This window comes from Grampus griseus (assembly GCF_964374135.1).
Source record: "Grampus griseus genome assembly, chromosome: 11".
NCBI classification, from domain to species: domain Eukaryota; kingdom Metazoa; phylum Chordata; class Mammalia; order Artiodactyla; family Delphinidae; genus Grampus; species Grampus griseus.
In genome coordinates, this window is record NC_139005.1 from 52,347,078 (window position 1) to 52,635,435 (window position 288,358).

Consider the following 288,358-nt stretch of genomic DNA (forward strand, 5'->3'; position numbering starts at 1 on the left):
TCAGTAGGCTTTCACTTGAAGAAGGATTCTGGTCTTCAAAAGGAGTGAAAACAATTTCTCTAATCTCACCTCCTACTCCAAATATTCCCACAATGTACTTTGTTTAGTCGCTAAGTCTCTGCGTATAAACATCTCCATAACTTGGAGTTCACTGACTGTGCATTAAGATAATACAGTGTGGATTCAAACAACCCTAAATTTGGAAAGATCTAGCTTATATTTGGCTGAAATCTGATGACCCATCCTTCTTCTGCTTGAAGCAATAAAGAATATATCTAAAGTTACTTCCTCAAAATGGCAGTACTTTGTGGTGATCATCTTACCACAAGTCTTTCTTTAGGCTAAAAAACCCATTTCCTTCAAATGGTCTTTGTATGACTTATTTGGAATACCTACCTGGGTCACATGTTATTAGTCAAAATCACTCTTAAAACACAATGCCTAGAACTAAATATAATTTTCCTGATGTACACTGACAAGGGCAAAACATAGTGATATTATTATCTTCTCTATTCTGAGTATTTAAAAGCCAGTTTTAGGAACTCTCGGTTCCTGAACTGGCATGTAAGGAGCTTATAAGTTGCTATTCTGTCCTAACAAGTAAAAAGCTGAACAAACTAAGAAAAAATTATTCTTAGATGCATAAGAGCAGTAAGATCACATGGCAATCACTACCTCAAAAACTGGAGACAGGTGAATATAGAGAATGACAACTTCCCAGAGCAGAAACCTCTGCAGAACCAGTACTGGGGTAAGAAAATCTGAAATGTTGTTGATGAAGTGCTAAAACAATAAGACAAGAAAAGGAAATTAAAGTATACAGATTGGGAAGGAAAAAAATAAAACTGTTTTTGTTCATAGATGATGTGATTATGCAGAAAATCTAAAACAACTGACAAAAAAACTCCAGGAACTAATAAGTGACTAGGGCAAGGTTGTAAAAACAAGGTTAATATATAAAAGTCATCTCTTTGGGGCTTCCCTGGTGGCGCAGTGGTTGAGAGTCTGCCTGCCAATGCAGGGGACACGGGTTCGAGCCCTGGTCTGGGAAAATCCCACATGCCGCAGAGCAGCTAGGCCCGTGAGCCACAACTACTGAGCCTGCGCGTCTGGAGCCTGTGCTCTGCAACAAGAGAGGCCGCGATAGTGAGAGGCCCGCGCACCGCAATGAAGAGTGGCCCCTGCTCGCTGCAACTAGAGAAAGCCCTTGCACAGAAACGAAGACCCAACACCATCAAAAATAAAAAAATAAATAAATTAAAAAAAAAAAAGTCATCTCTTTGTTATATACCAGCAGTGAACAAGTGGAATTTGAAGTTAAAACCATTTTACCGTTCATATTAGCACCCCCCAAAATGAAATACTTTGGTATAAATCTAATGAAATATGTACAAAATCTACATAAGGAAAGCTACAACACTCTTCTGAAAGATATGAAAGAACTAAATAAATGGAGAGATATTCCATGTTCATGATTAGGAAGACTCAATATAGTCAAGATGTTAGTTCTTTGTAACTTGATCTATAGATTCAGCACAATCCCTATCAAAATCTCAGCAAGTTATTTTGTGGACTTCAACAAGCTGATCCTGAAGTTTATATGGAGAGTCAAAAGATGTAGAGTAGGGCTTCCCTGGTGGCGCAGTGGTTGAGAGTCCGCCTGCTGATGCAGGGGACACGGCTTCGTGCCCCGGTCCGGGAGGATCCCACATGCCGCGGAGCAGCTGGGCCCGTGAGTCATGGCCGCTGAGCCTGCGCGTCCGGAGCCTGTGCTCCGCAACGGGAGAGGCCACAACAGTGAGAGGCCCGCGTAACGCAAAAAAAAAAAAAAAAAAAAAAAAAAAAAGATGTAGAGTAGCCAGCTCAGTATTGAAGGAGGACTCAAAGTCAGAGGACCGACACTATTCTACTTCAAGATTACTGTGAAGTTACAGTTATCAAGACAGTATGGTGTTCACAAAAGAAAAGACAAGTAGATCAATGGAATAGAATAGGGAGCACAGAAATAGATCCACACAAATATAGTCAACTGATCTTTGACAAAGGAGCAAAGAAAATAAAATGGATCTAAAAAACAAAACAAAACAAAACAAACAAAAACAGACTTACAGAGAACAGATGGGTGGTTGCCAGAAGAGAGGAGGTGGGGGATGCAAAATAGCTGAAGGGGTTTAAGAAGTACAAACCTTCACTTATAAAATAAATAAGCCATCAGGATGTAATATACAGCATACGGAATATGGTCAGTAATATTATAATAACTTTGTATGGGGACAGATGTTTACTAGAGTTATCGTGGTGATCATTTCATAATGTATGCAAGTGTCAAATGACTGTGTAGTATGCCTGAAACTGATATAATATTGTACGTCAGCTATATTTCAATTAAAAAAAAGAAGTACAACGGAGCAAAGACAGTTCTTTCCAATAAATGGTGTTGGAACAACTGGACATCCAAATGGAGAAACCTCTCAGTTGAGTCAGTCCCCTTTAAAGAGCTTTCCCAGAAGTACTTCTGAAGACTTCTGCTTATATTTCATTGAGCACCACAATCTAGAAGGGAGGCTGGGAAATGTAGTTTCATGGTTGGGCATGTTGCCATACTCAACACTGTAAGTGTTCTTTTACAAATTAGAAGGGCAGAATGAACATTAGGTGGGAAACTAGCAATATCTGTTTCTTAGTCTGATATGTAATCCAAGGAATTGTTTTTAAATCACTGTTTCCACCCTATACTGATATGGCTGATTTTTCCTCCTTTTGAGACTAATTCCCCTCATGAATACTTCATATTCATCATCTCAAATTATAGTATGGGTTGTTGAGACCTTTTTCAATCTTAAATTTGGGCATCAGTAGAGTTAGCTATCCCTTCTACCTTTAGGATATCTGAAAATCTGTAAATTATGCCAGGATGCTGATAGAAAAGACCAACTTGGAAGTTGATGTCAGCACAAAGGAATACACAACATCCAAGCCATATTTCTTCATCTTTTCACAAGGATGTCATAAAGATTTTTATCAAGTGCTTACTTAATTCCAGGTATTCTATTTTAATATATATATACAGTAGAATACAGTGAAGCCATTAGAAGTGGTCTTGTAGAACATTCATTGACATGGAAAAAAATTCTTGATATATTATTTACATAAAAAATAGGTTATGAAACAGAATGTGCAACATGAACCTATAGTAGTTCATTTAAAGTCTAGAAGGATTCAAATGTTACAGGGTTATCTATGAGTTGTGGGATAACTGGCAATTTTTTTTCTTTGCTTTTCTGTCACCTCCATTTTCTAATATAATAAATATAACTGATCCAAAAAAGAAATAGATCCTTCTAGAAGCATTGTAGAAAATGGATTTTTTAAATGTAAGACTGACCGTCAGGAGACCAGAAAAAAAGACATTGGAGTTGTCCAAATGAGAAATGGAGAAAGTTCTAGCTAGGGTAGAGACAGTGGAAGTACAGAGTAGACAGATTGAAGGAACATTTAGAAGGCAGAACTGGAGGGACTTGGTGATCGTTTAATGTGCAAAGAGGAGGGTTTAAAGTGAGTCCCAGCTAACAGTGATTTCTAGCTAAGAAAATCACTCATTTAAAGTTATTAATTGGTAAATAAAAAAGAAATTAGCTTTAGAGGAAAAATCATGGGCCAGTTTCTATGGTTATATAACAAACCACCTCAAAATTTAGTGGTTTAAGAATAAAAACATTTATTTGATACTAATAAAATGCAATTGGGGCAGTGCTCAGCAGGGGTCTCTCCTCTCTGAACAGCTTCACATTAGTTTGGGGTGGCTTAGAGGCAGGGGTTGGGGGGGGCCTAGAATTATCTGAATGTGTGACCTCTCCCCATGTCTCTCCAGTATGGTGGCTTCAGGAATTTCAAGGTACTGAGAAGAGACAGAGATAGAGGTAGAGACAGAGATGGAGTGGGGGTGGAGAGAGGGAAAGAGGAAAGGATGGAAAGCAACACAGATGATGTGTTTCCATGCTGGACATTACTTCACTGTCAGCCCAAAAAGATACAGCAGGTGGGTGGCTTGGTAGGTGTAGTGCAAACACTTAGGACATACAGAGAAACTGTATGAGTAATTGTGTTTTTGAAGCAATCCATGGAATGGAGGAAGGGAAGTTTACCTGACCTGATCCCTCTTGTATCAGTTTTCTATTGCTGCACAACAGATTACCACAAACTTAATGACTTAACAGACCATTAAAATACCCACATACTAGCTCACAGTTTTGTAGGTCAGAAGGCAGGTATAGCTGGGTTATCTGCTTGGGGGCATCACAAAGATGGAATCAAGGTGTTGGCCTGGCTGAGTTCTCAGTGGAGGCTCTGGGGAAGGTTCACTTCCAAGCTCATTCTTGTTGGCAGAATTCAGCTCCTGGTGGTTTTACAAAGGAGGTCCCTGTTTCCTGGCTGGCTGTTAGCCTGAGGCTGCCTTCAGCTCTTAGAGGCTCCCCACATCCCTTGCCATGTGTCCTCTCCATCTTTGAACAGACAATGGACAGTCAAATCATTCTTGAGCTCCAAATCTCTAACTTCCTCCCCTAAAGTCAACTAGAGAACATGCTCTGCTTTAAAAGCACACATATGATGAGGTCATGCTCATCAGGATAATTTCCTTATCTTAAGGTCAACTGTACCATCTAACAGAATCTAATCTTGGGAGTAAAATCCATCAAATTATATTCCCAGGGATTATGCACAGCACGTACACCAGGAGGGCAACCATTCCTATATCTGACTTTAAAGCTGCTGGGTTGTATACCTAGACCAAGGTTGTTTGGGGCTGACAGTACAATGTCAACAGATGAGACGTGGAAATGAAACTATGCCACTTCTGTTCCACTTCCATGACTTTTGTCAAAAAGAATGTTCTGTGAATCCTAGCGCTTTTAGGTATTCAATAAATGTTTGTTGAAGACACTATGTATTAGACGGAAGAGGATCAATGTTTGTAAGGGTAAATGAAAGGCTTAATGTAACAGGTAAATAGATTTTAAATGAGCACCTAGCTGTTTCCAAAGAGATTCTCTCCAGTTCTGAATGAATCACAATCCTGAGTCCTGAGAGAATAATAGGTGAGATTACTGCAAAACCAATTCAACATATGTTTGTAGAGTGAATGAGGGGACAAATTTATTTTGTTTGGTGACCCTTTGTCTATGGGACTAGAAGGCCAGTCCAAAACCACCATCCCGCCCTCCCCTACCAAAATGTTAACTTGGCCCTGTATATTCTTTCTTGGTGATTCCGTAGGGAAACTCCTAGAGATTATCATTCCTGCATTTCGTTAAATACTAAGCATCTTTTAAAAAACAAAATCACTAAAACTGTGAGTTTGAGCAGTACAAATGAGTTCATGTTAAAATACTGGAAATATTTTTCAGAAATATGTGTTTGCCTTGTGCTATACTGAGCTGCTATATGCTGAACATATATATATGTGTGTGTGTGTGTGTGTGTGTATGCTATTTCTGTTCAATAAACATTAGTTATATTTTTTCTGTGACCCTATATAGATTCACTTCCAAAGTATCTGGTTTTAATAAATCTCTGTTTAATTATCCATGATTAATTCAATCAGTTATAATTGAGAAATTCCTTTAATCATTCTTTAACTCATGAATATATTAAAGGTTAAATATGATAAAGTACAATGTGGGAACCCCAATATTTTCATCACAGATGCATTTTCTTTTAATCAAAATAATTTTGAAGTTATTTTAATATATGTAATGCTTTTCTCATCCTGTGGTACATTTGTAAAATAGTAACTTATTAAGAGTAACAGTTGGGCTTCCCTGGTGGCGCAGTGGTTGAGAGTCTGCCTGCCGGTGCAAGGGACACGGGTTCGTGCCCCGGTCCGCAAAGATCCCACATGCCGCGGAGCGGCTGGGCCTCCGTGAGCCATGGCCACTGAGCCTGCCCGTCCGGAGCCTGTGCTCCGCAACGGGAGAGGCCACAACAGTGAGAGGCCCGTGTACCGCAAAACAAAACAAACAAAAAAAAAGAGTAACAGTCACAGCAGTAAATTAGTAAGTACCGAAAATCTATTATGAACTGAACACTACCTACACACAACTGGTGCAGAAAAGAGGTGTTAGAAATACTACCTGCTTCCATGGAATTTACATGCAGTTTACATACAAACAGGACACAGAGAGCAAGATATTATACATTTTTTAAAGTCTATTAGAACTGGAAGAACTCAGAGATGATAGTGATCTTTCAGTTGAGAAATGAGGACAGAAAACATACAGTAACTAGAAAACAAATAAATATAGCTTCCAGGAATGAAAATATATAAAACTGATATAGACAAAACCTGCTGCAATATTTGTTTCCTATCCTTCTGGTTATAAATTCAAAAAGGGTCGAAGAGTCTGATAGCAAAGTGACAGTAGTCTGAAAACAAGTGGCTCTCACCCCCCTTTTTTTCTGTGCTGTTCTTCCAGTCAAGGATTAATGCAAAAATAAAATTCTGAAATCCCTTCCTTGCCGGCCTCTGCATATTTTAGAAAAATCCGAGGATATAAGGTACCCCAATTTATAATTGGCTGGCTGAAATCTTCGGTGATTTCTCCTACATTCACCCTCAGAATTTTATCTCTAGTCCTTGCAAAAACAAGCAAACAAAAAACAAACGAGAAGCCCGTTTTGTATGTGTATGTAAAATGTGCACACCACTGTGCGAATGTGATCACATTAAAGCATGTGCAAACTTGGCAGTTAGGAAACATCCCTGCAATCGTTAGTACGTGAAATTTCAATCTCTTTGATGAAGATACCATCTTTCAGCCAAGTCCTGGCAGAAAACCTTTGGTTCCTGTGAGACCCCTCCCTCCCCAGTCAGCGCAGGGCTCCATCCGGAGGGATGGGGGCTTTCCTTCTCCATCACTGTTAGGCTTTCCCAGACCCAGGAGAAACCCTGGGTTTCTGCAGGGCACTCGACGCGCAGCTAAGTGTCCCAGCTCTGCAAAGGGCAACTGGAAATGGATTTAAAATGGCAACGCGGACCAATCAGCGCTGCCGCGCCTGAGGCGGACGTTTACACGCGCCTCCTCCCTCCACAGGCACAGAGGAACCTGGCGGTGCCGAACGCCTTACTTAGGACTGTAAAGTAGGCGGTTTTTATTCCACGGTGGTCTGTATTTGGGGGAAGGAAAAAAATTCTTCCTCGGGTGAAAGTTTTTATTTTGGAATTGGTCCAAAATAATTTTGGGTGTGATGTGTGAAAATCTCAACCTAATTTTTTCAGAGCTTTTTGTTATTCAAGGATGAAAAGAGGTACATTTTAAAATGTACTCCACCTTTTTAAAACGGACTGTGGTCATTATGGTGTTCACATAACTCAGAAACAGTCCAGGCTATAAAATTAGGACTTGGCAGAAAGGGAGTTCCTAGGGAGAAGGTTAAATCGAGGTAAATTGAAGGGAGAGTTGGACAGTTGGCTCAACTGTGGAGTTAGGAAGCTATGGGGTCCCCGCGTTGGGCAACCCCTCTACCCTGCGAGCGTTGGAACCCGGGTGCATAGCGCCAGCCAAAGGGAGACTTCGCGTCGCCTCCAGTTTTTCCCGGAGAAAAAAAGCTCAGGAAAGAGGCTTGGCGCGCTCCGTGTGCCTGTGTGCATATTGTTTGCACGTGTGCTTGTGTCTGTGAAAGTGCATGTGTTTCTGCGTGCATGTGTGCATGTAAGTGCGCGCGTGTTTGTTTACATGTGTGTTTATGCCTGCATGTGCTGTGGGAGTGTGCACGTGTGTCTAAGTGCACGTGTGTGTGTGGATCTGCGAGCATGTCTGTGTATGAGTGTGTGTGTGTATGTGTGTGTGTGCGCGTGTGTGTGTGTGTGCGCGCGCGCGCGCGCGACGGGTCGTGCGATCTGCGAGGAAGGCATTCCAACGCAGAACAGGGCGGCGGGGGCCTGCTTCTACTCCTCTTCAGTCGATCCCCACTCCTAGGAAACGAGAACTCTGCCGCGCGTGCAGCCAGACGCTTCCTGCAGTGTTGGCTCCGCATCGTGGAGGTGCAGGTAAAGGCCAAGCCCGTAAACGCGGCTCCGGGGGCAGCCACATTTCCGCGCCTTCCTAGGACAGCCGGCCAGGGGCGACCTCGGGCGGCGGGTGGGGCGAGGCCGGCGGCGAGCCGGCCCGGCATCCCCGGCCTGTCCCTTTAACCCCGCCGCCGGGCGAGAGCACGTGAGCGGGGCTCCGGGTGGCACCCGGGCGCCGCCGCCGCGGAGGCAGCTGTATTTCGAACGCTGCCTCTGGCCCACGGCCAGGCGCCTTGGCTCGGCGGTCCGCCTGGCCTCCCTCCTCCTCATACTTTTCCTAGGGCGCAGCCCCCTCCCCTTTATCCGCCCACGATTAGAGGTGGGCACTCCCCCCCATCCCGCCGCCCCCTCCCCAAGCGCGCGCACACACACACACACACACATACACGCACACGCACACACACACACATACATACACACTCTCATCCCGCTTGAATCCTGGGGCAGGAACTCAGAAAACTTCCAGCCCGGGCAGCGCGCGCTTGGTGCAGGACGCAAGAGCAATCAGCCCGTCCCCCTCCGACTCCCCGGTGCCGCTGCCGCCCGCTCCCGCCACCCGAGGAGGCGCGGTGCCACCCACCGCTCCGTCCCCTGCCCGCGCTCAGTGCCCGACCCGATCCCGGCAGAATCTCCCCATCCTCCCTCTGCTTTCCGACTGCCCAAGGCGCTATTTGTTTTCTCTCTCTTTCTCTTTCTTGCTCTGCGAGCGCGGAGCGAGGGGGAAGAGGAGGAGGAATTCTTTCCCCGCCTAACGTTTCAAGGGACACAATTCACTCCAAGTCTCTTCCCTTTCCAAGCCGCTTCCGAAGTGCTCCCGGTGACCGCAACTTCTGATCCCAAACTGAGAGGGTAGCCTCCCAACTTGAAACCCTCTTTTCCTTCTCCTTCGCTCTCCGCCTCCTCTCGCTACCTCCACCGTCACCTCCACCTCCGGCACCCACCCACCCTGCCGCCGCCACCAGCAGCGCCTCCTTCTCTCCTCCTCCTCCCCTCTTCTCTCTTGTTGGCAGCCGCTGGACGTCCGGTGTTGATGGTGGCAGCGGCGGCAGCCTAAGCAGCAGCAGCCCTCGCCGCACGCCAGCTCTCGCCCAACCCGCCTCGTTCTCCAGCCCTACCTCGCAGTCTCCCGAAAGGTGCTGGGCAGATTCCGGGCGTCAGAGGCGAAGCGGCTGCAGCGGCGGTAGGAGCGGCGGCGGCAGCGGTAGCGGCGGCGGGAGGCAGGATGAGCGCACGCGGTGAAGGCGCCGGGCAGCCGTCCACTTCAGCCCAGGGACAACCTGCCGCCCCGGCGCCTCAGAAGAGAGGACGCGGCCGACCCAGGAAGCAGCAGCAAGTCAGTACGCGGGCGGGGTGCGGGCAGCAGCCCACCTCCGCTCCCTCCGCGAGGGCCCCGCGACCCGCGGCCACCCGAGCGCGGGAGTCCAGCCGCCGCGGCCGCCGCACGCCGGCGCGGCAGAGCCCCGGGCGCCCGCGCCCCTCTGGGCCGGGAGGTGGGAGCCACGGCGGGCGGGCGGCCGGGTGCGGGCTGGAGGCGGGGTCGGGCGAAGCGCGTCTTCGGACTTTCGCTATTGTGCCCGGCCCGAGTGGCGCGGTGTCTCCTGGTGACGGGAAGCGGCCGGGTCCGACAAGCCGGGGCTCGCCAGGCACTTTCCGAGCCGCTTTGCAGTGGCCCGGGGGTTAGGGGTACTCTGGCGGGTCAGGGTTGGAGGGGCTGAAGCCTCGGGGGCCGGAGGCTCTTTCTCCCGCCAACTGGGGCTGCTCGCTGGCCGGGGACTGGCGCGCCGCAGCCGCCCCCTTGGCGCCCTCCCCAAGTTCTCGGTGGCCTGAGACTCGCGCCCTCCCGACAAAGAACTCGTGGGCCCGCCCGGTTCTCCTAGGGCTCTTTAAATGCGGCCGCTGCTGAGGTGTCCCAGGAAAGGGGCTGGCTACAGGAGACCCTGGGTCCCCACGGGATAGGATTAAGTAGTTCAGCCAAGGGCGCGGTGGCAAGCAGTGTCCGAGAGGGTGCACGGTAGCTAGGGTCACTTCCTCGCCAGGCGCCCAGTCCCCCTTTTGCCTTGGGTGCCGCGCCTCAGAGCTGCAGACCTGAAACGTCCTTCTCCAGAGCGAGTGACTGGGGGTTGGGAGGGGACGATCGAGGGGCGCCCGGGACCCCGCGGAGTGGAGGGTTTTGTCTGCGGATGCAACCAATTAAGCGTGTAGCCTGCGCTTGCGGAGCTGCGCGCAGCGCCCGGGGTGGAGGGGTTTTGTTCGCAGCAATTTCCAAGCCTCCGCGGGCAAGGATGGAGCGGGACTTGTCTATTGAGAACATTTAAACTCCGCTTCCGTGGGGTTTAAAGCTACTTCTTCGTTCTTTAGCCTTAAAGCGCTTCCTTCATGGCAAATAGGCCTATTAGAAAATAATCCTAGAGTCCCAAAGCTGCCCGAGAGCAAGGTGGGGAAGGCGAACAATGTTTGCTTGCCAGTGCGTTTTAGAAAAACTGCTGTACCTTTTTGAAATCATCAAAGGAAACAAGCCAATCTAGAGGCCCCTGAGTTTTCCCGCTCTGCCCAGGCGACACTTTACATCGCGTTAGGATCCTGTTTTACACCTCCCAGGAAGTCACTGCCCTTCCCCCCGCTCTTGTTTCCCACACACCACCCGGCTCACTCTAACTACTAATTGCCCCCCACCTCCAAAAAATAATCCAAAAGAAATTGCAGTGGGGTCTGGAGGTGATTGGAGGTTTTACCTTTGAGTTAAGGCAGAGTTCACAAAGAAAGAAAAATGTGTCTCCTATGTGTTTGCTCCGGATGTGCCCACTGGAGCTAGTGGTCCCACAGAAGCTTGCAGGAAACCTTCCTCAGAATCTCTAAATAGGATGCGAATTTTCATTGAAGACTTTTATGCATTTTAAGCTAATTCTCATTTAATAACCGAATCTGAATGAGATGTAAATTGATGATTCACTGGATAAATATTTAGAATCTGGAATATTAATCATCGCATTCTCTTAACCACTTGAGTATTTACTACTTGGCATAGAAGCCGTTTAAAGTTTTGCTAAACCTATTGATAGTTTCAATTTCTCCTTCCCAGACACTCCCATTCCTCCTTACTACCCACCCCCCATCCCTTTTATTAGTTTTCTTCGGTACACCCCCATAAGGGTTTTCTCAAAAGAAAGTTTTGGAGAAAATATTTATTTTTATCAAAAGACATTTAAATCTAGACTGGAGACCATTCCTACATCTCCAATTGGCAGTGAAGAATTGAAGCAATTACCTAGATAATTCAAGCAAAGCCTCCCACGACAGATTTACCATAATTATTTGGAAATTTCAGGAGGAATGGAGTTATTTTAAGTTGAAGAACTTGGATAATTGCTCCAGTATTTCACTCAGTGTGTTGATTGAGTTATAACTGACCTACAATATAGGTATACAGAATGATCAAAAGCCACCTTTTTCAATATGGGAGATTGTTGAAATATTTCTGATGTTAGCTTCATATTTCTGTTGTTTAAAATGCTGGTATAGTGGAGAGTAGTATTTGTGTAAAATGCTTATTATTTCTATGCGTTGCCAAATACACAGCCTTGCATATTTTACACCTTAAAATGTATAACTTTCTTTCTAGAACAAGCAACCTTTGAACAGTCAGCCTTTGTTACCTTTTTCGGGTTGAAATAGAATCTAGCTTTCATATGCGAAATAGAATTTCCTCTATGAATTCTTGGATTACAAGTATAGTTATTTCCCCTTTCTGTAAACTCTGTACCATCATCATCCGTTTATGCTTGAACTGAATGTGTTCCAACAGTTCTGTTGAGCAGCACAGGCAGAAAATACAACTATAGAGTCAGGGTCAATTTCTTTCAGCCATTCTTGCCACAGCAGCATTTTTTTCCCCCCGAAACTAGGAGCCAACCGGTGAGCCCTCTCCTAAGAGACCAAGGGGAAGACCCAAAGGCAGCAAAAACAAGAGTCCCTCCAAAGCAGCTCAAAAGGTGAGATTTCTTACGTCCTCCCAACTTTCTCAACGCCCAGAGGAACCTCCCTGTAATTTTCCCATTCTAGATCCGCACCTAAGGATTTCTCCCAAGTGGGTAACCCAAGACTCATTTCCTACCTTTAATATTGGTGAGATTTTCAAGCAGATACTTAGTATAAAAAGTTCATGAAGATGCTTACAGTGCTGTTTTTAAACAATCACCAAATAATAAGAAACTTAAAACGGAGATGGGAGGGGGAGGTGGGGGAGTGGAGAATGAACAATTAAGATTTGCACCAGTTGTGAAATAGTTAAAAACAAATCAAAGCTATAAATTTTGTCTGGTGGTGAAGTTTTTGCAATTTCCTTAAAAAATAATAAAGATTAATTTACTTTGTGCTTATTTACATGATTATTGGAAAACCAAATCCCACTATTAAAGTTAAGTACTTTGCCAAATAGATGATAATTAGAAGTAAATCCAATTATGGGATTCTGGAAAAAAATTTTCACTAATTTTACTGCTTTAAATGTGCTGATAAAGTACCTTGTTTGTTTACAATAAACCTACAATATAATATATCATAATCTCTCAAAAGGCTTTCCACCTCAGGTGATAGAGAAATGTTCTGAATAGGACAATGAGAAATTTTTTAAACAAGTATTTGACTCATTTATTGTATATTTTTGGGCAGGATAGAACCCAACCAAGTGTAATTTCCAGTGTTTTTCTTTATAAATTTTAAATTGCAGTTTAAAAACTTCATGTTTGGTGGTATTTGAGCTAACAAAGAAGAAATATCTCAGGGTCAATGCGTAGACAGAGAAGGGAAGGTGAAGATAAAATTCACATTTTTTAAGCTTTACAAATAAATCAGAAAAAAAGTTTCTGTATTTTATTTGTGGGTTTGTATGCTCGTTAAAAACAAAGGTTCAAAATTCAGAAGTAAGTTTTGATATATCTTTACAGTCGATTTGAGTACACCATGTACAGTATTTGTTGAAAATGACTGTATGCTCATCTCTTGAGGATTAATGTTTTGTGTGGTTTTCTCTGTGAGTGTGAGCACCTACCATATTATATTTGATAGTTTTCAGTGTTGTAGACTTCCATAGCAACCAGTGATACATATAAAGTTATTTAGGGAGCAACTATGAGTTCTTCTCTGTTTTGTTTTAACAGTCTTGAACAGAGTTGAAAGGGTAGATTTCTGATATATTTAAATAGAACTGCTTCTCAGAGTGAAGATTTAATTGTACTCATATTTAATCACTAAACATTGAAGTAGCTCTAAATTATCTTGTCATTTAAACGTGCCTGTGTAATCTGATATTACTAATATGAATACTTACTATTTGTTTTTTTACCTGCTTTATTCAATTTTAAAAAAGGGCCAATTTAACATAGGGTTTTTTTTTGTTGCATTAAGTTAATTTTATCTTACTTTTACTCTAATGGAATGGCAAAGAAATATCTTGGTAGCTAGCTGACAAACCTTTAAACTATGATGTAATTGCTCTGAAAAATGCATCATAACATCTCCCAGGAAGAAATCTGTAAATCTCATCATAAATAAATTATTTAAAATTCAATACAAAAAAAGGGAAAATGAATTACCTCTCATATTTTACTGTATTACTCTTTTTCTGGAACGAGTAAAAAGGTGCTTCCATCACCTTCTCTTCAGTTTGAAAAGTTTGCCACTGACTAGCAAAATCTTTATTGACAAAAGGAAAGCTGAGACTTGTGCCTAATTTACCACCTAAAGCAAAATAACAAAAAGTTGGTTTCTTCCCAAGTAAGGTTTGACTTATTTTTAGTTACTTTGGTGATAGGCATTTATAAATGACCCTTAGGCTATTCATCTTTCTGATAATTCTTCATGTGTATGCACATAGTATTACAACTTCCAGAACAGAAGTAGGCTTTCTTTTTCCGAAAGAAATTTTTCTCTGAAATCTTTCATCCTTCCAGACAAAATTATTTCACACAATTCTGTTATAAAAGTCCCCTTTCTAATAAAAATGGATACGTATTTTTGCTCAGAACCTGACTGTTACATTTCTTCAGTTTTATAAATTACGCTTCATCTGGAGAAGATAACACTTTGCAAAATAATGAATGACACTGATGAATTGTTCATGGCATGTGTAAACTTAAGGTATTTTCACTTTCGAATTGGTATTTATTGAGTTTGCTACTACCCTATGTAAACATGATTATCAAACATATATTTGTTTATTAAACATATGTTGTATTCTAACAAAACATATTTTTGTTAGGACTTTGAAAAGTTATCTTTTTTAGAAAAAGTTACATTGTTCATAACATGCTAGACTGACCAGAGTAGAGATGAGAAGTCTTCTATGATTAATAAATTGGGAATTCTCCTGCAAACTGAGACTCACCAAAATGGAAACTATATAACAAAACCTGGTAAGTATATAAGAGAACAGAACTCTAAAATTAGAGGAGATACAGTGTACACTGGGATACTGATGATGTTGTATGTTTAAAATTTCTTGCTGCTTGGAGTTTCTTTACTTACAAAGTTTGTGTTTGGACCCAGTAACTGGCCTTGGGGCATTTGAAAACAAAACTGCTTGTTGGAAAATTAGCAGTGTGACACTTGACAATGCATGAGGAAAGTTGCAAGACCAAGTGGAGGACTACTAAATTAGCAATCACTTTAATTTCAGGTCATATTCAATATAAACTTGATTTGTGTAATATATAAAACAAACATTTATAAAAACATAATTTGTTATGCCTGGAACTTTTGGAAGAGAAGATAATTTTTCTTCACTTTGCTTCTATTCCGTTATGACAAATTCCCATGGATAACCATTATGTAGAAATTCTAGTTATTCCTAAGAACATCAATCTGAGTGCTCAAAGTTCATCCCTGAACCAGTTTCATATTGTTATCTTAATAAAAGAAATCAGAAGTTAATGTTTTCCTGAATAAATAATTTATTCGTGTGAGTATGTGTGTGTCTGTGTGTGTGTCTTGACCCTTTTATTTATGTCTTAGTTTGAGGTATACCTGTGACCAGTTGGCTCTTAATTTCCTTTTTGTTTTATTTTGTTTTCCTCTCCTGTTTGTGCTGGATGGAAATACTTTGTATTTTCACATTTCTCATGTTTGGAGAGAAGAAAGATACCATCTCCTTTATGTTTAGTTTAGGGTTTTTGTTGTGCCTGTTTAATGAGAGAACACTGGAGGGGTTTCTTTCACTAATTCTCCAGTTTTTAAGGTCACAAGTCAAATTCATCTGTAAGTCAGGCCAATTGTCATTCAGGTACTTTTAGGGAAAAAAAAATTCTGAGATTGAATTAATTTTAATAGGAAGAATTGCGTATAAAAAAGATCTCAGGTGTGAGATAGCCCTACTTCATGATATCACAGATTTGCTTGAACTTCCTTTTGACTTTAGGTTGTAGTGAAGAGAAATAAAGAGCAAAGTACAAAATGAAAATACCATCTAGGTAAAGTATACTTCAAATAATGTGTTCAGGCAGACACCTAATTTATATTTTCCACTTGCCTAAACAAAGAAGACTTGATACGAATTGGATACTATAGAGGAAGATTTGTGCTCCTTTTCTAATCATGTTCCTAGGAGGTTGGTTGATTTTTCACAAATGATTACTAACACCAAGCACAGATATTTTAGGATGAGAGAATGGGTTTTCCTCATCATTTCAGTTAAATATTAGCGCATAGATGCGGAGCAAGGACATGATTTTTTGCGGGATATAGTAGGTCGAGCTGAAGAGGGGAACCAAAGGCATCGTTATAGGTAAGTCAGGGAAAGATGGTGTAGGCAGTTGTCATACAATTCCAGCCTATGGCGTCTATGTTACTAGTACGCGTTATTTTGAGTTCCTCTGTGTTTTTATGGGCAAGTAACTTCCACTGGGACTCAGGGCTCTATCTAAGCATACAGATAAATCCAGTCAGGTGGAATTATGTAAAGCCCAACTGTTGTCTCCATTATCTTGGTATTTTAGGCTGTCTTACCTAAACAGTTGACTCATTTTTTTTTTTCACTTAACTTTGCCAGAGAGGACCGAGCCTTAATGTATCAGTAAATTCTCTCTCACAATGCCTTTGAGTCATCGTAGATTATGATCCAAATATGGAAGATTCAAATACATTTGAGTTATTTTCTGAAATCACTTTACTTCAAGGAACCCAGAGATCTCATTCTTTGCCAGTTATTCTTCTGAACTTTTTCATCGAAAGCCCCTCATTACTTTGACTGACTTCCAGCTCTGGTTCATTTTTATCTCAAGGTCTCAACAGATCATTTTGCTCAAGAGAACATAACAGATTGGTATTCTGTTGCATTTCAGTTCTTTTTTGAGACTAGATGGATGCTGAAGAGCATTTTATGTCAGTTAAGTCATTCAGACCCATCTTATCTTGTTAGCTGACTTTCTGCAGTTTCCAGAGCTCGCTCTGGAACCATATAGCTTGGCACAAGGGTGGAACAATGAATTTTATATCCTAGATGCTGAGAATTTTAGCTCTGAATTTTTATAGTGCCAACCAGGAGAAAAAGGTGAATGGAGAACTGATTCCATTTTAGGCTGCTGCTTTATTATTCTATATTGCTTTAATCCACTGAACAACGCTGAATGGCATCTTCTAAATGATTTAGCAAGGAGTAGTCACAGCCATTTTTTTCTCCAGGATAATGTAGGGAGTAGTTTGCTCGGAAGGTCGCCCTTATGAACTCTCATATCATTGCTATTGATTTTTCTGATTACAAAGGAGGGAGAGGAACAGTTAAAGAGGAGAATCCTAAACTTTGAAAATAACTTTTCCTGTTATTTTGGCCTTGGCTTTAATTTCATGTTTGTATAGGTGAAGACAGGCATGTGTAAATAATGACATGGGAGTTCACAACAAGGACTTCCTTGGGGAAAATGAGCATGAACTACAATGGATGATAGAATTCACTTTTATTTCTTTTTTGGAAAATATGTAGCGATGGCAAACTTGTAATGTCTTTTAAAGACTAAAAATAGTTGCATGTACAGTTTGGAAACCCATAGAACTAGATGAGCAAAAAGGTGAAGTGACAATTACTTAACATTTAACGTGACTGATTAGTCCAGTTGATTTTGATGCCAGTGCACGTTGATTTACACTCTTTATATTTTTGAAAGAGCTACTAAAAGAAATAAAATGTGACTCTACACTGTTTTTCGATGGCTCCCTATGCTCTAAAGTCAGCAGGTCTTAGTCATATATACATATACATGGAAAGATACATGAAAACAAAGCCAGGTACTACTAAGCCCAAATCTTTTTCTAGCTCTTTTGTGTGTGTGTGTATACAGATGCACTGATTGATTTGGAGTGGGGCATTCTGGTTTTTATGCATTATCACAGTATGATGTGAGCATTTAGAATAGCAAAAAATTAATAGCTATCTAAATTTGACCCAGAAGTCAGAACTGGCTAATGCGCTTGGTTCCCAATCTCAGCTCTTGTCTATGTCTTTATAGAAAACTTGGAAATATTTTACTTTTAACTACTCATTTGATTTCCACCCTAGAAGTTTTTTAAAAAATTTCCCCATGGCTACTTCATTTTGTACGGGACTGTCTCCCAGAAGAACAGACCCTTTATTGCCTTGAAATCAGATGGGGTCTCAGTTCCACCACTTAAGAACATGGGCAGATTGCTTAATCGCCCATATAAACAGGGGTAGTAATAGCTGCCCTACTTAAATAAGATAATGCTCAGAAAATCACTCAGTACTTTGACTGGAAACTTACAAAATTGGGAGGTACTCCTTTTAAGGGTAACATTTTAAAATATGGAGGGAGTTAAGAAATTACATTTGACTACCTACTAAATGCTGTAGCTTTTGTCAGGCTTACCTTCCATATACATTAGCTCCTTTAATCCTTTGATGTAGGCATTATGGTGTTCATTTCACAAATGAGAAAACTGTGATTCAGAGATGTAAACTGTGACATGTCTAATGTTCAGCTCCAGTAAATTGGAGTACCTGGGCTTGAGTTCAAATCTAATTCTAAAGCTTATGATCTTTCCACTGTTATGCGGTGTCAAATATCTCATAAAGTATTTGCTACAAGGTAGATTATGTTTTCTCCAGTAACCAGAAATGTAGGTTGTAAGTTAGGTTTTGAGAAATCTTCGGAGGGGAGTTCTCTACAAGCTTATAAAGGGATTGGCAATATGTGCTTAACTGCAACCCATTCCTGGCCCCCAAATAAACCAGAAGGCTATGACGTTGGAGATCATGGCACACCCAGAAGTTGTTTTATTTGTTAAATGAAGGGGCTGGATGAAATGTCTTCTAAAGCCCTACCAAGCTGTAGAATTCTAAAGGTGAGAGGGAAACAACAGGGAAACACACAGGTGATATAAACACCAGTGTTTCTTTCTTTCCTTCCTTCATGCAATAATTATGCAGTGAGCACATCTTATGCACCAGACACTAATGCTAAGCACTGTTTCCAAGATCAAGAGTTCTATTTGCTAGATGAATTTCCTTTTTTAATTAATTTTTTAGTGCTCATACATTTAAGAGCCTGGAGTACCAAAACTTCTTAGAGAAAGATATAATTACATTTTCCATTTAATAGTCTCCCCAATCCTCATGAACTTGCTTCTAAAGCATCTTATAAAATTAAATACACAGTTCTGAACTTACACTTTTTTTAAAAGGCAAAAATAAGAATGAAGACAAGCCAGGAGGGAATAATACTTTTAACATATGATCGTTGCAGACGTTAGTATAACAGGGCTGATAATAGTCTGAAATTCAGTTCTTACAAATGCAGAATTCCCACCCTCTCTCCCTACTTCCCCGCCCTGAGATAAGCAGTAAGTACTCAGAATAAGTTATTGTCTGAATTATACATGGGTTTGTAGTGTGGAACCAAATTCCACTCTGGCTAAGGAAAACCAAATATACACTTACACAGTATTGCATATGTTAACATATTAAAAACAAAACAAGCCCCCGAAATGTTTTGTTTTCTATTGAAAAATAATATTCCGAAGAGCATTAAACACAGGGAGAAAAGTTAAAGCCAGTGTTTTCCAATATGTAAAATTCCTGGATCTATGCTGGTTTACGAAGGAAAATCCTAACTGGTTTTGCAGCTTTTGTGAAGTTTGATCAGAATGATTAAATAATGTGGGTTTTAAGGAACAATGAAAACCTCCCAGATCGACGACACACAGCACAGCTAATGTGTTTCTTCTAGATGTCGTCTCAGAAGAGGGTTTCAGTTTACATGTAATACTGGCCCCAAGACCAAGGAGCAAGTTTGCTTTTAACAAGTCCAAGTGATAATCGTGATATTTTGCCCTTTAGTTAATGGTGCGAATTTTATTTTTGAATAGACTTTTTGTAAATGGGATGCTCGTTTTTAAGTCCTCTTGTTTGCAGGGCTTTCTCTCTCTTACGAGAGATTTGTTTTCTCTGACTTTAAAATGCAGTGAAACCCTCTTAGAAAACAACCCTCTTTTTAACAGACTTTGGATACACCCGGATCACATCATGGCCCCGGTACATAACCACCATACAGAAAAGCCTGGTGTAGCACTGTTAGCTTTTAAGATCAGCAGTCTCCTACTCTCAACCCCACCTACCATCCCCATGCCCATTAGAAAGGATTTCTATCTTCCATGTTTGTATTATTTACTACTGAGTAAACTGTGCAACCTTACAGTTGCTCCTAAAGGGTAAATCAGACACTACTTCTGTATTAGGGAATTTTGTACTCATATAACTCGTGATGTACTAGCCAGAGGGTCTCTTAAGAGCTTCATTCTTAAGGTGATCTATGGGTGTAATGGAATATTTGCATTGATTGAACCTTCTATGAGATTGGACTAACTTAAAGGAAAACTTTCCCTTTAAGAGTTCCATCTGGTTAGGAGTGAAAGAACACTTACTGAGCACCTCATTTACGGCAGCCACTTCACTCCTCACTCCTCACCGGAGGTGTTATCTCCATTTCACACCTGAAACCAAATTAAGGTTTTCAGGGACCTGCCCAAAGTCATAAAGCTAACATGGCGGAGCAGGGATTTGAATCTAAGCTTTCCAAAGTGGAATCTGTGTTCCTTTTGAGATCTCCCTCTCTCCCTGAGACAACACTCAGAAAGAGGGTGTGATTCACTGGGCCCTCCTGGCTTTCACTTAATTTAACTCATGCCCTTATGACCGAAGGTAAGACAGGACCACTAACCCTTGACAAGGAATGATTCCTTTGTGGAGCCATTCAAAGTAGTAACCCCTACTACTATGATTCAGAGTGCCCAAATCTGACTCTTAGGTGGAGCTGAGTCAGTGACAATTTTCGTTAACTAAAATATCTCCTCATAGCAGCAAATGCATGTAACCTAAAGGGAGGTAGTGTTGTCAGGACAGTGAGAGCCCTGGCTTTAGAGTCCAACAGAACTGGGTTCCAATCCCAGGCTTGCCATTTACCAGCTTTGTGTGTGACCTGAGTTATTCAGCTAGCCTTTCTAAGACTTAATTGCCCGTTTGCAAACTAAGAGAAATAATAACAGCTACCTTACATGGAGGGCTGTTGTAAAGATTAAAATAACACATGCGAATGACTTAGCCCAGTGCCTAGGGTATTTTAAATGCTCAATAAATGTGAACTAACATTATAATCATACAAAGTTTGGGTTAATTCATGGAACCTGTTAGATAGGTCAGGAAGATATTTGGTGAGAAATCTTGTGACTTAAAAATCTTATTTTGTCTATGTACCTGTGTATCTTTGTATCTCTCTGTGTATCTATCAATCTGTCACCTATCTCCATCTATTTTTACCAGATTGAAGGGAGAAAAGAGAGTCATTTGGCAGTGTAGACAGTTATAATAGGTAATTTTAGTATCGTTGTACCAAGTACTTGCTGCTAACCCAGGTAACAAAAGTAAAATGCAAAATGAGTTATCCTGGCTTAGGTTACCTGTATTTTTGTGTTTATATAGCCTTGAGATGATTCTCATACACAGAAGAGGATGTACTAAGTTTTCTTTACTCTGAAAATGGAAATTATAAACATGTATTTTTTTTTTTTTGGCTGTGTTGGGTCTTTGTTGCTGTGCGCAGGCTTTCTCTAGTTGCAGTGAGAGGGGGCTACTCTTCGTTGCGGTGTGTGGTCTTCTCATTGCAGTGGCTTCTCTTGTTGCAGAGCACAGGCTCTAGGTGCGTGGGCTTCAGTGGCTGTGGCACACGGGCTCAGTAGTTGTGGCACACGGGCTTAGTTGCTCCGCGGCATGTGGGATCTTCCCAGACCAGGGATCAAACCCGTGTCCCCTGCATTGGCAGGCGGATTCTCAACCACTGCGCCACCAGGGAAGTCCCTATAAACGTGTATTTTTATAGAAAGTGCATGTGATATGTGTGTGTTGGTGTATTTGGGGATTGGAGTAGGCGTGATAAACACAGGGAAATTATAATATTAAAATTTTACTCAAAAGGGAAAAAAACAACTGTGATACCAGAAAAATCTTCTGTGAAGTAAAGCAATGAACAAACTGTTAAGATAGTTAGAAATATATTCATGTCAGGTTTGTGTTGAGTGTGGAATTGTTAATTGTTAATAATATACATTGTTTATTAATTATTATTTTTAGCATCCCTTGTTTCCATCTCAGAGAAAAACATTGATGATTTCTGCTAGCTTTTTTTTTCTCTCTCTGCTTTGGGTGAACTGATTGACAGGTGTTTGTTTGGGGCAAGGAATAGGAAATTAACTATGTAGAAGTGTGCTAATATTTGTTTTTTTGAGTTAGAAGCCTATATATTTTCACTCACATTTAGATTTGCTTTTGCCTAACAATGTGGGTAGAAGTGGTTTGTAAATTGTACAGTAATATATCAATGTTAATTTTGGTAATTTTAGTTGTGATATGGAAAGAAAAATCATCATTTAAGAAACATTAATTTTCTAAAAGTCCACTTTACATAATTATGGATATGTGGGAATAATTTTTTTTGATTACAGGTAGAAATAAGGGCAAAATGGCTTTTAAAAAGCATTTTCATGCATTTCAGAGATTACTCCAGGGGAGTCTATTAGGGTGAGGGCTGCATAGATCTCTCTTTGCATCATGCAATGAAAAATGGAGAAGATGAACCTTCAAGGAGAAAGAGATTCTTAAAGCAATCTTAATACCTTATCTGCAAACCAGAACGTTCTTACTTGAAATGTGTCCCTTGGTGCAGCACTTATAAGAAATGTCAGGTAGTAAACTATATAACTTCCTTTTTCATTTTGCAGAAAGCAGAAGCCACTGGAGAAAAACGGCCAAGAGGCAGACCTAGGAAATGGGTGAGTAGTAAGATAAAATTTCTGTTCTTTTTTAGTACTGAAAAATTTCTGTTTTTTTTTTAATAAATGACTTTTATTTTATCGATTCCATGAATTTCTAACTTCTGATATGATGCATCTTTGAAAGGGTTAAGGCAAGAAGCATATTATCACCACCTCTTACCCTCAGGCTCCAGGAGTTTCCTCAGAACACTTTTCTTTCCTGGGAGTGTCTCCTTTTTCTATCTCTTATCAACATGAAAAGAGTCTCCACTCTTCCTTCAAATGGGGTAACAATGAGATGACTTGTTCCCTGGGTTGAGTAACTAAGGTTAAAGGGTATTATGAAACATTGGAAGTTGATTACAAATGGTGATAAAATTCAGATGAAATGTGTATGAGATAACTTTTTAACTCTTTCTTTTCATTTCTTTTTGTTGTTGTTGCTGGGATGGTTTGGCCTTGGAAATATCTCATTTTCTAGTGGTTTGTGTTTTCCTTTTCCCGTTGCCTTTGTTAGGAAACCAGGTTTTACGCACAGGTTTTTCTTGCTTCCCTTAGTAGTGATTCTTACATACTGACGGTGGCTTCCATGCAGGTGTACCTGACCCCATAGGCACACAGATCCTGTATCTTTCTGAGGCCAGAAATTCACTGACCACTGAAGAGCTTTGTTAATTTTACCACTTAAACCTTGTTCTTTATGCTGCTACATTACCATGTTCTTCTGGTCTGTCTTTCCCACTGACCGAGGAAAAACGTCTTAAAAACGAATAAAACCATTTCTCAAGAAAGATGAGGGCATCCTCTCTACCCTGGGTCATCTATGATGGCATCTTTGGCCTTGCTTTTCTCTCTTCCATGGTTCCATCTTCATGCTTCATCTTTTCCTGAAGTCCCTTTGCTGCTCTGCTGGATTGTATTTTCCTGTTAGTTTCCATTCTTCTCTCCTCCAGAGTTCTGCATCCCTTTCTATTTATACTTTGGTATTGCCTTTCATTCAATTTATTCATCTTGTATTTTTTTTCCCTCTGCTCAACATGTGTTGGGATTAGATTTCTTAGCACAAGGAAATGGGGATGATCTTTAGATTAAAAACATCTCAGTGTTACAGTGTAACCTTAAAGTAAGAGCATTTTATTCAACCTTCTGGTCAATAAATGAATTCTCTCCAAACTTACCCACCAGGTGGTGATCATCTAGACTGCTTGATTACCTTTAATGTTAGGAAACTCACGTCCTCTTAAGGCTGCCTCTTCTTTCCTGGAAAGCTCTGAACATTAGAAAACACTTCCATCTGACTCCCTGTAACTTCTGTTCACTGTTCCTAGGCCTCCCTCCTGGGAATATACAGACTAATTGTTATTACTTTTACTTGTGATAGCTCTTCAGATATTTGAAGGCAATTAACATATACCGTTTGTTCTCTTTTCTGATTTGAATATCTCTAAGCCTTTCAGCTTTTTCCCACGAAGGAACATTCTTCTTCTTCTCCTCTGAGTATGCTTGTTTTTTTTTTGTCTTTTGTAATATGTCACCCAGAACGAAGTATCATATTCCAGGTGTGGGCTCCATAACCAATGGGTTTATTACCTCTCTTGTTAGACATATGGTTCCAGTTACCTATTACTGTTTCATCAACCACCCCAAAACTTAATAATGTAAAAAAACAAAACAACAAAAAAGCTCATGGATTCTTTGGGTCAGGAATATGGACAGGGCACAACGGAAAGGCTTGTTTCTGCTTCAGGATGTCTAGGGCCTCAGCTGGGAGGACTCAAGCAGCTGGGCGTTACCTCTCATGCTTGGGGTAGAATTTGGAGGCGTCTTTACTCACAGGTGCTTTTGCAGAATTGGCTTGAAGTCTGGGTGCATCTGGGGGTGTCCTGTGGAGCACCCACACACATGGCCTTTCTAACTTGGTGGTCTCAGGGTGGGAAGTCAGCCTTCTGACATACACTCAGGGCTCCCAGAGAGGGTGTTTTCCCAAATGAGGAGAAAACTGCAAGCAAGGCCTTTTTTGACCTAGTGTCAGAAGTCAAAAAGTCCTATTCCATTATACTCTAGTGAGCACAGTGTTGACTAAATTGGTATTGGCATACATATCAAATATAGGTCTGCCATTTTCTAAGCATCACAACTAAAAGGACATCGTATCCCATTGAACTCATCAATAAGAAAAACCTATATAAACTTTCTTATAGGCAACAGAATAGGAAATAGGTAAGTTCTTTGAAGTCATGAGATTAATGTTGCTAAAATGAAATGAAACGCATTGTAAGCAAATACAGTGAGATTTAACCAGCACTCAGCTTCCATCAATTGTCCCCCAACCCAGCTTTATTGAGATGTAATTGACATATAACCTTGTGTAAGTTTAAGGAATACAGCGTGTTGATTTGACTTATGTATTGCAAAATGATTACCACAGTGGCATTAGTTAATACCTCCATCATCTCACATGATTACCATTTCTTTTTTTGTGGTGAGAACATCTAAGATCTATTCTCTTAGCAACTTTCAGGTAAATAATACTGCATTGTAAACTATAATCACCATGCGAGATCCCCAGAGCTTACCTTATGACTGGGAGTTTGCACCCTTTGACCAATATTTCCTCATTCCCTCCGCCCACCCCAACTCCCCCCAAGCCCCTGGCAACCACCATTCTACTGTCTGTTTCTATACATTTAGTATTTATAGATTCCACATATTAAGTGATAGACAGTATTTGTCTTTGTCTGACTTATTTCACTTAGCATAATGTCCTCAAATTTCATCATGCAAATGGCAGGACTTCCTCTTTTCTCTGGCTGAGTAATATTCCATGGTATATGTCCACCACATTCCCTTCAGGCACTTATCCGTAGATGGACTCTTCAGTTCCATATCTTGCCTCTTAACTGGTCTTCCTACCTTTCACCTTTTCTACCTTTGGCTCTCCTATGTTTGCCAGTTAACCTGCATAGGGTACAGTCACATCACTGCTCTTCCTAGAAACTTTCTACGGATCCACAGCTGGCCACTGAATTGATTACAACCTTCCCTAGCTCTTCGAAGTCCCCACAGTTTATACCCACCTCCCTTTATGCCTTTTTTTTCCACCACTCATCCTCACACAGCCGATGTTTCAGCCAAGCTGGAATAAAATATGTAGTAGTTAAAGGATCTATATGGGTTTAATTTTCTCAATGGATTCTTGCTCATTTGGGGGATATCTGGATTCCAGGCACCTGATCTTCATGCTGAATAAGAAGCCCACGTGAAACACCCACCACAAAATCCCTTGCCTTTCTGGGAATAATTGGGCCATCTTCATTGACCCTCATGATTTCTAGTTTTTACTGGCTGTGAGAATGGAAAATATTGTGTAGCTAATTGTTATAAGACCCCGATTTGTTCCCCAAAGAAGAGTTGCTCTACTTAGAAAAGGAAATAGAAGGAAATTGTGTATTTTTTTTCTAGACAGCGTGTTTCCTTTCTGCTTATATATATTCTGTTGGGTAGAGTGTGCGGCCAGTCACAGCAAGGCATTCAGTTCAAGGGCATTCTTTACTGGAAAGCTTGTACTAAAGAAATAAATTATTGCGTTTTCCATAGGAAATGAGCCTTGTACTTTACAGTAAGTTCAATTCTTTCCAACAGTGTCATTCACTGATTTCCTTATATTAGAGATATATTTTTGAACTGACAGGATTTACTAGGTACAGGGCCTAAAAGCCAAACTGGTCCCCTTTTATTCTTCTGGGTTGTTTTGTTTTATAAAGTTCTTTTGCTTTTAAAAAGAAGTCTTGTACATTTTATGGTGTCATGTAACAGGGCTGGAAGAAGATATCTACCTTGTAACCCTCTCATCTGATGTGACTGGGATCAGTACTTGGTAGGTTACTCCAAAGTTGATTAACCAAAAGTATGTGGACATAGGAAAGAAGTTTGTGCCAGTCTTGCTTCTACAGGGGATGGAGTGTTGACTAATGCAGTGAGGACGTTAACTAGATTTTGCTTAAGAGCACTTCTCTTATTTACTTTATTCCCCTTTGTTTTTTTTCTGAGTTTGAATCAGATTTCAGATCTATTATTTTGATGAGTTGCTTTGGATTTTCACATTTTTTTGGTCTGGACGAGGTCAGAGGTAAAGGAAGGAGAGAGAAGAGGGACGTAACTTTTCTACTGGTCTTAGAGTCGGGAGCTCAGGATCTGGATTCAGGTGGCTTGGGTTCAAATTCTGGCCCATCACTGGACTAACTAGAATCTTCAGCAAATTACATGACCTTTTTAAAAGCACTTTTAAAAAGTATTTTAACTGAGGTATAGTTGATGTACAATATTATATAAGTTTTAGGTGTATAACATAATGATTCACAATTTTTAAAGGTTATATGCCATTTATAGTTATTATAAGATATTGGCTATATTCCCTATGTTGTACTATCTATCCTTGTAGCTTATTTATTTTATTCATAGTAGTTTGTACCTCTTAATCCCCTACCCCTATCTTGCCCCTCCCCGCTTCCCTCTTCCCACTGGTAACCACTATTTTGTTCTCTATATCTGTGAGTCTATTTCTTTTTTGTTATATTCACTAGTTTTATTTTTTAGATTCCACATATAAGTGATATCGTACAGTATTTGTCTGTCTTTATTTCACTTAGCACAATACCCTCTAAAACTTCATTCATTTTTATGGCTGAGTGATGTTCCATTGTGTATATATGGGGTGTGTGTGTGTGTGTGTGTGTGTGTGTGTGTGTGTATACACCACGTCTTCTTAATCCATTCATCTGTTGATGGGCACCTAGGTTGCTTCTATATCTTGGCTATAATAAATAATGCTGCTCTGAACATCGGGGTGCATGTATCTTTCTGAATTAGTGTTTTCATTTTTTTTTGGATAAATACCCAGGAGTGGAAATGCTGGGTCATACAGTAGTAATGTTTTCAGTTTTAAAGGTCCGATTTCCTCCTCTTTAAGAAGGTGGTAAGAGTGGTACATTTCTAATAGCATCGTGTGAGGATTAAATAAGGCAGTGATGCAAAGGGCTTAATAGAAGGCCTGGCACATAGTAAGTGCTCAAGAAATGTTTAACATTATTATTAATTCCACTGTACAATTTCATGTAGATATCACTGACAGCCTAAACCCTAATAGCTTATAGCTACCTGTAGCTACACATGGAGTGAGGTGACAGTTGTGCATCAAACTCACCGAGTACCCTTGGCGGTATCATTATATCTTCACTATATCTATGCTGAATATCATCAAGTTTAAGACTTGCTTATAAATAATACGAAGGTACATTTTAAATCTATTTGTAGTTAAGGAAAATTATTTATTTATTTATGGCTGTACTGCGCAGATCGAACCTGTGCCCCCTACAGTGAAAGCGTGGAATCTTAACCACTGGAGCTTCAGGGAAGTTCCCAAGGAAGAAAATTTAAATTGCAACTTATAAGCCTTCTAACTGTAGAGGTTCATGCCATGTGTTGTTCATCAATTTGGAAAGTAGTATTTCTGCTGTGTGCCTCAACAGGCACATGCAGAGATGTTCTGGCCTCTTAGAACCTATATAGATTTCAGTTAGTCAGTCCTTCTGCCAGTTGAAACTAGGCATTTCATATTTATTTGCATTTCTCGATTTTGGCTTTAGAATGGAGCCCATCACGTAACTGATTCAGCGATGGAAAATATTTGGAAAAAGTTTTAGAGAGTAGAGCTAAGGCTCAAGAAAATACAGTGCAGTAATAACAATGTTAACCTTGTGTATGAAATGCTCCATCCAGATGTTGCTTAGTGAAGCAGCCAGTGCTTCTGGAGGAAAAGAAGGAAGGACAAAATAATAAAGAATAAATCAGTGGGAACCAGAGATGTTTTTAGGTGTTTTGTTTTCAGAATATCTTTATGAGAAAGGAAATTAACAACAGAAGGGAAATACTCCCCAATATAAATTAATGGTTTGTAAAGAAAAAAAAAAGAAATCATTCTGGAGATACTGAAATTGACCTAGAAATTGATCCAAGGACTAGATGCTGAAGCTTAACTTCAATGGGTCACTAGAAAGTTACTAACAAACCCCAGCTGTTTTCTCGGGTTGCTGATTCTCTTCATTTGTAATGGGGTGTGTGCGGTCTGTTGATTTAAAAATATGCACTTCTATTCCATATCTTTTGGGGGACAGTTCCTTTATTAAAGAACTTGTGATACACAGGAAAGTGATGTAATTTCATTTGTTAGTCAAACATTCTAGATAGGCAACAAGAGCTTTTTGTTTTTCTAAGTTTGTAGAAATCTAGAAACTTACATGATGATTTTAAAATCAAGTAGGAGGAACTAAATCGGAATAAAACCTGTTACAACTAGACTGGTTGAAACTCTTTGGATTTCTTCTAAAGCTCTCAAGCATTAATGTATTGAGGAACCTGGAAATCTAATGTTGAAGTTAAAACATTAGGTTTTCATTTCCATTACTTTTCCCCTCCAGATGTTTGTTACTTTTTTTTTAAACTTTTAGCCATTTGTAATTTAACACTTGCTTTGTTTAAACTGAAAATATTTCTTTGATGTTTAGAGAGGAATATCCAATAATGCATATTGCAGATAATTGTAACTTTTTACTGGAGTCAGAGGGAAAGAAATGACTTTGATAGAATATCAGAAACTGTCTACTAATGGAGTGTGTGAAGACAAAACCATTTTCACTTAGAAACTTGGAAAAATAACATGCTTTAAAAACCGGGAGATGCTTCCTCTAAAGCACATGAGCTTTTGACATATGCTTAATAATTAAGATATAAATCTTCTGATGCTTATAATGTGTTCAATATCGGTAAGCTATATTTTCTGAAACTATCTCCTTTGCAATATTTTGTGATAAAAATGGAGTTTTTTGCAAACCCTAATAGAACTCTGTGGGGAAAAGTGACTTAAGTTGATTTTCTTTTTTTAATAGCTCACTGCAAAATTCCCTAAAATGCTTATATAAAATTGCAAAATTAAATAGGAAAACACTAATAACTATATCATACTCAGAAGGCAAGAATTGGATTTGATCATTAGCATTTTGATTTAGTCTCTTTTTTTCCGCTTGTTTCAGTATTGAAGTCCTGTTCTTAATTATTCGGTTAATGATGTCTTTAACAAAGAGACTGATAACCAGCTCTACTTGGTCATCCAGTTCAGTTTGGTATTACCAGCTTCTACCAGATCCTGACCATTCAGGATTATTCAGACATCGACCTTGGGGTCCACTGCTCAAGTGATGCTACCACAATACCACAATAGCCAGGTGGTCTTATTAAACTATAATCAAGGAAGAATATGTTTTTCTCCCACTTGTGGATGAGTGGCAGATTATAGACAGGAGGCAGATCAAATAAATGTCCTGTTTCTCGACCCAAATAATCAAATCAGTAAAATCCTGGCCAAGACAGTTATCTCAGTTTCACTCTAATTAAATGAGAAGTACTATGAAATTCAGTGACCATTTTATATGACAGTAAATGTATTTAAGACTTTATCCGTACTACCATACACATATTTACCTATGTTCCCCCAAATCTGAGTATTTATGGATGGCAGTAAATATTTCTAAAACACTGGAAACCCTCGTATCATATATAAATAAAACTAATATGCCATATATATATATGTTTTTAACTAGGTAAGATAGGTAAAACTATTACTCCATATTTCAAGAGAACATTTTTGTTCTGTTTTTAAGAGTGGAATCTGTTTTTATTTTAAGATTTTTTTTTTTAACCAAGGAATTCTTGATTCTAAACTCTTCCATATTTGACACAGATATTTCACTATTTTTTGGCAAAATTTCAATCCAGCGGGATTTAATCAAGCCTACCGTTTCTTCTCTGGACCGAGATAAAGACTGTTTTGATGAGCTGTGTACCTTTGGGCAGGTCGCTCAGTGTGCCCACACTTTTTCTCCTGATAGGAACATTCTATCTATAACTAATGGCTGTCAAGCATTTCGAGTTGTAAAATACAAAAACCTTTATTGCTACCACCAGCTCTATTGTCCAGGGACTGATTGTTGAGTTTGTAAAGGATCCAGCCTCCTGTCTCCTTTTTTGTGTTGTTTTCCCTGCTCCCCCCTGCTGCCTGCCCTTTGGCCATTTCACTGCTCATTAGCGCCTCTGCCAGATGGGGGGGCAGGCCCAGGAACAGGGGTCAACTCTGGTAAAAGGCTTGGTGGGAAGGAGGCTGAGAGTAATGGCATACATAAGGTTTTCAGATTATCTGTCGACTTGATACATCCAAGCCACCCCCAAACCCTGTCCTTAGGGGTAAATTCAGTGCAGCCATGACATTGAAATTTGTTTTTTAATTCATTATTTATTCATTCTTATAATCAATGTGATTTTAGAAGTAAGGCATCTTTTTCAGGATGCTATAGGAAGCAAAGTCTCTTTTTTATATTTCCTTAGTATTAATGAGTGGCTGCAGATCAGGCTTGATTTAGCAAGGCTTTGACCTTGTTCAAAGCCAGAAGAATTGCGCTGTCTGCTCTTCCGTTAGACTCAGGTTGGGGAATGACAGTTCTTTAAATTCTGGCAAATGGAGATTGCCTTATGAAGCGGAACGTGCCCTGTTGGGGTGTTAAAAGATCATAAAGCTCACCCTAGTTGTACGACCAAGGGAAGCGGTGTCATCACTTCGTGCTGTGGTTTCAATGCATTAACCCAGAAAAGGCACTTCGAGTGTCTCTTTGAACATAATATTGTGCAGAAGGCTCAGCGTGTAAGATGGACACTGTGGATATAGAAGAAACTTAAGCACTTTGGTTCACTTGTTTGTTTGCTTGTCTCTTGCTTGGCCGGACCATTTAAACCCTAGGGCTCCAATTCCGAGACCTTTGATTCTGTGATTTTCCATTTGTCTAAACATTTTGCTAAAGTCTTCTGGCAATATTATGGATCAAGCCCTGTGCTAGGTCCTGGGAATGTAGAGGCCAACAAAATAGGTGGAGGCTGCCTTTGAGGTGCTCACAACCAAACAGGAAACCTGATGCCAGCCTGTTAGATTAACTACTCTGTGCTTCAGACGTTGGTGAGGGTAAATTAAATTCCATTTCAAGTATTTTGAGCTCTTCAGAATTTAAGTCCTTCTATAGAAGTGATTATGTTGCTTTCCCAATCCTAATAACTCTCTATATTATTATTTGAATTTAGCTGTATGTATAATTTATGAATTAGTTGTACTAGTGGGCCTAGAGTTATATCCTCTCATTATCACCATAGCAAATATCCAGGCTAATATCACATATAGACATGTTTGATTTATCAACATAGTTCAGTTTTATCCAGTTAAGGTAGACTTAAAAAGATAGGTATTAAAGTATTAGATACAGGCTCCAAAAAGCGGAGGAGAAATGGAATCAAAACGACGAGGATAATTCTCTTGAGCCACCATATCAGCATATGTTGATCTTGTTTTTTCTCTTTGTTCATGCTGTGTGTGTCAAATAATTTAAAAATCGCTAGGTGTTAAAACAACTTGATTGTATACTTTAATGTTTCTGAATCGTGCTACCATTTGTAGTTAAAAATTATCTCTGTGAGGTTAGAGAGCACATTGCATTTATCTTTTTTACCCTCAGCACCTAGGATATAGGAAGGAATTCAGCAAAGTGATTAAGAGTTCAGACTGCCTGGGTTCCCTTATCAGCTTATCAAGGCAAGTTGCTCGTTGTTACCAGCCCAGTCTCCCTGTGTGTAAAACAAAGGATAATAATAGTTCTCATCTCATAGGATTATTTTGTAAGAATTAAATGAGAAGCCATCCAAAATTTTTATTCGTCGAGAGGCAAGCACTCAATAGATCATCGTCATTGATGTTAGTATAGTTTCAGACCCGTAGCTGGACTTAATAAATGTTTGGTGAATAGAATGACAGTATTTCATTAGTGTGTATAAAGCATGGCCTTTCAGTTTTTGTTTCCAGTAGCGAATGTGGATTTGAATTGCATTCTTTGGCCTTTTTTTTTTTAATTGGATGATTTGTATTTTCAAAGAGGCCACACAAGGGTTAAAAGTACAACCTGTAGGCATCAAAGCAGTGTTTATAATGATTTTGAATTCCAGCCTATGCCTTTCCACTTAAGAAGTATGCTGTGAGCCACTATCACCCAGGCCCAATGCAGACTTTGAATGCCTTGCTCTATGTTAATGTTTCCATTCCCTCACTCCTGGAAATAGCATTCTGCTTTCCAAAATAGACTCTAGTGCTGTACCTTAGAAGAATTTTTGTCACAGCTTTGGATCATCAGAAACACAGAAGAGAGCTTTGTTGGCAAAACGTCACAGGATAATTTTGAAAAGGTAGTTTCTCATTTCTTTGTATAAAAACTCATTTTAACTGCCTGTCTCCCATTTCCTTTGGTCCTAATTTTTAGTACTAACATGCAAATAAAGACAGAGGAAAATCCGTTAATAACTATTTGTTTCTTTGACTTCTTTCAAGGATATTCTGAAGCACTTAAAGTGACACATAAAGCCGTGGGGTTAAAAGCTAGGGACTCATTGGGGGAAAATCTAATACCCTAGGTTTACGTCATTATAGGAATAAGGACTCTACAGTCGGAATAACATAGGTAGCAATGTCACATCAGAGAAGTTTAAGCACTAACATTACCAATAAAGGAAGTGCAGGTCGGCCAAGTTTCCAGACAATGCAAATATTTTCAGCCTTGAGGGAGCACCCTATTACAGGAAGCACCAAAGCCCAGGGAGGTGTGGAGGAGCAGGGAATCATAAGATTATAACTAATAATGTTCTATAAAATACCATTTGTTTTGCAGTCTTTTCTCATTCCCTGTTCCAAATGATTCTAATATCAGAGAAGACATCCATCACCCAGTTTGTGTCAGAAGCTGATCCCGGAGTCTAATTTCCTAATTACAGAATCTCAGTTTCAGCATTTTCTTTCCTGTCATTATTCTCTCAGACAACCCGAAAGTTCTTTAAATTCCCTAATGGATTTTGATGAAGGATTTGCAGGCCTGGGCCCCCTTCTCAGTTGGTAGATCTGGGGTGGAGCTGGAAAGTATGAATATGACCATCTCGGTGGTCTCCGATCCTCTCGAGAGACTGACATTTGGTGAGTAGTACTGTTCATGCCACTGAACTAACTGTCCATCCTATTACATTTTCATTCTTCTGTGCTCTTACTCAATTTTACATTTCTTTTCCGGGAATAAGTAATGTTTGATTTTTTTACAGCCTTGGTTCTCCTTTCTTAACTTTGGAATGTATATTTCCCACATGTATTGGATGAAAATGAACTCATTCCCAATCTTATTCTCTTCCTTATAATTCTTTTCAGAGCAATGGTATAGAGTTTACTGACGTTCCGTTTAGATTTGCCATTTAGAGTGCTCATTTCCAGCCTATCAAACCAAAACAATGGCTTGTTAAACCTGTGTTTTTATTTCGTCATGCTCCTCCTCCAGTGGTGACCTACTTCTTTTGTGGACATTAAAATCGATCAGTGAATCAGCCAGGCTTAGGGTTTTGTGCATTGCTTTGCATGCTGTTTAGACAACTGATGAGCTACACAAAATAGTTTAAACTCTGTAATTTTATAAACAATAAAATGGTGACTTTGTCTAATACATAATCTTAATCTGCTTTGCTGTTAAATCACTAATCTCAGTGGAGATCAGTTGGGACCCTTTTTAGTAGTTATAGGAAGAAATTTTCTCTATTTTCTTACTTGCATTGTAGAAAACTTCTTAGGGTTTCCTTAGTATTCACAGGGAACTAATTCATGTCTTACTCATTGGCACCATATGGTTTCCTGCTGTGGTAAAGCGAGTGGGCTTACGTACATTATAGGATTAATAGGATACATGCATCCTGTTAATACATAGATTGTATAGTGTGAGAGGGTTTGGCTGTACATGGTCACGGTATGAAGAATTCCCTTGTGACTGACATTTGTTTTTTTGCTAAAAAAAGTTTTCTGCCCGAGATTATTAAAATGTGGTATGTATTCAGCACTACTATTTGCTGTTGGGTTTTTCTTTTTTTTTTTTTTAAGCTTTTTTGATGTGGACCTTTTTTTTAGCAATGCAGTTGGAAATTTAATTTTTTTAAATATCATTTCCAATATCACCAAAAATGAAATACTTGTGTATAAATTTAACAAAATATATACAAGATCTGTACATATGTTGAAAACTACAAAACACCAATGAAAGAAATCAAGAAGACCTAAATAAATACAGATATACATATTTAATGATTGGAAGATTCAATATTCTTAATGTGTCAATTCCTATCAAATAGATTTTTTTTTAGCTTTATTTTTATTTATTTATTTTTTTAACTACTTTATTGGAGTATAATTGTTTCACAATAGTGTGTTAGTTTCTGCTTTATAACAAAGTGAATCAGCTATACATATACATATATCCCCATATCTCCTCCCTCTTGCGTCTCCCTCCCACCCTCCCTATCCCACCCCTCTAGGTGGTCACAAAGCACCGAGCTGATCTCCCTGTGCTATGTGGCTGCTTCCCGCTAGCTATCTATTTTACATTTGGTAGTGTATATATGTCCATGCCACTCTCTCACTTCGTCCCAGCTTACCCTTCCCCCTCCCCGTGTCCTCAGGTCCATTCTCTACGTGTCTGCATCTTTATTCCTGTCCTGCCCCTAGGTTCTTCAGAACCTTATTTTTTGAGATTCCATATATATGTGTTAGCATACGGTATCTGTTTTTCTCTTTCTGACTTACTTCACTCTGTATGACAGACTCTAGGTCCATCCACCTCACTGCAAATAACTCAATTTTGTTTCTTTTTATGGCTAATATTCCATTGTATGCATATGTGCCACACCTTCTTTATCCATTCATCTGTCAACGGACACTTAGGTTGCTTCCATGTACTGGCTATTGTAAATAGTGCTGCAGTGAACATTGTGGTACATGACTCTTTTTGAATTATGGTTTTCTCAGGGTATATGCCCAGTAGTGGGATTGCTCAGTCGTATGGTAGTTCTATGTTTAGTTTTTTAAGGAACCTCCATACTGTTCTCCATAGTGACTGTATCAATTTACACTCCCACCAACAGTGCAAGAGGGTTCCCTTTTCTCCACACCCTCTCCAGCATTTATTGTTTGTAGATTTTTTGACGATGGCCATTCTGACTGGTGTGAGGTGATTGTAGTTTTAATTTGCATTTCTCTAATGATTAGTGATGTTGAGCATCCTTTCATGTGTTTGTTTGCAGTCTGTATATCTTCTTTGGAGAAATATCTATTGGGCCATTTTTTAAAGTCTTTCTTGGATTTGTTACAATATTGCTTCTGTTTTATGGTTTGGTTTTTTGGCCCCGAGGCATGTGGGATCTCAGCTCCCTGACCAAGGATCGAACCCATACCCCCTGCATTGCAAGGCGAAGTCTTAACCACTGGACTGGCCAGGGAAGTCCCTGCTGTTGTTTTAAGTAATATGTTATGATAAGATTTTAGACCCCCATGTGAGAAGCTGACATTTTATATCCATAAGGCAAACACAGCTTTTTGAATCTGTGTGAAAATTTAGGTGTCTCTATTTTGTGGTTTTATCTTTTTAGGAATTTTTTGAGTCCGAGAAAACGTTTAGACTGATTTACTTACAGTATTGAAAGTCTCTTTGGGAGCAAATTTTTATATATGTGAAAAAGCCATCTAGAAAGGAGGTTTCATGAGTACCCTTGGTAATGGTGCAAGTTTAATCACTCTGCCTGTGACAGGAGGGTCTTAAGACATTCAACCTAAATTTCTCCTTATACGGTTTTCAGTTCATTTCCTCTTGTCTTGTTCTTAATGGTGATAGAGAACATCTGGTATGTCCCTTTTCAAAATAAACCTTCCTACTTGGGGTAGCAGAAAGTATACACATGTTGGGTCCTAGCAGATCTGGGTTTGACTCTGGGCCTTATCACTTACTAACCTTAGGCCATTGTTACCTCTCTCAGCCTAAATTTCTTCTTTTGTAAAATGAGGCTGATAATCTTTCCCTTGCAGTTTTAGCTAACGTGTCCCATTCCCGGTAAAGGCTCAAAGTATGGTATCTTGTATCATTATTGTTCAAACCTGTGAAAATTTATTGTCAGCTTTTCATTTTTCCATAATAACATTCCCAGATCTTTCTGACTAGGTTCTTTTTTTCCAACCCACTAATCATGGTTCTAAACGAGACTTCTGATGGTATGGTAGATGGAACACTATGTTTGCGATGAAAGGCCTCTCTGACTTGTTTTCTGACTTAATGAATTTCTAGCTATATGACCTTGGACAAGTCACTTACATCCTTGAGCCTGTTTGCTCATAGGTAAGATGGGGATAATAATTATCATGTCTTCTGTGCCTTCCTCTCTGAGTTGGACTGAGGATAACATAAAGAAGTAATTTATAAGTCACAAAGCACCACACAATCTTAAAGTGATAATAGTAAGGGTAATCAGCAATTAAAATTTAATACTTTACAATAGGGTGAATGAAATTGGTCTTGTCATTTATGTAACTTTAAAAAGGTAGGTCACGCTCCTCAGCCTCACCGTTACCCTACATAGCAGTTACAGGGCATTTACTCTTTTTTCATTTCCGCTTTCGTCAGCTCTTATGGTTGGAAGGCTAAAACTGACAACTTTCAGATGTATGACAGACACAGATTAAAACAGTTCCAGCATTACAGGGATTGAGTTTGTGTGCAGAGAGGCTGAATCAGTAAGCAGAGTTAGGTGAGTAAAGAGAGGGCCAGGTGGTCTAAGTGGGACTAAAGAGGTGATGTGACCCAGGAGGGGTCAATGAGCAGCAGAGATCTCTCCAGTGATGGACATTAAAGGAGAGGGTTGTTAGACTTAAGATAGTCACTGCCAAGTTCCAAACAAAAGAATGGCACGGTCAAGCACATCTGAATAGGAAGAGAACTCTGACTGGGGTTTTGGGGATTGCTTGGAGTGGAAGTGACCTTGGAGAGTACAGCGATCCCAGACTGTAGAGGACATAGCAATGTTGAAATGAAGATTTACATGTTCTGTTAGTTTGTTAAATCTCTTGAATATAAGGGTTTGCAGACACAAGAAGCCTTCCTCCATACTTGGATTCCTCTTTTTGTTTTGTTGCCTCAATTTAGTTTGGTTTCAAGTTTAATTATGGGGCTGAAAGTACTTAAGTTTGGGTAGTAGAGAGTGGAATGTGGTTAAATACCCTGTTGATTACTTTACCTGTTTCTATATTCTAAGAAAACTAGCCATAGTGATCCAGCTGTCCACTGAGGATTTGTGGATGCTGCCCTCCTGGAGCCCTTTCCTCCATGGCTGTCTGTGACCTTAGCCATTGAATCATGTAATCGTTTTTGGCCTCCGAAGTCAGTGCTTCTGACTAGGCAGAGTGGTGGTGTGATGTCATGTCTGGGGTGTGAGCCTGTACCCTCACCACACAGGGGTTCCACCCTTCCTGGTCTCGGCAGCTCAATACACAGTGCTTGGCGCATCTTGAGCGCTCAATAAATTTAGTTACTTTTCCTGTCTCTCTCTGGATCTCAAATAGGAATGTCCACATTTGAGAACACCCCCATAGTATTCGACTCTCCATTTAAAATCCATAAGAGAAAGCTGAGGCAGGTGTGTGGGAATGTCGTTCCAGACCCTTTCGTTAGTCTAGGAAAATGATTGCCCTGGTTTACAGTGAGGCTTCCCGTGTTCGTGAATCATAAAAAGACCTCTTCCAGGTTAACTTAACGCAAAATTGATAAGCTGTGCATAATAGTGTGACATCTGAAAGTATTCGGTATGAAAAATAGCTGATGGGCGTACATATTTTGAGATACTTGGTGTTCTACCAACGTTGTCAGGATTTTTATTGACCTCCCTCTGCCCCCCAAAAAAAGGTCAGGAGGAAGGCCCTCCACATTGTTTCCAAATTTCTAAATAGGAAAAACTTCGAACTAGAAAGGGAGCTTTTGATAGCCTTACACATTAATATATTTTTTAAATAAAAAATCTCTTTCTTGCGCTTTCTCTGGTAGAGAGAAAAATTAGACCCCTTTTCGTCTTCTTTCCTCTTTTACCTCAAACTCCACAAACTATATCCTTATTTTCCTTTTAAATTTAATTTTTAATTTCAGATTCACATGCCCTTATAAGAAATTCTACAGAAAGTCCCTTTCACACTTTGCCCAGTTTCTCCTAAGTAGTGGCATTTTGTGAAACTGTAGTACAGTATCTCAACTAGGATATTGTATGAGTACAGTCCACCCATCATATTCAATTTCCCCACTTCTATGTGTACACATTTGTGTGTATATGTGTGTATTTTAAGCTCTGTACAATTTCACCACCTGTGTAGATTCATGTATCCACCACCAGAGGTATTCTTTCTGAAGACTGTAGGTTGCTTGAGAGTGTCAGCACATCCCGTGATGACAGACATTAAGATGTGTCTTCTCTTCTAAATACACAGGGACTTTGTGTGGCTGTAGGGAGGTGGAGAGTGGAAATCTGGCCCGTGGCTCCTGTCTGTGGCTGTGCAGTCACTCTTTCACGTTCCCTCATTAGAAAGGGCTGGCTGGCCCAGGCAGCATCATAGGTGGGCTAGGCGCACAGCTAACCGCTTGCCTGGAGGAGCTTATGCTTTTGTACTGTGTTAAGAGTTCTGCCAGTTTCAGAGGCCAGGAAGCAAAGAGTTGGCCTAGGGGTGTAACACACCTGCTTTTCCCGAGGCCACATGCAACAGGCTGATTTGAGTACCTGTTTGCCCTCTTTGGGATATATTGAAACGTGTCTCCAGAGACCCGAGGTTGTGGATAAATGCTTTTCTCCCCTCCTAGAAATTTGTTTCACACAGATTTTAAATGTCCATGAGGACAGATATTCATTGGGGGAACTGTCCTGTTAATTGTACTTTGGCTATCTGGCTCAGACTCTAGAATGAACTATAGTAGAATCCTGTTATCTTGAGACCTTTAGGAATATCCACGTTTGAGAATGCCACAATAGCATTACATTCCCTAATTTTAAAAAAGATTGCAACCATCTGTCACACACACACACACAGACACACACACAGAGCAAAGCTATACTGAGATGCAAACACTAGGCAGATGGCCAGGCTGCCTCACCAGCTAAGTATCCTGTACTCCAGTCTGAGAAAAAACTGGATTTGCAAAGAGCTCCAACTGTGAATATTAAAACTGAGAATGACAAAGGCTTGTCGTGCTCTACTAGTCACTCCTGGAATCTGAGTGTTTGATCAGATGACCAAAATTTATGATTATGATGATGGTGGTGGTGATGATGATGTTTGGGCATGATAACCAATGAGCAAAAAGCTGTAAACTTGATCACTGTGGCAACCATTTGGAGGATAAATTTACTATATTTGTTGCCACCGTCCTATTGGGTCCTAAACCCCAGCTATGGCACGGCATATAAAGTGCTTCTTTTCCTCTTTGGATGAACGCTTTTCCTATTGGCAAAATAAAATTTAAAAAATCATGATTTGCAAGTGACATCCTTTGTTTTTGGTGGTAACAATGATCTTATCTAAACAAAAGCTTACTTTTGAATCATTTTGAAAATCTTGAAAGGGCAGAAAAAACTATATATCAAAAGAAAGCATTATAAAAGAATATCAGGTCAGGCTGCAGTTACTTCCATAGCAAACTTTGGGCCTGACTTGATCCAAATACATGTGGTCAAATTGCTGGTGTGACCATGGAAGTGGCAAATGGGAGCCTGCGGTTCTGATTCCTGTGTCCTGTTGTCTGTCACTGAGCCCTTTTCGAAGCAATGCCAGAAGAGTGATTTCTGTAAGTATGAAAATGTTCGTCTGTTTGGTGCTTCATCTGCCCATCAGTAACCCTAGACTTAGTTTAGAGATTAAGTAGTTGAATTTTCTCGTATTCTGCAGGTGACAAAATGAAAGCTAAGAACAGTTAAGTGTCCAGCTCAGGGTCAGACAACCTCATTAGCTGGGACAAGAATCAGGTTTCCTGACTCCTAGTCCATTGCTTTTTCATTGTAGGGGGGCGCTTCCTGTCACCCCACCAGTCTTTTCTTGGTTTTCCATTTGTAATGTTGACGGTTCTTCTGATGCACCTCTTCCTTCAGGTCCTGTATTCATTTCCTAGGGCTGCCGTAACAAAGTGCCATGAACTTGGGTGCCTTAACACAACACAAATTTATTCTGTAACGGTTCTGGAAACCAAAAGTTTAAAATCAGGGTGTCAGTAGAGCCATGCTGTCTCTGAAGGCTCTAGGGGTGTCTGTTCCATGCCTTTTCCTTGGCTTCTGGTGTGGCTGGTAACCCTTGATGTTCCTTGGCTTTAGCTGCATGGCTGCAATCTCTCCCTCTCTTGTCAGATGATATTCTTACTGTGTGTCCGCATGTCTCTTCTCCTCTTAAAAGGACACCAGTCATGTTTGATTAGGGCCCACCCTAACGACCTCAGCTTCACCTGATCATATCTGCAAGGACCCTATTTCCACATAAGGTCACATTCATAGGTGCACAAGGGGTTAGGGCTCCAACATCTTCGGGGGGAACACAGTTCGTAACAGGTCTCGTTAGCTTCCAGATCATATTTAGAACCAGGCAGGTATTTGTAACACCCAATGAGAACTTGCAGTGAGTTTCATTAAGTGTAAAGCATCATATCCAACATTTGTAGTTTGTTACAGTAACACACTGAAAAAATTTATAGACTGTTTTGGGTGTGATTTTCTGGATTGATTCCCTGCTTTGAAACCATTTGTTGGGTCCTGTTTATTTAAAAGAGGGAATGAATAGACCTGAAAACACCTAATTTTCATTTGCCTTTTAGCCTGGAAGCCAGTAAAAAATTTTTTAGAAAACTGAAAACTATGTTGCAGAACATTAGCACTATATTTGTGTATTATTTCGATCTTATCTTCAGTTATTAGATGCTTATTTGCATGTGCTAAAGCCTCCAGCTAAGATAAAAAATCAAAATTTAAAAAACTTGTTTCGTGGTAGTAAAGTCTAGAACAAAATGTTTGCTGGATAATATTTCATGGTGTGTGTACAATTTTTAAGTAAAAATTAAAAAGAAAGAAATTCTACACGCAGTCAGCACTCTCAACTGTATGCATTTCCCTAAACTTTCCTAGTTGAATACAGTCATCTGTGTTCCTGAACATTCTTCCTGACCTCATTCTCTTTAGCATTATTTGATCAATTTGGGAGGAAATGTCCATATAACCATAACTTGTACCTTTTTAAAAAAATATTTTTTTAAATCAAGTAATGGGAGTGGATGCTGTGTCTTTTATTAACTTTTATATATGTGATTCTAAATCTCCCTTTAAATTAATATCTTTTAGCTTCGAATCTACTTCTTCCCATAAGGCTAGTCCCCGTTTCCTATAATCTTACAGACCTAGGAGAACAACATTTTCCCTTCTGTCGTTTTGATAATTATGTCTTCTGTGCTCAGTGGTGACCTATTAACTAACATGAATACCATGGGCTTGCAAAATAGCCTCAAATTTCCATATATTAGAACTGTGAGAATTTTCTATAATGGTGCTTTAGCAATAATGGTGGAGGTGCAGGCATTTCCTGAGGATTAATGACCAGCTGGGAGGAACCAGTGGCCCTTGGCTCTGCCTCCCAGCCAGCCATTAATTCCAAGGAAATGTCTTTTGCTGAGGTCGTTATTGCTATTACAAGCTTAAAATGGAAAAACATGATAGGCGTATGAGTTATTTTTATGGGTTGATGCAGTTTCCAATGGTATGTACTAATTCGAGAAAATGAATGTGTATACATACAATAGTAAGTCAGATTGTTTGAATCATCTCTCAGTATTCCATATGTTTTATAACTGACTTTACAGCCCTACCTTTCCCACTCAAAAAAAAAAAATTGATTCAGTAATTTCTACACTGGTTCAAGGCTTAAAAGTGTTGTATTCACTGACATATTTAGAAACACCAGTTTCTGTTATCAATTTCAAATAATATTCAGGTTTCACATATGGGCTGAAAGGAAAGAAGTTTATTCTCCATTTTTGTGATAATACTTCTTTTAGAATAAAACACTGCAAGAAAAGTTTTTAAACCATGTAATAATTTACTGTGCTTCTTTGAGTTTTTTGTGTCATTTGTATATAGAGGCAGCCTTATTTATACTTTTGCATAGTGAATCTACCAGAGAGCAATGCACAACTTAGTTTTTCAGGATTGCAGGGTTTTTTTTTAAGTGTATATTAAATACTGCAATCATGGGAAAACCTTTAACACAAAACACACACGAAAAACTCTTAAAAATGAAGCCAAAGTGTCAAAATGTTGCTCACCGTGCTCCTTTCTGATTCTTTTAAAAAGGCGGCACAATACCTGGCCGGTATTGTTATTTTTATCTCAATTATTAACAAATCTAACCTAGAAATATCCTGAAAAGTCATAATCGAGAAAACCTGGACAATCCTGGAATATTGTCATCCTTGCCCTGATGCAGAAGTGTGGACAGCATCACCCAGGCATGATGCCTGTGCACCAGTTTTATCTGTCTCACTTTAAAGAGTTAGTGACTCTCCACGTTTATCAAGCTTCAGATATAGGCCAGGCTCGGTGGGGCATCTGAAAAATTGCAGAACATAGAGATCTGCACTAAAAGCAATAGGAAGCAAGCTAAGAAATCTTGTCCTGTTTGGCTCTCAAGTTCCTGTCCCACTTCTCTTCTTTACCAAATTCGCTTACAGCCTTCAAGTAGTTGTTCACGTTGGTGAACTCATTTGCGATCAAACTTTCTTGAACCTTCTTTGTCAAAAGTGTCCCCATTCTGCTTCTCTCCATGTCCTCGGCTTTCGACATCCACGAAAAGTTTAGATGCCACTTTGGTTCTCAGACCTACCCCTCTGCTTTCTTTCACTTTTGTTGAAGGTGCTAGGATTCTCCCAGTTCTTCTGGAGTAGCGCTGCCCAACAGAACTCGCTGTAGTGATGGAAGTGTATTTGTGCCATCCAATATGGTAGCCACTAGCCACACGTGGCTACTTGGACACTTGCAGTGTGGCTCGTGCGTTTGAAGAACTGAATATTTGGTTTTATTTCATTATAACGAATTAAAGTTTAAATAGCTACACATGGCTGGTAGCTACTGTATTGGGCAGCACAGTCACCTTGGGTCCATTATGTCTTTGCCTTGCCTCCATATCTGTCCTTTTCACCTTCATGATACCTTGTATCAATTCTATTCTAACTGCCTGTTTCCCCTGGAGGAGACCTTAATTCCCTTCAACTCAAGTTTTGCCATATTCTGCCTTTGGTCTCTTGCCTAGTTCGATATGACAAAAAATCAAGTAGCTATTCTGTGCAAGCCACTGTGCTTGGACCTGAAGAAGTAGAGAGATCGAGAAAACATAGTACGTTCCATTTCCTCAAAGGGCTTACCGGGTAAAAAGAACCAGGGTTTTCCATGTGACAGTGAACAGACAGTTTATGATTTAGCATTAACCCTGAGTAAGCCATCTGTGGATTTTCCTGAGTTTATGTCTTTGAGCTGGGAGGTATAGCAAAAAAGTGTGATTTTATTTCTAAAAAGGTTGACTTTCAAACCATTTTTAAATGAGGTACTTTGTAAAGTATAACACTATTATCTCTATTTATTTATTTATATTTATTTATTTTTGGCTGCGTTGGGTCTTCGTTGCTGCACGCGGGCTTTCTCTAGTTGCGGCGAGTGGGGGCTACTCGTCATTGCAGTGTGTGGGCTTCTTATTGCAGTGGCTTCTCTTATTGTGGAACATGGGCTCTAGGTGCGTGGGCTTCAGTAGTTGTGGCATGTGGGCTCAGTAGTTGTGGCTCGTGGGCTCTAGAGCACAGACTCAGTAGTTGTGGCACATGGGCTTAGTTGCTCTGCGGCATGTGGGATCTTCCCAGGCCAGGGCACAAACCTGTGTCCCCTGCATTGGCAGGTGGATTCTTAACCATTGCGCCACCAATACCACGCTATTGGTGGGAATGCCAGTTGGTAACAGCCACTATGGAGCACAGAATGGAGGTTACCAGGGGTAAGGGGAGGTGGAAGGGATAAATTGGAAATTAGGATTGACATATACATACTACTATATATAAAAGTGGTAACAAATAAGGGCCTACTGTATAGCACAGGGAACTCTATTCAATACTCTGTAATGACCTGTATGGGAAAGGAATCTAAAAAGGATTGGATATATGTATGACTGATTAACTCTGCTGTGCAGCAGAAAGTGACACAACATTGTAAATCAACCATACTCCAAAAAAATTGAAATTGAAATGAAATGAAATAAAATAGAGCTACCAGATGATCCAGCAAGTTCACTCCTGTGCGCATATCTAGAGGAAAGCATAAATCGAAAAGACACATCTTCCCCAGTGTTCACTGCAGCACTATTTACAATAGCGAAGACATGGAAGCAATGAAAATGTCCATCAACATATGAATAGGTAAAGAATATGTGTCTTTTCGACACATAAAATAAAATAGAAGAAAATAATGCCATTTGCAGTAACATGGATGGACCCAGAGATGATCATACCAAGTGAAGCAAGTCAGACATAGCAAGACAAACACCGTATGACACCACCTATAGGTGGAACCCAAAAATTGTTGCAAATGAACTAACTTACAAAACAGAGACAGACTCACAGACTTGGAAAACAAACTTATGGTTACCAAAGTGGAAAGGTGGGGGGTAGGGATAAATCAGGAACTTGGGGTAAACATACGAATAGTGCTCTAGATAAGCAACAAGGACCTACTGTATAGCACAGGGGACTCTACTCAATATTCTGGGAATACCTTTATCAGAAAAGAATCTGAAAAAGAATGAATGTATGCATATGTGTAACTGAATCACTTGCTGTGCATCTGAAATTAACACAACATTGTAAATCAACTATACTCCAATAAAATTTAAATTAAAAAATAAAGAAAATCACCTGTATGTCAAAAGAAAAAAAGAATTCCCATATATTTTTATAGCTTGGTAGCTTACTTTTTTAGTGCTCAATATTATTCCATTCCCAGAATATATTAGTACTATATTGTTTCATTCACCTGTTGGAGGACACCTTAGTTTCATTCACATTTTGGCAATATTGAATAAGGTGCTATAAATATCCATATTCAGGTTTTTGTCTGAACGTATGTTTTAAACTACTTTCAGTATATATCCATGAGAACACTTGCTGGATTGTACGGTAAGGGAGTGTTCAATATTAGAGCAAGTGTCAATCAGACTACCAAAGTAGCTGTAATTATTTTTCATTTCCACCAATAACAAATGAGATTTCCTATTGTTCCACATCCCCTACAGAATTTGTTCCTGTCATTGTTCACATTTCGGCCATTCTAAGTGTTAGGTAGCGGTATGTAATTGTATTTTTAATTTGCTTTTTCATGGCAGCATGTAATCTGGATTATTCTTCTGTATACTTATATGCAAAGTGTCTGTTTTCTTTGGTGAGGCGTCCATAACGTATATTGGTCCACATTTTATTTAGGCTGCTTTCATTTTTTTCTACCCAATCGGTATTTATTTTATTTATTTTTGTGCCTTACTGCATTAGCAAGGACTTGGAGTAAAATATGGAGAAGGAGTCATGAAAGGGGACATCCTTGCTTTTACCTGAACTTAGTGGAAAAGCTTCATGTTTTTTACCATTAATCATGGTGTAAGATAATACTTTCTTGTAGATTTTTGTTATCAACTTGAGAAAGCCTCAGTCTGTTTCTTTAACTGAGAGTTTTTATGAAGAATGGTTGTTAGATTTTTTCAAAGGTCTTCTGAATCTATTGCTATGCTAATGATTGTCTTCTTTAGGGTGTTGATATGATGGATATAATGTCTGATTTTAGAATGTCGAACCAGCCTTGCATACCTGGGATTATTCCCTCTCATTCATGATATAAAATTCTCTCAAAATATTGTTGGATTCGATTTGTTAATATTTTGTTGAGGATTTTTGCATTGATGTTCCTGAGAGATATTGGTCAGTTTTCTTTACTATTCATATGTTCCTCGAGTTTGGATGTTGTGGTTTTGGTGTCGGACGTTCATTTGGGGAAATTCTCAGTCATCTTTTTAAAATATTTTCTGTTTTTTGTTATCTTTATTCCCCTCTTGCTATACCCATTACGTATACGTCATAGCATTTTTCATTGTTCCACAATTACTGATTACTCTGTTCTGTTGATTTTGTTCCTGCCCATTTTCTCTTTTCTTTTGAGATTTGAAGGTTTCTCCTGATATGTCTTCAAGCTCACAGATATCTCTCCTCAGCCCAGCTCTTTACTGCAGCTGACTTAGTGTCTGGTGAGGGACCAATTTCTCGTTCATAATGTGGGTCTTCTGGCTCTTTTTTTTTTTTAAGATTCCACATATAAGCAACATCACACGATATCTGTCCCCCTATGTCTGACCCACCTCACTTAGCACAACAATCTCCAGGTCCATCCATGTTGTCGCAACACCCCTAATGGTTAAGGATAACTCTCAATTTTTTCCAGTGTCATCAGCAATTCTTTCTGGCAGACATGTGATAACACTTTTTAAGCAGGGATATCGAGACCAAGGCTCCTGACCTATTCTGTTTCATGAAGTCATATCTCTCACGGCATCTCATCCAAAACAACCAGAAAGTTCAAATGAACATGACAGGTATTATCAAGTTTGACAAGAACGTGTATAATCCTTGAATCTCATTCACTGCTGCTGAGGATGAAAATCCGTACAAATGTTTTGAACATATTTAGAAGTCTGTGGCTGTAAGTCGGAGGCCTCAGTTCCTTGCCGCATGGATCTCTCCTTAGGGCTGCTTGAGTGTCTTCATGACATGGCAGCAGGCTTACCCCAGGATGAGTGATCTGGTACAAGGTGGCCATCCCTGGTTTCACATCAACATGATCTCAGGCACAAACCTCCTTGTTTTTCCATTTTGTCTTTAAGTTACTTGTTGAAACAACTAGCCCGCGGTCCCAAGGACTGTCTGCCCTTCCAGAGCCGGCAGCCTCAGTGAGGCCGCCCTCCCCTTGGGCTCCGGAGCAGTTCAGTGACGGCTGAGGGAAGAGACCCCGAGCCAGGAGTTCCAGCTCTATGGAAACGCAGGCTCCATTCTGGGCACAGAGGGTAACACTATTATCTCTTAAAATGTCACATTAGTGCCTCATAAGTAAAATGATGATATATCACGTTTATTTCAGTACAGTTGCAGTTTACGCCTGTTGTTCCAGTGTAACTACCAAGAGCACCCCTGCCAGTCCCCAGTGTCCAGCTTGGGAGGGTAAATCCTATAATCCCCCTACCTACAGTCTGCCTAAATTTTCCACACACAGACACATGCACACACACGCACACGCACACGCACACACACACCCCTTGTACCCGCCCTAATCTTGTTGCATTTGTGTTCTTAGGTTACTTCCAGATTATTCTTTCAGGTCATTTCTGTATCAGGTCATTCCTCTGTTCAGAAACTGCCAGTAGCTCCTAATTAGTGACTGAATCAATTATAAATTTTTCAGTTCTCATAAATAGAACTGTTGAGCTCTCTGTTTACCATTTTCCTCACATACATGTAGCCAAGTGAATAAGCTTCCTATTCCACGAACAAGACAGACACCTTCTCACCTTCACTTTGACTGGAATCTCTTTCTCCCACACCCAACTGCTGAAAATCTTCTCCAGTCTTCCACGTCCGGTCTAGATACCACTCTTTTATGAAGTAGTCTCCTGGTCAGAAGAGGGCTGTCTCACCCCTGAATATGAACATACATTGTTAGTGCCTTGCTTAGAGCATGATCCATTTTCTCTTGTACTGAGACTTTTTGAACAAATCCCATCTTTGTTTACCAGTTTTGTAAACTCCTTGAGAAGAGGTACCCCATGTTTTGCATTTTCTTCAAAACCTAGGACAGTGGTATACAGTAGTTGCTTAATACACATTTGTGGAATGAAATTTAAAAAGCATATGGCTAGGCTACTTAGGTCATTCCCACAAGATGATTTCTTAAAACTGTGTAATTGGAAGCTTTTTTTTTTTTTTAAGTATTTCCACAGTATTATGTCATTAATTACAGCACCCTGAGGAATTACTGCTGCTGTTAATCTCTTGGATCCAATACTAAGAGACATAAATATAAGTGACATTAGCTCCACTACTGCGTTCAGTGAGATTACAAAATAGAAAGTGGACTTAGAAGCAGATATTGGAAAAATACCTGCAAAGATAACAAAATGTAGACAGTCTTGCTAAGTTTAGTTCAGGGCCTCAATCTAAGATGAAGTTGCCCAACAGGATTGATAACATGGTGGCATGCTCTTCTGCACTGTTGGAAAGAGTTGCATCTATTTGGGAGAGTTTTCCTCCAAATAAAAACAAACAAACAAAGAGTGTCTGTGATTGATTTTTTTAACAAGAATATTTAAAGAAATAACACTTGTTGATTGGGATGGACAAAACAGAGTTCCATGTGGCAAAACTTATATGTGAATGTTTATTATTTTTAATCCTCATTCTATATATATGATACACTGAATTCAGAAAAAAATTTATTTTTAAAATTTTTTTAGGTATAGTTGACATAAAACATTATATTATGTTTATATAATATATATAATATATTAGGTTTCTATTATGTTTCAGGTGCACAACATAATGAGTCAGTATTTATGTGTATTGCAAAATGATCGCCATAATAAATCTAGTTAATATCTGTCACCCCCCCCATAGTTACAGATTTTTTTTCCTTGTCACGAGAACTTTTAAGGCTTACTTTCTTAGCGACTTTCAAGTATGCAACACAGTTTCATTAACTATAGTCGCTGTACAGTACCTCCTCATGACTTATTTATCTTATAACTGGAAGTTCGTACCTTTTGACTTCCTTCTAGATATTCCGTATATTTAATTTAAACATCTTATATGTCCATGGTAAACAAAATGATAAAATCTTAAGAGTAAATTCAGTAAAGAAATATTGCAATTATTTTCTGAATAGACAATTCTTTAAAATTTAATATGTTGACATATTTTTTTAAATCGATTTATGCATGGGCATTTTCCTAACTCCACAGTGAGACTTTAGATTTTAAAGGAGGGCAACAAAAGAATAAGCATTGGATATGTTTACTTTTTCTCAGACTCTTACAACAAACTTACCAACACACACACACACACACACACACACACACACACACCCTACACAACTTCAAACAACAGCAAATGGCTTTTTCTCTACCCACTTATCTCCCTGCTTCCCACAATCAGTAATACCAACAGGCTTAAATATTTTAAATACTTTCACATTTTTCTATTACACGAGAGGTGAGGAAAAACTGTTTCTGAAAGTACATTTAAAAATACTATGTTAGAACAGTTAATCTGCTGGGTGTACAAAATGGAAGGCAGTGGCTAGAAATCTCTTGTGCTCCAAATATTTAAAAAGTGGTAACTGTCAAGGACTAGAAGCACGAGTCACTTGGAGGGTGGCCATGCCCCCAGCTAAGAGAAAAAACCCAGGAAGGAGAAGAATGGGTTTAGAGTTCCAAGTAGAGATGAAATAATCATATCCTTAGTTATGTATGGATGACGTTTGGGAGAGGAAGCTGAGCTGCAGTTAAAGATACGAGGGCCATTCATGGTAGTAGTTGAAGCCATGACTGTGGATAAAGATCTCTAGAAAATGTGGAAAAAGAAAAGTGGTGCCAAAAAAAAAAAAAGAAAGAAAAGAAAAGTGATGCAGAAAGTGGAGAAGAAAGGGAATATGGGACCACTGCCCACAAAGGAGATAAAATATGCTGTCAGCTGCTAGCTATGGTATGTGGACCAGTGGTCCCACCATACACAGGACCTCTATATGGCTCCCTGGCCCCTTCCTCACCCACGCTCAGTTCATGGTAATCGACTTCTCCACGAGCTCACTAGAATAAGCACAGCACAGACAGCAGTGAGCCCTACATCCTGACGTTGCAATCAGCACTCAAGGACAGCAGGGAGATGAGACCAAGGAGAATCCTTTTGGGGGCCAGATCATTAACTCCTGTCTGTGACATCACATTTTCCATCTGGAAAAGTTAAAGTTTTCTTATGCACTTAACTTTACAGAATGGAGCATTTTTGTTGGTTTACTGAAGCTGTTTAGCAAAATGGACACAAGTGCAAGTCCTGGCCCCAGCAGTTGACTGCACCGTCCTTTCTGAGGTATGATGTGAACAACTGTAAAGAAAAGTGAAATGTCCCTGGGGTGTTGATTAAACTGACAGCCTTGGCTTTAAGGATCATTAGATTTCAGAGACCAAAAAAAAACCCACCAAGATGATACCCTTTGCATGAATCAGATGATGAGGAACTGAGTTGTAATTTGGGACTCACTCACAAGAAAAGGTCTGAAAGGTTTTCACATGAATAGGACCATACGGGTCAGGGATGCTAGGGTCGGTGCCCACTGCAATCCCTCTGACCTACTAGTGGACTTTCACTTTCATCCAAGATTGGCCGAGCAGTTTCAGTAATGCAACGAAAATGCTGTATTCTGTAAAGCTAATTGCAAAATTAACCTCTCCAGATGGAAAACGAGATACACAAATACACTGAAGGAAAGAAACGCACTGCTTCCCGCACCGCAGCTCTGCAGTCTTAGTTCCATGATTCTTATGTATGTGCAGTAAACATTTATGATCACATTTAGGTCCAGGCAACATGTGGGATTTTGTGCTAGTAGCTGCTGATGAGTCCCTCGAATAGGAATCCTTTATATCTGACGTATCCATGGTAACTAAGTAGAGCCCATTTCCATTGTGCTTATTAGCTTCCAACCTGCTGGCCATGCTTTGACTCGATGGGCTCCAGGATTCCTAATTCCTATAACACCCCAGAGAGGTGGGTAAGTGCTTTTCAGAAAAGCAAACTTAAGCAAGGGATCTGAAGACATTTGAAGAATACCAGCCGCGATGATAATTTTTGACTCCTGGGTTAACTTAATCGAGTAGTGCTCGAAAGTCAAAAATTCCATAGCTAGCGACAAAAGTATGATTATTAGGAAGATAATAGCATTTTCTTGCACCTCTTTGAAATCTTCTGTGATGTTACGGGCTCCATCGATGGCTATTTTGTAGGTAGCTTGTGTTCACCTTGCACTTGGCAGAAATCACTAACTTTGCTATATTAATAGCAATGTTCATTTTTTTAAATACAGGGAAGTATTTAACATACTAGAAAAAAATGCTTTAAACTAAAGACATTAACGTTAATATTGTAATGTTCATGTACAGTAAGTCCCCTACATACAAACAAGTTCTGTTCTGAGAGCGTGTTCATAAGTCCAATTTGTTCGTAAGTCCAACAAAGTTAGCCTAGGTACCCAACTCACGCAGTCGCCTATATACCGCTGATTTTACACTTGCTTCCGGACATCCTGGCTTTGAAATAAAGATACTGTACTACTGTACCCTATTCAATACTGTACAGTAAAGTACACAAAAGCACAACCACTTGTAGAGGATGCACGCACGTGACAATGTGCACCAGACACATGAACTAACTTACATGATGGGACATGCAAACGCATGTTCACATCTTTGAAAGTTTGCAACTCAAAGGTTCGTATGTAGGGGACTTACTGTATCCTCTCTTCCCTAAGACACCCTACAAATGATTCTATGCTGTTTACATTTAACACACATAGTAGATTTTCCTTTCATTTACATGTGCAATGGCCACTTGAGCACAGCATAAAATTTTCAGTGGCCTTACTTCTTATCTCACTTAACTGCGATTAGAAATAGTGGGATGTGTTTTATTCATTTCAGGTCTTTTGCACATTAGTGTATTTTTGTTTGATTTCATGAGGGTGAACTTTTTATACTAAACATTTGCAAATAGAAATGAAAGCGCTCTCTATTAATGAAATGCATATGTGCTTTTCTTGCACATACAAAATAGTTATATTAAATTTAAATCTAAGTTAGTCCTCAGATTTTCTAAAGTTTTCCAGTTTGAATGGAAATACAATATGGAATTCACCGGAGTGACATTTTTCCATTTCTTCATTATCAAGTTGGGAAGACACTCGTTGTAAGCATCTGTGTCCACATTTTTCACTAATATTCAAACTGTCATTATTGGCTAAAATGGTGATGGATCAAATGTGCGAACCCTAGGGAATCACATAAAATATGTAATTCCTTTGGGTCTAAGGAGGGTGGGCCTCTATGTCGGAGAGAAAAAACGTTCACAAACATAGGAGAAAGACTGGAAACTGAGAATCCTCCCTAAGGAGATGTGCTCACTCACTTAGCTGACCTTTCCCACACCAGTGCTAATCCCAGGCAACGTGCCAGATATTGGAGATACACTAGTGAGCACTTCAAGGCCCCTGCTCTCATAGATCTTACATTCTAAAGAGGGGCTGTGAATAGTGGTCTAGCTACTCAAAAATAAAGGTGATCGTTTCCAACACTGATGAGAATTATGGGGAAAAGTGAACCAAGTTCACGTAATGGAGGGCACTGGAGTGAGGGAGGCTCCTTTAGATTAGGCAGTCTGGGTGGACGTTGTGGAGGAGGTGCTGTGTGAACTTAGAAACCCAAATGACAAGAAGCCAGCCTCGCAGCTGGTAGATCTGCTGGCCTGGCCTGCGTTAGCAGCAGACGGGAGCGGGGAGTTAGACGGGGCTACCTGAGCATTCAACTTTGTTTTTCTTCTCCTCTGGGTACTGAAGAATGCCACAGGCGGAACACCCAAGAATATGTCGCAGGTATCATAAGAGGCAGGAAAACAGTGAGAGGATTCATTGTATCTATTCCACCTATGTGACTATTTGTAAGCTTCAAAGTGAAATAAATATTACCTCTCCCACCTTAGCCCACCTTTCATTTTTCAGCACAGATCTAAGAAAGCAGTCATTAATTAAAATAGTCGTTCTTCTTTTTAGCAGTGATAACTCAGGCACTTAGCTGAGATGCAGCCGACGTGTATCCACGCTGCTTAGCCTTGTGCTCCCTTAACCCATCTGAGTCAAATTGTTCTTTCTGCTGCTGTTCCCCCTGTAGAAGTGAGAGACAGAGAGAGAGAGAGAGAGAGAAAGTGTGTGTGTAGGGATGGGGGAGGAGAAATCGGTTCCGGTTTTCTGGTTTCTAAACACTGCAGAAGAACATAGTAGAGGACGAAACAGAATTTGTGAGGAAAGAGGTAGAATGAGGTGCAGGAGACTCCTTAGTTGGTGGGTTAAATTACTAGCTTGTATAACAGCAAAAAGTGTGGACACTGTGAGCTGAGGACCTGCCCTTGTTCTTAGCTGGTGCTGCTTATGTAGTTAATGGCACAAACTGTGTAGAAGCAACCACTGGTCCTGTTTTGATGAGGAGGAAAGGTCTAGCCCCTGAAGCACTGGATTCTTTTCCAACTTCTTCCTCTGTTGAGAACATCTTTGCATTTGGATACAAAGGTAACATGAAAACCCGGAGACCTTCTCAGGAAGGGGAACCTCTAGGAACTCAGTCTGTTATGGGGAGAGCCAGGACGCAGCACACTTGGAATGATATCTGAGCAGGAAGCGTCGGAATTGGCTGGCCAGTCCTCCCTGAGTGAGTGTTTATTATGCTTAAACTACAGAGCTAATTACTGTGAACGGACACAAAGGAAAGAGAAGACCAAAACCCTATCCTCATGATACTGACAAATCAGTTGGACCGAGCACACAGAAATCAATTAAAGAACACTTCTGCCAAGTTCCAATTGTGTAAAAGGGGAGGATATGAGTCTTGTGGGGAACGCAGGGTTGAGGCGTGAGCGATTAGTCAGTAAAGCTGCCTGCTGGAGAAGAATTTTGGGTGGAGTTTTGGAGGGAGTGAGGAAAAGATTTGAGTCAGCATACATAAAGCTTGTCACCTGAACAAGACTGGAAACCACCTGGAGGGTGAGGACGTGGCATCTCTTTCTTCTATGTTCCCTGAAGCCCCTTGTTACTCCTCAGCAGTGTTTACCAAGAGCTTGAATGAGGGACTGGAGTGCCATGTTGCTAAATTGATGAAGGATTGGCCTTCTCCTCTGCCACTGGTCACAGAAACAGATGTCACAGGCACCTGTAGGCCTGTCCCTTTTGTCTCCCTGTGTCCACTCCCTGTTGAGCTCTTTCTCCCTCCAACATTGCTCACAAAAGAATCTCCGCATCCGAGAAGGAGCAAATATCCAGTAAACCTTCTGCCGCTGGCCTTACTGAAAGGGAAGAATTCTGTCGAATACCATTAGAAATGTAAGGATCTCTTGTGACAGTCAACTCTCAGGAGAAAACTAGTGGTTAAATTGCTAAGTTCTTTGAGTCTGAAGCTGTTTTCACTTGCAGTGCAGATAGGTGCCTGATTTTACAGTATCATGTTTCTGACTTCTTTGTGCTGGCTTCATTTTTCTTCAAAATGCCATTTTTATTTGTTCTCAGAGTTAAGAACATGTGAAAGAGCTTCTCTAGCGGTAGGTGGTTTTACAGAGCCCATGAAGAATGAAAACTAAATTATCATCCTGGAAGAAGCAGTCCACCAGGATCAGGGAGGTGTCTGATTTCCAGCCTTGGCTGTGTCTGAACGTGAAACAGGAAAGGGAGAACTGAGGCAATGTCACATCATTTGGGCCCCAAACACCATTTACCTTGAGTATGGAGAAAAATTGAAGCAAAAGTTTCTTTGCTGTTTTCTCCATGGTTCTTGTGTAATTCAGTCATCCAGCATCCAACCAGCATCTTCAATGATGGTTTATGGAATGGTGATGTGGCAGAAAAACCCAGGTAGCACCATTCTTGTTCTCACCTAACTCTTTTACCTGAATCCTCATTCGAATCTATGGGAATGCTAGCATCAATTTTAATGTTATCAACTAGGTGATTGGTGGGTTTTATTGCTTATTCTTGGTAGAATAATAGAATTGTGGCATAGAAAGTAAAAAGTAAATCAAGAATTTGTGCCAAAAAAAAAAAAAAAGATTATAGTACTATCATTTTTAAAATGCTAATGCTACCCCAAACCACCAACACATTGTGTACAAGGGAGTCCAATAGATTACCATTGATTGATTTCCCCTACCGTATATTTTAAGAGATTGGCATTAGTAAGCTGCTTACACTTCCTGAATCAAAGAGTCAGAAACCTTTGCAAAACATTCAGTTGATGACATGGTTTGCTAAAATAAGTCTAGGAAACTGTTAGAAAACTGTTAACTTGTTTTCTAACGGTCCTACTCAATTCAACTCAATACCAAGTAGATTTTGATTCATTTTTGTGTAGGGTTCCCTGGGCCAGTTTAGTTTGGATATATATCATCAAATAGGGACTGCCACTCCCATAATCCTGTATCTACAGAAATCAAAGCAAGACTGAAGGAGGAACGTGGTAGATCACAGAGCAACTCAGAAAGATGACAGCAATGACTAGAAAATGAAACACAATAGTTGTATTTCAGGGAGCTTACCAAGCAGATGGTAGTTATCATAGCTCTTAAACTTCCATCTGATAGGTTGATGGATCCTCAAGTCTAATCTGACATCATGGTCCACACTCCCCTCTTGCTATCCACGGAGGTCATCAGGGAGAAGTCAAAGAATGTACTGTCAATAGGGTGACTCCTCATGGATCATAGTAAACTACCCTCCATCGCACCACTCCCCTCCCCCAACACAAAATGGGCTAGAGATTGCTGCTGTATTTCTGTATTTAACAAAGAATGGTCAAACTCTATTTCGAAAAGGTACATGCACCCCAGTGTTCATAGCAGCACTATTTTCAATGACCAAGACATGGAAGCAACCTAAATGTCCATCGACAGATGAATGGATAAAGAAGATGTGGCATATATATATGGAATGTTACTCAGCCATAAAAAAGAATGAAATAATGCCATTTGCACCAGCGTAGATGGACCTAGAGATTATCATATTAAGTGAAGTAAGTCAGATAAGGAAAGACAAATACCATATGATATCACTTATATGTGGAATCTAAAATATGATACAAAGGAACTTATTTACAAAACAGAAACAGACTCACAGACACAGAAAACAAACTTATGGTTACCAAAGGGGAAAGGGAGTTGGGGAGGGATAAATTAGTAGGAGTTTGGGATTAGCAGATACAAACTACTAAATATAAAATAGATAAACAGCAAGGTCCTACTGTATAGCACAGGGAACTGTATTCAATATCCCGTAATAAACCATAATGGAAAAGACTATGAAAAAGAATATATATATCATATATGTATATATATATATATACACACACACACTAAATCATTTTGCTGTACACCAGAAACTACCAACATTGTAAATCAACTATACTTCAATTAAAAAAAAAAAAAGGAAAGCAAGAAAGGTCAAGAAATATAGTTCACATTTCATTCTGGTATATACTATTTTGAACATCTTTTCTCAATGGAGGTAACATAAATGGGGCATCTAAACAGTCCCACTTAATATTCATAATCAATACTTATTAAATGCCTACCAAATACCAGGCATTATTCTAGAGACCTCAAAATAAACCTTCAAAGGACACCTGATTGACATAATTTTATAAATGAAGAAACTGAGTTTCAGAAAATTTAAGTAATTTGTACGGACACACAGTTAGGGAGTAACAAAACCAAGTCTAGAATCCAGATATATCATACTCCCAAACCCATGATTTTTCAACACCATGTGGCCAAAACAATTAGAAAAATATGGACATCTTACAATTTTCAGTCCTTCTCAGATTTAGCTTTAGGATTAAAAGCATTGGTTATGCTTTGCAAAAATGTAGTGCTCAATATTTCAATTATATTTAATAAACATTTATTGAGCACTTAATAGGTTTATGAGTAAGAAAATAAAGTATGGTTCTTAGCCTTTAAAACTTACAGCCTAAGGGTAGATATGCATACGCTTGGAACTTCTGTTTATTTGGAACCCCAGTTATGGGCCAGGAGCGATGCTAGGTGCCTCATAAACATTATCTTGCTTTATTATTATATCGTTCTAAGAGCCTTATGAAGTAGGTATTTTATAAATAGTTTTGCCAAGACGTAAATCATAAACAAAGATCAATGAGGCCTTTATTCCAACTAGGTAAAATAAGGAAGGTTTTTTGAAGATGAAAGGCACTTCAAGCTGAGCCCTAAAGAATAAGTGGGATTTTAATAGGATGGCTGGAAGATGAAGCTCCGTTCCTGGTGAGAGCCTTCCATGCTGTGTGAAAAGTAGGAACGAGTCAAGGGAGGCAGGAAACTGTCAGACGTGTTCAAGTGAGAGCAGATAGGTTGGGTTGGATAGTGTAAATTAGGGCCATAGCACAGGTAGGAGATGATGTGGGTAATAAGCCTAAACGATAAGTGATAATATAGGTCATGAAGGCCGTGTACCACGTGCCCGAGGAGATTGGGCATCATAGGAAATGGGAAACTGTTAAAGACTTCTGCGTAAGGGAAGGATCAGATGTGAATTGATTCAGAAAAAAAGTAGGCTTACTCAGAAGCATTCATCATAGCCATACATCATCTCATGACCAATGCATTAGAATTATTTGCTACAATCATTTTCTTTAAACCATTAGTTTTTAAAAGAGGTATTTATAATACAGGTAATTAGCATTTTATGAGATGATTTTTACAGTTTTCTAATGTCAGGAGCTGGTAGTCAGGTGCTTTGATTAACTTGAAAGTGAAAGGACTTACCTCCTTCTAGCCACCTGGTGTAAGTATTAGCGATCTCAGACCTCTCCCTTTAATTCTGTGAACTTGCATTGAAATTATTGTATCATTATTTCAATGCATGAGTCTATTGTCTCTAATAGATGTAGACTTTGGAGGACTTGGACCCCGTTTTTGCCTTCAGTAATATCTCCCACAGCACTGGAGAAACCATTATCACTCAATGAATGCTTGTTGGATGAATGAAAAATTGAATGTATAGCCCAGGTTAACTGTAATTTGCATTCTTAGCATCAGGGTGATTAACCCAGGGCCACAGTGAGAAAGACTTTGGGACTTCTGAAGAACCAGATTTCTGTAAATTGTGAAACAGATCAATTCCATGGTCTCTACAGATCAGTGGGTTCCACACCAAGAAGTTCTAATTCACCGAGTCTAGGCTGATGGAAGTGGTTGACCTGGATGAGGGTTTTCTAGCACGGGAGTCAACATACGGTGAATTACAGTCCAAATCCAGCCCATCGCCTATTTTTGCATGACCTGCAGTCTAAGAATGGTTTGTGTATTTTTAAATGGTTGAGAAAAGGAATAGTAATACGTTGTGATGTATGAAAATCAGGTGAGATGGAAATTTCAGTATCCAGAAACCAAGTTTTATTGGGACACAGCCACTCATGTATTCACGTCCTGTGTCCTGCATATGGCGGCTTTCCCACTGCAGTAGTTGCCACAGAAACCACCTGGCCCCCAAAGCCTAAACTATTTACTACCTGGCCCTTCACAGAAAAAGTTTGCTGACCCCACAGCTGGATTGTGTCTTTCTGGCCTTCTTACTCCATTTATATGGGTTTCTTACTTGCGGGTACAAATGGAAAATGAGTTGAAGTTCATCAGTAGAAGCAAGGAACCTTTAGCTTTGCCTTCAGATATTTTTTTTCCTCCTTCTCTTGAGAATCTTGAATGTTCTCCATATATCTAGATTCTCAAAGCTAAAGAATAATGAGGTAGAATATGTTTTATCCATTAGTATATCCCTTTACTATGGGGATCCTTAAAGTACGGTTTTCTCTTTAGGTTAGAGCGCTACATTCCTTTTCTAATCATACCCCATTTGTAGTTCATACTCAGGCTGTCAGCTTCACAGAACAATGCCAAATGAACTTCTTAGCATCTCTTAAAAATCTCGTCCAGTTTGGTTTCTGCCCGTGTCTTGCCGGGGTAGTTTTCCTCAGAAAGGCTCAGGAATAGTGGAATAACCTTGGATTATGAACAATATATTTAACCTCCCTCTTTAGTGTGTTACTGTCACAGTACCTACCAATGGCCGTCTGTGCTCTGCAGTTTTGTTTGTGCTTCTCAGCATCATAGCTTTCTGGGGTTTCAGGCCCTTAGGCTGAAACCATTCTGAAATATCAGGGAGACAACAGGATGCAAAGTGAAAAATATTCTCACTTCTTCACGACTATCCTTCACTCCTGAGGCAAATGTGACCTGGCTTCCACCCCCTTCATCCCACAGAAGGCGCTCCACGTCAGGTCACCGGCAACCTCTTGACTGCCAAATCCTAGGGACGCATCTCAGTCCTCATCCTGATGTCTCTTCTGAAGACTCTGAACTTTGACCACTCTTCCTTATATCACACTCTCCCTCCTTGGATCCCAGAACAAAACCTGGGCCTGACGTTTCTTCTCTTATCTGAAAGCTCCTCGGCGCAGGCAGGCGCTTCTCTTTCTACCTGCCCTTCTCACGTTGCTTGCTTGTCTCCAGGGGTATAAGCGAAGCCCACTATGTTTCATTCCGTGTGTCCATTCTGAGGCAACTCATGACATCTATGGTTTGGTTATTACCTCCATGTCAAGGACTGTATTCCTAGCTTACGTGAGCGTGCCGTCACTCATCCGGTCACCCTGAACTCCCTTCTTCCTCCATTTCAACACTTACAGAGTCCTGTCATTTATTTACTGTGCCATATGGTTTGAGTTTGCTTTTCCTCCATTCCCTCTGATGCTTCCTTTGTACAGGCCCTTATCATCCCTCCCTTGAACTATTTGCACTCGTCTCCTGCTAGCTTCCTTGCTGTCTCTAGTCTTCTGTCTCCAGCCCACCCTCAATACTCCCACAAGTGCTATCTCCAAGACCAAACGCCTTCAATGGCTTCCATTCGCCCAAGGGAGAAAGTTTACATTTCTTAGCTTGATTCTCACGTTAGGCCTAGTTTCTAATCCTGCCTCTTATCGTCCTCCAGTTGTAATCTTCCCTCCATTAGTACAGAAAGGCTAGTCTGTCCGAAACCTCTATTGGTTATTTCACTCCTCTGCTCTCATTGTTGTATTCTTTACCTTTGTCTCCATCTGGACAAATCTCAACACATCTCCCAAGCCCCAGTTCACATTTGGTTCTCCCCCTCCCAAAATGAGTACCCCCTCCTCTTTTTTTAAAAAAGTATTTATATATTTATTTTGGCTCTTCTGGGTCTTAGTTGTGGCACCGGGATCTTCGTTGCAGCATGCGAACTCTTAGTTGCGGCATGCGTGTGGGATCTAGTTCCCCGACCAGGGATCAAACCCAGGCCCCCCGCATTGGTAGCACGGAGTCTTACCCACTGGACCACAAGGGAAGTCCCAGTACGCCCTCCTCTTTGCCATGATAGGATTTTGCACACACCCTGAGGAGGGCACAGTTCACAGTGTACTGTAATTGTTTGTTTACATTTTTCACACAGTGGACTGTATCTCCTTCCTCATTGTATTTTTGGTCCATAGCACACTGCCTATCTCATAAAAAGCATCCAAGGAAAGAATGTGTCCAAGCTATATGTCTGTATCTACACCATGAGCCCTCAGGATGCAGTTACCAGGCATGTTAGAAATGAATGGTGCTGTGAAAACCCAGTAGGGCAGTTATTGGCAAAAAAGGTTTATTTCCTTCTCTCAATATTTTATTTGTGTTGAATTTAGGCTGAGTGTACGTGGCTATACATAGTCACTCTAGAAGTCAAGTGTGGGAAGATTAGTATTTATTTTAACAGAACAGGGTGGAAGAGAATAGGAGAGACTTCCAGTGTCATTATTAGTGAGTCATACTCATTAGAGATAAAGTGTAACTTCCCATACTAATACAGAGAGAGCTTGGTAGAAAGTTAGGGTCTTATTAGTCATATAAAGTATGTAATACATATTTGTGTAATATATATGTACATATATATTTAAATATCACCATTATAACATTACTGAGTTACATTTTAGTATATTCATCCTCAGAAAATTATCATTGTAAGTCCAATAATAAAGACAGAGGACTATATAGGGTTAACCCATGGGGTTTAACATGTAGTCCCTGCCTTATGGAACTCAAAAATCACATACATAAAAAGATAAGTAATAACATAAGGTAGTTTGAGGTATGCCGATTAATGGCAAATAATAAGTGAGCTTCCATTTTGTATCTCTCTATACCTTACTATAGCTCTTTGCACACAGTGGGTGTTTAATAAGTACTTGCTGAGTGAATGAAGTGACAATAGGACAGAGGCAAATTTGTAATAATTTTTCAATTGTTCTTTCTTCACTGTGTGCATTTAACTGGAGTTGGGTCTTGGTCTGTGTTTATTGACACTAGCCAGATGTGGATAAGAGTAAGAATTTATTCTTAATACTCTTCGTAGATCTCAGATAAAACTTACTTTTATTTTGCACATTGAAAATCAAAATTAATAAATATGTAATGTGAATACTACATGTATGTAAAACATATAAGTAACAAAGATATAAAAATGTATATCATTTAAAACTATGTAAAGTCTGCTACTTCCTTGAAGGCATTGTCAGTCTTGCTGAGACACGTTGGGTGAAAGTGTAGATAAGTCTTTAACGACATGAGGCGAATATTCAGGAAACTTGAACTGTCATCTTTTCAATGGGAGAAAATTGCTTTCAGACAACAAAGCCATAGGTTTCCAATAGAAGGGAAACCAGCTGAAGTTGTGGTTCTTTCTAGTAGTTGTTTCAGTCTTTTTCAGAAGGAGGTGTAGGGTGATTCCAGGTGCCTCGCCAGCTTCACTGGAGTGGAGTACAGGTAACCCACGTATGCTTGATCTTTGCCAATTTGTGAGATGTGTACCAGGCTGCCCACATTTACCCATGGAACCTCCTCGAGGCTTAGCAAGATATCTTTTTTTTTTTTTTTACAAAAGGATGGATGATCATGTTCTAATTCATCTGTTCTTCTGTATCTATATATGAAGGTTAATATTTTCACAAGTATGCTTAAAAATATGAGAGACAATTTCAAATGGTCATCCCCAGTGCCCTCTTCCTTGCCTTTTCCAGTTTGGAGCTCCGTTTTGGGAAAATAGTCACATTTTGAAGCAGGTGTAGCTCTTTCTACAAGTTTCTCCAATGCCAGAAAATTGGAATCTCACAGATCTGCATGTACTCATTCTATCTTCTCTTTTCCCTTTATTCAACCAGAAAGAGGGTTTTTTTCCCCAGTAATAGTCATGTAGAAGTTCCGTGGAGTTTGATGCTATTGCCATGGTGAGTTTGATTTTTCAAAACCACACATGTGTAAAAATGAAACATTTATATTTAAAGAGTTAATGCAACAGGTAATTCTTCCAAAGTAACCCCAAATTGGATTTTCTCCATTCTTAGAAGGCAACTGACAGTGGCTCAGCCCATACTTTCTTTGGTTGTCTTACTGGCAATAATACCAGATGGACTTCATTTAATTGAGTAGCTGCGTTCTTGAATGAATAATTTATATTATTCCAAGTTGACCTATTTACATGCTCTAGAAGAACACGTCATTTATAACAACCTCAGTTTGTTATTTCAACCATCATACTGGATTGCAGAGAATTCTTTATTTAAATTTTCATATATTTTGTTTTTTTTAAATACCAAGGCTTACATCAATCATAAGTCCTCTCTTTATGAGTTTGAACTACCAACGTGATAGAGGTTACTTTCCTTTTGTAAATTTGCTTTTCTTTTGAATTATTTTTACTATCGTTGAGAGAATGAGCAAGGATAGTCAGTAGAGAATGAGCTCACCCTGGCCCCTCTAGCTATTTTGAAACGCTTTAATTTTTAAAAAGTGTTTGGATGGAAGCAATAGAACTACATTCAACTAGGCTGCCCCTGACTTCTGTTAGTGTGGGCATTGGTAAGTTTATTCTCTTTTGTTATTGCTTCTCATTTTTTCGTAACACTGTTTCTTTAGAAGTTCCTTCTTTTTCCCCTAAACTACTTGTTATATAAGAATGTAGCAGCTACCAATCAGTCTACATTTTAATACGTTTGTAAATGATTTACCTTAGCTGATCTGAACTCTTAAGTATGTACTTAAGACACTTTTTTTCAAAAAAAAAATAGAAGTTCTGTATTATGTTTTTCATAGAATGAATTCTAATTTCTGCAAAATTCATCAAACACTTGTATGTAAATATTTTCAGGAGTCTTTACACTGGGAGTTTACACTGTATACTCTCTCCCAAATCATGGTGTCAAGTATAAGTCGGTTAGGTATGTTAAAACAGTGACGGAAAATATCTTCTTTGGTTATTCTATATTGGCCAGTATGTTACTTTGCATAAGGCAATGTTAAATATTCCCATTCCCTTCCTAATTTTGGTCTGTACACAACTATTTGTCCAGTTTTTCTTTCAAGAAAGCCACATCCTAGGATCCCAGAAAGGGATGCTGGATGGGTAATTCTCAATTTCTCTTTGTGTCATTTACAAAGCAGGCAAAACAATTTCTGGCATCCGACTTTTGAAAACCATAAAATCATTTCACCACTGAAGCCCAAACTTTCTAAATCAAATTTTGACCGAAGAACAAATACTTCTGTCATTTATAAACCTTTAAAATTGGGGTTTCGTGTAGAACTTTCCAGACAGCCTTCAACAAAGCCACATCAACGCATGTCTCTAAAGCACATTAAATTATACGGTGCTCCCCATGTACGAACAGTATTTGCCACAGAAGGAAAAGAACTTAACCCTTGAGCAGGCCAGTTTGTTGGTGCAGGGGCGACAGGTGCACTCCAGGGAGGGCACTGGGCGAGGCTGGGTGTGGTGTGTGCCTGTTTGAGGGTGCAGGGAGCTGGCCCTCTGCACTCTGCTTGCAAGGCTCATTCTTTGCAGCTCTGGTTTGTGAAGTGATTTATGGGAGCTGCAGCCCAGGGGCCATACATCACCTTCCTGGTCGGCTTTGTTGACACCTTGTCACATTCTTGTGGGCTTGAGGAATTCATTGTTCTTATTTGAACTGATAAGAACCCAAAAAAAAAGAAAACGGAAAAAAAAAAGTTTTCTCACTGAGACCTTGGGAAAGGCCGAGGGGGTGGAATGTTGACGTGGAGGACGGGGACTGTGCTTTCCCAAGCAACGCAGCCTTGCATCGCCACGTTCTCTGGTCCCAGGGAAGCCTCACCCTTAGGTGCGCAGCTCTAGTTGCCCCCTGGAAGTCGGTTTCTGGTTGTGAAGAGTTTCTTTTTGCCGGGATGGGACTGGAGAGGGGCTTTGGGAGGAGTAAAGAAGGGGAGGGAGTTGTCCTTCAAGAAATGGGAGCTAGATTGGCTGAGAGGAGCTGCCAGTGGAAGGTAAAATGACCCCGGGCACTGGGGGAATGTAAAACACGCGGTGACTTTTGATGTGAGCCGGTCTCTTCGAAGTTCATCCTTTGTACAGCGTGCTTTTCGGGCAAGCTGCCATGCCGACCTCTCCCCTTTGATGTGTAGCGCCCCATGCCTCACTTAGTATTTTGGCAGCCTGCACGCACGGGCTGGCATCTGACCCCAGCACTTGAAGACAGCAGAACGTTTCAGAATAGAAACTCATGGAGCCACTGATGTATACGTAGGGTATTACCTCCTGCTTCCAAAGAGCAAGGGAGCGATCTGCCTGCTGTTTTTTTTTTTTTAAGATCTTTGCCGAATAATCTCTCTGATAGCTTTGCTTCAAAAAAATATATAATGGATTAAACTTCTTTTCATCTAAGAAAAGTAACAAGTCAGATCATATAGACCACCTCATGGGATCGTTAACGCTCATACTTCCTAAGTGAAAATAGATGTTTTCTTTGAGAGCAGCTTACTACAGACATAGTCCATTCACTAATATCCTCTGTCATCAGCTTTTGCTGATTGGAAGAAGAAGAACCCATTCGCACCCCAGCCAAGGACTGGGTGTCCAGGGAGTTGTACATTTTTGTGTTATACTGTTAACAAGTTCACATGTCCTGTTGTAAATCACTTCACCTGGAAGCATCGTTCACACATCCCCACTAGGAACCTCATTTTGAACTGGAGCCACAGCTTCTTAAAACGGCTCTCACGACCACGTTTCCTGTAGAATGCATGTGTACAAACTCCTTCCGGCACTTGATTTACCAAGCAGTTACTGTGCTGCAAACAAGGAATGCTTGAAGAACTGCCAAGGTAGGTGGCCGGAGAATGGGATTCAAGAGTTGACATTGTGATAATACCGAAAGCAGATGAAAGTGACCTAATAAATGTATAATAATACAGTGATTGCGCGATTAAAATAAGAGACCAGTTTTGGAAGGCATACACTTTTTTTGTGGCTCATCTATGTCGCTTAAAGTGCTATTTTGACTAACATTTAAGTGTGTAAATATATGCAGTGCTGTCACCATCGGCACCAAACCTCTACACACATCCAGCTCTGAAAATCTACAAGCCCAGTTTCCCCCATTCCTCACAACTCCGATGAGCTTGCCAGTTCTGCCTTTGCCTTCCTTTTAGCTTGGAAGCTACTCTGGTTTCCAGAATTAAGTTTATTGACAGTGTTTCACTGCTCTCTGCTGGAGAAGCCCAAAGCTAGGCCAGGCTTCTAGGGCTCCAATCACTTTCAAGGAATGCAGGTGAGATGGCTCAGCTGATAAATTCGCAGCCTCTGAAATTAAACTCAACACAAGACTTATTCATGCTTGTCATAGATCACAGTTGAAGAGGCGAGGCGTGCAGACTAGGGATGGGATTCTCAGAGAGGAGAATGGGTAAGATGAAAATAGATCACTGCCCACACTCCAGCTTCTTACCTCCAACTTCTTACCTATATAAAGCTATCGCATGTAGTGGTACACGGAAACTGTGCACTATTCTCAAGTTAACTCCCATCCTTCTGTTTTGACACACAGATATATACCTTATTCTGTCATATATTACATCTGAGACGATTATCCCCCAGCGCCACTGCCCCCCACACAAAAAAATAAAGTTCTTTTGACCAAACTATATATTTCTTCTAAACTCCTTCTTTAGTGTGTACCTGACTGGAGAAAAGGGATCAAGAGTGTTTAACCAAATAAGCCAAGAGTGTGTTAGGGCATTTTTTCTAAAACTTTTCTAGGCAGGAGTAAATGTTAATTTCCACCTTCATCTGCATGAACACAATCGTACCTTAACTTGGATGTTACACTTCTCAAGCATGAAACCAAAGTACAAGTGCAAAAAAACAAAAACAGCCAGCGCTTTCGATGAGTATTGTTTTTCATATACATTTTGACTGTGTACATACACATCAATTTATGCACGTGTGCATGTGTGGTTATTGCGTATATTGTACGCGTGTGTATTTTGAAGGGATGGGGGAGAAGAGATAAGCATAGCACATCTCCAGATTGTTTTATGTTCTTTTCAGTCTGGCATCTTTTAACTTAAAAACAACTTGATGAATAGAAATCATAAAAAGCCAGCCTTACAAAAGCATTAAAGTGCTATTCTGTTCTACAGCATTCCAAGTGAATTATTGCTGTGCTGTCAAAGAAAACAAAAACATTTGAGAAGGACTGTTTATTTTACAGTGGTTGACCAAAAGTATGCAAGCGGTTATAAAAAAATGCAGACAGCTAATGATGGGAGGTGCCACTTGCACATTCTGAAATCCATTCACAAACCTTTGACACTAACTCCCGATCACGAGAGATAATATTAGCGGCAAACACATTTTTCATGGGGAAAATCCTAGCACTTTCAGAGCATTGCCATTCAGAGCAAATAAATGAAACCACTATCCTCCATCCTGTATCACTGGCCTCTTCTCACAGAGCCTGATGGCGTGATATTTTTTTTCCAAGAAGAGCAAGGAAAATTTTGCAAAAATATTTCTGTGGGAGGTTATGGCAAAACCATCTTTTTTGTGCTATGTGGCCTTTGTAGTTAAAGATTAAAATTAAAACTGCCATTGACAGTGTTAATAGATTCTTTCATTAAACAAATATGTGATTTTAGAGCTAGATGGGAAATTAGAAATCCCTGACCCAGTCCCTTCGTATCAAAGATAATAAAATGCATACTCAGAGAAGATAAATGACTTGTTTTAAAGTTGCGTAGCTAGGCAGTGTGAAGGGATGAGAGTTAGAAATAGAAGGTCACTGTTTGTGTTATAGTAGGTTTTGCCTGAGAGTCAGCCTATATATAGTCAAGACCTCATTGATAAATGCTTATCAAGACCTCCTGGTAAATGCTTATTTTAATGTTTAAGGATTTCTCATTCACGAACAGATCCTTATCCCAGGAGTCTAGGTCTTGGGGTTTAAGTTTCTTTTACTTCTTTAAAAATTTCACTGATTAGTCAGGATCGATTTAACCTTCTGGTAGATCATCAGATATATTTTTGCGGAATGGAAATGATCATAACTGGCTCTAATTACCTTTATCATGGGGTGAAAGATAAGAAAATTCTTTCACTTCAAGCCGCTCAATAAATATTGATTGAAAGAGTTCCTTTCTGTCAAGGCCAATGCAGCTTGTTTTTTGGGTGGTGTGCACATTGTAGGAATACACCACATTGTAAGTGTATCATTGTGGTAAACAGACAGAGAGCTTGCCACCATTCACGTGTATTAGATGCTGTGGGCATCCGGCTCTCCTCAAGCTTTGCCCCCAGAGTGGAGAGAGTGAAAGAGAGAGAAGGAGACGGAAAGCAGAATCACTTGCATCTGGGTCCCTACCTCAGCAGCTCCTTCTTGTTTCTGAGGGTCTCCAGAGTCGGAGAGTTTTGTGTAGTGTTGGCCCAAGAGACGGTTGTCCTTTCGACAGCTCAGCTGTGTGTGTCTCCTCACCGAAACAGCATCGGCTTTTGTTCAGACGTAGCATTTGCCTTCCCTCCGTGACATCCTTGGGTTAATCACGTGCTTGCTGGCCAGGATATGTAAATAAAACTTGGCTGAAAAACACTTAAAGGATTATGAAGCAATCTTGCTTAATAGTAGCGAAACAAAACAAAACAAAACACCACTCCAGCAAATCCTCATGTGTGCTCCTAAGTGATGGAAAGATCCAGTTATGACTGGAACTGTCCTGGCCTGAGTATTGTCCTAGACCCAGAGAGAGAGAGAGAGAGAGAGGATGACAGGGAGAGGAGAAGTTGTGCTGCAGACAGCCCAGCACACGATCCCTGCAGGCAGATGCTAATGAGGACGCAGTGCTGGCGAAGGAAGCCTGCTAATCCAGGGAACCCACCTTTCCCGCAAGTGCAGGGATGGCTGAGTCACTGCGGTTTACGCGTCCTTGAACTGCACACCTTTGCCCACAGGCTCAGAGGTGGCCTGGGCCCGGGGAGATCCCCCAGGAGGTTGCAGGCTACAGAATAAGAGCTTCAGATTGGGGGGAAGGTGTTCCTGTGTGGCTTTGCAGTTGAAGGTCTCCATCTCTTGTCCCCGGCCAGTCAGTTGCTAGCACGGGACCGTGGAGCATCACCTCCGAATTGTCTATCAGCAAAGCTGTCTACTCTGACCAGAAGGAAATAAGCGTGGAAACCCCTGGTGCCTGTGCGTGCCAAAAGCAACCTTAGTCAGTGAAAGAGCTCAGCAGATGGCGGGGTCCTGCGTGCCGACCTTTCTCCTGCTCATAGGAGAATCATGCGCTGCTATTTCTGTGGCTTCTGCCAGTTGGCCCCTGCCCACCTTTTCTGTTCATACTAAAGAGGCCAGGAACCGAGCGAAAGAGGAAGCCTCCTCGGCTGCGCTCTGGGCTGCGCTGCCAGGAGTGCGTCTGTAGTAGGTCCAGCCGCAAAAACAAAACAGGGCAGAGCCGGGGGAGGCCCGGCCAGAGCAGCTGAGCGTGGAAACAAAGAAGCCCGCCAGAAGCAGCAGCAGCAGCAGCAGGCTGTGGAATGTCAGGCTGGAAAGGAACTTCGAGAGTGGCTGCATTCTCTCCAAGACTGGAAACTGAGGCCAGAGAGAATGTAGCCTACCTGGGCAGTGGCTGAGCCAGGTCTGCTGAGGACCTGTCCACACCACTGTTGGATTTTTAGTAGCTCTGGAGGTGATGATGTAGCCCTGGACAACTTACTTAGTCTCCCTGGCCTCAGTGATCTCATCTGTAAAATGGGGATGAGAATAGTACCTCCCTCCCTCTAAGGGTTGTGAGAGTTAAATGAGAAAGTGTAAGCAAAAGCGCTTGGCACTGTGCCTGGCCCTTAGGAAGTGCTCAGTGCGCGTTGGCTGGTCTCATATGAACGGGGACTTGACATGCCAGCGAAGCAGGAGAGATGGGGAATTGTTCCTACATATCTGATCTGTTAGGGAAGTGTTTTTTAATTTGAATGCTTTTCCCAAGGAGAGGTAAGCACACTTGATTAAGATCAAGCCGATTATATGATTTTGTTCAGTGTTGATGTTACTGGAATGTTTAATCAAACAGCAGACTCCCCTTTCCAGGAAGAGCCCAACTGGAATAACGAGGAAGCGGGTAATGTGAGCCCTGGAATTGTTGCCGGTCAGACTTCCTGAATCCATGTTTATCCCCTTTGTGAAAGCGAATTCTGAACCTTCCTGACTGAGAGTTTAGAATATTCAACTTCGAAGTTATATTCTGATGGAAAAACACCTCCTAAAAGCTGAAGAACTGTTTTAGGGGGTAAAAGAAGGGAGGAGGTGGTGAATAATACTACGTTTGCGGAAAAGACTAAAGATAGATGATTTCGCCTCCTTAGGCCCAGGTATATGGAAGGAATTAGGAACCAGCTTATAACAACACTTACTCCCAAAGTGCTTTACATCAAGTTCTGACACCAGCTGGTTGGAAATCATTGAAAGATAACAATACAAGAACAGTGACCATTTACTTAGCCTTCACAGGGTGTCAGCTATTACGCAAAGCACACTATATTTGTAATCCTGCTTAATTTCCACAACAACTGCATGAAATATTTCCCTCTTTTGTGATGAGGAAAGTGAGGCTTAGAGAAGTTAAATAACTTGCCCAAGATCGTTCAGCTAGTAAACGCTCCTATGCTCTTAGCCAGCGTATCTTGCCCTTCTTTCCTCTTAATGGTAGCCTTTATTCTAACCTGAATCTCTATGGGTCGCTGTCTTTTCCTCGGTAAATTAAGGGCTGCACTACATTCTTGCCAAATCTACTTCTTTCAAAATTCTAAATGTCTCCAGGAAGAGGCACAGTTTATAATAAGGAATCTTACTTTCCAAATAAATTGTACCCTATTAAAATTAAAGCACCAGTTGCCTTTTTTTGGTTTGTATAATATGTCTCATTCAAGTTAGAGAATTCAGGAAGGGATTAAAAACTGGGAAAGAAATTTCATGGGGCATTTTGATACATGGGCAAGCCCAGTGGCTCTTGGGAAAAATTAGCATTTTTACCAAATTATGCCTGCTCAGTTGATACTCACTAAACAGTATTAATGCACAGGTGTATCTCCTTTTGCTGTCAAAGGCAAATTTTAAACTTTATTTGTGCTGGCCTTTATTTCTAAGAAAGATTGTGTGTTTATGGATACAATTTATATCCTCAAGTTAAGCTATCTGGATAGCTCAGCATTATTACTTTACTAAGTGAAATTTCTCAAAAAATTTTTTTATATTCTAATGGAATTATGCTTCTAAGTTCTCCATATTTATTAGTATCTTTGAAATTTTGTTAGTTAGCCTCATCTAGAATAATATGTGCTAATAATCACTACCTGTATGGTCTTGGACACGTTTCTTAAGCTCTCTGAGCCTTAGTTGCTTCAGCCACAAAATGGGAATTTTTATGGAATCATCATATTATTATAATGGATGGTTGAGAGCATTAAATGAGTTAATGTCATAAAGTGCTTCAGATTGTGCCTGGCACACAGTGCTATATGTGTGTTTACTAATATTATTAATCACTGATGATTTCCAAACCGAAATTTGCTAATAATTGTATCCATTAAGGTTTTTTTATATAAATTATTTATTTATATATGTATTTATTTATTTTTGGCTGCGTTGGGTCTTCGTTGCTGCACTCGGTCTTTCTCTAGTTGCGACGAGCGACGGCTACTCTTCGTTGCGGTGCGTGGGCTTCTTACTACGGTGGCTTCTCTTGTTGCAGAGCATGGGCTCTAGGCGCACCGGGCTTCAGTAGTTGTGGCTCGCGGGCTCTAGAGCGCGGGCTCAGTAGCTGTGGCTCGCGGGCTTTGTTGCTCTGCGGCATGTGGGATCTTCCTGGAGCAGGGCTGGAAACTGTGTCTCCTGCATTGGCAGGTGGATTGTTAACCCTTGGGCCACCAGGGAAGTCCCAAGCCTTCCAATTTATTCTATTTTTAATTGGTATTCAGCACTATGAAGTTCGCTTTTTTCATTTCTCACTGGTGTCTATAAATTGCATTTACACAGAAAGTCTCGTAAGAAACTTTCATATTCTTTTACTTCATCCTCTCTTTAGTAAGTGGTGACTTACTGTTTATTTTTTCCTTCGAATTTTATCTAGAGTAGCTTTTGACTTTAAGCTGTGATAAATAATGCATCAGATTACACTCACTGAATTGATTTACTCTGAACTGAAGATGATTTTAGGTAGAATTTGCCCTCAATTTTTTTCTTGGTTTCCGAGTTTCAGAGAGACATGTTTTCAGTCCTAGTCACGGTAAATAGTGGGTTTTTAAATGACATCATGAGATACATATTTCTCAGATACAAAAGTTTGTTGTTATGTTCTGTTGGCCAGAAAAGATTCCTCTTCCTGGGAAACGTAGCCACAGAATGCTGGGTTTGAGTTTTATTAATATCCTTGTAGATTGAAAACAAAATGTTTTCCCTCCCCATTTCTGTTCTTTTCCATTTGGCAAAGCCAGTGATTTGCCACATGAGCCAATATGTATCTCATTTGCTTATTTTCTTGTGCACCAGCAGCCCTGGTGATGTCATCTGGAATGTGTACAATCCCTAGGAATAAATAACGTGCTGGAAACACTTTGCTTTGAGGCAACAAGAGCATTCCTGCACCTTACAGTACACTCTAAATATCTCAACCCAATTTCCTTGTTAAAAAATAATATCAAGGCCAGCCTCCTTTCCCATATTTCTTGGTTCAAATAATAATAATCACAACAATGATGTGAAAAGATTTTACACCTATAAATTATAGTTTGAGAGCCACATTTTAAAAATTATCTTAAAAGTTGATCTGATGATATCAAATATCTATGCCATGACAATGTCTTTAAAAAAACCAAATTGCTAGTTAAAAGATCAGACTACTTAAACTTGGCTTACATAAATATCTTTGTTGCTGTATTGTAACCATTCTTAAAAATGGTTCATTGACTAAAAGAAGTGCAGTTTTAAGAGTGACAATGCTGAGTGGAATTTAAACCGGACTGTTCTCAAACTGTTTTCCAGCTGACAGTTCAATTAAGGTTCAAGATTCTCTAGCATCCTTAGTCCCTGTTTCCTCCTTCTGGTGGGGAGATTCTTTGGATTCATCATTTTTGCAGGGAATTACTGAGAAGTACATTGGCTAAAAGACAACACAGAGGTGTTTGGGGAAGGAGGCAGAAATCCAACCAGGGCACACCATTGAATTCAAGAGAAATGTCCAGACAAAGCTTACCAATTTGCCAACCAAGAGGCAACTGACAGTGGTCACTTTCACTCTCTGTCTTATCTTGAACACACTCTTGCTCTTTGAAGGCACAGTCCACTGAATTCCTCATTTCCGGGTTTATTCATCATTGCCTTCCTCCTGTGCCCCTTAATAAGTAAGCCAGACTCTCTTGAACTATAGGTTAGGTTATGAGATTCTTGTGATTTTTAATGACTTTGAGCTCATTTAGAAAGTAATGCATGTTTCTCATGGCCCAGAATTATAGAAGGCCAGTTACCTCACTCTACTTATTTGGCAATTTAAGTGACGCCTTTTCTGTAAAGAGCTCATTACACAAATGGCCCCTGTGCAATCAATGTTATTTTAGTGGGGAGTTTCAAAGACAGAAGTTTGATGACTTCTTCTAAGGCCAGTTCGAGGAAGGCAATGAAAATCTTAACTCTTCTTTTTGAAGTTGGCATTCCAGTGAATCACCATATGGAAGAATATTAAGAAAAATATTTGATACTTAGAATCTGTGAAACTCTAAAAATCTTAAAGAACCATAGATCTTAACTTTTATGATTAAAATAAATAAACAGTGAAGATTCCTTGGAGTTTGATCCCTAGGACCTCTATAGTAAGATACCTGTACGCAACAAAACCTGACATAGATAAGCTTTAAAAAAAGAAGTTTGAATTTATTATTCTAACTGCGCCTTCCTTGCATTTGACCCCAAGGTATTATGTGACTTTTGGATCACACATTAGGTTTTAGAGTTTCTTCTTGATCTCTCCCACAGACACAGACACAGACACACCCACCTACACACACCCCTTCACAAAAGACTACTAGAAATAGCAGCTGTTTTTTCTGAGGTTATTAATGCCCTTTTCCTTAGCGGTTTAGGGGCATAAGATGTTATTTGTGAGTTAGGGAGGCACAGATATTTTGTAAAAAGAAAACTTTGAATAAAACTTTGTTTACATCTTTCACTCATTGATTCCTTCACCAATATATAGAGAGAGACTGCCTCAGCACGCTAGGCATTTTGATCAGATTATCTTGCGCAATTCTTATAGCAAAGATGACTCAGGGACACAGAGACCATCATCCCCTTTTAGACGCACTCACCCCAGCTTATCTGACTTCAGAGCCTGTGCTCTTTCTACCAGTAGTGAGCTGCCCTCCACGTGCATCCGAGCAAGGAGGACTACACACCTGGTATCTTGTTTTATTACACTTCTGAATTCTTCTGGCACTCTCCTCCAATCTACACCAAAATATCCAAAGTATTAAACATTTTTTAAAAGAAACATTAAATGTGCACATTTTAATCTCCTCAACTTTTATTTTTATTCTTGTTGCATAAACTCCAGTATCCCAACTAGATATCTAAGGCTTCTTTAATTTGGACTTTGGTAAAACTGATTGTTGTAATTAATATAGTATCACCCTTGTTCTTTCCCCTCAAGTTCCAAGAAAGAAAAAGGGCTTTTTTCCTATAGATCAAACAATCCTCAGTGCACCATGAGTTGCCAGTGTTACCTGGCATTTGTTCCCTCTCTTTCCCAGCAAAATAATCTTAGATGCACTGGAGATGTCCAGACAACCCGTTCTAGTAAATACATGGGTAGTAAATAACAATCTATGCACACAGATAAAAACAGATGAGTACTCAAGAAGGTTTCCATTCCAAGAATGCTACCTGAAAACCCAGTGCACAAGGCCATAAAAGCGTAGAACAGAACATTCTAGCTTTGCAGAATGGTGAATGAATCGGAGTATGACTTTAAATAGGTTTGTGGGTAGTTGTTGACAAACCTTAGTTTGGAAGTTAAGGTTTAGGTTGTGGGAAAGTCCACATCGGGGTTGTTGTAAGGATTGTCTCATTGTTTTTCTCACAATTCAATGAGGTAGTACTATTATCATCCCCTTTTTACTAATGAAGAAACCAAGGCACAGATGCGTAATCTGCTGGAGAATTCAACAGCTAAGTAAATAAGTGATAGAGCCACAGGCAGAACAGGTTGGCTTCAGAGCCATCCTATTCGACTACCTATTTCTTTCTACACCTTTGTCCCACTTATATGGCATATCACTCTGAAAAATTCTTCTGTTTTCTTCACTAAAGAAAATCCAGGCTCTCTTCCCACCAGTTCTTACCCACTTTCATTTCCTCCACAATTACTACAAAAGTGGATCCATGCAACGACGTCACCAACTCACAGAGCAGTTAAGTGGTAAAAAATCATACAAATTCCTCTGGTTTAATTTCATCAGCAAAAACACTAAGCAAGATAAGAGTTGCCCAAATCTTGGAAATTATTATACCACAAAGTTAGTGTTACGAGGACAAGCCACTGTTTAAGTATAGCACTTAAAAAGCACTGTATTATCCCACTGTATTCAACTCCAATAGGGCAGAGAACATGTCTTATTTATCTTTGTATGTCCAGGCCTTAGCACAGTGCCTGAGACATAATACCTGCACAATTAAATAAGTGATGGACTGATTCAAGTAATAGGTCTTGCTTTGGAGTCCTTTCAATTTCCTACTTAATCTTTCATTAATAGATTCTTGGGATATGATCAGTGCAAAGAAGAGTGAGACCATCACCTGGTATTATTCTAAATATTATGTTTCTTAAGATGAAAATCTTGGACTTCCCTGGTGGTCCAGTGGCTAAGACTCTGCGCTCCCAGTACAAGGGGCCCAGGTTCAATCCCTAGTCAGGGAACTAGATCCCACATGCTGCTACCAGGAGTTTGCATGCGGCAACCAAAGATCCTGCACGCCACAACTAAGACCTGGTGCAGCCAAATAAGTAAATATTTTTTAAGAAAAGATGAGGGCTTCCCCGGTGGCGCAGTGGTTGGGAGTCCACCTGCCGATGCAGGGGACACGGGTTCGTGCCCCGGTCCGGGAGGATCCCACATGCCGCGGAGCGGCTGGGCCCGTGAGCCGTGGTCGCTGGGCCTGCGCGTCCGGAGCCTGTGCTCCGCGACGGGAGAGGCCACAGCAGTGAGAGGCTCGCGTACCGCAAAAAAAAAAAAAAAAAAAGAAAAGATGAAACTTTTTTTGACAGACTTATTCTACTACCCACTCAAGCTAGCTAGCTAGATGGGCTGTGAACATCCACATTCCCTTCCCCCCTGCCACTGTGATTTCAGGTAGACCAGAACTCCAGGAAGGACTGTCCTTGGATTAGGATGTCCACTTTACTGTTTCTCCTGTAGACCCTTGCATGCAAATTGGGCCTTTCTCTCCTTCCTCTCCCTCCTCTTCTGTATCTTCCTCTTCCCAGCCATTGGGACAAGTTGTCTTTTTAATAATGCAAAGCATAGAAACTTCCTCCAACCCTGTTTTTGATTCCAAACCTTTATATGTAACAGGCCATTTAGAAGCATTGTCACTCCAGGGAGCATCCTGGTTTCACAGTCCATTTCTGCCTCTTAGAGGCCAAACCATGCTAGGTTCACAGGAGACTCAGCCAGAAAACTGGCAAGTCAATTAATCTGTAGTTAACCACAACAATAAATGAACACAAAGGAAATGCAGATGTAAGTAAGGGATAAACTTTGAGTGGTTCCATCAGTAGTGATTCATGATGTTGAACCCAGTTCCCTCTGTGACCCTGGAGCAGAATTTGGGGTTGACTGGTGGGCTTGGGGTGAGTTCTGTGGTCATGGCTGTGAAGATTGGTCCAATGGATGTTAATCTGGCTGATGCAGATTTTAATAAACATGTATGGTTGAAAGTGGCATTATGTTCATTTAGAGAACAGCGGTAGTTAGGAGAGTGGCTTAAATAGTAAGAAGCCCAAGACTGGGAATTCCCTAGCGGTCCCTAGTGGTTAGGACTCCGTACTTTCACTGCTGAGGGCAGAGGTTCAATCCCAGGTCGGGGAACTAAAATCCCGCAAGCCACATGGCACAGCCAAAAAAAAAAACCAAACAAACACAAAACTAAAAAGTCCAAGACGGCAAAAAAGTTCCTGGCTTCTCCCAGTTTCAGCTGAAGAATCAGAGAAGCAGGGTAAAGAGAGGGAAGAGGGCAGGGCTGCTAGGTTGGGTTCCAGCCTAAGCTCTGCTTTCCTTGGCTGTATAATGCAGGAAGCCACTTCTCTGATACCCGTTGGTCTCTTGTTGCCTCACCCATGGTGTGGGCGATCATATCTCAGGAGTATTCCTTGAGAGCGTGAGTTTAAAGAGCCCAGCCCCACGCCTGACCCAGAGGCTACCCTCCAGGAGCATCCGCCCCTCTTCCGTATGGCTCATCCGTTCCCTCCAGCCTCTTTGCCTCGTCCCTCAGCTGACTTTTGTCCCCTCCTGCCCACTCGGTCCATTCAGCAATTCCGATTTTTACAAGAATGTGCCTCCTTGTGTCCTGGTTGCTGAGTGTGGAGTGAAGTGCCCCGCCTCTGCACCGCCGCTCGCACTGATGCTCTTGGCTGGACGACAGAGGCTGCTGGCAGGAGCCTGAGAGGGAACGCACCGTGGTAGCAGCATGAAAGAATTTGGCAAGGAGGTACTCGCCACATGATCGTGATTCATACTGTACTCTCAGAGTGTGGCAAGAGGGCTAGGAAAGGCTTTTAATGCCAGCGCACAGAGAGCAGAGACACTCATTTTCAAACATCACATTCTTTTTATAGTACAGGCATGCCTCATAGGGAAAATATTGAACTTGGCCTGCCAGCACCACGAGAGTCGTCCCAACTGTGATTTTATTGCTTGAGTCACTCCCTGAATCAGATACTGGCTGCATGGAGGAAGTCTTCTATTAGGGATGCTTTGAAATTGTGTTTTTCATTAATTAACACCAACTCGGGGCTGGTTTTTAATTTACTTCTAGCTGACTCCTTTTTTTTTTTTTCTTTTCTTGCCTGCAACTTTTTTAGACATTTCCTCACGGTCTCCGCCAGATCCTCTCTGAGTATCTTGGTGAAAGAGTCATCTGTGTCAGCCAAACAATGGGAGGGAACTCTTCAAAGTAGAGTTCACCATCTCTGAATGACTCTGCTACATGGGAACAGCATAGTTGGGGAAAGGGTCTCTAGAAAGTCTGGCATCACGCTTTTTGATCCCTTCAGTCGTCCTCAATTCATTCATGCTGTTGTTAAAACTTAAAACTAGAGCTGGCCAGCTGTTGGGGAAAGTCCTCCGTTTTATTTCAACCAAATGCTGCTGCCTCCTGGGGCTGGAAGGGGGCTGACTCCGAGCACAATTATAAACGTGTAGCTTTTTCAGGCGGCGGAAACCTACAAAACGGCCTTGATTCACGGGGCCCCTTTGCCTCAAAGGCTTTCTGCTTCCCGTGGGCCATAAATCTGTATCTGCATTAAAAAGTGTAAAGGCTGCAGTGTATGGAAGTCCCTCTTCCTCTGTGAGTGTGTCTATGACAGATTTATACTGATGGCTACCCCACTCCAGTCACAGATTCCTATTATAGTCATGCCCCACTAACTCAGCCCCCATTTCCTGGAGACAGGGAGACAGGGTCCTGCGTGAAGGAAGGAGGGCTGAAATTACAGCCCCACTCTCTAATTTCTGTTAGTACGGGAGGACGTTTAAGGGCCACATTCTGTTCATAGCCCCATCTACCGTGTCCTCCCGCTGGTGTGGTCACAGCCTGAGATCCCAGGCGTTTACTGTCATGACATGATCTGCCAGGACAGGGCACTCCAGAACCCAGCGTTGCCTGAGGACAGGCCAAACATACCTTTGCAAAGAACTAACCTCTTTTGTTATTGCTTTTTATATCTTCGGCGTGATGTCATTTTCTTCCGGAGAGCACAAGTGTAAAACGTGAAAGAAAAAAAAAGGGGGGGGAGCATTGAGTCCACTTAGAGGTTTTGTGTATTAGTATTTGTAAATGGATGCAGAACTGCAGTTCCTTCAGCAGCCACCTCCTTGTTTGAGCTGTTCGTCCTCAGCGAACACTGTAGATCTCAGAGCGATGTCTGCTTAGGACCAGCTTCTGTTCTGCCTGCACCTTCGTGGTGTACAGCTGGCCTGACAGTCCCTGCTGACAAAGAGCTAACTCAGAGCTGTAATTCCAAGTGTTAAGCAACTAAGCAGCAGAGAGTTTAATTGGTCTAATTTGGGGGGGGACTGGGATCAAAAGGGAAAGATATTAGAACAGTTTGAGTCTTCTAAGGAAGAAGTCTAAAAGGCAAGACTGATGTCTGACTTTCTGGCTCCATGTAGAGTCTGGTCTGCATAGAATAGCTGTTCCTCAGCATTGTGTAATCATTGTTTTTGCCCAGAGTACCCAAATATATCACTAGCTGAAGTAGAAAGTTGCTACGGAAATTTTTTAATTCACTTTTTAAAAAAATTGTAGTACTAGAAAGAAATGATATAGAAAAGTATAAAGTTACATAGCTAACGATTGTCATGTTTTTTGAATTTCCATTTCTTATTCATTTTTCTTCTCTTCCTCTGGCCAACTTAACATGAGCACGGTTATGTACCCCTGGTGTTTGTATTGTATCCACCACATTTTTTTTTTAACATACTGAAGATTCTGGTTTAAATAGAAAGTCAGATTGTCGTTTGAAAACTGAGTTTTAAAACTCCACCATCTGCTAGATTTGTGAAAGAGGATCTGGTAAATGAAAATTGTGTGTGTATGTGTGTGGTTTATTTTATAGGCACTGCATATTTCTTTCATGATCTATTTTCCAAGCTCATTCTTATCTTTTAGAAGATGTTTCCAGGATTTATGCATTTGGCAGGATTTCAGAGGAATCTACAGTGGTGGAGAGGTACACTCCATTTATAGGGAATCCTGAATCAGGGTCGTTGAGAGCATTTATTTGGTTCTGTGCTTAAATTTATTTCTGCTTTATATATTTCTTTCAAATGGATCTTATTTTTTATTACATTGGCAAAACAAAGCATTTTATTCATAAGAACTCTAACGATAAAGCTTTTTCAGTCCAGACATAGGAGGAAATATGCAAAATGTATCAGAAAGGTGCGCCAATTGTTTTTCAAGCCATCGTGTATGTTGAGAAAGTATTGTATTCATTAGTGCTTGCCAAACTCTATATTTAATGATGGACAAGTAAAATTGACCCTCTCCCCTTTGGTGCACAGAGGTATAAACTTTGAGAGTACACCCTAAGGTAGAGAGTTAATTGGAGTAACTCTTAGGAAGGACAGGGTTGGTCATAAACAGTGATGCAATAACCTCACAGTTATGTATGCTCAAGTATTTGGAAGGGAAGTCAGGGAAAAGTGTTATATATGGTTACATGGGCGAACAGAAGTGAGCATGGAAAAGCACAATACAAAGGCTTGAATTTGTTGTGTATACCCCAAATAGCATCCTAATACAGGCTTTATAATGCAAACCCACTGGTACCAGTAAAATGGCATTTAAAACAAATAATTAAATGAACAACATTTGCAAAGCAATAAAGCCTTTGCAACCACTTTACTAGAGTTTTGGAAAATGTTAGTGAATGACCCCCTAAAGATGCAAATAAATAATAGTTTATTATATTTCAGCCCGGGAGAAAGGGGAGGAAAACCTTCCACTAGAATTACATGATTATTACTTTGCTCCTCCCTCAACCCTGCAGACTGTTAAAATGGAACATAAAATAAGTCTACAACAAGATTTATGAGGGAAGGTATTACACTTAGGGGCACACTGTGCAGAAAAGTCATTAAAATTGTTTGGGTCTGAAGAAGCATGGGGGTGGGGCGCTTTTTAAAAAAATGAGAAATTCAGATGTACCAAATGCCTTTCTGACGTCTACCTCAGGTTGAAGGTTTAAAATACCCCTGTAACCAAAGGTTCAGATCCATCTTCTGTTAGGCCAGCTTCTTTGCACCAAACGAAACTGAAAGATTCTGTTTTCTCCAGGAAAACATGCTAAAAGAAGCGTAGTTGGCTTCGCGTTCCTTCTGCCCGCTCTGGTATAACCAAGCTATTGAGTGGTAGCAACGATATAAGGCTGTGATTTCTGCCATCCTTTAGTTCGTTAGGGGGCTTCAGTAAAATTTCGGTGCTGTGTACAGAATAAATGAGAATTACCGATGTCCAGGGTGCTTGTGCCTTAACGTCCCTTCTTCATCTTGTTTAGTCAGCCTGGCAGATTTTCTTTCTGGTTGGCTGTCTGCATGTTTTCATAACGGTGATAGCTCAGCATATCCTTTATGTTTTGTTCTGGTCTGAGTTTGGTTGATATCCTCGATTCAGTGTTACACGCTATCCTCTTTCCTTGCCTGATGCTTTTATGTTATGCTAAATCTCAGTGGATTCTGTCAGTAAATGTGAAGGGAGTGAGGGAATGTGTGTGTTTTCTTATCTGTAAAGTTTTAACGTTGACTTACTGTTTAACCAGGAAACGCAGGAGGACAAAGGAGATCTAATGAAAACACTATTCCTGTTGAGAATCCCCAAGGTTATGCAGTCCTGTAAAATGGCGGTTTGGGTTGAAGTTCTGTAGTTCATCTTTATCAGAGTGATAGTTGGAGGGGTTTTTTTTTTTTTAAAGGAGTGTTTCAAGGAGGTCTTTGAAAAACATTTTCTTCAAATGTTCATTGCATCTAAGATCCCATTTTTGTCCCTTTATTTGCTCCAGAATACCGCCAGACTGCCAACAAAGGAAGGCCTGTGCTCCCAGGAATTTTCTGCATTCCTCTCTGGAGTAGGCATTTTTCTCAGCTACAAAGGCCCTTTGGCGAATTCCCTCTAATCATTGGATTTACCCTGGGCTCTGATAGGTGCCATTCATGGACTTGGTCTGCTGTTTGATGGAGCTGAGGCATTAATGGGATCTTTTCATGATAAAAAAAAACTGGGTAGCATTTCCAGAGGGGTCACAAAGCCGTTGTTGGAGGTGTACTGCTTTCTTTCTCTTTCTCTTTCTCCTTCTGTGTTTTTCCTCCTTCCTCTTAGTCTTTTCCTCCCCTTTCTTTTTATGAACGTACATTTCTGTCTGTGTGCAGCGTGGCCACTTCTAGAAGCAGATCTTCCGACCTTCGCTGCTGCTCGCAAGTCAGTGGCCAACTGCAGGTCTTTGTTTGACATAAGATGATTCTATAAACTGATCTACAGTAGCCCCGAAGCCTGCGGGGAGGTCTGTATTTTCCTAATTGAATAAACATTGGAGGAACACCGCATGAAGAATCTGGTTTCAAGATCTTTCTTACTCCCTGACATTTACGTCCTGAAAATATATTTGGGACTTGTGCTGAGTGAGTCTGTGGGAACCAACACTTAACGTAAGAATCTGACTCCAGGTGGTTGCTTTACTTGGTACCTCTCTAGCTGAGTTGTCAGTGTCACACTTTATAGGGGAGTTTCTTTTCTGCACTAAGAGGAGTGTAGAAAAATTAAAGAAAAAACGTCTTATTTTGAATGGGAATTTTTGTGATGTAACTTGGGACTAAGTTGAGTTTTAGGCATCCTAATAGAGGTATTCTACTCTACTTATTTTCGATGCATTGCCTTATGTTACGTCTTCATACTGGGGCCCAGGAAAAAGGACACACACACACAAAAAAACGGTCAGGGAGAGCACGGAGTGAGGAAGTGTACCAAACAGTGTTTTAAAATTCAGACGGGGGGAATTCCCTGGTGGTCCAGTGGTTAGGACTCCGTGCTTCCACTGCAGGGGCCATGGGTTCGATCCCTGGTCAGGGAACTAAGATCCCACGTTCCATTTTAAAATAAAAAATAAAATTCAAAAGGGATGTTAGGACGAGGGATGGTAGGTAAGGAACAATGCTTGCCACTTCTCCTGGAGAAATAAGAAAGGTAAATGATTCATCCATAGAAAAGGACAGCACAGTGGTTTCATGTTTCCACAAGCCATTGATGTTAATTCTCTATTTTAATTCTGATGTGACCTGGTTAAGTGTGGGTGTTGCATTATGAGCCTCAGTCCCTACTAGGTAACAAACATGATACCAGGCTGCTTTCTAACTAAGATATGGTCATGCTTTTTCATAGCCCCCCAAAATCCCTCCTTCAGTAAGCTTTTAATATACAGGTGCTACAGGTCAGGTGGGGAAAAGGTCTGCCAGCCTGCACAACGGGGTAGAAAATCATTATCGGCGGCAGAGCAGTGTTTTATTCATTTTCTTTCAGGTTTTGTCCTTTGATTAGTGCTATTTGTTACAGTCAGTTCAGTATAATCTATTGAAATGGTAAACCAGTGTTCAGATCTCTTTTCTGTGACTTTCTCAACTCTCCCAAAGTGGAGCTTCCCAGTCTCAACAGACACCTACAGTGGCTGGTGTTTCCTGCTGAGCCCTGTTACACCAGTGCCCAAAAGGCTAACTAGGTATCATTTTTTTTTTTTCATTAAGAAAGCTTCATGCGTTTTTAAATGTCTGTTATTTAATACTCTGTTGTTTTATACATATGGCTATTGAATATATTCAACATACTTTAATGGCATAAATTGCATTTATATCTACCAGGATCCCAGCCATAGCAGCTATATTTTGAGCATCAACTGTATCAAGCACTTGATTAACATTATCCTTAATCCTCCTTGCAAGCCCTGCAAAACTTGTGGCACAATTACTCCCATTTTACAGGTGAGGAAACTGAGGCTCAGTGAGGTGACAGAGGATACAGAACCAGATTCCAACTACATCTGGCAAACTGCAGTGGCTGTGTTTTTCCTCATCTGCCCTCTTGTCCATTTATAACTCATGCTTCCAAACAGATGAAAACCTAACGGTTTGGTCAAATATCTAAATGTTTCCAAATATCCTTATATTTCATAGGCAGTAGTTTATGACACGTTGGGGAACAAGTCCTTTTCAATGTTTATTTATTTTCTATAGTACCTACATTTAACTCCCCCTCCCCCGCCATAATGGCTCACATCCTACTTTCCCCTGCTTCAGAATTCACCCCATTACTTCATTGGCTTTCTTCCTTATCATCACAGGACATGCACGCTTGGGAAAATCTGCCTTATGATGTGATAATCACAAGATATTTTCTGAATTGCAAAAGGTTTAAGTAGAGGGGGATGAGGGTTTGAATCAAGTTTATCTCTGGATGACAAGAATTCTGGTCTAGGGAATTAAATGGAAGCGTTCTGGCCAAGTTTCTGAATGCTTATGGAAGAAAAGCCTAATTCACTATCTATAGCAAATTCTCTACATTCTAGACATTTTACCACGGTCTGTATACCCTTTAGGATTCTGTAGTTCTGGGGAAGAAAGTGATTATTTCCCAGATCGTGTTATTTTTATGATGAGAATTGAAGACTTTTTATCTCTGGATCGTTTTCATTGTAATTTACAAACACCCCACTGCATCTTAGGAAAGCTGGCATTTCTAGTTCCATCATGAACGATCACATTTCACCTTCAGCATTTTTGCCATCAAAGTAACTCGTTTCCTGACACTCGGGTTTTTCTACCTCTCACAAAGTCAGACATTGAGGCAGCTATGTGAGGACTTCAATAAAATGATAAACAAATAACACAGTCTGAGGAGAGGGGGAAACCTTTTGTCTCAGTCATCTGGCTATTCTGTGTTTCCAAAAACCCTGACTTACAGGATAATTATTTAGTCATTCTAGATTATTTTGTTTATGCAGTTTAGATTATTTTGCTAACTCTTGGTAGCAAATTAGGGCATATGTGCTCTGTTGACAATGAAAATGATTTGTTTGAATTGAGGTCCCTTTGTGTTATTTCAGTCATTGCTACCTCTGAATAAGAGAGAAAGAGCAGTCAATACTGCTACATTGAGCAGTCAATACTGCTACAAAGAGCAGTCTACATTCTCTAGTAGGGCTTTACTGCATTCCAAATTTTATATGGTGAGATTTTGCTGTGAAAGTACTAGATCTTCAGTTGTGAAATGGCTGAGCATTTCCCACACTACGATTCCGAGGACTTGTTTTTGTGCCCAGGGTAGGCTCAGGCTCTTCTCATCAAGATTCCTTCGCAGGGTGTTATCAAACTAGGTAGAATCTGTTCCTTGTTCAGAGCGTAGCTGAGCGCCAGAGATCAGAACTTATCAGATGGGAATCTTGCGCGCGACTCAGGTAGGAACCAGGCGCGCGTGGCGTTAACATTTACACAGCGAGCTCACATCAGCTGTCAGTCAAGGACCAACTGTGTCACATGAGACTGACTAACTCTGTGAACTGTAATGAATACACAGAACAGGGCATGGAGACCAAAGTCACAAATGTATGGCTTCAAAAATTAGCCCCATTTTTGTAGTAGAAGCTCCACTCATTTCTGAGACTAATTTCAAGCTGCTTACAGGTAAAGCTGGATAGATTCAAACTAGCCAGGGCTTTTGAGGGAGATTTTGTGGTGTGCTGGAGCAGATTATCAAATTTTCAGGAATTTTGTGAGCTGGTTGTTACACATAGCGATTATTAAAAAGTTAAGGTATATACACATATAATTAAATAAATTATGTTAAAAAGAAAGGTAGTACACAAAGCTCATCATTTCCAAATGATTTTTACTAAGTTTTGCTATTATTTATGCTCTTGAGGTTATTTATGTTTATTGCATTCGTCCAGAGAAAATAGTATGTAACGCATGTATCTCTTCCCAACTCTGTTCAGTGATGACAGCTTGGTAGCTTGAAACTGACCGTAGTGGGAACATTTATGCTACAGAAATTGAAAAATGCTACAGATAGGGCTTGACATATTGTTTTGATGATTGTCCAGATTTAAGATTCAGTTATTGAGAACATTTTAACAGTTCAGGTTAAATTGAAGAATGCTATGTCTGTGGCCTTTATTGTGAATAGCAAGAAAAAATTGAGGAAATGTTCTTCAACTCTTCAGAAACTATTACCTAATTCAGCAAAGAAATTACCTTATTGATGACTGAGTGAAGTTCTGACTTCATTGTTTCACTTTGTCTTAACTTGTTAATATAAATGAAAATATCAACCTATATGTGTGTTGGAACTGCATTCGTTTGTTAACAGCATGGCTCTTTCTTTGCTAAATTGAATAGGAATCAAGCATTTCTTTGTAGCCCGATTTTGTGACACTGTATTTGGTGATATAATTATAAAAAGTGATTATGAATTTTGCAAGAAATAGCAAGTCAAACTGCAGTTACAGGTGTTTGGAATTAACAAATAGAGTATTGTATGTCTTATTAATATTCGAGATTGTTTGCAATACATTTTGTTTGTTTGTTTGTTTTTGTTTGTTGTTTTGCGATACGTGGGCCTCTCACTGTTGTGGCCTCTCCCATTGCGGAGCACAGGCTCCGGATGCGCAGGCTCAGCGGCCATGGCTCACGGGCCCAGCCACTCCGCGGCATGTGGGATCTTCCCGGACCGGGGCACGAACCCGTGTCCCCTGCATCGGCAGGCGGACTCTCAACCACTGCACCACCAGGGAAGCCCAGCAATATATTTTTTATATCACAAAATTTATAATCAACTTGTGTAAGTGTAGATGTGCACAGTTTTTTCTCCTGGAGAGCCTGGTGTTAATCATTTACTAGATAATGGAAGACAATAGAAGCCTTATGACCCAAGTCCATTAACCCTCCACAAATTTCTCTTGAGTCCTGTTTTTAGGTCCTTGTTATTTCGAGGACACCAGCAGAACTTTTCAAACAGAATGAAAAGTCACACACACACACACACACACACACACACACACACACACGCCTGGGGGAAAAGCGCTATCACCAGTAACCTACTTTGTCTTTGAAAATCGAATCCAAGTACTTACATCTGAAATATACTTTATTTCAGAAAACTAAGTGTTTTGTGTTAGGCCCATAGAATTGTATTTCAAGAACAGTAAAAATCGATGACGTATATAAACCTAATTTTTATATTCATTGAATAACTGAAACTTAATTTCAGTTTCTTTTTTGAGAACCAGGTGCCAAACTTTGTCTATGGCTCCACAGAGAGATAAGTTAAGACTCGGTCCCTGTTCTCTAGGTCAAATGTTTGTTCACAGTATGGATCACCCCGCTTTAAAGATGTTTTTTCCATTCCAAATAAATAGTAAAATTAAAAAGCCAGTCTCAGTGTCTTTAGGAGAATTGGTATGAATTTGTGAAGGCCGATGATAATCTGAATTTGTTTTCCGTAGACTGGTAATACTAAGTCAACACTACTGACCATCTGTTAGGTGCTGCATTCTATACCAGGCACATTCCTCAAAACTAATCTTTTAATGAACTCTGTGATCTAAGTTCTGATATCTCCATTTTATGCCAAAATGAGGCATTTTACACGAAATTTGATGGAGGTGGGATTTGAGTACAGGTCTCTCTGATCAAAAATTGTCTGTCTTTTCTGAAAAGGTTTTTACCCCGAGGTCCTAAAAAAAACCAGAAAACAAACAAAAAATATATTCTTTCTTATATCATCACTGAACACCCACTGAGCCCGGGGAAGTGCTTTTCAACAAGTGCGAGGATAAAACTAAGTGACTTCCGGATGACCAGATCCGTTTTCTTCAGTAGATAGCACAGCATGAGAAAACAGCTGTCTGGGAGTGAGAGAATGGAACAGGCAACAGAGTCTTGTGGTATCTTTTCTATTGAGAGGAAAGTAGAGAACCATATTCTGATCTTGTTGTTCATCTCTGATAACAACCAAGTCTTTGACCCACTGATACCACAGGATATAATTATTCAGCTCACAGTGTGGCCTAAGTAATCCCCCCCTTCCTCACTCTCCTTCCTGTCCCATGTAAAATGGCAATGTGCTACTTATCAGTATTAACCCAATATTTTATATCTCAATTTTTAGAGTAAAATGATCAGATAAACCAGGTAGTGCGATTAGAAAGAAAATAAAGCAAGCTGCGGTGTGATATAAAAGGGAGAGAGAATATGTTATTTATAAATATAGATCCAAGATATTAGTGTATACATATATTTTTTTAAAGAAACAAACATCAGGACATGAGATGTCACTGGAAATACCATCTCTCTTTAGTTGCTTTATATTTTATTGTGTATTGATCTAGGATTTTTTTTATTTATGTCTTTTCCACAAAACACACAGTTTGGAGTCAGTGGCTTTGCTGATGAGAAAGGCCGAAACTTGGGACACTTCACTAAAGAGATGCCTGGAAAATCGTGCCATAAAGTTAAATGCATAAATAGTCAATGTACCCTAAGAAATGAAGGGAAATGTAGGATTGTTGGTCTTTTTAAATTATGATTATTAATTGGTTTAAGTCATCAGTTTGAGGCAATATAAATTGCAATCTATTAGGAAACTTTGGAGAAATGCTGAAACACACAGGAAAGTGATGGGGGGAGGGCTACCTTCTGGGGAAAGCTGGAAAGACTGTGGTCACAAGAGCAGACTGAGACTTTGGCGGGGTGGGGGGGTGGGGGGGGCGGGTCGGGGCAGAGCAAGGATCCCCGGTTAACGGGAGTCCCTGTAAAAAAGAGCGAGTATAACAGGTTCGAAGTGTCACAGTGAATATTTATTTAGGTCAAATGTTAGCAAAATGTTTCTGACAGCCCTGTCAAACACTGCATCGGTGGGCCTAGAGAGGCTGTTTGTGTTCCGAGGGCAGTGCTCCTTCATCTTGAAAATGAATACGGATTAAATGACAGAATGTCTGAACCCAAAGTTATGCCATGTCCTGTGGCTTCTGGATTGGTGAGGTGCAGCTTCTGTGGATAATTAGCAGAAAACAGATAACGTTCATTTCAGTTGCTGGAATGAAACAAGACTCACACTGACAAATTTACATTCCTGATAACTGCCTAGAGCACCTTGGTTTCCTAGTGGAAGTAAAGGGGAAATGTTTCATTTGAGGGGGGTGGTGTTAGACCTGCCAGTAATAGTAAATAACAAAACCAAGCATATCCCATTGTGATTATCATGAATAGTAATTATAATATCTTGAATGTGTTGCGTAACTTGGCAAAGCACCACTTAATCCAACAGATAAATCATTAGTTTCATTTTGCAGGGGACCCTGGGAGGTTTGGGAGATTTGTCCAAGGTCATTGTCTAGGACTAGAATCTGGATTTACTGCTTCCGCCCATTACTGTCCTTTGGCTGAGTGATCAAAGCATTGCAGTCACTATATCTGCTTCTAGATTATAAACTCATCTAATAAATGCAAGTTGCAGAGCAATTCATTTTAACACTGCTTCTAATATCAAACACGGTACAATTATCAGGTAATGTCTTTCAAATAATTGTGGTTTATCCTATTTTTCCACAGTAGAAAGCATTCCAAATTAAGATGACAGTGCAAGCCACCCCTTACCTTCAATTTCTTAGCAATTGTTCCTTAACTAAATTTTGTTGCAGCCTTATAGGTAAAGTATTGCTATTTTATAAATGAATAAAGCAAGGTGCACAGAGAATGATTCCTATATGTTCAATTGGTTGGTCTGATGATTCTGAATGATATTGTTTATTAATCGAGTCAAACAATTATTTGGCTATCTGGGGGATTACACTGGCTGCTAATCTGACTACTCTTAAGCATCTTGTATATATGTATAGCTTTATACCAGGTCATCTTCCGATTAGGTGAATTGTGGAGTGAAACAGCATTTTTTTTTAATTTAAAACTTGCAGATAAATAGAAAATCATTTACATCAGGTTCTGAAGTGCACGTCCTAATTTTTTTTTTTAAGAGGTTTGGCTTTCTGATTATTTTGGGAGGTGCTAACAAATTGACTTTATCACTTAAATACATATATGTGTATAGATGACTGGGGAATAGGATAAATACTAAAAATTATACATTTATTATTATGTGTAATTAGTGATGTTGACATATTCAGTTAAACCAAATGAAATTGCTGTTTTTGCAAGACAAAAACGATTGTATACTTTCTATTTCTTATGCGTCAGCCTACTGATTTTGTTTAAGTCTTTATCAAGCTTCTTGCATGTCATTTCACCAGCTTTTGAAACTAACTCCTTTTCCAGAGGAAAAAAAATTACCATTATTCTATTACTTTGCTCTTCCTACTATGGACTTCCTCTTTGCTTGTTCATTATTACTGTCTTCTACGTTGGGGAATAGAAAGAAAAACTAACAAAAAGGTAAATAAAATACTTCATGTCAAAACCTGTCCTGTGCGTGGGCACCGCCTTTATCACATGGGCAGATAAGCCCTTGACTGCACTTGATCTGAGAAGAACCACTCAAAGCCAATAATATGCATGTAAAGGCTTGTCTCTGTATATGCTCACTATTTTTTGCATGTTTCTTCTTACATAAGGAACACTTTTCTTTAAAAATGTATTTTGAAAACTTTTTTTGATTATTAAAGTAATACATTTTCTTTAGAAATTTTGGACAATTCATAAAAGTACAAGAAATTAAATAAAATTGTTCCCTTAATCTTACTATCCAGAGGGAGTCAGCCTTAATATTTTGGTATAATTCTTTCGGAGACGAAGGAAATAATTTTTTTAAAATAAACTGAATATAATATGGAGCCTATCTTACTTAGAAAATTTGGATTATACTTTACATATAATTTGTATTTGGCTTTTTACACTTCACAGTATATTGTGAGCCTTTCCCACATCGTTAAATATTCTTCTGAGTAACCAGAGTAGATCAGCAATAGTTCACTTAAAACAGTGAACAAGCTGCATTAAAAACCAGCCAGAGCCTTACCAAAGAGCTGATGCTATGAATACCAATCATAGCTTAGTTGCTGTTCCATATGTTAATTTAATTTGACAGAGTAAGAGTCTTTGAAGTCCTAATTCTCTTTTGCACCCAATAAACCAGTTTTTATAGTGCCTGAACTCTTAGACATCAGCCTGCAGCTAAACTCATGTCGGGAAGTTGCCATGAGGTCACGTGTAACAATGGATGGAGGGGGAGTTCCTCTGGAAGTCTTGTGAGAGAGGTGAGGGAGACTGGGAGGGATTACTCTGGGCAGGGGAGGGGGGGTCAGTGCCTCTGGCGAGAGCATCTTATAGGCATACAGATTTGTTGCCATCATTCGTGAGCCCTTGAAGGGTGATTCCTACAGAAGTGTGTCCTCAGTAGCCCAGCAACATTCATTAATAAGTATTTATGTACATCTTTGTGTTTATTTGTGGGCTCCGTGGCTTTAGAAGGGAAAAACTAAGCAGAAGTCTCAATGGTGTGTGGGTTTTGCTTCCCGTACTTGAGCGAGAAGAAAATTCTAGAGTCTTCCCCACCGTCAACACTTAGAATTCAAATTGTCACAGAATGTTTGGAGGAATATTTTTGTTTGAGTGCTGACTAGAGTTGGTGGAACTGATTAGAGAGGTGGAGGAGAAAAGGGCATTAAAGAAGAGGATGAAAAGGAAAGAGCTTAAGAATAAATGATGCTGAACATTAAGTCCTATGGGGAAAGGATTTTGAGTTTTCTTTTATTATTCTTTGTTTAGATTGTAAGTTCTTTGAGGGCAAAAGAGCATGTTTATAAGGTTTTATATGCTTAGGAGTTGACTGTTAGAGTCTTAATAGTCATTCCAGAGGCTCAGCATTAAATATAGTGTTGTAATTGCTGCAAACATTAAAGATTGGTACCTTTTCAAATCAGGCTTCACTCACAATGACTGCTCGTCTACAACGTGCCGCACCCATGCTAGCGACTTGTTCCAGTGGTGAATGGGCAGTCCCGGAGGCTTAAGACGTTGGAAATCAAGCATGTGAACTGTGCACTTCAATTAAACGGGGTCAGTCCTCTGGTGGAGTCTTGTGCTGAGAGTTCTGGGCCTCCCAGCATTTGTGTGAAGTTAGATCACTCAACGATTAATGAGCATGAGGGAAAATGATGGAGAGATTCAAATAGGAGTCTGTGCTCCTTTTGGAAGCACCTGGAAGGCCTACTCGTTGGGGAGTTCGTTAATGACAGCAATTTGGGAATAGGGAGCAGAAAGATAGAGTGGCCCCTGAGGAGACACACAAGCCAGCGTTTAGGGAAATTGGTCATTAACAGGAAATTATTGGACAAGTGCTTAATTTTTCCAGTAAGGATGTTTCTAGGTAACATTTCTGTTGTGGCTGAGTGGTTCTGGGATGTGGTAGACATGGGATTAGGCAGCTGCACTGGAGAGTCATGATGTCATTGGGTTTCCGACATAATTTCCGGTCCTCCTTCTGCCCCTGGGTGGTATCCACTACCACTGTGACTAAGTTCCATTTTGGCAGTCCCTTTCAGCTCCTACCACTGCTTCCCAGTCTTTACAAATGTAGCTTGACTACCTCTTGACACTAAATTACTCAATTTTTACTCCTTTAAATGATGTTGACACCATACCTGTCTTAAACCCTGATATAACACAATACCACTGATATAACAGTGCTGTGCTGATATAAGACAATACCACAGACTGGGTCGCTTATAAACATCAAGACATTTATTTTTCACAGTTCTGGAGGTTGGAAGTCTCAGATCACGGTGCCAGCATGGTCAGGTGAGGGCCCTCCTCCAGGCTGCAGACTTCTCGCTGTGTCTCCACATGGTGGAAGCGGCAAGCCAACTCTGGGGCCTCTTTCATAAAAGCACCAATCCCATTCATGAGGGCTCTGCCTCATGACCTAGGCACCTCACAAAGGCCTCCCTCCTAAAACCATTACTCTGGGGGTTAGGGTTTCAATATATGTATTTGGGGTCGGGGGACACATTCAGACCATAGCAATGTCTACAGAGTCTTCCAATTAAGCATTTAGAAGAAACTGCATTCTCTCCCTGTGGAGGAAGAAGGTCACATTAGACAATCAAGCGGACCAAGAATTTGCCTAAGACTTGGTGTAAATACATATATGGGAGCTTAACTGACTGTAATGGTGAGTTACGGTACAGTATAAAGGGCACTCTGGAGTGCCCATGCCTGACTTTGCAACAGCCATTACATACAAATGGCAGCCTGTATATGACATGGACTTCCTCTTCCCCCTCAAGAACAGGTCCAGGAAACTGTTGGCCTGAGCCGTGAGCTGTTCCCCCAACCTGGATTATCTCACGCACCACTGTAGTTCTATTCTTAAGTCTGTCTGTTCTCTTCTGTGCAACTCTTGTTCATACATTCCGGTACTTTTCCTCATGTCATTAAAGTCTTGTTCTCTTGGCTTCTCCATGTTTCCCTTCTCCACATCTCTTCTTCTTTTATGTCCATTGTCTTTCTCTTTATTCTTTCCCTCTTTGCAGTCTCACTGTGAGGTGACTGATCCCCGTTGTTGCTGGGAAGCGGAGTTAGACGGTCCTCTCTCGGCTCATCCACAGCACCTCCTACAGGTCAGGGTCACTGCATTGCAGCTATTTGATTATGCACCTGTCTCTGCCTTGAAGGGACTTTCATCTTTAGCAACTTACCTGGCATCTAATGGGAACTTAATAAATGCTTCTGTTTTTAAGCATCATAATTTCAGTAAGAAAGTTTATTCTGCTTTCCAGATAGTTTACAAGCAGACTTTTGGAACCCAACTCCTGTGCAGGTTGAGGACTTCCTGCAACATAGTCAAACTACAGCAAAAGGCTTTTTGTTACAGAACTATAATCTTGCTGTATTTTGGCCCCACCTGAATTCCACTGTAATTGCCTTTACAACATATATGATGCTATCATTTTTTAACACCTTTATTGGAGTATAATTGCTTTACAATGGTGTGTTAGTTTCTGCTTTATAACAAAGTGAATCAGCTATAGTATACTTATATCCCCCTATCCCCTCCCTCTTGTGTCTCCCTCCCACCCTCCCTATCTCACCCTTCTAGGTGGTCACAAAGCACCGAGCTGATCTCCCTGTGCTATGCGGCTGCTTCCCATTAGCTATCAGTTTTACATTTGGTAGTGTATATATGTCCATGCCACTCTCTCACTTCGTCCCAGCTTACCCTTCCCCCTCCCCGTGTCCTCAGGTCCATTCTCTACGTGTCTGCGTCTTTATTCCTGTCCTGCCCTTAGGTTCTTCAGAACCATTTTCTTTTTTTTTTTAGATTCCGTGTATATGTGTTAGCATACAGTATCTGTTTTTCTCTTTCTGACTTACTTCACTCTGTATGACAGACTCTAGGTCCATCCACCTCACTACAAATAACTCAATTTCGTTTCTTTTTATGGCTGAGTAATATTCCACTGTATATATGTGCCACATCTTCTTTATCCATTCATCTGTCAATGGACACTTAGGTTGCTTCCATGTCCTGGCTATTGTAAATAGAACTGCAGTGAACATTGTGGTACATGACTCTTTTTGAATTATGGTTTTCTCAGGGTATATGCCCAGTAGTGGGATTGCTGGGTCGTATGGTAGTTCTATTTTTAGTTTTTTAAGGAACCTCCATACTGTTCTCCATAGTGGCTGTATCAATTTACATTCCCACCAACAGTGCAAGAGGGTTCCCTTTTCTCCACACCCTCTCCAGCATTTATTGTTTGTAGATTTTTTGATGATGGCCATTCTGACAGTTGTGAGGTGATACCTCATTGTAGTTTTGATTTGCATTTCTCTAATGATTAGTGATGTTGAGCATCCTTTCATGTGTTTGCTCGCAATCTGTATATCTTCTTTGGAGAAATGTCTATTTAGGTCTTCTGCCCATTTTTGGATTGGGTTGTTTGTTTTTTTGATATTGAGCTGAGTGAGCTGCTTGTATATTTTGGAGATTAATCCTTTGTCAGTTGCTTCATTTGCAAATACTTTCTCCCATTCTGAGGGTTGTCGTTTAGTCTTGTTTATGGTTTCCTTTGCTGTGCAAAAGCTTTGAAGTTTCATTAGGTCCCATTTGTTTATTTTTTTTTCCATTTCTCTAGGAGGTGGGTTAAAAAGGATCTTGCTGTGATTTATGTCATAGAGTGTTCTGCCTATGTTTTCCTCTAAGAGTTTGATAGTGTCTGGCCTTACGTTTAGGTCTTTAATCCATTTTGAGTTTTTTTTTTTGTATTCAGTGTTAGGGAATGTTCTAATTTCATTCTTTTACATGTAGCTGTCCAGTTTTCCCAGCACCACTTATTGAAGAGGCTGTCTTTTCTCCACTGTATATTCTTGCCTCCTTTATCAAAGATAAGGTGACCATATGTGCGTGGGTTTATCTCTGGGCTTTCTATCCTGTTCCATTGATCTATATTTCTGTTTTTGTGCCAGTACCATACTGTCTTGATTATTGTAGCTCTGTAGTATAGTCTGAAGTCAGGGAGCCTGGTTCCTCCAGCTCTCTTTTTCTTTCTCAAGATTGCTTTGGCTATTTGGGGTCTTTGTGTTTCCATACAAATCCTGCTATCATTTTAAAAAGGTTTAGTTCTGAACACAACTGCTGGCAGAGGATTTGTTTTGCTTTCTTTTCTAGGAAACTGTAGCTTAGCAAACTCTTAGACTGTCTGACTTTTTCTTACTTTTAACTGTTGATTAATTTTTTACAAAAACAAGTAAATAGTTTTGTTTCTATATTATACTCAATAATTACATGTTAGCAATTTAATAATTTTAATAGCAGAGAGTACTTATAAATCTTCTGCTCTTTGTTTGCATGTAAACCCTGTACCTAGGAGCTGCAATACTTTCAAAAGAGCACATCAAAGTAATTGTTTTGCCTGGCGCCTGTACAAATTTCTGCTGGGACCTGTCCCATTTAATATAAATTATATTACCTGTGGAATTTAAGAGGATGTAAGGTGTAGCGTGCCCTGCAGGCAGGAAATTTAAACTCTGGGTTGTCCTTTTTAGGAAACTTTGGTTTGTTCCTGTAATATGGGATACTTAGCATCCCTAATTTCTCTTTAATCTTTTTACGGGCATATTTTGAATTTTGCGTTCATGTGGAAGACAAGTTCAAAAATCCTGTTATTCTCTCAGGTTAATCTGAAAATGAAAACAATCTAAAGCTAGTGGTACTAAGGCTGTTCCTGACTTGCTGACGTGGGGAAGAGATGCCATTATCTGAATAAACAGACCCCCCCCCCAAAAAAAATGAAAATAGGGGTCTTAGACCTAATTTAACCAAATCATCATGCTTCAAGCCTGATGGCATGCCTCTGTTTTGCCTACAGAGACATGAATTTAGGGGTAGAACATCTGTGGGCAGGAATTATGGAGACATAAACCCCATATTCGTAAATCCATTGCACGTAATTTTATACCCTGCTTACAGGACCAAAATGTTAGACTCACACCATGTGGCAGGAACACATGCCCGCCCAGATATGCGCATGGAGAGCTCTGGCCTTCCAAATGCATTCACCTCTTCGGAGACTCCCTGACTGGCCTCCCTAGTGCCCTGTAGTCAGCCCTTTGGGCCCATGTGGTCCTAGAATGTGAGAGTGCTGCATATATATTGTCTTGGGTGTTGAATGTGTAGAAGAAACACTTTCACTAGGACAAAAAAAAAAGGGGGGATCGATAAAAGTTAATAGTACAAAAGATAATATATTGAGAAGATGTAGAGAGGCAGAAAGGAGAGAGAGAGACAGAGAGAAACAGAGAAGGAGGGAGGGAGGGAAGACTAGAGAAGCTAAGAGCAAAGCTCTAAAAGTACTAGGCTCCTATCCCCTCCCCTCTTTGTGCCCCAGATGGTTCTTACATTCGGTCATACTCAGCTCACAGTCTGGCCTTGAGCACTTATCCATGGGACACCATAGCTGAAAAAATTCTCCTTTCCTTCCGCCAGTGGGAGGAAGGGGCTCTGTTCAATCTTTTAATTCAGTCACTGTCTTACCATTCTCGTAAAACAGGTCTCCATCACCAGGAACAGAGACTTTCTTCAAATCTTTTTTCTCCAATAATCCAAGTATTCTCTCTAGAAGTCAGATATTACAGTTATGAACGATAGTTACCACATACTCAAGTACTGTGTTAAATCTTTTATCTCTTACTTAAAAATCTTGACGTTTTAGTCTTCACTCCTGTAAAATAGATACTGTTGTCGCAACTTTATTGATTACTGAATAAGATACGATATGGCTTTAGGCACGAATATAAACACATCTAGTTGATAATTCTACATAAAGCCTGATGTTTTCCCTTTGCTCCTGTCTGCATCTCTCTCTGTCCTGCTTCTGTGGGCTCTGATTTTCCATGGACATCTTCAGGTAGGAACTTTAGGTACTGGATCCTGGGCCACATTTTACAGTTTCCTCCTTTTTTCCTTTTTACAATCGCTCCTTATGAGTTCTCGGAGCACTTTCCAACTTAAACTGAAATGCACACCTCCATTTCTTTTGGTTTCTTACATGCGTCCCCTTTCCTTAAAAAACATCTAAGTACCCTTTGTTCCCTGGGTTGACTGAATTCGGAGGTCCCAAATCCAACTCTTAAGTTTTTGGACTGTATAGACTAAGAAGTAGCAATTACTAGTCACTGAATGTCAGTGGTTAAGAGACTTGATTTTCAGCCTCTCAGAGACCCCAAACCCCACTTAAGTTTATTCCTTGCAGCATTGGAGTCCCTGCCAGACTCTGCAACAATGGTCAAGATCCTCATGAGTAACAGCATTAAGAAATAAGGCTTCGGAAGTATGACAGACATTTTCTCATCCTAAAAACTGATGTATATCTAATAGAAATTCCACTCTTCGTTTCAACAGAAGACTTTGTATATCCAGCTCACTTGGAATACTATGATAACTTAGGCACAAGCAAGTTTAGAAGATGCCTCTGTGCTCAAATATTGGGTCTGGGAAAGAGCTAGCTGGGTTTTGTTGTTAGAAAAACAGATAGTCAAAGGTTGGAGTAGCAGACACACTATCTCTATCACTTCACTTTCAAGTTAGTTTTAGATAAAAGGATAACTTAATAATGGGGCTGGTTGTTGGGAAGATCAGGCTTCTAAAAACCTTAATATGCTTTCAACTTTCCCCGGAAGCAGGTGACGGGGTAGTTACCGTCCACATCCTCTGCTCAACAGACCAGCTTCTCTGTTGGCACATTGCTTGGCAGAACTCCAAGGAAAGCTGTGTGATGACAGCGGGATTAGGATGCAGGAAGCAGGGCTGGGTCAGAGGCTCTAAGCTGCCTATTTCTCCTAGTCCCTTAGTATGGTCAGTTCCACTAATGCAGCTTATCCCTAAAGCCAAACCTGCTAATGAGCACTTGGGCGTTTGAATTCCCATCATTATCAAACAATTTCATTTGAGACCCTTTTCCATCTCTGTCATACTTGTAATGATGGGATCCCTTACACTGTAGCTTCCTTGCCTCCCTTAAAGACCAGAGCATCTGTGTAGAAATAATACCATACATGGTGAAGGCTCCATCTTGTTGAATATCCAATATGTGGAATTCATCACATTGAGCTCTATGTTTATCAATGATTTCATGCTTGAAATTGTGTTATAAGCATGGCCCAATAGGAATGAGGCTCTTGTGGTGGCATCTCTATGCTAAATTCTGCTCTCTGTGGATCTGGGTATATTTACAGTTACAGACACTCTATTATATAGAGTTTCTAGTGTGAATCAGGGCTTCAGACTGTGATTCCTGACTTAGACACCGTAGCTCTCTTCAAATTTATTATCTATAACTATGTTTTCTTCCCATTAGTTTTTCTGTGTATGTTCTCTTTATAATCCCAAAACACCCAATAATTGCAATCCTTAGCACATTTCCCAGAATGATTCTTAAGGTAAATAATAAATGTTTTAAAATCTCTTTAAATTTCTCCATATTATTTTGGAAAACTAAACAATGAAAAGTTTTCTAAATGTTAAAGTGAACTTGATATGTTTTTTATATTTTGTCATTTACTTCTCCAGAGGACACACTACTTTAAAATTTTTCAGTGCTGTGAAAAAAGAGGTAAAGTATTATGATCTCCTCTGTTTCAAATGTGGATAAATGAATGAATAAACAAGTGGAGGAAAGAGCATTCTCTGGGTTCAGCCTTCATAGTGGGCTTCCACAACATAAAGAACAAAAGCTTTTAGACATTGCTTCCCACTCTCTAGAACCATGAGGAAGCCAGTCTCATCAGCGTGTCTGTAGAGGAACATGGGTGTCCTAGACACGTTGGTCCTTTTAATTGTTCTCTTACTCTGAATGATCAGTTTTGTTTAGCAATTCTTCTGCCCCACCTTGCAAGCAGTCTCTGGAGTTTACAGGTGGGTCACATCAAAGATAAGGGAACAACCGGAGGTGGTATGGTTCACAGCCAATGCTCAGAATGTGGTTGAAAATGCAGGTTAATATTCTGGAAAGAATCCTGGACTGGAGATTCATTCAGAGACTTAAGTGTCGAGTCTTAGCTCTGTCAGTTTGGAACAAGATAAGTTCCTTAGACTCTCTGGGCCACAGCTTTCATAACTCTAAAAATACAAATTGCAATAGGATGATAAAGGCTAATACATAGGGGAATTTGAAAAGTAAATGAGGCATTAAATTTTCTAAAATGAGATTACTGTTAAATCCATATAAATATAAGGTTAAAAAAAAAAACAAAAAACTGCTCTGGGGATTACCAAAGCCCCTAAAGTGGTCATATAGCACTTATGTATTCCTGCTCTGAGGCAGGATCACACTTAAATTCTTCTCTTCAGATAAAATTCTAATATATTGCTTGAAAATACCTTCAGAGAAGGTGAGGCTCTAGAACTTGGCTCCACAGAAATGGTTACACTAGACATTGAAACAAAAGTGTTTTCAATATTTGTAATCATGATTCTCTTGGTTTTTATTTATTTCCCCATCCAACATTTCTTTCCTTCTCCCATTCCTTCTGCCATTTTGTGCTGCTTTTTTTTTTTTTTTTTTTTTTTTGTCTGCCTTGGGCCTTTGTTGCTGCGTGCGGGCTTTCTCTAGTTGCGGCAAGTGGGGACTACTCTTCGTTGTGGTGCGCGGACTTCTCATTGTGGTTGCTCCTCTTGCTGCGGAGCACGGGCTCTAGGCACGTGGGCTTCAGTAGCTGTGGCTCGCGAACTCTAGAGAGTAGTTGTGGCGCACGGGCTTAGCTGCTCCGCGGCATGTGGGATCTTCCCGGACCAGGGCTCGAACCCGTGTCCCCTGCATTGGCAGGCGGATTCTTAACCAGTGCACCACCAGGGAAGCCCTTTTGTGCTGTTTTGTAGCATGCCATTCCGTGGCAGTTCTTCTTCTCTTCCTTCTCTCCGGTGAGTTCCTCCAGCGGTTTCCTTCATTTTAAGCAAACCCCACTTTTCGTCTTCTCCCCAGAGTCGGCCGTCTTGACTTCTGCACAGGAAGAAGATTCCACAGTGTTCCTCAGCCACTAACTCCAACACATGTAACATTCTGAGAAGGAAGCTTTCCTTCGTGTTGCAGTTGAAGCCCATTTCCTATTCTTATTTCTTCAGAATAAGTTTCAAAACAGCTGGCTGCCATCCTTTAGGTCTACCCTTCCCAGACATTACTTCACAAACATCTCACTTTTCAGTCTATTTTGTCAAGCGTGAGTTCTAGAAGTTCCTTTAACTTTTTCTCATCAGGTATATTGTTCAGCCTTTGAATAAGCAGAATGATGCGATTGAAAGAATATGGGCTTTGCAGTTAGACCTGGGTTTGAATCTGTGCCATGGGACTTGGAGTGACTATCTTCTCTGAACTGCAGTTTCCTCAGCTGTCAGGCGCGGTTAATGGGACCTATGTCACATGGTCCTTGTCGGAATTGATGTAATGTTTCTAGTGTATAATCGATGCTCTGATAAATGTTAGTTCCCTCTCCCTGTGACTCTCCTCTACATCAGGTCACTATTTCCTACTATAGTGTTTGGAGCCTAGGATTGATCGGAATTTGAAATAATTCTGCCTACCCATCCCCCCAAGACATTCTTTTTATTCCATCCATTATACTGTTTCATCACTAGATCTCCTCTGAGGTATTCATGCCATTTCCATATGCCCTCTGATGCTATGTTCACACGGACAAGCTACTTACAAGAATCAGCTCTGAAAAGAGAACACCCCGAGGAAACAATATGCAAAAAAGTCACTTAATTGGCTTTGGAGGAGTCCAGGATAGCTCTCTCTTTTTTTTTTTTTTTCTTTTTTTTGCCATGGTTTCCTTTTTTTTTTTTTTTTAACATCTTTATTGGAGTATAATTGCTTTACAGTGGTGTGTTAGTTTCTGCTTTATAACAAAGTGAATCAGTTATACATATAAATATGTAGCTTCTGACCTCATTTTCACCTCAAAGAGTTGCCCAAGTTACCTCTGTGTGGCTTCTTGGTGGCTGTCTCCTACATAGGACCTGTCAGATGTCCTTCAGATCCTTTTCAGAACTGAGTTACTCATTCTTGGGTTTCCACCTGAGGTCTAGATGAATCCCAGGATGCATTTTCACTGCTGCTCTGTGTGGCACCCTTGTGCAAATTATAAAAGGCACCCATTCTCAGCAGGTGCACCGCCATGCCTGGGAGGATAGCCTGAGGGTTAAAGGGTGGACTGAACTTTCAGCACCCTTGTACGGATTTAACCTATTTGTAGAAACCAGAGTGTTGGCTCTGATGTGGTTTAACGTCAGAAAACAGATGCTGAAGAAGTACTCCCTGTCTTTGTCTCTGGTGTCATCCAACGTTAACCTTCCTTTCTCGTTCCGTTGGCCTTCTTTTCTTGTATCTGTTATTCCCAATACAATGTGTAATAACATTTCATTCCCTGCTTCAGTTGGCCCCAGTTACTTCTGCTGATTCTAGCTGTTTCATTACACGCACTTTTGAATACCTGCCTTGATTTTTACTTTGTGTAGAGTTACTCTGTGTTTAAATGCTAGGCAATTTGGGATTACGCCAAATAGATTTTCCTGAAATTTCCAACATTCTATTCACAGATTCTTTTTAAAAGCAAATTGGCAAAATCGATATAGTTAATTCCTTTCAGGGTTGTTTCTGCCTCTTCTCCACTCTTCCTCTGGAGATGACTCTAACAAGCATCTAAAATGGCCTAAACTGAGGTAATAGAAGGACAATGGGGAGGGGTTGCCAAGAGAATTCCATAATCCACACACTGAAAACTTTCCCAGGGAGTGGGAGTTCAGTGGTTCTGAGAAGAGTCCTCTGCTCTCTTCCTTAGCAGGAAAGAAGATCCTTTTCCACTAAGCTCACAACTTTGCATAAGTCCCACATAGAACAATAAGGAGGTGCTTTGAACACTGAAATTGTCCAAAACTTAGTCAAACCAGTTCTGGCAATCAGTGAAGTTATAAGTCTCAGGCAGCTTGTTCTCATATCCAGTAACTGATGGTTCTTCTTAAATTCATCTCAAGAAGGTAGAAGAAAATTTTAATGCAAAAAAAGGGATCAAAATTAAGAAATGAGCAACCAGAGACGAACTTTTCTGACAGTTTGACGTACTGCACTGCAGATAAGTCTTGTGACGGATATGCTTGGGAATGCCATTATTAAATTTACCTTGCTTCTATCTTTCTTCATCTATTTCTAATGTGCCCGTTAGGCCAGTGCCTCCCTGGGAACATAATAATAAAACAACTACTGAGTGAAGGAAATAGAAAAACCTAATAAGTATTCGTATAACTTCAGCTTGAAGCATTTCTTTCATGCTCTACAAATCACCAGAAGACATGTGACGGGAACCGTTCCTGATCCGTTTTAGGATGTGCAGGGCATCCCAAGAAAGTTTTCCTGTTTATTACTTCTCTGAGTGTGTTAATACGTATATATTTTTACTTTGAGATCGTTAATATCTGGAATAGTTCTTCGGCAGGGAAAATAGTGGTGAAAGATTGGATCTGAGGAGATGCTGCAGAAAGAGAGTTAGTAGGGCTCAGTAGAAGACTTGAGGGAAGGGTGCCGGGCAAGGGGGGACCATGAATGCAGAGGGGGCTGGTGGAAGATAGATCTGAGGAACTGGGGGCACCAGTGCTTCTGTGGCTGATGGGGAGATAGCCAGCAGCCGGGCCTGGGGAGGGGGTGGAGAGATGATACAGTCTGGTTTTGACATGTTGGTTTTAGATGGCAGTGAAATATCTAGTCTGTGTATTTTTTAGACACTGGGAAGTAAGGGACTGCAGAGAAAGTGAAAGGTCAGGGCTGAAGCTGGGGATCTGGGGCTCCTCTGAGTACAGGTTCTGATTGAAGCCTCGTGGGTACCTCAAGGGAGTGAGCAGAGAAGGAGGAGAAGAGCCGGGAGCCTGGGGCTGAGCCCTCGGGGCACTAAGTGATGGTGCGTGGAGGGAGGAGGGGGGAGTTGAAGAAGAAAGAAAAAGTAAGTGGAGGTATTTGAGAGTCCTGTGGCCTCAGTCCCATGCCGCTGAGTCCATGAAGAGGTTGGGAAGCCCATCGAGGTGTGGAAGGCAGCTGGATCCCTAGAACGGGGATGCTGCTAAGACGTTCAGTAAAGTGCCGTGGTGATGTTTGATGACTCTTAAAAGGGACAAACAAAAGCTGGGACTTCGAGAAAGAGGCACACTCGGGGCAGAATCTGGGTCTGATCATCTTGAATGAATGAGTGAGTGAATGAATGAATGAATCAGTCACATAAGCAGATATAGGTAATCATGGGGTTTTGTCCATAAAAAAGAGGATAATAGCATTAGTACTAAACTGTGCCTATAAAGTCGCTGACAGGCCTAACACATACGACAGGCAGAAGGGAGAAGAGGAGTTGAGAAAAGAAAGGAGAAGCATCACTGAGGAGGAGAGGAGAAGACAGGGGTGATGAGCAAAGATGACCAGGGGTTCCTGGAGTGTGAAGTCGGAGAGATAAACAGCCTCAGTGTACGGGGTTTGGGCTTTAATTTGTTTGACTCTCTAGCTGTTTCCCGAACATTCATCTTGTCCCTCGGATGGAATTTTAAGCTTCTTGGCAGAGACAGAAAACCTCTTTTGTACATCTCTTTGGTACCTAATGCAGTTCTACAGCATTTATTCTACACGTAATGACAGATTGAGAGAAAGAGAGGCACGTTTTCAGTCATTTCTACAAGTGTATAATTATCCAGAAATTTAGTCGGCGGAAGCCTCCTTTTTTTTTCTTAATTGAAGTATAGTTGATTTACAATGTTGTGTTAGTTTCAGGTGTACTGTAAAGTGATTCAGTTGTATATATATGTGTGTGTGTGTGTGTGTGTGTGTGTGTGTGTGTGTATTCTTTTTCAGATTCTTTTCCATTACAGTTATTACAAAATATTGAGTATACAGTACTATATAGTACTATACAGTGCTATACAGTACATTGTTGTTGGTTATCTATTTTATACATGAAACCTCCAGTTTTGATAAATCAAACTAAAACATCCCTAATCGTCCCTTCTCCACTCAAAGGAGACTTTTAACTTGGATTTTCTAAATCATTTACCCCAACCTCTTCCTCTAAAAGAATGTCTAGATGCATTGCTTGTGACATGTCCTTCAGAGCCAGCTATCCAAACATCCTTCCTAATCTTAGCAAAATGCAGACACACGGGCCTCAAGGATTTGAAATATGCTTCTCTCACTTCCCTCACTCTGATTTTTGTTCCATTTTCATAAGAATACCTGTAAGTATTTGCAGATGAATTAAAGACAGCGTTGTTCTGCAGGGAAATCTGATGTCCATGTAATTTTGTGATAGGAGGACTTAAAAAGAGAGCTCAGGCTTGTTGATGTTGAGTGTACACATGGGAAACAAAAGCAGGGCTGGTGAGAAAATTTGGTGGAGGTGGTTAATTAATTTTGAACCTGGGAAATGCCTCTATAGTTAGTCTACAAGATCTCCTTTAAAGAATCCCAGACACCTGGAAAAATCACCGTTTTTATTTTCTACCAGTTTATGTGCGGCAATGATCTGAATAAGAAAATGGTTTTGAAAGCATCAAAATGTAATTTTCTTATCATTTAAAAATGTCTGCACATATTTTTCTCAAACTTTTAAGAAAAGAAGTAAAATTCACCTGTAGGTAGAGATCAAGATGGAAGTGTTGACAGATATCCAGAGGCTGGAGACTCGGGACATACTCTTAGGAATGGCAGCTGTATGTACCCTTAGTATGTTCTACCACCAGTGTTCCTAGAAGGGCAATGAATAGGCTGTTGAAAAGGCACCAGTGTTACTTGTTTTATTAAATCTATAAGGGTTGCTGGTATCCATTTCCTGGCAGTCATTCCTGTTTTTAGGGGTGATGTCAGTGATATTGCAGAGCAAGAGATACCAGTGGGTCAACCATAACAAAGTGCCTCTAGATGTAAAAAACATGTAGAACTACCATATGACCCAGCAGTCCCACTCCCGGGTGTATACCTGAAAGAAACAAAAACACTGATTTGAAAAGATACATGCACCCCAACAGTCATAGCGGCATCATTTACAATTGCCAAAATATGGAAGCAACCCAAGTGTCCATCAACAGATGAGTGGATAAAGAAGATGTGGTATATATATATACAACGGAATACTATTCAGCCATAAAAAAGAATGGAATTTTGTCATTTGTAGCAACATATAGATGGATTTGGAGGGTATTATGCTAAGTGAAATAAGTCAGACAGAGAAAGACAAATACTGTATGATATCACTTACATGTGGAATCTAAAAAATATAACAAACTAGCGGATAAAACAAAAAAGAAGCAGCCTCACAGATACAGAGAAGAAACTAGTGGTTACTAGTGGAAATGGGAGGGGAGGGGGGCAAGATAGTGGTAGGGGATTAAAAAAAGCATTATTATGGGATTATATGAAGTCACGTGTGTGAAACTTTTGAAAATTGTAAAGCACCTTAGAATTTAAAGAATCTTTCATTTGATTAAAAAAAAAAAGTTTCTGCAGGAACGAAAGGGTACCACTCTGGTAAATCTCTCAGGAGGATAAGAAAGAAAAGGGAGGTCCAGACAGTCTTGGTTCATGCCATAGAACTTTCCCACAGAAAATGGATGAATATCAGATAAGAACTTTTATCAGACCTCATGGATTTTACAGCCACATCTCTGTGGGAACAGTATGCAGCATAGACTCGCTAAATCCCAAGCATGGATGACGGAAAGCACTATAAAAATATAGACTGGCACCCTGAGAAGAACAATAGCCAGTCTTTGTTAATCACACTGATATAAACACTAGACATTGTGGTGTGCTTGTTAAATGACACATAAGATAGTATGACTAATGAAAGTAGAGCAGTAGCCCAAGAGCTCCTGGCCCCAAAGGAAGCTCAAATGAATTAGGCAAGATATCCAATAAAGACATGGTAGTGGTCCTAATGGAAAGCCAAATATATGCTAATCCACTTTTCTATGTCCACTTTTGTCAGACTTTCTTAAGACTGTGGAGGAGCCTTGAGTATGACTGCAGAAGACAGGTACCTATAGTCAGTTAATTCCCAGCTTTAGAAGCAAGAGGACGTTGGCAACCGAGGAGATGTTTTCACTGATAAGGGCAGTGTTTCCAGCACAGGTCTTTGCAGATGAAATAAAATGTATGAAACAGAAACTAAGCATTATTCAAAAGCTACTGCAATAATTCTTCAACATGTATGTAAATCAGCTGTTTTCCCAACTCTGGAAGACAGAGAACAATGTGGAAGGGTGTGGCATGTTCTATTACTTGCCATTAAATTGATGAGAATTAGAACATCTGAGAATCCATCCACACCACTGAGAGACATGTCATAGAATCAAGTAAGGGGTAGAGTATGTATATAAATGACAAAATAGGACCAAAACATGTCACCAGGTGATGTTCAGATCTGCTCTGTTTATCTGTGGCCTTAGTTAACCTGTTTTACTCAATCTGTAAAGGATTCAGGCCATAAAAAAGAACACGAAGGACCTCGGACAACCCACGTTTTCAGTGACCAGAGGTGGACGCTAAGATCTGAAACATTGAGTGGTTGCTATTTTTCTTAGGCACAAAGTTGAATCCTGGCTCCTGGAAGCTGATGTTTGGGAGGAAACCTTTCAGTCTGCGGATGAAGGGAGGCAACACAAAGCCAGCAGTCCCAGCACAATGCGACCTGCTCGTCCCCTAGTTGAGGTTTACGTAGACACTCTCTGTAGGAGACTAAACAGTTGTTTTGGCTTCTCTGTGAAAAGAGCCATCACATGAGGGATGACTCCTGGGGAAAAGTTGGAAAGGCAGTTAACCTCTCCCACGGGAAAGGCTTGCCTCTCGATAGGAATACAGTTTTAGGAGCAATCTCCAAACCTGGGCAAAATATTTCCTGGATTTAGAGACTGAATTTGGGGGTTGCCAAATCCTCGTAAAACATCAAGGGTCTACTAAAATATAATAGGTAATGATCGAGAAAAGAAAAAAAGACAAGGAAAAGGTAGAAGGTTTTACAGAATGTGTATTTTAGATCTAATTCTCCTACTGCTAACCACGTGGCCTTGGGAGAATCTGACCATTTCTCTGGTGTCTCCAATTGGAATCGGGGGGAAATTGCCCCTCCTCAGTAATTGGTGTGCCCTGGAGGAGGGTGGCTTGCTCTTCTGGCTGAATTAATTGTAAATTCGGGTCCAGTAAAAGAAGAAAAATTCCCTACAGCCGTATGTATATGTATATATAGGAACCATAGGAAGGCTCCTCAGGGAATAAGAGAAGGAGATTCTAGGTCCTTTCCCACTCCCAGACCAGAGCACCTCTGTCCTTATCATTTATACATATTGCTGTTCTAAGACTGTGTGTGGGAAAAAGGGGAAGTGGAAGGGTTCTTTGATGAAGGAACACTGGTCCCCCACGATGGGCTTCCCTGTATTATATGCAGGCCACTGTCAGTTCTCTGCTTTCGGGGAATAAGCTGGTACCGTCATGGGCTCTGCATTGCCAGCTCTGGCCCTGAACTAGGTAAACAGAATATGTTAGAATGCTGAAGAGCAAACAAGTGTCTGACTTGCCTGGTGAGTACCTTAAGCTCCTGTAGGTTCCTGTACCCAGGGGGAACCGAGAATAAGCGTGTTAGGACACCAATAGAAGTGCTATTTTGTGGCTTCAAATGGGAGCTCTAGAGGTTGTCTGATCAGAGATGCCAAACTTTCGCACCCCTCAGAAAGCTTTCCCCAATGGCAACCCCAGCCTGCCTGGGAAGGTACTACCTAAGAGCAACTAAAATTTCTCCTGCTGTTACCAAGATTCCTCTTGTCATGGTTTATTCAGGGCCGTGGAAGCTTTGCCTACTACCTACTGTCCTGCATGTTATTGAAGCTAGGTTTTAAATTCTTCACTTCAAATTAAGGTGTAAAATTATTTTCCTCTACCTTCATCTGACCTGCTTCTAATCCCATTGTTCTTTTTGCTGTCTGAAGATACTCTCCAATTTCTCCAACATGTTAATTCCTGGGCTGTAATTTGGACAGAGGGCAGGTACTCAAATTCTGCAAATGCCCTGTGGTTACACATCCCAGGTGTCCTCTGTCTTGGCTCAGCCTGTACAGGACATGCACACGCACACACACACACACACACACACACACACACAGTTCAGAGGTCACTCTAAACAGCAGTATCTATGAGGTCTCTGGCAGAGGGCACTTTGCTGTGCACTGGAATAGAGTACTGTGTGGCTCAGAGGTTCCTCCTGCCTTTACATCTCAAGATAATGTTCTCAAGTATATTTTCATATACACAAGCATCCAATTTACTTTCCCATTCCTTCTCTCTTCCAACTCTTACAGAGTTTCAAATATTTATTTATTTATTTATGGTTACCTTGGGTCTTCGTTGCTGCACACGGGCTTTCTCTGGTTGCGGCGAGTGGGGGCTACTCTTTGTTGCGGTGCGTGGGCTCAGTAGTTGTGGCTCGCGGGCTCTAGAGCACAGGCTCAGTAGTTGTGGCGCACGGGCTTAGTTGCTCCACGGCACGTGGGATCTTCCTGGACCAGGGCTCAATCCCGCGTTCCCTGCATTGGCAGGCGGATTCTTAACCACTGCGCCACCAGGGAAGTCCCTCACGTTCTTTCAGAACATGTCTTCCCACATTATTCCATGCCTCTTCTACCATTTTGTCCCATTGCTAGAGTGGCCCAGGCAATACGTGTATCGGAGAAGAGAGAAACCATATGTTTTGAGGTAAAATTTAAGAGAATGAAGCAAGAACACCATTAATCTCCAACCCTTGAAAATGCCTAGAAGCTCCCATTCAGACCCTCCTTCAAAGTTTCCACCTACTGTCTTTTATTAAAATCCGGTATTCCTCAAATGTCAGGTTCCAAAACGAATTTCGAAATTATTTCTTAGGAACTTTTAACTCCTTTAATTAACTGTGAATAGCTCAAGTGTTTCTTTCTGTCATTTCTGTTATAAATGTGCTACATTTTAGGTTGTAGACTTTTGTCCCCAGCCTGAGAATCTAACCACCATTTATACCTTCGTTCACTCAAGGCAAAGTATCTTACACATTTGAAAAAAATTGACAGCCAACTCAACTGTTGGACTGCTTCTGTTCTAATGAGGGTTTGGTTAGCCCTGAGCAGGAGGAAATAGTCCTCTAGCTTGTGAAATACAGCTAAGGAAAACATCACAGGTATAGCAAGGAAATTTCATTTCTGAGACCTTGGAAAGTAATTGGGCTTGCAATTTAGGGGTGTGTTTCGGATCGATAATCAGTAGTCTGGATCCAGCGTTCTGACTCTGCTCCTGAGGCCACCTTCATCTTTAGGGAAGTGTACTGCTTGCAGCGCATCATATTTCGTAAACCCTTATTTGCCTTTGAGTCTAATACAAGACTTCATAGTAGGGCACTTAGTCATTGCTCCTTGAACTGAATTTCACCCGAAGCTAAATTAATGGTTCTTCACCATCAGATTTGGAGTAAAAATGAAATGAAATGAAAATCATTCTAAAGTACTCAGGTTAAATCGTCTCAGATAATGATTTAAATTTTCAGTGAGTGTGAGGGTGCAGATCTTGGGGGCATTTTCAGTGGCGTGTGCGGGAGACGGGAATGTGTGTGTCCACACGTGCATTCTTACATAGTAGAAGGAAGGAAGTTGTGAAAGGGAAGAAAATAGAGCCATTGACTGAAGAGCCATAAAGCTGTTTTTAGAATGACTGCTTCTGTTGTATTGGGGGACGCTTCCTTTGAGAAGGGGTATATTATGCATCCTCTTTCCATTAAGTCTATTTTGGGAAGAAATTACAGAGGATAATATATTACCAACTCCCAGGGTTCTCTTATCAACACAGCCTCTATTCTCGTTACACACCTGCTTAGAGCAAAATGAATTAAAGCTTCTGCTGTCAGGGACACCATCACAAGACCATCAAAATCTCCACTAAATCACTGTATTTATTAAAGCTTCTGCTCTCGGGGACGCCAAAACGCAAGACCATCAAAATCTCCACTAAATCACTGGAGCTTTTTATAAGGGAAGCCACTGATTTTTTGAAAAGTGTTAACTCCACCCCTAAAAGCCATGTGTGAGAGCAAGCACAGGGGTGCCGGTGGTTTGAGCATTCAGTAAGTTTCAACCTTGGCAAAGTCTAGGAATTGTTTTCTAAACAGTTTAGGGCTTCCTACGCCGGGTAAAGATTTATCTGCATTTGGCAACTACTCCCGGTTACTGTGGAACCAGAAGTTTACTTCTCAATAGTTTTACAAATTCTGTGTTTAACTCTGTCTCTATAGAATTAATTCATGGGAGGTGGGAGGAGGGGGCGGGGCAGAGGCTTTCAAGGCGGGTTTACAGAGTTGAGTTTTTAAAGGAATAGAAGCCATTTTCCCCCTGACCACAACAGTGTGGTGAAGTTCTGTTTCAGCCCGAACGCAGTTTGCATCGGCATGTACATCGATGAAAACACGAAAATAAAACAACTTCAGTGTTGAGCAATTTTTGTTAAAAAAAGTCGTTTTTAATCATTAGACAACCACCGTTTTCTTTTGCCCTTTAAACCTGCATTCAATCAGCTCGGATGCTGGTTTACAGCCTCGTTAACTGCTGAGATTACAAAGGAAAGGTTAGCAGGATCACCAGCAGCAGCAGGAAGCTCTGAAACGCACCCGTTGTCACATGAAACATTCAGCAAGGCGCGCCTTCAGCTGTTTCCCAACACACATGCGGCTCTGAGGGAGGTATGTGGCGAGAAAAATGCAACCTCCAACCCCAGAAGCATCCCTGTGTTCATTCAAGGAAAGAAAAAAATGTGTTCTTGCATTTAATCTTCTGCATGGCTCTGTTGAACATTGTTAACGGTGAAACACGCAGGGTTCTTCTTGCTGCTGAAATGTCATGTTGGGAGAGTGTGCCATTGCAGGCTTCTAGGGAAAGGCCTAGATGTTCCTTTTTTTTTTTTTGTAAAGGGAGGAGTTGCAGTGTTTTACGGCCTTCTTTCAACACATGGGAGTTTTGTTTTGGGGGGGTTTTTTTGCGGTACGCGGGCCTCTCACTGTTGTGGCCTCTCCCGTTGCGGAGCACAGGCTCCGGACGCGCAGGCTCAGCGGCCATGGCTCACGGGCCCAGCAGCTCCGCGGCATGTGGGATCTTCCCGGATCGGGGCACGAACCCGCGTGCCCTGCATCGGTAGGCGGACTCTCAACCACTGCGCCACCAGGGAAGCCCACCACATGGGAGTTTTATTACTCATTTTAAAAGTACAGCGTAACGCCATTTTCAAACCAGCCAGAGTTCCAGCCCTGGATTGTTTGCACAAAATGGCTCCTTTCTGCCTCCGAGCAGGATGGTCACAGGTGCCTGTTAATTGCTGTACTTGTAGGTACTGAATCCATTCCCTTCATGGTAGGAAAACCAAGAGCGTTTTCTGAAATGTAATTCTCTGAGCTACCATCCGTGGTCACGCCAGGCTGTGGGAAGGAATCACAACTTTCTGAAAAGACGAATTGCTCCTTCACTACAGACCATCTGCCTTTTGATTTCTCATTCTACCTCTGCCGGGGGTTCATTTTTACTGCCAAATATATTAACCACACTGGAAAAGACATTCCTTCACTTTTAACTGGCCGGGTCATTATTTCAGTTTTGAAGAAGGCAAAGACAAACAGTGCTTTATGCGTTATAGAATTGTGACATGAGACGTTTGAGATGGAAATAATGGAAATCTTGAGAGTTCAAGAGACTGGCCCAAGATCTCATAGCCAGCTAGAAGCAGAAAACGAGTTAGAAGCCAGAGTCTTGATGTATATAGTTTGTCACGCTTCCAGCTATCCAGATGCCTTTCCTAAATTAATACAAATATTTCCTGGTTTGCGCTCAGGGAAGAGAGAGGCTTATTCGTCCCTATCCTATATACATATCCCCAAGACAGCTCTTTTCTTTAAAAAATATTTATTTATTTATTTTGGCTGCGCCGGGTCTTAGTTGCGGCATGCATGCAGTATCCAGTTCCCCGACCAGGATTGAACCTGGGCCCCTGCATTGGGAGCACAGAGTCTTACCCACTGGACCACCAGGGAGGTCCCCCCAAGACAGCTCTTAAGTTACCAGCATCCTCATCTTCTTCGAACTAAACAATCCCAATTCGTTTTCATTTCCTTTGATATTTCCATTTTTTAATCTTTTCACCATTTTAACACGGTCTGTGCACAGCAGACTTTCAGATTCTGAACTAAAATATTCAGGGAATTGGCCAAGGTTTTGTATAGGTATTTGGATATTGTGTCTACGTTCATGTATATGAGTTCTGTATATGTATATAAGAGCGGTTTTCTCTGCTCTCAAAACTGCTTCTTAGGTAAAGACTGGGTAACCTTTCGGCCAGTTTGTTGAACCGTTTCTCTCAATAGCAAAACCCTCTGTTTTCCGTTCTTGTATTGCAGCGTTGTATCTTTAACAACGCTGATTTTTTGAGCTATATGCATTGTGACCACAAAATTTAAATAATTTTCATCTCTGAAGATGAAAGGAAGCTCTTGCTAATTTTAAAGACCTGTATAAACTCACCTTTGTTTTAAAAGTTAAAAAAAAGAAGCTTATGAACTTGATCTTTCCTGAGGACATACATATTTAAGTAGTTAATTTGCACAGGTAGATAACCAACTAAACCTTACATCAGTTCTTCAAGTACCTTACATCAGTGACTTCAAAGAATACACCTTTACTCAATTTTAAACTAAATTCAACTGAAAATCACTCTTTAAAGAGGATACTCAGTCAACTCAGTGGGGAAAAACAGTTGATCAAACTAGTTGTTTGCCCTTACCCAGATCGAATCACTGATCCACTGAACACATCTTTGTAATGTGTCAAGATACAGGTTTCTTTAACCACCATACACATTAAGTATGGGGTATATGACAGGGAATAGCAGGTTTTTGTAAATGGTGATAAGAACTGTAGAAGGAGGAAAACCATGAAAAATAGAAAAGGATGAGAGGGAAGAAGAGAGAAATGATACCCTCAAGAAAAGCTGAAAAAATATGGATTACTTTCAGAGTAAAATATATTGGACGCCTCAATATAGTTGAATGCTTATAAGAGGAGACGCTTTCTGCAATGCCTTTGTTCCTTCATGTATATCCTATACCTGAGCAAAATGCTTCTTCCCTGTGAGCTGGACAGTAGGAAGTCATCTATCTTCAACCTTGTTTGGTTTGTAAATAGCTCTGTAGAAAAGATCTGTTGCACTCTGGAAAGACCTTTTCCATGTGTTCCCTCTCACTCTCAGGGGCCAGATAAAGGGCACAGCTGTGACCACCACCTTATTCCTTCAAGGATTGTTTACAAAAGATTGAAAAATGTGCCCAGGGCCCATCCCCTCCCCTCTGTGGAACTAGCCCCACTCAGGTGGGCTGGCTTTAACAGAAACAGAAGAGAGTGTGTGGGTGGGCCTGACATCTTTCACCACATGCTTTTTGCTTTCTCCTACTGAATTTTTAATTTCCATGAAGTGTCAGTGGAAAAATGGACACTGGTCTTCTTTCTTTTTTTCTGCTCCTTTGCAGGGATTGGGATTCCGTGCTTTGGGATAATGAAGTAGGTTGTCATTTCCTCCCCTAAATAATACACTGCAAAGTGGAAATGCAAATTTCCTATGGAAGCTCTTAGTAGCAGGTGGTATTTCCTTAATATATTGTTTTTGACCTTTGGGGAAATTGGCATTATGAGCTGACTTTGGAAAATTAAAATAGCATCAAAGTCCTACATTTTAAATGAAACAATGTCTTAGTTAATTTGAAAACATTAGACTGGAGTACTACACCAGGAAAAGACGTAACATGTTTCGCTTTTCTGTGTTATTTTAAGGTTTGAATTCATGGAGGACAAGAAAAGGGATATGGCAGAACTGCATTTACTAATTCATTAAGAGATTTTTTTAAAAGAAGGAAAAATATGTACTTTTAAGTTTTGCTTGAAACCTTTGCTGTTGACTAATGCTGTGATACATTTAGTCAGTTGTACAAAGAGTTAGGCGTGGGACGATTGAGATGGCGACTCTGAGTTGAGCTGAAGGTAAAGACATCTGTATTTTTCATTCATTTGCTCAGCAGCACTAAACTTCAAGCTTGTTTTTTGTTCAGCATCAAAGAAAAAGTTGCTTTATGGTTATTGAATATTTTTTTAACTTACATATTTCATGAAAGGGACTCAAGTCACTAGATCTTTGTATTCCTTACAGTTATTTTTCTGCCCAACAGCCCTTCTGCATGCCATCTTGTCGAATAACGAAAACATAATTTTATTCTTTTTCTTTGCCTTTGAAGAAAAAAATTTAAGAAGTCTAAATACCATTCACATTTTGGAATTTCCTACTTTACTCCCTCCCAAAGCCATCATCTTACAACCGTGTAAAGCGATCCAATGTTGAAAGACTTAAGAGATTCTCGCTCCTATAAATATCCTTTATATGGTTATAACTTCTTTGTTTATCAAGGGCAACAAGAATGAAATCCAGGAGCTAACAGAGTTTATAGATAGATGTATGTGTGTGCACACGCGTGTGTAGGCAGATTGATATATATCCAAGGCTTTGTGGTCCAAATATGCGTGGTATTTTCAGCATACAAGTTGCCGATCAGGCATCTGTATTCTTTTCCCTCTAAAAATTCTTTATTCTTTTCCCTCTAAAATACCTATTTTCCCTCTAAAATACCTATTAGTAGCTAGAGGCCAGATCACCGCAACCAATGGAGGACTAAAATATTTATCAAATCCAAGAAATGGGAGTGCTTGAATAGTTTAAACTAATAAATTTGGCTAGTTTAAATAGTTATCTTTGTTCTTCAGTTGTACACAGTTTGTAGCACAATTTGACTTCAAGGTCCAGGTTTTTGAATGCAAGAAATCTACGTTTTCATCCTATGAAGCGTAAGGCAAGATACTTAGATTTCACTGAAGGTTCACATTCATCGTCATTGCACGACTCTTTCCCAGAAGAAAGGGAAAGTGAGAGCTGGGGTCAAAACCAGCTACTGTAGAAGTTCAGCTAATCTTTGGACTCTCAGAAAGTATTAATTTTCCAGATAGTTGAATATTAACATCTTTAACTTTTTAACTTGAAATTTTGATAATGTTGTATGTGAAAATCTGGCTAATGGATATGGTTCGTGTGTCTCTGGCTACATCTGTAAATGCACCGAATGTCATTGTTTGTGTTTCTTGATGACACTCGGTCATTATCGTGAGCATCACTAGACTTGCCAAGTGGCAAAGATCATATTCTTTCATCCTTTCTTCCTTTCTCATTTCTTGAGACGAACCTATGTGCCGCCCTGATCCTAGAAGGCACTCAATGAATGTATGTTGAAGGAATGAAAAAAATGAATGAACAAACAAGCTCAATGGGAAGTTAGAAGGATAGATTCAGTTCATCAAACCTCGTTTTGGGTGGAGGACCAAGCACAGTGCTAGCTGAGACTATAGAGACACTTATATGATCATAAGTAGTATGGTATATAGGGGTGAATGTATTCCCCACCAGACGTGGTGCCCTGTTCCATGTTTGAAAAGTACTCCTAACATGAGAGCGACCGCTTTCTCATGAAATGAGAAGAAACCTGTGCATCTGCTGGACTCTGGGCATTGTGACATGGCTACTATCTGCAAAATCCTAAAGCAGCCGTCTCCTCCAAGGGTTTCCTCACTTTCTAGAGAACAATTCTTGTAACAACTACAGTCAATGAACTTTTCTTTGCCACTGCCCTTCAAAACAAACATGATTTTAGCATCCTCAGTGCACATCACAGACACCAACTTGCCAGTTTATTTCCCGGGCTTCTGTCCCATGTAGGCTAAGTCTGTTCTTGGGCTGTGACAGAGGAACATTCCTCACCACTTTGAGAATTGGGGCTAGGGTGTTTTGGGAGATGAATTCTATTTGTACAAATACTTTGTCATCATTACACTCCTATGCAGCATAAGTGGAGGGAAAGTGTGCCCTTTGGAATAGACTAGCATAGATTTCAGTGTTTGCTTCATCCATTATTAGCTGCTTGGGTGACCTTGGGGACCCGAGGTCCACTGGTCAGTCCTCATAAACATGGTGATATATATAGGAAAGACCTTTGCAGAGCTCCACAAAAGCTTGTTCCTTTATTATTGTCACCTTTATCAGATTATATATACCCGACCAGACACAACTCCGAGCTAGATGTCTTTTTTTTTAAAATAAATTTATTTATTTGTTTATTTATTTTTGTCTGCTTTGGGTCTTCGTTGCGGTGCGCAGGCTTCTCATTGTGGTGGCTTCTGTTGTTGCGGAGCATAGGCTCTAGGCGCACAGGCTTCAGTAGTTGTGGCTCGTGGGCTCTAGAGCACAGGCTCAGTAGTTGTGGCGCACGGGCTTAGTTGCTCCGCGGCATGTGGGATCTTCCTGGACCAGGGCTCGAACTCGTGTCCCCTGCATTGGCAGGCGGATTCTTAACCACCGTGCCACCAGGGAAGCCCCTAGACGTCTTTTTTAAACTTTCCTTGATGTTTGTTCTTTAAGCATAAGCAGTACTGCAGAGTTGCCCTTTAGTTTACCCCTGTCCCCACTGCTGGAATCAGTGGCTCGACTGCTGGTCAATAGCAGGGGACTTTCACAGTGTGCACAGCTTAGCATCCTGAAGACGCTACTGTAGTTGTTGAGTCTGGGGGGAAACATTAGGAAAAGTAGATTGTGCACATAGCCAAGCTTTCACATCAGTTCTGCATTCTATTGATGTCGAACAATAGGTTGGAAACTTAGCTTGATTTTAAGATTATACAGGGAATATTATCAATTATTAGAACCATTAGAAGAGTTACTAAGCAGTAAACGTGTAGTGGAATGTCCTCTTTTGGATGCTTGCTTAGCAGTTTGAGAATAGTCTGGTAGTCATCTTAGCACAAAGTAGCTACTCAAAATTTTGTCGAATAAATGAAATCTCTTTGACAGAAATATCTGCGTAATGGCAGTGTGGTATATATGATCGTTATAGCCTAAGGGCATCTGTTTGATTTGGGGTTTTTTTCTGTCTGTGTAACACTCATGCAGATGTAATGTGAATAATGCTGCTGTGTCCTAAAGAAAAGTGTTATCTCTTGACTCTTTTTAACAGCCTAACCATTCTAAAGGTAGTTTTCAAGCAACACATAACTTTGAAAAAGGAGAATTAAATTTGAATTTAATTGAAATTCTAATTTTGTAACTTGCTGAAAGTTATTTTTGGAGAGAGGTAATTTTTGAAGAAAATAAAGCGTTGGGTTTTTTTTTTTTTTAATCCTGCAGTCTAATTGGTAGTCACTAATTAAATTTAATAAAATATAGGTTCCTCTCAAAAGAAATGCCTGACAATAGTACATTTTAAAGCCCGGCTGTCTGTCCCAGCAGCCCAGGGTGTTCTGAAGACAGGAGAACAAGGGAAGTACTTTAAGCCGTGAAGTCTTGCAGGGTTGCAGTTAAGTGCTTTAGGCGCTGCATTTCTGATGCAGCGTCATATTACAGTAATATTATGAAAAAAAGCTACAGGGAATTCTCATACATGCCTGACACATATAGCTTAAATGTTCACATGGCTGGATCCATTCAACAAATGGGATCTGTGGGTCAGATGCAGTTTGCAAGCCACTATTATTAAGCTGTTTTACCATTAAGTAATGGTTCCTGGTTAATATTGTGAATGTGTGTGTTCTTTGCTCCTCTCTGTAAATCTTTTGTTCCATTCCTTTTTTTTTGGCCTTATAAGAACGTGGGGGGAGGACATCCCAATCCACAAATCAAGTGCTTTAAATAGCCAGGAGAGAGCCGAATGAAGGAAATCGGGCTAGATAACATCTTTGTAAAATGTATGCCAGTGAACTCTGCATCACACAATACAAAGGAAATTACCATTGTCCTGTGCAAGTTAGGTGAACAAAGCACATAAAAAATCCTGCTCTGGTTGCCATGCATATTCCTGTGCAGGCAAAATCGGAATCTTGAAGGCCACAGAAGTGACACATGGGGGGGGGGGATTTTAAATTTATATTGCAGAGACTCCAGTAATCGTTCACCAGAGTGAAACCCAGTTCTTTGATGTTGCACGATGCAAATCACCAGCCAGGAGGGATGCTGCCCTTGCTGCCGCGGCTGCTATTGCTGTTACTATTACTACTACACCACCCCTACCCGCCTAGTGCTATTAAATAATGATTAGGAAGTTTTTACAGCCAGCAGTTGTGCCACGTGCGTTAGAGATGGTAATCATTTTTAATCACCGCAACAGCCCCGCGAGGTATCCACATTATCCGAATTAGGAAATTGAAGTTTAATTTGCCACCAAGTCACAGGGCTTGTGCATAACTGGTCTAGACCTGAGTTTAGAAGCCATTCTGGTTCTAAAGCTTGTTCTCCACCACTGCCTTAAACTTCCTTTGTGTGTGTGTGTGTGTGTGTGTGTGTGTGTGTGAAGGGACCAAAACTCTGCAGGTACCAAGACGTCGCCTGCAAACCTTGACAAGGTAAATGGAGTTTCTTCCGGGAGAATTTCCTCAAGGCCGAATAGCTGCCTCTGTAGTACTCCAAAGCAGTTTCCACATCCTGGAAAAAGCAGCTACAATCAAAGATAGCACCTTACAAACATCCTTCCTTTATTTAAAAAAAACTACTACCACCAACAGTCCCTCCTAAGATCAGAGGTGCACACACGGATCTGGCAATAAGCCCAGACATACCAAGACATATATTATCTAGAGCTCTAGGCAAGTCATTCACAGAGTAGGGACAGCCTAAGGTCTAAGCCTGGGCAGCCGAAGGCCCCAAGCACACTCACAAGAACCCTAGCCCAGGTTCTGCTCTTCTACAATTTAGCAAAGCAGAACTCCCGGTTGACTCCCGTTAAAAGTCAATCGACATTTAGTCGACTTCCAGACGATGGGCAGAAGCTCCTGTTAGTTATTTCCTGCCCATCTCTGGAATCCCTTTTGGACATGACCAATGAGTTACAGCTGGATTCCAGGCAGCGTGGCACACTCATTTAACTAACTGTCAGGAACAGCTACACCCTTCGGTCCACGATGAAGTGAACTCAAATCTGGATTCACCAAAGGAAAATTCCAAACAGTCCGGGACAGCAAAACCCCCATACAACCATCTCCATAATAATCATAACACTGCAATGCGTACATTCTACGAAGAGGCCTGTTCTTCTACCTCCTGTGAAACAGCTTGACAAAGACCAAAGCTTTATGCCCTAGTGCGGGACAAACAAGGCAGAGAAAAATCTTGTGCAGGTGATCTCAGAGTCAAGCGCTCAAAGACAGAAGGAATGGCACAGGGAAGAGTATCAAAGCCAACTGATTGCTATTCTAGATCCATCCCCTCTTTTGCTTTGTTCACAGAAAGTGACCCTTTCCCTAGCCCAGGGGTAAGTCTGATTTGTCTGCGCCAGTCATGGTGATCCCATTCTTCTTGCAGGTAGAGGAGAGCAGAGCAGTCTGCTTGGGACCAGAGGAAGTGACAGATAGTCTCTCCTCCCGGAGACGTTGACTTTCCTGGAAGCGCCACCAGGAACAGCCATACCCATTTTGTGACTCTGGGGAAGATAGGGGGAGAACAAATGTAAGATGGCAGAGCAGAGAGGTAGAAAGAATCTGAAACCCCAAGGATTTAACCAACTGCATTTAACCTGCTGAATTAACCAGTTCTGGAGCGGCATCATCTCCAGGCTTTCTGTTTGTTTTTTGTGGGTTTTTTTTTAATTCATAATAATAATATCCTTATTAAGACAGTTTGAGTTGGGGTTCCCTATGGTACCCAAAAGCATACAAGAGGAATTTTCTTTGGTGGGATACTTGAGACTCATCAGAATTCATTACCCACATTTTTATAAACTGGTTAAATTTCTGTTACCCTTCCCCACATACACTGATCTACAGGAAATAGAGGGAGATAAAGTCGTATTTAATATGTCTTCGCATGTTTTAAAAATATACCCATGTCCCTCTCCCCACTCTTGGATCCCTGGGGAAAATATCTCCCTCGTGTCAACTACAGTCTTGCTGGTTTTCCTATGACGATGTTCCTCAGAGTAACGTCCAGGGTCCCAGTTGCTTATTTATAAGGCGGGTTACCGGTCCCTCCTGAATCAAGGAGTGGACTCAGGAATCTGCATTTCTTCAGCGTCCTTTTATGAAGTCTATGAAAGGGTATCACCACCACCTGAGGAAAAGGAACTGGAAGAAGAGGAGGACTTCCTCCAGGCACGAAGAGGGTGTAGAAATCAGCTGAAAACCTTTTTTGAATATTTACTCTATGGAGAAGACAGGAAGTGTGCTAGGAGCTGAGTCAGGTGGGTGGGCAATTTCCCTGGGAATTTTCCATTGGTGGCGCGGTCTGCTTAGGGTTTGCAGATACAGCTTCTCTGAGACTGGAGCATGGAGTGGTCCACGTCCATAGCTTTGACTAGTAATTGTGCCTTAATGTAAATATATATATATATATATATATATATATGCAGGCTTTAAATGGAGTGTTTTAAACGACTCCCTCTCTATGGCAGTGTGTATTTATATATATCGTGGGTAAAAAATAAGTGTCATGGGTGGTCACATTCCAAAGAAATGAACACATTCACAAAAGCACCAGCCAGTGAATGCAGAGGCCATACAGGACAAGGGATTAAAGGCAAGAGACATACAGATTTCTTGAGTAGAAAGACACAGGGAATGAGGAGAGATGTCTGATGATATAGATGAAGGGTCTGTATGGAAGGATCTCTATGGCATCTGATGGGAAGCAGGCATCGTTATTCTTCCTCACGTTGTGCTCACAGACAATAATATATATAATACATGAAATTATAAGCACCACAGATACGGGAACTGTGTCTACTATTTCCTATGTCATAAACACCATGGAATTTAGAGCTAACATTTTTTAACACCGTCACATGTTAGAGCAAGTGATAAACAGGGAAAAAAACAAAAATAATTTATTAGCATTTACCACAGAAATCTTAGCCTTCACAGACTTGCCTGAATTTTTTTCCATAAACTTTTCAAAGAGAATAAGGGAAATAAAAGAATAAAGGAAAGCATATATATACATAGCAGCACAGGATTTCTACTTCTATAGAAATCTAGTGTGAAAGAAGATGCTATTTATATTTCTTGACAAGAAAACTTTTTCCAGAAGAAAGCTGTTACTATGAAAATAGTTTCCTAATACTGATTTTTCCTTTAAATATATTAGAAGCCTTCGTCTGAACTAAGATCTTTTAATATCATTACATTAAAATGCAGTTTTTCTTATTTGATCATTTTTCTTCTTAGTGAAGTCATAATCCTAGAAAGCTAGACTTTTATTATCTTTTTAAACAGATGCTCTTTTTATGGAGGAGAGGAGATGCTGCATATAGCACTGATTTTTAATAAGAAAATAAGCACAGAATAAGCTGTTCACTGCAGCAGTGTGGCATAGTAGAGAGAGCAAAAGATGTGGAACCATGTGACCTGGGCTGCAGTTGTAGCTTCGCTATATACTGGCCTTGTAATCCCTTGTAAGCCATTTACTGTCTTTAGGGTTCCGCTTGCTTGTGTGTAAATCTGAACAGCAGATGGCTGTTGTGGGGTAAATCAGACAGTACACGTTAAATCACTTTGTAAATGGTACCTTGCTCTGTTACTCATATATGATCAACAGAAATACAAAATGAAGAGTGATGTCACCTTATCCTGAATTGTAGTTAAAGAATGTTTGATTCCATGGGTGTGATCACGAAACAGAGTTCAGAGAGACGTTTCTGGAATGGTCTAAACAAAGACATGTAGTTTTTAGGATGACAGTATACCGATGCTAGAATCATCAGTTTTAGAGCAGTTGAGCTGAGTTAGAGCTGAGTTAGGTAGTGCAGGGGGTTGGTTGCCTCAATCTCCGCTTGAGTTTGAAATAGAGATTTCGGAGACAAGCCTAATGAAATGTGAGGTTCTTCTGAAGAAGGAAGGGAGATGTTTTAATTTACAGATTCTGAAGAAAGGGACATTAATCCAGAGAAAACCTCCAGGGAGGGTCCAGGAAGAAAGTATTCTCGGAAAGACAGGCGTGCTGGGTACACTCTGGAAGTTTGAGAACGTGCAAGGAAGAGAGCCTACTTCTACAACTGTTTAAGCGTTCAAGGACATAAGCTAATGTTCAGGAATAGTTAACATTTCTCGGATTGAATATTAAACCTCCTCCAAGAAAAACAACTCAACTGCTAAAGTCAGTCCCAGGCTAAGGCCAAGGAAATACTGCTAACTTAGGGTTCTAGGAGAGATATGACTCAGTTAAGTACCATAGAGCTCTCAACCCATAAACTATCCCTTTGTAGTCCTTAACAGTGTAAGAGATTACAAATAAATTTACTGACTCTTTCCTTAAGGAAAGGAAATGCCTAAAATCATGATTCAGCTTTTTAAATTCGGTTTCCATGTGTAACTAGTATAGCTGCTGGGAAATACTGGCTCCTCAAATCATTTTGTAAAACCATTTAAAAAAAATTTTATTGGAGTATAGCTGATTTACAACATTGTGTTAGTTTCTGCTGTATAGCAAAGTGATTCAGTTATACATATATCCACTCTTTTTTAGATTCTTTTCCCATATAGGTCATTACAGAGTATTAAGGAGAGTTCCGTGTGCTATACAGTAGGTCCTTATTAGTTATCTATTTTATATATAGTAGTGGTAAAACCATTTTTAAGTGTTTTAGTCTACGACCCAGACAGATGTTCTCAGCATCAAAGAAGTTTTCTAAGTATTGATTCTAAATCTCTTCCGTTAACATAAAAGTAATTAGAACTACTGAAAAATCACACGATTTCTATCCCATGCAAATGGGCAAACACACAAAAAAGGGTATTACATGTGATACGAAAAATTGTGTCTCTAGTTCATCAAGTCCAAATCCAGTTTCATATAACCACTCTGAATAACCCATCAAATGTTAAGAAGACGTTGTGTCTTAAATGGACTTCCAAGTATGTCCCCAACAAATATGGAGTATTAATTATTGCTCATCTCCTATAGTATACAACTTAATTTCCAATATCTTATAGATTTCTCCTTTTATCCATTATTGACCATTAGTCTTTCTGTCTGGCTAAAGTTGGCATGAGCTAAAGTTTGAGTTTAGTCCATAGCATCTATGCACATGTGTTTGATTTGTCAAAACCCAAAGCATAGTGTTCCACATATTTATTCGTTTCACTTTGGTGCTGTTAGCCACGTGTGCATTTGCGAAGTGAACTAGCTTTGTGAATGGTCATATACAGAAAAAAGAAATATGTAAAGAGAATAAACAGATAATTTGCATCTTTAAAAAATACCCAAAAAATGCATAGTGTTTCTGTTTAAAAACCTGTAGGATGAGTACATAGGTCTGAAACAAGATTAATTCTTTTTCTATGGAGTAACACTAATCTCACAATTTTTACCCAGCTCCTTTGCCTAAGGGTGAATTCTTCCCCCCAAATCTTGGAGACGAAATTTTTTCATAAAAATTGAGGTGAAGTCTACTCGTGAGACAACGTATTCTTTACCCGACCTGTGTGTGACTGTTTACTTCGGAATGCTTTATATCCCCAGAGTACAGCCATCTTCCGTAAGATAAAAATCCCTATTAAATGCTGTAGCTCAGGAGCTGCAGCTCAGGAGCACAATTTTAAGTTTAAAATTAACCGTGGTAAGGGCTTCCCTGGTGGTGCAGTGGTTGAGAGTCCACCTGCCGATGCAGGGGACACAGGTTCGTGCCCCAGTCCGGGAAGACCCCACGTGCCGTGGAGCGGAAAAAAAAAAAAAAAATTAACCATGGTTTTAGCAACACTACTGCCATAGCTGCATTTTTGTTTTGTTTCGTTTTCGGACTTTTTTAAACTTAATTCTAATCTTTAACTTTCCAGAGTGAAAAAGAAAATTTCTTTCTTCGTATTTTTCGTGATAGGGATGAATGATACTTTTCCTCTATATCAAGTCTTCAAATTTCTTGTATTTTTTTTCTTCAGTGAACTTACCTCTACCTTCTCATGTTCCCTATTAGAGGGAAAATAGCTCTTCTTTCTTATGATTATTCTTTTTTTACTTTGATGAGCATGCCTCTCTACATGTAAGATTACATTGAACATAGGAGAAAATTAATCTAAAATTGCACGTTATACTTTTTAAATATTTTATTTATTTATTTATTTTGTCTGCGTCAGGTCTTAGTAGTGGCATGAGGGATCTTCCATTGCAACGCACGGGCTCTTTATTGCAGCACTGGGCTTCTCTCTAGTTGTGGCGTGCGGGTTTTCTCTTCTCTAGTTGTGGCACGCAGGCTCCAGAGTGCGTGGGCTCTGTAGTTTGTGGATGCAGGCTCTCTAGTTGAGGCACGTAAGCTCAGTAGTTGTGGCATGCGGGCTTAGTTGCCCTGCGGCATGTGGGATCCTAGTTCCCCAACTAGGGATTCAACCTGCGTCCCCTGCATTGGAAGGCAGATTCTTTACCACTGGACCACCAGGGAAGTCTCACGTTATATTCTTAATATCCTCATTTGTCTCCCCCATTAGACTCTAGGATCCTTGAGACTAGGAAACATTTCATATTCATTTTGTATGCCCAGTGCCCATCTGATGTGTAGTTTATCAAATATCAATTCAAATTTAATGAGCCAGTGAATAACTTCATCAGGTCAAATTGTAGAAGGTTGGCTTTGGAAACTAATCAGGACGCTGAGGGTTTTTTTAAGGATTTCTCTTTGATCTTTCTCCTCCATTCTGAAGGTGTCTGAAAGGTACCAGAGGGAAGGCAAAAACTCCAAAATATTGGCTCTCAAATCTGTTTTCAGGAGAACTACTGTGGCTCGTTGCCATACACATTCAGGCTGATGTTAATAAACACTAACTAGAGTAGATTGTGACTATTCTCATCCTTGAACAGATTAAACAAGGTCAGCTGCAGCGAGGGCACTTTACTATAATAATCCAATAAATACTTTTGAAATGATGCTTACTTTTGTCTTTTGCGATAAGTCCAAGAGTAAAGTCAAGTTGAGTAGAAAATAAAGAACACCTCCCCTTCTCCCCAATACCGAGCAAAAATTCCAGAGATTTTGCCAAAACTCCCCATAGATTTATCACTTGATAGGAGACATTGTACAGAGAACTACAAAATCTCCTTTACTCTCTAAGGGCCAGATGTTACTGTCAAATTGTAACCATTTGAGGCTCCACGTGAACACACGTTGCACAGTCAACTCTAAGTGCACACAGAAGGCGCAAAATATAGAAGTTGTGACCCAACCCAGGCTTTTTCTAAGCTGGAGAAAAATTAGCACTAGCTACTTACTTACGATGGATGGTTTCTCCTCTTTACTAAGGCCTCCCACCACAAGGGGGCAGGATCATTCTCAACTGAGGAAGCCATTAAAACAGGAAGACTCTCAGCCCAGTAAGAGTGGTATATGCAATAGGCGTGAGATTTGTATATAGCTACAGCTGAGTCTCATCCTCACATTGTTGAACCAACATTTGATCTGAAATTCTTCAAACTTCAGACACACCTTCCTATCTAATTACCAAAAACATTCCTTAGGGAGATCAAATAATTTTTTGACCACCTGGTGTTAGAGAATGCTCTGAACTCAACTTCCGTATAGCTATGTCACTAACTGAGAGTTGACCGTTCACTTTAAATTGAACTAGAAGTCACAGTTTTCATAGAAAGCCACCCTGAATAACCACCAAGAATTGTTATATGCCAGTCACTCCAGCCATTCAGTGTCAATGAAGAGGTCGAGTTCAGAAGGGCTTGGAGTGGGTATGAGAAGTTAGCTAGATGGTCACAAAGACAGACATGGTGCTCTAGAAGAAAGGCTGCAGAATAAATGAGAACACCAGAACATCACACCTGGTAAAGGCAAATCCCTCCTCTCACCACAGAGTCTGGCAGAAAACTTTGGCAAAAATAACTTTAAGGGTCAGGACGCGGGGTGGAGAGTCATAAGCAGGGAGATTGAGTGCAGGATCTAGGTTCATAAAAAGTACAGAAATCTGTTGGCTGATACAGCCTAATGACAAATCACAAAAAATATATAGTTGTTAGTGAGAACGGCCACCTTTCCTTGATTCTATTAGGTTAAACCATATGAAGTTGTTGCTATTTGACTGGTTTTGACTGACAAAAACTCAAGTCCATATGGTTCAACCTAACAGTATTCACACTGAGTGAATGCTATGAAGATGCTCTGACTCCAGCTATCCTGGTGATACGGGTATGATGGAGGATTTGCATCTAGAGATCAGAGACTGTTATTTTACATTCCCTGGAGCTCTTGATGTTGCATCGAGGAGCCTCAGGGACATCCTGGGAAGACAGGGAGTGGGTTGGGAGGCCATGTGAATGAGGCATCGGCACTCCAGTCAGAAGTACCATTTTGTCTGCTTCCTGTTGTAGGATTCCACGTGGATAAGATCTGATTTGTAAAAGAAGAGGGAGAGGGTCTTAGGCTTTTTTTCTTTTAAAGGTTCAAAACCTATAGCACATACAGTTCATTTTTTAAAGGGACCAAATATAAATCTTGACATTCTGAAATACTGAAGTTTTAAGACTAAATCTAGAGCACCATGAACAAGTGTGTTGATTACCTCATTTCATGAAATGCAAGAAAGAATGTTCATTCTTGATGATGGTAGTCTCCCTCCAGTTGGGTTAATGTCATATTCAAATATATATATACATATATATTCAGAACTGCACTGTGAAATTTCAGAGACTGAAAATGAAAAGCATATTTCTCAGCACATAAATGAAAGTGAATCTTGGTAAATGGTTATATACAGAGAAAAAGGTCATCTTTTGAGACTTTAAACTACTAGGGACAAAGGGTCAAAAAGGATATCGTTCAAATCACAAGTAAAAAGAATTCCTGTCAGTTTCTACAGTACATGACATGAAGTTGCTGCTGGCCTTCCTGGTTCATGGCTGTATTTGGAGTGTTTACATAGAGACTGGACAGTTTATATAATCTGAGTTGTGTCTACTTATTCAATTTGATACTTTTTAATGAATTTGGTTCAGAAAGCAGTTGAGGTAATAGAGCAATAGGTTGATTTGTTTATTGACATTTTCTCCAGATGGTGGGGGAAATTCATCAGTCAGCTCCGGCAGAAGATGGACCTGGTTGCACTTGTATGGATACAAGCATAAACATAAGTGCCCCTATCTCCATGAGCTGACTTAGGCTATAAAGGACTCTTTGGGAAGTTTAAAAACAAATATCTTTTTAGCAGGATACCATATTTAATTTTAAATTTTAAATGACTGAGCTTATCCTGTGAGCTGTTATTTTGTGAGCTGTGAAATGCCCCTAAAATGTTAACTTTCATTTAGAAATGAGAGTTAACATTTTAGGGGCCTTTCATGTCTCACAAAAGAAATGAGGGTTTTAAAATTCTTTTTTAGTAAACAGCTAGGAGATCTGTCTTGCCCTATACTGCTATGAGAATGCAAAAACGATCTACATGAAGTTTGTGCTAGGGGACAGAAGTACCTCTTGACTCAACAGTGGTCTTATGATTTTAAAACCAAGGGGACAAAACCACCTATTGCTAGCTGGCAGTAAAACAAAAAATATAATTAGATTAAAAGTCTACTACTTACATAAAACCAAAAGACCCATCTGCACGGAGATCCAATGAAGGAGTATTTTCTTTCAAAGGTCAACGTAAGACCCTTTGCATAATGATCATCCTTACTTTACTATACATTGTACCTTATTTTTTTTTTTTAAGTTGAGTGGTTAAGCCCAGTTCAAGCCTCTTTTCATTTAATGTTTAAATTAGTATTAAAATGAACTACTAATGGTCAGGTTCTTTGTTATGAAGGATTTTCTTTCAGTACCTACTAGAAGGGGTAGCTTAGCTGTCTAGGCATCAGCTTTGAAATACCTAGACTCCCTGGAACCATAGGCTGGATTCTCAGGAGGGCTGGGGAGCCCCTTAATTATACTGAAATAAATTTCCTACACCAGTGTCTTTCTACAAAATCTTAAAAACCAAAATACTCTGTGGACATTAAAAATTCAGTAATTTCTTCCCTTTCATTGGGAGAAATACTGGTTTGCTGTATGATCTCAGAAATCCCAAAATAGGTTCTTTCCTTTTTCATATCCTTTGCACTTTCTTAGCATGCTGTATCCTAAGCTATTTACAGACTTTAACAATAATATTTATTTGTTCAAAGATTGTACTTTCAATTTGTCTGAGCTAGTCCAATATAAGGGTTAACCTGCAGAAAACTGCACATTGAAGTCCCCGTGGTTAGAGAGGGCCCTTCTTAATCTTTTCATCATTCATTCAGTTGATGGGTTTTTTAATTCTCTTCACAGTTTTATTTTAACATTATATTAATTCAAAGCATTTCTTCAAAGTCCTTTGTTGTTGATGTTCTTTTGTTCTGGGAGGAAGCTCTCTTCCACCCATTGGATTTTAGAAGTTAAAATGCAACCGCGGAATGAGAGATTTTCATTACAAGCTATTTGAAAAGTGTAACAATCTTATAAGGAACTCAAAATCTGAGTGCTTGGAAAGGTTGGCATGCCAGGTCTACAGAGCACCTAAACTGTATAAATTCCCCGTATGCACAGACTTAACTAGAAATGGAACCATCAGAAGTGTCTAAATCAGGGGACTTCCTTGGTGGCACAGTGGTTAAGAATCCACCTGCCAATGCAGGGGACACGGGTTCGATCCCTGGTCCAGGAAGATCCCACATGCCACAGGGCAACTAAGCCCGTGTGTCACAACTTCTGAGCCTGCGCCCTAGAGCCCGCACACCACAACTACTGAGCCTGCGAGCCACAGCTACTGAGCCCACAAGCCACAAATACTGAGCCCTCATATCACAACTACTGAAGCCCACGTGTCTAGACCCCGTGCACCGCAACAAGAGAAGCCACTGCAGTGAGAAGCCCCGTGCACCGCAGTGAAGAGTAGTCCCCACTCGCCGCAACTAGAGAAAGCCCGCGCGCAGCAACAAAGATCCAACGCAGCCAAAAATAAATAATAAAAAAAAAGTGTCTAAATCAGGAGCTTGGAGCGCTTTGCTATCTGTTCAATAGAACAGTCGTTGTGAAACCCATGCCTTTAAAAGGGATGTCCTCAGACACTCCACAGCAGGTAATAAAGGCAGAATCTCCAAGCGGGGAGGGGGAACAGCTGGACCTTGCAGGCCTGCCTCTTGCCCCCCAGGGTTCACTCTCCATCAGCAGCCTAGGAGAATCAGAGCTAGCCCTGCTGACAAAACCATGAGGCTTCCTGGCTGTGGTAGGAGTGGGGTGGGGAGGGGAACCCTGAGACATCCTAAGGAGAAGACTGAATCTGGAGGTGGAAACCAAGGCTGTGAAGTATAGCTTATCCTCCTGGGTTGAATCGGATTTGACTGTTTTTAAAAGGTTGAGAATGGGTTTCCTCAGAGCATTATATGGGAGATTAAGAGAATGAGGAGACCCTGGTTGTTTCAGCTTTAGAAAATGATCTCATGGAAGTTATTTAAATTCCCTCTGCCTTAGTTTCCCTGTGAGCAAATGAAAATAACAAGACCTGGGTCCTTCCAGTCACAAAGGGGCAGATGTTGAAAACAGAAAAGATTTTAGCTTCTATATGGGAGATGCATGTGTAAAATATTACTCATTTATTAAGGCACAGGGAAATATACAGCTAACCACACTCAAGATTAATATGCACAGTTGATATTATCCGTTTTTTCTTAGAAAAATGTAGTGGTCGACCATGCTTCTAATGACAAGAACCCTGGGGGGCAACTGGTTTCTAGGTATCTAAGCTAGCAGATGCCCCAAGGAAGATAAGAGATTTGCAGTTTGTTTGGTGTCCCCCAAAATTTCCAGACAGCAGTTTGTTTCGTTTCCCATTTTATGAATGGCAGTAGTATTGTGCTTCCATCTGCATTTTCTACCAAAGCCATTCATAAGAATAAAAGCAACACAAAAGAACAACAACAGAAAACGTTCTCGGCACAGTCTGGAGCCATTGGGTGCCAGGGGCTGGGAAAACATCCTGGCAGCCAGAACCCCAACCAGCATTGAAAGTCCTCAAGGGTCTGTTTGTTTGGTGGTCGGAAAAGTATGAAGTGCTGTGTGGAAGGGCAGCTGGTAGAAGTTCTGTGACACGAACTAGGCCGGGAGCCAGGGCTGGCAGGGTTTCAGACATTGTCTTTCCCCTCATTGAAGTGTCAGGACCTAATTCATGGAAAATTGGGTGAGCTGGCAGCCCTTTCAGAGGATTTCATTGAGACCCACAGTGTGCAGGAGTCACATGAATGTGGGCTCCTAGGCCAAAAAGGGAGGGGGACTTCTGAGCAGTAGGAACCAGTCAGCCTGCAAGAATGTGTGAGGATTTGAAATGGTTTGGGAGTAAACATGTGTACAGGTGTAATCAGCAGGAAAAAAGAGAGGGGAGAAGAGTGGTCTGTTCTTACAAATGACTCTTTTGAAATGAATACTCTCTTAGCACACACATTTGAATCCTAAGAGGCAAGGAGTCCTAATCATCCTTGGTTGGCTTCCACCTGGAGAAAACATCATCTCAAAACCTGGGCTTTTATGATGTCATCTCTACTGTGGTTTAAACTCAAACTTTTTTTTTCAGTAAACAAAAGTATTTTGCCATTTCTTTTATTTTTATCTTGTTCATTTAAAAAAAAAAAAGCTCTGATGATTTTTATAAAACACGTTTACTATAGTGGCAATAAGACATCACACCATCACTGAAATTCTGAAAGAAAATGAATAGAAGCTCTACCCCTTCACAATATAGTGAATTTACCTTAACTTCTGTAGCAATTTTATTTCTTTCATTTGTACCACAGAAGCATGTCACTGCCCACATCAAAGTGGTTCAGTTGTATTTGCAAATCTCAGGGATGTGTAGATAGAATAAATAAGGCTTATATTCAGACATGAGAGTGAGTACTGGAAGTAATCCATTAAAAAACTTGGGCTTCAGATCCACCTTTTACAACACCAAAGAATAACTTAAATATTTTTCTAATACTCTAAATATTGGACAGTTAATTTAGGCTGAGTAGAAAAAAGTTTCCTCAGGTTTTTTACTCAAAAGAGGGGAGTTGCACTACATCCAGAATTAAATACATATAGATGATAAAGATACACAGATATAGGTGTAACAAAATATTCTGCAAATGGTAACATCAAGAAGGTGAACAAACCCACAGAATGGAAAAAAATACTTGCAAATCATATTCTGATAAGGGATATGTATCCAGAACATATAAAGAACTCTTATAACTCAATAATGAAAAGCCAAATACATTTTGAAAAGATTTGAATAGACATTTCTCTAAAGAAGATATACCTATGGCCAGAAAGTACATGAAAAGATATTCAACATCACTAGCCATTAGGAATATTCAAATTGGAACCACAATGACATTCACCTTCACACCCAGTAGGATGTCTATCATTAAAAAGACAGACAATAACAAGTGTTGGCACATATGGGGAGAAATCGGAATCCTCATACATTGCTGGTGGGAATGTAAAATGGTGAGGCTGCTTTGAAAAACTGTCTGGCAGCACCTCAAAAAGTTTAACGTACAGTTACCTTTGTGACCCAGAAATGCCACTCCTAGCTATGTACCTAAGGGAAATGAAAACATGTACACACTAAAACTTATACATGAAGTTTTCTTATACAGAAGGTTCATAACAGCATTATTCATGATAGCCAAAAGTTGGAAACAACCCAGACGTTCATGAACTGATGGATGGGTAAACAAAATGTAGCATATCCGTACAATGGAATATTATTTGGCCGTAAAAAGGAATGAATTACTGATGCATGCTGTAACAGAATGATCCTAGAAAACATTATGCTAAGTGAGAGAAGCCCATATATTGTATGATTACAAAAGATACAAAAGACCATATATTTACATGACATGTCCAGAATAGGCAAATTTATAGAGAAAGAAAGTAGATTAGTGATTGGTTAGGGATGGGAGGTTGGCTAGGGAAGCAGGAAGGAATGGAGAGTGGGTGATAATGGATACAGGGTCTTTCACAAGAGGTGAAATTATTCTAAAATTAGATTGTGGTGATGTTTGTACTACCCTCTGAATATACTAAAATACTTTGATGTTTACACTTCATATGGGTGAATTTTATGGAATATAAATTATATCTCAGTAAAGCTGGTTTTTTTAAAAACCAAAATATTAATAAATTAGGCCCTTTCACTTCCTAAGTTTTGTGATATACAGGCTAAAACAAAGTGAATAGAAGAGCAAGTTTATTTTGATGTAATTGGTATGTATTGCAGAACCTTAGTTGGGAATTGTTTTAATGGAGATAACCTGCATTGTATTTCTTTAACATGTGAAGATAATGAATAAACACCCTTTAACCTGAAATAAACCATCTGAACCTTGAAAATTTTGTCTTTGCAGACAAGTGTCTATGTTTAAAACATGTATACTTGATTATTTTCATTATGCGTGTTTCCTTTTAAATTATAATGATTCTTTTCTTTCTTTCTTAGCCTCAACAAGTTGTTCAGAAGAAGCCTGCTCAGGTAAGAGATGGTCATTATGCTTTTTTTCCCCAGTTAATGTAAATAGTGAAAAAAATATGACCCCAAATTAAATCTTTAATTAGTATTTTTCTAGTCTTGTGTCAGCATTGTAGTATTCTTGAAAATTGGCTGTATCCTTCAGACAAAGTCGAGAATACATAGACTGAGATTTTTAAAAATTCTAAAAGATCAAGGCCTGAAGTATACAGAACAAATAAAAATACTTAAAAAAATAAAACCTTTTAGTGCCTCATATAAAACAAATACTTAATCTTATCATGTGTTTTGCCAACTCTTAAACATCAAGTTTTGTCCTTTCCATCTCCCTATCCATATTCCGTTGACCTGATACAGGACTTATTAGCCACAAAATATATCATGATCCATGACTGGAAACATATCTATTCATTGAATTATTCCATAACATTTGGTGATCCCAAAACACTCCCAAAGAAGACTGGGAAATTGGGAAATAGTTATACTAATTTTGCTATTGACGAACTCTCAGGTCTCACTTCAGTTAGGCTGAATCACAGTTTCTGACATCTTTGGCAACATCAAAATTAGGAACCAGCTTTACTTCTTTTGTTCCGTATGCCTGGAGTTCCTTGTCCCAACTATGATCTGTACATAGAAGCATAAGAATCATGCTTATTGAGGAAGTATATCTTGAAGAATAAATTAACCATGATTGCTAAGTATGTGATCTTTATTAAAATGTGAAAATATCTTGCTGTTCTCCCTTTCTGGGTTGAAAGAGATGCCCGGGAGATCTAGGTGCGTCATGCAGAACCTGCCGAAGTTATTAAGCAGTGTCATGGGTTACCAGGTTCTTTGTAGATTTTTCATATAATTTATCCCTGGGATCTTTTCCTTAGAGGTCTCTAAAACTGTACCTTGCACCCTGTTCTCTTGGGACAATGTTGCCTTGCCTGGGAAAGACCATTCAGACAATCTCCTGTGTCTACTATTCTTTACAAATGCAGCTTGAAAGAGAAATGAAGCTTCTAAACAGATATAAAAGCACACAGGGGAAATGCATCTGAATAATTACACATGTGCTTTAAATAGAATAAAAACAGAGTTTCCATGAAAAAAAATCATCCTCATAGCTGTTCCCTTTCCCAAAAGCCAAGAGTGTTGGGGGCACTAAAAATAAGTACACTGTGTTCAAGTGTTTCTATGCAATATTAAACAAAACAAAATGTAAACCAAGCTTGACATTTTTAAGTAGGAGATCCCAAATATATTTAGCCTCTCATGCTTCATCAGTAAGGAAATCTGTAAGGAATTTTTTTAAAAAAGAGCAAATGAATTTATAAATCTGTGCATTGGGGTCAAAGGAGACTGCAGTGTTCGCTGTTGCATCATGGGCTGTGAACAGTAGATTAATAACCTTATGTGGTCTGTTAACAACTTTGATTCAGTCTCTGTTCTTGGGGTTTAGGGAAGATAAGGCGAACGAAAACTTAGTCACGTGCATCTGAGAAATGTGTAGTCTGGCTCAGAGGTTCTTGCCCTTGGCTGCATATGAGGATCACCTACAGATAATATAAATATGATTATATATACACACACATACATATATATATACACAGTTGTATATTATATGCCATATACAGTTGACCCTTGAACAACATGGGTTTGAACTGTGATGGTCAACTTATACGTGGATTTTTTCAATAAATACTACAGTACTACACAATCGATCCATAGTTGGTTGAATTGGTGAATGCAAAATCACAGTTACGGAGTAAAGGCCAACTGTGAGACTTGAGCGTCTGAAGAGTTTGGTATCTGAGGAAGGTCCTGGAACCAATGCCCCTCGGATACTGAAGGACAGACAACTCTGTGTGTGTGTGTGTGTGTGTGTGTGTGTGTCTGTGCCCATGTGTGTGTATGGACCCTACCCAGTGATGATTTTGGTATCTGTGGTGGGTCCAGGAACCAATCCCCCACAGATGCTGAATTGACTGACAGCTCTGTGCATGTGTGCGTGTGTGCGTGTGTGTGTGTGTGTGTGTGTGTGTGTGTGTGTACATCCTGAACCCTACCCAGTGGTATGCGCTGGAACCAGCCCTTGTAAGGCAGCTGTGAGTATCTCTTCCAAATTTTATATTTACTGATGGCAAGTAGGTAACTTGAAATCCACTATGGTAGGAGTATTTACACCATGGAACTTGGAAAATACTACAAATCAGGACTTTTTTTTTTACTGGAGAGCAAGTTGTTGAACATTTACCTACACACCACTAGCCCCACCCTTCAGTGATTCTGATTATTTGGTCTGGAAACCCAAGCATTAGTATTTTTTATGAACTCCTCAAGTGAGTGTAATGTAGAGCCAGGGATGAAGATACTCAGTGAACACACATGAGAAGACATTTGAACATTTGTTGAGCAAATGAGCACAGAATATCAATCTATATGACGCACAATGGGATACAGATGAATGAGTGGAATGCCATGTGTTGCTTAAAGGGATGATCCCCAGAAGAGTTTCAATTTTGTTGTTGTTGTTTAGCTACAGAAGAAAAAATAAAGACATAGATTAGGGAAAGAGGGGAAGATGTTACAGATGAGATGAATGGCATATTCAAAAGTAAAGAGCCAGAGACAGATAAATCATTGGTGGAGATTATGAATGTGGCTGAAACTGACTGCAAATTGGGCAGTAATATACCAAGAAATGATGTGACATCATAAATTTTTGTCCTAAGAGAATCAATCATATCAAAGAAACCACAGATGGATTGGGTTGGTTCTCACTGATCAATCTGGCTGTGTTACAGACCTACAGACCCTGCTCCAGATTTGCCCTTGAAAGGAGAGTTCAGACTCAGAAAAAAGAACATGAGCTCATTGGGCTTCCTAATCTATATTGTCTAAGGACACAGTGATGAATTATATAAACATGGGGACTACACAGAAGTTCATGGAGGATAATGTAAATTTTACATCACATTCAAAAGAATCTCTTCCTTTTCCATCTGTTTCTTTCAAAATACCCTCCCAGATGGCTTTTCCATGTAGCAGTCTGGATTAACTCAGGCTCATATCCTTTCTTCATCAACACTACTTTGAAGGGTTACATTCAGGTCCTGTTTTGAGGTGGTGAAAATTTTAGCACGATTAAATATTTTACATCCCAAGAAAAGGACTCAGCAGTGTCTAAGCAGACCTAGGTTTTGCTTTCTGGCCCCATCAATGGGTGAATTAATCTCTCTGTTCCCTATGTATCCATCTATGAACTGGGATAAAAACAATGCATCTTACCTTACTCCCAAGAACATTTTGAAGAGACTTGTATACATTCCAGGGAGTATTATTACATTCTGACTTATTTTTGTATGCTAGGTTTTTTATTTCCAGAGATTTGTATTCTCAAAAACGTTAGAATTCTAATTAGTTCAAAACTACTATCTTTTTGACCTCAAGTGTTTTTCACTGCACGTTTTTAAAATAAGGATTTTTTTAACTTAGGGGTAATTTTACGGTGATCGCTACATCCTATCATTAGGACTAAAGCAGTTAGAATCACTTGGCTTGTATGTAATTCCATATGTGTGGAAGTACAAAGACTCTCTTCTGAAGTATCCTCATGCCATCAAATTCTGAAAGCTCAGAACTTCAAGGATGCCACTTCTCGAAACTGGGTTACAGAAAGTCACAGTTCATTCTAAGGAGACAAATTCAGGATTATGATAAATCTTATTCATGTGGATTTGTGTATATAAGTACATGCATCTTGTGAGGAATAAAAATTTAAGGAAAACCCTACCACAGGGGTTTGTGCTTGGGAAGTCCACCAGGTACCATCAGCTGCAAACCTTAATAATCTTAAAAATCTAAAGGGGAAAATCTCTAATATTTATGTTAACTGTTTTTTTTAAATTCCCAAACCAGTGAAAACAAAGCTTACTGGAGAACTCTACTATATTTTCATTTAAAGTGATAAAGTAAGAAATTAGCTAATTTCCTAGTTTTTTAGCAATTTGAAAGTTGATTTCTCAGCCACATGGATTACATTCTCAACTTGAGTAGGCAACAGTGGTAGGTTTTGTTTCTGCTACTGTTGTTTTTATAAGAGAAATCCCATAGTGTATCAGGTTATTATTATTGGTAGAGGGGGCTTTGTTTCTCAAGTTTTCATTTTGATAAGAAAAAAATCTCACTCCATCTCAGACTTCTGAAAAGATCTTGCTGGTTTATTAGATATCTTATTGTCTCTTGATTTCCCCCTTTTAAGGCTTTAAACTGAGATTAGAAGTGAGTCCTTATATATAATTCAGACATATTTTCTCACCTGAGCCCTACCCAAAGGGTAAAAACAGCTTTTAAAAATCCTAAGTTCTCCTTCCTTTCCTCAATTTCCTCATTGTTGTACAGCCCTGGCAAGCTACACCTCTAGCAATTAAGACAGGTAGAAACCTGCTCCTTTTCAACTTCCCAGTGAGAGAACTGGAAAGTTTTCAGTTTCTAAAAGACTGGAAACAAAGCTTTCTGTTTCGAAATAGAGCTTTTACCTGGGAGTAACATCTTCTGTGGGTGGTGTGTATCGGAGCAAAGAAATTTCAGTAAGCCTTGGTTATCATGGGATTTTCCCCCCTTAAAAAAAAAAAAAAAAAAAAAAAGCTGAATGTTTTTACAGAGACTTCAAGGGCAGTTTTAAGGATGTTTATATTTCAGACAACCTAAACATTGTTTAGAGCAAAATGAGAGATTTCATTTTGGGACAAGCAGGTTGATGAATTGCAGTCAACATCTTGTTCTCAAAGAAGGCATTTTTCCTGGGGGCTTTCAGTCTAGACGTACAAGGGAGGAAGGAGGAAGAAGGGAGAGTTCTCACTCTCACACTCATCCTTTACGTGGTATCTTGGCCAGTACAGTCAATAGTTCATCATAAATCAGACTTGAAGAAAAGAGGCACTCTCTACTCACTCAGGGAGAATAGTGATTTATACCGCTTAAGTCATAAAGAGTACTGATTTAGTTATTTTCCAACTTACGCCCTTTCAAGCTGGTAAAACATTTTGTGGGCCAGTAAATGTTCGGTACCAACTGGCAAAACATGAAGAATTGTATCAAAGCCTGCCCTGAGTGGGACTGTTTTGTTGTATAGGAAATACTTTTTGATTTAACCTCTGACCTCTGACATTGCAAAGGTCAAGGGAGGAGGAGAGCCAAGTAGAAAGCAACACTTAACCCCTGTAATAAAGTACCTCAGGGATCTAGCAGCACGGGGGGAGGGCAGAGGAAGCATATCAAAATGATTATTAACCGTAAACATATGAAGTCATTAGCTTAGTTGTAATAAAGGAATATTGGCAAGATGAAGTCAGCTGTTTCTTGGCAGGGAATGTCTTACAGAGATGACATAAACTTCTAACGGAAGTGAAAGGACGTCACTCAATTTGGGGCAAGATATAAAACTCCAAAAGGCAAAATATAGTATTTCTGGACTTGACGGATTTCCTATAGGAGTTTTTTTTTTTTTTTTTTTTTTTTTTAAGTGTGATTGTTTTTAACTGTGTGGTAAAGCCTGTGGATTAGGCTAAAAATAAAATGGCCATGTCTGCCTGCTTTTCTAGGCATGTTGCAGAATGCTTTTCCTGTGCATTTTGATGTGAATTGGATAAAAAACGATTATTTATTCAATATGTAAGCTTTCTTATTATCCAAACTTGCTGACCAAAATTAATATGAATAAATAGTAACGGATTTAAAACATGGCCTTTCTAAGAAATTCCTTAATGTTTGAACAGAAATATGTTGCTTTATCCAAGAAACTTTCTGTACCTTCAGAGAATGTTTGCTGGACACTGAAATGTCTTATTGAAGAATTATTTGTTAGCTTAGTATTATTACTGATATTTTCATAATCTTATTCAAAAGTCCTATCTCAGGATAATGAAAAATGTTTGGCGCAATAATGATTAAAATCCAGAAATGTTCTGTTCCCTGGCAACAAATACAAGTTAGGAAAAATTTTTTACACATGGAAAACAAAGAGAAAAGGTTCTCCTAATCTGTGCCATTCATAAACATATCCAGAATATAACCACTAAGCAGCCTTTAATCTATCCACTTTTATTTAAAACTACTCTGCATAAAAGGAAGGACATTCCTCAACAATTTGGGAAATGTTGAAATGAATTTCCTTCTTCTGAGTGCTTCCTTCATGCGAAAATCTTTAGCTATTTTTTAAACATGAGACTTCTCAGCACGAATTAGATCTGGCATGGAAAATTGATCAAGCTTGTGATCCTCAGAAATCATGACTTCCAGGATCCTGAGACTTGCAGTTAGTTTATACAGAAAATGAATTCCCTATCTGAAAACTGAGACTCCCTCCTGAAGATATTTTTAAATAGCCTTTCATCCCAGGAAAGAAATTCGTAGTATCCCAGGGATAAATATTACCTCTGTTTACAATATTTTCAGTAATGGAACTCTGACCAGAGGCATGAATAAGACAAACAGGAGTGTATTTTACAAATCTAAGATGTCTTATTTTGTTTTATTGAGGAGGCATTGTTTAATAATAGGGGTTTTTTTTTTTCCTTTCTTTCTCAACAATCTATCATTGAATCACAGGTAAAGAAAGAAACACAGAATGAGTAGCTATAATTAATCATCATAGCTCCACACCGTAGCCTTACAGGATTTTTACTCTTTTTTTTCAAAGTTTTCCCATTTGGTTGTCACATTTTTTCTCACACCCTGCTGGGCAGCGAGATGAGTATTCTCATTACCGGTCTGACACAGTGAGAATAAGGCACAAGTTATACACCCATTAATGCCAGGGTTGGTGCCTGTGGTCAGTGACATCTAGGATCAACCTTCTTTACCTCAAATATCCCCCAATAAGACCTTATACTGGCTTTATTACATTGATGGTAGCACATGCAAGGTAGATGCTTGTATATTTGCATACATTGGGTTGGCCAAAAAGTTTGTTCGGGTTTTTTCCGTAACATCTTACAAAAAACCTGGGTGAACTTTTTGGCCAATCCAATACATAAAACTAAAATTAAAAAAAAAACAAAAAAAAAAAGATCAGGTACAAATACCGTAAATATCCCAACTTCTAAAGTCTCCTTTTGAAAAACATATTTCCCCCCTACCGTTTCTACCAGAATCCCTTGCACTTGCCTGCTCATAGGGTTTAAGTAGGTTCTAGTGGATATGTTTTTTAAAATGCAATATAAAGTTTTCCTAGTTGGAGGAAATAATCACTTTCCATTAAGTTAAACAGCCCCAGTCCATTTAAAATTAAAATATCTGACCCAGAAATAGAAAGAGTCTGCTTTGTGGTCTTGAGGGTCACTTAGCTGCAGATGGAACTTGAAAACTCGTTTCTGGTCACTGCTGCTGAGGAGAGCCCATAATTTCTGTTCCGGCGGGATTGGCGCGAGATAGTCACGACGAACATGAAACACTCGTGAGTGTGGCATTCCAAGTGCTTAAGGAACTGGACATACTAAGATGACAAAAAGAATGTCATTAAACCATAACTACGCTTTCTAAATTACCAGGTATTGGTAGGTTTACTGGCAAGACAGCTTAAATTACAGATGTATTTGTAGCCTGCAGCATTTTATGATAAGAGAGTTGCAGAATTCTTTGCAACCAAGGGGAAAAAATAAGGATTTATTAAAGCTGGCGTGGACGTCTATGACTTTGCACTCCTTATACACACAAAGAGGGGCATCATGGTGACAGCACTCCTAAAGTTTGAGGGGAGAGTATATCCACTTCTCGGTTCCATTTAAAATTCACTGGCCTCCTTTCCACTGCAGATCTGCTGTTTAGTCTGCATCTGAAAATTAAACCCAGAGCTTCAGCTGTCACATTAAACACTGAACCTTCCTCCAGCGCACACCCTCACCCGTGCCTGTGTGGTAACATCTATGGTTAAACGCCTAAGACATTGAAAAATTCCATCCAACATTAGGGGATCAGGGTGGCTATTGGGATGTCTTCTTCCCCCTTTTGAATAAGTTAGCAGAAGTGTACCCGAGGGTATACGCCACATGCATTGTGCTGAACCAAATTAAAAGGATGGAGATAGGTGCAAACTATATATCTAGGTTTCAGTGGGGGTTTTCTTCCACAAGCGTAATGAAAGCAATGAAAGAGTTACACTTATTAAATTCCTTTTTGGGGGCAACAAAAGAAAGACTAAGGCAAAATGAGTGCAATTTTTCCAGTAGTAGTAATAAAAATATAGTTCTCCAACTCTGCTCATTTTCTTTTCCTTCTCTTCAGTTTTCTGCCCAAAAAATCCATGTTTCACCCCAGTGTGGTACAGCCTCAGTGTTCTTTGTAAGGTAACTGAGTGGATGGCTGGGGGCTGTTCTGTGTTTAGAGGCCTTAGTGGCTGGTACTCATAAAAATGTCACTATGCACTTTCACTTTGAAAAGTCCTTTTATCCTACATTCGTGAAGCCCCATTCCAACGGTAAGCCTCCTTACCAGACTGTGGCTTCTTGGCCTTCCCATCTCACCAGCCAGCGCCTAATGAGATGTGGAGGATGCTCGGCTATGGTCTCTCCACCTCCTTATTGCCTCAGAGCTGCTCTTGGGGGGCTACCCAAGGTCAAAGATCCTTTGGGCGTATGTTGCGAACATGAAGCAATTTAAATAAATATCTCAAGTTGCAAGCTATCACCTGCAGTAATGGCAGTGTCTTCTAAGTTAACTGCGGAGGATTGAATCTCAAGGGTCCCTACCAACTACTCTGCTATGAAAGTAAGATCCCTGGGGGACGTCAGAACCTGCCGCTTATTCCCTTCGTCACCGGGTCCTGTCCACTCTTTGCACCGCAGAAGGGCCCTGTGTGAAGTCTGGTCAGCCGTGACAGGGCAGCTGAAGGTGGATTTCCCGACTCCATCTTCATGCATCCGTGACCCACATGGCTCCTGGGAGGGAAAGCAAAAACTCTTCTCTCCCAGCCTTATCTCGCAATCTGCTGTCAAATCACCTGCCCCAATTCAGTAAATGAATCGTGGAACCAAAACAAAACAACGAAGAGGGTTTTTCTTCTCTTAATTACACGCACACTTTTGTCACAGCAACCATACGTGTAGCAAAAGGCCAAGTCACTGGGAAGGTGAGAACTGGGTCTTGCAGAGGTGAGAGGTGCCACGTGCCCAGCCAACACCATCCACTTGGCAGCCATGCCGTCCTTTGGAGGATGGCCAGTCAGGGCTATGCCAGGAAGAGAGAGCTCTCCAAGAACCAAACACTGAGAAAACCATCGTTCTGAACGTGAGAGAGCTGCATCACCTCCAGAAGTTTGACGGAGTGAGGCTCCCACCCTCTGACATCCTAGTTATGTACCAGTACTAACTGACAGCTACTAGTAGAAGCATTTCAGTGTCGGTGGAAATAAAACAACTCTCCATGTTGTGTTAAGAACCGTTAAATAAAGGAAACAATATGAGGATGAGGCACCATCATTTTCAGCTGAGTTGTGTCTAAGGGATTTGAATAAACCACTTACATATCAGGAGTTTCAAGAGCTCAAATCAAGCAGAGTTTCTGGGAAGGTTTTGAAAAGCTGATCACATTCCATCTACTACAAGGTCTTTGTAAGTTCATGGCCTGAAAATTGGACTTCCTTCCGGATTTGGAAGTACTTTGGTTTCCAGATAGTCTAGAAAAATCGAGCAGTTAGAAATGGAATAATTACAGTTCCATCCAGGGGGGTTTCCAGCTTGACTGCGTTCTATTAATCTGTTAACCAAGAGAAGAAGGAATCACATATATCTGCCGGCGTGTAATCTGTGGTCTGTTTCAGGGTAGTTACCTAAGTCCACACCTCCTGTCATAATGAGAAGTGAGTCATTTGGGGACGGTGACGAGCGTATCTGCCGAACAGCTTAATGACTTTCTGGAATTTAAATATTAAGTGAAAAAACAAGGTCAGAGGGCAGCTGAACCTTGGCTTGTCTCTCTCACGTCCGTCCGTGGCTTTGATCCTGCTACATCCTCCTTTGTGGCCGGGACTCCATAGAGAATCTCAGGGTCATGGCCTGTTGCCTGTCAAGAGGTATAAACGTGCTGCTTAAATATGTGAAGCCTGCCGTTTGGGGGTTGGGAGCAGATGCGAGGTAGCTTCAAACGTTCCACGTTTCCCACATAACCCAAAGCAGACTAAACAAAACCGGTGTGAAATCTCATGACTTGATGCTGCGGTGGTTATATTTTTTAAGCTGTAATCCATTCATTTGTGTGTGTGTTTATTCCCAGGATTTACAGCTCCTTCAGTCTTGGGGGAAGAGAACGTTTGAAACCTTTTGCAAAGGGTTTGCAGTAAGCAGTGGCCTGTGGTTAAAGCCCAGGATAGAGAGAGAGTGTGTGTGTGTGTGTGTGTGTGTGTGTGTGTGTGTGTGTGTCCGCGTGTGCGCATTCATGTGAGCATGTGAGTACCCGTTCATGTGGGTTTTTTTCCCTCCCGTTTGCTGCTTTTACGCAAAGGCGTCACACATGGTAGCATTTAGGAGTTCCTTCACAGCTGAAGTGTTTCAAACACTAATGAATGAAGTTTGGTCATATAATGCAGACAAGGTTTAAGGCATGCTTTACTGAATGGTGTACTGTAGTGACCTGGGAAAGGAAGAGAGGTATAAATTGTGTCAGTTAGCCACCCAGACAAAATGAAGCCATGTGGAAAATCAAATCTATTAAAGTATGAAGACTGTTATAAGCTGTTTTAAGCTGGCCATTCTTAAAGTTTGCTGCAGGAGTGAATGTTTACCTCTTCTCCCAGATCTTTTTCACATGCCGTCTTATGAGACAATGTACAGCATTTGATAAAAATCATCCTCTCACTGAGGATGCTTTTATCAGAAATGTTTATTGTCTCCGCTTTACCACCCATGTCCTGAAAGGTACTGCACGTTTGTTAAACAAGCAGAAGGAAAGAGAACTTTGCAGCTCAAGCCGGCTTGCAGAAATTCCAACAAATTCCAGAGCCATACGGAATCAGAAAAAGGAAAAGAGAAGGAGAAATTAGATTTATAGGAAGAGGAGGCCCTGCAAAAACATATATATTAGATTTTCTCTGCTTGGCCAAACCACCATTAAATGTTCGGTCAGTGTGGATTCAGTATTGAGATTGAGCAGTTAATGCCAAGCTTTGGTCATTGTCTTAAAATGCACTTTAATAAATACAAGAAGAAGGAAATCCATTTGGAAAGGAAGTGAGTCGTCAGCTCTTGCAGCCCTTTCTCAGGCTCGAGTCTGCCCTCACGCTGCCTCTGGTACATGGCAGTGGCATTCCTGGTTACACACAGCTGCCAACACCCGTCTGACTCTGCCCAGAGCCTGGCTCGACTTGCTCTGCGACTTCGGGTATACGACTTACTGTGCCTTGATTTTCTCACCTGTAAAATGGGAATAATAACAGCCAGTCCCTAAGAGCATCAGCTATGATGACCAGCGTCTGAAGGACGCATTTTCTTTGTCCATTAAGAACAGATCCCCTTCACTTGATTTGCTGGTTTTTAAAACTGATGACTGGGATGCTGTCGGGAAAAATTTATCCATTTCTTTTTCCCTCTGATTGGTGAGTAAGCTCACATGGGCCTGACATTCTCTGGACGGCAGACAATTGAATTTGCTGAGCAGCCGCCATGATGTCAAGCCTTAAGTCAACAGTGGCTAATGACTGCTCTGGGAAAAAACAACACCTTGATTCCTCAATTACGGTTTAAGAAGCCCTGGGAACGAGGGGGCTTGCCAATCATCCGCATCCTCTTTTGAAGCCAGCATAATGTGCTGTGGAAACAGGTCACCTCTGAACTGTTTGTCTGAACAGCCCACACAGTGTAATGGTTGTGCCCTTTGTGTGTTCCAGGAGGAGACTGAAGAGACATCCTCACAAGAGTCTGCGGAAGAGGATTAGGGGGCGCCAGCATTCAATTTCTACCTCAGCAGCAGTTGGATCTTTTGAAGGGAGAAGACACTGCAGTGACCACTTACTCTCTGTCGCCATGGTCTTTCCACTTTCATCTGGGGTTAGGGGGCGGGGCGGGGCGGGGGAGGGGCGGGGGTGGGGGGAGAAGTCACGTAACCTTAAAAAGGACTATATTAATCACCTTCTTTGTAATCCCTTCACGGTCCCAGGTTTAGTGAAAAACTGCTGTACACACAGGGGACACAGTTTAACAATGCAACTTTTAATTACTGTTCTCTTTTTCCTTAACCTACTAATAGTTTGTGGATCTGATAAGCAGGAGTGGGTGGGTGAGAAGAACCTCTGAATCGGGTTTAGTCAATCACTGCACTGCATCCAAACCAGAAACGTGTCACCCGCGTGACGCTGGGCATTCCGAACGCTAGGAGAGGCGCGGTGGGAAACACTGACTGCCTCAGACACCACCCGACCCGCTCGCAGTAGTGAAGCTTCTGTTTAGAACACCAAAGATAGGACTAGATACTACTTCTCTCTTTTCCATATAACCTTGTAGACACTTACTTGATGATTTTTTTTTTAATTTTTACTTTTATTTCTAAATGAGACGAAATGCTGATGTATCCTTTCATCCAGCTTAACAAACCAGAAAAGGTGATGTTCACTTTTCAAAAAGGGAAGTAAGCAAACTCAGATTGCCAACTCCTTTATTTATGGATGCCACCCATATCAGCAGGAGTAATAAATTTACTCACGGCCCTCATTTTTTTTTTCAGGAACCCTCATCCGGGTAGAATCTACTTCCTACAGAGCCAAATGCCATTTAGCAATAAATCACACTTGTCAGCCTCAAAGCATTTTAAGGAACCTAGACAAGTAAAATTATCCTCTTTGTAATTTAATGAAAAGGTACAACAGAATAATGCATGATGAGCTCACCTGGATTATGAGGTGAGAGGGGCGAAATCCAAATTTCTTTTGCTATAGTTGATACTACAATTTAAAGAACAACGGCAACAAAAAAGCAGGCTCGCTCTCTCTCTCTCCATTGTGTATCAGTTTCTGTGAAAGACCTAAATACCACTTACCTCAAATGAAGCTTATGTGTTACTTCAAGTAACACGTTTTGACATAGGATGGTTGGCTGAGGTGCTTTACTTTGATTTCAGCTCACCATCTCTTCACTCAAACTGCACTTTTAGCCAGAGATGCAATACAACCCCACTGCTCAATACTACCTCTGAATATTACAGTTAATTTACAGTTTAGTACTTACTACATGCTGCTATACACAAGCAATGCAAGAAAAAGAAAAGTAATGGGTAGGTGATGCTAATCGCCTACAGTTCTTTGTGTACACTTAATTACAGTTGAAGAAGCAGTCTCCTTACTGTGTTTCAGCATGGCTATGTATTTTTCTATGGGATTTTTTTTTAATTAAGATTTTACAAATACTTGTTTCAGCTTCTCTGCTAGATTCTCCACATTAACTTGAATATTTTTTAACCAAGTCGCTCCTAGGTTCTTAAGGATATTTTTCCTCCTTACACTACACGTCACACAAAATCTGACTGTAATGTTTAAATATCACCCTCCAAGTTTGTACCTCACATGAATTGTTTAAGGAAATGGACTCATTGACTTGCAAAGACCTACCTCCAGACTTCAAAAGGAATGAACTTGTTACTTGCAGCATTCATTTTTGTCAATGTTTGAAATAGTTCAGACTGCAGCTAACCCTCCTCAAAACTATTTTTGTAAAAGGCTTTTGATAGAAAGGAACATGTTTTTACATACTTTTTGCAAATAAATAAAATAAAGCCAACCTTCAAAGAAACTTGAAGCTTTGTAGGTGAGATGCAACAAGCTCAGCTTTTGCATGATGCAATCAAAAATATGTGTTTTGAAGATTAGTTGAATATGAGAAAATGCTTGACAGATATTTTCATGTATTTTACACAAATGTGATTTTTGTAATATGTCTCAACCAGATTTATTTTGAACGCTTCTTATGTAGAGTTTTTATTCCTTTCTCTCCTAGTGAGTGTGCTGACTTTTTAACATGGTATTATCAACTGGGCCAAGAGGTAGCTTCTCATGACGGCTTGTGTCAGTCTGGCTTTTAGTACTGATGCCAAATGAAACTCAAAACCATCTCTCTTCCAGCCGCTTCAGGGAGGTAGTTTCAAAGGCCACATACCTCTCTGAGACTGGCAGATTGCTCACTGTTGTGAATCACCAAAGGAGCTATGGAGAGAATTAAAACTCAACATTACTGTTAACTGTGCATTAAATAAGCAACTAAACAGTGGCTCATAAGAAGCCCCGTTCCGTATCTTGGGTTGGGCCTTTTGAAACCTCATTGGCCAGCTCAAAACTAAAGCAGTTGCTCGTGTTGGCCAAACTCGGAGCACCCGGCAGTTTCCATCTCTGATGAAATTACTCTCTTATTTCCTATACGTTGTACAATCAAAACACACTACTACCTCTTACGCCCCAGTATACCTCATTTTTCATACTGAAAAAAGCTTGTGGCCGATGGAACAGTAAGAACATCATAAAATTTTTATATATATAGTTTATTTTTGTGGGAGATAAATTTTATAGGACTGTTCTTTGCTGTTGTTGGTCTCAGGCTAAGTAAGACTGGACATTTAACTTTTCTACCATTTCTGCAAGTTAGGTATGTGTGCAGGAGAAAAGTATCAAGACGTTGAACTGCAGTTGACTTTCTCCCTGTTTCTTTGAGCGTCTTCTAACTTTGTTCTTCATGTAGAGTTGCTGTCTATGATTGTACTTTGAATCGCTTGCTTGTTGAAAGTATTTCTCTAGTGGATTATCACTGTCTGTTCTGCACAATAAACATAACAGCCTCTGTGATCCCCATGTGTTTTGATTCCTACTCTTTGTCATGACTCCATTAAATGAGTAATAAAGTTTGGTCAAAACAGGTCAAGGAGAGAGACATTCACAAGTCGTTTTGTTGTGTGCACCCACACCTCTACACACACGAACATGAAGTTTTAAAGTACAGAAGGCCCTCTGCGGGTTCCGAATCTGTGGATTCGACCAACCACGGATTCCCTAGAGCCGACTGTACTGAGTCATTTCATATAAGGGACTTGAGCATCCTTGGGTTTTTGTATTGGCAGGGGCTCCTGGAACCAATGCCCCGTGGATTCTGAGCGAAGGCTGTATCATACTTCTTAAATCAACTGCCCTAAATTCACCTTTTGTAGCCTGACATTTAACGCTACAAAGATGACCTTAAAGAAATGTAAAGGAAGAATGGTCTACAGTTTAAAACTAGAGAATTTCCATTGAAGGCCTGCATCTACAAAGTTTGTAATGGGGGTAACTGATATGTCAGTTATCTTTGACTTAATATCTGTAGAGGTCCAACCGTTTGGTGAAAAGAATAAGAAATGAAAGTCACAAAGTGTCTACTGAATAGGAATCTTTTTACTCTGTAAAACCTATAAGCAGAGTCAGAATCATTCCACCAAGTTCAAGATCATCTTTATAACGCTGCTGGTGGTTAGGAGTAGATCCAGGATTTTTTAAAGCCAAATCCTCTGGTTTGTGCTGCCACCACTGTCACTAAAACGCTCTGTGTTTAGTTCTTAGGAAGCACTTGTTCGTTTTAAGAAATCTCCTGTCAGGAAATTTATTGTCAAATTTACTACTTCATTCCTTCATTTATTTATTTTCACAGCCTATATTTTGTGAGTGCCTACTTTATGCTTTAAGTCCCAGACCAAGAGGGCTTTCAAAATATTATCTCCTTGGAAAAAAAGTATGCAGGTGCAAAAATACAGGCAGCATGCAAAAAGAACCGAGTAAACCAATGAGACAACAAGTTGTAAGAATTTAGAGGAGGGAAATCTGTTTCCTGCTGGGGTGGATCATTAGTTCAGTCTAATAACAGACAGGCCAAATGTATTTAATGTAACCCATATTTGGTCTCTTCATTTTCATTAATATAGAAAAGCACATGAGAAGAAATTACTTCTTGAAAACAAAGAAACCAAGAGAGAATCTTTGGCTTGAAAAAGAAAGACTAAGAAAGGACATACTATGTCCAGAATAGGATAAGTAGATAAATGGGATAAAAGAACTTCCCGTATTTTAGAGTTAATGCTCATTAAATGATCTCTGAGTAAGCTTTTCTTTCCTTTTCTTCTTAGAAAAGTTAAAGCATTGCTTTCAAACAGTAAGTAGTACACTTGTGAAAGTTATTAAGAAATCTCTTAAGTTTAAACCTAAGTTCAAGGAGGGTGTCCAAATGCATTCAAATATCAGAGGAGCCTCTAATATGTACTGGATATCATTTGGGGCAATAAAGGGAAATGAGACTTCCTACCTACAGAGAGTCAAAACTTCTCCTCAGGGAGCTGAACTCAAGAGAGAGTTCTGTAAATAGAACCTTATTGAGTTACCCTGAAAGTGGCTCGACGCATCTTGAACTCTGCCAATATCAGAGGCAAATCGCAGATCCTCTCACACAAGGGCTGTAGCGCCGTCATCAGAGAAGGATCCTGGGGCTGCAGGGACACCGAGTCTCAGCCAGTGTAGCATTTCATAAGCGGGGGCCGGCGGTGGAGGGGAATGTTCTAACAGGGCTAGGGGTGCTCGACTCTGGTGAATTCAGGGATGGTAAGTGGTTTAGGTGTCTGGGCAGCAATAAAAACAGTACTACAGAATGAATAACAATCTAGTCAGTGGGACGTGATGCAAGCTGAGATTAGAGACCAGTGAATGAAACTTCAGAAAAGGGAAACAAGAAGCCCAAGAGAGGGGACCAGGGCAGCATGGATGCACTTCTTATCAAGTTTTATTTACATAAGATTAATGTTTTATTGAACAAGTAATGCTTCAAGTTAGGCAAGGTCATCCTTGAGCAATTGCTCTTCAGCTCTAAGAAATCTGGCCTAAAAGAGGAAGAGAAGTTGAAAAGAATAAAAATTACTTGTGAAATAGGGAATGCAGATAGATAACGACCAGAGTCAGAAGGCAACAACAGAGGTCTACACCCACAGTCTGAGCTTAGCCATCTGTAAAACTTGGCCATCTGGTCTCTTCCTCAAGGAGGTGTGAAGTAGCTGCAGAACGACCCTCTGCCCCCCGCTTCCTCCTCTGCGTTCGGGACTCCATCCACGCTGAGGCAGCCATGCCTCCGTCCTACTCTCATACCCAGTCCCGGTAGAGCCTATGGGAAAGGCCTCATGTCAGTGAGCAGCACCCCACTTTGTGTCCACTTTATAATACTTGGGTTCTTGTCTCCCGCCTCTGAGCCTGATTCACAACCTTAATACCCGCCTCTACCCTCATTCATCCAGGGGTCGTCCCTGCCTCACTCCTACCAGCCTTCCAGGACCCTAATCCTACCCCTGTACTTGATCCAACCCCTTGTGATCTGTTAGTCCCATCTCCCCTTCTCTCATCTGATTATTTTGTCACTTGCGATTCCACCTGTTTTGCGGCTGCCCTAATCCTAGATTAAGCAGACATTCTTGGAAACATGGAGTAACAACATTTGAAAATGCTTCACTGCCAGAACCTCGATGTGGAGGGCGGGTGGTGGAGGGAGGGCGGGGTACCTACCTAGGAAGAAACTTGCTGCAGGAGTAAAAATAGAAGATGCAGATCTAGCCCTAGTGGTCTGCTTCCTCTGAGAAGCCAGAGAGGCAGGAGGAAAGAGGAGTCCTGTAACTCCCGGCCACAACTTCTCCCTGAATATTTGAGATCCCAGGAGCTCTACTGACCTCCCAAGCCATGTCACTGACTGGCGTTTGCTGGTTCTGCAGGCCATGTCAGCTATGTCACAGAGGAATCTAAGGAAGAGAGTTGCCATTTAAGTGGCATCACTCCAAAAGATGCAGGTCGTTCAACCCCCTTGCAAAGGTGGTGATGACCAGGGACACAGGACAAGACATCCCGTTGCCCCATATGGTGCAAAAGGTGTGGACTCTGGAACTAGACTGCCTGGGTTTGAATCCTGGCTCTCCCACTAACTCGCAAGTCACATAACTATTCTGGGATCGTTTTCTTTTTCATCTTTAAATAGAAATAATAACAGCATCTATCTACAATCGTTGTTGCGGGAGTTCCCTGGCAGTCCGGTGGTTAGGACTGCCGTGGCCCCGGGGTTCAACCCCTGGCCGGGGAACTGAGATCCTGCTACAAGGTGCATAGCGCGGCCAAAAAAAAAAAAAGGCGTTGTTGTGAGGATTAAAGAAATCAATATAGGTGAAATGCTGAAAAGCATTCAGCATATAGAAGGTGCTATACAGAGTTGGTTGTTATTTCTGTTATCTGGACTCCGGCTGCAGGGTGGGCTCAAAGCTAGCATGTTTTCCTCTAGTTTCTACCATTATTTGATCTTTGCACACAGGGATATCCACAGACGTGGTCCAAAAGGTATCAAGGTTTTCAAACCCGATTTTGGTTGTACATTCCATGCATGGAAATCATTAATATAGGTACAGACTCCTTTTTCCCACTGTGGTTTGCATTGTGTTTGATCTCAATGGATTTGGTTACTAAAAGGAATCACCCCTGAAAAATCAGCAAAATGCACATCACCTCCATTACAGCAATGGTCTTAGGGGTCCCTGATGCCCCACAGCTTCATTTGCTTGTGGGGTCTCTTCCTTTCTGCCATTCAGTCCAGCCCTCAGCCCCGGCCGCTCCAGGCTCCTGACTTTGTTCTTGGTTCAATGTATCACAGTGTCGGAGAAGGGGGGTTTCTCGGGGATCTTCCTCCTCCCAGATCCTAGCACCTAACTCCAGTTCTCCCTCCAAATTCCAGCCTCCAGCTCTAGCCCCCCGGCCTAACGAGGCTAAGCTAAATGCACTTCTACCGCCAGTCTTTGCCCCTCACCTTCTCATTAGCATTCTTCAGGCCACCTGATAGTTCTCTTCTGCCCAGTCCTCTTCCACTGAACTCTGCACCCCCTTTAGATTTCCCTTTGGTCACCCAAGGATACTAGTCTCCTTGGACCAGTCAGGAATAAGTGACTGCTTATTCCAGAAGAGAAAAAGAGAGGAAACAAGGAGATTCTCCCGTGTGCAATTTCCCCTGGTGACTGAACTGGTGGTGTGGAGAAGAGCCAGCCCCGTGTAAAACATGAAATGGGGGCTTCCCTGGTGGCGCAGTGGTTGAGAATCCGCCTGCCGATGCAGGGGACGCGGGTTCGTGTCCCGGTCCGGGAAGATCCCACATGCCGCGGAGCGGCTGGGCCCGTGAGCCATGGCCGCTGAGTCTGCGCGTCCGGAGTCTGTGCTCCGCAACGGGAGAGGCCACAGCAGTGAGAGGCCCGCGTACCGCAAACAAACAAACAAGAAAAAAAAAAAAAGCATGAAATGGCTGATGGCCCAAAGAAAAATCCAAACGCACTTGCAGAAGGGAAAACAAACCCAGGAGAGGGGGAAAAGCAGCAGCTGCTTTTTACAGTGGTCCAGCCAGTGGGGCCCACTGCATAACCAGAAAGTGAGGTGAGGTCAATGTGAGCAAGGGTCCCTAAAAACATGAATGGAAGAGTGATACCCTAAGAGTTGCCAAGCGGCAGTGGACTTTGCCGGAAGGAGCAAGAAAGAGACCTTGTTTTAAGGCAAGATGTTGCTATTTCTGACCATGGTACAATTTGGCCTATCTTGACTGGAACAAATAATGACAATTCTTTTAGCATCTTCATTTTTCGCTTACAAAGCACTTTCACAAATTTCGTTTCTTTTCATCTTCATTTCGTCATTTTCATCTTCAGCACCATGCTGGGTGACATAGCAGGTATTGTTATTATTGTTATATTTACTTTAAAAATAGGTTAACTGAGGCTCGGACAGCGTAAGTGACTGGCTTGGGAGGCAGAGCTGGTAAATGGCGGAGCCATAAGTCCCTGACTCTGGTTCCACACTCTGTTCTCTAGACTATTGTACAACCGTAGACTATCCTATCAGCCACTGCTCAGGATAGACTTTCCTTCGGGTGCACATCCCTAACATATTTAATTCTAGCTTCCCAGGCTCAAATTCATTTTGGCAAAGCTGGTTTTCCAGAAGACCACCATCATTACGGCACACCCAGTCTTGGAGTCTTTGCCCCACATCAACTGGAATTCTTCCATGGCACTGCAGAGCATCTGAACCTGGCTATTCATCCCATTCATCAATGCAAGCATATAGTTCCAGAGTCTACATATATGAACTCTTACAGATTTAAGCGATTATCTAAACTGTAGCAAGCAAGACCGTTAAGACCCAGGACATTCTGCGTGGCTGCCAGAGTTTAAGGTCCCATTCCTTTATCTTTAGTCAGCAAATCTGTAGACTCAGAGAAGTTCCCTGTGGCCTTGTACTCTTAAATCAGGCACTTGGCAGGCTGATATATGGTCACTATTACAATGGGATCCATTTGGTCATAAAACAATTACATTCAGCCTAATCCCCAGCCAATTTAATACTGTCATGGAAAATAAAACCTGCTCTTCAACCAGCTAACGAAAATGTGAAACTTTCACAAACCCATGGGTATATTGCACTGCCTGTCCAACTATTGCTGAAGTCACCTTTCCAATACTAAGAAATTCAAAGACCTCTTTTTGTTTTGTTTTGTTTCAGATGTTTTTCTATTTTATTATTTTGTTTTAATAGATCTTTATTGGGTATAATTGCTTCACAGTACTGTGTTAGTTTCTGTTGCACAACAAAGCGAATCAGCATATGCATACACACGTCCCTATATCCGCTCTCTCTTGCATCTCCCTCCCGCCCTCCCTATCCCACCCCTCTAGGTCATCGCACAGCACCGAGCTGATCTCCCTGTGCTATGCGGCTGCTTCCCACCAGCCAGCTATTTTACATTCAGTAGTGCATATATGGCAATGCTACTCTCACTTCGCCCCAGCTTCGCCCTCACACCCCACGTCCTCAAGTCACCTCTTGACTGTGATTGCTTTCTCTCCAACTCTGTTGCCACTTCTACGCTATCCCCTCTTTCAGCCCTGGCTGTGTAGTCTCACCCGCCCCCCTCAATTCTTTCTCCACCCTCAGCAAGTGGGATCTTTCTAAAAACACAGATCTGATCACAGGCCGAATGTCTGCAAATAAAGTTCAAAGTCCTTCCAGTGGCCCGAAGCGCGTGGCATGGTCTGGCTCTTACTCCTCTTCCAGCCTGAGCAGTCACTGGCCTTCCCCACTGCTCCCCAACAACGTTGAACCCCTTTGCACAGGCTGCAGTACCCTCTGCCTGGAATTCCTTCTCTTCTCCTGGTCTCTCTTCCTCCCTAGCAAGCCTCCTCCAGTTCTTCAGCCTCAGTTCAAGTATTACTCTAGGGGACCTTCTCTGCCTTTCTCCCTGCCCACATCCTGCACACAGTCAGGTCCTCTGTATATTCTCTTGGAACGCTCTGGACTTCTCCCTGGTAGCAATTCCTGCAGTTGTCACGAAGCTTTGTGTAACATGCCCCCGGGGGCTGATGAGGGAAGATCCGTCTTACCACCTCTGCCTCCCTAGCACCTGGCACAGCAGCTGGCCACAGAAGGCCTTCCCAAAATGCGTGCACAAATGAATGCATCAACCGCGCCGCATCTCCACGGGGTTATCTGCTCAGGGAGCAGAGCTGAGACCGAGCAGATAGCCCAGTGGAGACCGGCAGCCTCTCATAGGCCTTTTCCAAGGTCTCTCCTGTACTCTGGGCCCCTGCTGACCTTCATTCAGACCTCACTTTTCCTCCCCTGTGCAGGATTCTGCACCCCAAACCTCTCCCCTTTGTCTCCCCATCACCCCCTCAACACATCCAATGTAATCTCTCCTTGACTCCATTACTGTCAGTTCAGCTTTCGGCCAGCATGTTCATTTTTAAAAAAAAACAACCGGTAGGCAAATGAACGAACAACAGATGCTACCCAGACAAACACGTAGCACAGTGTCTGAGATATAGTATGCACTTGAAGCTGATAGTGGTTGCTTTAAACGGCTTGGTCTCTATTTTACTTTCCTCTGCCACAGCACTCCGATTTTTATTTGCTTTTTAATTTTTTGGAGGAAGTTCCTCTCCCTCACTCTCAGCCTATGAGATTCCCCTGGTGGCAGGAGAGAGCATGTGACTTAAGCTAGGCCAGTTGATCTATTCTGACCCCCTGATAGGTTCAGGCACATGACCCAAGGCAAACCCGTGAGATTTCATGTCACCACTTTTCCGGGACTAACTAGGAGAATGAGCCTTTCTCACTCTGCTGGAATGAAAGCTGGTAGGATGCATGCCTGCAACTTCTGAGGGGAGGGTGGTGAAGAGGAAGGCGTGTTGCCACAGCAACGAGATGAGCTTGCCTGAGGATGAAGCCCACACAGACAGGAGGCAAGATTTGGAGACAGTCCAAGTGTGGAAGACATTATTTGAGCCTATCGTGCCCAGAAGCTAATAACGTTTCTTCTTTCCTTGAAGTATGTCAGATTTGGGTTTTTCTCACTTTCACCCGGAAGAATCCTGACTATGCCGTAAATTAAAGAGCGAAGAAATGAATGAACACAGTGAGAGTCAGCAGAAGTGACCTTCAGAAGGCCTTGATTCTAGTGGTTCTACCACCCTCAGAGTGTAAAACCTTGGACAAAATTCTGAATTTCAGTTTCCTTATCTACAGGCTAAGGAAGGTGGTTGGATCAGATCTTTAATATTCCTTCTAGGTTTAAAATTCTAGGATTCTGTGATACCAAGATGTCCACAAAACCTAAACACAAAGGAATCAGTTCCAAGTGATGAGAATTTAGAACAAGGAAAGAGTAACGGATGGGGGGAACCCTTCCTGGCTCTCCCATAGCTCACGTGTACATGGCTTCCTATTATATTTCCAGGTTAGAGAAACAAGGAACTTCCTGGACTGATAACAGAAGCTACTGGAGTCTGAAACCAACAGATGGCAAAATAGCAACCTCATAGTCAGCAGTGGAGTTTCACGAGAGAGCTTGTCTATTTCACAACCGCTGCAGTTATACGTGTATATATATATGTAACACATATACATACATGTATGTATGTATAAAATATATATATATTTATATATTTAACTTAATATAATTTAAGTTAAATAAATTTAACTTAATTTAATATTTATATTTTAATTTATATATTAATATCTTTATATATATATACTTAACTTTATGTGTGGGAGATATGTCCTTCCTCAAATTTAAGATAACATAAAAAGTAATTCATAATTAAGCATAAATAATAACAATATACAATGCTAACTAGGGTCTAGTAAACAAAGTAGAGCTAGTGAAGAAAGTAACTGAAACATCACATATTATCACCCATAGATGAATGAGAGATAATGTGACTATTATTCTGGTAATAGATTTGGGACCAACACTGTCTCAACTTGTAACTAAATATGTCTCTGGAACACCATTCAGGTCAATGATACACTCTGTTTAACCAAAGTACTTTTCTTACAAAAGAAAAAACTGCCGAATGAAAAGAGACAATGGGCCAGAGTCTGATCTCACATAAATCAATGAAAAATTTCCCACAATTATTATTAATAGCATCCTGATGTATCCATTTTCCCTCAGAGTTACATAAACTGAAAATCTAGCATCACAGATAAAACACATAAGCCATCAAAGTAGAACAATTTTGTTCTTCTATTTTTCTCTTTGATTTGCTATTTCTTCGCCTGTCACATACTTGAACTAAAAAATGAAATCTTGCCCAATTTCCCAATAATCACAGAACGACCTTAAACAATCATCTTTCAACTAGCCTTAGATTAAAATTTTAAAATCACCTTTAAAGTTCTCTTTCAACTTTTTCCTGTCATTTGGAAGGGCATTCAGCGCATATTAGCTCTGGTCCAATGAAGAGCAGCAGTAGAAAAGGCATGAAGTAACTACGATGCTTCTCTCATGCCAGCTGAGGGGATGGAGGGATTGGTGGCGGAGGGGACTGTATTGGAAACTTTTTTGCTTCACATAATTCAGAAGCTGATCTCATGAGTGATAAGTTCAATTTTCAGTGTGGTCTTTGTTAACTATTATTCAAAGGCTCTGAAGAAATAGGAATATATAACAACTTTCCCTCACCTATTTTTCAAGCCATAAATAAGAGGCTAGGTTACAGCATGTGGCACAAACCATTTTGAAAGCATTTTACTTTCTTCTTTCATGGGGCTATAAAATTATATGGTGCATTCTCAACTTCGGAAATTGCTGGAGGAAAAGAGCTTAGGAAATATTTATTTCCTACAGAACACAGGAAGTATGCACAGCCTTCTCGCTATCTCTTTTTCCCTTAACTTCTGGATTCAGGCCAAGATTATTTAACTCATTAGCCTTTCACTCAGAAATTGTTAAGCACAGCTGTCCAGTTGTTTTGGTTGTTATTTTTCATACATACTCAGTATGTGAAACTAAAGTGGAACTGTACACAGTGACAGTGGCTTTCATTCATTCATTCATTCATTCATTCAAATGGTTACTGAGCACCTACTACATACCAGGGCACCACACCGTGTGCTGGAGGTAGCAAGACGAAGAGTTCAGTCTCTGTGCCCAGGGATCATGAGGTCCAGCACAGGAGACTGAAAATAAATGGCAGCAACAAGTCAGTCTATGAAGTCAATGTCAGAGGGATACTCCGGGAGCTGCAGGATCCACATTCAGGTGGGGTCATTGTCGAGAAAGGCTTCTCCAGGGGCACATCTCAGCTGAAGCCTGAGAAATGAGGAGGAGTTTAGTCAAGCAAAAAGGAAAGGGAAGAAGGGGCTGCTCCCAACAGATCCAGAGCACAGTCTAAACCCCAGAAGCGTCCAAACGACAGAACTGTGCTAAAAGGATTTTTGTTAACAGCTATCAATGTTTCAATTTCACCTCTGCAATGATGGAAGAACGATTTGCCGTGGTGACGGCACCATGTGTTCCTGAACCAGTGATGGATGGCGTCACAGCAGAATATCCGGGCACAGACAGGAGGAAGCAGATCAGAGCTGAGGCCCAAAAATGACTCTGTCAGAAGCCATTTCATGTTGTGAAAATCCCATAAATTTCCTGAAACAAAGGTCAATTACACTTCAGATGAACCGACTGAAAGAGAAATGTGGAAAGAAGGGTGGTGGGAAAGCAAGCAGATGACACAGACAGATGTCTCCAAAAGAGCTTACGCACAATTTTTCCTTCAGTTTCTATAGTTCCTGTTGACAGGTGCTTTTGCAGTTCTATGAGGATTTCCTAATAAATAAAAACTTTAAAAAATATGGCATGATGCTTTGTTTCTTGCATTTTAAGGAGAGGAAGAGGCATATCAAATTCATATCTTTGTTATGAAGATTGAGAAGCAGAATTTATTCGATTGAGTTTAAGCTTACTAAATATTTACATTTGGGGATTGAGCGAGTTTTTTTTTCTATTTTTAAGTTAAATCCAGATGTTTTCAATCCATGTAAAATGACAACAGATATGTAATACAGTCCTCAAGAATCCATATAAAGCTTAGCACAATGCCTAGCATGTAATAAGTGCTCAATAAATGTTAGCTATTATTATTGTTGATATATATTTACAGAAAATAAATACAAAATGTTTTCTAAGACATATACACTCTTAAAAAAAACAGTGCACGGCTTCCCTGGTAGCGCAGTGGTTGAGAGTCCGCCTGCCGATGCAGGGGACACAGGTTCGTGTCCCGGTCCGGGAAGATCCCACATGCTGCAGAGCGGCTAGGCCCGTGAGCCATGACCGCTGAGCCCGCGCGTCCAGAGCCTGTGCTCCGCAATGGGAGAGGCCACAACAGTGATAGGCCCGCGTACGGCAAAAAAAACCCAAAAAACAAAACAAACAAACAAAAAAGTACAGTCACATGGTGAAAAAAGCAAATAGTTTGCAATAACTTACGATGAAAATCAACAGCGACTTGCCCCCTCCCACTCCTACTCTCCCATCTTATTCCTCAGATGCAGTTAAGTGCCTTTGACTGTTTTAGTAGTTGCTTCAGGGGGTTGTCTCATATTTCTAAATTATAGGCCTATATATAATTTTATTGAGAAACAAGTTTGAGGCGTTATCAACTGAATTCTTTCCACAGCAGATGAGGGTTTAGATCTCTTGAGTCATTCTATTATTCATTCAGTCAACAAATAATTATTGAACACCGACTGTACCAAGCACTGAGTAGGCCGCTGAGGATGCCCCAGTGAACAAAACTGACCGAATGCCTTACCTGCAGGGAGCTTACATTCTAATGGGAAGAGAGACATTAAACAAACAAGTAAAATACATTGTATGCCAGGTGGTTATAAGTTGAAAAGAGAACAATTAAGTAAGGAGGGGCTAGGTGGAGGGACTACAGTTTTAATGGGCTAGTCTGGGAATGCTTCACTGAGAAGTTGATTATTTGACTCTAATCTTGGGAAATTTTCTTATATTGTTCCTTTGATAATTTATTCACCTTTGTTTTCTCTATTCTATCTTTTGGATGCCCTGTTGATCAGATAGGGCTGGTTTAATCCTCTACACTGCTTGGATATTTTAAATATATATTTTTAAATTTCTCTGTGTTTTGTTTTCTGGGGATTTTCTTGATTTTATCTTTTCAACTCTTCATACCACAGGTATATGGAGGTCTTCTTTTTTTCTTTCTTTCTTTTTTTTTTTTGAGACACTTGAGGTCTCCTGGGAAGTCACCTCTGACTTCTAGGCTCAGGAGAGAAAGCAAATTGATGACATTTTATGCCCAGAGAAATGGATGGCAGTCCACTGACCCATGTAATCACCCGGATTTCAGCCCTAAGCCTAAATACCACCCACTACTCTACTTGGACTTCCAGAATCCTAAGTCTTTCTGGGATTCCTCTGGGCAAATCTGATTTCTCTTGTCTCTGTCTTCCTCTGTGTGCAGTGGAAGAGGCAGCTTCTTCTGCTCTGCAAAATTTGCTGAATCTGTATTCCAGAAATATGTGGAAATCTCTTATTTTTTAATGATTCCAATCACATTCTTTGTGTACTCATGGATTTATCGCTTTTACATGCCTTTACTATGATTCTGATGGAATCTAGGGAAGAAGAGAAAATTAATGTATTGTGTAATCTGCTGTCTATAACTGAATATCCATGTACAATTTTTAAAAGCATTTATTGATTGCTAATTTCCATCATATATGCATACACTTATGTACATTTTCCATTTATTTATCCAAAATATATATTAATATATGTGTCTATATACACAAATGTATGTGTATATCTGTATGTATTTGTGTGTGTGCGTGTGTGTGTGTTAATCTTTTTTCCATCATTCCACTCTTTTGGAGTTAAGATGTGTAAACTCAAGAAAGATCATCAATCTCAAAGACATAAAGTCCTATACATTATGTTTCAAGGTGAACAAGCATAGCATATTTTAGGGCCTGTAAGAATGGCTAGAGTGTAGGTTTGTTTTAGGAAGAGGGAAATGATCACACAAGACCCTGGAGAGAAATTTTTTAAAACAGAGCCAGATCCTGAAGGACCATGTAAACAAAGTTAAGAAGTTTGAAGTTTATTCTATGATCTATAGGGAACCACTGAATGAGTTGAGCAGAGAATGATGTAATCAGATTTATACTTTAGAAAAATCACTGGCTACAGCAGAAAGAATTAAGTAGGGTGCAAAGTGGAGATGGGGATCTGCTCTCAGGTGATTGCAATGATGGAAGCAAGCGATAAAGGTGGTCTGAACAGAGGCAGCAGCAGCAGAGATGGAAAGAACTGAACCAATTTGAGACATATTTGGGAAGCAGAGTTGATGACTCTCGGTGTTTGTTAGAAATAGGAGTGGAAATGGGAAGAGGAGTCCGGGAAAATTGCCAGTTCTCACCTAGGCAGTGGGTGCTGGTGCCATTCACTAAGATAGGAAGCTTAGACACACAGAGCAGCAGCTTAAGAAGAAGCCGATGGGGGAGAGAGAAGAGGCTAGGATCCAGAAGCCAGCCGTATCCCCCGAGGAAGCCCACAGCCATCCACATGCAGGGAGGTACCATCTCACCTGAATGCAGACTGAAGCACTGATTGATATATCCTGCCAGACACTCACCAGAGATGGTGATTTGGGGACCAAAGTGAGAACAGGACTGTTTATTACTTCAGAGTCTGCAGAAAAGACACCACAATTTCCAGAATTTATCCCCAGGGACAGAGGAAGTCTACTCCCACTGAAAAACTTTTAAATTGTGTTTTTGTGGCAGGCCATGCATCGTGGATTCAACATGCTAATTACAGCTACATGAAAGTGTACTCTCCAAATCGAAGATACACGTTCTATTCAAGCACACATACAACACTTATCCAAATCGATCCCATACCAGTCACAAAGACAGCACGAAATTTTTCAAAAATCTGATGTCATAGAATACATTTTAACCACATTATCACTAGGTTAGACAACAACAGCAATATAGAAAAGGAGGAATACCACATTTTGATTAAAAGCACCTCCAAACAATTCATGAGTTAAAAAGGAAATGATAACGGAAATTACGAAATATCTAGACCTGAACAACCATCAAGCTGTTACATATCAGAACGTATGGGGAACAGTTAAAGTGGTTCTTAGGTATAAGTTTGTAGCCTCAAATATTTCTTTAAAAGAGAATTGAAATGAATAAGCATTCACTTCAAGAAAGTGCATTAACTCACTCAAAAAAATTTAGACACCAAAGTCTCATCTTTTTTAATACAAGACATTATTGGGTATATTTTACCATAATAAAAAACGGGGGGAAGGGGAACATTATTGGGTAAATAAACAAACACCTATTGGTCCAAGTAAAATTTATATCAGCCAAGTAATAAAAATGCTGATTTCATTCAATCTGCCTTATTTGCTTTTTTACATCTATATTGATCAAAAACTTCAATGGGTTAGTAGGCATTTGGCTTTTTCACATGTATTAGTATATATAATATCTATATGTACATGCAATATGATTCTCCGTATGTATATATCATAGTCCAACTCGGACATTTTGCCTCTAAATAGAAAACAGCTCTGAGAGAAGTAAGATGAAGGAATAAATAAGGACACGGGCCCAGGGTCAGAGAGCACTGAATTCTGTCTCCACCTTAATCTTGCATCATCTGGGTGACTTTGGCACATCTACGTAACCTCCGAAAACTTCAATTTCCTTCTGTGTAGATTAGAGTTGCTGTGACACCGGTACCAGCCACAAATGATTGTTACAGGTTACTGAATACACAGTGCCGGTATGGTCAGGGCAGGGGCGTGGGGAGGCACTTGTGGGTGTTTTTGTTTGTTTACCATTCTAACAAGTATTAAGTGACATTATGTTTTACTAAGAGACTGCTATAAACTGAAGGTTTGTATCCTGCAAAATTCATCTGTTGAAAATACTAACTCACAATGTGGTGATATTTGGAGTTGGGGCCCTTGGGGGTGACTACGAAGGTGTAGCCCTCGTGAATGGACGAGTGCCGTTATAAGACCTTAGAGAGACACTTCACCCCTTCCTGGAAGCTCATAGCGAGATGGCCGTTTATGAACCAGGAAGCGAGTTCTCGTCAGACACTACGAATCTGCCAGCACCTTGATCTTGGATTTCCCGACCTCTATAATTGTAAGAAATACATTTCTGTTGTTTACAAGCTACCCAGTCTATGGTATTATGTTACAGCAGCCCAAATGCGCTAAGACAGAGACATTCGTTATGATAACAGCCCAAGGACCCCTATTCTAGTTGACAAGGGAATAAATATAAACAAGTCCCTAATCAATGACTTCACTAGTTGTTTTTCTTTCTTATCCAACTGGGTGAATTGCTGAAATATAGGTATGGGTGCACAAATATACACAGACACAAAAGCAAGTCTCGCCACTTTTGTCAAGCGCACCCTTTTGGACTATCACGGGAGACTTTCTTCTAGGACTTGAGGAGTAGCATGTACCCTTTTACACTTTTCCAAAGAGGAATAAGCAAGACTTGTAAGGTTTGGTCGGCAGAATAATGACTCCCAAAGATGCCCATGTCCTAATCTACTGAACCTGTGAATTTGTGACAATACATTTCATGGCAAGGGGGATTTAATGCTGCAGATGGAAGTAAAGCGGCTGATCAGCAGGTCCTGAGATGAGGACGGTATCCTTGGTTATCCCAGTGAGCCCAATGGAATCGCAAGGCATCTTTAGAAATAAAAGAGGGAGAGAGGAGACTCAGAGTCAGAGGGACGCAGCAAGAGAAAAACTCCACCTGTCATTTGCTGGCTTTGAAGATGGAAGCAGGTCACATACCAAGGAATGTGGGCAGACTCTAGAAGCCAGAAAAAAGCCAGGGAACAGATTTTCCCCTAAGCCTTCAGAAGGAACGCAGCCTTGCCAATGCCTTAATTTTAGTGAGACCAATTTTGGACTTCTGACCTCCAGAAGCTGAAGAGAATAAATCTGTATTGTTTTAAGCCACTGAGTTTGAGATAATTTGTTACAGTGGTAGCAGGAAACTAATACATAAGAGTTCCTTACAAGGAAAGAAAGATGAGGTGGCCCCTCACTGGATACATTTCTGAAAGGACTTTCTTTCCATTAATCCACAAAATCAGACTATGTTTGTGATCCCTGCCTTGGTTACAGTTTCTCAGAATTCAGTCCTGGGACATCTCATCCCTCTGTGTTCTCCCTGACTCTGTAACTTCATCCACATTCATGGTTTTAGATGCCTTTTTTTTTTTTTTTTTTTTTTGCGATACGCGGGCCTCTCACTGTTGTGGCCTCTCCCGCTGCAGAGCACAGGCTCCGGACGCGCAGGCTCAGCGGCCATGGCTCACGGGCCCAGCCGCTCCGTGGCATGTGGGATCCTCCCGGACCGGGGCACGAACCCGTGTCCCCTGCATTGGCAGGCGGACTCTCAACCACTGCGCCACCAGGGAAGCCCCTAGATGCCATTTTTATATAGGGCTGATCCACAAGTTTGAATCTCTCACTCAGCCCTCCTTTCAGAGCTCCAGGCCAGAATATCTTCACTTGGGTATCTCACAGGGATCTCAAGCTACACGGATCCAACACTGAACTTTTCATTTTCTACTCTCCACTCTCCATCCTCACACCCCCAGCCTGCCTTTCCCTAGACTTCCCCAATTGCTCATGATAGAAAGTAGTCAGAAAACATTCGACACCTTTTCTCAACCTCCGATTACCGAGTCTTGCCAAGTCTGTCCTCAAATATGTTTCTAATTCACTCAGTTCTTGCCACGTTTTGTCACCACCCTAGTCCAAGCTATCATCGTCTTTTCCCTGAACTACTGTAACAGCCTCCTAACACCCCTGCTTCCCCCAATAGCCCTCCAGTTCATTCTCCACACTGCAGCCAGAGTGATTTTTTTTTTTTTTTGGCCCGCCTCGCGGCTTGTGGGATCTTAGTTCCCTGACCAAGGATCGAACCTGGGCCCTCAGCAGTGAAAGTGCAGAGTCCTAACCACTGGACCACCAGGGAACTCCCAGAGTGATCTTCCAAAATATGAATAAGATGATCCATGCCTCTGCTTAAGACCCTTTCAGGGCTTCCCGTTGCTTGTACAAGAACATCCAAACCTGCTCTTTTCTGGCTGGAATCATGGAGGGTGCAGAAGAGGAAAAAAAGAAGTTCCTGCTGTACCAGAAACCGTTCAGAAAAAGCAAATAAATTTCACAGAGCTGAAGATCAAGCTCCTGAGAAGTTATCCAAAAGATGCTTTGAAAGGCAAGGAGGAAGTTTATCAATGAAAAGGCTAAGCACTGTTACAAGGAGTACAGGCAGATGTACAGAAGCAATATTCGAATGGCTAGGAGGGCAAGAAAAGCTGGCCACTTCTGTGTGCCTGAGGAATCCAGATTGGCACTTGTCATCAGGATCAGAGGTAGCAATGGTGTGAGCTCAAAGGTCCGAAAGGTGCTGCAGCTTCTTCGCCTCCTCCAGGTCTTCAGTGACACCTTTGTGAAGCTCAACGAGGCTTCAGTCAACATGCTGAAGATTGTGGAACCATGTATTGCATTGGGGGTACCCAAACCTGAAGTCAGAGAAGGAACTGATCTACAAGTTTGGCTACGGCAAAATCAACAAGAAGTGAATTGCCCTGACAGATAACACATGGATTGCTCCATCACTTAGTAAATGTGGCGTCATCTGCATGGAGGATCTGATTCATGAGATCTGTTCTGTTGGAAAACGTCTCAGAGAAGCAAACAACTTCCCGTGACCCTTCAAATTGTCTTCTCCACTAGGTGTAATGAAGAAAAAGGCCACCCATCTTCTAGAAGGTGGAGACGCTGACACCAGATCAATAGGCTTATTAGAAGGATGAACTAAGGCATCTACCTTGATTATTTCTGTAATCTGGTCAGTTAATAAACGGTGACTGCTTTCAAATTGAAAGAAAAAGACAATCCAAACCCTTGAGCATGGCTTAAAAGGCCCCGCATGATCCTCATTCACCTCTCCAAATCTACCTCATGCCACTACCCCTGTGCAGCCGCTACCCCTGTGCAGCCGCTACCCCTATGCAGCCACACTGACCTGCTTTTAATTCCTCGAAGATTCCCACCCCCCTCCAACCTCAGGGCCTTCATACAAGCTATTCCTTCTGCCTGGAACACGTGTCTCCTAACTTTCCACATGACTCTTCAACCATCAGGTTTCATCAGAGAGATCTCCTCCAACTTAAAGCAGTTCTCATAACATCCTGTTATTTTCTTCCATAGCTCTTATCAAAATCATTAATTACACACACACTTAATTGTTTAATGCCTGTAACCCTTACTGGTCTGTACACTCCCCAGACCATGTCCGCTGTGTTCATCTCTGCATTGCTCACCCCAGGCACAGAGTCTGACACATAGTAAGTGCTCAGCAATGTCTGATAAAGGAATAAATTAATAAATGAATGATGAATTTGGATGGAGTAAGCAGAATTTTTAAAATCTTATGTCACCTTTTAGAAATTATTTCTTCCTCTGTCTCCCACCAGATTCTCTTTGCCACTTACTCTTCCCTTCCCTAGCCAGTGCCTATGCTCCAAAACCTTTCTGCAGTATCAAAATACATCTATCCTGCCACATTCCCACAGGGACTCTGCCCTCTTCTGGCCAATATGGGAACTGATTCCACTTTACTGGAGCTTAAGGATTTATTTTCCTTCTCGGATATTTTTATCTTAATCAGCAACTTCTGGAAAACCAAGAGCTTGGCCCAAAATAAAGTCCTCAAATCCATTTGTTTAGTAATGTGTATAAATAAAGTCCATTAACATATTCACGAGTGATGAATCCTAAATATAACCACGGCAGATGTCACTTGTTAATCCAGCACCTGTTTATTAACTATCTACTCTGGCTGTGAAACTTAGAACTTTTCAAGGAGCCCCAGACCCAACAGGGGAGAAAGATATTGTAACTAAGTTAATGAAACTGACCCCTCTGTAGACCACTTCCCATCTCACTTCCCCCAGACCAGGACACTGGGGAGGAAGATGATCCCTGGGCTAAAAATTTCATCAGCTCCTATACATTATGGCACATGTAAGACCTTCTCATGCTCCCATCATGACTGAGAGAGTATCATTTCTAATAAAGGTTAGAGGTAGGATCAAGAAAAAGAACTGACACAACTCTGCAAGACTCCAGGAGGGTGCTTAGAAAATCGTTGCTTTCTAGACGACATTGCCTTTGAGAATTGTTAGTGCTTGTATGTGTGTGATCCAACAGTTAATTGTGGGACCAGAGGAAATACTTGTTGGACAAAATGTCTGCCACTCCCCCTAGCAGGGAGACCTGAAAAGCAGTCTGGATTTGGGACACCCACGGCCGCCCTGGGCTACTCTGAGGTACTTGAAATTCCAGAGGCCACCTTGGATTGGCCTGTTGGTGCCACCCCTTCCCACCACTCTCCCTCATTCCACTCCCAGCCCTGGGCATTATTATAGGCTGAAAAACTCAGACTTCGGGAAATGCAATGCTAGGGAAGAGGGATGGACCCGGGAATAAAACCAAATCCTGTGTATAAGGGTAGGATTTCCCAAAAGGTGGGTGGAGTTTCTCCCATGGGAGTTTAGAAACAAGAGGCATTTTTTTAAGAAAGGCACATATATGAGGACAGAGGTGTAAGGCTGGGTATGGAACACTGATGAGAAAACACCGTGTGAATTGTTCAACTTCTTGGGTTGTTTTCTCTTAGACTATGGGAAATGCTGTATTTAGTGTATAACATTTAGGGTATTTATTTTTATATTATAGATTATTTATAATTATATTAGATTATTATTAGATTAGATTATTATTATTATATAACTGGTATGTTATATTAAGATAATAATATTAATATACTATATATTATTATTACAACCCTCCATGTGGTAATTCTTTTTAGATACACCAACCCTTCAATAAAATCTGATTTACCCAGAAATCATTGTATGAGAATGTTGAGGTAAATATAGGTATAATGCGGTGTAATTATATTCGTCAGAATCTTTTGGTGGCTGCAAATCAAACTGGCTTAAGTGAAAAGATGAATTCATTGGATCATTGAACTAAAAATCCAGGTGCTCAAACTAAATATTCAAGAATCTCTCTTTCCTTCTCTTAAGCGTAATTTCCTCTGTGTTGTCTTTATTTTCAAGTGGTTACTCCCATAGATGGGTGGAATGGCTACCAGTAGCTCCAATTTAGCAACTCCAACAAAATCAGAGCTTCTATTTCCAAAATGTTTCAGAAACTGTATTAGGCAGATACCTATTTGCTCCACTTGTCCAATCTCAAACCAATCACTGTGGACAGGAATGGCCAAACCTGGGTAAAATGTCCATCTCCAGAGCAAGGGGATTAAGTCAGGTCCTTGAACCACATAAACCAAATCTAAAATGACACATCCGGATGAAAGATACATAACATTTTAAAATAGATATGTTATATCAGGTACTGATAAGTCTTCTAAATAAAAATTTATATTTTTATTTAGTTTCAATATAAAAATATAGCAAAGTAAAAGAATAGAGGAGTGATCCAGCAATCCCACTCCTGGGCATATACCCAGACAAAACTATAATTCAAACAAATACATGCACTTAAATTCACAGCAGCACTATTCACAATAGCCAAGACATGGAAACAACCTAAATGTCCATTGACAGATGAATGGATAAAGAAGATGTGGTACATATATACAATGGAATACTACTCAGCCATAAAAAAGAATGAAATAATGCCATTTGCAGCAACATGGATGCAACTAGAGATTATCATACTAAGTGTAAGTCAGAAAGAGAAAGACAAATACCATAAGTGAACCTATCTACAAAACAGAAACATGGACATGGAGAACAGACTGGTGGTCGCCAAGGAGAAAGGGGTTGGGAGAGGGATGGAGTGGAAGGTTGGGTTAGCAGATGTAAGCTTTTATATATAGAATGGATAAACAACAAGATCCTACTGTATAGCACAGAGAACTATATTCAGTATGCTACGATAAACCATAATGGAAAAGGATATTAAAAAACGTATACATGTATAACTGAATCATTTTGCTGTACAGCAGTAATTAACACCATATTGTAAATCAACTATACTTTAATTTTAAAAATTGCTAAAGAAAAAAAAGTAATAGAGGAGGACAAAGTTCTCTTTTTAGAAAGAGTCAGCAGGGAATGAGGTCAGGACTAGTGGTTGACTCTGGCATAGAGGGTTTCAGTTATGGGCAATGAGAAGGACAAAAGCTCCGAGGGTGACATGTGCTGGGAGTATCTGACAGTGGAAGGCCCCTGTGGCTGAAATACAGCAAGCAAAGAGTAAACGGCAGGCAATGAAGAAAGAGAGGGGGAGAGGGGGCAAATGAGGGACCGCCTCGTAGACCATGGCAAAGACCGTAACCTTTATTCTAAATGGAGCAGGAAGGCATTGAAGTAATTTGAGCTCAGGATCAACATGTTGCTACTTATGTTTTAAGAGGATGACTGCCTACTGTTATAGACTTTAGGAGGCATCAGGGGAGGGAAGAGTGGAACCAGATGACTGAGGAGGCACAGAGCACCAACAAAAGATGAAAGATAACAGTGGCTTTGGTTACGATAGTGGTGGTAGAAGCTGGATACATGGTCAAATTCAAGAATTATCTTTGAAGTCAATGCCAATAGGATTAGGAGATGGATTTGATAGAGGATGTGAAAGAAAGGGGTCCAGGATGATTTCAAGGATTCTTGCTGGAGGAAGCAAGGGCTCCATGGAGGTAACACTATGTAAAGAATACTGGCAGCATGTCACACCACCACACACACACATTTTATTGAAGAGCTCATGAACTCTATTACTTACGATCTGGCACTCAAGGCCTGCACGTGTCTGGTAATCCCAAACACTGCTCTCAAGGCTAACATCCTTCAGGCCTGCAGGGAAACACCTCTTGCCTCATATCCTTGAACTATACGCATACGACTGTCCTGAAGGTATACAGGTTATGCTATTCCCAGTGCTGGAGGTGAAACACTGCTTTGAGCGAGAAGAGGATTGGAGCAGTGGAAGTTCTCAGGTAAGAGAGACAAATAACCTTGTCATACCTTTCCTCTTACATAAATAGCATCATTTCCCAGCAGTACTGAGCATCAATTTTTTTGCTTCTCTTGATGCTCCAATTTGTGGCCTGGAAGATACCCACCAACTACCTCATTATTCAAAACTGTTGCATATGGTTTCTGAAAAAACAACTGGCAATATTTTAAACATTGTCATTACTCTTAAACTTACAGATGTAGACCTAGATCTAACTAATGCATGAACTATGATACTGATTATTTACATTGGTAATTAGATGAACATTGAACTCTAGATTTGCAAATGGTTTTACTTTTATGAAAATACCTAGTAAGATTTAATTAACTTTTCCAAAACATTTAAATTTAAATATATGTAAATTAGGCACAGAGCCCTGCAGAGGTAAGCCTTGAACTTTAGCTCTGTGAAGGGATCAGCTGCATTTCTTTATCCCATGGTCAAACTGCCATGGGTATCCCAGCACCAGTCCACTGGTATGAACATTTTTTGGAGATGGACTAGTTTTAGTTTAATAATTTTGATTTAAAATTTTGATATGCATTAATTATCATATGTATTTTTGCCTTTAAATTTTGTAGACAATTTAAACTACTTAGAAGAAATAACTTTCGTGAAAAGACAGAAATAATTTTAACTTTTTGACTTTATATTTACTCTAATATGCACTCATGAATAGATCCAATTTTGTATCCACTGAATACACCCACATTTTATTGTTTAATCCTTTAGAGTCTAACTGCCAATATGACACAAATTAAATGAAAACCTTTATTACAACGTGATAAATGACTTTGCTAAAGTCAAGAAAAATCTGTTTTATGGAATAACTATATAAAAATATACACAATAATATGTACTGATAATAACATGTGAATTATGCATATCTTTTATTTATTTATTTATTTTTATAAGCAGGTTCTTATTAGTTATCCATTTTATACATATTAGTTATATATGTCAATCCCAATCTCCCAGTTCATCCCATCACCTCCACCACCACCCCCACCACTTTCCCCCCTTGGTGTCCATACGTTTGTTCTCTACATCTGTGTCTCTATTTCTGCCTTGCAAACCGGTTCATCTGTACCATTTTTCTAGATTCCACATATATGTGTTAATATATGACATTTGTTTTTCTCTTTCTGACTAACTTCACTCTGTATGACAGTCTCTAGGCCCATCCACATCTCGACAAATGACCCAATTTCTTTCCTTTTTATGGCTGAGTAATATTCCATTGTATATATGTACCACACCTTCTTTATCCATTCATCTGTCGATGGACATTTAGGTTGCTTCCATGCCCTGGCTATTGTAAATAGCATTGCAATGAACATTGGGGTACATGTGTCTCTTTGAATTATGGTTTTCTGTGGGTATATGCCCAGTAGTGGGATTGCTGGGTCATATGGTAATTCTATTTTTAGTTTTTTAAGGAACCTCCATACTGTTCTCCATAGTGGCTGTATCAATTTACATTCCCACCAACAGTGCAAGAGGGTTCCCTTTTCTCCACACCCTCTCCAGCATTTGTTGTTTGTAGATTTTCTGATGATATCCATTCTAACTGGTGTGAGGTGATACCTCATTGTAGTTTTGATTTGCATTTCTCTAATAATTAGCGATGTTGAGCAGCTTTTCATGTGCATCTTGGCCATCTGTATGCCTTCTTTGGAGAAATGTCTATTTAGGTCTTCTGCCCATTTTTTGACTGGGTTATTTGTCTTTTTAATATTGAGCTGCATGAGCTGTTTATATATTTTGGAGATTAATCCTTTGTCCGTTGCTTTATTTGCAAATATTTTCTCCCATTCTGAGGGTTGTCTTTTCGTCTTGTTTATAGTTTCCTTTTCTGTGCAAAAGCTTTTAAGTTTCATTAGGTCTCATTTGTTTATTTTTGTTTTTATTTCCATTACCCTAGGAGGTGGGTCAAAAAGGATCTTGCTGTGATTTACGTCAAAGAGTGTTCTTCCTATATTTTCCTCTAGAATTTTATAGTGTCTGGTCTTACATTTAGGTCTTTAATCCATTTTGAGTTTATTTTTGTGTATGGTGTGAGGGAGTGTTCCAATTTCATTCTTTTACATGTAGCTGTCCAGTTTTCCCAGCACCACTTGTTGAAGAGACTGTCTTTTCTCCATTGTGTACCCTTGCTTCCTTTGTCATAGATTAGTTGACCACAGGTGCAAGGGTTTATCTCTGCATTTTCTATCCTGTTCCATTGATCTATATTTCTGTTTTTGTGCCAGTACCATATTGTCTTGATTACTGTAGCTTTGTAGTATACTCTGAAGGCAGGAAGTCTGATTCCTCCAGCTCCGTTTTTTTCCCTCAAGACTGCTTTTGTTATTCGGGGTCTTTTGTGTCGTCATACAAATTTTAAGATTTTTTGTTCTAGCTCTGTAAAAAATGCCATTGGTAATTTGATAGGGATTGCAATGAATCTGTAGATTGCTTTGGGTAGTATCGTCATTTTCACAATATTGATTCTTCCAATCCAAGAACATGGCATATCTCTCCATCTGTTTATGTCATCTTTGATTTCTTTCATCAGTGTCTTATAGTTTTATGAGTACAGGTCTTTTACCTCCTTAGGTAGGTTTATTCCTAGGTATTTTATTCTTTTTGATGCAATGGTGGATTGTTTCCTTAATTTTTCTTTCTGATCTTTTGTTGTTAGTATATAGGAATGCAAGAGATTTCTGTGCATTAATTTTGTATCCTGCAACTTTACCAAATTCATTGATTAGTTCTAGTAGTTTTCTGGTGGCATCTTTAGGAATCTCTATGTATAGTATAATGTCATCTGAAAACAGTGACAGTTTTACTTCTTCTTTTCCAATTTGTATTCCTTTTATTTCTTTTTCTTCTCTGATTGCCATGGCTAGTACTTCCAAAACTATGTTGAATAATAGTGGCAAGAGTGGACATCCTTGTCTTGTTCCTGATCTCAGAGGAGATGCTTTCAGTTTTTCACCACTGAGAATGATGTTTGCTGTGGGTTTGTCGTATATGGGCTTTATTATGTTGAGGTAGGTTCCTCAACATAATATGCCCACTTTCTGGAGAGTTTTTATCATAAATGGGTGCTGAATTTTGTCACAAGCGTTTTCTGCATCTACTGAGATGATCATATAGTTTTTATTCTTCAATTTGTTAATATGGTGTATCACACTGATTGATTTGCAAATATTGAAGAATCCTTGCATCCTTGTGATAAGTCCCACTTGATCATGGTGTATGATCCTTTTAATGTGTTGTTGGATTCTGTTTGCTACTATTTTTTTGAGGGTTTTTGCATCTATATTCATCAGTGATATTGGTCTGTGATTTTTTTTTGTAGTATCTTTGTCTGGTTTTGGTGTCAGGGTGACGGTGGCTTCATAGAATGAATGTGGGAGTGTTCCTTCCTCTGCTATTTTTTGGAAGAGTTTGAGAGAGATGTGTGTTAGCTCTTCTCTAGATGTTTGATAGAATTCACCTGTGAAGCCAGATGGTCCTGGATTTTGTTTGTTGGAAGATTTTTAACCACAGTTTCAACTGCATTACTTGTGATTGGTCTGTTCATATTTTCTATTTCTTCCTGGTTCAGTCTTGGAAGGTTATACCTTTCTATTTGTCCATTTCTTCCAGATTGTCCATTTTATTGGCATAGAGTTTCTTGTAATAGTCTCTTAAGATGTTTTGCATTTTTGTGATGTCCATTGTAACTTCTCCTTTTTCATTTCTAATTTTATTGATTTGAGTCCTCTCCATCTTTTTCTTGATGAGTCTTTAGGTTTATTAATTTTGTTTATCTTCTCAAAGAACAAGCTTTTAGTTTTATTGATCATTGCTATTGTTTCCTTTGTTTCTATCTCATTTATTTCTGCTCTGATTTTAAGATATCTTTCCTTCTACTAACTTTGGGTTTTGTTTGCTCTTCTTTCTCTAGTTCCCTCAGGTATAAGGTTAGATTGTTTATTTGAGATTTTTTTCTTGTTTCTTGAGGTAGGATTGTATTGCTTTTGCTGCATCCCATGGGTTTTGGATCACCGTGTTTTTGTTGTCATTTGTCTCTAGGTTTGCTTTTATTTCCTCTTTGATTTCTTCAGTGATCTCTTGGTTGTTAAGTAGTGTATTGTTTAGCCTCCATGTGTTTGTGCTTTTTACGTTTTTTTCCCTGTAATTTATTTCTAATCTCATAGCATTGTGGTTGGAAAAGATGCTTGATATGATTTCAATTTTCTTAAATTTACCAAGGCTTGATTTGTGACCCAAGATATGATCTATCCTGGAGAATGTTCCAGGTGTACGTGAGAAGAAAGTGTAATCTGCTGTTTTTGGATGGAATGTCCTATAAATATCAATTAAATCTATCTCGTCTATGGTGTCATTTAAAGCTTGTGTTTCCTTATTAATTTTCTGTCTGGATGATCTGTCCATTGGTGTAAGTGAGGTGTTAAAAATCCCCCACTATTATTGTATTACTGTCGATTTCGTCTTTTATAGCTGTTAGCATTTGCCTTATGTATTGTGGTGCTCTTATGTTGGATGCATATATATTTATAATTGTTATATCTTCTTCTTGGATTCATCCCTTGATCATTATGTAGTGTCCTTCCTTGTCTCTTGTAACATTCTTTATTTTAAAGTCTATTTTATCTGATATGAGTATTGCTACTCCAGCTTTCTTTTGATTTCCATTTGCATGGAATATCTTTTTCCATTCCCTCACTCTCAGTCTGTATGTGTCCCTAGGTCTGAAGTGGGTCTCTTGTAAACAGCATATATACAGGTCTTGTTTTTGTATCCATTCAGTGAGCCTGTGTCTTTTGGTTGGATCATTTAATCCATTCATATTTAAGGTAATTATCAATATGTATGTTTCTATTACCATTTTCTTAATTATTTTGGGTTTGCTTATGTAGGTCTATTTCTTCTCTTGTGTTTCCCACTTAGAGAAGTTCCCTTAGCATTTGTCGTAGAGCTGGTTTGGTGGTGCTGAATTCTCTTAGCTTTTGCTTGTCTGTAAAGCTTTTGATTTCTCTGTCGAATCTGAAAGAAATCCTTTCCAGGTAGAGTAATCTTGGTTGTAGGTTCTTCCCTTTCATCACTTTAAATATATTGTGCCACTCTCTTCTGGTTTGTAGAGTTTATGCTCAGAAATCAGCTGTTAACCATATGGGAGTTCCCTTGTATGTCATTTGTCATTTTCCCCTTGTTGCTTTTAATAATTTTTCTTTGTTTTTAATTTTGTCAATTTCATTATTATGTGTCTCAGCGTGTCTCTCCTTGGGTTTATCCTGCCTGGGACTCTCTGTGCTTCCTGGACTTGGGTGGCTATTTCCTTTCCCATCTTAGGGAAGTTTTTGACTATAATCTCTTCAAATATTTTCTAGGGTCCTTTCTCTCTCTCTTCTCCTTCTGGGACTCCTATAATGTGAACGTTGGTGTATTTAATGTTGTCCCAGAAGTCTCTTAGGCTGTCTTCATTTCTTTTCATTCTTTTTTCTTTATTCTGTTGCGCGGCAGTGAATTCCACCATTCTGTCTTCCAGGTCACTTATCTGTTCTTCTGTCACAGTTATTCTGCTATTGATTCCTTCTAGTGTATTTTTCATTTCAGTTATTGTATTATTCATCTCTGTTTGTTTGTTCTTTAATTCTTCTAGGTGCTTGTTCTTTAATTCTTCTAGGTCTTTGTTAAACATTTCTTGCATCTTCTCGATCTTTGCCTCCATTCTTTTTTTTCTTTTAACATCTTTATTGAAGTATAATTGCTTTACAATGGTGTGTTAGTTTCTGCCTTATAACAAAGTGAATCGGCTATACATATACATATATCTCCATATTGCCTCCCTCTTGCGTCTCCCTCCAGGTGGTCGCACCTCTTGGTGGTCACAAAGTACCGAGCTGATCTCCCTGTGCTATGTGGCTGCTTCCCACTAGCTATCTATTTTATATTTGGCAGTGTATATATGTCCATGCCAGTCTCTCACTGCATCCCAGCTTATCCTTCCCACTCCCCGTGTCCTCAAGTACATTCTTTGTCTGCATCTTTATTCCTATACTGCCCCTAGGTTCTTCAGAACCTTTTTTTTTTTTTTTTTTTAGATTCCATATATATGTGTTAGCATACGGTATTTGTTTTCCTCTTTCTGACTTACTTCACTCTGTATGACAGACTCTAGGTCCATCCTTTGCCTCCATTCTTTTTCCGAGGTCCTGGATCATCTTCACTATCATTATTCTGAATTCTTTTTCTGGAAAGTTATCTATCTGCAGTTCATTTAGTTGTTTTCCTGGGGTTTTATCTTGTTCCTTCATCTGGTACATTTTCTTCTGCCTTTTCATTTTGTCTAACTTTCTGTGAATGTGGTTTTTGTTCCACAGGCTGCAGGAGTGTAGCTCTTCTTGCTTCTGCTGTCTGCCCTCTGGTGGATGAGGCTTTCTAAGAGGCTTGTGCAAGCTTCCTGATGGGAGGGACTGGTAGTGGGTAGAGCTGGGTGTTGCTCTGGTGGGCTGAGCTCAGTAAAACTTTAATCTGCTTGTCTGCTGATAGGTGGGGCTGAGTTCCCTCCCTGTTGGTTCTTTGGCCTGAGGAGACCCAGCACTGGAACCTACAGGCTCTTTGGTGGGGCTAATGGTGGACTCCAGGAGGGCTCATGCCAAGGAGTACTTCCCAGAACTTCTGCTGCCAGTGTCCTTGTCCCCATGGTGAGCCACAGCCACCCCCCACCTCTGCAGGAGACCCTCCAACACTAGCAGGTAAGTCTGGTTCAGTCTTCTATGGGGTCACTGCTCCTTCCCCCGGGTCCTGGTGCACACACTACTTAGTGTGTGTCCTCCAAGAGTGGAGTCTCTCTTTCCCCCAGTCCTATCGAAGTCCTGCGATCAAATCCTGCTAGCCTTCAAAGTCTGATTCTCTGGGAATTCCTCCTCCCGTTGCTGGACCCCCATGTTGGGAAGCCTGACGTGGGACTCAGAACATTCACTCCAGTGGGTGGACTTCTGTGGTATAATTGTTCTCCAATTTGTGAATCACCCACCCTGCGGTTATGAGATTTGATTTCATTGTGATTTTGCCCCTCGTACCATGTCATTGCAGCTTCTCCTTTGTCTTTGGATGTGGGGTATCTTTTTTGGTGAGTTCCAGTGTCCTCCTGTCAATGACTGTTCAGCAGTTAGTTGTGATTCCGGTGCTCTCACAGGAGAAAGTGAGCTCATGTCCTTCTACTCCGCCATCTTGAACCAATCTTTCTGCATATCTTTTTTTACTACTCATCTAAATATTTCCAGCCTATAAATTAAATGGTGCTTAGTAATGATGGTTAAATTAAATTCAGCCATCTTCAATATTTTGCCAAATTTCAGTCTTATAAAACTAATGTCTCATATTTTTTATTCTGTTACTGTATACCTTTGACAAGGGAAGAAGATAGAACATATTTTATTCAACCATTGATTGGTTTGATTTATAACTTAAACATTTGGACATGTGGTATGTGGATGTCCATTTGTGCTCTTGCCTGAGCCCTGCAAATGATAGGGGCAGCCTCGTTCAAAATATCAAGAGAGTACCAAGAAGAGTGTGATTAACTCTGGAAGGTCAAGGAAGGTTCCACTGAGGAGCTGGTGTTCGACTGGATCATCAAGGATGGTTAGAAGCTCAACAGGCAGAGGAAGGAAGGGCATTCAGAGAGTAGGAACAGCACATGCAAAGCTGAGTGATCATGCACTGTGAAATGCAGTATGTGTGACACATTTGGGCATAAAGTTGTGTGGAGATAAGAGAATGGTTGGGCATGGAGCTAGAGATAAGACTTGGAGAAAGACATCTAGAGCAGATATACATCATCTACTGCTTTTATTCATTCAGAAATATCTGTTTTGAGTACTTGCCACTTGCCAGGCACTAGGCTAGACGCTGGAGGTACAACCACAAACCAGGAAGCAATTTTGCTCTCTAGGAGTTTATGTGGAGAGTGTAGTGGAGAAAGATGTTGTGTCACAGTCACTGTGCATGTCTTAGGAAGTACCTGGAGGAAGGGATCCTGGGACAAATATTTTTGCAGTTCTAACCAGCCCAGCATCTTAAACCAAGAAAGTACTCCACAAATTCAATTGCTGAATTAAAGTGAAAAAATTACTACTGGCATATTTGAATTTATCCTTAAGGCTATATTGCAGGAAGCACAATTGTGAACTATTCCCGAAGGTCTCAAGTCTGAGGGATGCAGGGAATCCATTAGCTCAGTGTTAGAAATGCTTTGAGGGAGTTGAAGCCTTGCAAACAATAAACTATTAATGAAAATTAAAATAATAACAAATTATTATTACCACAAGGGGGGAAAGCAGGGCGTGGGATGAACCAGGAGATTGGGATGGACATATATACACTAATATGTATAAAATAGATAACTAATAAGAACCCGCTGTATAGCACAGGGAACTCCACTTCACTTCGCTGTACAGTAAAAATTAACATTGTAAAAAAACTATACCCTAATTTAAAAAATATTGTGAGTATACAACCCAAGGGTGTTTAATTCCTATTTGAAAAAAATATTATTACCAATAATAACAGCTGCCATTTATCAGTCATTTAATATGTGCTGATCACTATGTTAAGTGCTCTTCATGAATGGTCTCTACAATCTCTTGCTTCTCACACCAACTCTTTGACATAGATGGAGATACTGAAGGACAGCAACATGAATTAACCAGCCCTGATACAGCTAATAAGCAATAGATCAGAAGTTCAAATCCAGGTCTGCCTGGATCTAGAGAGACCTGGAAGGTGTCCTTTACACACACACACACACACACACACACACACACACACACACACACACACACGGAACAGACAGAGCTTTTAAAATAGTCCAAAGAACTGTGATCACCCTCAAAATGCACCGCCTTGTGATTTTTTTTCTCTCCTGGCAATTCTACAAGATTTGGACAGTGGCCACATCTATATAATAAACAGATGGAATCTGGACTCTTTCCATCTGGCCCATCTCTAAAACATGCTCATCTCAATGGATTGGTGCTGGGGTTTCTGTGGTGGTTTAAGGGAATCTCCGGCCAACAAGGAAACACAGTTACTCAACTGACAGAGCTAAGAGATAAGGGTTTCCTTTCGTAGAGTTCTTAAGTACTGTTACTGTGAGTCTACTTGCCCCACCAAGAAATCAGTTGAGAGACACACTTTTCTTTTCAAATTAGAAGCATTTGCTTCTATTAGAAATGTTGAGAAGAATGGAAATATTCAGAGAAGGGAAAGAATTACTTCTCAGGATACAAAAGCTTGACGAAGAAATTTCCCTACAGATGAATCTTAGTCACTAAGAGCCAGAAGATGATGGGAGAGTTTGCTGAAGAAAGTTGAAGAAGCTAGGCTGCCACGTATGGCTGTACAGGTTGCTCACTGCGGAAAGGTACCAAGCTGAAGTGGCAAGTAAGACTAAAATCTAGCAAGCACTCTGCTTGCCAAATCATGAACACTGGTACAGGCCTGTGTCTGCTCAGGAGGGGAACTTTACTTGAATCTGTATATATTCACCAACTGTACGAGTGAAAGCCCTGCCCTAGGCTCCCTCCACTTTAAGGGTGCTGGTGGTGACACTGGGTGTTCATCTCCACTCTTCCGATCTCTCCCGCATTCTGGAGCGTTTGAGAGGCAGGTGGGTATCCCAGCGTTCCAAAGCACAGGTAGAAGTTGGTGCCAGATTGAGTCACAGCCTCTAGCCAGAGAAAAAGACCTGGCAAAGGATATTGCCTTTGAGCATCATCTTCATTTTTCTGAAATCCTGCCTTTGTTTCCAAGAAGCCTGCTAACACTAAGGAACCATTCTTGCTGGAGATGTCTGGTGCCACCTCCCTGCATCACACTCCAGCGAGGGTGCCATGATGATAAGGTCCTCAAGCCAAGATGCAGACCAATTCCCTTCCCCAGGGTCTCCTTCGGTGCTCACTTGTAGGGTATGTGTTACTATCAATACTATTTTTCGTACCACCAACATACTGCTCTTTTCCTCTTTGGGGAGACTAGAAACAAACAAGCAAAACCCAGCTCTTCTGCAACCACAGCACTCACTGCTATGCTTGTATCCAGCTTTTTCTCTGGCAGGTGAAGGTAGGAGGGAACATTCATACTTTCCATTTTTGAAAAGGCCTCCAAGAGCTTTCTGTCTTGGTCCAGACATGTTTCCCTGTGTGTATGTTTACCATGTTTTTATTCATAAATTAGAAAGCTAGGACAGATGTGTTCTATGAACCTCAGCTTCTGAATGAGACTGAATGTTCGTCCGTCTACTCACTCCACGTTTCTGAGGGGTTGACACCCAATATCCAGGAGCCAACAAGTGGAAACTTGAGTCAATCGCCTGTGTTACAAACTGCATTTTTCTCTCAGCCACAACCTCGGGTGCCTCACGGTGGCTAGTTTAGTTCACTTTCCCACTAAGGCTTGTCCCTGGAAGGCCACAACTGCAGAGTTTCCCACTATAAAGAAGTCTGACTAATTGGTAAACTCAAAACCAACGATAAAGAGGACAGCAATTTTTTAATAAGTCAGTGTCTGCTGATTGGATCTGTACTCAGAGAGCCATGTGGCTTTCTAAGTTGTAAAATTTTCTAACCCAAATCAGAGAGAATTGTGTTAAACTATGTGCTTTGCGGGGAGAGGGGGGAGAAGGTGGATTCAAATAAAAAGCAGGTAGCAAATATAATTTATTTTAAGAAATCTGGACTCAGTTGATACCCCCTACCCCCAATCTTTGAGAGTTCCGGAATTACCTAACACAGGGCCTAGCGCATCATACTTAGTCAAAAGGTTTTTGCCTTGCTCCTATTTTCTCTCTCTCCCTTCATTCTCCCAATCTGTTTCCAGTATTCTCTCGGCTAAAAAATACTTTATTTTTGAGTTCTGATAAAACAGGGTGGCAGGGACTTAAGCCATAGGTTGTTTTTTCCTAAGAAAATGTTTAATAAATGTTTAATAGGTCCAAGACATTGTCCAGAAATCAAAGGAGATACAAAGATAGAGGAACCTTGAATGTGCCCTCAGGGAGTTTCAGCCAAGAGGGAGACCTTGGATGGGTGTTAATCATTGAACAAACATTTTTTAAGTGCTTACTATATGCCAAGCATGTTCTCAACATTGGGGAAACCACAGGGAACAAAGTAAAGACGTGGCTATCATGCTCGTATTCTGGAGAAGAGATTGATGAGAAAGAAATAACTCTTTAATGTGTCTGCTATTATAGTACCAAATAGTGAGTACTGTTCCCCAAATATTGCTGGTTGTCTGCCTGCTGTGCACATGGTGACAGCACGCTTCCCTTCCTCTTTTGGATTTAGGTATAGTCGTATGACTTGTTAGTGCCGGTGACACAGGAGCAGAAATTACTTGTGTCACTTGCCGGCAGAAGCTTCAGGAGCCTGGGCACAGACTACTACATTCCCTTACCACTGCTGTGGTCGTTGTGGAAGCAACATGTTACATGAAGCCTCATCACTCTGAGACCCTGAGGGATTACCACAAGTGGAGCCCCCTGCTGGTCTGAAGTGGACATGTTGCACGAATCAGACATTTTTGTTGTGTTTAGCCACTAATGTTTGGTGATGATCATTACCACAGAATAATCAGAACTTTTCAGGAAAAAGGGAATGGCTAAGTATTCTGTGGAAAAATCAAGCACAATTAAGGGTATTTTTTAAGTGATATGGGCGGAAGCTGTTTCTATTTCAAATAGAGTATAGTTACAGGGGTCCTCTCTGATCAGTTGATATTTGGTCAGACACCTGAAAGAAATCAGAGTGCCAGCCATGAGGATATTTGGGTGAAGAGCATTACAGGCAGATGGAACAGGTAAGTGCAAAGGTCCTGAGACAGGAGCATGCTTGGAGTATCTGATGTGACCAGTGTGGCCAAAGCACAATGAGCAAGGGTAGGAAGTGAATTTGGAAAGGTTAGTGGAGGTTGCAGGTAAGGAGGGCTTTGTGGTCCACATGGACTATATGTAAAGGTCAAGTGCAAAGGAAAGTTAGAGGCATGGGAGATGACAGCAGATGGATGAATGGCACTTGAGCTGGTCATCTTTGACCCTTATCTCTACCTCACTTCTTATATCTGAACTCATGATCAAGTCTTAATTATATATTGGATCTGTTCCCCATGCCCTGCCCCAATCCCACTGCCACTACTTTTGTTCTAGCCTTCTTAGCCTTGACATGAACCACTGCAGTAGCTTTCTAAATGGCCAAGTCCTTTCACTCCTGTAGCCAAAATGAATATTCTATGCTTCAGACTCCAGAAATTTATCCTTCAAAAACTCAAAAGTGATGAAGTCACATAGCCTGGTTATAACCCAGCAGAGGCAACTCCTTAGCATGGAATTTGAGGCCCTCCATCATTATGCCAGCCCACAGGTCCTCCTTTCCAGTCTTGACTCTCACACTTGCCCTCTCTTCCTCCCCTCCAGAATGACCTCACTCCTTATGGCTCCCCACACACCATGTTGTTTCATACCTGGGTATCTTCACACAGACATTCTCTTGCCTTTCCCACATTTATCTGCCAGCATCACGTTAAACCCTCTTAATTGTGACCTCCTCTGCAAAACCTTCCAAAACACTGCCCCCAAAATGGACCCAGTCAGGTTCTTCTCTCTTTTACCTTAGCATTTGGGAGGTTATATGCACGATTGCAGCTGGGATGAAGTGTAGGTTTATCTGTTTACGTGACTATCTCGTCTTCTGGTGTGGTTCCTTCTTTGAGGATGAGACCTTGTGATTCCCTTCTCTGATCAGGGCTGGGCTGCTCTCTCCGCACCATGGGGTCTCCCTCCTGGGATTTTTCCAGGCCTTGCATTCTATACCTGTTCTGGGCCCAGTTGCTCACTGTGCTTCCAACTCCTGGGTTTTATTCTTTGTGATCAGCTTTGGGCTTAATAGTTTATTGCAGTCCCTGTTTCCAGCCCCAGACTTTGCTTTGAATACCAAAACTTACAATCTTAGGCCTGTTTGGATCAGTCCTGGTACCTGGACAACCACTAAAGCCAGGGTCCTGTCCCCTAGTTCAGCTAGCGTGTGGGCATTGCTTACCTCTGTACACAACAGCTGTTCCACGCAGGATGGCAGAATGAGCTGACCTCTCCTTGCCGAAGGGGATACTCCTTCCTTCTTCTTCACCGTGTACCCTCACCCCCGCCAACCTCTACCTCAGTAGGAGCAAAGTTTCAAAACGTTTGTAAGGTGAGTGGCAGCAGCTTCCCTCAGTAGTTTGGGTGGCCCCACTGGAGCCCACCAGGCTTATTTAACCCACTCCCCCTCTCCCACTCCCTCCCTACCTCCTTTCTCCCTCGAGTTGCTGGAAATGCTTCTGGAGCCATCACTTAGCAATAGAATTAGTAGAATTTGTCCAAGCCTGTCTGAAATAATGGTACAAAAACCACAAGAATGAAGTTGTGTGCTTTTTTAATTTAGTATTTGGCAATTCTTCTCAAACATGCATCCTGATATGGGTGAGGGGCCAGAATGAGCTGTACTCCTTGTCAGACTTTGTTATGTTAGCGTGAATCTCCTCCTGGGGCCATTTTGCCTCAAAGAGTGTGTTTTGAATCTTCTCAGTCTTGGAAAACCCCACAGGAGCTGTGAGTAAGGATGGCGGCGTGCAGGGGCCCGGGTGTGGGCTGGGATGGCTCTTGCCTGCCAGCTCCAGAGTTTCTGGGAAAGCATAATTGTGGCAGGAAGAATTTCTAGGCAATACTGATTTCAGGGAATAAAGGTGGAAGTGAGGAGAAAATAAAGCTCGGAAATGAGAATGAAGGATCAAGAGACCCTCCTTTTCAATGACCCGATTAAGGCCATTACTTACCATTTGACGCAAAGAAGATCCAGCATAGGGATTTTGAGCTGTGCTGTCCATGGTGGCTTCATACCTAGATGGTAGAAGGAGTTCTCAGGTCCCTAGTTGGAAGGAAGGGCACCTAAAGAGATCAGAGATGACACATTTAGGTCTAGATCTCACAAAAGCAAGGGAAGGCCTGACCGTGTCCGTGCAGGCCTCTTCTATTAGATGCCTTATGGTGCCCTAAAAAAATCAACAAGGAGCCTTCAAATGGTACATGACCAAGCACTTGACACCTTCTCTACTTTCTTATTTTGGCATGGATTAATGGTTCATGATATTGTTTGACAGTGCTTTATTAAAACCAGAACTAACTTCCATTGAATTTTTGCTATGGGTGAGGTTTATTCAGAGACCACTGGGAAGATTCAGTTGGAAAGGTGTACAAGCTTGTTTTCACGTAGAATTGTGTTACTCTCAATGTTCGAAATAAGATCCTCACCCCACCGTAAGGTGATTTCCAGGTCACCCCAGTGAGCAATGGAGAGACAGGAGACACCAAGGAGACAGTCCCTCTGAGAACTGGTCAGAAGGCTAGGCCTGTTTTCTCAACACACTGAGATCACGTGGAAGTTTTTAAGTTCCCAGAGAAGGAAGATAAGCTCAAAAGGTGCCCAAATGGAAATTAGAGCAATTACCAGAGTAGCTGTAATACAGCTGCTACCTCAACTGTGAGGTAAAGGGAAAATACTAAATACCAAACTTTAATTTACATTCATTTAATATAAGAAATATAGTCAATTAATAAGTTATATTTTAATATATCATTATTAATACATTGTCTTAATAATTACACTAAATCATTATTTTATATTAATATGCTATATTAACATAATTGTTGTATTAAGTATGCATTAATTTAATTATTATTAATATTCAATTTAGTAGATATATGTTTAATCTAGTATACATTAAAGGTACTGGATCAGATATCACCAAACCTTCAAAGACCGTATAACAACAGTTCTAACAACTAAAAAAAGGGAGATGATCCCCAGTTCCTTTTATGAAACTAGCAAACTTTTGATATTAAAACTCCACATAGACAGTACAGCTTGAGAAAAATTATATGCTAAGCAAAGCTATGAACATAATTGCACAAACATTTGGTAAAACTTAACATTTGTTCATTAATTTTTTACAAAGGAAAGTAAGGAAGAGGAAGAGAGAGGGAAGGAAGAGAAAAAGAAAAAAGAGAGGGAAGGGAGGGAAGGAAAAAGCAAGCAAGAAAGAAACATAAATTTGGAGTAAAAAGAAATGTTCTTAACCTGATATAGCTACCTGCCAACAATCTAAAGCAAACATCATTCTAAATGTGAAACATTAGAGGCATGACTTTTTAAAAATTGAGATACAATTGACATATAACATTATATTAGTTTCAGGTGTACAACATCACAGGAGCATTACCTTTAAAGTCAGGGACAGAGGAAGGATGCTCACTATTACTGCTTCTATTCAGGACAGAAATCCATAACAGGAAAAAAAGAGAGAGAGAGAGAGAAAGAACTGGAAAAGTGAAACAGGGTGGTCAATAGTAGCCAATGATATGGTTATTGACATATAAAATTGAAGATAATCCATAACTGGTTTAATAAAATTAATGAGAGTTCATCAAAGTTGCTGGAAAGAGAAACAATATATAAAAATAGTAGCTTCATTATACCTAATAAACAACTATTTAGAAAATGTAACTAAAGATCCCATTCACAGTGGCAGCAAAAAGATATAAGGCAGATGATGAATTTAACCAAAGATGTGCAATTCTTAGTGGAAAATATTCAAATGTATTTAAGGACATAAAACCAATAAATGGAAATGTATAGAATTTTTGTTTGTTTTTATAAATTTATTTATCTATTTTTGGCTGCTTTGGGTCTTTGTTGTCACGCACGGGCTCTCTCTAGTTGCAGTGAGCGGGGGCTACTCTTCGTTGTGGTGCGCGGGCTTCTCATTTTGGTGGCTTCTCTTGTTGAGAAGCATGGGCTCTAAGCACACAGGCTTCAGTAGTTGTGGCACACAGGCTCAGTAGTTGTGGCCCGCAGGCTCTAGAGCGCAGGCTTCGTGCTCTGTGGCATGTGGGATCTTCCCAGACCAGGGCTCGAAACCGTGTCGCCTGCGTTGGGAGGTGGGTTCTTAACCACTGCATCACCAGGGAAGTCCCTGGAATGTTAACAGATGGAAAGACTCCATGCTGTAAGAATGTTAATTTTTTCCCAAATTAATCCATAAATGTATCGCCCTTCTAATCCCACTCTTAACAGGGTTTTTGACTAAATTTGACAAGCTAATCCTAAAATACATATGGAAGAATAAAGTACCAAGAGTAATCAAGAAAATTTTGAAAAATAAAAATAAGGGGGGGGATATCTTGCCCTCAAGATTTATTATAAAGCTTTGGTCCTTAGAACAGTGTGATATTAGGACAAATAGATGGACTAATGCAACAGGATAGAAAACCCCAAAACAGACATTCACATATTTCCCAATATGTACTTCTGGTATATGTACTTCTGGTGTCAGGGGGCCCCTGAAAGTGGCATAATAAATAGCGGGGAAAGAATGGGCTATCTAATAAATGAGGCTGAGAAAATTGACTACCCTTATGTTTAAAAAATGAATTCCACATATAAAAATGAATTCCAGGTTTATTCAAAGTCTAACTATGAAATTCAAAACTTTAAAATTATGAGAAGACAATGTGGAGAGTATCAATATATATAGGAATGTCTCTATAACCTTGTAATGCTAGGGAATTTCTTAAATAAAACACAAAATTTACCTCATGAAAGCAACTGAAATTTTCCATATGGCAAAGCTCATCTAAAAATGCAAAGACACACTATTGGAGGAAGATGTTGACGATACAATCAAGAAAATATTATTATACAGAATGTACATGTTTAAAAATCTATAAATTAATCAGGAAAAGACCATCAAATAGAAACCTGGAGGACTTCCCTGGTGGCACAGTGGTTATGAATCCACCTACCAACACAGGGGGCACGGGTTCGATCCCTGGTCCGGGAAGATCCCACGTGCCACAGAGCAATTAAGCCCATGCGCCACAACTACTGAGCCTGCGCTCTAGAGCCCGCAAGCCACAACTACTGAGACCGCGTGCCACAGCTACTGAAGCCTGTGCGTCTAGAGCCCGCACTCCGAAACAAGAGAAGCCACCACAACGAGAACCCTGCGAACCGCAACGAAGAGTAGCCCCCGCTCGCCGCAACTAGAAAAAGCCCATGTGCAGCAACAAAGACCCAACACAGCCAAAAATTAATTAATTAAGAAAAAAAAAGAAAGAAAGAAAGCTGGGTAAATGATCTGAACAAGCAGTTCACAACAAAAGGAAACCAAATGGCAAATAATCACACAGAAAGATTTTCAACTTCCCTGGTAATTATGAAAATGAACATTAAACGAAAGTGGAATAGCACATTATGCTAAGTAATTTGGCAAAAATTAAGAAGTCTGACAACACATGTTATATAAGCTCTGATCAGGCATGAGTTATAATGCTGTTGCTGTGAGTTCAGTGTTAGTGAATCAACAATATACATTAAATAAGATGTCTTTAAACAGAAACATATAGGACAGGTTATGCGTTGATCGGCAGAAATTTAACCCTATATTTCTCCTAGTACTAATGGTCTGATATTCACTAACTCAGTGTTCCCTGGAACTTTATAGAGCCTAACTACCGTGAACAATGAAAATTGACTCTGTGTGTGTGTGTGTGTGTGTGTGTGTGTGTGTGTGTATATATATATATATAAAATATATTTATTAAATATATATATTTTTTGGCCGTGACGCTGGGCTCACGGGATCTTAGTTTCCGACCAAAATCCCCCAGGCCCCAGCAGTGAAAGCACCAAGTCCTAACCACTGGACCGCCAGGGAATCCCCAACTGTATATTTTAAATCTAAGTTATGGGTATGTGAACATATTTTTAAAAATAGTTTCTTAATGGGCTTCCCTGGTGGCGCAGTGGTTGACAGTCCGCCTGCCGATTCAGAGGACGCGGGTTCGTGCCCCGGTCTGGGAAGATCCCACATGCCACGGAGCGGCTGGGCCCGTGAGCTATGGCCGCTGAGCCTGCGCGTCCGGAGCCTGTGCTCCGCAACGGGAGAGGCCACAACAGTGAGAGGCCCGCGTACCGCAAAAAAAAAAAAAAGTTTCTTAAAAGCACATGACTTTTTGTGTGTGTAAGAAATAGTTCACAATTGTAAAGCATTAAAAAAAAATAAAAGGCCAGTGGGGCTGATGCTTAGTGAATGACAGGGAGGAGGCAGGCAGGAGCTTGGTCACGAAGGAGCCATAGGCAAATGTAATCTGTCTGAAGTTCATTGAGAACTAGAATAAGTAACTAATACTAGCAAAAGATTTTGCAAGGTTATTTGTTCTTTTCTTCTCCATCCTCTCTTCATCGTGCTTCCTGCAACTTTCCCACCCAGCTCTCAAGAGGTCCAAATAGCTGGAATATCATCTTCAATAGGACTTCACACGGATATCTTATTTTAATGAGGATTCTGACTCCATTTTTTGCCTTAACTGCTGACAGCTTGTAAGCCTCACCTCTCTCTTTCCCTTTTCCCCACATCTGGGCAAACTGATAAAATCTGGGTGTTCCCTCTTTTGGCACTGGTGGGAGTTAAAACCACACAAATCTCCACTCATGCACAGGAACCCTCAGCCCGGACCCACCCTTAAACACCATTAAAACCCCAAGTTCATCTCCTTTCCTTGCTCTCTCAAGCCATTTTCAGACCCACTTGGGGTTTCTGCCCTGCCTTCCCCAGAAAATCCTCAGTTAGGTGAATAATAAACCTTTTCATACCCTCTTGGTGTGTCTCTATACTGGAACCAAATTGTGGATGGGGGTCCATCTTATTTTTCAAAATGGCTATAGCACTTTCAATTTAGAAAAATTATTCCAGGATTAAGAAGGAATTAATATGATTGAGGGCCTTGGGGAAATAAATACATTGAAAGACTACTAAGACTAAGCATAAATTTTAGAATAACTAAAGTATAATTGATGTGCAAACAGAAAGACTCATTTGTTTTTTGGTCCTATATTAAATGCATTGCACTTTAACCTGAGCAGTGTCTTATTCTTATGTTATGGCTAAAGATAAATAGGAGGTTATTTCTTGTTCTGTGCTATTACTTTTCTTATTCATTGCAGAGTCCCACAGCTGTGGATGGAAAGACAAACACCAGTCCCTGAAGAGCTCTCTTAACTTCCCTTGCACCTCTTTGGCCCTCCATCCTCTACAGCTGTGGCTCACCTCAATCAGAGAGGAATATAGGACCCTCCTCTCTAATGGGAGAGGCTTAAATTGCCATTTCTGCCATACGACCCTGTCTTTTGCTATCACATAAGAGGTGCTCAGCTAAAGGCCTGTCACTCTACATTTCAGCAAGAAAACACTTCCCTATCTTCCCTCAAAAATGGAAAGTGCAGTTGTAATAAAGGGCCTGTCATTAGAAAAAGCCATTAGCTAAATATATTATAAGAATATATTTGTGGGTTAACAATAGCTACATATTCTGAGCATCTACCAAATCCAAAATCATCTCCTCTATCTTCCTCAGGTGGCGTTCTCCATGCCCCCTTCCTGGGCTTCAGTAACAAAATAATGAATGCCCAGGAATATGATTTAACACGGGAGGGAGATAAATATCAATATTTACAAAATATTATCCCCTTTGTACTTTCCAAAGTTCAGGATAGATATGTCTGACTGCAAAGCTTGTCCTCTTTACACCTTATCACTCTACCAGGCACAATTAGTCAATCACTTAACAGCTATTCCTTACATTTTTATTTGCTAGTAATAGAATCCTGATTTTGCTCAGCTACCAGGTGGCTATCTGCTTCAGAGGAATTTGTTACCCTCCCAGACCAGAGGTGAATCTTGATGTTACATCAAACATGGTAGTTCCATTCCTATTTAGCAACTGGGCATGTGATCCAATCCTGCTAAATAAGACATGTAGGAAGTCTTAATGGGAAGCTTCTTGGGATATTTTTCTTTCTCTGAGCAAGTAATAATACAAAAAGGCCATTAATTTTATTTATATTTTTATGTGCTTTTCTTCTCTTCTTTGGTAACTTCAGTAACCATCTTAGAACATTGGAGGAAGTTACCATAAAAGGACACAACAATATCCTGAGAATAACAGAGTAGAAAAGAGAAAGAACCTAGAACCCTAATAAAATCGTTGATGTGATTTAACATTTTACCTCTATTTTTCTCTTCAAATGAGATGATAAATAACTTTTGGTTTCAATATTTGAAGTTGGATTTTCTGTTACTTGAGGTTCTAGATGAACTAACTGATATTTGGTCTATAAAATAAGATTAACCTATAGATGGTTTGAACACCTAGAAATGAATTTTCTTATGTCAATAAATAGGTTTCTGGCTTCACTATGGGATGTAGAAAATAGGAAAGAACATCACCCCACACTCACAACCAGAAAAAAAGGTAGATAACTTACAAAATTACAACTTTTCTTGAATCTATCACAGAGATGTGGTCACAGGTCAGAAAATTAACTTAAGAAGGACAGATGCCTCCAAGGAGAGCACTTGCTGAGCTGCAGCAAATACCAAATGCTATACAAGCTAGTAAGAAAAATTTGGCTAAAATATTTAACAAACCCTTAAAGGGCAAGTGTAAGAGTATAGGGTATAGAGTTTAGAACTACTGAGAGTCACAGATGTAGAGGAATTCACACCCATTTACAGGCTCTTCTCCACAGACTTTACTGAGTGTGAATAAGAAAACTGGAGACAGGATGGGAGTCTGGAGAAGCATCCCTTGTGGTGCAGACCTGGGGAAAGGAAGAGCAGGCACTGAGGTGAAGGCATGAAGATCTGCCCATTCCTTCTCTCCTATATTTCCTACAGAATAAAAGCCTTATCCCACTGGGTAAAAGACACTAAACCCTGCCACCATCAGAGTACAGATGAAGATATATTGCAGCTGGGGAGAGGAACAAAAATACCCTCTGAGAAAGATCAGGAATACTTCCAAAGCTCAGAACATTAGAGATACCTAACTGCTGGGTGAGCAGAAGGATCACTGTGAGGGCTCCACCTGTAAGACCCAGGGATGCAGTATCTATTTAAACTGGGACTGAAGCAGAACAATAGAAAACAACTCCATTCTACTCCCCAACACCAAGCTAGCAAACTCAAAAAACAAGTAATAGCAGTCTTTGAAAGTATGGGGAGAGAACTTTCTGAAGCATAGGCATAAGGGGAAGATCTAAATCTGAAAGTGAAGTAGACATTGAGAAAAACCTTCTAGCAAACCACTCCCCACCCTAAACACAAGGTAATGCTAGAAGTTGAAGCTTGTGGTACAATGAGGGCAACCATAGCAAGAAAATAACCCCAAACCCAGCCCTACCATCTAGGATGATAATCTCACACACTAGCAAAAATAGGAAGCATGCCCATTTTCAGGCATAAATACAGTTTACCTTAGTCTATACTGCTCTATATAAGATGTCCAGCTTTCAACCAAAAATTGCAAGACACACAAAGCAGCAAATAAAAATACTACACTATTTTAAGAGACAAAGCAATCAACAGAATCATATTCAAATAATAGAAAGATGTTGGAACTATCAGACAGAGACTTTAAGCTCCTTCAAGAAGATATAGTTAAACTGACTAGTCCCATATTTTTTAAAGAAATTGAATTTCTAATTAAAAACCTTCCATAAAAGAAACTTCCAGGTCCAGATGACTTCATGGCAAATTCTACCAAATGCTTAAGAAAGAAATAAGAACAGCTTTGTACAAACTCTTCCAGAATATAGAAGAGATGGGAAAAATTCCCAACTTGTTTAATGAGGCAGGCATTTTTCTGATATCAAAACCAAAGATGTTGTAAGAAAAGTGCAGACAAATATCCTTCTTGAACAAAGATGAAAAAAATCCTCAACAAAAACCGAAAACTAGGAATAACAAGAAACATCTACAATCTGACACAGGGCATCTATCAAAAACTTACAGCTTATATCATAACCAATGGTAAGAAACTGAATGTTTTCCCCATAAGACTGGAAACAAGGCAAGGATGTCCTCTTCTACCACTCCTTTTCAACATCATATTAGAAATTCTAGCCAATGCAATAAGGCAAAAAAGGAAAAAAGATGCGTATGGATTGGAAAGGAGGAGATAAACTGGTCTAAACCCATATAAATGGTCTGAAATTTTACCCTACTTGCAAATTAACAGGTTAGCCTGCCCCAGTTTATGGATGCTGGCAGAGGGCACAAGATTCCTGGGTCAGAGAAAAGGACTTTATTACTTACAACAATAGCACTCATCAAAATATCAGTATTTTCTTGTGCTAGTAACTCTAACCCCAGTTCCCACAGAGCAGCCTGAAGAGGGCTGGATGATATCTGCAAATGGTTAGGGAACCCAAATATTTTATACTGGTTGTCACTGATTTCCAGAAACTGAGGTTAAAGGGATAATTTGACTACAAGGAAGCACAGAAAATTTTCTGGTGTGATGAAACTGTTCTATGATTTTAATGTGGTTGTAGGTATATGACTTATAGGACATTATACTAAAAATGGTAAATTTTGTTGTATCTAAACTACACTAATTTTTTAATGAAAAAAAATTATGGAGAGGGATACAGACAAAAGTGTTATCTAAAAAAATATGGATCCCAGTTCCAGAAGTTGTTCAATTATTTCACCTTAATGGTCATCTCTTTCTACATTTGCTTCAGTTTTGATTCCCCATTCTGGGTTTCATAATTATTTGATTTTGTATGTGAAGATTGTTTTTGTGGTTATACCTATATAATTATATTTAAATATAACAACATAAATTTAATAAAAAATATTACTATACTACCTGGAATTCATGAGCATTTTTCTATCAATGACTTTATAAGCACCATTACAGCTGTCCACTCAGCTCCATGAAGAAGGAAGGAAAATGTAATCATGAGACACAAAAGTTAAATAACTTTCCTACCCTCATGCTAAATTGACCAGTTCAGATCAGTTCAACTGTAATTCAAAGGCCTTGAGTTTTGTGTGCTGCACTCCTATGGTTGGATTAACTGGGTCTGGCTACTGTTCAAGGTCAAAACTACACAACCCCAAACTGCCAGGCTGGGGGAGAAATCAGGAGTTGGAGTAAGATTACCAGGCCAGAGCTAGACATACGAAGATGAAAATCTGAGACAAGGCAGACACAGCCGAAAGGAAGCAAGGAAGGCCAAAAGCTTTGGGAGTTTGACCAGGCTTCAAGCCATAGGGGAACAAACCAGAGGTCAAAGGGGATTCCCAGAGAAAATTCAACCCTTTAGACTTTCTAGTTGAAAAATGATGGGGTCGGGGAGGCCAACTGCCAGGTGAGAGGAGAGAGCCTGAGGCTGAAAGCCCAGTTTAACTCAGGGTATCTCATATACCCTTTCTGGTCCAGGTTCACAGATTAACTCTTGCGTGCTTACTTCACCCACCTTGCCCCCCTGCAAGATCCAGAACTGATCAGTCAATTCAGCCGAACAGCTAGTTTTGTGAAATAAGAATGCCAAGCCAGTTGGTTGAACCGATAATACCATCAATTGTTCAGGTGTTTTGGTGCCTTTTGGACAGAGCCTATACACCAGTAACATTGTTGGTATTTCAGCGTAATCTCATGCTACAGGAGTCACAGACCCACATGCCAACTGAGGTCCACCAGTGAGATGAGCAGCCCAGTGACATGGTTAAAGAGTGGGAAAAACTATAAAAATTGAAACTGTCTCTATAAAATGCTCAGCCACTACTATTTCCACTTGATGCTGCTGGAGAAAATGCCAACGTAGTCAGATCTGATTTTTCAAGAGAAGCTGAAATCTGAATTTTTACATGAAATTAAGTGATTTTCCGAATAAAATTCCTCAACGGTACTGGTTCTGCCCAGGAAACATCATTTTGCAACTCCTGTAGAGCTTTAGGAGACTCCATTTTTAAAAAGCAGTAGCAGAAACAATCTTTAATTGTCTCTCACTTTCTATACTGAAGATACTTTGAGAAATGCAAAATGCCACATGGCAAAGATTTCGAACTTTGTTCGTTTGCTCGTTTTTTCTGAAGCTACAGCTGTTATCCCACATCTAAGAGTGTAGAGCTCAGCTGGTGGATCCCATAATTCATGGAGAAGCTACAGTAAGCCTGGAGTAAGGATGGATTACAGGGAATAGGGTTCGTTCACCCTGACGGCTTCTAGCCTATCTCACCGGAGCACTACCGCACGTGGGGACTCGTTGGAAGACGCAGCTTTTGTCTTCTCTCTCGACGCGGCTGCAGTGAGAGAGCACATCTGTGAAGTGTTTGCCACCATGTCAAGAGTAACAGGACTCTTGAAGCCATTTCAAACGTCATGCCAATCCTTGTGCATAACATCTTTAAAAAGATTGTTGCTTTAGAGATCTTAATATTTTTTTTAAAAAAATGAAATGCAATACTTTCAGCCACTTAAAAGTGGAGTTCTTTTTCACTAAGCAAAGTTGAACTTTTTTAACTTCTTTTTACCAAACAAGCTCTTTTTTTTTTTTTTCTGCTAGGGAGCAAATAAGTTAGCATGGGGGTCCTAAGTGCTCTTAAAATCATTTTGCTATAGATCTGTGCACTGTTTATAACTCTTGAATAAAGCTAAAAGTAAAGAAAGCCTTTCTCTGAAGGTTTATGAGCATTTTTCCGTGAAGCAGAAGTCAAACAGATCAAAGAGATCTAACAAAATGCTTCAAACTTGGGATAGGGTGGGCTGAAGGCCTGTGAATAGAAACCAACCTCTCCAGATAGTTTGGAAGATATCTCTTGTTATTTCAAAATAAAAACAAAACTAAAACATGATAGTCTGAGTGTATCAAACTGACATTTTCTGAACACTTGTTAAAAGCATCAGTCTTTGAGGGCTTCCCTGGTGGCGCAGTGGTTGAGAGTCCGCCTGCCGATGCAGGGGACACGGGTTCGTGCCCCGGTCCGGGAAGATCCCACATGCCGCGGAGCGGCTGGGCCCGTGAGCCATGGCCGCTGAGCCTGCGCGTCCGGAGCCTGTGCTCCGCAACGGGAGAGGCCACAACAGTGAGAGGCCCGCGTACCACAAAAAAAAAAAAAAAAAAAAAAAAGCATCAGTCTTTGATATTTAACCCACAGTATCAAAGACATTTTAAAAGTGGTTAGACAACTGTTTTACCAAGTGGCAAAAATGAACAAAATCAGGTGAATTTCCTAACTCTCTTTTCCTCATAGCCATTCTTCTCTGGGCTTCTCTGAGTCTTTCTACAAAAGGCATACTTTTCCAGGTTCATGAAGAATTACTGTACACTCTCGGGCCTCCCTGGTGGTGCTGTGGTTAAGAATCCGCCTGCCAATGCAGGGGACACGGGTTCAAGCCCTGGTCCGGGAAGATCCCACATGCTGCGGAGCAACTAAGCCCGTGCGCCACAACTACTGAGCCTGCGCTCTAGAGCCCGTGAGCCACAACTACTGAAGACCGCGTGCCTAGAGCCCATGAGCCACAACAAGAGAAGCCACCACAATGAGAGGCCCGCGCACTGCAATGAAGGGCAGCCCCCGCTCGCTGCAACTAGAGAAAGCCTGCGCGCTGCAACAAGACTCAACGCAGACAAAAATAAAATAAAAATTTTTTTAAAAGCCCCTTTCGTTCCACTTAAAAAAATAAAAAAGAAGTAAGGTACAGTCTTGAATTGTCTCAAGCAGTAAAATGTATTCTGTATATTTTGAATGCTAATTAACTGAAGCTTTTGCTTTCGATACACTACCAATTTAAATGCATACTAGCCATTTACTTTAAAATAGAAAAATAAAACAAAAGAAATAAAATGAATGTATTTATTTGCTAGAAAGTCATGAATCTGTCCAGCCATGATTAAACCCTCAATAAATCTGCTTCTAATCATCCATTGGTATTTAAATATATAGTAACTACTCTATTAAATTTAATTCTCTCTATTTAATGACAGTTATTCTAAATTTAATGGCAGTTATTTGAAATATATACCCACAGATTATTAACAACATTTTAACAAGATTTTTAAACCGAGGAACGTGAGTGTGAATCCATCAAATGTCAATAAATCAATTACTGTTTAATGTAGAATGCCTGAATTGTTAAATCGAAGCATACCCGCCAAGTGAGGATGCTTTGAAAACATTTCAATGAAAAATAATTTGCCGGCGGGGGTGGGGAAATCCATCTGTGAACTGCTAGTACTATTTCAGCATAAAATTAAGACTATATAACTTTAAAATACATTTATTTTGTATGAAAATATGCATTTGGTGAAGCACATTAAATTTTCTTGATTGGGAGTTAATTTTAACCAGAGTACCATTTTAACGTTATAAGTCAAGTGGTTTTGATTTTTCTGTTGCCAATTAAATATGTGCTAAAAATATTACATACTATTTTATCCCGGGGATTCACAACCAGGTTTTTACAAAACATGCCTTTATATTGAGTATAAGAAAACGCTTTTTCAAGTTATGGTGCCCACCAAATCACCATGCCTCAAACGAAACAAAGTCCTTAATCCAAATAAGTCTGTTTCTGCCTGCTGGCAGGGTGTGCTCCCTATCAGAAGGACTCCGGCTGCCATACCTTCCTGATGAGTATGAATGACCCATGCCATTCTTGCATGGCCCTGCCTTTCCAGCCATCCTCTTCCACATCACTGGGGCACTTATTGGGATCAGAAACATAGACTGGCAAGTTTGTGTGACGTAAGAATTCCAGCCTATAAAGCACATCAGTAGACACTTTGTAGCATGTGCCGTTTGTTAGGGTTTCCATTAAAAGTATTAGGTTTCCATACTTTACAACCACAAAAGAGTAAATAATTTCAAAGGACTGCTTGATAGGAGATTTCTGTTTTAAATGGAACTTGGAAATATCTGGGAAATCACTGGAATAAATGTACTTAATAGACCCAGTGCTGTGAAGTTCTTTTTAACTGTTTTCTTAGGCACATAAAAAGATATACCATTTCCTCCAACATTTTTTGAAATAGGTTTTGGTTTAGGGTTTTTCTCTGTAACATTTGACTTATAAATATTTCTTACAATGCTTCCATTGTTTTCTTCCTTTCTTTCTTCCTTTCTTTCTTTTTCTTTCTTCCTTTCTTTCTTCTAGTGCTGAGGCTGACTTCTTAACACCAAAAGATTATGCCCCCCTTCACTGCTCTAACCTACAGGATAAGTTAGAACTTTAAACCAGAAAGTAACATTACATACCACTCAGGAAAACCTGCTGGACCACTTGATAAGTTGGAAAACGTATAACAAATGCCCCTATTGAGATATCTCCTTTTTTAGAGGAAACAAATTCCATCCATGGGACTAAGCAAATATTTCATCAATCTGGGCTGTGTGGGAAGCCAATACACCATTCATTGCATGGAAGAGATTAGATCAGGTCAGTTTCAGAATTAAATCATTTTTTAAAATATTGCTCATATCAAACATTTTAAGAAAAGTTAAGTAGCCTATAAAATATTAATATGTTATAATCCAAGTGGAATCATCCAGTTTGGCTGTCTCTACAATCCTAGTCTCCAGAAATCACATGAACTTCTGCTGGATTTTGTCTGTGTAGACATGGCATTAGATAGAACACTTCCTTCTTTCAGGGTTTTTACTTAAAGGATGAAGTGAAACATTTCTGAGCCCCAGCAACACGAGCCATCAGCTGATGAATAGATAATGTCGCGAGTGAAAATCATTTGATTATCTAACTGTACAAATGAGGTCTCAAAAAGGTGGAGATCAACTTTTTTAAACCCAAAATGTAAACCTTCAATAACAACCTTGAGAACTAAGAAAAAGAGGGAGCATAACATTTTCAGGTGGGTTCCCTAGACTTGGTAAAGAGGGCTCCAGTCATTGAGAACAGCAACTTCTAGACTCGCATGCCAGGCTCTACACTGAATTCTTGGCCCATATTACGTCTTTTAATTCTTATCACCCCTCCTCATCTTCATTTGACAGATGAGAAAATTGAGGCTCAGAGAGGTTGAGTAACTTGCCCAAGCTCACAGAGCTAGTTGTGTAGCTGGGATTTTAACCCAGGTCTGGCTGAGTCCAAAGCTTATTCCCTTTACTGCCGTGTCCAATGGCTCTCCTGCTTCTGAGCTAGGTAGGGCCAGGGGACAGAAGGCAGAGCCATATCTAGAGGAAAGCTTGATTCTTAGGAGGTAAGAATGCCCTGAAGTGAAGATGGAATTCACTCAATGGCTGTTCACAGGGTCAAGGCCTCCTGCTGCAGAGCAGGTCTGGTTGGCAGGGAAGAATAAATGGGTGATGGATGCGTGAACAGCCTCTTGAATCTGGGCACAAGACAATTTCTGCACTCAGTCACGTGGGAGATGAATCAAAGCTACCAGCCTCCCTCTGGTACTAAGCCTGGGTGGTGGAGAGCTGGTGGATCCATCTAGCCAGGGGAGGCCAGTAAAGAGGAATGAAGTCTGGGAATGACAACCCAAGGCAGTTTTAAGGTGACCAAGGCCTTGTTTTTCCCATCAAAGCCACGTAGCCTCACTGGATGAGGACATATTTGGGAGAGGCTGGGAAAGGGAACAGCAGAAGAGGAATCCGGAGCAATTAATCACCTTGCCTGCCGAGGTGGGGCAACTCAGAAACCAAAGGGAAAAACAGGGCTCGCTTCCACAAAGCACTCAATCTCCTGAAAGAAACAGCACAAATAGAGTCATATTTGCCAATGAAGGTTTCTAAATGTTTAAACTAGCCAGTAACGCCACCCAGATGGAGAAACTAATGCTGGCGGAAGTTCATGATTTGTACCGTAGTCACTCAGCAACTTGGAGATAGAGCAGATGTGAACCCCCAATCTCTTGACTCCCAGATCTGCACATAAACCATCAAAAATACAAACCTAGCCCTGAAATCTGCCCAGCCCTTTGTCTGCTGTGTGGTCCTCTGTCAACCACCAACATTGCACTACACAGAAGGGATTTCTTTCCCCTTACATAGTCTGTAAGTCTTGGTGAGCTGCATAACTGGGTCTTCATGTTTTTCTTTTATCCTTTCACTCATTTGACAAATATTTATTGAGTGCTTACTATGCATCAGGCAATGCTCTAGATGCAGGGATACAGTGGTGAACAAGACAAAGAGCTTGTTTTTCGGAGTGCAGATCTTATGAGGGGCAGGCAGACAGTGAATAACAAACAAGAAAATATCAGAGAGTGAAAGTACCATATAGAAAATAAAGCAGCGTGATGGGATGGAAAGTGACAACAGTAAATACCTTAGATTGAGTAGTCAGGGAAGGCCTCCTAGGCAAGAAGACTTTTGAGCTGAGACATGAATGATACGAAAAAGCCAGCCATGTGAAGACTGGAGGAACGCAGATTTTTCAGCCAAAACTTGCTCCTATAGATGTCCCCAGTTTTGCTTTTCTTTAACCTGTTTGTTTCTTCTACCCAAGATAACTTATTAAAGTGCAAGTGAGGGCTTCCCTGGTGGCACAGTGGTTAAGAATCCACCTGCCAGTGCAGGGGACAAGGGTTCAAGCCCTGGTCCAGGAAGATCCCACATGCCACAGAGCAACTAAGCCCGTGCACCACAACTACTGAGCCTGCACTCTAGAGCCCATGAGCCACAACTACTGAAGCCCACGTGCCTAGAGCCCGTGCTCTGCAACAAGAAAAGCCACTGCAATGAGAAGCCCATGCACCGCAACGAAGAGTAGCCCCCGCTCACCACAACTAGAGAAAAGCCCACACACAGCAACAAAGACCCAAAGAAGCCAAAAATAAACAAATAAAAATAAATAAAATTTATTTTAAAAAATTGCCAGTGAGTGCAAGTGTCATCCTACTAAGAGTAAAGCAAAGTATTTTATTCTGAAGTTTAAAGTTTCATTAGTAAGATTTGACATTTTAACTATTATTATTAATTTTGATCAAAATGAAATTCCCTACACATTTCACAACAGACTAAGACACAGCAGAGTCTTATATCAGAGAGGTTGATGCACAAAGGAATTGAGAGGTTGACAGAAGAGCTCAATGGAAGGACAAATGTCACATCCAGATTATTCTCAAATTCACCTGTACAGTAGATCCAACACGTGGTTCACCACTGTCACCGTCTCTCCACATTTTATGTGGCAGTCTTCTAACTGGACTCCCAGCTTCTCAGCAACCAAGGTGATCCTTTCAAAAGGCAAGTCTGATCACGTCTTTCTACTGCTCACCTCACTCTGACAACTGTCTGTGATTGTTATGGACTGAATTGTGTCCCACCCAAATTCATGTATTGAAGCCCTAACCCCCAATGTGACTGTAGTTGGTGATAGGTCCTTTAAGGAGATAATTAAGGTTAAATGACGTTACTAGTTCACGTACAAAAGACACTATACTTTCATCTTTAGGACTAAGAAAACTCAGTATCTTATGTGGTAAGATAGGAAGACATTACCACAAAATGTAGTAATAGCAGTTCACAATATGCAGTGGACAAGTTGTACAAGACATACAAAGTACATCTACCAAAACTTTGTTCTAAAACTTAACTTTTTAAGTGAAAATTTTTTGAAATTAAAATTTAGCTTATTTTTTTGTTTTTCTTTTTTTCCAGTTTTATTAAGTGAATTATTTTTTTTCTTGAATTATTTTTTAATACAATAGAAAAGATTACTGAGTTTAACAACAACAAAGAAAAAAGATTGAGAAGGAGCCTGGGATAAAACAAAAACTCTATCTGCAAATAACCCTCCCTTAAAGGTTGGGACTGGGGAACATTTCTTTTGTTGACTTATTTTGTTTTTATTGTTGTTTTATGTAAGTGATTTTTTAATTGAGATATACATATAACATTGTATTAGTTTTAGGTGTGCAACATAATGATTTGACATATGTAAATATTGCAAAATGATCACCACAATAAGTTTACTTAACAGCCATCACCATACATAGTTATAAATTTGTGTGCATGTAATGAGAACTTTTAAGATCTACTTTCTTAGCAATCAAATATAAAATACAGTTTTGTTACCTGAAACTAACACAATACTATAAGTCAACTATGCTTCAATTAAAAAAAAAAACTACTATGAGCAAAGAGAAAACAATTAAAATTCAGCTTAATGTAAATAATAATAATAATAAAATATAGTGTTGTTAACTATAGTCATCAAGCTGTACACCCTGGGACTTATTATCTTATAACTGGAAGTTTGTACCCTTTGACAACCTTCGTCCATTTTGCCCACCCCCAATCCTCCACCTCTGACAACCACCAATCTGTTTTCTGTATCTATGAGTTCGGTTTGGTTTTTTTTTTTTTTTTAAGATTCCACATATAATTTTTTTTAAGACTACACACAGTATTCGTCTTTTTCTGTCTGACTTATTTCACTAAGTATAATGCCCTCAAGGACCATCCATATTGTCACAAATGTCAGGATATCTTTCCTTTTTGTGGCTTAGTAATATTCCATTCCACATTTTCTTAATCCATTCATCTACTGATGGATAGTTAGGTTGTTTCCCCTGTCTCATTTTTGTAAATAATGCTGCAATGAACATGGGAGTGCAGATATCTTTTCGAGTTAGTAATTTCTTTTCCTTCAAATAAATACCCAGAAGTTGAGTTGCTGGATCACATGGTAGTTCTATTTTGAATTTTTTGAGGAAAACCTCCATAGCAGTTTCCATAGTGGCTGCACTAATTTACATTCCCAACAGTGTACAAGTGTTTCCTTTTCTCCACATCCTTACCTACACTTGTTATCTCTTGCCTCTTTGATAATAACCATTCTAACAGGTGTGAAATATATCTTAAGTGGTTTTTCTTAGAGCAGAAAGTTTAACATTGGAGTCACCTTTGTTGCATACATCATAGTCAGTTTTCAGATAACCGCCTGTCTCTTGGTTTAGGGGTTTTTGTTCTCTCCACAACTATCTGCCAATCCTACCCACTGCCAACTTCTGAGTATATTCCTAAGCATCCCCACTGGAGAGCAATGCAACAAGTCAACCCAAGTCCAGGTTAGTAAAAAGTATAGGGGTTGGCAGTCAAAACTGCTGACCAGAAATGTCATGCTCTGATATTTCTCTGTGGATTCCCATGAGCCTGGGGCTGTAACCCACTGACCTGGATAATTGAGTCATATTGTTATACACATCTTTGCAGAGGGTAGAATGGTTTCTCAGTAAATCTAGTAGTATTACTGAATCCTCAGTACAACGAATATAACAATTTTATATTTTTTTACTTTGAGAAACTACAGGTTTAGATATTAATGTGTTTCCTGTTTTGTTCGTGGTTTAAGCAAAATCAATAAACTGATTTTATCAATATAATATTTGTTGGACTTTTTATTTGCCCCAGAAACATTTATTCAGTGGTGTGTTAGTATTAAAACATTAAAAAACCAAAATAAAAATATATAAACACTCATCCTTGAGACATTGGTTTCAAGTGATAGAAAAAGCCAACTTCCACACCTAAAAGCAGTGAAATGAAGAGAGGAAGTAACAGAAAAGTGAGTGTGGGCTGAGACCTCTTTAGGGCACCTATACATTTTATGCTAGGGAAGTGGTGGAAGTTAAAGAATGGGCCTGTCTTTTTTTTTTTTTTTTAATCTGAGAAAGTCTTTATTTATCCACTTTTTTTAAAAAAGATCTCTATTGGCATATAATTGCTTCACAGTACTGTTAGTTTCTGTTGCACAACAAAGCGAATCAGCCATATGCATACACATGTCCCCATATCCCCTCCCTCTTGAGCCTCCCTCCCACCCTCCCTATCCCACCCCTCTAGGTCATCACAAAGCACCAAGCTGCTCTCCCTGTGCTATGAGGCTGCTTCCCACCAGCCAACTATTTTACATTCGGCAGTGTATGTATGTCGCTGCTACACTCACTTCGCCCCAGCTTCCCCCTCCACCCATGTCCTCAAGTCCATTCTCTATGTCTACCTCTTTATTCCTGCCCTGCCACTAGGTTCATCAGTACCTTTTTTTTTTTTTTTAGATTCCATATATATGTGTTAGCATATGGTATTTGTTTTTCTCTTTCTGACTTACTTCACTCTGTATGACAGACTCTAGGTCCATCCACCTCACTACAAATAACTCAGTTTCGTTCCTTTTTATGGCTGAGTAATATTCCATTGTATATATGTGCCACATCTTCTTTATCCATTCATCTGTTGATGGACATTTAGGTTGGTTCTATGTCCTGGCTATTGTAAAGAGTACTGCAATGAACATTGTGGTACATGTCTCTTTTTGAATGATGGTTTTCTCTGGGTATATTCCCAGTAGTGGGATTGCTGGGTCATATGGTAGTTCTATTTTTAGTTTTTTAAGGAACCTCCATACTGTTTTCCATAGTGGTTGTATCAATTTACATTCCCATCAACAGTACAGGAGGGTTCCCTTTTCATCACACCCTTTCTAGCATTTGTTGTTTGCAGATTTTCTGATGATGCCCATTCTAACTAGTGTGAGGTGATACCTCATTGTAGTTTTGATTTGTATTTCTCTAATAATTAGTGATGTTGAGCATTTTTCTTGTGCCTCTTGGCCATCTATATGTCTTCCTTGATGAAATGTCTATTTAGGTCTTCTGCCCATTTTTTAACTGGATTGTTTGTTTTTTTGATATTGAGCTCCATGAGCTGTTTGTGTATTTTGGAGATTAATCCTTTGTCTGTTGTTTCATTTGCAAATACTTTCTCCAATTCTGAGGGCTGCCTTTTGTCTTGTTTATGGTTTCCTTTGATGTGCAAAAGCTTTTAAGTCCCATTTGTTTATTTTTGTTTTTATTTCCATTACTCTGGGAGGTGGGTCAAAAAAGATCTTGCTGTGATTTATGTCAAAGGGTGTTTTTCCTATGTTTTCCTCTAAGAGTTTTATAGCGTCTGGTCTTACATTTAAGTCTTTAATCCATTTGGAGTTTATTTTTGTGTCTGGTGTTAGGTAGTATTCTAATTTCATTCTTTTACATGGAGCTGTCCAGTTTTCCCAGCACCACTTATTGAAGAGGCTGTCTTTTCTCCATTGTATGTTCTTGCTTCCTTTGTTGTAAATTAGGTGCCCATATGTGTGTGGGTTTATCTCTGGGCATTCTATCCTGTATCATTGAGCTATATTTCTGTTTTTGTGCTAGTACCATACTGTCTTGATTACTGTAGCTTTGTGGTATAGTTTGAAGCCCAGGAGCCTGATTGCTCCAACTCTGGTTTTCTTTCTCAAGATTGCTCTGACTATTCAGAGTCTTTTGTGTTTCCATATGAATTGTAAAGTTTTTTGTTCTAATTCTGTGAGAAATGCCATTGGTAGCTTGATAGGGATTGCATTGAATCTGTAGATTGCTTTGGGTAGTATAGTCATTTTCACGATATTGATTCTTTCAATCCAAGAACACGGTATATTTCTCCATCTGTTTATGTCATCTTTGATTTCTTTCATCAGTGTTTTATGGTTTTCTGAGTATACCTCTTTCACCTCCTTAAGCAGGTTTATTCCTAGGTATTTTATTCTTTTTGTTGCACTGGTGAATGGGATTGTTTCCTTAATTTCTCTTTCAGATTTTTCATCGTTAGTGTATAGCAATGCAAGGGATTTCTGTGCATTAACTTTGTGTCCTGCAACCTTTCCAAATTCGTTGATTAGTTCTAGTAGTTTTCTGGTGGAATCTTTAGGATTTAACATGTGTAGTATCATGTCGTTGGCAGTGACAGTTTTACTTCTTCTTTTCCAATTTGTATTCCTTTTATTTATTTTTCTTCTCTGATTGCTGTGGCTAGGACTCCCAAAACTATGTTGAATAACAGTGGTGAGAGTGGGCAACCTTGTCTTGTTCCTGATCTTAGTGGAAATGCTTTCGGTTTTTCACCATTGAGTATGATGCTTGCTGTGCGTTTGTCATATATGGCCTTTATTATGTTGAGGTAGGTTCCATCTATGCCCACTTTCTGGAGAGTTTTTATCATAAATGGGTGTTGGATTTTGTCAAAAGCTTTTTTCTGCATCTACTGAGATGATCACATGGTTTTTATTCCTTAATTTGTTAATGTGGTGTATCACATTGACTGATTTGAGTATTTTGAAGAATCGTTGCATTCCTGGGATAAATACCACTTAATCATGGTGTATGACACTTTTTTTTTTCAACATCTTTATTGGAGTATAATTGCTCTACAATGGTGCATTAGCTTCTGCTGTATAACGAAGTGAATCAGTCAGTGGTGTATGATCCTTTTAATGTGCTGTTGGATTCTGTTTCCTAGTATTTTGTTCAGGATTTTTACATCTATGTTAATCAGTGATATTGGTCTATAATTTTCTTTTTTTCTGATATCTTTTCTGGGTTTTGGTATCAGGGTGATGGTGGCTTCGTACAATGAATTTGGGAGTGTTCCTCTCTCTGCAATTTTTTGTAAGAGTTTGAGAGGATAGGTGTTAGCTCTTCTCTAAATGTTTTATAGAATTCACCTGTGAAGCCATCTGGTCCTAGACTTTTGTTTTTTGGAAGATTTTAAATTACAGTTTCAATTTCATTACTTGTGATAGGTCTGTTTATATTTTCTAATTCTTCCTGTTCAGTCTTGGAAAATTGTACCTTTCCAAGAATTTGTCCATGTCTTCGTGGTTGTCCATTTTATTGGCATATAGTTTCTTGTAGTAATCTCTCATGATCCTTTGTATTTCTGCAGTGTCAGTTGTGAGTTCCCCTTTTTCATTTCTAATTTTATTGATTTGCATCCTCTCCCTTTTTTTCTTGATGAGTCTGACTAAAGGTTTATCAATTTTGTTTATCTTCTCAAAGAACCAGCTTTTAGTTTTATTTATCTTTGCTACTGTATTCTTCATTTCTATTTCACTTATTTCTGCTCTGATCTTTATGATTTCTTTCCTTCTACTGAGTTTGGGTTTTCTTTGTTCCTCTTTCTCTAGTTGTTTTAAGTGTAGGGTTAGATTGTTTATTTGAGATTTTTCTTGTTTCTTGAGGTGAGATTGAATTGATATAAACTTCCCTCTTAGAACTGCTTTTGCTGCATCCCAAAGGTTTTGGGTTGTTGTGTTTTCGTTATCATTTGTTTCTATGTATTTTTTAATTTCTTCTTTGATTTCTTCAGTGATCTCTTGGTTATTTTGTAGCGCACTGTTTATCCTCCATGTATTTCTGTTTTTTACCGTTTTTTTCCTGTAATTGGTTTCCAATCTCATAGCATTGTAGTCAGAAGAGATGCTTGATATGACTTCAGTTTTCTTAAATTTTCTGAGGCTTGATTTGTGAGCCAAGATGTGATCTATCCTGGAGAATGTTCCGTGTGCACTTGAGAAGAAAGTGTATTCTGCCACTTTTGGGTGGAATGTTCTATAAATATCAATTAAATCTATCTGGTCTATTGTGTCATTTAAAGCTGTGTTCCCTTCTTTATTTTCTGTTCGGATGACCTGTCCATTGGTGTAAATGGGGTGTTAAAGTCCCCTACTATTATTGTGTTACTGTCAATTTCTCCTTTCATGGTTGTTAGCATTTGCCTTATGTATTGAGGTGCTCTTATGTTGGATGCATACACATTTATAATTGTTATATCTTCTTCTTGGATTGATCCTTTGATCATTATGGAATGTCCCTCCTTATCTCCTGTAACAGTCTTTATTTTAAAGTCTATTTTATCTGATACAAGTATTGCTACTCCAGCTTTCTTTTGCTTTCCATTTGCATTGAATATCTTTTTCCATCCCTTCACTTTCAGTCTGTATGTGTCCCTAGGTCTGAAGTGGGTCTCTTGTATACAGCATATATATGGGTCTTATTTTTGTATCCATTCAGCCAGTCTGTGTCTTTTGGTTGGGGCATTTAATTCATTTACATTTAAGGTTATTATTGATATGTATGTTCCTATTACCATTTTCTTAATTGTTTTGGGTTTGTTTTTTGTAGGTCTTTTTCTTCTCATGTTTCCCACCTAGAGACGTTTCTTTAGCATTTGTTGTAAAGCTGGTTTGGTGGTGCCGAATTCTCTTAGCTTTTGCTTGCCTGAAAAGCTTTTGACTTCTCCATCGAATGTGAATGAGATCCTTGCTGGGTAAAGTAATCTTCGTTGTAGGTTTTTCTCTTTCATCACTTTAAGTATATCCTGCCACTCCCTCTGGCCTGCAGAGTTTCCACTGAAGAATTAGCTGGAGAGGAGAGCAAACATCCTCCTCTCCTCTCCTGCCTCTTGCCTGCCTCTCCTGATCTCCCCAGCCTCAGGGGCACTGATCCTGTCTGGCCTCCACTTCTCCTCCCCTCTCAATCCCCCCACATCCTACTGGTTCACTTTGGGGTTCCTCCCATCTCCTTGGGCGTCAGAGTCCCACACCAGCGTACAGCAGGCACCCTAGTTGTGGGGAGACACTAACTCCGCAGTCTTCCCACACTGCCATCTGACTCCTCCTCCTGGCCTGTCTTTGAAGACCAGAAAACCATATGAATAGAGGAGGCACATTTTATATCTGTCAGAGTTCATTTTGGAATTTTTTTACATTCTTCTGATAACAGTTTAGAAAGAGATCAAAATTGAAACTATTAAGTAAATAATTAATTAAGCCAGGAAGTTATTAAATATCACATCCAAATTATTAAAATTTAAAATACAGAATTTAAAAGGAAAAGAGATACCATATACAATGGGATTATATGAATCCCCAGACCCCTGTGTCTGCAAATATCTCTCCAAATATTCATGAATCTAAGTAACTTCCTAGCAGGACGTCTCCCAAACAAAGTGTGACTGAAAACAGAAAGCTGAACTACATTAAAAAAACAGGCTTGGGTATTTGCCTTGTCTGGAATTTATTAAGAATCAGAAATGCCACCAAAATGGAAATTGCACACGGGGGAAAAAATCCCACCATGCTTTTATCCAGATAGGTTGGAAGTGATGTAATAAAGGCACCATAATTTGCGTACATAAATGTGTGGGCAACTCGTTCAGGGAGTGACAGATGCAGAATTCTAGTGGAAAAAAAAAATAGTGGACATCAAAGAAATTTGACGAGCTGCCAACAACCATTAATCTCTTCATGACCCTTTTAATATAGAGATGCCAAATAGAGCTTGTCATTTTATTCAAGCCTCAAAGCAATACATTCTTATTTATGAAGTTATGAGCGAGTATAACATTAAACTTCATCTGATACATCCACAAAGTGTACAGCAACCTTGAGAAGATTTCATTCTTAAAAATGAGGACATTGATTAACAAACAGCCATACAACTCAAGGAAAATGGTTTAAGTCTGACCAGAGTCCTCAACTTGATGTGACTGTGATCTTCATTCATCTTTCCGTGGTCAGCAAATCACATCACAGAAACCACTGTATGTGATACATCACTAACAGTCAGCCCGATGACCAGGAGAGACTTCAAATAAATACAGCATTGAATTGTTTCAGATGCAGAGGCATGAGAAAAACCTTCAGAATTACGATAGAAGATGTTAAATATCACACTAAGAGAAAACATTTGTGTAGTTGTCCAGAAAACCTAGGAGGTGTTGGCTGCAGTTACCACAGAATTACAGCATTCCATGTGCGAACACTGTTAAGTGATAAACGTCTCCAATGATGTGGCTTTACCAGAAACCACTTAGCACTCTTCAAATTCAGAGCTTGATAGGTTTCCATGGAGGGCTTCCCTTAAAGACACTTCCTTCTTTGGACTTCTATAATTCTATGTCTTACACACCTCAGCAATAAAACATAACGTGTTACTTATTACTTCTTCTGAAATGAGTAACCAATATTTTCCACCTTGAAACATTGCTTCAACAAAGTCTAGATCAAATTATTTCTGCTTCTCTGGACATGAATGAAAGAGGCCTCTCAAATAATCATTTTAAATTCACTCAAGTAATGGTATAGCTATATTACTGTTCCTCCCACTGCAACCTTGATAAATATTTAGAAGGAGAAGTGTGTATGGGTGGGAGTGTGTGAGAGAGAAAACAGAGAGAGACAGAGAGACAGAGGCAGTAAATCATTAGATCAAGATTTTGCCCACTGGGGGAAGTTCTACTGAGTGCTTTGATCAAGTTCCCTAGATGTTGACTTATAAATGCTAATAAAATAAAATAACAAAAATGACTTTAAAGAGTTCACAAAGCAATGAAAATATACTACTCCCCAGCACCTGGCAGAGGGCCTTTCACAAAGTAAAGGTTCAATAAAAACTTTATGAAGTGATCGGTCACTGTTACTATAACCATCTTCATAATCTACTGACCCCCTCATCCTTCAACTACTATCCTCTGATTATGGAAAAGTTTTTCATCATCTGGAAACTTCACAGGTTGAGGAGAGCAGGGTGTGTGTGCAGACATCAGTCTGCTCATAGCAACCAGCCCTGCTGGCCTTGAAAAATGAATTTCCCCATCTTCAGAATGGTCCCCAAACGATGTTACTTAGTACCTTGTAAGAAAGTTAGGAAGACAAATAATGTCCATTCTCACCTTGTGTTTCCATTTGGAGAATAGACCAGAGTCAGAGTATAGAATCTGAATCAAGCCTCCTAAAACACTCTAATATTGGGTCCATAGAGAACAGACGAGGTGACGGAACTCAAAGTCATACTTCTGGGTTTGACGATGCTGGAGTCTCAACCCATTCTCAGTGGTCACTTTGTAGGACTGTATTTCCCAGGAGGCAAGAGGAAAATGAAACCGGCAAAACCAGGGTCGCCTACCAATTACTCATGCCTAGTCCTTGCTCTCTTTCTCTTAGTTAGTGGCTATTTCTGACAGTTCCTAAAACTGAAGCAGCCAATGTCATCACTGTGGAAACATGGATCATAACTGACACTCAAAAAGCAACCAGATGGATGGACCTAGAGATTATCATACTAAGCGAAGTTAAGTCAGAGAGAGACAAATACCATATGATATCACTTATATGTGGAATCTAAAATACGACACAAATGAACATATCTACAAAACAGAAACAGACTCACAGACATAGAGAATAGACTTGTGGTTGCCAAGGGGTGGGGGGATGGAAGGATTGGGAGTTTGGGATTAGCAGATGCAAACTAGTATATATAGGTTGGATAAACAACAAGGTCCTACTGTACAGCACAGGGAACTATATTCAGTAGCCTGTGATAAACCAGAATGGAAAAGAATATGAAAAAGAATATATATACATACATATATGTATAACTGAGTTACTTTGTTGTACATCAGAAATTAACACAACATTGTAAATCAACTATACTTAAATAAAATTTAAAAATAAATAAATAAAAATATTCACCACACACACAAAAAAGCAACAAGCTGGGGGCTATATATTAGCAAGCACAAGGGACGGAAGACAGAGACCCAGAATAGGCCAAATGATGGCAGATCATGCCCTGGGGTCAAACATGGATCTAACCAAGGGACAGAGAGAATGATGATCTTCTCCTGGATGCACCCTCTCTCAGAACACAGAGCCCCTCAGATTTATGCATGTGTTTTGACAAAACTGGATGGTTCCTGCTGTCCAGGGCACTGGAAGGGTCCCCTATGGGAGGCAAACAACCTACATTGGGCAAATTGTAAGAGGTTTCAGCAGCCTGAGGTGTCCAAAGTGCAGAGTCAACAGTCACACTCCAAGCACACTTAGTGCACCTGGACCCACAAAGACCCCCATACAAGCTCTGACATTCTGTCCCCACCTCTAATTCAGCCTTGGGAGAGCCAGCTCCTCTCACTGGCCACAACAAAGCCTGTTGATGTCACTTTGTTGTCTCTCTGTGGTTTTAGTTCCATGTTTAAATTACATATTTATGTGAACTCTGTTCATGCTCACCACCCAAAATTTACTTACTCAGTAATTTCTTAAGACCCGAGAGTTAGAGACCATTGAATTCACATGGTTCAATTACTGAGTAATTCTTAAAATCTCATTACTAGAGTGCAACATTTATCTAAAATTAAATCTACAAAGGAAAAAAAAAAGATGTGATGGTAATAATCTACTATTGAAACAGAATCATAGAGCTGAATGTCAAACAATAGGGTATTGTAAATGACACTCTCCCAAAAAAGGTTCTCTCTGATAGCCACAGTTAAGGAAAACATATGATAACAATAAATATGATTTCCACAATGCCACAGTCCTTTCACCACTTGGTCCATGTGGGGATGATAATCAATAGTTCTGCTCTGCATCTTTTGTTAAAAAAGAAATTCTTCCTCTCAAATAATAAATTTATAGCAAGAGAATGTCTTTGTGACTCAAGCTTCCATTTCTTTAACTTACTGCTTTTATAGACATAAATTCTATTAGCCTATGTGTGGAAAGTTCATTAGGGCAACTCAGGATCGGTGGGAATTGGTAAGTGTCTTACAGTTTAAGAGGAAAACATACAATTCACTTTACAATCTTTTCAGCTCTCCACTATATTCCTGGCATTTCAACCCAATATGTGAATTAATACTACTTCAGTCAACACTGGATTAGGCAATGGTCCACGTTAATTGATTATATTTGGGTAAAGAAAGATCAATTGAAAAAAACAACATGGCATACATGAATGTGTATATCATGTCAGCTGTATATGCATTTCAGAATACCATGCCCTTATTTACATTTTAGAAACTGTTTCATTCTTAAAACAATTTCAGTGTTAAAATAGATTCATTCTTCCAGTGTCTGAGTACAAACAGGACCCATATGATACCAGAGATACTCCATGTATATAGTTTATTTTTCTTAAGCAAACACTTCAGTGATTTTTATAAATCAACAGTGCTCAGGCAATTAAATATTTACTTTCAAAAGAAAAGAATACATAATTATACGAGACCAAATTATTTGAAAAATACCAGAATTGATCTCCCTGTCTGTATTTCAGGAGTACGTTAATGGCTCTGAAGTTTAACAAACTAAACTATTATCCTTTTCCTTTCGTACTTCAGCATAGAAACCATCTAAACTGGTGCTACCTGATGAACAGTGCCCGCCCCTGAGCTGTCACCATACGACAAGTTAAGCACAGAAACTGAGAGGAAGCATTTAGATACTTTTAGAGTAATTTCACAGGTAATTTTTTTGCCTGCTAAATCTAACATTGGAGGCTTGCATTGTGCATGATTTGAGGGGTTTTCTTAAATTTAATTTTTCTTGTAATTCATTTTTGTTATATTTTACAAAAATATCAGTCATGACTGATTGGAAATTCTCACACTGGACCTTTGTCACAGGTAGTTTGAGAAGCATCGTTTTAAACTACAAAGTGATCTGGATAGTCAGGTAACTGCCTTGTGAATTAAATGTACAGCTTTCACGTATATATATATATATTTAAAATATGTATGTACACAGGCCTTATCTATATGACAGAAAAATCAACTCAATAAATACAAAGCTCAAAACTCTGTGAACTCAGTCTTTCCAGATGTGCCACAGCTGAGGAGATTGTTCAGAAATAGGATGGTTTGATTAGATGATGAAAACAAATGGACTTGTTATGCTTTGATTCTTTTCCTTCCCTTTCCTTCCTTCCTTCCTTCCTTCCTTCCTTCCTTCCTTCCTTCCTTCCTCCCTTCCTCCCTCCCTCCCTTCTTTCTTTTCTATGTAGAGACAGTGTCATAATCTTCTCTCTCTTTAAAGAGTGAAACCAAGAGCCTGTGTTCACACACATCAATAAAGTACGTCAATAAAATTCACTGAGGTGGAAGAAGGAGGAAAAGACTGTAGGAAAATACGAAGAAACAAAACTATGAATGGGAAACATGGGTACATTAGGATCCAGAGGAGCGTCCACAACAAACAAAAGAAGCATTCCTCCATGAAGCCCTTTTTTTCTGAATTAAGTCACCTTTTACTAACATGTTTTAATTGTCTAGAGAAGGGATTTTCGATTTGAATTTTGGAAGAACTGTTCTTGGCCGTTCACCCATGAAAATCCAGAGAAATTTCTTCTAAGTCATTAATAGAGATTCCTTTAGACTCTTCTGCAAAGAAAATTGGTGAAGCCATTCCCTCTGCCGCTCCCGCCTCCCACCCCGCCCGCAGCTGAGCTGTTCAGACCACAGAACTTTCATTGGACCCAAGTCATTTCTCCTAGTTTCTGAAATACTGAAGGTTAAAACTAGGACGCCAAAAACAACCATACTTCCTCCCACCAGGCCCCTCCTTTATTTGTACTCAAAACGATGCAGATTTGCTCTGCCTCACCTGTGTCTAACGTCAGACACGTGCCCAAGAATCTCTGACAACTTTTGGGCTTCATGTCACAGTCAAGGAAGTGTACTGCCCAGGCTCGCAAGAAAACACAGAGAAATGAATCTAGGTCCCTTAAGCTTTCCAATTCGTTTTTCTTCTTTGCCTGTTCTGAAAACTGAATTCCCTGGGTTGGAGTTTCAAGCTACAATTTTGTCTTCTGCCCTTTCCTCTACTTCCCCTCCCCCACAGCGGGGTCCTTGGCTCCAAATCAAAACAGCTTTCAAGTGGCCAGGACCAAGTTCCAAAGCTCCTACGCTTCCTAGAGATTTTCCTTCTTTCCCAGATTTTCCTAAGCCCCAATCTTTGTAGGAGGGCATAACTCCAGGTGGGGCTCTGACTGTACGTATTGTGCCTGGGCCCCCATCCTGACTGCAGAAGTTTATTTGAAGTATGTTACTCTTTGCCTGCTCCTTAACTTGAGGCCTGATAGTCTTACAATGTCATTTTTTTTCCCCTACTGTAATTCAAGAGACAGCTGTCTTTGGAATAAATTCCAAATAGTTGGTCTGGAAATGAACTTCACAGTGGGTCCCTCCTCCATTCTGGCTGACATTTCCCCATTAATTTCTTTTTATCTTTCATCCATTCATTGGCTGATGAGTCTATAAATACACCTCATCTGCTTTTACTTTGCTTTTTAAGAATAAACTGATACCAAACACACTGTCTTAATTACATCCACAAGCAAAAGCATAACAAGTTTAAATGTTGTCACAATATAGTTTAAAAACTTGACATTGTTAATTATGCCAGCTGTGATAAAACTGGCAAATGAAAATTCTAATTTGAATGTGTAAATGAGTAATTCATCTGAAAAGGTATTTTTAACATGAATAAATGAAAATATCCAAAAACCTACTAAGCAAAAGAAGAGAAGTGGACAGGAAACTGGTAAGTGGATTGGTAAGGAAGCAGGAAGACATGGCCTCCATGTCTCCGGGTCACCACACTTCTGAAACTAGGCAAATCAGTCCTCCCAAGTTCAAATCATACCCGAGAAAACAAGGTCTCTGTTCCCTTAAGTGTCCACATTATGAGGTAGCTCCTCATTCCTGAGGATCTGAATCCTAGGGGCACATCAGAAGGCAGGCCCAGGACAGACCTGATTCATTCCCAGAAGATAGTAAGTTTTCAGATGCAGACAAAACTAAACAAAAGGATAAGGTGAAAATCTTGGGAAGGTATTTCCAAAGGATCTGCCCTATTCCCAAGCCAGTGTCCCAAGCCATCTTCTTTGTGTGATTATATTTCTTTTCTATTCTTTCTTAAAGTGCCTTCTATAAATTCACCTATGAAGTCATTGTCTCTTCCTTTTCTCTCCACCAGATGCAGAAAGGGGAGATCTCACCACCAGTCCAGAAGAAAAACTACTAACCTTCGATATGGTTAAATAATTGCGGTTTATTGTATGACCTATTTTTCACTCAAGTCAAATACCTTTCAAGTTATTGAACTCATCAGGATTTACTTCTTTTTAAAATGTTCTGATATAAATAATGATCATAATAGCAAGTATCGCTCATATGTTCTTGATAGAAAATATCGTTATGCTGGTATGGCTGACAATTTTCAGATAACAGTAGCCCACTGCAATAAATTAACATTCTGAATTTTCTAAAGAAATCTTTGTCTTCCTGATGTGTTCTCATATGATATACAGTCTTATTTGATAAAGAGCTTTGAAGAAATGAACATCCATTTTTGAATGGGAAATAAAAGTCAATGGAAATGTTCTCAGGTATGAAATTATTATAATGCTCCATATTTCACACCCCAAAAGCCACAAGAAAATAGCAGTTAATACACTTTGAGTCATAACACACTTGTGAGTCATAAAAGTTTTAAGCGAACCTAAAGAAGAAAAGACTTACAGCTGGCCAAACGGTCTTGACATTGATGGAGAAGTACAGGAATAGTGATGATCAGATGTTTTACTCTTTCTCTGAGGACAATTCAAAATGAATATGATGAAATGTAGAATCAAGTTTGGCAACCTATAAGAAATTTCAGAGTAGCTGGAACCCATTCATCACTAGAAAAGTTTACTAAAGGAGATTGTGAAAGAATCTATTTTCTTCGAAAAGAATATTTCCCTTCCTTGAAAAAAAAAAGAAAACCGATGTCTCAGCTGGTAGTTCTCAAACTTCATTGCATTAGAATCACCTGGAAGGATTTGTAAACACACAGACTGTCGGCCCCACCCCCAGAGTTTCTGATTCAGTAGGTCTGGGGTGAAACCCAATCACTTATTTCTGCCAAGTTCCAAGGTGATGCCAATGATGCCAATCTGGGTGCTGCACCATGAGAACCGCTGGTCAGGGCTAACTCGGTGTCAGGCACTGTCACTTAACTCTCTCCCTCCCTGACTCTTTGCAACAACTCAGAAGTAGATGTAACTCTGAGAGAGAGACATCCAGACAATTCTACAACGTTCATACGTTCAGCTCTCATATACCATGTGTGGATGGCTATAAACTGCCTACTGTACAACCAAACCACCGTTTTGTACATCAGTTGATGACTAAACTTTTTGAGAGATCACCTGCTGGCTGCCTGAAGCTATGATTCAGTGTGGTCAGCAGTGCCGTCAGGCAGAGGCACTGTGAGGGGTTCACCAAAACCATTTTGTTTCCCTCTTGGAAAACAAAGACGAAAACAACACCTCTCACTCCTCTTGCATCTAGATGGGATCTTTTGACAATTTATGGCCAATGGAATATGAGCAGATATTATATACCTACTTACAGGCCCTTAGAAAGACCCATAAGATTCTCCTCATTCTTTCTCTTTGCACACCAGCTGGCTGAATAGAACAGATTCAGCAGAGGCCTCCCAAGGAGGCCCTAATGGGTGACAGAGCCACCCAGGGAAGATGCCAGGAACCCTGAGTCCCATCTTGGAGAAGAACTGCTCAAGCAAGATCAGCTCCATAGGACTCTACGTGAGCAAAAAAATAAACCAAGCCACTGAGGTTTGGAAGTTCTTTGTAGCAACAGCTACCAGCTACCAACTACCCCAATAAGTAACTTCTGTGAATAGAGCAATCCAAACGAAGTTCAATATTTCTGCAGTTATTTGAATATTTTATTTCAATTTATCATTATTTTCTATTAAAAGGGTGAAAAATAGAAAAATAAAAGATACTAGTAAGTAATAGGAGTATCACAAACTTAATACAATCCAGAAGAGGACGAAAAGTTACTCAGCATGTTAAAAATGATAAATCTCTAACCGCACCAGATTCTCACTTAAACAGGCTTACTACTTGTTCAGCTGTGAAGAGAAACAAAATTAAAGAACATAGGTGAGATGCTAGAATTTAAATCATTAAAATACTGTGTCTAAAAAGCAAAACTTATATGGAAACAGGATCCCTCACCCGTTAAATCCATTGTTTCGCTGCCTTACAATCGAAAGTACAAAAGCACCTATTTCCTCATTTTTGAATATGAGAAAATTAAAACTCAGAGAGCGTGGACAACTCCCTCAAAGTCATGTTAATAAATAATATGACTAAAATTCATTCCAATATTTGGAACAGCCTACAGCCTAGCTTGTTTTCATTATACCTCACTGCCTCTCATCTCTGTAAAAATTTGGATGTTTGCCTATCTTTGAAGAGAATACATAAAATGATCTTACAGCGCCTCCTTGGAGCACTTTGATTCTATGGTAAAGATATTCCCATAACTTCCTAGTCTTGCTAATGCAAGAACCCTGTGAAAATGTCCCTTTGCTACCCAGGTGGATAAGTGTCCAGAGGCAGGGCTCTGGTTGGCTATGCCATGCTATCTGTACAAAATGACATTATTTCTATGAAGTGTTTATGCTCACTTAATGTGGAAAACAAAGTTACAACAACATCAATGAGTATCCTACGGTTTCATGCTCTACACTGTTGGCAAGAAACTTGGCCCCTGTCCCAGCATTCTGCCTCAACCACATCTCAGGAGGAAAGAATTCCTCCCATCACTCCACAGCAGCCCCTTCTGCTTAACTCAGACCCCTACAGATGGCTGGTGATGAAGACAAAAGGCTTCCTAAGACAGAACTGGCAAACAAAAAGCTTGGGGGGAAAAAAAAGAGGAAAAAAAAAAAAAGTTGGAGACACCCTAGCTCTTGAAAAGAAGAAAATTAATTATTTATTTATTAACATCATAATGGCTTAGAAGAATGTCATAAAAAGCATTCTTTGTCACCAGTGCCATATCAAAGCAAATGTGTATGAAACACCTTAACTGGAAAAACCATTTTTCATTGACCACCCAACAACTTTGATTCACATAGTATTTTGAGAGCCCACTTTTACAATAAGTCAGTTCCACACTGTTTTGGACCCAATAACATGTGTATGTAATGGTTAGACTTTTGCTTGTGAGTGGTACTGATGTAAAAATAAGTTTTAATAAAGTTATCAGCATCCATGTACCTTTGTACCCATAACCGCTTCTATACCTCTAGTTCTGCCAAGTTTCTTGTTTGAGGGGTGTTTCCTGTGAGGGTTCCCCTGCCCTCCCATGCATAGCACTTCCCTATGACCTGCACAGGGACAGAAGCAGCCACTGGGAGAAATTATTAGTTAGGTGGCCCTCCAGAGTCACTCAGAAGTTGGGGCCATACACTGTTTAGGGCATCAGTGCCACAAGCAAGCCCAGTGGCCCACCCACTTCTCTGCAAGCCTCCTGGCCCTCCCTGTTCACATCTTTGAGCTAAGTCCAAAAGTGGAAAATGAAACATGATGATGGATGGGAGGAAAGGAGAGTTCTTGGGGTGAGTATTCATATCAACACAATGGGATTCTACAAGCAACAATCTTGCTGCTCAAATCACTCCTGAAGAGAAAGTTGGGCACACCAAGAAGTATGTTGGAGCTTTCAGCCACAGAGATCATGGACCCTATCAGGAAGTGTGTACCCAGCAGGAAGCGGTGCCGTGTAGATCAGTGTTTCTCAAACTTTACCGTACATACGAGTCACCTGGGATCATACTAAAATGCAGATTCTGACTCAGTGGGTCTTGAGTGAGACCCAAGATGCTACCTTTCTAACAGACATGAAGGTGATGATGCTTTGAGGAGCAAGTGAGGACACAAAATCCAATATCAGAACATATGAGCTGTGAAACCTTGGGCTTCAGCCTTCTTATCTGTGAAACAGAGATTATTGTGAGCATTAAACGACATGATATCATCTACTTGGCACATAATAAGGACTCAATGCGTTGACTACTATTAATATTTTATTTTTACTGCTCTGAGTGTTGGGACAACTTCCAAAAAATGACGCTCATTGTCAATTTGGTATTTTAATGGTGAGACCAAGGTGTGCAGGATGAGGTGAAATGTGTATGTGTAGGGAGGCTGGGTGGGTGGGTAGAGGAGGTGGGCTAAAAAGAAAACCTGGGGTGGAATAAAATGAGAGATTCCCACCCATACCTCCATTCATGCTTAGATAGAAACCAGCCCAGTAACAAATGCACCTCTGTGAAATTACTTTAGGAGAGGTGTTTCCTGGAGAAGGTGAGGGACAAGCTTTGTGGTTTCTGTTTTTTAGTCCAAAAATAAAGGCACTGAAGTAAGACTGCAGCTACCAAAATGCCAGATTGCTTTAATCCTCGTATTTGTGCTTGTCACAGAACATTTCCACAATAAGGGCAGCATAGAATTATCAACTGAATGGAAGAAAGTAAACCAAATTATTTTGATGCATTCCCAGAGTACTGCACCAAACTTTTAGTCAAGTGCTTAACTCCTAAACTTTCCTCAGTTCTCTGAGATGCAGACAGTATGAGCTTATCTGTGAAAAAAATACATCGAAATGATCTCCACTTTAATAAGCATTTCTGAAGTGCTTCCTGTACCAGGCTGTGTGCTAATCACTTGGAATATAAAACAAATAAGACATGGCTCTTTCCCACGAACAGTTCTAATCTAGTTGGGAAGACATATATATATATCAACAAAACATTATAATACATTTTAGTAAGTGTAACAGAGATACCCACCGAGTACTCTGAGAGTACACGTGAAGAATAGCTAACATACTAGTTGTATCCTGGTGGTCCAAAGGCTAAATATAGCCCATGAGTATAATATGGAGAGACAGGGCTTTTCAGTTTGGGTTGAGTTTGATTAGTTGACTACATTAAAATAAAGGAAGAGTTGTGCTCAATTTCCTCCCAACAAAAATGAGCCAAAGCTGAGTAACAGATGTTCCCTTTAGATGAGGCATACGTTCTTGAGTTTATCACTGTCCCCACTATTTCCTGTCATCATTCACAGGCTTCCCTCATTTACCTAATCAATCTGGCTCATCTAGGGTGTTGAGTTTGACCTAAGGAGAGTTGCTAAAGAAGTATAGGGTTTCTCCCCAGAAGGATGGATAGGTGTGAAAGAGATGAAAATGAGGAAAAAAACATGTTTTTTTATATCTACCCACATATTTATCATTTGGGTTGCTCTTTACCTCTTTCTATAGATCCAAATTCCCATCTGATATTATTTTCCTTCTGCTGAAAGGACTTATTTTGGCATTTCTTGGGCTTCCCTGGTGGCTCAGTGGTTAAGAATCTGCCTGCCAACGCAGGGGACATGGGTTCGAGCCCTGGTCCAGAAAGATCCCACATGCTGTGGAGCAACTAAGTCCGTGTGCCACTACTACTGAGCCTGCGCTCTAGAGCCCGTGAGCCACAACTATTGAGCCCACGTGCCACAACTGCTGAAGCCTGCATGCCTAGAGCCCATGCTCTGCAACTAGAGAAGCCACTGCAATGAGAAGCCAGCGCACCGCAATGAAGAGTAACCCCTGCTCTCTGCAACTAGAGAAAGCCCACGCACAACAACGAGGACCCAACGCAGCCAAAAATGAATAAATAAAATAAATAAATTTATTTAAAAAAAAATACATTTCTTACAGTGAAAGTCTCTTACCTTTTATTGCCCTGAAAAGGTTTTTATTTTGCCTTTATTTTTAAAAGACATCTTCCATGGGTATAGAATTCTAGGTTGGGAATTTTTTCTTTCAGCACTTAAAAGATAACAGTCTATTGCCTTTAGGCCTGCATGGCTTATGATGAGAAGTCTGCTGTGATTATTATTTTTGTTCCTCTATAGCAGGTATCTTTTTTACCTGCTAGTTGCTATTTAGATTTTCTTTTTGGCATTGGTTTCAGAAATTTAATTACGATGTGCCTGGGTGTGGCTTTCTTTATGTTCCTTCTGTTTTGAGTTTGTTGAGGTTCTTGGATCAGTGGGTTTATATTTTTCATAAAATTTGGATAATTTTTAGCCATTACTTCTTTTTTTTTTTTTTTTTTGCCATGCGCGGGCCTCTCACTGCTGTGGCCTCTCCCATTGCAGAGCACAGGCTCCGGACGCGCAGGCTCAGCGGCCACGGCTCACGGGCCCAGCAGCTCCGTGGCATGTGGGATCTTCCCGGACCGGGGCACGAACCCACGTCCCCTGCATCGGCAGGCGGACTCTCAACCACTGCGCCACCAGGGAAGCCCCTAGCCATTACTTCTTCAAATAGTCGTTCTGTTTCCCCAACACCACATTTCTAGGACTCCAATCACACATATATTGCATGGCTTGATATGGTCCCAGAGCTCACTGAGGCTCTGTTGTGTGTGTACTTGTTTTTGGTTCTGTTTTCGGTCTCTTTTTAAACTGTGCTTCTTTTTGGATAGTTTCTGTTACTATGTCTTCAGGTTTGGTGATCTTTTCTTCTGTATCATATAATATGCTGCTAATCCTAACCAGTCTTTTTAATTTCAAATATTTTCATCTCTACAGGTTACATTTGGGTCATTTTGATATCTTTCTCCTTTTATCATGTTATGTTTTCTTTTTTACATCCTTCAGCATAAGAATAAGCTTTGTACAGTATTCTCAAGGTCCTTATCTACTAATTCCTTTATCTTTGTGAATTTTATTTTGTTAGATGCTGGATTTTATTGTCTTCCTTTAAAGAATATTGGATTTTATAGCAGCTCAGTTTGATCCATGAGAGACTAGCTTTCAAGCTTTTTATGGTGGGCCCACAGCAGCTTTTATTCTAGGACTAATGTAACCCCACTTCTAAGGCTTGACACTTCTGAGAATTCCACCCAAGGCCCTGTGGATGTTGAAGTTTCTTCACATGAGCTAGGGAGACAGAAACTCTTCCCAATTCTGTGTGAGCTCCAGGTATGGTTCAGCTCAGTGCATTCTTTCCCTAGTCTTGGTAGTTTCTTCACATGCATGTGCAGATAATATTCAGCCAAACACTTTGAGTAAGCTTTGCAGCTCTCCAGAGTCGCCTTTGCATTTAGTGCCCTCCTTTCTGGCGGTATGACTTGCAAATTCTTGCCTCCTTGGTCTTCCCAGATTTTGATGTCTGCCTCCTCAACTCAGTGAGATCACTGGGCTCTGCTTTCGTTCCCCCACCCTGAGAAGTGGCTTGGAAACTTTCTCCAAGCCCTAAGCTCTGGCAATCATAGAGCTCACCTTATTTGCTTTCTCATTGACAAGAATAAAGTCTGGGTGTCCAATAGCTGACATTTTGTCTGATTCCTAAATGTTTACGGTGGTATGGCAATTGCTGTAGTAGCTAATCAACAGCAGAAGCAGGAGCTAGTGCAGTTGGTAGAAAATAAAGACAAGGAGAGCATTTCAGGCAAGAATGATCGCATAAGCCAAGGAAAACAGGTGAGAAACAAGCAGCACACGTTTCAGGAAGTAACAATTTGGTGCTGATGCACCATAAAGCCAAATGCAGGAAGGGACTGTCGAAACGTGAAGCTGAAACTGGGGTCTAGGGCCAGAATGTGGGGCCTCAGAGATATGTGATTGAAAACTGTGGAACAGGAAGGAAAACCATGAACAAAGATTTAGGAGACCTGGGTTCAAGTTCTAGCGTATTATTAGCTGTGTAACCTGGAGCAATTTTTTGTGTTTTCGTTGTCTCATTTGTAAAATAAAAGGCCCTCTTAACCAGTTCTTAACCATTTTCACGGCAAAGTTTCTATAATTTAGCTTAGTGGAGGTGGAGGACACTTCAGGCTGAGCTCTTTAGAGAAAACAGGTTATTAACTAATTGTATTTATTGATAAACTACCACATGCCAAGATTCATGCTCAGAGTTTTAAACACATTATCTTTAACCCTTATGACAGCCCCATCTCACAGATGAGAAAAAAAAGAGGTTAATAGCCTGTCAAATGTTATATATCTAAAGATAGTGGAGACAGAATCTGAACCCAAGTCCGGGTGACTACATTTTTTTTTTTTTTTTTTTTTTGCGGTACGTGGGCCTCTCACTGCTGTGGCCTCTCCCGTTGCGGAGCACAGGCTCCGGACGCGCAGGCTCAGCAGACATGGCTCACAGGCCCAGCCGTTCCGCGGCATGTGGGATCTTCCCGGACCGGGGCACGGACCCGTGTCCCCTGCATCGGCAGGCAGACTCTCAACCACTGCGCCACCAGGGAAGCCCAAGTGACTACATTTTGCTTGACCCAATGTCTTTAAAGCTCTTTGGGTGATTCTAATGTGCATCCAGGTCTAAAGCCACCTATTAGAAAGGTTAAAAGCAGGTCCGAGATATCCACCGTAATAACAAGTAACGCCTTCCATAATGTTTCTCCTCCCCTGTTAACTGTTACACCAGTCCGGACACATTATACCTATACTACACCCCAACCCTATAAGGGGCTGGGAGGTGGGCAGATGAGTAAAGCTTTAATTTTCTGGAAGAGGATGCATTCAAGAGGTGACCTTTGCATGGACCTTCACAGTACAGTGATAGTTGTAGTATCTAGTCTTCTTGGTGATTTTTGAAACAGCACAGATTGACTGAAAGTATATTATTTATTAACGTTGGAGTAAACTGACCCCATATTTTATGCGATTTAATTTTTGGAGCATATTGATGGCATCAAGGCAAGATTTTTACTGGACTCACAGCAAACAGTTGAAACCTTCCTCGGGTTTAGGTACCACGCTGAGCACTCTACTTGTATTATCTTGGTTAATTCTCACAACAATCTCATGAGGTAGGTACAGTGATTATTCCTGTTTCACAGGAAACTGAGGCCCATAGTTAAACAGTGGATCACTCAGAAATGAGGCCAAGTAGTCTGGCTCCAGAGCCACAGATCTTAGCCCTGCATCAGGTTACTCCTCTCCTCGCAAAGGTTACTGGTGGGAGGGAGGTGTTCTTTATTTCTTTTTCAGCTGTAAATAGCGAGACTAGGACAATCGAAAGGGTTAAAAAATGTTGTCCTACTGTCCTTTTAAAAAAAAGACTAGAACAGAAAAGGAAACTCTTGATACCCTGAACCCAAACTCTTACATTCTTCTGGTCTCTTGTAGGTGAAACCTCATTTCTGGCACACGGGTCACTGCTCAAAAGCAATGCGTGCCTTTATCTTTTAGATCTGTGTGTGGTCTCAGTAACGTATGTGTGTTATGGGCCATGCCACAAATCTGGCTCTCCCTTCACTGGCAAGGATTTTACTACGCAGACCACGTTAACATAGAAAACCTGGAACAAAGAAGAACTTTGACTAGCAGCATTGTGTTCATGGCTAAATGGGCGAATGATGTATCACCCATTGATAAGAAAAACAATTTTAAAACATTTTCTTTCAGTATGGGAATCACCAACATCTACCTCAGAGATGAGTGCTTAAAAGATCTAGGAAGGTAGGAAGCCAATGAGCACAAGTGTGTGTCCATATGTAGGTCTTTAATATGAAGCAAAATGTTTTCTAGAAAGCAATTTTACCTGAGACAAGTCTTGATCACCCAGCAGGGAACAGGCTTCTCCGAGCTTACCCACTTTTCACGTAAAGTGACTTTTCATACGTCTAGAAGAAAAAATAGGGGAAGGAGCTGCATTCCGAGTACCCACCAATCATAGCTTTCCCCCCTCCCCAGCAAGATTGGCAGTGAAGACACTAAGCATAAGAAAAATGCATAGATGACACTCTTGTTTAATTTAGGTATTAGTTTCAACTTCCCTCAAACAAACAAAACTCTTTGATCAAGCTTATTACAAAATAGGAAAATTCACATAGTCATTCCACACAGACACCAGCTCCATATGGAGGAGCTAACAAAACCATCAGAAAGGGAAGCCAGCGCCACCATAATGACAAGTCAGATATTAGTCCAGGATATTAGCTGGTCAATCTTACATTTCTATCATTTTCTGTTTAAGAAGCCTCTGACCCAGTGTAAAGATGATTTCTTCCATCAAACCCTGAAAGTAGTGCCTGCCCTGTCCCAGGGCATATTCAGTGTCAGGAGTGTAGAAGGATTTCCCCAATGGGCAGGAGTGTGGACTCAGTGTTTCCAGATGTTGAATAGCACATGCTGTTCATTTGCTGATGAACAGACCCATCCAAGGACAGAGGGAAGCCCGCCCCCGAGAGAGAGCTGCTGAAATACTCTGACATGGTCTCCCCGTGGCCACTGGAGATAGCCTAGTTCCTTCTGAAGTGGAAATATAACACAGCCCCTGGGTATGTGCCAGAGAACATTTGCTTTGTGCAGGGGGTGGGGGGGTGGCAGATGGGGAAATGGGGTTTAAACACCTCCAGAGACTGTGCTGTAGCTTCTTCTAGTGCTCTCTGTGCTCACTGGCAAAGGCCAAGTTCCTGGACTCCACTGACGCATCAATCCCTTCAGTAACTCAAACCTTTAAGTCCTGGTTTCCCACCCAACAAGTGGGAGGTCTTCTCTGGGTCTCTAACCTATGGAGTCTGAGGCAAAGCAGTGGCCACTTGCAGGAGAACGCTGTGATGCTGCAGGCCCCAGAGAAGATGTCCCCACGCTGCTAGGCAGCGCCCTACCTGCCTGCACCATTTTAACAGGGGGGACTTCCATGGCGCTGCTTCCCACCCACTACTGGACATCAGAAAAGCCTGCCAGCAGGACCAAATCAATTCAGATTTCCCAGGTTAAAACTTGCAAACCCCCTGAATACAGCCATGTGAGTACTTTGTTTTGGTCCTAAGTTTTTAAAAACTTAACATCATTATTAAAATTAAAAGCCTAATAACTGCTTTATTCCTCTAAACTGCTAGCTTGAGTTTTACAATTTACTCTGTTACAGATTCAGGCTCTTCAAATCCTACTTGAAATCTAACTATGACCTGCAGAGAGCCTAGGACCTTGCTGCCACCAGAGCACGGCTGGCAGCTGCAAGCATAAGAGGACACAATACATTCTCCTTTCCTTGTGCAGACAACATGCAGGGCTGTGAGGAAAGCAGTATGTGTCCAAGCCGATGATGAGAGCTTTCCTGTGTGTTTCATCCAAACTGAAGCCAAGTCCAAAGGGTTGTGTGAAGGAAATCACGTTAGACAGTCCCCTTTCAACATCTAAATGCCTGTGCCTTTAAAACACTGAATAGAGACAAAATTGAGACAGCACAAAAGTAAATATGTTGTGCTACTCTTATTTTTGGCTGTCAGTGGGAGCAATTGGAAATAATAAAAATAAAATAAATACAGTTGGTGGTGGTGAGAGTGGCTGAGGGTGGAGTGTGGAAGGAATTGTCTTTCTGATGCTTCACTATTGCTAAACAGCTAGAAACTGCTCCAGAGCATTGCTTCTGCCTTTCCTGGCTACGTCCTCTCTTCTTCTATAGGCAATAGAGTGAGATGGTTAAGGGAAAAGCCACTTCAGGCTTCAGAGAGACCTGAGTTCTAGGCGCTGTTCTGCTATCACAGCTGTTCATAGTTGTGCTTAAAACCTTGGGCAGTAATAAAAATAAGGCTATTCCCTGGTGGTCCAGTGGTTAGGACTCCGCCGTTTTCACTGCTGGGGCCCAGGTTTGATTCCTGGTTTCGGAACTAAGATCCTGCAAACTGCATGGCGTGGCCGAAAAAAAAAAAGTAACGTTTACATAGTACCTACTATGTGCTGGGTACTCTTCTCAATGTTTTGTGTCTATTAATTTAGTTAATCATCATAATGGTAGTAAGTACTATTTTCACACCACTTCATAGATGAGACAGTAATTAAGTCACTTGCCCAATGTCAGGCAGCTCAGAAGTAGGGGACCACAAGCTCTTAACACCTGCACTGTCTCACCTATCTAAGCCCCTGTTTTCTCTTCTTAAAAAATGTAGACCATAAACTTCACAGATATATTGTGTTAGTCAAATGAGATACTGTATGCTCACCACAGGCCTGGAGTATAATAAGCAATCAAAAATGCCAGCTATTATTTTTTGCTTTTCTTTCCTCCTCCTTTTAGCCCAGATCCAAAGAGGTGGGACCAGCAGGAAGGAGTTGAAGAAATCATGCCAGTTTCTAGAAAAGAAACTCCCCATCCAGGGAGTCCTGTGTCCATATACTATTGTGCTACATCAACCAGTACTCACAGGCATAATAACGAGGTCACTGGGTACCACGAAGATGTGAGGCATTACACAAAACCCGTCATTCTACAAAACCTGCTTGCTTCCAAGCCTGCCCAGTCTCTGCCTAGCAGGTTTAAGATTACTAACAATATATCCATTGCAAACCCTTTTAGTCAAGAGGGTCTGCTGCTTTGTCTTTAAGGCTTTGTCTCTGCAAGAATACAAGACTCTTTTGTTTCAGCTGCAAGGGTGTTTGGGTAGCAGCCAGAGTCTGTAACATTTGGGGTCCTTAAGCCTTTATGTATCTGTTGTTTGGCCATCACAACTGACTGCATTGACTTGGTTGGAATTACAACTCAATTTACACCCTATATTTTCCCCTTATTCTGCATCATAAAGGTCTCAAGATTTAACAGCATTTCTTTGCCTTCCTGGCCTCCTCTAAAGACTTTATTTGATTTCTACATAATGGGGTTCTCGGCAGCCAGTAATAAGTCTTCAGCTGGACACTGTAACCAGGCTGTTTTCCTTGGCAAGAAGCTCTAGCAGCCTCCTCTTCTGTCCTGCAGGCGAAGAGAGACAGCTCCATTTCTAGAGCAAGGCAAAAGCTAGCTCAACAGCTGAAAGAAAGCCGACTTCTATCAAAGCGGGAAGGGCAGTTCCTCCAAGAGAAAACTCTACCCCTGTAGGAACTTGATTCCTTAGGAAGCGATAAGGCCAAAATAACCGCTTGTAATCCAGGGCACCGAGTGCAGTTCCTGATGCTCACTTGTCACATGATTTAAGGCAAGCCTGTTTGTTTCTGTGGGACTCAGTTTTCACATCTGTAGAATAATATTCTCTGGCATCCTTACCACAGAGCTTAAAGCATTTCACCATATGTTACCTCTTTACTTCTCACACTCCCGTAGTCAGGCACCAGATACTTTGAGTTAGGACCTAAAAGGAAACAGAGGAGCAAAGAAATGTGGGGACCTGCCCACACTGCAATGTAGCTGGGATAGGAATTCACATTGTTTGTCTTGATGCTAAGTGTTATTGTTTCTAGAAATGTCTTTGCCACAAAATGGAATTCTTAACATAGAAATAAATCACCTTGCTTACATATCACTTGAGTTGAGTATTTAAATGAACTTAGGAGATTTGAAAACCCAATCTAATAGAAAACAATACTGCTCAGCCATGAAAAAGAAATAGGTCCAACAGAGTTTCACATTATAGAAATATTTCAATACTCAGAGTCTACCACCTTGAAACACTGACCACTTAGTCTTCACACTTACCTTGTGAAATACATTATTAGTCATTATCAGTTCCATTTTACAGCTGGAGGAACTAAGGAAGAGTATTCAAATGGCTTCTCTGGGGCCTCAGAGGAAGTCAGTCCTACAAGGGAGAAATTCTTGTATTTGCTTTCTCTCTCTTCCTCAGGCAGATAGAGAAAACAGGTTGTCTGGAGAAGTCCTCACAGCTGAACTCATTCCTGCAACTAGAGGCACATTCACATCACACCAGCTTTTGGGTTACAGTAGCAGCTATAGGATTTCACAAATACAGAATAAAAACAAGCCTAAGTTCCATACTGGGAAAATACCCTTTAAGTTTTTTTCTTTAATTGGAGTCACTGGGCTGCCAGGAATTTGGGGGGGACTCTCAATCATTCACTGACTAAGACACGTATTCTCTTATTCATGAATTAACTATATATTTGTTAATTCAATTAAAAGCTGATAACTTCTTATACGTTTCTTAACCAAAAATAGTGCCAGGCTTCCCACTGGGTTTCAAAAGGTGGGGTATTTGTGTGTGGTGGTGAAGAGTGTGTGTGTGTGTGTGTGTGTAATGTCAACTAGGCATTTACTGAGCATTAACTACACATCAAGCAGAGTGCCTACTTGTTGGAAAAGAGAAATAAAAATACTCTCTAAGGAATTTAAAATTTAGGCAAGGAAACAAAACACAATAAACTAGGCTCTGGTAAAACCTGGAGTTTAAAGATATGTTATTTTTAATTTTGCTGAACCCCATATTTCTTTAACTTTTTGAATCCTGAGAAAACTTTTTTTTTCAAGAAGCACCTAATAATGCCACTCTAAGTCATTCCTTTACATTTGAAAATTAATTTTTTAATCTCCCAATCAATGTTCAGGTTTAGAATTTCCTACAGGGTTATTCACTGTACTTGAGCTCTCTTATAAAGCCATTATATAACTAAAATGCAAATAAAAATGGCTTCATTTACATTTATATTCCATTATTTTAGATTACATTGGGGCCTTCTATCTGCCAGGCGCTATGCTGTGGGTTGAACGTAAAGGAATCCAACACGAGCCAGACTTGAGAGTACAGTGGGAGAGAGGTGAGTAAACCACTGATCATAGCACAGTGAGGTATCTGGTTGACAATACACAATATACGACCAGTGCCTGTAGATCAGCCACACTACCACGTGGGGTGCATGTGGGTGTGCCCGGGGGAGGGGAGGCTTTATGGAGGAAGTGATGTTTGAGCGGCTCTGAAAGAACAGAAGGTCCCCAATGGAGGATGAGGACTTTTCCAGGCAAAAGGCGAAGCAAGCTCAAAGCCGAAATAGCATGATTTGGGAGTCTCCCGGGGGTCTACCGATCAAGAGAAAACTTCCTGAAAAAGGTTGAGAAGTGGGGCAGTGTTTGTAGGGGGCTTTGCACGGAGAGCTGAGTCAGACACCAGACCGCTTCAGCTCTGACATCTGCTGCCAGCATCTTCTCCCCCCGGCCCCCAGCCTGCAGTCTCCTAGACACTCCTAACTGCTCTCCCGTCTCCCCTTCTTTTTCTGTCAAATAATGGTAGTGTCTGCTCCTAAATTCTCAAGCATGTGATAGAAGACCTGAGCAACACCAGTGGGAAGACCAGATAAACAGCAATAAGTCGCATCCTCGTTTTTGTCAGTCTCACAAAAAGAGCTTCTTCAAACAACCATTTGTAGTCTAAATTCCAGAGCCTGGTTGCTTAATATGTGTATTAGCCGTGCTTTCAATAACTCTTTCTCTGTTGTTTACCATTTGGCTATTTTCACTGTTTGTTGACTTTTATGCCCACAATTGGTTGTGTGATTCCACTCTTTCAGCTACTGTTATTTCTTCCCCCCGGCACCGTTAGTGAATTTAGAAGATCCTATCAGCATAGCTTCAAAATGTATTATTCAAAAACCAATAGAACTACAGGGAGAAATTGACAAACACCCAATTATAGTAGGAGATATTAACACATTTCTTTTGGACTAATAAAATAATCAATGGGTTAATACAACTAAAAAGGTTATGACAAGTAACAAGCCTAACCTAAAACTCTAACCTTCATACAGAGAAGGTTCAGTATTTTGACCCCAAAGGATGCCTCAACAAATTCTGGAACAATAATATTATACAAACAATTTTCATGGACCACAATGCAATAAAATAAGAAATCAATCCATCCAAAAAAAGTAGCCAAACCTTCCATTACCCCTCCTCATAGTAGTAAAGATTTATTTTATAAACACTAACATAGCACTTATTATATGCCGTCAGCTACTGTTACATCTTAGACCGATAAAAGTTCAAATTGAGGAGTGCAATAAAATTGGAGAATAATCTGTGGACTTTCTGTTTTTGGTTTATTTCACAGAAAATCAAGATACTTGTGTTCTTTTATGAAAAAATTATGAAACTGTCAAAATGTTCTTTTTGGTTAAAAACGTTTTTCGCTAGTCTCCAAAATTGTTGTACGACTATAATTCTGCTGAATTTCTTGAGCACTAGGAAAAGTCCGTATAGCAAGTGTAGGGGTTTGACGTTATTAGCAAGGGAGTGCACTGTATAAAGATAATTATGTTGTGACTAAAGACCTGTCTTAGGCTAAAGTCCTTGAACAGAGAACAGTTATAAGTATCTTTGTTTGAAGTTTTGTGGTGAAATAATCATTGGAAACTTAGGTAGCTATGCCTTGATTGATAGCTGTCTTACAAAAATATTTTTAAAAGGCTAAGCATTTGCTAGATAATGCAAAGTACATTTTAAAAATTCCATATTGGTTAAGGTTATATATATTCACTCAGCAAATGTTTACTGAGTTATTTCATTTGTATAGATACTATCAGCTACAAATCCTTGACATGTCACTTTTTTTAAGAGTAATGATTATAATTACTCAAGGAGAACTTACAGTGACTACCGTGGGCAAAGACAAAATCATAAAATTATATTACTACGTACTGAGCAATTACAAGTGCCAGGCACTATACTAAGTGTTCAATGGAAATATTACCAAATTTAATCCTCTTGGTAACCCCTTGGGGTAAGTTTATTATCCCCTTTTTTATAGGTGAGAAATCTGAGTCTGAGGGATCAAGAAGATTTGTCAAAGTTTATTAGAGATAACAACACACAGAGCCAAGTTTTGAACGCAGGAATGTCTAATTCCAAAGACTTGTCTCTTAACCACTATCTCCCCATTGTCTTAGGTAATAAACATGCTAATTGGAGAGCTACTTATAGCAGATACTCATCCCTGGTTGGTAACGTGGTTATATATCACCTTACAATTTACAAAATGTTTTTACATATGTTAGAATTTGTCATCTCTAACAACAATCCTTGAGGTAGGTGTTATTAATTCCTCTTTTTTAGAGCTGAGTACATTGAGTCTCAAAGAAATTAAGGGACTTTCCTAAAGTCATCCAACCAGCAAAAGGCAGAATGAAGACTGGAAAGCAGGCCTTCTTCTGGTTTCAAATCCTCTGCTATAATTGCTCTGCCATAATAGGCAGAAAGAGAAGTGATGGAAAGTTTGCTCTACACAAACATATATGCACATACACTCAACAAATAAGGAGATATTACTATATCTCTTATGCTGCTAAAATGATCATTTGAATTAAAACACGTCAATTTTAATTTTTTTACAAAAACTTAGTAGCAATTGTAACTGTTAACAAGACTAATAATAAAGTCCAAAAGGATCAAATATTTATCAGTTCTCATGAAACGTTGAGACTTTACTGATTATAAGATGTACTTTTCTTAGTCTACTTAATAACCTTTCGAAGACTGGAGATTTCTTTAAATTATAGATAATGATTTTAAATCTTTTTCATTGTAGGCAAAAAACAACATCAACAAAAAAGGAGTAACTCATTATCTACCTGTTTTAATCTGAAAAAGGGGAAATTTTTCTAAAATGAATTGTTAATGAAAACTCTGAACAGATAATGAACCAGGAGACCTTTGGATCTTGTTAGCTCTTGAAGTTGAAATTTTTACATTTAAAATGGAGAGGAAAGAGTAAAAATTTAGCCCTCTGAAGGATGCTTAGAGGATAATATCATTCAAAAAGTCGGTGCCAACAACAATTTATACACAGCATGAAGAGCAACAAATTCCACTTCTGTGGTTTGTATCTGGAAAGGAAAACAAGTCAAAAGGAAAAATTCCAAAGAAGGTTCAAATTTATTCTCCAACCTCAGAGCCTAGTTCACGTTTGCCTGTGTGGTTTTATTGCTTAGTTCACACACACAAATTAGCACTGGAGATCCTAAAAGCCAGCTTAAAAAAAAAAAAAAAAAAAGAAAGAAAGAAGGAAAGAAAGAGAGAAAGAAAGCAAGCAAGAAAGAAAATCTTTTGCTCCTGGTGTTGATGAAAGAAAACACTCTTTCTCAAAAATGTGATTATTTGGTTCCTCACAAGTTCAAGATGTGTAAAAAGAGAGAGGGGAGTTTCTTTAAAAGAACTTCCTTCTACCACATTTTAAAATGTTGCTCTTTCGTCAATGATGGGCGATCAGGGGCTTCCAAAAGCAAAGAAACATAATGGTATCTTTCAAATTAGTCAATAGGGAACCTAGTGTCAAATTATGTATATAACTAGAATACCTTGGGGCTGCTTTCTGTAGCTATCCCTTTATAGGGAAAAAAATAATACAATAATTTACATTTTAAATCATTGGAATTTAACAGTGACCTTTACTACAGTAAACTCTCATTGAAAAAAAAGTCTTACTACAACATTCCCTCAAGAATAACTTTTTATAATTATAGCCAGATAAAATATGATTTGCCTGTAAGATGAAAGCTACTACTATGCTCTACCATCTGCATTATATATTACTGTGAGCTTATATTGATGTTATATTGAAATAAGTATTAGAATAAGACCAACTGTCTAACCAAAGAAAACATTCACAAATCTAACAGTTTAAAAAAGGATATGAAAAATGTAACTTACAAAATGTGTATTTTGCTAAAGTCATATAATACACTGATCAGGGAAGAGTGTGCAAATTGCCTAGAAGTCCGGGAGTTCACCATGTGCATCAGTATTTGAACTTTATCAAATACCTTTCAACACTTCAGAGGTCACTGCCAATCAAACTCGTTTTTAAAAATACTGATTGGCTCTTTTTCTCTCCGTCAACCTAGTAAAGTTATTTTTTTGTTTGTTTGTTTGTTTTGTAATTTTTCACTTGGTGACATCCACAGTGTAGCCTGGGTTTGAGATAAGAAAATTTTAGAATTCACTTGTTTACTCCTTAAAAGAGTTATTTCCCATTATTTTACCTTAGCCTCTTTTTACATTTTGTAGATGAAAATATTCTTCTTTATTTAACATTGTCAAAAGATAGAACTTCTGTTATACATGAGGATTTCAAAACTCCCTCCTAAATTAAAAAGTATGATTTACATCCCTAAGAATGTACTTTCTAAATGTTTTTTAAAAATTAAAAAGCTCAAAAAAATCCCAAGATGCACCAATATGCCCACTTTAAATATTTTGAATAAATCTAATTTTTACATGATTAAAATACCAAACTAAGTCCCTTTGGCTGAACCTCATATGACCACCTACTCTGGGTAGATGTAATGAAGTTGAGGTATTGGGGTACGACATCTGGCGAGGACTTGTGAATTACAATTTTCTTTTACAACTGAAAACCATATCCTGGTCAGGTCTCAGTGGGGTTTAATGCTGTCAGAGCATACAAGGTTTGTTTTGATCTGTTATGGAGTAACACACATAGCTTTCAGTTCACACTAATAACATCCCCGTGTCTGGTATACACCAATCCAGAGGCTACTAATTAAAGGTTGGAATTAACCAAACACAGTTTCAGTACAAAACATGTGAAACTTATTAAAACTTAAAAGTAACTGCTGATTCTCAATACAGACAGAACTAAAGAATGTGGGAGTCTTGTGAGGTTACTTCAGCAAAAATTTTAAAGCACATTCAAGATGCTTTGAGTCTGCCTAGTCAGTACACAATGTGTTAACATAATAGAAAAATATGCTAAACATTTAAGATTATTGAAACCAAGACATGAAAAGGATTCAACAAGGAAACAGACCATTTCCCTCACCGGGGTGAACTCCTACTCTGAGTCTTTGGTCTAACAAACAATTCTATATGCAGTTGTTGGAAATAATTACCTTACCATTTTCTCACTAGAGAACTGTTTGTTGATTTGGAAATGAAAGGGGGAGTGGGAACGAGAGGAAGATGGCAGAGAGGAGACAAGTTTCAGCAGCTAAGTTACAAGACTACAGCTTTATTTTTTTATTTTTTTTGTGGTACGCGGGCCTCTGTTGTGGCCTCTCCCGTTGCGGAGCACAGGCTCCGGACGCGCAGGCTCAGCGGCCATGGCTCACGGGCCCAGCCGCTCCGCGGCATGTGGGATCCTCCCAGACCGGGGCACGAACCCACGTCCCCTGCATCGGCAGGCGGACTCTCAACCACTGCGCCACCAGGGAAGCCCCAGCTTTATTTTTTTAACTCAGTATAAGACTACAGCTTTATTTTTCTTAAACTATATGTAATAGACATAAAGAAAAGTGCATATTTCATGAGTGTACAGTTTGCTGAATTTTCACAAACTGGATTTATCCATGTAGCAAGTACTCGGATCAAGAAACAGAACATTCTCAGCAGCCTTACAGATTTTTTTAAACTTAGCAATGTATCTTCACCCACAATGGGCACTTAGATCTTTCTCTATATCATGATTTGAAAGAATAGTGAATCCCTGGAGCTGGAAAGCAATAGGGAATGACAACAGCCAGAGCTGAATTCTCTCTGCTTGTGGTTTTAACAGGGCTTCTGGGTCCCACCATGGTAGGTGTGACACCAACTGCTCAAGCTGGATCCAAGGTAAGTATGGAAGAGGGGGGGAAGACACTTCAATTAAAGCTCTTTCCCTGTGAGGTGCCCTCAAAACTGAGATTTAGAAAAGTTGTGAAAGCACTGTGATTTGGGGGCTGAGGTCCCAGATTCTGAAAGCAGAGATACCATCTCCTCAATTTACTAGAAGGAAGACCCAGTCCAAGCTATTTAATCTCTCTGAGCCTCAGGGGCCCCATCAATAAAATAAAGATGTGCCTATGTCACTGAATTATTGAGAGGATCAAATGAGATCCGTTACAGTTGCATGTGGAAAGTGCTGAATGCAAAGAAGTAATCAAAGGATGGCATTTATTATTATCGTTATTACAATGCCTGAAAAACTGATTAATCCATTGGAGAAGAAACCTCCTGATTTTCTCCTCTGTTGAATATCAGTTCACTCTCAGCATGTGGATTTTGTTATCTCTTAGCCTGTTGGAACCAAATTCAAGACTAAAGAGTGAGTGACCCCTACTGGTAGAAGAACCAGTGTATTCCATTCCTCGCTTCCCATCTGGACTTGCCTAAATCTTTAAACAAATACCTCCTAATATTTACCCTACACCGGGGTTTCAAACTCTGGTATGCATAAACGTCACCTGGATTTCTGGGGCGCCATACCTAAATATTCTCTTTCAGTAGATCTGGGGTGAGGCCCAGGAATCTGCATGTTAATCAGTGCCCAGGTGATTCTGACATAGGTGGTCTTTGGGCCAACCTTTCAGAAACACAGACCCTCTGAGTCTCAGGATCTCAGAGATTATAAAGAGCATCTGTTGAAGCAGAGGGAACATTCACTGATTCTATTTTCTATGCTGAGCAGACAGTATCCACAGTTGACACCTTCTAAACATTAAAGGAATTTTCCAAGGAATAAAAAAAAAATCTCCAAGTGTGTGTGTTTCCGGCCTTCATTTCAGATAGATCATTTGCATATCATTAAATTCTAAGTGAAATGGGATGCTAATGAAATTTGTTGAGTCAAATCAATGCAACTTTAAAATTCATGGAAGCAAAAATAAGATTCCTGCTAATGTATAAATGTAACATTTTTCTCATTATGGTTTTTTATTCCTTGAACATATTTCTTGGCATCTGACATTCTCTGTTTTATGGCACTTTCAATTCCTCTTCTTTTTTCTAAAAATAAGCCTACCGGTGCCACAGCCAAGACATTTTTGTAAAAAATTTCATTTGTACATATACACTTAGAGACGTGTGTGTGTGTGTGTACATATACATATATATGTGTGTGTATATATATATATATTCATTGAGATAAGCATAATGCTTTATTAAATGAATAATTCTTCCTGGCCTTCACGTTTTCCTCCTTTTCCACTGTCATCGTCTTCATCATCACCTCATCCAGTGCATATTAAGTCACATCCACATTCACTTAAAAGATATATCCCTTAACTAAGTTCAATTATCGTTCTTTCATGAAAACAATTCGATATTCTTAAGTGACATTGCAGTCCAGATTATAAATTCGGTTTTCTTTAGTTGCACTCAATAAGCATTTATATAGGCCCTACCATGTGCCCAATTCTATTAGGCGGGGCTGGTTATTTTCACAAGGCGATAGGGGAATGAAAATCACCTTGTGGTGGAGGATGAGTTGGAATAAGGTGAAGGTACCACTTCTCTCCACCAAAGAAGCCCTGGAGTCCTGGTCCGGGAAGATCCCACATGCCGCGGAGCGGCTGGGCCCGTGAGCCATGGCCGCTGAGCCTGCGCGTCCGGAGCCTGTGCTCCGCAGCGGGAGAGGCCACAACAGTGAAAGGCCCGCATACCCCCCCCAAAAAAATAAATAAATAAAAGGGAAAGAAGCCCTGGAGCAAATCTGAGCTACAGACAGACAGGTCATTCGACCTCCAATACATTTGAATTCACTTTTATGGATCAGATCATATTTGTTTCCCTTCCCAGGCACCCCACACACAAATTTCTGCCCAGAGAGCACAGTGGTTGGAAACTCTCCCCTTACACCGTTCTAGTCTACACAACCCTGGCCCAGGTTGTCTAACATTGTTAAATTTGCCTGCCTTACTGAGCCAATCCATTTCTAAGAAAGCACCTGCTGATGTGAGAAAAAAAGATTTGGGGCTAGAGGAATATATACCAACATCAGTGCTTGTCTTCAGGAGAAGTAAGGATCATTAAGAGTGATTTTTTTTTTAATGTTCTCCAAATTTTCCATAATTAAGGTGTTACTTTCACAATTGGAAAAAGTAATTTAGAAAAAGAATAAGGAAAGTGTATCTTAAGCTGAGCTGCCCAGCCATTAGAAAATAGGGTGTAGAGCCATTGTTATTGGTTCTACTATCAGATATTGTCATTCGTATTTTAAATTCAAGTGCATATTCAGTTCAAAATATAGTCGCTTTGAAAAAGGACCCTCAACAGAACACACAATTGGTTTTTTCTTGGATGTCAAGATTTCAGGCATGAGTGAGATCGAAGATGGTTCTGTTTTCTTCTTTATTCCCCTCAAGTTTTCTAAAATAAGCATGAACAACTTTTGTAATTAGAAACATACCAATAAATGTTATTTGGAAAGAAGATTTTAGACTTGCTGAAGCCCATAGATATTTGGGCTTGCCCAAATTTATTTCTACACTGCAGGAATTTGCTTAACTGCTTCCAGTGTGGTGGACAATTTCTTAAAATCACATTCAATGAATTCATTTGCTTTAATGATTTTATAATTAGATATCTTGTAAATATTCTTAATTTTTCAGTCTATCTGGTGTGCGTATGAATTAAATCCAGGAAACTGCACAATTAACAAAATTCAGTCTCCTTTTGATATGGCCTTTTAAATAAGCAAGCATCAGATTTACAATGTGAGACTTGTGAAAATGTCTCATTACCTGGGATTATCATAATCCTGGAAATGACAGATTTTAAGATTTGTAGATTCATTTTAAGACCACAGAGAAGGCTGAAAGAAGGAGCCTATATTTATTGTGACCAGGTGTTCCTGGCCCACTATCTTTAATAGCCGAGACCACATTGCTCTATCCCCAGAGCTCTGTTCAGGAAGGCATAAAAGATATGAACGTTTAAGAGGGCCTGGTAAACTCTTCACCCTAACTTTTCAAAGTGTACCTCGTTCTTGGGGTAGAACTTAGCAGCTTCCAACTAAAGGTGAGAAGTGCTGAGATTTCTGAAAACAGATGTTGCAGTCAGTAAACTCAGTCTATGTCTAAACCATCATCCTACTGGACCAAACAGGAGTATAAGAAATGGAATTCATTCAAACAAACAAATGTGAGAAGACAAACAGACATGAAAAGACATGAAAAGACAATTAGAATTGGCTAATTCTAGCCTCAGCCTGAGTGGACTCATCATATAAATCATTTTTATTCTTATGTTTCCTCTTAGAAGCAATATTTAATATTGAAAACAAAACGTAAGACATCTAATACTTTAAAATAATACCAATCAGAGAAAGGAGAAAGATGCACACATCTGTCTGGTTTTGTTTACAAGGTCCATATTTGAAAGCCAAAAAAGAGATTTTATGTTTTAACTATAACTAAGGATGATTTTCTTCAATGGAACCACCACTGAAAAGAAAGGTTTCTTATTATTTTATCCCGGGAACAACTTGTTTTTCATAAAGATTGAATTGATCTCCAAAGGTTATTACTTTAAGCAGCAAAGCAATCAATGTCCTCTAGTGAAGGGCAAGTGGGCAGACTGCTCTCCAACACCGAGACCCAAAGGCCACTGGTTGCCTTGCAAGGATCTCCAATAACTACAGTCCTTTGAGCTATGCAGGTCCTCTCTGTGGTTCACTTTGCACAGACTAGGACCTGAATGGCAGTGGAACATAGCAGTTAAGGGCTCTGGAGCCAGACTGCTTGGGTTCAGATCCCAGCTCCCCTGTCCACTCTCTCGTAACCTTGGGTGGCTTACTTATTTTAGTTCTTTCTGCCTCTGATTCCTTGTCTGTAGATAAGGATAATAATACTACTACTCTATCACAAAGCTGTTGTAAGGTGTCAATAAAGTTATTCCATTAAAGTTCTTAGAGCAATGCCTAGCACATAATAAATTAGAAGTATTAACTGTATTCACAAATACAGTCAGTGTGAAAATATAAATAAAAGAGAAGTCAAGAAGGAAGAAAGAAGAATTGCCAAACAGTATTGTGAACACTGTTTTTGAAAAATTAGAAATTATATGCAGATGCTTTAATGGTTCTGAGTTATGCAGTTGGGGAGTTTTCTCTTACATCTGGGTGAAAGTCTCTAGGAAATATGAGGGGAGACTTCTATACTATCACCCAACTTTGCCACAAACAAAAACGAACCTCCCACAAGGCTGAGATTACGTTTTTAATGAAACAGCAGTCACCTGTGAGACATTTTCACCTATAAAAGTAATGGCCAAAACTTGTTCTCAATTTCACTTAGAACCCACTATATTAAGAAGTGAATCTCTTGGGGAGCAAACATCAATTGCATGCCTGTAGAAAAAGTATTTTTTAATCGCACGCAGTCAGTGGAAAATGGTACAGAAGAATGAGGAGGTTATCTAATGAACGGGAAGCACAATGACGAATCCAATTCAACAGATTTCTCAAAGGCCTTTCCAACAGCTCTTACAGCAGCCAAATGAAGGTAACAGTGGATTATTACCTTTCACTCAACGCTTCTCCCTCTGCCAAGAATTTTTTAAATGTCACAGGAATATAATTCACATGCTTCACAGATTGTGAACAATTTTCGCTAAACCTTCCACCACGTATGTGTCCAGCAGCACCCAAGCTCCACATAATCTGAGCGCAACAGCAAATGGCCAACATCTGCCCTGCCACTCAAATGCCCTGGGGTATAGAGAGGAGGACTTCAGGTGGCTCTTGCCCACAGAAGAAGAAAAACCAATTCTTCTGGGGATGAGGCACGCTGAACATAACAGCAGCTCCTGCCAAAATATTGGAAAAGCTGGGAGCCATCACGCAGAGTGAGTGCAATGAGAAACTCCCACTGGTGCTCATTTTATGAACTTGGCAGGTTGTAGATAAGGAAAGGCACTCTTGAGCATCACAGTGCCAATCACTCACAAGCCATGAACTCAAGAGGGCGAGGACCACCTCTTTTTTTTTTTTTTTTTTGCGGTACGCGGGCCTCTCACTGCTGTGGCCTCTCCCGTTGCAGCACACAGGCTCCGGACGCGCAGGCTCAGCGGCCATGGCTCACGGGCTCAGCCACTCCGCGGCATGTGGGACCTTCCTGGACCAGGGCGCGAACCCGTGTCCCCTGCATCGGCAGGCGGACGCTCAACCACTGCGCCACCAGGGAAGCCCGACCACCTCTTTTTAATCTTTGGATGGCCAGAGTTTGACATGGCTCCTGACACATCGAAAGAAAGGTAATCGCTAACATGGCTGAAGGCTTACTGTATGCCAAGCGCTGTGCTAAAAGCTTCACTCCAAGTATTACTCCATTTAATCCTTAGAACGCTATTTTACATTTAAGGAAACTGAGGCACACAGAGGTTAATTGTTTTACCCAGTGTCACCCATTAGCAATTGTGACTTATGTTATGAATACTCAACATGTATTTAAATGAATAAGTGAAGTGAATGCATTTCAAGGTAGGCATCTAGTTTCCTAACATGCAAATTCACTAAGTATGCATGTATTATTCGAACTGAAGGGAAAGGACACCGAAAAAAAGGATGAGGAACTCTGAAAATTCCTAGGATTGCTTAACAGGATTGGGAAGACGCATTATCGCAAAAATACAGTGATCATTACACACTCTCCTCCTGGTTATCTTTTATTTTTAATTGAATGTCCCATGATTATACTTAAGTTGGCTTTTAACTGTTCTGCATAACCATGATCATTACTGCTGTTTCGTTTGGAGCTAACAGTTTATCGGTCTCCAATACACGGTAGCAATCACCTCCCGCTCCAGCAGCACCCATCTAGTGGTCATCCAAGCACTCACTGGTCCTTCACTCATCCTACAAATTTTCACAAAGCATCTGCGTCAGGCTCTGGGGATATGGTGGTGAACCAGACACAGTCCTGCGCTCAGGATCTTGCAGTCCAGCAGGGAATCCTAGCGATAAACAAGTAATTGCCCAAACAGTTAACAAATTACAATCAAGATGCATGCTCTCAAGGAGAGAGACGTCACATGTGAGGGGTGTCAAGGTGGTACTTGCCCAGCCTAGAGGAATCAAGGAAGACTTCACTGAGAGGATATTTAAGCTGAGACTTGAATAGAAAATACGGAAGATGAATGGAAATTTCCCCAGGGAAGGGGATTGGGGAGATAATAGGTGAAAAAGTTCCAAGCAGAGGGAACAGCACGTGACAGCATGCCTAAACGCCACGAGGCAGGAAAGAGCTGGATGCAGTGTGGGTATTTGTTTTCATTATTAAATAATTAACACGTCACGGCTTGGCAATAGAGGAGTATCTTTCTAGAAACCACCATGTAAGCTGAGCACTAGAAAACGGGATACTGCAAGACAGACCAAGGAAAGTAGTCAAACAATCACACCATTGGCCATGCTGCTGGCAAGTCTTTGGAACTATTCGGTCTGGGAGCAACCTCTGCAGTGTTGGTGAGTCTACCAGGAAGATCCTGTTGCCTCTCTCAGGCCCTGCCTGCCTCATCTCCCACCACAGAGAATGAGAAGAGAGGGAGAGAGAGAGAGGGTCCTACGGAATAGCCTCTTCCAAAACATTCATCTGATGCTTATTCAGGTCTTCTAGCAAAACAAAACAGGGTGGCAGCTGGCCTCGCCGCATTCCCATTTTCTCCCTCCACACGCTTCCTTCCCTGAATGCCTCCATCCACCTTTCACTTAGACTTATACAACTGCCAAAGCAAACAGAGATGCCGTAGAAAGAAAAAAAAAAAAAAAAAAGAATAAGAATAAAAGGAGGAAAAAAGGAGAAAGGGGAAAATAAATCCCTTCAGGACTTTTTGCACTTTGGGATTCACACAGCAAAACTATCTGAATGCCAACCAGACTCCTGTAGCTTTTCAAAGCACACAACAACCCAGTCCCCCAGCTTAAGTGGCATGAAAAGCAGACCCACCAACTGATTGCATTCACGGTGTGTGGTCCAGAAAACCAATCCATTTGGAGGACAAAGCCCACACCTCTTCTTTGCAAGTTCATTCGGTTTCCTCACTTATTGTTTTCTCCAGGTAATGCCTGCAACCTAAGTAGGATCAGTAAAGTTAGTAGCCCTTGATAAAGTACAGGAAACATGGGTGGGAGGGAGAAGATGGAGGGAGATGCAGGCGGGAACAGGAGAGCCTCCTTTATCCTGGGACCCAAGGGAAAGTCTGATCAGTCTTCAGATGCCCGAGTCCTCTCAAGGTATGGGTAGCAGAGCATAGAGCTAAAAATGGCTAAATTTTTACATAAAAATTAATAGAAAGCTCAATCACAGGTTACTCAGCACTCTCCTAATTTTGAATCCGTAGAGACCTCTCTGACTAAAACACTCCCAATCTAGCATGGAAATGGGGTAAGTGCCACCCAGCACGCGTGGGCTTTCCAATAATCTCAATCCTTTTTCAAGAGGCTGGGTGGGGATTTCATCTTGCCTCCCTCCCTACACACAATCACTCATCATTTATGACTGGCTTTTAAAGGGGACTTCTGAACAAACTATGCACTGTTTAAGCTTAGCCTTAGTTCTGTTTTGAGTTTTAAAGCAATCTCATTGTTCTAACCAAACAAAAAAAGTTTTGACTTGGGTGAAATAAATAAATGTTACCTGAAAGGAAAAAGAGATATAAGCTATAGATCGAATTTTCTCCAGAAGATGTTCTCTCTGTCCATAGTTCTTAAAGCAGGAAAAGGCAGAGCCTGCCAGGTAATGGTCTCATTTTCGTTTTGTCCTCCCTTAGTTTCCACAGGAGATAGAGCCAAGCTGCTAGGTTGCCCAACTTCAGAGAGCACCGAGCTTTTGTCAACTGCAGTGTGGATGGTGCAATGCAGGAGAACTGTCCCAGAGGTCTACCAAGGTTAGGGGCTGCAGACCATCCCAGAACATTAGCTGGATGTGCGTCAGCTACATTTACCCAGCGCTTCTCCTAACCACTCTCCAAAATGATCCTTCTTTTTGTCACAAACGTCCCGCGCGGGGGAGGAAAGAAGGGGACTAGGGGAAGCAGAGCCAAGTGAGAAACAGGTTTATTAGAAACACACATTTAGCCATCCTGCTGAGCCACGATGGCCCTGAAGAAGCCTTAAATCTGTTCCTTCTTTGCCTCTTCTTCAAATGAAGTATTTCCCACTGAGTGCCATTTCAGCCACCCTCCCTGTGAACATTCCACAAAGATTCATACGACTCTCAGAGCATGTAACCATAGTTCATTTCACAGTTGAGACCTTGAGTTTCTTGCATCACTTAGTTTCCTGTCTCCCCTAAGCTTCTGCTCTTCAAAGAGGGACATCTCTAGGCAGCACCACCACTTCTACTGATGAAGTTAAAGTGACCCTAGCGATACAGGGCAATTTGAACTTAACAAAGGATTCAAACTAAGTAGGATAAGGTAAGGTGCTTGGAAACTTAATGGCTTGGCTTTTGAATGCTCAGTTCTCAGGCTGTACTCCTGGGAGTATCAAACTTCCAGGACACTTAATATGCTAGTGAAGATCCACTGCCTCAGCAATGGGCTGTTTACTGTACAGGGAACCAGAGAAAAACAATTTTCCCTGGAAGCATCGGGGAATGCAAAGATACATTTAATACACGATATTTGATGGGGGTGGAGAAAGAACTTTTTTTTTCCCTAGGAGAACTTTCTTTGGCACCACAAAATTAAAGGATTTTCTAACCCTGTCTTCTTTTTGTCTTTCCCAGAGGAGGAAATTGTAAAGGCCGGCCCTTGAAAAATAATATAGTAAAATCTAACTTTATTCCCCTAATCTCTTAATAATGCTGCAGCTGGCCATGATCTATTTAGCATAACACAAAAATAATGTATTTGTACCAAGCAGATTTGAAATGCTTTAAAATAGTGAAAGCTATTTACTTGATTGATTAAGTTAAAGTGTTTACATAAAAGTGTCATATTTTGACATCAGTCATACAACACCACATCTGGTACTTCTAATTAAACTGTGTGAAAAAAGACGACATTTTTTATTCAGTCACAACAACATGGCTAACGGAAAGTACAACCGTATTCGTCATGCCCAGGGCCTGGGATCTGCAGTGTGGCATGTGGCTGCGAAAATCCCCAGATTTGGATCTTGCAAAGCTTTCCTAGCCTCCAACACATGTTTTGCCTGAACAAAGACTAAGAAACTGGGTCCCACCTCGGTTATTATTTTTTCCTCTTTTGATTTAAACTTCTCCAAGCGCCATCAGTGAACTAAAATGCAATGAGAATTAGAATAAAGTTATCTCAAGAAACTTGTGCTCAGAGCCCAGGTAAGGCACTTTGTTTTGTTAAGCTTTATTCCTTCAGATTAGGAAATAAGCTCAAGAAACTTGAATGGGGGTACAGGGCAATGCAGCCTTATTATTCATTCAGAGCAGGAGTTCATTTGTATCTTCGCTGAAGTGTGGAGCTCATACCTACCTTAAAAATGGCCTGCTCCTTCCTGAAGCACTTGATTTAAACCACTGCTATTTTTTTTCCCTTCCAAAATTAAGATGAAATATTTTAAATATAACAAATAAAAGACAAAATGGCTTGGCTTGTTAAAGCATGCTTGCTTTACTTTTAATATACAAATAATACTTCAAAATCCTCCTTTTTATTTTTTTAAGTTAAATTATGTCCACCCCATGTGCAGATTCGATTTACTGACTAAGTACACAACCAAATCTAGCCTCCCTGGGAACCATCCATTTGCTTAAGAAGGTGGAGGAGACACTGCTGTATTTTCTTAAAGAGATTCCTGGCATTTTTTTCCTCCTTCGTTTCACCTTAAAGACTACCTTGAGAAATGTTGCCCAGCAGTAAAAGGAAAATGAGTTCAAGCTTCAAAATCAGGAAATTTGGATAGTAAAAATGTAAGTTATAAAGTCAATGTCGATGTTGATCGGAAAATAAATTGAGCTCTTTTAAATGGGTTAAGTGTCAGCCCTGAGAAGTAAAGACCATCCGACTTCCTATAGAATTATTCATCCTTGCTCAGGCAAATGTCGCCTCCAAAAGGCTCCTAAACTGCAAAAGGATACGTTGGGCCAAAATGGTAAAGTATTTGAACACACATATGGGGTATGCACTTATTTACCATGTACTATGTTCAATTTAAAGAAAATAAACGTGAAGGCAGGAACCATGAACAAATAGAAGGCACAGTTTCCTATAATTGCAAGGAGGCTTAGGTAATGCTCTATGTGGTGTTTGATTTAAAATGTTAAAATATTAACAGAAGTTTTCTATAGTGGAGTGTTCCTATCACAGTGAAATGACTCATAAGAATGCTAAATTCAAACCAGATGGGCACAAACATTAACTAAAAAAAAAAAAAAAAAATCAGATTTTTTAGGGGTCAGCATGGGTCTTCATAAAAATGAAGACCTTGTCTGGGTTAGTGAAAAATGAACTTTCAGTGATAAAAAAGAAAACAAGAGAAAATATTAGTGACTTTGTTTTAATTATACAAGCCACTGTCAATTAGAAGAACTAACATTCACAAAACTTTACATTGCCATTTTAATTTGAAAAAGATGACTATGGTAATCCTGAGCCTTCAGATAAACAGGTACTTTAATGTCTCCTGTACAGCCGAAGTCAGGGACACATGAATTCAGCTGTGTACCATGCTAATATTGTACCAGAATCTCTTTGCTTCCCACCAAGAAGTCATCCTCATTGAAGATTAGTGTGGTATAGAAACCTCTAACCGTCCACCCACGGCATGATGCCAGCCTCTGCTCTTCTTTCAACAGACCACAGAGGAAAATTCTCATTGCTGGGTCAGACACCCCACCAAATCTCCTCTGCTCTCTTGTTGAAAAATATGTTCCCTTGCTCTTCTTCCTTTTTGTTTCTTTCCTCCAGAGCTTTTTACCATTTGCAGATTGTCTGCAACATGTGCTGTGTTTAACTGTGTACATTCCCTACGAGAAGAAAAATATGTGGGCTCAGAATTAATATTGTTTTTGACTTATAGGGAAATTCCAGTTGTGTTTAACTTGGACTGTGGGATCCAGGAACTTTACTGAGAGGAGAAACGAATGTATTTTGAGCAAAAATGTGTACGGGGAGTTCCCTACTGTTTTGTTGCTGGAATCTTGGACAACACAGGGAAAAATGACAAGCACATAATTTAGTCTGGCAGCCATACCACTCTGTGCTGGGAGCCTGTCAGTTCTCACTAGCTAAGTAAGGGCTGGGCTGCTTTGGTGCAAGGATGAGAGACCTCCCAGGAACAAGTAGGTACTTGAGGAAATGGTGTTTCTCATTCAGTAGGTGGCCTCTCCTCTGCAGGGCTGTGTGAAGCGATGTCCCGCGTGGTGTTCAGGGCACTGTGCTACACTGAGCTGTTTACCTTTCGGATGAAACCTAAAACCACAGACCTAACCATTTGTGGTCACCAGAGATCTTATGGCAGACTTTCTAAGAGCAGTTGTGTTAACTCCGGAATCCTGGCTCCAGTCCAACTAAAGTAATTACATTCTGCCTCCCTAAAATTCCCCCTGCAGTTTCAACTGAATATGATAGTCTCAACCCTCCACCTCACAGCGTTGCTGGGCACGGCGGTTAGCATTCCGTGGAGGCGCAGTCTGTAATTCCCTGTGGGAAGAAGTGATTCCCAGGTCCTCACCAAGGTGCAGTGATGCTTAATTAATTAGTGCTCATAAAAGCATGTGGAGAACCTCAATTTAAAAGTGCTCCTAGTATACAAAGGGGCAGGAGTGTCCACGTGTTCATTTGTCCGGAAGAGCGAGCGGTCAATGTGCTATTGGACGGCTTTAATGGAAGTACAAATTCAGGACAGCAGAGGGACAGTCCCACTGCCCTCCAACCTAAAAATATCATATCTGGGCCAGTGTATTCAACTCTGGAGATGCATGTAAGAGAAGTACCTTATCTAAGAGCAGCATGTCTTCAGAGGCCACCAGAATGAGGAAGGATCTACAAATGATATTGTGACATGCCCAAAGGAATAGGGAATGTTTAACCAAAAAAGAAACGAAGGAAGGAAGGGGAGGAGGGAAAGAGAGAGGGAGGAAGGGTGGAAGGGAAGGAGGGAGGAAGGAAGAACTGACCTTTGAAGAGCAAACATACTTTGTCACCCCATAGAACAGAACCAGGACCAGTGGGTAGAAATCACAGAGAGGCAGAGAAAAGCCCTTCCTCCCAGCCCCAGCCTAGAATATCTTTTCCCACTATCTCTGGGCATCAATTCAGCTCTCACCCATTCACTAAGTTCAGGTCTATCACCAGACGAAATTCATTCCACCAAAAACTCATCTAACACCAAACTCACTCAGTACTTACAATCTGTAGCACTGATTTGGCCTTATCATAGGCTTTCAATGGAGATCTCATTAATTCTAAATATCTTTTTTCATCAATATGTCTCTAAGATTTATCAGAGCAGGACCATGCATTATATTTCTCCATATCTGCAGTAGTGGTAAGCAAAGTACATTCAACCAAGTTCTTCACAAAAGCTATTTATTCAGAGACTATGACATGTGTGCTGAGTATACAAAGATGAATAAGAGAAACCTACCATCAAGGGTGAACTCCCACTGTATGGCATGAATTATTTTTTAAATAAAGAAAGAAAAGAAGGAAAAAAAAATCACATTGGAAGGATCAGGAAAGATTCTCAGAAAGAGGTCTTTGAGGTGGCCCTTGACAAAAAGATGTGCTTTTAATAGGCCAAAGTGTCAGGGGGGACATTTTAACAGGGAAGGAACCTTAAAAGCAAAGGCCTAGAAATGGGAAAACATGGGTTAGTTTCTTGGAACTAAGTAAAGATGTTTCTTGAAATAGGATATAAGTGAGGGGAGAAGCAGGAGACAAAAGGAAAGGCTAGTTGGAAATATATTTTGGAAGACCCTAAGAAATTAATCAGCTCAGTAAATAACAACGTGCTATAGAGGAATTTATCTTTATTTTCAACTGGGGAAATATTAAGATGAGACTTATGCTTTAAGACGTTGACACGATAGGGCTGTGTTAGGTGGATTCCAGCGCTGAAGGCTGGAGTCTAGGTCAAGGTAATTACAAATCTAACCAGGGAATGGAGTATGGTGCTCAAGAGGTGGGGGAGGGGAGGATCAAAGGAAATGGAGAAAATTGATTTCACAGAACTTTAACAAGTTTGCTATGGGGATATGAAAGGAGATCTCTAGGTTGGAAATTAGATTTAAAAAAAAAACAGAAATAAAGAAATCAGGAGAAGGACCCAGTTTCCATGGAAAAATGATTAATTTAGTTTTTCACATATTAAGTTCAAGAATTTGTGCTGAATCCAGGTGAAGATTCCTAGCATGTAGTTGGAAATGCAATACTGGGCCCAAAGAAGAAGGGCACAGTGATTTTATATATATATATATATATAGCCTCTATCCACATAGGGGAGGTGCCAAGGCACAGAATATACAGAAAAGAAGAACCCTCAAAAAGGAGGGACGGCCAGCCAGGCCATCACTGAGGTCAGACATGAAAAAATGACATAAGACTTGATGATTAGAAGGTCACTGGTGACCTTCAAGAGTAGATTTCAGTAGCCAATTGAAGGCATAACATCTCAGGAGAAAGTAGAAATGGGAATTAATGTAAATATAGGGTTCTAGGAGATTTAGAAAAGCTGTCATAAAGCATATGATAAAAACAGAATCAACAAGAGATGGATTTTTAAAGTGCTGAGTAATAGTGAGTGATCTTTGGAAGTCACCCTAAAGATACTGTACACACCAAAAACAAAACACAAATGTAAAATACTGGCTAATGGTTTTTCTTAGTAGTGCACTGCATCCTGACAGTTCACTGAGAAGGCAATAATAAGGGTTGATCTGGGTGGGGATTTGGTTATGCGGGAACCAGGAAGTGTAGGTTGATAGAAGGGGCAACAGGAAATTGACTCTCAAGGATGGAATCTAATGAGGCTGGTGAGCTTGGCCACATGATCACGTTAAGCAGAAATAGGAAGGAGGAAGCAGAAGACACATTCGCAGACACCTGCCCAGCACCCTGGGAAGTGCTAGGGGTATAGAGATGGAGATGCATGTATCTCTGAGGGAGTGTTCAAAGTGGAAGGGCAGGAAACACGTGCACTGATGATGATGTACAGGAATGATGATCAAACTCAGACTCCACCACTTAACTAGCTATGTCATCCTAAGTAAGCAACTCATTTACTAGCTATATCATTCTAAGCAAGTAACTTAACCTCTACGCCTCGGTTTCCTAGTCTGTAAAGTGGGGGTGGCAACCCACCTCACAGGGTTGTTATGAGAATTAAATTAAATAATCCATGTGCTTGGCTCAAAGTAAGCACCGAATGAATGAATTTCACCAACTTGCCATGTTCTCTTTAACCTGCTCCAGTCTGCAGCTGTCTAATATATCCCTTCCCTCCTGTCTACCAGCCTCACCCTCTGTGAAATCCACTCCCATCCCTAACAGGTTAATGGTGTGGTGCACCCAGGGGAGTAAGTTAAAGATTATGAGCCTCAGCCCTACCAAGTCTTGGTGAATTTTCCAGCCCTTTATCTCTGTCCCTCCAACCCACAGCGGAAGCTCAGATTAATAGCTAAGGGACTGTACCTAAGTTGGGATGGGGGAAGTAGATCCTCTCTTTAGTTGCTGGGCTTGGCTCCAAGATTTCTCTTTCCTCAGTGGAACACCTTAGCTATGAGTCATTGCTCAGAACCATTTCCTCAGGGAAGTTGGTAAGGAAAGAACATGAGTAGCAAGCCCCTTAGAGCTAGCTATTGCCTAAGAACAGAGGACGAAGAAGAGATCCATGCATGGGGGGGATCCCAGTCTCTTTGTGCTTCTCTTGGGCCCAGAGACTTTTCCTTTGCAAACAGTGCCATCTATACATCGGACGGGTAAGAATTTAGTTCTTTACTTCACTTTGAGGAGACCATGGTGTATTTTGCCTTAAAAATAAGTCCCCCATTTTACCAACTTCACAATCTTTCTATTCCACTTTCAACACCAAGGTTAAAAATGAAAAAAAAATACTTTTTTTTAATTGAACGAAATCAAGTTTTTCTCCTTTTTGGCATGAATCATGACTTGTTCCAATGATTCGGCAAATTACTATCTGTAAATTCTAGGAAGGTGTTTTTGCAGCTCTTCTTTTTCTTCTGGAGATCATAGATAGTCCAAAGATACAAAATGACTAAATGTTTTATCAAGAGACAAGAGGGTGGGTGACATAGAATAAGGGTCCTTCAAAGAGGGTTCAAGACCAGGAAGAAAAATAACCCGAAGTTGTAATCTGTCTTGTACCAGCACTTAAACAAGACCAGCAGTAAACTTCCTCTTGGAGAGCCACAGGCAGGCTGGAAAGTCCGCTTATGCCAACACCTTCACTTTACAGGTGAGAAGCATTAAAACTGAAAGAAATTTTCTTAAGCTCCATTAGAAAAAATAGATTTGTAGGGGGAGATTAGATACACCCTGTATAGTCCTAAGGGGTTAGTTCATTGAACCTATGTTTTGTTGATCTACTAACTACAAATACAAATACAAGAGGGATCAGTACATACTGGGTCCTTGAACATGCAAAAGTATTTAATGATAATGAAGGGAGAAGAGGTCAAGATTTATCCATTGCAAACTGTGTGGCATATCTCATTGCAGTCTCTTAGTATCCCTCTGAGAATGGCATGATCACCTTGTTGTAAAGATGGGAAAACCTATTTGCCTAACGTCACACAACTTGTAAAATGTGAAGTGAAATCTATCTGGCTTCCAAGCCCAATGTCTGTTTGTTTGCTCGTGTTACAACACACACATTTTTTTCGGTGTTGCTTTCCCATCAATCCTGGCTTTACATGTTAAAATCCCATTTATAATTCCATTTTAGGAATAGCTCACAGCTTGAACCATGTAAGGTCTTCATATGGCTTACCATCAAGTAGCCATTACTTTTAATTTTTCTCATCACTTCCCATCTCGGTACCAACTAATCATTCCCCAAAGTGATCTGCAAATCAGATCCAGGAATGAGGGAAAGGTGGACAAAGGGGAATCCATCCAATCCCACCTTCCACTACCAGATCAAGGCTCTACCTTCACCTATTTGGCCAAGGCAAAGATAATTTATCCTGCTCGAAAATGCAAGTGAAACTTTTCATTCAAAAGACAGCTAGTGTATCTTCTGGTATTCTTGAAAAAAGAAGTTCAACCCAGAAATCCTAGAAGGTTTTCAGCCTCGTGGGAGGCTGTCTTTCTTTCACAAAGGCAATGACAAAGAATATTTTCTTCAAGGCGGCACAAATCATTTTTAATGAAAATAAATGTCACAATACCCTCTGTAATTAATACATTCATTCATTCTTTCAACAAATACTTCTTGAGTACCAATTATGGATTAGGCACTATCAGACTTGCAATTTAGCCTCAGAATTGAGATCCTAAATAAGCCAAGGTCTAGGAACACTTACCTCCCTAACTAGAAATGTGATCCTAGCATTAAGGTACATGTTTCCATCTAGTTAGGCAAATCGTTAGTTAGCCTTTTCATAAAAAAGAAAAAAAGGACAGATTTTATTATGGAAGCTATATGTGTTGATACTAGTTGTAAAGAAGAGCATAAAACTTCTAAACTTGATAATAAAGTTTCAAGCATTTCTTGCTTCCCACACAAATATATATCCAGCCAATATACAAACACGATCCTCCCACAGAGTTCTGGCATTTCAGAGAGAAGGAGGCATGAAGCAAGAAGTTCTCACCTCATGGTCTCTTTGTTTCCCAGCTAACATATGGTAATGGGATCCTTTCTGACTTATTTTATTGAAAGCCCAATCAACTACCTTCAAATGATATATATATTTTTTAAATATAAAATACAAAAAATATTTTCATAATGTGTCTAATTTGGTCCTCTAGAAAGAAAGTGGATTTCAATATCTGTGCTCTCACTTTCATTACTCCCTTGGGTATAAAGAACATCTTTCTTAGAAAAAGTCAGGGGTTTTTGACGGAGAAAGTGAAACTCAGATTATTTAATTAATTCACCCAATCACACGTATGGTTTCTAAAAGGCAAAAGTAAAAATCAGACACTGTTCTTGGAACTGCTACAACTATTTTGGCACACAACAATTTCGCTTCCAGGACTTTATCCCATAGATATGCTCACACAACTGTGCAAAGTACAAATACAAGGATGTTCATTGGTGTTAGAGGAAAACTAGAAATGAGAAACTAAGTGTCTTTCAACAAGGGGTTGGTTAAGTGAATTAGGATACAACTACAAAATGGAAAATCAAGAGTTGCTTTAAAAAGAATGATTTAGGGGGCTTCCCTGGTGGCGCAGTGGTTGAGAGTCCACCTGCCGATGCAGGGGACACAGGTTCGTGCCCCGGTCCGGGAAGATCCCACATGCCGCGGAGCGGCTGGGCCCGTGAGCCATGGCCGCTGAGCCTGCGCGTCCGGAGCCTGTGCTCCGCAACGGGAGAGGCCACAACATTGAGAGGCCCGCGTACCGCCAAAAAAAAAAAAAAAAGAATGATTTAGGTCAATGTGGGCTGTTATGGAATGACCATAATATACAAGATCTTTCCACTCCCAGTTTAGTGTTCAGTATACCATGTTGCCAATTTCAGTCAGGGTTTGATCAGGACAGCAGAAGCCGCTCTATGTATTTTAAGCAGGAAGGGCTTTCACAGAGGGAAATAGAGGCTTACACAACTATTGGAAGGGCTGGGGAAAAATGGTCAGGGAGGCTATCACCGAAGATCTCAGTCTGCAGCACTATGTGGGTGGCTCTCCAGAGCTCTTCCAGAAGCCTTTCTGATGGTCTCAGCCTGCACTAAAGCAAATGAGTTTCCAAAAGCCACCTCCAACTGCATCAACCTCTGAGAGTACCAAAGCAGGCAATAAGCAGGCGCTCACCCAGTAGCAGCTGTGAACCATTCTTGTGTCATCTGCCCATGGGTTTGCCTGAAAATACCTCTGGAGAGAAATGACCTCTCCTTCTCAACTTCCTTCCAGACCTCACCCTTGGGTCTCACACTGGCAGACTCAAGTCTAGAACAAATGAAGAAGGAGATTCTGGGAAATGTGATGCAGAGGAGACCAGGGAGGGGACAGCAACAATATGGGTTTGACTACAGACAGTCCCTCACTCTGCCTTTTACAAGAGAAGGTGGCATAACAATCCTTTGACTGGTGGCCACAGGCATATGTAAAATAGAACTTTACAACAACAAAATTAATTTATATCCAGTTTCTCTAAAATAATATCTTTAGAACATGCACCCAGTTTTCTCATGAAGGTAGATGTCGTATCTTATAGTCAGAACTGAGAAGTCCAGAAAAACTTCCGAGCTTCATAAAATTTCATATCCTTTTTTACAGTCCTTACAGTACATAGAAGAATCTATAGAAAAGTTTGATCTTTTCTTTTATGTGACAATAACATTAGTTAATATTCAAATCTGTCTAGTGTTCATTTGGGTAAAGTGCTTTAAGAATGATGTTTTCCTGTGATTGTCTAGTCCCTGAGGTAAGTGGCACTAGCCTTATTTCACAGGTAGGGAAAATCGAGGGTAAGAAATTCCTCTAGATCACACTGGGGTTATTTTACAGAGCCTAGACCTGAACTCTGACACACTCTAAAACCCAGGTTCTAAACCACTCTTTGTGAGGGGAAAAATGATGTGAATCAAAAACTCTAAAAATTATGTTCTTTATGAAATACTAATTGGGGAGCTGGGGCAGAGGGAGAGAAATGACTTATACTTGAGGCAAATATTTAATAAATCTTGGGTTTAAGCTAAAATGTTGAATGCTTCTTAAAATCTTCTAAGATATTTGAGCTATTGTTATTTAGGAGTCTGTTTTGCCAGTGGTACCCAGTCACCGCATCCGAAAAAGAGAGAATTCATTCATAGTGCAGAAGAATTAAACTAATTTCTTTCCTTAGAGAAGAAGAAACTGAATTTCTCTAAATGTTTAAGCAATTATAAAACAATTATAAACGTGGGCTCTAAAATTTCAAAAGCAATCGCAAACATGGACATTGAAGTCACTCAATTAAATATGGTCATGCTGATAAGATTCAACTGTATAACAGAATGTTCCCTAGATGAGAAAAGGCTTTCACTTACTGTAGAGACTCGACTTACCTGTTGAAAAGGTGACTTTATCTCTTCCCCGAGGCAGTAAATTAAAAAAACCCAGTGAAATGAGCAAGAAGTGGGAGAAGAGAAGCCCTTGGAAAGAGGGAGGTAGAGGGCTTCCAAGCAGAGTATAACAGTGCGAATTATTAAGAAAAAATACATAGTGTTAACATCTTTTTGCCCATCACCATCCCAGAAACAGAAACCTGTACTGCATTTCTAAGCTAATCAACTGGCCTTATAATACTGACTCCCCAGCACTGCTACCCCCAGCCCTCACTCAGGTGGGGGAATAAGTAGTAGTCCCATAGATTATACACACTGAAGGTTAAAGTGGGTAAGCCCTTGAGGGCAAAGTGATGGAGTTGAGGTCATAGGGGAGTTTGAGTTTCTCTGAGACTGGGGAAGAGATGAAGGACAAAGTGGCAAAGGTAGCATCCTTTACACAGAGGAATGGCCATGAGATGCTGAGTCTGTGGTCAGGGGAGGATTCCTGGGAGAAGTATCTCTAAGCCTGGCCAGAGCATCATGGCCGAAGAGACAGAAGGCAGAGCCCAGTACAAGACAACTGCACTGGGCAGCAAACAGAGTGACAGTAAAGATGAAGTGCTCCCAGACTGCTGTCTGTCCCCACTTTTAGTTATTACTTAAAACCAGGGTTCCCGCCTGATACTATAGCGTAAAGAAAGATGCTTCCTAAATGACTGAGGACAAATTTATGGCCAGACATGTTACGGGTTGAAGCAGAATAAACTTCATATAGAAAAGTAAAGTGGGCTTCTGGTTAAAGATAGCAATAGCCATCTAAGGTCCAAGATGGTGGCACAGGGAGAACCTGAACTCACCACCTCCCGTGGACACACCAAGTCTACAGCTACATATGGATCATTTCCCTCTGAAAAAGATCTGAAAACTAGGTGACCTGCTTCTCCACAACAAAGGATACAAGGACCACAATGATATGGGTAGACAAGGCAGAGACACAGTCTTGGCAAAAATTGCATTCCCAGCATGGCATGGCAACACTCGTAGGGAGGAACCTCACCAGTCGGGTGCTTCCCCCCAAAGAGAGAGGAGTTGTCGCCCCATCAAGCACCCCAACCCCTGAGATCCGCATCAAAGAGACAAGCCCCAAAACGTGTGGCTTAGAGGGCCAATGGGGCTGATGTCCAGGGACCCAGAGTGATACAAGAAACTGAGATTCCCCTTCTACAGGGCTCATGTACAGTCTCTCTTGTCCCAAGATGCATTAAAAAAAACAGCAGTGTGAAAAGTGTCCATTACATGAAGGAAAGTCATTTGCTAATCTAAAAGCATCTGCTGGAGGAGCAGGGGACAGGTGAAACTCCCCCTAGAGATGGAGCCACTGGTGGACAACATTACTGCGCTTTCCTCCTACCCTGCTAGCACAGGAGTGGCTGTGAAAAAGCTCTTTAGAGCTCTTATGTCCCATTACCATCAGTAATGGCTTTAAGAAAACTGACAGAAATAAGTTCATTGAATTTGAGTACTTGAAAGCATGGTTTCGTATCACCAAATCTGTACCAAAAACTGGTTAATTTGTAATCACCGCTACCTCATAGCTTCTGGTAGTTAACTGGAATATCTACTTATGGTAGATTAGAATATTTTTCAGATTCTCTCCCCACTCCACTGATGTTGGGCTTGTACCCATGACTTGCTTTGGTCAGTAGAATGTGGGGTGAATGACAACGCAGCAGTTCGTAGCTTAGGCCTTATAAGGCATCACTCGTTTCCACTCACCCCTCTGGGAGCTTCTGACTTCTGCCATGGGAAGAACATGTCTCAGTTGACCGCTGTTCCTCCAAGTTGGGTCCTGGAATAAGACATGATGAGCAGACCTGAATTCCACCTGAACGCTAACCAACACATAGACCCATGCAAGAGTCACACGCTTACCATTGTAAACCACTGATGTACTGTGGCCGGTTATTACACGGCAAAACTAACACTTGCAGATTTTTTTTAAAGGGTGCTTCCAAATTCTGTTTGAAAAAATTCCCTAAAATTCCATCCTGTTGAGAAGTTTTATACAGGAGAAGAAGAATCAGGCTTCATGCTTCCCTCTGCAGCAATACTCACATTACTCTTCATTTATATTTAGTTTTCATTTTACAGATATCTCAAGTAATTAATTCTTTCTGTTGCCTAGAGTAGAAAGCCCAGTCCACACCACTGACCTGTTCCGACTGAAGGCAGTGGCTGGCAAATGTGGAACCCCCAAATACGCTGGCAGCTCAAGGAGCAGTTCCCTCATAGGGTGTTGGGCCAAAGTCCCTGCTAAGTACCTCTGTCTATAAGGCATTTTATTTTAGAATGTAGTGGAAGTGAGTCTAGAAGAAACTTAGAAGGAATAACAATGAAAATATACAAGGGAAATCCAACAATATACCTTTCCTTTCTTTCTCTTTAAAATAATAATAACGATCCTTTACCATGTTTTTGCTGCGGGGAGACTAAGCTCTGTGTTCAGCAGACCTTGAAGATTAGCTCCTGCACATTGCCTTCCTCAGTCTTTGGGAAAAACAGCTTCTCCCCCATGACACAAAGTCCTGAACTAGCACCTACGACATAAATAATTAGGGAGAAACTTTAAACTGATGAGCTATACTTAGAATATAGTAGGCATTCGATATATATTTATTAATATGAACGATAGTATTTCTACATTCATTACTAACATACTTTCATTTAATCCTTGAGGTAGATATGACTGTCAGACTACGGCTTGGAGAAGTGAAGCAACTTATTGAAAATCACACAGTCAGTATTTGTTGGAGCATCAACTCAAAACGAGATCTGATACCAAAGCTAGAACTACACAATGATAATTCTTTGTTGAATGAACTGAATAAACTCCCAGACTTTCCAACATCTCTAGCTCCCTTGTGAAGTGGAAGAATCAGACTTAGCTTGTTTTAGCCATTTAGAAGCAATTAGGTACGTTTTCTCTCTGCACTTTCTCTCCTCAAAAGTCTTGAACGTTCCTGTGGACACTAAAGCAATATTGCTCTCATTATTAACTGTTTGCCTGGTCCCTTCTTGTGTGTTTCAGGCAATTCCTCAATAGTCTTCATATTACTTTTTATCGTCTGCCATTTGAAATATCTTGGAAGACTGAAAATAAAACTTCTTTTCCCACAGACTAGTTTCTGTTTCCATTTGGTAAACTCTAATACTTCTTTCTCCTCATATTTCGAATTTGACTGAAGATAACATGGCTTTGCTCTTTGCCTCTAACTATTTTAATCCTTGTGCATCAAGATCAATGAGCTGATGAAAATGTGCCCACCTCAGGGAAGGGTGATACAAAGACCCCTAAAGCCAACTACATTTGAATCTGCTTCCAAATGTCACATGCAAAAGTATTTTCCCCCAATATATCCTGGTGACACTTGAAAGCTCTGTCACTGCAAACATCAGGCCTTGGGCATGATGCCTTTGACTAGGATTTCTCTTCTCCTGCAGTTCCTGCCTGTCCTTCTCTCCCACTCAACTTCCTGAAGGCTTTCCCCAAACCAACTTGCAACCCAAATGATAGAAATTCCTATAGAAACCCAACAGCAGCTCACCCTCTCTGGACATCCCCAGTACTCCTCCACCCCTTCTATCCAGGGTACCTCAAAGAATGATTATTTTATTTTCTGCAAGATATAACTCTGTGTCAAAGTTAGAAATTAAGTAAGCTCTGAATTAATGATTGAAGTCAATATTTGTGATTAAGAAGAAGTAAATGTCTGTCAGATACTGCATGCAAAAAAAAAAAAAAGAGTGCCATTTAAGAAGGACAAAGAGGCATCCTTGAAGGCAAATCTTGCATCTTCAAATAGAACAAAATTACAGGCAAACAATATTCATCCCAGAAGCTAATCTTGTACCCCTGCTCATAAGTCCTAGTCACCACGTGTGTGCACCTTTCACCTTGAGTCTTGAATGTTCCCAGTTTCTCTTTTTACATGTGCCTCTGGAATTTTGGTGTCTCTCATAAATACCCTTCTGATAATTGACCCCAACTTTGCTTCTGTTCCAAATACAGTTTGGGCATTTGACTTTGGTCTTAGACCCTCTAGTCTGCCCTATAGTCTTTGTCCGTGTCCACCACGTTTTGTCTGACTGCTTACCCAGCAAGTAGAATATCCACGAAGAGATAGTCGAAGGTTTTGTTCAGACTTCCACCCAAGGCAACGGCTTGTTCAGTTAGGGGATAACGTCCCTTCCAAATGTTATACTTACAGCTGAATTCTAAGAATCATTTCCTACTCTGAAACCTTCAGGTTTGGGGGTAGAGCAGAGTCTGAGATGGAGGCGACATTCCTATTCTAAACCATATCCATCTATTTCTTTTTTAAATTTCTTTTTATTGTAGTTGATTTACAATATTGTGCCAATCTCTGCTGTACAGCAAAGTGACTCGGTTATACACACATAGACATTCTTTTATTTCTTAATCTTGATCAAGAGCTGTATGTGTTCATATCTTTATTATAGATGCATTCATTGGAATAAAAACGTTTATTTATGTTGTTCTTTTATTGTTTGTTTGGTTTTTTTTTTGCGGTACACGGGCCTCTCACCGCTGTGGCCTCTCCCGTTGCGGAGCACAGGCTCCAGACGCGCAGGCTCAGCGGCCATCGCTCACGGGCCCAGCCGCTCCGCGGCATGTGGGATCCTCCCGGACCGGGGCACGAACCCGTGTCCCCTGCATCGGCAGGCGGACTCTCAACCACTGCGCCACCAGGGAAGCCCTATGTTGTTCTTTTAAAAGACACACAATGTGTCCCACTGCATTTCTACGAACGAGTTTCTTTTATGGGGTATTAGAGCGTGAAAAATATTCTCCTGAGTTTTCCTGAGCAATGGTATGACACATAACCACTAAACCTCATACTAAGAAAAGGTTAGTTAAATAAGAAATCGAAAAACCTGCCTGCAAATAATACTGTAAAAGTTTACAGTCCATCCTAACCATCAAGGATACTTTCCAGAACTTCAGGGTTTGATAGTAAAATGTATACACACAGTACACACACATATGTATGTTTCTAATAACAAAGGACTAAAGTAAAATAAAGCTGCTTGTCCAAATATGGTTGCGTTACAGTCAAAGTTTTGCTTAATATTTCGAGAAGAGCTTTGAGAAGATAAATATTCTCAGCCTTGGATCTGATATCAGATGCTCATGGTGCCATCTACCGGCCGTTTGACCGAGAGACCTGGATTTGGAAAGTTGTGTTTTCGGTACAAAGCAGCCTCCACGTTGCCAAACGTCCACAGCTCCACTGTGGGGGCCCGATTCTACTTAAAATACCCAGCTGTGCTGATTTCCTTTTTCACAAAAAAGACATCCAAATTGTTGAGTGTCACCAGAATGATCAGGCATCTCATTTTGAACAGCAATGCTTCTAATAAAACAAAGTTTAAGCTACATTCTGCACTAGAAGCATAGATGGTCATCTATCTGCTCTGTCTGAGCATCAATGTGAGGAAGGGGAGTAGTCCTGGCCAAATGTGTCTTCATGGAAACATCCTCTCAGGAGCACATAGTGTTCCCAGTAGAATGAAGCTGGCGATAAAGAGGGGAGGTGGTATGTGTAGGTGCTAAAATGATTATCCCTCTGTAAAGAGCAGTGGACAGATCTTGGTCCTCCCTTCAGAAGTCATGAGGTTACTACAGGCTGCAGGAGATGGCTCACCTTTGCCAGTGACTTTCTGAGCAAGTTCTCTCATAAGGTCCATTCCTGGAGAGCAGGTCCAATGTCATCTCCCCACTGAGTGTATGCTCTTTTCATGGCATCTTTCTACTTTTCAGAAGCTAAGCTTGTTCTCCTCTTTAATGCTTTCTGTGTCTCAGGTGCAGAAGGCCCTTGTGGATAATCCACACGTCACTAATGAGCCCATTTATCATCCTGCCCGGCCCCTTGTTGAGGTGCTCTGAGTTGGGAGCTCCTGGGGGCCTGGACGTTTTCGAATGTAAGCCCATGTCAGCCACAGCCGGCGGGCTTCAGAGCTGCCCCAGCTGTTGGTTAAGCCCAGGACTAAGCAGCCATGGTCCTTTCACACAAATCAGGAAGTGTCCCGTAGGTCTCTACATGGAGACCACCTGATCAGAGACTTCTGAAATCTCTTTTTTATTAAAGAATCTATGAAGAAAGTATTTTCCAAGAATTAAATTAAATTCCAAACCTGATGTATATTTTGAGGATAAAATCCAAAATTCTGAGAGGAGGGTAGGGTCCCTCTTGAACCAAATATCAACCTGGCCCCTTTCAAAAGCTATGGTTATCTGAGATCTCTAAAAATAAGATGGTGTGGAAAATTTGGTAGATATTAGGACTCAAAGACAATTTCTTCATCCCTTCACATCAAACATGGGTCTATCTGTATGTCCTTAAAAATACTGGTATGAGTTAACACAACAATATTGGAAGCATACTGATGATTTTAGCGATCGGCCCCTCCTGAGAAACAAGAATGGAAATTTGAATGGATCTAAGTGTTTACAAGAGCACACAGTATTAAGTCCCAGACCACAACAAGAATTTAAAACAACAGGTTCTACAAGCATGAGTGATTTTTAAAATAAAGGTTGTATCCAAACATTGTTTTATTTTCAAAGGCTGGTCTCACTTCAACTGGCGCAGAAAAGGGGCCTAGAAAAAAATGGTTGTTTTTTGAAAGAAAATCTAAAAACACTCTGCTAAAATCCAACTAACGCCTGTGTGTCAGAAGATAAATGGACGATTCATTACTCGAAACAAAACAGTTGTTTTTCTACTTAAGATATCTGGGATATATATACAAGAAGCCTTTTAGAAAAGGATAAGTCTTCAATAATTTAACTAAAAATGGAGGGATACAAAATAGATTTGTGATGCACAGAGAAAGAATACAAGATAAAATAGCGACATCATTTACTGTGTTCATTTAGAGCCCAAATCCAGCTGATATAATTTGTGAATTTTCAATTTGATATACTCACAGAGGTATAAGTTTTGGTCTGGGTCTTTTGATGATCATTCTCTTGTTTCAAGTTTTCTAAATAAAACTACCAACTTGTAAGTGCTATTTTTACTACAAATAGGAACCTAGATTATTCTAGGAGGGCACCCAAAACATGGCACACCCAAGAAAAATAGCTTCTATTGAATAAGAACCACAATCATATTTGCAAGGGCAGTGAAGAGATTATCTTTCATCACAGAGAAACTGAGATAATATATTTTCAGCTCCCAAACTCCCAGCTATCCCAAATGTTCACGCCTCTTTTGTAAAAGAAATGTACCACACATTCTGATTTTCCTTTGATCAATCCTATTATTTTCCAACGATCTACATGTATCTAAACAGTGCAGCAAAAGGAAAATATGGTGTGTTGAATTCAATGAAAGAAAGAAAAAGAAAACGGTGAGGAAGAGAAGGAGAGAACATTCAGAGAAAAGAGAGATACAGAAAAGAGAGAGGGGAATGGAGCAGGTGAGAGAAGACAAGACAGTAAGGGGGCAGAGACAGGAAATCTAAGGAGGGAGGAAGGAAAGGTGGGGAGAGGAAGCAGGAGGGAATACAGCACAAGAAAGGTGAGAAAGGAAAAAGGAAAGAAAGCAAGAGAGAAAGGATAGAAAAAGAGGAAAAGGGAGGACAAAATTATGAGGCGGTGGGGGGAATGAAAGAGTCAACGAAGGGTAGTGGGCGATGGATCCCTGGAGAGGCTGAGGAACACAGATAATAACCTAGTTACTCAGCCGTTTAGAAACTCATCAGGTCCGAGATGGAAGGAATATTATAGAACATCTCATCCAACACTTCAGAGTACAGATTCCAAAATAGAGGGCTGGGGAGGTTAAATAACTAAGCGGAAGTCACATAGCTAGATATCACTGTTGGAGAAAAGTCACAGAAACAAAACAAATAGGTACTTGGCCGCAGCTTTTTGATCATGAAATAAACGCTTGGGCAGCCTCCCTGCGCTTCAGGCTGCTGTTGGGCTAGTCTGAGAAACGGGACCGAGCATCCAGCGGCAGGAGGCAGTCTGCGTGCAGAGAGGATGCAGAAGCAATCAGGATCCAGCATCCTCTGAGGTCATTACTCGGCTCGAAGTGAATTCCTAGCGCAACCAACAGCTTCATAATCAAATAGAAGTATCAAAAACGAAAGAGCAGTAATAACAAAACTCTAATCCCGCTGGTATTTAGAGGAGGATAAGAGCTTGAACTCCAGGGTCAGACTGCCTCCGTGTGAATCCTCACTGAGCCGCTGTCCTGCGACCTTAGCTAAGCAGTTTCTTTAACTCAGATCCCTTGTCCAAAAATTGAGATAATAATAGTATTTGCCACCCAATATCGCTGTGAGGATTAATTGAAACAATCCATGTAGCGTGTTGACTGACAGTATCTGGCACACCAAACCAAATGGTTTGGGATTCTTGTTGGACTATTTCAGCTTCAGCGCCACCCAGCTGTGTTTAAAGCCTGGAACTGACTCTACTTCATTTTTGTAAAATACTTGATTATGAAACGCCTTTGGCATTTATTTTGAATGAATGAGGAGGGATAGTGCTAGGCTGGCATCAAGCCACTTTCAACCTCTCTCTGAGACGACCACTTGGCGAGGTTTTCCAAGCACTAGTTACCTGTTTTTTGAGACTTCAATGTCCGATGTTATCGGTCTTAGTTATGAAGGATAAACCTAATTTGGCATTTGACTTGATTGGCTGCAGACCTGCTGAATGCGATTTGTTTTGAAATGAAAATGGAAAATGGAAACGAAGGCAGAACTTATTAATTTACAAACATTAATGCTGATCTGTTGATTTTATGCTTAAAAATAGCCTTGTATCCATTTCAGCTGAGGTGCTGATCCCTCAGTGACTGCCTCCACATCTTTAATGTCACTTCTGAGTGCTCGTTTATTACAGGAAGTGAAGTAAATCAGTGGGGAGGCCGATTAGAATCCCTGTTAGAGGAAAGTGGATAAAAATGAGATTAGGGAATGTGAGTGCATCTCTAAACCACTGCACTTGACCAAACCAATTACATTTAAGTATGCCTTCTGCTCCAGCCCAAAGGAGCAAGCAGTGATTCAGGAAAAAAAGAGACTCGAACTCTGAGTGGTAAGCTATAGTCATTGGCTTCACACACACACAATACACACACACACACACACACACACACACAATACACACACATACATACACACACACCACAACACACATACATACACAACACACACATACACAACACACACACAGATATGCCACACACACGCATACACAGACACACAACACACACACATACACACACAGACAACACACACAATACAACATACACACACAACACACACATACACACACAACACAGACAACACACACATACATACACAACACACACATACACAACACATACACACACAGACAACACACACATACATACACAACACACACAACACAACACACACAACACACATACACAGCACAACACACAGACAACACACACATACATACACAACACACACAATACAACGCACACATACACAACACACAACATACACACGACAACACATACACAACACACACATACATACACACACATATACACAGACAACACACACATACATACACAACACACACATACACACAAGACAACACACAGACACAACACAACACACAGCACATACACAACACACAGACCACACACATACATACACAACACACAAATAAAACACACACAACATACACAACACACACATACACAACACACACAATACAACACATACACCACATACACAACACAGACAACACACACATACATACACAACACACACAGATACATACACACACGTACACAACACACATACACAACACAACACACAGATAACACACATACATACACAGCACACACACAACACACACAACACACACAGCACACAACACGCACAACACACACATACACAACACACAGATACGCAACACACACAACACACATACACAACACACATACAACACATACACAACACACACAGAGCATGCATGGTTTTCCTCAGGTGAAGTGGTATTTTCCCATTGTAACTTCTCCAGATGTTCTTAAACCTGCTTTCCGACAACAGTACTTCCTATTTACGGTGCACATTCTAAGTCCTGGGCACTGGGCTGGGAGTTTTACGTATGTAATTTCATTTAATCTTCACAACAAATCTGTGACATGGATAGTGTTGCCCCTTTAAAGATGAGGAAATGAAAGCTCAGAGAATAATAATATTAATAATAATGCTTACTTTTAAAAATACTTACATGTGCTAGATGGTTTTACACACACTGCTCATCTAATCTTTCATGATTCTGTGAGCTATGTTTTTGTCCCCATTTTAAAGATGAAGAGAATGTGGCTCATAATTATTTATAGTAGCTGCCACCTATTATATACTAATTGCGTACCAGGCACTGCATCACATTTTTTTAATACACAACGCATTATGTTTTTAATTCTTACAACCTAGTAACATAAATCTTATCATCTCCACTTTATAAATGAGTAAATGAGGGCACAGCAAGGCAGACAACTTGCCCAATAGCATTCAACTAAGGCAAGATGAAGCCAGGATTTTAACCAATAATAGGTAATTTCAAAGCCTGAATACTTAACCTATGCCATGCACTATCCCTACTTCACTGCCTTTCTAATTTTGCATTTATTTTTTCCTTTATTTCTAGTTAATGTAATGTAAATGTTATCTGGAGAAACTTCAGATCTGGAAGACATGGATTCAAAACCAGTTTGAAGGGGCTCTCACTGTCCAAATCTGGGACAATTTGAGCCTCAAAATAAATAATGACAGTAATGGATTATGATCCATTTGGTAAGTAGGAATTCATGAGTCCGCACTGATATGAATGAATAAATGAAGAGAATAGAAAGCTTTTCCTTAAAGTAGAAAGCCAGCCAATAAATACAGAAGGAATGATGGATCTAGAAAACCACCATAGTGGCAATCACCATAGTAATAATTAACTCTTGCAAGAAACATCAATGGATGCCAAAACTAGTGGGTGGAAGTGGAGTGAGGAATATAGTCTCAAAGCATCTCCCCACAAAGTACTTATTAATACCAGGGGGAAAATAATTTTACAACAGAGAGACAAGGCAGACACTACAATCTTAATCAAGAAGTCAAAGTTGGGGCTTCCCTGGTGGCGCAGTGGTTGAGAATCTGCCTGCTAATGCAGGGGACACGGGTTCGAGCCCTGGTCTGGGAGGATCCCACATGCCGTGGAGCAACTAGGCCCGTGAGCCACAACTACTGAGCCTGTGCGTCTGGAGCCTGTGCTCCGCAACAAGAGAGGCCGCAATAGTGAGAGGCCCGCGCACCGCGATGAAGAGTGGCCCCCGCTTGCCACAACTAGAGAAAGCCCTCGCACAGAAACGAAGACCCAACACAGCAAAAATTAATTAATTAATAAACTCCTACCCCCAACATCTTCTAAAAAAAAAAAAAAAGTCAAAGTTAATACCACCACTCACAGGACAGACACCACATGCCAGATACAATAAAGGAAACACAGCATCCATGATATCAGAGCCAAAAATGCATCCTGGGGTCTAATCATGAGAAAACATCAGAAAAACACAAATAGAGGGACAGTCTACAGAATGACAAGTGTATAATTTTCAAAAATGTCAATGTCATGAAAAGACTGAAGACATGTTCCAGAATAAAGAGACTGATGAAAACACAACTGAGTGTAACATGTGACCTTGGAGTAGAGTTTTTAAGGTGCCACTGGAAAAACTGGCAAAATTTAAATGGGGTCTCTGGGTGAAGAATATATATTTCTTTTAACCTTTCTTGCAACTTTAAGTTTGAAGTCTGTCAAATAAAAAATATTAAAAAAAAATTCAACCGGGGAGCTTCCGGGAAGATGGCGGAGGAGTAAGACGCTGAGATCACCTTCCTCCTCACAGATACACCAGAGATACATCTACACGTGGAACAACTCCTACAGAACACCTACTGAAGGCTGGCAGAAGACCTCAGACCTCCCAAAAGGCAAGAAACCCCCACGTACCTGGGTAGGGCAAAACAAAAAAGAATAAACAGAGACAAAAGGATAGGGACGGGACCGGCACCAGTGGGAGGGAGCTGTGAAGTAGGAAACGTTTCCACACACTAGCCCTCCGGCCCTTTGTGGCCGGAGATTGCGGGTGGCGGAGGGTGGAAGCTTCAGAGCCCCGGAGGAGAGCACAGCCACAGAGGTGTGGAGGGCAAAGCGGGGAGAGATTCGCGCACAGAGGATCAGGGTCGACCGGCACTCACCAGCCCGAGAGGCTTGTCTGCTCCCCCGCCGGGGCGGGCGGGGCTGGGAGCTGAGGCTTGGGCTTCAGTCAGAGCGCCTGGAGAGGCCTGGGGTTGGCGGCGTGAACACAGCCTGCAGGGGCTTTAGTGCGCCACGGCTAGCCGGGAGGGAGTCCGGAGAAAGTCTGGACCTGCCGAAGAGGCAAGAGACTTTTTCTTCCCTCTTTGTTTCCTGGCGCGCGAGGAGAGGGGATTAACACTGCTGCTTAAAGGAGCTCCAGAGACGGAAGCAAGCCGCAGCTAAAAGCGCGGACCCCAGAGACAGGCATGAGACGCCTAAGGCTGCTGCTGCCGCCACCAAGAAGCCTGTGTGCGAGCACAGGTCACTATCCACACCCGCCTTCCGGGGAGGCTCTGCAGCCCGCCACTGCCAGGGTCCCAGGATCCAGGGACAACTTCCCCGTGAGAACGCACGGCGCGCCTCAGGCTGGTGCAACGTCACGCCGGCCTCTGCCGCCGGAGGCTCGCCCCGCACTCCGTGCCCCTCCCTGCCCGCGGCCTGAGTGAGACAGAGCCCCCGAATCAGCTGCTCCTTTAACCCCGTCCTGTCTGAGCGAAGAACAGACGCCCTCAGGCGACCTACACGCAGAGGCGGGGCCAAATCCAAAGCTGAGCCCCTGGGAGCTGTGAGAACAGAGAAAGGGAAATATCTCCCAGCAGCCTCAGAAGCAGCGGATTAAAGCTCCACAATCAACTTGATGTACCCTGCATCTGTGGAATACATGAATAGACAACGAATCATCCCAAACTGAGGAGGTGGACTTTGAGAGCGAGATTTATGATTTTTTCCCCTTTTCCTCTTTTTGTGAGTGTGTATGAGTATGCTTCTGTGTGAGATTTTGTCTGTATAGCTTTGCTTCCACCATTTGTCCTAGGGTTCTATCCGTCCGTTTTTTTTTTTTTAATTTTTTTCTTAATAATTATTTTTTTATTTTAATAACTTTATTAAATTTTATCTTACTTTAGTTTATTTTACTTTATCTTCTTTCTTTTTTTCCTTCTTTCCCTCCTTCCTTCCTTCCTCCCTTCCTCCCTCCCTCCTTTCTTTCTTTCTTTCTTTCTTTCTTTCTTCTTCTACTAATTCTTTCTTTCTACTTTTTCTCCCTTTTATTCTGAGCCATGTGGATGAAAGGCTCTTGGTGCTGCAGCCAGGAGTCAGTGCTGTGCCTCTGAGGTGGGAGCGCCAACTTCAGGACACTGGTCCACAAGAGACCTCCCAGGTCCACATAATATCAAATGGTGAAAATCTCCCAGAGATCTCCATCTCAACACCAGCACCCAGCTTCACCCAATGACCAGCAATCTACAGTGCTGGACATCCTATACCAAACAACTAGCAAGACAGGAACACAACCCCACCCATTAGCAGAGAGGCGCCTAAAATCATAATAAGTCCACAGACACCCCAAAACACACCACCAAACGTGGAACTGCCCACCAGAAACACAAGATCCAGCCTCATCCACCAGAACACAGGCACTAGTCACCTCCACCAGGAAGCCTACACAACCCACCGAACCAACCTTAGCCACTGGGGACAGACACCAAAAACAACGGGAACTACGAACCTGCAGCCTGCAAAAAGGAGACCCCAAACACAGTAAGATAAGCAAAATGAGAACACAGAAAAACACACAGCAGATGAAGGAGCAAGGTAAAACTCCACCAGACCTAACAAATGAAGAGGAAATAGGCAGTCTACCTGAAAAAGAATTCAGAATAATGATAGTACAGATGATCCAAAATCTTGGAAATAGAAGAGACAAAATGCAAGAAACATTTAACAAGGACCTAGAAGAACTAAAGATGAAACAAACAACGATGAACAACACGATAAATGAAATTAAAAATACTCTAGATGGCAATAGCAGAATAACTGAGGCAAAAGAACGGATAAGTGACCTGGAAGATAAAAGAGGGGCAATAACTACTGCAGAGCAGAATAAAGAAAAAAGAATGAAAAGAACTGAGGACAGTCTCAGAGACCTCTGGGACAACATTAAATGCACCAACATTCGAATTATAGGGGTTCCAGAAGAAGAAGAGAAAAAGAAAGGGACTGAGAAAATATTTGAAGAGATTATAGTTAAAAACTTCCCTAATATGGGAAAGGAAATAGTTAATCAAGTCCAGGAAGCACAGAGAGTCCCATACAGGATAAATCCAAGGAGAAACACGCCAAGACACATATTAATCAAACTGTCAAAAATTAAATACAAAGAAAACATATTAAAAGCAGCAAGGGAAAAACAACAAATAACACACAAGGGAATCCCCATAAGGTTAACAGCTGATCTTTCAGCAGAAACTCTGCAAGCCAGAAGGAACTGGCAGGACATACTTAAAGTGATGAAGGAGAAAAACCTGCAACCAAAATTACTCTACCCAGCAAGGATCTCATTCAGATTTGATAGAGAAATTAAAATCTTTACAGACAAGCAAAAGCTGAGAGAGTTCACCACCAAACCAGCTTTAAAACAAATGCTAAAGGAACTTCTCTAGGCAGGAAACACAAGAGAAGGAAAAGACCTACAATAACGAACCAAAAACAATTAAGAAAATGGGAATAGGAACATACATATCGATAATTACCTTAAATGTAAATGGACTAAATGCTCCCACCAAAAGACACAGATTAGCTGAATGGTTACAAAAACAAGACCTGTATATATGCTGCTTACAAGAGACCCACTTCAGACCTAGAGACACATACAGACTGAAAGTAAGGGGATGGAAAAAGGTATTTCATGCAAATGGAAACCAAAAGAAAGCTGGAGTAGCAATTCTCATATCAGACAAAATAGACTTTAAAATAAAGAATATTAGAAGGGACAAAGAAGGACACTACATAATGAACAGGGATTGATCCAAGAAGAAGATATAACAATTGTAAATATTTATGCACCCAACATAGGAGCACCTCAATACATAAGACAAATACTAACAGCCATAAAAGGGGAAATCGACAGTAACACATTCATAGTAGGGGACTTTAACACCCCACTTTCACCGATGGACAGATCATCCAAAATGAAAATAAATAAGGAAACGTGAGCTTTAAATGATACATTAAACAAGATGGACTTAATTGATATTTATAGGACATTCCATCCATAAACAACAGAATACACATTTTTCTCAAGTGCTCATGGAACATTCTCCAGGATAGATCGTACCTTGGGTCACAAAAATCAAGCCTTGGTAAATTTTAAAAAATTGGTATTGTATCAAGTATCTTTTCCGACCACAACACTATGAGACTAGATATCAATTACAGGAAAAGATCTGTAAAAAATACAAACACATGGAGGCTAAACAATACACTACTTAATAACGAAGTGATCACTGAAGAAATCAAAGGGGAAATAAAAAAATACCTAGAAACAAATGACAATGGAGACATGACGACCCAAAATCTATGGGATGCAGCAAAAGCAGTTCTAAGAGGGAAGTTTATAGCAACACAATCCTACCTTAAGAAACAGGAAACATCTCCAATAAACAACCTAAACTTGCACCTAAAACAATGAGAGAAAGAAGAACAAAAAACCCCCAAAGTTACCAGAAAGAAAGAAATCATAAAGATCAGATCAGAAATAAATGAAAAAGAAATGAAGGAAATGAGAGCAAAGATCAATAAAACTAAAAGCTGGTTCTTTGAGAAGATAAACAAAATTGATAAACCATTAGCCATACTCATCAAGAAAAAAACAGAGAAGACTCAATAGAATTAGAAATGAAAAAGGAGAAGTAACAACTGACACTGCAGAAATACAAAAAATCATGAGAGATTACTACAAGCAACTATATGCCAATAAAATGGACAACCTGGAAGAAATGGACAAATTCTTAGAAATGTACAACCTGCCAAGACTGAATCAGGAAGAAATAGAAAATATGAACAGACCAATCACAAGCACTGAAATTGAGACTGTGATTAAAAATCTTCCAACAAACAAAAGCCCAGGACCAGATGGCTTCACAGGCGAATTCTATCAAACATTTAGAGAAGAGCTAACACCTATCCTTCTCAAACTCATCCAAAATATAGCAGAGGGAGAAACACTCCCAAACTCATTCTACGAGGCCACCATCACCCTGATACCAAAACCAGACAAGGATGTCACAAAGAAAGAAAACTAGAGGCCAATATCACTGATGAACATAGATGCAAAACTCCTCAACAAAATACTAGCAAACAGAATCCAACAGCACATTAAACGGATCATACACCATGATCAAGTGGGGTTTATTCCAGGAATGCAAGGATTCTTCAATATATGCAAATCAATCAACGTGATACACCATATTAACAAATTGAAGGAGAAAAACCATATGATCATCTCAATAGATGTAGCCAAAGCTTTTGACAAAATTCAACACCCATTTATGATAAAAACCTTCCAGAAAGTAGGCATAGAGGGAACTTACCTCAACATAATAAAGGCCATGTATGACAAACTTACAGCCAAAATCGTCCTCAATGGTGAAAAACTGAAACCATTTTCACTAAGATCAGGAACAAGGCAAGGTTGCCCACTCTCACCACTATTATTCAACATAGTTTTGGAAGTTTTAGCCACAGAAATCAGAGAAGTAAAGAAATAAAAGTAATTCAAATTGGAAAAGAAGAAGTATAGCTGTCACTGTTGGCAGATGACATGATACTATACATAGAGAATCCTAAGGATGCTACCAGGAAACTACTAGAGCTAATCAATGATTTTGGTAAAGTTGCAGGATACAAAATTAATGCACAGAAATCTCTGGCATTCCTATACACTAATGATGAAAAATCTGAAAGTGAAATTAAGAAAACACTCCTATTTACCATTGAAACAAAAAGAATAAAATATCTAGGAATAGACCTACCTAAAGAGACAAAAGACCTATATGCAGAAAATTATGATACACTGATGAAAGAAATTAAAGATGATACATATAGATGGAGAGATATACCATGTTCTTGGATTGGAAGAATAAACATTGTGAAAATGACTCCACTACCCAAAGCAATCTACAGATTCAATGCAATCCCTATCAAACTACCACTGGCATTTTTCACAGAACTAGAACAAAAAATTTCACAATTTGTATGGAAACACAAAAGACCCCAAATAGCCAAAGCAATCTTGAGAAAGAAAAATGGAGGTGGAGGAATCAGGCTCCCTGACTTCAGACGATACTACAAAGCTACAGTAATCAAGACAGTGTGATACTGGCACAGAAACAGAAATATAGATCAATGGAACAGGATAGAATGCCCAGAGATAAACCCATGCACATATGGTCACCTTATCTTTGATAAAGGAGGCAAGAATATACAGTGGAGAAAAGACAGCCTCTTCAATAAGTGGTGCTGGGAAGACTGGACAGCTACATGTAAAAGAATGAAATTAGAACACTCCCTAACACCATACACAAAAATAAACTCAAAATGGATTAAAGACCTAAATGTAACGCCAGACACCATCAAACTCTTAGAGGAAAACATAGGCAGAACACTCTATGACATAAATCACAGCAAGATCCTTTTTGACCCACCTCCTAGAGAAATGGAAATAAAAATAAACAAATGGGACCTAATTAAACTTAAAACTTTTTCACAGCAAAGGAAACCATAAACAAGGTGAAAAGACAACCCTCAGAATGGGAGAAAATATTTGCAAATGAAGCAACTGACAAAGGATTAATCTTCAAAATTTACAAGCAGCTCATGCAGCTCAATAACAAAAAAACAAACAACCCAATCCAAAAATGGGCAGAAGACCTAAATAGGCATTTCTCCAAAGAAGGTATACAGATGGCCAACAAACATATGAAAGGATGCTCAACATCACTAATCATTAGAGACATGCAAATCAAAACTACAATGAGGTATCACCTCACAACTGTCAGAATGGCCATCATCAAAAAATCTACAAACAATAAATGCTGGAGAGGGTGTGGAGAAAAGGGAACCCTCTTGCACTGTTGGTGGGAATGTAAATTGATACAGCCACTATGGAGAACAGTATGGAGGTTCCTTAAAAAACTAAAAATAGAACTACCCTGCGACCCAGCAATCCCACTACTGGGCATATACCCTGAGAAAACCATCATTCAAAAAGAGTCATGTACCAAAATGTTCATTGCAGCTCTATTTACAATAGCCAGGACATGAAAGCAACCAAAGTGTCCATCAACAGATGAATGGATAAAGAAGATGTGGCACATATATACAATGGAATATTACTCAGCCATAAAAAGGAAGGAAACTGAGTTATTTGTAGTGAGGTGGATGGACCTAGAGTCTGTCATATAGAGTTAAGTAAGTCAGGAAGAGAAAAGCAAATACCGTATGCTAACACATATATATGGAATCTAAAAAAAAAAAAAAAAGTGGTCATGAAGAACCTAGGGGCAAGATGGTAATAAAAATGCAGACCTACTAGAGAATGGACTTGAGGATACGGGGAGGGGGAAGGGTAAGCTGGGACAAAGTAGGAGAGTGGCGTGGACATATATACACTACCAAATGTAAAATAGATCGCTAGTGGGAAGCAGCCGCATAGCTTAGGGGGATCAGCTCGGTGCTTTGTGACCACCTAGAGGGGTGGGATAGGGAGGGTGGTAGGTAGGGAGACGCAGGAGGGAAGAGATATGGGGACACATGTATATGTATAACTGATTCACTTTGTTATAAAGCAGAAACTAACACACCACTGTAAAGCAATTATACTCCAATAAAGATGTTAAAAAAAAAAAAGAAACAGGTGTGTCTGGACATAGGGCAAAATTTGATTAATAGCACAAATGTGGAAATCAAAGTACCATACTGGAAATATTGGATAAATATTAATACTCAATAGATAACTTGGTTGATTTGTCATTTGAATAGAAAAACTAAGATAGAGGAAAAATGAAACTACGTAGAATATTTGAAAGTCTCATCATCACAGATATTTCACTGATATACTGGAAATCCCTAGACAGGACCTGACTTTAAATATAGATGGATATGGGAAAAATAACTGCTGTGTTATCTCTCTTTGAAACAAGCTCCCTGTAACTTCTGGGGAGCACACAAAGTTAACGAGAGATAAATTCCACCTTTTGGGGAACTCTTAAGCACTTTTAAAGTTGTAGTTCGGGCTTCCCTTGTGGCGCAGTGGTTGAGAGTCTGCCTGCCGATGCAGGGGACACGGGTTTGAGTCCTGGTCTGGGAGGATTCCACATGCCGCGGAGCAACTGGGCCCGTGAGCCACAACTACTGAGCCTGCGCGCCTGGAGCCTGTGCTCCGCAACGAGAGGCCGCCGATAGTGAGAGGCCCGCGCACCGCGATGAAGAGTGGCCCCTGCTCGCTGCAACTGGAGAAAGCCCTCGCACAGAAAGGAAGACCCAACACAGCCAAAAATAAATAATAAATTAATTAATTAAAAAAAAATAAAGTTGTAGTTCATCTTAATAAAGTGTCAACACAGAAAGCCAACCAGTATTCACCTCAGCCCAGAAAGAATTCTTCCTATCCAAAGAGACTGAAGTTAGATTGGATTAGAAAGGAATTTCCCTCTTTATCTTCAGAAATTTTAGAATTCCTTCTTTTATTATTACTCCTTCTCTTTCTCTCCTGGAAGGCTGATCTGTTCCTACTTTTTTCTTACTGATGCGTCTCATCCTACTCCAAAGAAAGAGAGTTGAGGTTTAGACAGATCACAGACTACGTTTCATTGTTCAATTACTGTAAAAGGGGCATAAGGATCCTGTAAACACTGCTAACTTTTCTTAAACATCCTTAGTATCTTTCTTAGGTAACTTTTCATTCTAGTTCAGGTGGTGTCTGTGTATGTGTATGTGTGTGTGTGTGTGTGTACATGTGTGTAGGCACATGTTAGAAATGATAATATATTTTTAAAACACAAAATAACTTTCTTCAAAAATGTACCTACTATTAAGTGACTCTGGGAGGCCGTATGCTTATTCCAGTTTTTTTTTTTTTTTTAAGTCTTTATTGAATTTGTTACAATATTGCTTCTCTTTTATGTTTTGGTTTTTTGGCCGCAAGGCATGTGGGATCCTAGCTCCCCCACCAGAGATTGAACCCGCACCCCGTCCATTGGAAGGCAAAGTTTTAACCACTGGACCACCAGGGAAGTCCCTGCTTATTCCAGTTTTGAGGCATTTGTTCATGAAGATATTTCTAAAGCCTGGCTACATTGACAGGAATATAGTCATTCGACAATATAATCTCTGTTGGGTTCATCAATCTCAGTTAAATAAATATTGAATACATCAGTTAAATAAATCAATTTAAGCTAAATAAAATTACGGCACAAACATACAATGGAAAGTATTCCCAACTCAGCCGCTGTTAAAAAGAATTATTTAGCTCACCTCCAGGACACATTAAGTGAAAAAAGACAGATGCAACACTGTGTGTAGTGTGCTACCATTTACATGAGGGGAAAGAAGAATATATATGTATATGTTTATAAAAGCACAAACTTTTTCTGAAAGGACACATAGGAAACTTTGCCTGTGGTGGGTAAAGGGAGTGTGGCCAGAGGAGGAGAAATGGAAGGACAGAAACCTATTTGTTCCTGTGTCTGAATTTATCATGCATATGTTTTACTCATTCAACAAAAAGGCAAAAGAATCACAAAGAAGTCTCCCTCAGTCCCCTTTTTAGTAGCCATGTGGTAGAGTGCTCTACGGACACAAGGTTGAGCTTTGGGGTAAGCCAGGTTAAGATTTGAATACACATGCTAACTGAGAGACTTCCTGTGGGTCCCTTAACTTCCCTGAAGTTCTCTTCTCTGTGACATGGGGGAGATGATAACTACTTTAGGGTTGCCTCAGGATTAACGAAAACAAGGAATGGAAAAACGCAGCAGGCACTCAGAAAACCCTAAGCCCGAATTCCTCCCTGCATGTAGGAAGGGACTTGCTTTGGTTATATGACGTCCTTAATCATTTTTAAAGAGTTAATTGATTGCAGCCTGTTCTTTTCCATCTCTGCCACATCCAAAGGTTGTAAACAAGACTTTAAGGAGAAACGCCTCACTATGCCACAGGGAGCAAATCTTGGTGCCTCAAAATCAAGATCCCAGTTGAGGCATTACCATGAGGGAAAGGTGGATTTGAAGAAAAAAGAGGGAAAGGAACTTTTACTACTTGTCTTGGTACATGAAATTTCACCATTAAATTTATCTTTTATATCCCAGTGGCTAGTAAATCCCTAGCAGCCTTGGCATAGATGATTCTTAAACCTCATCTGCTAACACTTTGCAGGGAATTAGTTTAAGCAATTAAAATCTTTCCCTTACCCAAACACCACCATCCATAAAACAGAGGACTGGTGAAAGGGAAGGTCGAGCAGCCTCTGGTCCAGTTCAAGCTGCTAGTTGATACAATTTTAAAAGTAATTTTCTCCTTAAGACCTTTTACTGGGGGCTTCCCTGGTGGCGCAGTGGTTAAGAATCCGCCTGCCAATGCAGGGGACACAGGTTCAAGCCCTGGTCCGGGAAGATCTCACATGCTGCGGAGCAACTAAGCCCGTGCGCCACAACTACTGAGCCTGCGCTCTAGAGCCTGTGAGCCACAACTACTGAAGCCCGCGCCTAGAGCCTGTGCTCTGCAACAAGAGAAGCCACCGCAACGAGACGCCCGCGCCACCGCAACGAAGAGTAGTCCCTGCTCCCTGCAACTAGAGAAAGCCGTGCACAGCACCGAAGAACCAAAGCAGCCCAAAAAATAAATAAATAAAATTAAAAATTAAAAAAAGACCCTTTACTGCCATCTGCTGGACAACTGTAGGTATCAACTGTCCAGATTCTCCCACTGACTACAAGACAATGGCACCCCCTGGAATTGTGAGACAGAAAGCCCACACAACTGTGAGCAACAGCTCAAAACAAGCTTCATAGTTTTGCCAAGGCACTACTCATGCAGCACAGGCACCATTGATAAGTGGCTGTCACCTTTAGGTGTGGGTTCGCATGAATTCTTCCCTGCAAAGACTTTTCTTGCCCATCCATGATACTGGACTGAATGTTGCTCCCTTTTTCCAGAACCTCTAGACTGGGAATATCTGCACGGCCCCTTCAGATCATTTTAAAGACCTTCAGGGGTCCATGACCTCCCCAGGTGAAAAAGCTTTTAAGGAGTGTGAATTCATCTTTCCATCATTGCTTGAGGCAGCACCATAAATTGTGACAGTCATCGAGAGCCAATGGAATACAGCATCGTATGCAAGCTCTGTGGATGCAAAACAGATCTGACTAGGTGCCATCAAAACAAGGAACTGGCCACTAGTAACTGCTGAGGTCTCGGGTGCTGGGGAGCAGGGCGAGGAGAGGAGGGGAAAGAAGTCCTGTGGGGCTCACGCAGCTGGCCAGCTCCGCATCGCAAAGACAGAAATGAGGTTTGGCTTCATTTCAGCCCACTGATTGCTTTACTTCAAATTACCCTAACTACTTAGCATGGTAAATTAAGTTGAAACCCCCAAAAGTTTGCAGAGGATGTCATCTAATCTGATTAAAAGGAATATTCCCGTCACAAGCAAGGGAGGAAATGGAAATTACTCTGAGTGCACTGCTATTAAATAATTTGCATAGACTTGCATATGCTATGCATCAGAAAAGCATATGCTATTTAGATTTAATGAAATAATTTTCCCTCTCTAAAGACTGCTGCAGCCTCTGTCCTTCCCTATCTGTCTTTTTCTTTTCTCATCTACCTCTTTTTGAATGTTAAAATTATTTCATGGGAAGAGTATATGGTTGTGCACAAATTACGTGAAATATGCTAATAATCTCCCTGCTGGCAGGGCTGGGAGGTACTAAAACTGCATTGCCAAACTTCCCCTGTGCCCTCCCCCGTGTCCCCCTCACATAATTAAAGGCTCCCTTAATAGCCTTTAAAAGGTTCAACTTGATTCATTTGGGGCTTCCATTGATGGAGGAGGGTGGTTAAAACCAATCCTTTGGCTCTACTTTCCAAGTGATGTTTTCCTAACAGTAAGGAATTGCATCTAAACCAAAATGAAAATGAAAGGAAAAAATCACCAACAAGCTCATGTCATCCCCGTCTGTTGAGTCTATGATGCTGCCATTGTGGTTGCACATGTACAATAATCACCCTTGAAAGATTTTTGTGCTTGCTCTGCTTTTCAAGGTTCAAAACGCTTGATGAATGTTGGCTGCTGTTAAAGCATCACCCCCATTTTTATCAATGGAGACAAGGAAGCCCCGCTAGATGATCATGATGCCTTAGTGGCAGGGGGGTTGGATGGGAGATGAAATCTATCTATATTTATATTCTCTGTAGATATACACTAGTTTGGGGTAATATTTTAGCAGATCTCATGTTCAGTTGTAATGTAGCCAACAGAGGAATTCTAGTGAATTCCCCAACAAAATTACATTAGGATCAAATGTGATCGTTATAAACACTATCCAGATGTTGGGGATGGACTGGATATAACTCTTTAAGCCCCAAATTACAGTATAATAAATGCAAGCATGGGGATCTGCCAATACATCTGAACTTCATGTCGGAAACCAGGTCTGACCTTAATTTAACTCTATAAGGAACTAAGAGTTCCCCCACTTGTATAGTTAGGATGCATCCAAAGATCTCCAAGTGCTACACTGTCACGAGTTTTATCACTTACTTGAAGAATGACCATATTGAATTCTGGCATCAAGCCAATCCTAGTGCAAGCATTTTATTAACACATTTAGAAAGGAAACAGAGTTGCAAATAGAAATAACTATTGAGGTTATGAAACAAACCTGTGAAATGAAATACAATACAATATTAAGATCACATTTGTCCTTGGTAAATCTCAGGGAGTTAAGATGCTATAATAAGCACTAAAATATTTTACTATATAAACCAGGGATGCAAACTATCACAGCTCACAGAGAAAGCAAGGAAAAACTTCATCCTCTGCCCCTGAAATTTTTTTTCTATGCTCAGTGCTGATATAAATGGATAACTTTGTATTATAGCTCAAGATCAGTATTGAATGTATTCTAATTAGAATGTTTGTGGTTATGAGGGAAGATGAATATTTCAAATATTCTAGTGTCAATTTTTATTTAAAAAAGCAGGCACTCTGGAAAGCTAGACTCCATAGATGAATCAAGCTATGGAGTAAATAGTCAACTACAACATGCCTACTAGCTGCATGATATTGTGTTGATGTTGCTAAAAGAAACAGAAAGTAAAAGGAAACGATTTAAGGAGTGCCAAGTATGCATCAAGTTCTTTAAGAAATATAAGCTTTTTTATCTGGATACACCAAACCATAGAATGGTCTCTTCCCTGGAGAAACTTAATATACTGTGCCAAAGACATGAGATATGCAACCCTCCCAAATTCAGAAGTTAAATCCCAAACAAAATAATAGGTGTCACAAGCCAGCATAAGTACAGCTTTGAGGGGCTCTGGGTATCTCCTACCACCAACTTTCCAAACAACAACAACAAAAGCTATCTGTAGCAGTCAAAACGCATTGAAAAACACAAGAAATCAGCTACCAAAAAAAAAAAAAAAAACATGTGAAACCTACAGCATTATAATTGTTAACTAAGAGTATTTTTTAAAATCATACATTTGTTTGCAAAAAGAAATTAAATATCTATCACCATCACATTTACATGGTCTGGGACCTCTTCCTCTGCTCCTTCCCGACCTCCTTCCCCAATATTTTCATCACTCAGTATATGACTTTGAGGCAGACAAAGAGTACAAAGGAGTTTCAAGAAGGGAAGTTTGTCTGAGATTGAAGAACTTGGATGAGCCAGCACCGTGAGCTTCAAGATATTCTCAGCAGAACAACATAAATGTCCATCAATAGATGAATGGATAAACAATATGTGGTATATCCATACAATAGAATATTATTCAGCCATTAAAATGAATGAAATCCTGACGCATGCCACAACCTTGAAAAGATTATGCTAAGTGAAAGAAGCCAGACACAGAAGGATGAACACTGTATAATTCCACTTGTATGAGGTATACTTAGAATAGGCAAATTCATAGAGACAGAAAGTCAAACAGTGGTTGCTGGAGGCTGAGAGGAGGGTGGAATGGGGAGTTATTGTTTAACTGGGACAGAGTTTCTGTTTCAGATAATGGAAATTTTCTGGAAATGGATAATGGTGATGGTTGCACCACATTGTGGATGTACTTAATACCAATGAATTGTACACTTAAAAACAGATTAAATGGTAAATTTTATACTATGTATATTTTATCATAAAAAAAGATGTTCTCAGGGGAAAAGCCAGTGGAAGCCAGGGTGCCTGGCAGTGATAGGCCTGGAGTACATAAGGAAAAGATGAGTGAGTGTAGGTAGAGCAGGCTTGCAGAAAGCTGATTTCCTCCCAGGGTCAGTCAGGTAACTGTGTAGAAAACGACAGGGTGTAGGGATTACTGTGAGAACTTAGAAGTGCCTGACCCACCTAAAGGCAATATTCAATTTTAAAAAAGGAGCTCTTCGCCACATCTGCTGCAAGAATGAAGACCATTCTCAACAATCAGAATGTCGACATTCCAAAAAATGTCCACGTTACTCCAAAGGGACACACGGTTATTGTGAAGGGCCCCAGAGGCACCCTGCAATGGGGCTTCAATCACATCAGTGTAGAACTCAGTCTCCTTGGAAAGAAAAAGAAGAGGCTCCAAGTTGACAAATGGTAGGGAAATAGAAAGGAACTGGCAACTGTTTACACTATCTGTAGTCATGTATAGAACATGATCAAGGGTGTTACAATGGGCTTCCGTTACAGATGAGGTCTGTGTATGCTCACTTCCCCATCAACGTTGTTATTCAGGAGAATGGTTCTCTTGTGGAAATCTGAAATTTTGGGGGTGAAAAATACATCCGCAGGGCTCAGATGAGGCCAGGCGTTGCTTGTTCAGTATCTCAAGCCCAGAAAGATGAGTTGATTCTTGAAGGAAATGATATTGAACTTGTGTCAAATTCAGCTGCTTGCTGCATCGCACGGGGAGATCAGCTCAGTGTTTTGTGACCACCTAGAGGGGTGGGGTAGGGAGGGTGGGAGGGAGACGCAAGTGGGAGGGGATATGGGGATATATGTATACATATAGCTGATTCACTTTATACGGCAGAAACTAAAACAACATCGTAAAGCAATTATCCTCCAATAAAGATGTTTAAAAAAAAATTCAGCTGCTTTGATTTAGCAAGCCACAACAGTTAAAAACAAGGACATCAGAAAATTTTTGGATGGTATCTATGTTTCTGAAAAAGGAACAGTTCAGTAGGCTGATGAACAAGATCCGAGTGGTCTGGCTACAGAAACAGAAAGATACCAGATGATTCTTCAGACTCATTTGTGATATATTAAAAGGTTCAATAAAAGCTCTTTTGATTTGGGACTTTTTCTTAAAAAAAAAAAAAAGTAAACACTGCACAAAGCATCTTCAGGGCAAGGGTACCAATTTTTCACTCCTATTATCAGCCATCAATGTGATGTTAGAACTAAAACAAACACTTCTTATGGGTCTTCTACTTCTAAGCATATCTTACCAGAAACTGGAGATAGAACTTGGGGAGTGAAGGAGAGAAAAGAAGATGTGTAACAACCAAACAACCACCACCATTTATAGTAAACTTACTGTGTCCTAGGTAGGCAGGAAGTGTTTTACATATATTTTCTTATTTAATCCTCACAACCACCTGTGAAGTAGGAACTACAATTAACCCCATGTTACAGATGCAGAAACAGAGGCATAGAGAGGTTAGGTCTCTGGCAGGTAGACAAGTGGAAGAGCCAGCTGGCCATCTGATTCCAGTTTAGGGTCCCTGCCCTCAAGGCATAAGAAAAAGGGTAGACCAGTAATCCTCAAACTGGAAACCTTTTTCAAACATACAGGGCTAAGAAAGACATAATATTTAAAGCTGTCAGAGTAAACTAAGTTGACGAAGGTAAGCATATAACGAAAGGAGAGGAGGTCAGATACTCATGTGCATATTTGAGTGGAAAAGGAAGAGAATACAATGGAGACTGAGGATTTGTTAGAGATGGAGGAAAATACCAAGAGTGTGAGTGGCACCAAGTCAAAGGAAAAGAGGGTTTCAAAAATTTCAGTCAAACCAAGGACTACACAGAAAGACACACCAAGAGTAGGCTTGTACCACTAGGTCAGAGTGCAGTAACAAACCACCCCAAACCTTAGGCTTTAGAAAACAAAGTCTTGCTCAAGATACATGCCCATCACTGGGTGGCAGGGAATTCCTCTCCACACTGATGCTCTTCCTTCAGGACCTGGGCAGCAACCACCTGCAGCATTGCCCTTAGCACAGGAGAGAGAATGGGAGAGTAGCTGACTAAGGCCTAGCTCGTAAAAGATTTTGCATGCAAATGCATGTGTCACTTCCACTCCTATCTCATTGGCAGAAGTCAGTCATGTGGCCACATTCCAATGCAAGGGGTGGAAAGTAAAATTCTCCCACGAGCCTAAGAGGATCAGAAATATTTGGTGGATACCACACTACCCCAAGAGCAGTCTTAATACACCCCCTAACATTGACAGTGTTCCACAGATTAAAAATATTTCTTACCTCTATTATCTCACGGGAGCCCCCAAAATCAAGGTCTGTTTTTTTATTTCCATTTTAAAGCCTGAGGAAACAGGCTTAAAGAAATTAAGTTACTTGCCCAAGGTCACATACTACTAAGTGGTAGGGCTGGGATTTGAACCCTAGTTTCCTGACACTTAGTCTAGTCTAGGGCTGTTTCCTTGATGCCTCCAGGCAGATGGGGGCAGATGCCAGATTGCGGTGGTTGAGAAATTAGCTGGAAGTGAAGAAATGGAAGAGCGTACACACTAAGAAGCTTAGATCTGATCTTGCAGCCATGGGAAGTTTCCTAGCTGGAGAGTGACATATTGAAAGGAATGTTTTAAAAGCTTAATTTACAGCCCCTCCAGTGTGCCCCAGACAGGCAGTCACATGCTCCAGGGAAGGATTATTAATTGTTTCAGCCTTTCAGGAAAGTGAGTTGGCAATATGGATCAGGAGTCTTTTTAAGAAAAGTTCATTCTCTTCTAAAACTCTTCTACAAGAATATATCAGATAAGGATTAGTAAGGCCATTAATATTACAGGGAAGTATTTTAATCACACACACAAAAATATTTTGTAAAAAATTTAAATGTCCAAACACAGGCAAACAAGAAAATGTAGTTTACCCACGAGACAGAATATGAGGGAATGTTTCAAAAGATTTTCAGTGGCATGGGGAAAATCCTCATGATGTAAAGTTAAGAAAACAGAATATAAAACTGTACAGTGTTGAGACAGTTATGAAAATAGAGACACACATACATATTCTCTGGGTGGCTGGATTATGAATGATTGTATTTCATTTAGACTTTCCTAGGTTTTCTACAACATTACATGTATTACTTTTATGAGAAAAAAAATAAAATATAAAAAGAAATCGATAACTACACAGGGTGAATTAGAAGAGAGTAGAAACAAACAAACAAAAATCTAGGCTTTTATGGGGGCACAGGGCAAGAGGAGAAGTTTGTTACTGTGTTGTTTCATTTTAACTAAAAGATATTACACTGCCTGTGAGGTAAAGAGGCACAGCCACCAATGGGAAAGGTTTGGTTATTAACCACAGCAGGAATAGAGCTGCAGAAAAGACTAATCACATACCATCGTTTCATTTAGCAGACCCTCTTTTTATAGAAAGGAAAAGAATAGAATTAATCTTGACATTAGTCAGAATGTTACATTTGTGTGGCCAGTTGTCACTGCCTTATGGTTTAGAAAAAGATTGGTCTGAGAGTAAAGAGACATGGGCTCTGAACTGGGTCATGAACTCCTAATATCTCAGCAAAGTTGGGACGTCAACAGTTTCCTCATCTGTTGAAAAGCACAGGGTTAAAATAGGTCACCTCTAAAACATTTTTCAGCCTTAAGTCTTATGATTATTTTAGTTCATATTAATTTCATGTTAATGAAACCAATCTGTAAGGGTATTTGTGTGAAACATCTTCAAATAGACCACCCACCAAATAAAACTACATTGAAATGCTTTTATGTGTCAGTATTCTAGGTGCCATATTAAATTAAGAGTCCTTTCTCCAGCATTTAGCATTTCCAAAAATGGTTAGACTTAAAGGAAAAGTTGGCTGTGAGATTTTTGAAGAGCTTTACAATGGAATTATCTTTTTTTTCCCCCCAAAGACTAAAAAGAGCCCAGTAGGAGGTGGAAGGTGGGGAAGACATCTAAACACACAGACACACACACCACAAACGACCACCATTACCCACTTAGCTTTGATAGTCAGGACAGTAAGCTTGTCTTTTTTCTTTTGGATACCACTGCCTTTAAGTGAGAAATTTGGGGGAAATTTGCAAATATAAAATGCAACTCAATTTCACTAAGTAGGGAGACATAAAACAGATCCAACTCACCTGAATTTCCAGATAAGGAACAAAAAGCCTTCATTAATAAATACAGAAAATATTTTAAAGCAGGATTCAGCAAACTCTTTCTTAAAAGGCCAAAAAAAATTTTTTTTAAATATATAAAAAGGCCAGATAGTAAATATTTTGGGATTTTCAGGCCAGAGGAGGGTCTCATTCATAAGTATTCAACTCTGCCTCTGTTGCACAAAAGCAGTCATAGAAAATACATGAATGAGTGGGCCTGGCTACGTTCCAATAAAACTTTATTTGCAAAACCAGATGACCAGCCGATTGGCCTGCCCCTGTTGTAAAGCATATCTTCTATTTATGCATCTGGTTAGAAGATGAGGGTGAAAAGGAAGAGGAAGAAAAACATAGTAAGTGGAAAAACTGAGATGAGAGGGGAGAGAGAAAATGCAAGAAGGGTAGTGATTTGAGCCTAAGGAGGAAATTGAAGTAATATCCACACAGAAAAAGAGGCCAGTGCAGAAAAATTTTTTTTAAAAGAGGAAAATGCAGGGCTTCCCTGGTGGCGAAGTGGTTAAGAATCTGCCTGCCAATGCATGGGTCACAAGTTCCGTCCCTGGTCTGGGAAAATCCCACATGCCTCGGAGCAATTAAGCACGTGCGCCACAGCTACTGAGCCTGCACTCTAGAGCCTGCAAACCACAACTACTGAGCCCATGTGCCACAACTACTGAAGCCCGCGGGCCTAGAGCCTGTGTTCCACAACCAGAGAAGCCACCGCAATGAGAAGCCCACGCGCTGTGACGAAGAGTAGCCCCTGCTCACCACAACTAGAGGAAGCCCTTGAGCAGCAACAAAGACCCCAAGCAGACAAAAATAAATTTTTAAAAAAAATTTTAAATAATAAAAAAAATAATAGACAAAACAAAAGTATGGTATTTAGGGATTCATGCATAGGTGGTAAAACTATTAAGAACAACAAGAGGGACTTCCTCGGTGGTGCAGTGGTTAAGAATCCACCTGCCAATGCAGGGGACACAGGTTCGAGCCCTGGACCAGGAAGATCCCACATGCTGCGCAGCAACTAAGCCCATGCGCCACAACTACTGAGCCTGCGCTCCAGAACCCGTGCTCCACAACTAGAGAAGCCACCGCAGTGAGAAGCCCGTGCACCGCAACGGAGAGTAGCTCCCGCTCACAGCAACTAGAGAAAGCCCGCGTGCAGCAATGAAGACCCAATGCAGCCAAAAAATAAATAAATAAAATAAGTAAAAAGTAAAAAAAAAAAAAAGAGGAAAATGCAGAGGAAGAGAGAAAGACAAACTGGTGAGGAAAAACAGCACAGAAGTGGGAAATCTATTTGAGCTATTGTCACTGGACCACAAAGAAAAATGCCAGGGGTCATTTATAAACAAAAGCACTTACAACTAAACTTGGTGGGAAGTAAATAATGTTTAACTCGCAGCTTTACGTTTTTATTAAAAAAATTTTTTTTTCTTTCAGTTATATGTAAGAAAAACAGACTGAAGGAAAGCAAAGAAGAGGGAGGTGCAAAAGAATACCAAATGGGGACAGGACAGGGTGGTGACAGCCAGAAAAAAAAAAAAAAGGAAAGGGTAAACTTACCCTGTCCTCTCAGTCTCTGCTCTCTGGAATTTAAAGCGCCAAGTTTGATCTGCAACCCTCTGGTCCTGCTGGAGTATTCCTGGAAAAAATATTTAGTAGGCACATGCCCAAGCAGCAACGTGGCAGCTGTACCCTTCCCCCAGCCCTCTAACCCATCCCAAGCCTAAGTGGTCACAGCCTACCAACCACTTGCCTTTCCAGAAATTGCTCAATGTCAAATTCCTCTCTGGCACTGTGAGCTCAGTGTGTACACTGGTCTTTAATGACAAGGGTGGAAAATCAACCCTGAGTCAATTTTCTCATCCACTGGTCACAACTTAGCATTTCATTTCAATTAAGAATTACACCAAAAGAACCTCCAGACCTAGGGGTCCTCTGGCACTTTAGTTCTAATGACTAAAGTATACTCTTTAGGTCTGACCTTTTAAACCTCAAAACCTGAGATGTGAGTGTGAGAAAAAAGAATAAAGGACTCATAACCATTGGGCAGAATTACATTTAAATCATCTCAAGTGGGGGTCTCCCACTCTCCGCCCCCTTTCATTTCTTTCTCTAGCGCTCTCTCTCTCTTCCAGAGACAATTCAACAGCCTCTTCTCAACCCATATCTGGCTTCAAATAACACTCACATTCAGGAAGTTCTTCTTTACATTTAACTCAAATCACTTCTTCTACAGTTAAAACCCATTTCGTCAGTGGAGATTCGGAACAGCCGATTCCCATTCTCTTTATGGCAACTCTTCTTAAAGATTCACAGGCTCATAAAGGACAACCATACCAATTTCGCCCATGGCATACAGCTTCCTTAAGCATTTTCCATGAATATTTTACTATACAGTTATCAATAACCCATTGCCTAGTCTGTGGAGAGCTTACCCACTGAGCAAATTTCTACAGCTGGAGAAAGACAATAGCCCCTATCCAATTACTCAAGGGACTGCCTGCGTTAGTAAATACCTATGCTTTTGTGAAGACAATATTAGTTTGAAGTTTGGGACAGAACAAAGACTAAACCTAGAGCAGAATGCTTATGTCTGAGTAGGAAAGCACGTAGGAATGACCAATCTTTGGCCAACTACCTACCACTCTGCTCAGAATATCACCCCTTTGTGTGAGCAAGATGAAGCTTTTTAGAATTTTGAAAAACAGCACCCAATGTGGGTCTCCACTGAAATTTGTAATCCTATCTCCCCGTGGCCCCATCACATATCTCAAACTGTTTCTTCTCTAAAGCATTAAAAAAATAAATAAAAACGAACAAACAAACAAAAAACCTGGAGCAATACAAAAGATCTTCAGTTGACTTTTAGGAGCAAACAACATATTTTCTTGAACATCTGTGATCTTCCCAAGCTATTTTTTTTCCCCATTATTGTCAAGAGAAAAGAAGTTTAGTGGAATGTTTCTCCACAGAGGCACAAGTCTATAATACTCCCCGTTGATTACATATAAAAGACACAAAATATTAGTTTATTAGAAGCAGCTTGAACCACTGCTGTACAAAGCAGTTCTCTGATGGAACAGATTTATGAAGTAACAGCTGAAAGGTATGTAGATCACAAGATACATGACAAATGTACTTTATTACACGGATCAGAAATACCATATGTACTAGCAGTTACTGTACAGTGATACACAACACCCAACTAAGACTATTTAAAGGCTTTGCTGATATTGAAAACTATAAAGACAATGTGAGAATGAGAAAGTGTTTCGTAAGACAGCATAATGCCAAGACAAGTCATCGCTTTAGGAAATTAAACACACTCTGCATATTATAAACTTAATGTATTATAAAACTATGCCGTTTTTAAATTAAAATGCAAAGGACTTCACCCCATTCATTGTTTAAAGCAGATGTTCATAACGTTTTTCCATACTTTAAAGTGGAACTTCGTGGAATGAATACCAGACTTAACGACATTAACAAATTTAAGATTTCAGATTTTGTTACTTCCACCAAAAAGATACTTAAGTCTGCAATCGTGGGGTGCCAAAAAACTATCTAAGGGCAAAGGAAGCACAACACATTTCAAAGTGACAACTTTCTGCAAGGCCCTTCTAAGCTGGAAAGTACTTCACCAGCTTTCTACTGAAATTCCAAGTACAATATTTGAGTCCATTCTGCCACATTCCAAACAAGTGGCTCGCCAGTCTTAGCTTGACAGGATAGTCCTCCCAAGCTGCTTGTTCCACCTCCCAACAAACATCTTAGTTAGAAGGTTCTTCCTTAGATTCAGTCAAAACCTGTCTCTGAAGCTTCCCATCAGAGACACTACTCTGGGAGATTCTACACTCTGGGACAGCCTTGCCCACTACTTAATAATTGCACAGCTTTAGGCAACTTTACTTACCTCTTCAAAGCTGTTTCCTCCTCTGCAAATAGAGATAATAAGAGTACTGACCCCACAGTATTGTTTTAGGGATTAAATGAAATAATACAGGTAAAGCATTTAACACAGTAAGCATTCTCTAAATGTTGGCTGTTATTGCTAGTATTCTAGCAAATGAGTCCTATTTGACACCGCGTCCTATTCTTCTCCTATTCTAAAATAGGTGCGAAAGACTCTTGGCATTCAACTGGGTAAAGTTTAAGGGTTTTTGTAAGCAGGCACAAACCTCGCCCTGGCCCTCCTGCTGCCTGATGGGGTCCTGGGAACAACAGAGTGGCCTTAACCTGGCATGAGTATTTAACAGTTCCCTATTCCCCCTGAACATTTCCTTGTTAAACTGGCACGTGCCTGCTGCAATGGTGTTTTTACATTCCAGCAAATACAGGGGAAAAGCTTTGTATTTTTTGACTATAGCATAAATGTGAATCACTCTGCCAGGTGGCATCAGAAGTTAGTTGCTTAGCTAGTAAGCTCAGTCAACAGCCCACCATCTGCATCTCAACTGCAGTATTTATAAATTCGGGAATTCCCTGAGGTCTCTTTAGATTTCTCCTATTTATTCTATTTTGTGGCTAGCACTTCACTACTCCTGCACACCACTACCCTCACCATCAACACCAGTCCATTTCAGATATTTAAATCAAGTCATTTATAGCCAGTTACTTTTTTTTCTCCAGCTCCTAAAAATCATATCCCAGATATATTGATCCAAATTTTGAAAATATTCAGATTTCCTCATAAGCAAATATATTCTGCTGCATACTTATGCAGCATGTGAACTAGTAGGGGGGAAATGTATCTAAAACGTGACATTAGAAAAAAACATGTAGTCAAAACCACTAGATTCTACTTTAGACTGTCAATGGCAGTTCACATTCCTTCTCTGATTAGTAGCTTGGGTACCACTGAATCTGGGCTATACCTTTAGGATGGGATCAGCCCATTCTAAGGGCATGCTACCAAAGGAACTCCAGTCTGGTTTAGGCCTAGAGATTTGAGAAGGGGTCAATAAATCATTTCTCTACTGAGAATCAGCTCTTCACCTGATCCTGAGCCCCCCGAGCAGATTGAACCAAAAATAAGCATTCTACCCTAAAACTACCTTTTTTACTTAGCAAGAGTTTGCACACCCTTGAGAGGCAGAATGGCACTGCAAGAACATAGGCTCTGGAGCTTGACTGTCTGACTTTGAATCCCAGCTATATGGCCTGTGTGCCTCAGTTTCTCCTGGTGTATAGAGAGATAATATCAATACCAAACTCAAAGGATTGCTGGGAGGATTAAATGAGTTAATACTTCGATTGAAGAGTTTAGGATTAAATAATTTAGAACAAAGCCTGATATGCAAAGCAACCAATAAATGAAAGCAGTTTTGATTATCCTTAGATGATATTTTAATTTTAAATTTAATTTCTTAAAAAACAAAAATGTCACATTCAATCCCTAATGTGATTCAGCCC

General features: G+C 40.4%; 1 protein-coding gene and 2 pseudogenes across 4 annotated transcripts; all 3 read left to right on the forward strand.

The window, feature by feature from the left end:
- Window positions 1-9,290: 9,290 nt before the first annotated feature.
- Window positions 9,291-144,543, forward strand: HMGA2 (high mobility group AT-hook 2; the record flags this gene model as incomplete). Of its 2 annotated transcripts, none has more annotated exons than XM_082664994.1 (5): window positions 9,291-9,401; window positions 11,971-12,057; window positions 22,343-22,393; window positions 132,597-132,629; window positions 144,496-144,543. In XM_082664994.1, the coding sequence occupies 5 exons, from the start codon at window positions 9,291-9,293 to the stop codon at window positions 144,541-144,543; spliced, it is 330 nt and encodes a 109-aa protein (XP_082521120.1). The 2 variants fall into 2 exon arrangements, with proteins under 2 accessions (XP_082521120.1, XP_082521121.1); XM_082664995.1 differs by having other exon boundaries at window positions 144,499-144,543.
- Window positions 144,544-164,139: 19,596 nt separating this feature from the next.
- LOC309829847 (large ribosomal subunit protein uL30-like) lies at window positions 164,140-164,874 on the forward strand (annotated as a pseudogene). Its single transcript has one exon. The product of its transcript is annotated as a large ribosomal subunit protein uL30-like (transcript).
- Window positions 164,875-278,980: 114,106 nt separating this feature from the next.
- On the forward strand, window positions 278,981-279,751 carry LOC309829564 (large ribosomal subunit protein uL6-like; annotated as a pseudogene). The gene is made up of 2 exons: window positions 278,981-279,486; window positions 279,671-279,751. The product of its transcript is annotated as a large ribosomal subunit protein uL6-like (transcript).
- Window positions 279,752-288,358: the final 8,607 nt, after the last annotated feature.